Source organism: Ornithodoros turicata, chromosome 10 (assembly GCF_037126465.1).
Source record: "Ornithodoros turicata isolate Travis chromosome 10, ASM3712646v1, whole genome shotgun sequence".
Classification (NCBI taxonomy): domain Eukaryota; kingdom Metazoa; phylum Arthropoda; class Arachnida; order Ixodida; family Argasidae; genus Ornithodoros; species Ornithodoros turicata.
In genome coordinates, this window is record NC_088210.1 from 7,703,609 (window position 1) to 7,991,966 (window position 288,358).

The 288,358-nt window shown below is 45.4% G+C and overlaps 3 protein-coding genes, 2 long non-coding RNA genes and 1 other non-coding gene across 16 annotated transcripts; 4 read left to right on the forward strand and 2 right to left on the reverse strand.

The window, feature by feature from the left end:
- Window positions 1–28,539: 28,539 nt before the first annotated feature.
- On the reverse strand, window positions 28,540–32,631 carry LOC135370605 (uncharacterized). The gene is made up of 3 exons (XR_010415393.1): window positions 30,185–32,631; window positions 29,973–30,107; window positions 28,540–29,110 (listed from the first exon to the last, which is right to left on the reverse strand). It is a non-coding gene; the product is annotated as an uncharacterized LOC135370605 (long non-coding RNA).
- Window positions 32,632–35,881: 3,250 nt separating this feature from the next.
- Window positions 35,882–210,178, forward strand: LOC135371085 (caspase-3-like). Of its 7 annotated transcripts, none has more exons than XM_064605084.1 (9): window positions 35,882–36,730; window positions 71,373–71,432; window positions 123,956–123,984; window positions 128,846–128,873; window positions 159,766–159,854; window positions 164,860–164,952; window positions 169,575–169,744; window positions 175,584–175,680; window positions 175,750–177,745. In XM_064605084.1, the coding sequence occupies exons 1-9, from the start codon at window positions 36,561–36,563 to the stop codon at window positions 175,845–175,847; spliced, it is 834 nt and encodes a 277-aa protein (XP_064461154.1). In that variant the 5' UTR covers window positions 35,882–36,560; the 3' UTR covers window positions 175,848–177,745. The 7 variants fall into 7 exon arrangements, with proteins under 7 accessions (XP_064461154.1, XP_064461155.1, XP_064461156.1 ...); XM_064605085.1 differs by having other exon boundaries at window positions 35,883–36,730; window positions 175,768–177,745; XM_064605086.1 differs by lacking the exon at window positions 175,750–177,745 and adding an exon at window positions 209,908–210,178 and having other exon boundaries at window positions 35,884–36,730.
- Window positions 83,391–87,591, reverse strand: LOC135371084 (uncharacterized protein K02A2.6-like). Of its 5 annotated transcripts, XM_064605077.1 has the most exons (3): window positions 86,681–87,591; window positions 86,359–86,626; window positions 83,391–84,247 (listed from the first exon to the last, which is right to left on the reverse strand). In XM_064605077.1, the coding sequence occupies exons 1-3, from the start codon at window positions 87,528–87,530 to the stop codon at window positions 83,515–83,517; spliced, it is 1,851 nt and encodes a 616-aa protein (XP_064461147.1). In that variant the 5' UTR covers window positions 87,531–87,591; the 3' UTR covers window positions 83,391–83,514. The 5 variants fall into 5 exon arrangements, with proteins under 5 accessions (XP_064461147.1, XP_064461150.1, XP_064461146.1 ...); XM_064605080.1 differs by having other exon boundaries at window positions 83,391–83,731; window positions 86,359–87,591; XM_064605076.1 differs by having other exon boundaries at window positions 86,359–87,591.
- Trnat-ggu (transfer RNA threonine (anticodon GGU)) lies at window positions 111,360–111,432 on the forward strand. The gene has a single exon. It is a non-coding gene; the product is annotated as a tRNA-Thr (tRNA).
- A 14,380-nt stretch (window positions 210,179–224,558) lies between the features above and the next one.
- On the forward strand, window positions 224,559–268,437 carry LOC135371083 (ubiquitin conjugation factor E4 B-like). The gene is made up of 21 exons (XM_064605075.1): window positions 224,559–224,750; window positions 232,459–232,621; window positions 235,666–235,732; window positions 235,781–235,853; window positions 236,309–236,399; window positions 236,462–236,643; window positions 237,583–237,795; window positions 239,169–239,309; window positions 241,373–241,492; window positions 241,607–241,705; window positions 244,229–244,342; window positions 245,795–245,884; window positions 247,229–247,334; window positions 249,478–249,713; window positions 253,363–253,478; window positions 255,993–256,088; window positions 256,153–256,455; window positions 257,959–258,283; window positions 261,955–262,315; window positions 265,351–265,497; window positions 268,327–268,437. Exons 1-21 carry the CDS (start codon window positions 224,727–224,729, stop codon window positions 268,380–268,382), a joined length of 3,123 nt encoding a protein of 1,040 aa, XP_064461145.1. The 5' UTR covers window positions 224,559–224,726; the 3' UTR covers window positions 268,383–268,437.
- Window positions 268,438–279,576: 11,139 nt separating this feature from the next.
- On the forward strand, window positions 279,577–279,806 carry LOC135370199 (uncharacterized). The gene is made up of 3 exons (XR_010415243.1): window positions 279,577–279,625; window positions 279,681–279,698; window positions 279,754–279,806. It is a non-coding gene; the product is annotated as an uncharacterized LOC135370199 (long non-coding RNA).
- Window positions 279,807–288,358: the final 8,552 nt, after the last annotated feature.

Below are 288,358 nucleotides of genomic sequence, written 5' to 3' on the forward strand. Positions count from 1 at the left end.
CAGGCCAATAATCAGTCATGTTTCCTGACACATAACATTCGAGTTTTTCTCGACAGCAGTTGGCACAACAATGTTGCGATTCTTTATAGTATGTAGCAGTATAGTTAGTTTGTATTCTTCGTTAGCAGTATTGTTAGTTAGTACGGTTTCTAGCGAATGATGCAAGCATGCATACCCTGTTGCCCAGAAGTCAGTCCCTGAATGTTCCTATTCTCGTGCTCGTTATACTCACAGCACTGTTAGCTTTGTCACTTAGAATTTCTGTTTAACTAGTTACCACCTGGCAAAAGACATACTCGTTGCATAAGCTCTGGCCGTGAGCACAGAGGCGCATCTGTACGTTCTTTGAACACAAGATATCCTGCATGATATGCTTGCAGAGCTGACCACGTTTGACTTGTTTACACGCTTGTCAAACCCATGACAGCAAAAGTGCTACCGAAAATAACTCCAATAGCTATGACACCCTTTTCACACCCATTTCACACCCTCCAGGCACAGCAGTTCTTCCAGTAAGGGTGTAAAAAAGGAGTAAGGGTAGAGATACACCCTGATTACTCCCCTATCACACCTAAAAATGTGTTTTGAATTTAACAGTATGTACGCTCGGTGTCCGAAAAACGAAGTGTACCGTTCCCACTCTGTCTTGCCTTAAGTTAGTCCTGATATTCTATTTGGTAATGAATCTCGGTCAGACCAGACTATGTGCGATTTTGAGATATTTCCGTCTGGTTACAATGTGTATCGAAATGACCGGAATAATCATGGCGGGGGAGTATTCATTTGTGTGCGAAACAGTATGCAGTCACTACAGAGATAACACTGCGTGCTGATCTATGCGAACCTGCATGGTGCCTCCCTCCTAATACTAAAGGGGGGACGTATATGACACTTTGTTCATTCTATATACCGTCCACCAAGCTGCAGCCATGAGTCCAAAACGCAACAGATATCGTCGACATCAGACGAGAATTTAATAACTTCAGGGGACTTCAACCTTCCCGGCTATAGATGCGACTAAATAGGACACGTCCTTTTAACTAGCTCACTTTTGTAGCTCACTTTTGATGATATGCTGCTCAGACTACTGTTTTTAAGCAATTTTCTTTAGTGCCAACACGTGGTCGTAGCATTTTAGATTTACTGTTCTACCAGCAGAGTGAAATGGTCTCCTGTGTTTCAATTGTACCCGGTATTTCAGATCATAGCTGTATAATTGCTAATTTAGACGTTTCCTTTACAATATTAGGAGTAATAATTCAACTTAAAAGAGGGGCTTTTATGTACACTAGGCACGATTTCGAAGCAACCGATCCGTCCCTTTTCGCTAATTCGAGGTTTCAAACCATGAATGAAAGTTTAGGAATTGATTTTATTTTATAGAATGAATTCAAAGATCTGTTATCGACTTTGGTTCGGCGACCTGTGCAGACAGCACAGGTCAAGCCTAAAGCAAAGTGTGACAAGACTCATTTTACGAAAGAAATTAGATGATTGATCAAAGCGAAACCCAGAGCTTTTGCAGCGTGTAAAAAGGACCGTAACTTAGAAAACTACGATAGAATATTGTCGTGTGTCGAATTCAACCTCTCCCTACTATTTTCAACGTTAACACCAGCACCAACGATATAATAAAAAAAAAAACAGGAATATCTAACCGCGATCGACTTGCTATCCGGAAGGCCAATCGGACTCTTTTTTCTTTTTCTCAGAAGCCACTATCTAGGATAGGCAACAATAGTAGTAAAGAATAGTATACAATGAAGCCATGGTTGAAACACATCGAAAAGTTTTACTAACAAGCTTTCGCGCGGGGTCTGCGCTTCATCAGGTACCCTGATGATCAGATACCTTCATCAGGTTCTCCTTTAAAAGTTTTGCAAACGCATTCCAGAAGAAATAGAATCCCCGTAACACTTGTTTCGCGGCATGGCCATCTATGGCTTGAGTTGAAGAGATAACAAAGCTCTCTTTTCCTCTTGCTATATTGTTTCACCTTCGCCCTCTGGACTGCCTTATCACATTGAGATCAACGTCCGCGCTTTATCTGTTATTTGTGCGTGTGAGACAGCTAGACCGATTGACAGCTTTATTCAACAGAACCTTACGAACGCATGAAATGTTTCCGTCGCTCTTTGTGAACCCGCGGAGAAACAAAAAAAAAAAAAGAAAGAAAGAGAGAGAGAGAGATTTATTTTATTGATCCATCAGTGTGTACAAGTTATTTGGTAGGACCGCTAGGCGAACCTGTATTGCGGTCCCGCAAATCTGATGTAATGCTAAATGTGCATACAAATTAAATATATAGATGAGCAAAACAAAAGTAACAACATTGTAAGTACAGCCCTACATGAAGAAACAGTGTCAGTCACGACAAAAAAATGTTAGCTCACATCTTGCTTGAGAGCATATTTCTAAAAATATGAAGGCTAGTCGCTTTTTTAACCTCAGATGCAAGTTCATTCCAATTTTTGCCTGCGAAATATCTAAATGAATGTAAACCATAATTAGAACGTGGACGAGGAAGTTGAATACAATAATCGTTATTCGTTAACGTATACGGGCCTGTGCAATAACTAATCGAGATTAATGAGGATTTAACCATGTTATGAAGAAGTTTATACATCAAGAGAAGACACTTGTACTCGAGTAATGTGAAAACATCTTTAACATTAAGAAATTGAAAGGCGAAGGCAATTGAGTCAAATGGTGAAAAACCCATTATAACTCTCAAAGCTTTTTTCTGAAGCAGATACAGCGGCGTAAGATTTGATTTGTATGTAATACCATATGCTTCGATACAATAAGAGATATGACTATGGATGAGAGCGAAATAAACATTTAACGATACACTGATAGGAACTAAATATTTTAGGCGGGACAACGCAAACAACCCTTGTGAGATTTTTTTTTTCAACGAAATTTATATGAGGTTGAAATGTTAAACACGGGTCTAGATATAACCCTAAGAATTTTACTGTATCTACTGCTTGTAGCCGAGTGCCACAGTAGCTAATGTCAAGATTTTGATGAGCAATCCGCCTCTGCCTGGGGTGAAAGACCATATAACACGACATTTTAAAATTAACTTTCAGCTTATTTGTCGCCATCCATTGGGAAAGCCTGTTAAGAACTAGGTTTGCCTTTTCAAAAATTTCATTTATTGACATGCCATCAACAAATACGTTTGTGTCGTCCGCATACAATATGGTAGTGGTTGAAAGTACCTCAACCAGATCGTTGACATTGTGGGGATCCCAGACGGCAGACTCCGGCGTGACCTCGCCCCCGGGCACATTCCTCTGGTATTGTTCCCCTGTCCCCAGAAGCCCGGGGAGTGAAGGTCAAGACGAGGTGTGATGGGGACTGAAGGGTGGTGGATGGGGGAGTCGGCTCTGGGACGGTGCGGAAGGAGGACAGTTTGGAAGAAGACTCAAGTTAATAAATGTGAGTCGGTATACTTTCCGTGTCAGAGTCATTCTTGGTTGGCAGCAGGGAACGAACTAGGCTATTAGAGCCCACACCCGTGGGATAGGCTTCCTAAATAGGAGCAGATCCCATAACATACACTAGGAACAAGAATGGGCCCAGAATAGAGCCTTGTGGTACGCCACACATAACATTTTTTTAGGATGAGCAATCATTGTCAATTATGACAAACTGTTTTCAACCCGTTAAATAATTTCGCAAAAAGTCGAGCGGAGGACCACGAATTCCATAGCACTCAAGCTTCTTTAATAAAATCGTATGATCAATTAGGTCGAATGCTTTTGTTAGATCGATGAAGATACACAGGGTTAGAATTTTGTTATCAATGTTTTGTTTCAGGTATTCAACTATATCCACCAAAGCAATTTCTGTAGACTTCTTTTTTGTGAAGCCATACTGTGAAATCGAGAGCAAATTTTTGTCGCATAAAGAATTCTTGAAGCCTGGTTAGAATGGTTTTTTCAACAATCTTACTAAAAATTGAGAGAAAGAGAGAGAGAAGGGGGGGAGGAAGAAATGACAGTATCTGATTGAGCAGACCTTCTACATGAATTTAACCGCCGAAAGCAACGGAGTGGTATGGCTTGCGAATGCCACAGTGAATTCAAAAAATTTACGGCAAGCCCATATGTCTGTGTATATTCAGAAGCGTCGGAATCATCTCGTGAACACGAAAATTACTGTACCATCGTCAGCCCCAGATCATCAGTGCCCTGTACTGATAATTATTGTGGACTGCTCTACGACGTCACGATACCTTGTCACTGGCACACCCAACGCTGTATTCATAGCCACGGTCTCACATGGCTTTCATTCTCAGCCTTGACGGCATCTGATCACCTGAACAGTGGTGGGTGTCTCCGTGCAGTGGACTTATTTACGCCGACGCCACAACTCCGATACTCATATTTGAATAGAAAGTCTAAAAAGACGGGAATGAAGTTGCATATGACAGCAGCGGCAATTATCTTCACGATCACAGTGCCAGCGGTACAGTGCTTGTGGTGGACAGCGTGCCGGGGCGCCGGGCACGAGGTTGGTGGTCACCATCGGTGGGCAGCAAGGGTAGGCTGTAACAACCGGACAACTCGAAAGCCATATGCTTTTGTAACGATGTGTCATGCATCAACAGTTGTGCACTGAATTTTCTTACGCGAAGCTCAGTTGCACAAATTGTGACCAATGAGACGCGGACCACTGGCCATCGTGCTCGCAACAAGTCCCTCCGTTCCATCACCGATGATTCCGGAATCATTCCAAATTTACCAGAGCTCGCAATAGAATTGGAATGGAAAGTCGGAAGCTGTCCTATAGGAATGGAATTGGAATGGGGAATGGTCTGGGTGCCCTGTTGGTTGCTTTGGTTTGAACCTGCTTGTTTCTGCCCTCACGCACTTTGTACACTACGCACCGCACCAGTACATGGACAAGGGCGAAATGCAACCTTGTCTTTGTACTTTTTCAGTCGGCTGGGTAATGTCAATCTTCTCTAGCACTGTTGGGCTATCCTGTAGGTTACCGGTCACATTTTCGTTTATTGATGGGATTAAAGGAATGGAATGGAATTGAGAAACCATCGGAGGAGTGGGAACTGACCATACCTTTCCATTCCGAAGAACTGAAAGGAATGGAATTATTACAAATTGCCATTCCTCGGAATGAAATTCGAAAAGAGTGGGTGACCCAATTCCGCATGCCCAGATTTCAACTGTCAGGCGAACTGTCCGCTGTCAGATGTTTTAGTACACAGAATGCAGGAGAACATCGAAATTGTAGAACTGTCTAGTGTACCACATTAGCACATTTCTTTTAAAAATCACTCAATCAATCAATCAGCACATTAGTGTCGCTGTTCCCTGAAGCATTTTGCCCCATGAAAAGAAAACTGAGGTGGCATGTGAACGCTGTGTTATTTCACTGAAACTCGCTCATCCTCCTACAGCCTGTCCTACAGCATGTCCTAATCCACTAGGACAGTTCAAGACAATATAACGTTTGAGTGTTTCCTACGACAGGATGCAACTGCCGCACACAAATGGAACTGGGCAATAAGCCTGACCAAATACAGCGTTGTGCAGGATGCGCTTATATTTGAGTTAAGTTCCTTACGACGACTTTCAGCAAGCACATTTTGCATTGCAGCGCAATTTCGCTCCGCAATCCATTTCTGTTCTCTCACATAATCACTTACTTAATCACATCACTTCTCGTATTCGTTTTTCCCATGGACCATAACCGAATGGAACTCTCTTCCCCAGGCACTGGTCAGCATGACACATTTTGAAACCTTCAAGAATGTACTGTCAGGGACACTTCTAACTTTCTACTCGTTTCCGTGGCCGCGCTCCGATAAGCGCCACGCTAGCGGCCAAGGTCGCAAATAAAAAGTGGACTCGTCCAGGGGTGGCCGGGTGCCGACAAGGTATCGCATTGCCGCACGAAGGCGTTGGAAGGACCGAGTAAAAAACAATAAAGTAAAACGTAACAAGGGAAAGCAGACGCGATAACAAAGTGCGATCTTCTTGCTCCTTACAAAACAGGGCACGGCAAGTGACAACAGATTAAGATAGTGATATAATTCCCTCTCACCCCGTCTGCTTTCCTTTTGTTACGTTTTTCTTTATTGTTTTTACACGTTCTTTCCAACACCTTCGTGCGGAAATGCGATACCTTGTCGCCACCCGGCCACCCCCGGACGAGTCCACTTTTTGTTTGCGACCTTGCCCGCTAGCGTGGCGCTTATCGGAGCGAGACCACGGAAACGAGTAGAAAGTTAGAAGTGTCCCTGACAGTACTTTCTCAATACCTAGGTTTGTAAACGTTGCCGTTCATTATTATTGTGATTTCTCATATTGGAGTACATTGCTCTCATTGTACTCACCGTAAGTGTCTTGTTGCTTTGATGTGATTTTGTTCTTTTTTGCCTTCCCTCCCTCATGTAACGCCCACGGGGCCTTTGACGTACAATCGTAAATAAATAAATAATCTCCATGCCTGCAAGTGTGCAGCTGAACGGACTCTGGATTCCCAGAAATCTGGCGTGAAATCTCTTGAACAAGTGCACGTAGTCCCGCAGTTTTTCACCCCTCAAGAACACGGTGTCCGTTTATACAGACGTTCCTGGAGACACGTCTTGCGCCTTGTCGATTGAGCGCTCCCGATGAATGATTGCTTGATTCGCGAAAGTCTTCTTATTCTTGTATACTACTGGAAGATTATCCTTCTCTTGTGTAGAAGTTCAGGGCTTGTTTGCGCTTCTCTCATTTTCCCCAGAGAGCAAACACCCACTGCAGACAGCGCGGTTTTCCAGCTACCCACTGCGAAAAACCGCCCAAGCAGCACAATGTACTGAAAGTCGAGTGCAATAGGAGTGGATGGGTAGGTAGAAGACCTTGAACACACTGTTGAAACTAAAGAACATTGATAAGACGCATATCGGCCACCCCTATTGCACTCGACTTCCAGTACATTGTGCTGCATGGGCGTGATTGCCGAGGCCCAGTACGACCATGGAACGCGGAGCATTCCTAGATAACGAGGAAACAGCAGAGCGTCTACATTCCATTTATTATAGCATTCCAAAAGGCGGGTTGTGATAACTTATCCGGTCTTTCTCACTTGTGGAAGATTTCTGTGGCATGCAGACACGACAGCAGGGATGGCCTGTATTTAAATACGTTGTAATTAAAATACTATTTAAAATATAAATACTACACGTATTTATATTTTGTATTTAAATACAGCCTAGAGCAATGTATCTATAATTACATTTAAATACCAATTTTTGGGCGTGTATTCCTGTAGATACTTTATAAATACTCCTAAATACAGAATATACCGACTGGTATCCTAAAATCGCCCTGCATTTGACCTTTCGGGAAGAAGGGCGGGTTTGCAGCGCGGTTATACCATGGTTGCGCCAGCCTTTCGGGACGGCGAGTTTTTCACTGCTGTTGCGGACAACGTCGCGGCTACCCAATTACCTTGTTGCACGAAGCATCTTCGTCAAATTTAGTACCAGCATTTGTTCATCAGCACCTGTGGGAAGGCTGTTCTCCGTTGCGAATCTGACTGTACGGCCGAACCTAAGATGCCCAAAAGATGCAGTCTTCGAGAAACTTGTAATATTAAAATCGACACGATAATCTAACCAATAAATGTTATTGTTGCTTGTTCATTTGTTGTTATGATCAGCATTATGTCTGTATTTCCAGATGCCATCTCCCTCACAGTATTTATTTTAGTGGTTACGGTATTTAAATACTATATATATATATATATATATATATATATATATTGTATGTATATTTTGTATATTTAAATACTCAAACTGAAAAGTATCTATGAAGTGTATTTAAATACCCCTTTCAACAAAGTATTTTGTATTTATATTTATATTATTTAATACTCAAAAAATATATTTATGCCCATCCCTGACAGACAGATATGGCACCGTCACGTAAGCCAAAATCCCAGCGGGTCAGCATCGGATAACTACTGCTCGCAAGAATCTGTGTACCAACTCAACGCTTCGACATAAACAAAATCTTTCGGGTCATATCGATTTTGCGACTGTCGATTTAGCGAATGTTGATGTTGATGTTGCTGAAGAAAAACAGTAGGCAAAGCTTGAATTCGTCACACGACAAATTCGGCTACTCACATAAACAGAACCCCCCCCCCCCCCCGACCAAAAAAAGGTGAAAAAAAATATAAACGAGAACCCCCTCCTCCCCCACTTCCGCAATAACTTCGGGAGTTTGTGAAACCTTCTACGTCTGTTTCAGTGCAATAGGGACGACGCACTCCAGCTTTCAGACAGAGGCGTATATTAAAAGGGAGTCTGGCCATTGGGAGGACTCACAAAAAGAGGCTCGACCAGTCAATCCCAGATTCGCTCCTCTGATTGGTTTGAATTTTGCCAAAGGGGCCGCCATGACACAATACTGCCACCCAAAATGGCGACGAAGACAAACGCAGTGAAGCGGGGATTTCGTGACAAAAAAGTTTTACAGACCATCCTGATTTTACGCTCCAAATGTACATCCTAATATAAGTTTCTCAGAAATCAGTTTCAACTTATGCTCATCCATCGATATCTAACCGAAAATAATACGTTTTGTCGCCGGTGTTAGGCCTAGTGAGCACGGCGATCTTAATGAAATCACAACAAAAACTGCACTGTGCTGTACACACACACACACATAAATGGGATAATGTTGCGCTGGGTCATCTGTCATGTACAATCTATTTAACTGCTGGATTTCATGGATATAAACATTCTTGCCTTTAATATTCCAGCTATTCATGCAGATTTGTTTAAAAACCATACCAACAACAGAATGTGTCCCATGCAGCAGATGGTTCTGCCGGCAGCGGTACAACGACGGAAGCAGACGACAACTCCCGACGTGCCTTACGCTCCCTAGGTGATGTTCATCAAATTTGCACCAAAAATCCACTGATGTTGCAGATTGCGAGACGTATCCATATCAATCCTATCCAAAAGACGACGACGACGACGACGTTGAAAAAAGACGTGTGTTCTGTGTGCTCCAGCGCCTACGAAATTTCAACTTTTGATTGCTGTGGTACAGTTGTGGTATTCCCCTCGAAGCCCGGGTTCTGGCAGGCTGCCAGCTGCCCTGAGCTAGCTTTTTGGTCGGGGTGGCATTATTGGCGGCAAAGAGTCACCTCTGGAGTCGCTAGGTCCCCGTCTCGTTCGGGTAGTTTGCGTGCACTTACCAGGGTCCGTCCCGGATGAGTACCTGCTGCGCGCCCTTGCTCCGTATGGAGAAGTTGTCAAATTGGAACGTGCATTCACGGTAGACAGACCCAATGTGAGAAACGGTAACCGCATCGTAGAAATTCATATGAAAGAAGAGAATCCCGTCCCCAATTTCCTGCGGGTCCGGGGCCATCGCGTTATGTGCGGCTACCCTGGTGTTCAGCGGGTATGCAGCAGGTGCAAGAAGCCAGAGCATTTCCGGTCTGACTGCAAGGAGCCTTTCTGTGGTAGATGCTGGTCATTTGGACATGAGACATCTGATTGCGAGTCTTGGTGTAAGAAGTGCAAGAAGAACCACGCTACGGCGGACTGTACTCGTCAAAAAACGTTTGCAGAACCCGTCGAAATGCGGGGAACTTCCTCCAAGAGTCACGAAGACACAGCCAGTTCTAAAAACGTGGAACATGCTAGCCAGCAAGATCCTCTGGCGTTGGACTCGTACAGATATCGGCACCATACAGCCGTCAATCATCGACCTTTCGCATCTACCTTCTGATTGTGATCCGGTTTTCGGTACGGACGGCAACGTGTTCCTGAAGACGAAATCTACGACAGTCGCCCCAGCTCACACAAGATCATTATCTGCGTCTCCAGTGCTCTGTGATTATAAAAGCGACGGTTTCCATCACCGTGGCAGTGGGCACCGCGGCTCTGCAATGTGGCACATAGCTAATCCATTTCTGCTTTTTATGCAGGTAAGAAATGACGTTTCCCTATTTCGTAAGAAAACCAGCGACTTGTTCTTTGTAGAGCTGCCGTGCCCACATGTCGTCGTGAAAATGCTTGCTGAATGTGCTCATGTAATTTTGCAACTACTGCTCCGGTGTGGTGACGTCGAAACAAACCCAGGTCCTATTCAAACTAAGCAGCTAGAGACCGTGTTGCAGATGCTACAGGACTTAACTAATCGATCTTCTGCAATTGAAAAAGGCCAGGCTGAGCTTATGAACGCCGTAGCTGAAGTGCAAAGGTCTCAGGGTGAAATGTCCTGTAAAATTACTGATATCTGTGGACGTTTATCGGCAGTTGAAGCCAATGTTTCTTCTTTGGAACAGGCGAAACAAGATATCGCTAAGCTTAGGTCAGATAATCAGTCGCTTAGGGCACGTCTTTCTGATTTCGAGGACCGTTCCAGACGCAATAATCTTGTATTTTACGGCATACCCGACGACAAATCTGAAACGTGGGCCCAATCCGAGACAAAGCTACTGTCTCTCATAAATGATAACTTGGGAATCCATGTCTCTAGTGATTCAGTCGAGCGCTGTCATAGAATCGGAACGTACACTGATTGTAGGCCAAGGCCAATTATTGCGAAGTTGGCGTCATTCAAAACGCGTGACACTATTTATCAAGCTAGGCATAATTTGAGGGATTTGAAGATTGCTGTGTCCGAAGACTTTAGTACCGATACCAGACTTGCTCGGAAGAAGTTAATCGAATATGGCAAATCGTGCAATGCCCCTTTTAAGCTGAAATACAATAAGTTGTATATCAATATGAAATGTTTTTGTTATGACCCCGTTAGTGACACTATTTCTGAAATTCATACGTACATTCAGAATGGTTCAAGTGTGCTTGAGAGGTCCAATATCTCAACTGCGCGAAGTACAGAAAGCCATGCTTCAACCCAGGCAACACAGCCTTCTATCTCCAGTTCCCGTCAGCTTCGATCGAGTCGATAGGAAATCCCCAGGGGCACTGAAAGGTGTCACGGCACGCGCCTATCTATTGTATATACAAACATTAGAAGCTTAATAAACAAACGTGATGAACTCAGCTCATTCATCGACACCACTGAGGCCGACGTAGTTGTCCTTACTGAAACATGGCTCTCAACCAAATTGTGAGCTGTTTAATTGTGAGAAAGTGTTTGCGGTGTATAGAGCCGACAGAGGATTAAGGGTTGGTGGCGGAGTACTGATCGCTGTATCAGAGTCTTTATTATCTGCTGTTGTTAATGTCCCTACCACGCTGGAGATGCTTTGGGTCTCAGTTGGTTCACATCATAACAAAATCATTGTCGGCGTGTGTTATCGTCCACCATCGTCTGATAATAACTTTGTTGACAATCTACATGACGCACTAAATATTGTCACGACGCGATTTCCGTCTGTACCAGTGTTTCTTCTTGGTGACTTCAATTATCCAGGTATCTTATGGAATGTTGAGCCACCTGGCGTCCCATCATCCAATGATGCTTGCGCTTTTGTTCGCCTGTGTGATGATTTCCATTTTAACCAAATTGTTCTGAACCCGACTCGCGTTACTGCTACTACTTCAAACATTCTTGATTTAGTCCTTACCACAAATCCTGACCTCGCATCACCTGTAGTACATTCCGCTGGTTTAAGTGATCACTCATTACTGCATTTCTTTGTACAAACTCTCTTACATACCCATAGTACACGCACGAAACTCATTCGCAACTATAAGAAAGCCAATCTCGCAGCTATCAACGATGAACTGTGTAACTTCCTTGATTGCTTCATAGATGGCTTTGATGATCGCTCGGTTGAGTCGAACTGGTTGATGTTCAAGACGAAATTAACGCAACTTATTGATAAGCACATTCCTGTAAGCGTCATCCGCATACGAAATGAATCACCATGGCACAACCGCACTTTAAAACGACTAAAAAACAAGAAGAAGCGGCTTTATCGTCAAGCCAGAAGAACGTCATCTCCCCAGAAGTGGGAGCAATATACCGCTTCTCTGAACGCTTATAGTGCTGCTCTTAAAAATGCGAAGTCCATTTTTTTTTTTCAAATCAGTTACCCTCCATGCTAGCCGAATCTCCCAGGAAGTTTTGGAACACGGTAAACCCTAAGAATAAGTTGCAGGTTTCCTTGCTTGATTCAGCTGGCAACCTACAGTCTGACCAGAGGTGCGCAGGCATTTTGAACATGGCTTTTTCTAACTCCTTCAGCTCAGTTTGTAACATACAATGCCCTCCACTCAGTATGCGAAACATACCGCCCATGGACCTCATCATTGTCGATGACGTGGGAATTGGCAAGATCATCGATTCATTACCATTGTCATCCAGTGCGGGCAGTGATTTGATTACTCCAAAACTTCTGAAAAGCACTATTATCTACTCATCAATTTTTCTCTCTAAAATATTTCAACAATCATTGCTTGAAGGACAAGTTCCCATTGACTGGAAGTTGGGTAAGATCATCCCAATACACAAATCAGGCGACAAACAATCCCCCAATAATTACAGACCTATTTCATTAACATCCGTGCCGTGTAAAGTACTTGAGCATATCATCTACTCTCATTTAGTGCGTCACCTAGAAGAGAATGCTTTTTTCAGCGATTACCAGCACGGGTTTCGCAAATCATTTTCCTGTGAGACGCAACTTGCTTGTTTTGCTCACGATCTCCACATAGCGTTAGATCGGTCCTCAGTTATAGATTGTATTTTCCTTGATTTTAAACGCGCCTTCGACAAGGTTTCGCACCAGTTACTGCTTCATAAGCTCAACTTCCTCAATATTAATCCCCAGGTTCTGGAGTGGATTCGGTCTTTCTTGAGCGATCGGTTCCAATATGTAACGGCTAACAATTACGATTCCAATCTAATCCCAGTCCTTTCCGGTGTTCCCCAGGGTTCGGTGTTGGGCCCACTTCCTTTTCTCATATACATTAACGATTTACCCAACAGCCTTCGTTCAAACATAAAACTGTTCGCTGATGACTGCGTGCTATATCGTGAAATTACGAAGAGTGACGACGCCAGCATTCTCCAATCTGATTTAGACCACGTCCTTGATTGGTGTAACACATGGCGTATGGAGCTCAATATTAATAAATGCAAACACCTTAGAGTTTGCCGCAAAACCTCAAACTATTCAGAGTACAGCATCAACAACACCATACTTGAACACGTTTCATCATATAAATATCTAGGCGTTCATATCACATCGGACTTATCTTGGCGCACGCATATTGAACACATTATCAGTAGTGCCAATCGCACTCTGGGTTACATCAAACGTAATTTTTATCTAGTACCTCTTCATCTAAAGTTAACACTGTACAAAACACTCATTAGACCAAAACTCGAATATGGGGCAGCTATCTGGGACCCTTATCAAGAATCGCTCGTTCACGCTATTGAAGCTGTTCAGAATCGATCAGCACGGTTCATTCTCGGCAATTACAATCGCACCGCTAGTGTATCATCAATGAAAAGTAGCCTCCATATCCCACCTCTGTCTGTGCGCCGTAAATTGAGTCGCCTGAACCTCTTTCATAAAATCTATCACCACAACCCTTCGTTGAAGGAATCGCTCATTCTTCCACCTCATTACATATCGCGTCGCGTCGATAATAGCCAGAAAGTGGGTATTCATCGCTGTGCAACTACAACGTTTTCTGAGTCCTTCATACCTAGAACATCGCTTCAGTGGAACCAACTGCCATCATCATTAACATCAATAACTGACATTACACTCTTCAAGAAATCAGTAGCAATTCATTACTCTGCCAGTGATTAGTTTTGCTAGGCCACCTTGTCTGCGTGTTTTCTTTTTCTTTTTTTTTTGCATTTTTATGTTACGATTGAAATTGCCTTGTATGTGCCTGTCGTTTCTTCTTTAGTTTCTTGTCTCACTCCCCTCTGTAAAGCTTATGCCCTGAGGGTACCAAAATAAATAAATAAATAAATATTGAAATTGATATTGGTGATGATTTTGAAAAGAACGGCGTACCGAAAACGGGAGGCGCAGGCAGCGAAGCAACAAGGGTAGTCACTCCTGAAGACGTGGAACATGATAGTCAACAAGATTCTCCGGCATTGAACCCGTCTGATGAGACTGATATTGAAACCCAGCTAACCGAGACTCAGGCAATGACTGAGGATGGTTCGGAGTACCAATATACAGTTGAGAGAGCCTAAAAGCGATAAAACCCCGGTGCAGGGGACACAAAGAGACGACACAGACGAAGCACTGACTGACAAACAACTTTAATGGCAGTTAGGTGTTAAGTTAGGTGTTCTTCTTTATAAGGAAGCCTTGTTGATAAAACAGGCTGGAGATAGTTGCATTAGCGTGCCTTCCGTGTTGGTAACGGATACAATCCAGCAATTCATTGATAACTAACGCGAATTCTGATCCGGGGGGGGGGGGGGCGTTTACTTGGTGGCTTGTTTGCGTGGTAGCGTTTTGATAACTTTGTGATAATTTTGTGGTTACAGCATGACGGCTTTGGCTGCCACTAGGGGTCGGGTGTGCAGTTGGTATATTTAAGATGTGTCCCTGCCATTAAAGTTGTTTGTCAGTCAATGCTTCGTCTGTGTCGTCTCTTTGTGTCCCTGCACCGGGGTTTTATCGCTCTTAGGATGTACCACCAAACAGCCCGGTTTTTATCGCTTTTTAACCTACTTGAGAGAGCATTTGATTCGAGGCAGAGGGTAATGCCGTCAATACTGTATCTCCTGCGGATGCAGTGGAGCACCTTGAAGATGCCCAAAAGTAAAGCAACTGCAACATTGACGAACGAACGAGAGGGCAGAGCTCTTGACAACTTTTTAAAGACCCTCAGGCCTGATGAAGACACGAGGAGTCACCCTGTGGTGCAGCAATTAGCACGGTCCGTGCCGAAGGGGTCGAAACGTCCAGCGGTGCAGCGAAGTGGTGACACTACTGACATAAAACGATTTCTATCAACAACTCTATTAAGCGACAGCGAGTCATCTTTCGGCGGCCAGTAAAAAGACAAAAGTGGTGAGCCTCTCCACAAGCAGTGATGAACATTCAGCTTAACAGTACAGGTTCCATTTTCTGCCTCTTCATGGCTTTGAGGATTCGAACACTGAATGTGTAGGGTTTTAAAAACTCGGCGAAGCAGCACTCGGTATTGCAAATGGCGCGTTCTGAAAATTGTGACATTGTATACTGCTGCAAAAGACTAACTTTTCTAAGACGGCTGATATACGAGACTTTGAAAGGCGTAATAATGTGAAAGTTCTCTCTCTCTCTCGCTCTCTAGCGAGTAAGCTATCACAAGGTGTCGGTGCGGTTGTTCTTCGTCCGGCCGTATAAGGAACACGCTCTTTCCGTAGCGATACCGAGGGTCGTGTTATTTAACTTGGTTTTCTTTATGGTGGGGAAAAAAATCCGTGTTATTAATATTTATGGGCCAGCTAGGCATGGCGGAGCGAACAGTTTCTTTCGTGATTTAGGTGTACTTATGCTTGATTCTTCGCCTATTATTCTGGCTGGGGACTTTAACTGTGTGCTTGACTCCCACAAAGACGCACGTGGGCCAGGGGCCCCGCGGCCTGCATGGCATGCTAAGGAATTGCGAAAATTAGTACGCGTGGTAGACGTATGGGATGTTAAGCACTCCAATTCGTTTGGCTATACATGGTCTCGGGGCTCCTCTTTCTCGAGGCTCGATAGAGCATATGTATCTGAAGAGATAGTTGGAAAAGTCGCCGACTGCAAGGTGCTAAGTTTCCCTCGGTATATGGGCCATGTGGCCAACTACAGAGATTCCGAACAGGCAACACTCGGAGCAAGTTATGGCGCCTAGATGTAACGTTGCTACGAGAACCTGAAGCAGTCGAGTCAGTATCTCATGCAATACAGGAATCGATAAGTGTTCTCGGGTCAACCGTGGCTCAATGGGATGACCTGAAAACGAAGTGGGCAAAAGCCTGCGTCCCAACGGGTCAAGAAAAGAAAGATAAATGCATCAGACAACTTCAAAGGATTAAGAAGTACATAGCAATTATACGACGTGGTGGAGCTGCCACGCTTCTTGCACAGGATAGTCTCAATGATCTTCGTCAACAATATGGCAGAGTGCTTAAATTTCTTACGCAGACAGCCGGTATTGTGCGGAACAAGAACAGTCCTGTGCAAGATACAGAAGTACTACGATATGTACCAAATAATGATATACAGAGTAGCCCGAGACAGCGAATTCAAGCGGTTCGTTTGAGAGATGGCTCCGCAACTGACGATCCAACCGAGATAGTAGAGCAGTTTCGGAAGTTCTACGAGATCCTGCTGACATCTGAACGCAGAGGACAGTGGCCTCTGAGTGAGGCAAGAAAATTCTGTACTGGCCTTCCACGAGTGCCAGAAGATCTGAAAGAGGCTCTTACTAGCAGAGTAACGTTAGTTGAGGTCCATGAGGCTATAAACGCTATGAAGGTGGGCTCTGCTCCTGGCCCTGACGGGCTCCCAGAAGAGTTTTTCAAGGTGTTTTGGCCTCTGCTTGGCCATGAACTAGTGTCGCTGTTTAATGAAATAATAATGACAGAGAACACCCGTGCCTCGTTTAAAAAAGATCGTACCATATTACTACCTAAGGAGAAGTCTAGTGATAAGGCAGACCCGAGTAGCTGGAGACCGATAACGCTCTTAAATGCGGACGGGAAGATACTAAGCACCGTTTTGTCTCGTCGTCTACGCAATGTGTTGCCATATATTATCAGTCCATTGCAGACGTGCTTTGTCCCCGGTCACAGCATCTTCCACTCCCTGACGTTATTTAAGGACTTGCTGGCGTATGTCCGCACATGGGGCTTATCGGGGGCGGTTGTGTACTAGACCAATCCAAAGCATTCGACAGGATAGAACATGATTACCTGTTTTTTTTTGTCATGGAGTGCTTTGGATTTCCGCTACAACTTGTTGATTGGTTCCAATGCCTTTATCGTAACTTAGAATCGGAACTCCGCATCAGTGGAGAGATTACACGTACTTTCCCAGTTCCAAGAGGGGTAAGGCAAGGGTGTCCTCTTTCCTCAATGTTGTTTGTGATTGCACTTGAACCCTTTATCTGGCAAATTGAACATAATGTAAATATTGTTGGCTTTCCTGTCCCTGGTGATGTTAAAGTTTCAGCGTATGCTGATGGCATTGTTCTCTTTTTACGTGGTGCAGAAAGTGTAGCAGCAGCATTAGACACTTTCAAAACTTATGGTGAACTTTCTGGAGCGGCTTTGCAAATCCAAAGCTTTGCCAGTGAACGGTTTCTCAGAGCAACTCCCACAAGATATTGACTACACTGACGTAGTCAATATACTCGATATAAAGTTCACTCAGGCAGGTGCAGCCCTGGGGAACTGGACGACTGCTGTGGAAACACTGGAACGCCAGATGGAAACTGCGAGTAATTCTGAGCTGTCTCATCATGACCGTGCGTATCTAATTAAATGCGTATTTTGCAGTAAACTGCAAGAATAATGACTCCTCCGGCGAAGATCGTTGCGAAGGTGAACACGTTAGTCTTTAACTTCTTCTGGAAGGACCACAAACACCTATTATCGCACCATGTGTTGAGGAAGCCAAAAGCAGAGGGTGGGTGGAGCCTTCCATGTGTGAAGACGTATAGTTCGCTGTTTGCATTGAGGAACAGTTTATATATATTAAATCAAGTGGATTCACCGGCGCGCCCTCTGGTCATGTACTGGCTTGGAACAGGACGCAGGACACTTGTACCCAGAGGTCTTGGCAATATATATCCTACAGCAGAAAATCCACCAGAGTTTTATAAAGGAGTTATCAGGCAATATAAGCTTATACAAGATCACCTTCCGGATACAGATGTAGAGAAAGTTCAAGTATCCCGAATTTGGCAGGCTCTATGCTCTCGAGAAGGGACTACCACTGTTACGTTCTCGCACAGCGGTAGAAGGGACCCGGTTGCACTGCCGCAGGAGGTTGCGGACTTCCACTGGAAAGCCTGCTGGGGTACACTTCCAACAAAAGATCGTCTGGTCAAATGGGGGCTACAAGAAACTCTACTTGCCCTAATTGTGGTGCAAATGAAACAAATACACATGTTCTACATGAGTGTGTTGTAGTGTCGACATTGTGAACTTTAGTGCGCCGGCGCTTCGCGGTAAGGCGTAACGTTGCAGTGAGCGCTCACAGGAATTTTGACCACCCAATCATAATAATTGTGTCATTCGTACTCTGGAAGTTCCGATATCGAGCTGTAGCTCAGAATCGCCGTATTCGAGCAATGCATCCAAGACTTACCCTTGTTATGTGTTTGCTACGTGATTACCTTGAACACCGCCTCTTTTCCCTAGAGGAGCAGGAATTCCTGCGTCAGTGGTCCAATCGGTATATATGCGTAAAGTATGGACGCGTTGCTCTGAGGAATCTGGTTTTTTAATGAGGGATTCAGATTATGTGAATAGTGTAAAAATCACGACCAATTTTTCAGTCGAATTTTGCCTGATATGTGTACATAGGAATGGTATACTGTACTTTTAGCAGTGTTGCATTCTTGTAACGATAGTTCGCACGCAGAACATCCAAGTTGTTATGGCGCTAGTTACAAGAAAAATGTGTAACCTGAGAAGAAGCTTGTGCACTTAGATAATTATGTTAAATAAAATATTCTGAACATCCCATCCAATCCACTTGCCACCTAAAATGGCGCTGCCCATGTTACGGGGATAACTAGTGAGGATAAGTTTGTCGGTAGCGCCCCATATTTCAAGACTTCATTGGCCGGAAAGCTGAAAAAGCGAGTGGAGCTTCAGGTATAGGCATGACCCATTAATAGTCAGACTCCCTTTTAATATACGGATCTGCTTTTAGACAAAGCCCTACACTCTAAATCGTTTTACACCTTAAAGGGTGTAAATCAAAATGTTCATGGCGCACACCTTTTAAGGTGTATTTTAACACCCTCGTGGCAGTTGGGGTGTAAAGGTTGTAACGCCGAATAGAACTGCTGGGTTCGTGGCAATATGCTGGTAACTGTGTATTGACAATTACCAGCATATTGCATATAATCACATTGAAGTCCATATATGTATTTACATCAAGGTGATTAAATATGTGTGTAAACATGCACAGAAAATCATGTATGGCGTGGCAGCTGTGCATGGGCAATGAAGCACGGCAGCTGTATATATCTTTTCGTGAAATTGTAGACCTTCTCATGAGAAAGCACCTCTCCCATATGCATGTTCATTACTTAGAACGTTGCATTTATTCCTTTCTTCAAGGCTTTGCAGTGTTGTTCCCACAAATATCTAAGCCTTGTAAAACACATTACATTGTTCATTATCCGCGACTCATCAGGATGTTTGGTCCTCTCCTAGCTGTATAGTGTATGCGTTTCGAAGGGAAACACCAGCATTTTAAAGATGTTGCTAGAAAAACTCGACATTTTAAGAATATAACCCTTTCATTAGCAAGAAGACATCAATTTTATCAAATGTATGTGTGGTCGCAGCCCTTCATCAGAAATGCCACATCTACTGATGGTTCCAAGCAGATACTGCTTCAACATGCCCCAGAAGCAATTCAGAGTTACATTCATGATATTCACGCAGAATCTATAGTCTATGTGAAAAGTGCAGTTGATAATGATAACACATTTGCTGTTGGCTGTGTTGTTGCCAAAGAATATTCCGAGGAGGACTTACCCGTGTTCGTTGAGATTACAGGCATATATGTTATTAACTCTGATACCATTTTTCTCATACAAACATTAACTACAGTTGAGAATGATGAGCACTGTCATGTATTTGTTCTGTCTTGAAAAGAGGAGCAACGTGTTTTAAGAAATTTAAGCACTATCTCAACAGATCTTCTAAAACTGCATATATTATCTGATGGTAGACGTGTTGTAAATCCACGCCACACACTTTTGTAATGTAATTTCCCGTTCCCTGTTGTTGTATATATTTACTTTTGTTAATGTGATCGAAAATAAACATACTCCCTTTATACACCCAGGCGACACACTAATGACCATATTTCACCTGAGGGTGTAGTACACCATTGTTACACCCTCAGGAACTTCCAAAACACAGTTGTAGGGTGTGAAAAGGGTGTGATCTTTGTTAATACACCAATTTTACACCTCTAAAGGTGTAAAACGATTTAGAGTGTATATAAAGAGAGTTTGGCCATCTTTTGGTCTTTTGCCGCTTCAACGGCGGAGTCTGTTTTGATGTCAGAGTCGGTGTTGCACCATCCAAAAAGCCCGAATCCAAGCGAAACCCGCTGATCAGCCAGCAGATAGGCGCAATCTTGATGCAGTTCACCGGCTGGTCGACTTGTACTTTTCACGCTCCATATAATCTACCCAAGCAGCACAATGCACTGAAAGTCGAGTGCAATAGGGGTGGTCGGTATGTGTCTTATCAGCGCTCTCTAGCTTCACGAGTCTGTTCAAGGCCTTCCACCTACCCGTCCATCCCTATTGCACTCGACTTTCAGTACATTGTGCTGCTTGGGTACCAGGGTCGCCGTCTTATCACACACAAGCAGCTGTGAAATGGGGGCTTTGTTACCAAACTTTATTCAAGGACGAAGGGGTCTCGAAGGACAATGTACGCACGTGTCTTCCCCCTTGCACCGTGACCAACGCTTTGCATCAACATGGCGTCGGCGACAGGTTGACGGCTGGACAACAACAAAGCGCGGAGAGGAAGGTCGTTCAGCCGTGACGTCGCACGACGCGGTTCAAGTTTGGCTCCTCCTAATGCCCAACCCTCTCTCTATAAACGGCTGTGCTTTCAGACAGAGCCGTTTATTAGGAGAGTTTGGTCAACGGGAGGAGCCTGTTTCGAAGCGCACCGCTTGACGTCACACGACGGGGGGCGCCAAGATCAGTGGCACCATTTTGGATCACAGCTATCTCCTTGAAATCTCCCATTCCGCCATTTTGGAGCAGAGGAAACGTCCCGTGCCGCCGCGGCTTGCCTTTCTTCCCGATCAAGTGGGCGGAGCGATGACAGCTCTGACGTCACGGCGGCTCCCCACCTCGGCGCGGCAAAAGATCACAGAATGGCCAAACTCTCTCCTCATAAACGGCCCCACCAGTACCAGTAGCTCCACGGCCCGGCAGTAGCGGGCGTAAGCAGCCTGTAAGAGCGGCAACTTGGCCTTCGCTTGCCTCCATGCCGGTAGAATAGAGAAGATCAGCCAAAGGTCGTGCTAGAAAACAAAAGGAATATATTCTAGCGTGTTCGGGTATACTAATAACGGATGATGTGCCAGCCAACGCTGTTCCACATATATATTTCTTCCGATGCGGCACGGTACGGAGAGAAAGCAATGCTGGATAGTAGGCGAAATAGAAACTACAACGTTTCTCAGGGCTCAGGTTCGAATCCACGTGTAAAGTTCAATACCGGGCACCAAGATATGTAACATTCTGAGAACTCGCATACGCGTGGCGCTCCTACCATCTAGAGACGATATTTTTCATGTGTGTTGTACTTGCGAATCTTCAAATAGACTTCCCCGTGTTATGTAAACATTGCAGCGACTGAAGCGCCACAGTGGTGGGCGTCGGTCGCACGTAGAACTATTCGCGTGTGCTTGGGTATACAATCACGCGTGTTTGCTTTGCCCACCAGTAGCCAGCAGATCATGTCACAATGACGTAGCTTTCGGGGAACTCTATACCGATATCTCGCCAGGAGGAAGGCGCGAAACGTGGCTATCATTCTTGGGAAATATACATTATCAGTGATAAAACTTGACGGCCATTCTGTGTAAAGCCGGGCATTTACGAATAAAGTGCGGATGAATCCAAGATCCAAGATTCAAACCTAATAAGATGGCAGATGAATGCAAGCTTTTATTCTTTTCAGGTACTAGGCTAAGCAGTGCTGTTAGTGTTGATACCTAGGGTGATATGGCACCGTAGCATTAAATCGGCAACATATTGCGAGAAATGTTGGAAGATCATAGTGCAGGGTGATTAACTTGAAACCAGCGCAAAGCGCAGATGTGGCTATGGGATCAACTCACTATTTCAGAAGCAGGAACATACATAAACAGTTTGCAACACATAATATCAATCTTATTAAGTTGACACTGGGACAATGCGTTAATGGCACGTCAAGGAATGCGTCCGCGAGGGACGGTGCGGAAGATCAAGGTGACGAATATTTTGGTGTTTGCAGCAGCAGAGCGCTGGGCCTGTGCAAGCTTTGCTCCACTCGGTGAGAAGTTTTTCTGTTATTACAGAACTTATGTTCCCGAGAGGCCTGCTCAGACGAAGCCGACACGTGTAAACCGGCGTGGGATAACCGCCTGCAAGTTGTCTGCATAACCTGCTCCAAGTGCCTGCGTTCGAACGACGACGACGACACTTCCGCTTCCGTCTTTGTGGCATAAGCTCGAGTCTCCTGCAGCGCTCAGTTCATTTTGGTGTTTGCAGCAGCAGAGCGCTGGCCTGTGCAAGTTTTGCTCCATTCGGTGACAAGTTTGTCTGTTGTTACAGGTGAGCATATTCCTGTTATAACAGCCAAACTCATTTACAACGAAACTCAGGGGACAGCAAAAAAAATATGCAGTAAAGGTATTTTCGTTAAGAAGGATGTCCATTATTGGACCTATAGGGCTCCAGCGGGACGGCAAAAAAATTTGCTGTAGTGGTATTTTCGTTAAAAAGGTGTTCGCTGTAAAGGAGTTTGATTGATTTCCTCTAGCCAGATCTCTGCTGCTGCTGACCCAAATACCTTCTATGTACATTTACTGTCGTCGATTGTTGTGCTGTAATGTCTAAAGGAGCAGGGAAAGAATTCCCTGAGTTCTCAGCGGAGCTTAAGAGAGAATTGAAGAATGGTTTCAAAGAAATACAGGACATACTAGAACGAAACTATCGTCAAGAGATGAGAGAGATGAAGGCGTCAATGAGCTACAGTTTTGACGAAATGACTTCGAAATTTAAAGATCTCGTTAACGAGCAGAAACAACTCATGTCCGAGAACTCCGATCTACGCAAGGAAAACGAGCGTGTGAAAAATGAGCTAAGCATAATCAAAACCAGACTCGCAGAGTGTGAGCAGTATTCTCGAAACCGCAATGTAGAAATAAAGGGTATCCCTGTGGACACAATGCATGACAAACGTTCAGTGCGTTACAAAACTAAAGTAGCCCTGGGTGAGCCCATTAGCTCAGGTGATATCGACGTTTGTCACTCTGTCCCGGTACCAAATTGGGCTGCCAAGAACATCATCGTACAGTTCCGGCACCGCAGTAAACGTGATGCATTCATTGGAAAAGCACGTGACAAATGCATTAACACATCAGATGTTGGCCTAGCATCGAGGGCACCTACCTATCTTTGTGAACGAGCAACTTTGTCCAACTCTCAAAAAAGTGCTTGGTCCTGCCACAGCTAAAAACGAGTCCAAACTTGCTTATGTGTGGGTACGAAATGGCAAAGTGTTTATCAGGAAAAGCGAGGGCAGCCCAGTGATAGCTGTCTACCACGCTGGTGATGCGAGAGAGGTAACTGGGTAACATTGTAATCAATATTTAAGGAAATGGAAACACTTGTTCATAATGATTGTATCCCTAGACACTTTTGATAAGCCAAACAATTGTGCTTCCGTCCTCCATATGAACGCTTGATCTGCATGTAATAAAAGCGAGGACTTAACGCTGTTCTTCCAGGTTGGCAAATTTTCCTTTGATGTTGTAATGTTATCGGAAACGTGGTACCAAGATGATACTGATATGTTTATCCTACCTAATTACAGCCATTTTTTTTCTCAATCGCGAAAGCAAACGCGGTGGCGGTGTATCAATGCAATTTAGAAAACCGATGGCTTGTGATATACTTTTTCGATGATTTTACACTGTCAACCAGTGATTATGAGATACTGACTGTTATAACTAGAAATGACATTTTTAGCGTACTCTATCGACCAACCAGTGGTAGCGTTGAATTGTTTCTTGAAGTGCTAGAAAACCTTAGTTTTACTTGCTTACATAACTTTGTTCTATGTCTTGGTGGTGATTTTAATATCAATGTTTTGAATAAAAGTAGGCCATCTGAGACACTGTTGATGTTCCTGACGTCATACGGCTTTTCAAATGTTTTCTCTGACCCTACACGGCTAACAGCAAATACTGCTACACTTTTGGACCTTTTTATCACAAATAACGAACCTAATGTTAGTTCTGCTGTAATAGCTTATGGCATTAGTGATCATCTACCAACATATATGTTCATCACACACTGCCAGCGCCGTCAGAAAAATAATTTCGCGTATTCTGTTCAACACATCAGCGATGCCTCAATCCAAAACTTTAGATTATAAGCATTGCAGAAGTTAACTGGTCGCCCGTCTTGGAGAGTTCGTGTACTACCGAAGCGTACAGCACTTTCCTTGAGGCTTTTAAAGGCGTGTATGACAGACATTTTCCGACCACGTCTGCGAGACCACCTCGCCGCTGCCGTGAACCATGGATGACATCGGAAGTTCTTGCGCTAGTTAGAGAAAAGAATGGGTTGTTCAAGCAATTTTTGAATAATCGTAATCCAGATATATTTGCTCTATTCAAACTGTGCAGAATTCGCAGACTTGTGCCCGATACCAAAAAAAAATAAAAAGGAACTAAATACCGTTACCCGTTACTTCAGAAAGAAGTAACTAAATACGTTACTCGTTACCAACATACAAAAGTAACGAGTTCTCGTTACTCACAGGTAACGAGTTACTTTTACGTTACCGCCGCATAGTTAAAGGAGCCAACAAACATGCCCTCACTTACCTTCAACTCTTTATTAATGAGGAATTGCACTTCAGAAGAAGCTGATACTCATAATTTGTCGTCCGTCATTCGTGTTCCGTCTCTCTCGGCCCCTTACCATGACTTTATATCAGTTTGCCTGGACCTTCTCCCTCCCTTCCGAAGTCGGGGTGATTGGAGATTATGAAAACACAAGAAAAAAAAAACACCGGTTTTCGTGCCACCGATCACCAACCGTTTCCAAAAACAGACCAGGGGATGCGTCATAATTTAGGGCGCTCAGAAGCTTAGCAAAGCCAAGAAAAGGCTAGAAGTCGAAACGTGTTTTTTGTTCCCATAGCACAATTGGTGCCCATTCTTGGGAAGGAGTGATGGTCCGAGATTACGGAAGGGGGGGGGGGGGGGGGCAAGAGAAAAGACAACAACACATCCAGCGAGGGACTTTGAGTCACACGTGGTCGTGGGTCACGCAGGTCAAATCTGCACGCATTGCGCCACGCGGAGTGCCGCAACGTGTTCCCCCGAGCTGAAGAAAAGGAACGAGTAACGTCAGTAACGAGTTACCAATTTTTGTAACTGATTCCGTTACTATTACAATTTTTAAAAAAGTAACTGAATGGTTACTTCGTTACCAAAAAAAGTAACCGTGACCAAGTAACGAGTTACTTGTAACGAGTTAGGCACAACTCTGAGAAATCGCACATCACGCTTAGTAAACCGTGCAAGAGAATCATACTATCACAGTATATTCCACAATTCCGCAGGTAATTCGGCAGCAGTGTGGAAGGTCATAAACTGTATTATGAAGCCGCACCACGATAATTGTGACGTGATCGTCAACGGGAACGTGGTCCTTTCCGGTGATGCACTATGTGATGAATTTAACAGCTACTTTATAAATCTCGCATCCAGAGCGAAACTGACAGCTGAACAACTTAGTAACGCATGCAGTTACGTTAAAGACCCCATCCCAGAAAGTTTACTACTCCCCCCCCCCTTATCGGAAAGTGAAGTGTGCTCTGTTTATGCGGATATCAAACAAAGTAAATCGCGTGACTGCAATAACATACAGATTGCACCTGTTAAAGCTATCATTGATATTGTTGCGCCCGTCCTGGTGCACATGTACAGGTTGGGACAAAAGTTTACGAAACACGCGAGCGGCGTATTTTTTCTTCGGTGCGACACCCTAGCAGCTGGTGGAAGCGGGCGAGTTCACTGCTTCGGAGGGGTGGAAGCATGCGCTGTTAGCGACACGCAGTGGCGGTTCCGGTGTCACTTGGGTGTGTCCGGGAACTCTAAGCTGCCGTTGTGTGTCGCTAACAGCGCACGCTTCCACCCCTCCGAAACAGTGAACTCACCCGCTTCCGCCAGCCTCTAGGGTGTCGCACCGAAGAAAAAATATGCCGTATTGTTTCATAGGAAAAAAGTATTGTTTCATAGGAAAAAAAGAACAGCTGCTACAACAGGATCTTGATGATACGAATCTCACAGGGCATGAAAAAACAGTTGGTATCATCCGAGACTCGTCAGCAGTACCACATAGGTGCACGAAGCATGTATACGGACGGAAGCAGGTCACTTTTATATGCTATCGCTTAAAAGATATCCATGGTATAGGCATAGCTTGTTGCTCATCCAAAAGATGGCAATTGACATTGACAAATTGGCAATTGACAGTGCGCCACAATAGCTAGGCCCACTGCACTGCAAAATCTTATGACACAGACAAACCCATCCATCACGTGAATAACAGATATAAAAGGCACGTTCTTGCACAAGGCAAGCACGTTCTTGTGCAAGGCAAGCAATATACAAGAGTTCTCGCGACAGTCAAAAGAAAAATAAGAAGCACGAGTGCATCACTTGAACCGGGTTCATCGTCTCGCTATAGCCCGCGTACGCCGCTATCTCATTTAAATCGGAACATCTGAATACATGGAAGTATTTCCCACAGCGTTAGTAGCACGCATTTAAACCGTAATGCAATGAAAATTCGCCAAATAATTCCACTTTATTGCAGGAAAGAGCCCAGAATAATAGATACATGCATGTGTTTATTGTACCTATGGCATGAAAATGGTGTGTCTTAAGGTGCACGTGACCAAACATTAAAAAAAATGGGAACAGCATACTAGCCATAAACCAACAGATTACAACACCTGCAATATTTTAGAGAATTATGAAATGACATTTGTGCATCTTCACAACACTTCAACACAACAAAATATAAATTGTAGACTAGCTATATGAGCTAGTAATTGGATTAAATTACGTTTATAATGGAAAAAAACATTTAATGAGCGTTATATCACAGGATGAGGCATCGAGGTACACAGAATATCAGACATATACAAAAAGAAATCCATAGCAGACAGGTCATAAACTAATTATATATAGGGTGATTCCACGCCGGATCAGGCAGGGTGGTCCGGTCACCCTCTTCAATTTTTTTTTTTTTTTCAAACACATATTAAAGCCTTGGCCCTAGGAGGCATATGGGTGCTGAAAGTAGTTGAAAATAATTGGTGGGTATTTCTAATGAATTATCATTCAGATGTGAGCTTCCTACGCAGCTTCAAACTATTTGACATACTCAGCTTATCATTTTTCTTTTTTTTGTCATGTGTTTTCTGGGGTGGGTAGCATTGAATCCTAAGTTGTGAAGATCCTAAGATCCAGTTGTGATACCCAAAAGTAATCTACATCATTGTGTTCGTCTCGAAATGCCCTTTCTTCGCATAGCGAGTACGTCGTATTGTGAATTGGGGCAACGCCCCCAATAGGCTTTTTGTGAGGGATATCTACGGAAAATGCGTAAATTCGACACCGCGCATCCCATATATTCCTACTCGTAACATCGTTCATTTTGCTCGCAAGCGTTCATCATGACTATTCTTAGTTGCCGTACCCCAGACTAAATGGCAATAGTTTAGGTGAGACATGAACAGTGAACGGTATAGTAGTAGTAGGTTATTCGAAAAGGAAACACGAGTCTATGCCTAGCGATCATGCCTAATATTTTGCACAGTTTATTCTCAACGTATTCAATGCGAACATAGCGTGTCTCTTGTGTTTGTCCTCGTTCCTGTTTGGATGCATCGAAGGATCACGTATCAACCTGCCCATCTAGTAACGAACGTATTCAATGTGTTCATCCCATAGCAACTGTTCGTTAAAGATGACACTCAAACATTTGATGCATTTTACAATATCAACAGGACTAAGATATACTATCTCTTTATTTAGACTAACACTCCTGTTTTTGGTCGACGTATGATTGCTTCAATTTTACTACTATTAATGCGTGAATAGTTTAAATTAAACCCATTTTTCCAAGTTGCAAAGCATCTCGTTAGCAGTAGTGGCTATTACATCAATATCGGAGCCACTGGAAAACACGCTTGCATCGTCCGCATACGAAATTCACAATTGACATCAATGTTAATTATGTCATTTAGATATCGAGTATCAGATCCGGGTATCTCAACTGGGAGCCGAGTTGTGAGGTTCCCAAAACGTACCATATTTTACAAATGAGGCAAATTTGCGATTTTTTATCTCCTCGAAGGCAAACCTTAGGATCTCCACAACTTACAATACAATTCTACCCACCCCAGACAATCTGTAAAAAAATAGTGTTAAATAGTTATGAAGATACGTGGCGTCAAACTGCGTAGGAAACGCAATGGTCAAAATGTCCACATCAGAATGATAGTTCATTAAAATAGAACCACCGATTATTTTCAGCTACTTTCAGCGCCAATATGCCTCCTAAGGACGAGGTTTGAATATATGTTTGAAAGAAAAAAAATTCACCACCCTGCATGATCCGGCGTGAAATCAGCGTGTAATAACTGAAGTATACAAGGTGTTCAAAATTAAGCTTTCACTAGCACTTTATAAATAGGCGAACAAAAGAAAACTGGCAGCTATTTTTCTGTTCCTTGAGTAAGAAACAGGTGCTACTTAATTTGGAGCAGCTGTTTCTTACACAAGTAGCGTAAACTTATCACCCGGTTTCCTGTCATCGCTGTTTTTGCATAGCGCTCGTGAAAGCTTAATTTTGAACACCCTATAGTTCAGTGTATTGCAGACGTTGCATTTATCGAGCAATGCATTCATTACTCATGAAGCAGTCACAACTTACAAGTCATCTTTACAGCTGAGTTGTACTGGTTGTACATGCGTGTGGGAGTAGTCTTGTGTATTTCTTCCCAGAATGTGTCGCACAGTTGAAATTTTAGGAGCACCACCTAATGCAGCTGAGGGTGCATGCGTGGTATTATGCAGTCCAGCATGGCTACGAAGAGCATGTCGTGTCCTGTTCCTTGGGATGCTGGACATAGAAGTTTATTGTCATCAGCGCAAAATAATGTGCTAGCTGATATTGTCAAATGGCTACGCATGTCCGTTCAACAGTAGATTCCAAAGATATGGTATTGCATTTCAATGAGAAAGCTAATCTTGAAAATGTGCTAGCGTCATAATACGTGATGCAGATAAGGTCTTCTTCGCCAGACCTGGGTCATCTCCAGAGACCTCCCACATGAAATGGTCACAGGCTGGCAAACATAGCATTCTGAAATATTTCTCATCCTATAAGTAGCATTCAACTGAATTTTGTTAGACCCGTAAATTATTTTATCATGTCATTGATGTGATCTGTGGTACTGTCAAATGGGTGCACGTGTCTGTGCAGCAGTATATATCGCGGAACTGATACTGTTTCTAGCGTTTAAATGGGAAAGCTAATCTCGTAAATATGGTAACGCCGAAATAAATCATGTCGATGAGATGCTCTTTGCCAGACCTGAGTCCATCCCCGCAGAGGCCGCTTACGTGAAATAGTCATAAACGTAACACGGACTTCAAAAACCACTTACTATAACTGGAAACACTCTAGTCCTTTAAGATAACAGTTAACTAAATAATGTTAGACGCGTAACTCATTTCAGCTGTCTAAGAAGTGGCGTTCCACACGTGTTTTGCAGCACCACCACAACCACCACCTGCACCACGTTATCGAAAATCGTGACCATCAGAAAATCGATTTGCTTCATGTCAATACATCATGCTGCGGTATAATCAGCAATAATCATCCGAACTCCTATTACAAGAACGGATTGAGGAATCGTTAACAAAGATGCTTCAACGGGGAGAAACGCACATCCGAGAAAAACGAGAACAAAAAGTCTCACCTGGTGGACAATGGGCGTACGCATACGAATTTGTAGCGCGGAAATAGCGTGGAGAATCACAACTGTTCAAACAGCGTCGTCCGCGTGCCTTGCCCACATATCGTGCGACGTTGTCTCGTTCGATGCCATCTCTTCCTGTGATAAGTTTGACACAAATGAAACACGAAATTAAAAAATTTCACAGACACCCAGCGCAAAATGTAACAACTTACATTTGCTAGATCGTGCATGATGTGAGACCGTGACACGCCAGAAGCCAGAGTGACCGTTAACGAAGCGAACGAAAAGACGCTTTGCACACGGAACCATGCACGTGTTCTCAGAAGGCAGGGCCCGTATAACAATTGAAAAACAATAAGCGTCAATATAGGCGTAAATGGGTAATGAGACGCCAGAAGCCAGAGTGACCGTTAACGAAGCGAAAGAAAAGACGCTTTCCACAGGGAACCATGCACGTGTTCTCAGAAGGCAGGGCCCGTATAACAATTGAAAAACAATATGCGTCAATATAGGCGTAAAGAGCTAATACTCCAACGAAGAACTTCAGTTTATCCGTCAACACGAAATCGTATGCGTCAGGATATAAGAGTAAATCATGTCCTCCGTCCCATTTACGCATAAAACTCCGCCCTTTACGCTTACAGCGAGCGCGTTTACGGGTACTAGGAATGAAACAGAGCTTGACGGATACGGCGTCTGCGATTTTGTCTAACTTTACGCTTAGTAAGGGTAAGATTGGACGTAAGCGTAAATTTATCCGTTTCGTTTCTGAGAGTGCGTGTTCCGTAAACTTTTGTCCCAACCTGTACAATCTTACTTTCATAACCGGAATTTTTCCCGCTGAGATGCAATGGGCAAAAATCGCAGTCCTGAGTAAGGGAGGAGACACAAACCAATTCAAGAACTACAGGCCGATATCCATTTTACCAGTTTTTTCAAAAGGCCTCGAAGCATTGTTGCATAGTCGCCTCGAAAAGTTTTTCACGAAGCATTCTGTTATCAATGATCATCAATTTGGTTTCAGGAAGTTCTGCTCTACGGAACTTGCCTTGCTTGCGCAAAAAGAGCTATTAATTCATAACTTTGAAGAAGTGTTGTATACACTAGGGGTTTATTTATATTTTCCCAAAACTTTTGATTTCATTGATCATTCTTTACTGTTGCTAAAACTACAATACTATGGATTTCGCGGTGTCATTCTTTCTTTGTTATCGTCATACTTGTCAAATCGCACTCAGTATGTTTCGATGGGCTACCATTCTTCTACCGCCCGTAAAGTAGCCTCAGGTGTCCCACGGGGCAGCATCCTAGGACCGCTGCTATTCAATATACATATTAATGATATCGTAAATTCCACTAGGGTCGGAGATTTCTACATCTACGCCGATGATACAACGATATTTTTCAGGGACGAATTTAGCTACGGTAGTGGGTAGTGCAAATGTTGCTCTCTGTGCTCTAAATGAGTGGACAGTAAGCAATCGTCTTCTAATAAATACCGATATATCAACACGCACACACACACACACATACAAATAGAGATACGATGATATATCAAAAGCGGTATTATATAAAGCAAAAAACAAGCCCATGCACTGCACGGTAGATGTATTACTGGGAAATCAGCAAATAGATGTTGTGGACTCTTGGGTGTTGTTCTCTCTGCTGACCTATCCTGGACTAAGCAGGTTGACCTAGTTTGTAGCAAAATTTCAAAAGTTTGCGGTATCTTGTCTAGGAATCTACTTCTTTTCCCTGTACAGGTGAAACTTTTCATATATCAGTCCCTTATTCAGTCCCTTCTCTGTTACTGTAACCTCGTGTGGTGTTCTACTGGTTTGGTAAACTTAAAAAAAACATACTCATATTACAAAAGAGAGCCGTTAGGATTATAGATGGTGTCTCCGTTTACACACACGCTGAGCCCCTATTTGAGAAGCTAAGAATTATGAAAATTGACATCCTCTCTAATTACACTCTCGTTAGGTCGTACCTAAGGGCCCATCGCTTAAACAATAGCAGATGGTTGTCGCTGTGCAACCTTGACAGAACTACCAGTCGGCAGACACGCCAAGCACATCTGTGGCAGGTGCCGTCAATAAGAACAAATTACGCCAAACAATCCTTAATTTGTTGTCCAACATGCGCAGTTCATTCGATGAAAACAACTTGATGCATCTGCATCGCCGGAAACTTGCACATTGTTTTTCTTCACGCTCTACGACATCTGTTAATAGTTCAATTGCATGATGCAACTAGCACGATGATCCATATGCTGCGTACTTCACTTCGCTAAACTTGAAACGAATTCACAAAAACGAACGCAGGTCATCGTTCATGGTAGAAGTGGTAAATGGGACGCAAATGTAAAGGCCACAGCACCGACAACACTACTCCAACAAACGCGACGACGTAAACAAGGCTTGAAGCCCGGAAGCAACAAATCACCAATTTCACAAAACTGTGCAGCATATTGTAGATCAAGAACTTCGAAAAATACGTTTCCTCAATTCACAAACCGACAATTTCGCATTATCTTCGCCTTCGCAGTGCTTCTTGTTGACATTAGGAGCATTTAGGCTTGGCTTGGACAAGTTGCCAGTTGGATGGCTTGGATTGAGTCTGTAATCCACTTGGATCCAAACAATCATCCAACTTTAGGCACAGTGTGCCCAGACACTTTATACTTTGCGCCACTTATGGGGAGATATATTTCCGTGCTAATAACTGTGGGACGTCTGATGGCTGCCAAACAAGAAAACGTTTGGAAATGTGGTGGAGAGGAGGAGAACGCACCCAGTCAGAAGCCCCTAAACTCCCTCCTTTGGGTACTAGTGTAAGCAGTGTAAGCATATGAGCTGTACTGGGCGAGGTGTGAGTGATGACATCTGCGAGTCGTATGGTGGACCAACGGTGATGTGAAGTGCGAAGGTTTCCTTTTATTAACCGTACTCTTTTACTAACGTTAGGTGATCTGATGTTTATTTTTTTGGCTAGGAAACGCGTGGTCAAACGCGCTATCCGCCCGATACAAAGGGTATAGCCCCCACTATCATCATCATCATGCCGCCGTCGTTTGACGCGCTGAATAGGGAGAAATGCATGGGAAGATGGCGACCTACTCCCACCTGATTGGACCACTCCAGCTCTGAGCACGAACATATCATCTCACTGGTGAAAGTGATCATGCTGTGGAAGCTCATTCAAGCTCAAGATCATTCCTGCTGTTGAAGCTGCACGAACTGTCCCGCAAGATAATAGAGATATCCCAGAAGGCCTACATCATGAGCAAGCTGACAAAACAAGTGCTCTTCATGAACCAGTGAGGCAGAGGTCACGACAAGACCAATAAACGAGTTCAATCAGTCATGTTCGTTACACGTGCAAATTCTCATTTAATATTTAGGCGCCAAGCGTCCTACGTTTACTCAAAATTTATGCTACAACTATGACAGCACCTATCACCTTTAAGGCCTCCCATTTTCCTGTGTTTGTGTGTCTGCTTAGTGAAGAACGGCGAGCTCAATGGAGGTCACATATCAACCCAGATCACCGTTCATGCATTTTTCAATATGACAGAGTAGCTTACCATATCTAAACTTCTTGCACAGACCAAGCTATATCGGTAACACGCATTGAAAATTTGAGTATTGACGTTCCATCCCCGTAAGAAATTACGCAGCGTACACGTTTACAGACATTATTTGTCATGCTAGCACAACCTGCGGTTGAAACAGGTATACGAGACCTGACATAAAAGGCTAGCATGACGTTGCAGCGTACAATATTTGGAGAGGCACATTCGGGAGGCAAAAACGAATACGTACCTGCACCAACTGCCATTTTTGTTTTTGTTTGTGTTGGATTGGCTGGGTTATCTGGCGCTCATGCACTTCCGGTCGGCTTCGGCTACTACAATATGGCGAAGCCCGCCCTTTGCCGTTGAGGAGGAAAGTCCCTCCGTTCAACTCCTTTGCTCTCTCCCACTTTCCTCCTCAGGCCTTTGCTTCTAGTCTCTCCTTATGATTTCTATGCAGCAAAGGGATACGGACATGTTCTCTGTCATGCCGGATCTCTGAATGTGTGTGCCTGAGCAGCCAATATACTGTTCTACTGTGAAATCTTCCACGTGAGACATCAGCTATCAGTGAATGCAAAGTTGCTTCGGCATATCATTTGAACTTCAGAAACAACGCTCATGTCTATTTCGTGTGCAGCACAGATACAGCAGACTGCATATGTGTCATTTGGAAGTATCTATCCTGAAAAATAAAGCACCTTGTGTAACAGAAACAGCCAACGCTTCCGCGTTTTATTTATTTCACTCGACGCGATCGAAAATCCACAACAACCCAGAACCACCAGAGCGGGGACAGGGAGGATGAGAGAGGGAAAGCATCGCCAGCGTTACGGGTCACCCAGGTAGACAAAAAAAAAAAAAAAAAGAGCAAAGCAAAAAAGCTACTCAATTGTCGTCCAACGATTGGCCTAAGGCTAGAGGTCACGTGAGTTTTTCCCGACATTAGAAATGTACTACACGTTCATCCCCCTGCTCAAACTACCCGCTAGCGTCTGCGTGCACAACGGTTGCAGTCCGAGAGAACACGCATGGCCGGACAGACGTGATGTCTCCTCTGTCGTTTTCCTTTCTCCTCCGTTCGACCGACCGTTTGGGTACTCGAGCCAGGCGCCCACAGCTCCCCATAGAGCCCATAGTTTGAGATAATTCAGGCAACACTGGACATACGACCAATGAAAATGCGTCGTGATGCCTAGCAGCCAACCAATCAGCAACCTCTCAGTTTGGCTCGGCTTTCGGCCGGCCCTGGCTGCCATTGACTTCTACTGGTTTTCATACCTGGCGCCCGTTATTCCAAAATAACTAAGACATTTTTGGCGAAATACACATTTATTGATGCAACGTATAAACTCAAATGCTTGACTCATATATTCACCGTGCGTACAGGACGTTTCGTTCCTTGAATAGACAGCAACCAAACCAAGTTCGAACTTGCAAAGCACACATACAGTCTACTTCTGGAGGCGAGCGAAGTCCACGAGTGCGTGCGTTTCACAGATGAGCATCATATTCTCATTCTGGCGATGCACCGTAGGTCACACAGTCACGGGAAATGCTTTTGTCGTTACGAACACTCTCTTCTTAGTCACTGTATATGAAAATGCGACAGCGCTCGAAAGTGTTCCTCAGGCGACAGCTCACCAAGCATTGCAGTTCCGACCCGGCAAGAATGTCCGTAGGTTGGCACTTTATCGGAGATCAGTACATGGCCAGAGTCACTATAGCTCACGAACAAACCCGCGCGTACACTTCCTCTGTGGTCGTTGTGGTCAACCGACATCGGCGAGCCGCGGAGACGCAGCGACCTTGCTGGGAGCTGCCCGCCTGGCCGACTGCCCAGACTGCCCGCGAAAAGTGAGCTGTCAGATACTTCGAAACTTTATCAACCAATCCCGGAGCGCGCATCCTCCTTTGGCCAATGGGCATCCGTCATGATGCCTGACGATGTAATACCACGTGACTGTGACGTGATTTTATTTTTCTACTGCCGCAAATGCGGGGAGCTGTGGAGGCCTGCTCGAGCCTCAATCAAATGACTCTCGCCCAATCAGCGCGAAGGAAACTGACGTCAGTTCTTGACCAATGAGCATCCAAATATATACACATATAATGTGCAGCCAATCAGAGATCCCCATAGCTCCCCCTCTTCGCGGCTCTAAAAAAATATTTACACGTCATAAGCACGTGGTATTACTCCGTTAGGCATCATAGTTGATCCCCATTGGCCGAAGGACATTGCGCGCTCCGCTCTTGGTTGGCAAAGTTTCAAAAGAGCATTCTTTCGCGGGCTGCCGGTCTGGCGGACAGTCACGAGAAGAGAAGGGAGGGAAGTGGAAGCGGCGTCTCGACGATGTGTGTTTACAGCACCGTATGACCGGATTGTTCAGAGAGGTCGCAGATTTGTTAGTGTGTCAAAGTGACTGGGCGCGTGTTGTGATGTTTCCCGACACAGTTATCCTACGTACGAACAGTCTTTCGGGTTCAAACTGGAATGCAGTGGTGAGCTGATGCCCGAGGAACACTTGTGAGCGCCGTCGCATTTTCAAATGCAGTCACAACGGAGACAGGGTTCGGTGCCCGTGTGAGAAGCATTTCCCGCTTCATTGTAACCTTCGCACTGCAACCAACGAAAGGAGATGCCCACCGTGAAATCGCATGCACTCGTGTGAGCGTCGCTGGCTTCTAGGAGTAGACCGTTTTGCGAGTTCGGACTTGGTCAACGAACGCAACGATTTGGACTCTATACGTAGGGTGAATATTTGTGTCAGACTTTTGAGTCCGTACGATGTTTAAAATAAGTGTGTATTTTGTCCAAAATTTGCCTAGTTGTTCTGGAATACGGAATAACGAGCGTCGGGTATGAAAACCAGTAAAAGTAAAAGCCGATGGTAGCCAGTACCGGGCCGAAAGGCGAGCCAAACTGAAAGGCTCCTGATTGGCCGAATGGTAGGCATCACAGTTCATTTTCATTGGTTGCATGCCCAGCGTTGCCTGAATTATCTCAAACTATGGGTTCTATGTGGAGCCTGGGCGCGCCCTTGGCGGAGGCGGTGCGTGTCGCTTTAGAGCCGGCGGCTGGCGCAGTTGTCATGGGAAGTGTTGCACTGATAACATCTTGTCCCAACGTTCGGGCAGCCCCATCTGAGGAAGGCGTCGTTTTCATAACCATACTAGAGCGGTGAGTTGGGTGTTTGTCACGGGATGCAAAGTCTCATGCATCTGTCACGCAGACGACGGCAGGCCACATAGGCTACAGTCACCGCTACAGTTACTATATAAGCTACATAGTGACTGTAGTTACCACTATTCACTCACTGTTCACAATAAGTAATCAAAATGTGAAGGTTCCCTTCATTACATAAAAGCGTACTATATCCTGTGTCCCTCTACAGGCAGGCCCATTGTTATTTACAGTGGCTACACAAAGTGTGAAGAAAGACACGAAGTGTTTGTATCGTGAGGATTAGAATGTACACAGTTAGTGGAGGGGGGGAGGGCGGAACGTTAGTGCAGTCAAGCAGAGTTCAAGCTCGATGGCACGTGTTCATGGGATCAAGTATTTGATCATAATTTCTGGTTGCCCTTATGAAAATTATTTTCTAGTTTGTATACAGGTCCTAACCAGGATGTATCCAGCCTATTCAGTCCCAATCTAGCAGATAGAAACTGGATTAAAACTGGATACAGGATTTATTGAGCGCACTGTATACATTTTCTATACAGGTATTCCTAACTTTGTAACCAGCACTTGTCAATTTCTGTATAAGAACACCCTACACAGATTTTATACAGAAATTTCTGTCCGTTTTATAACTAGTTCCTATTCAGTATTTATTCAGCCGCAGTATTTTATGACTTTGTGAACCCCATCACAATGTACGCACATGCAGTACTAAAAAAAGAATTTACTGCTCCATTTCTTTTTTTATGGGCCATGCCATTGACCATTCTTTCACAAGCGCCTTACATTGACAGAGACTTCAAGATCGTTTTTATCACTGTTGATGTGCCACGGGTTGAGGTTGTGTACCTACGCACCGGAGTCTCGTGTGTTGTTGGTCGTACAGTTGGTCGTACTGTAATCCCAAAATTGCAACTTGTGTTCCAGTAGTGCTGGGCTCAGCATTTGTAAAATACACGTACGCGAGGACAAAGAATTGGGACAATTTCGCGGCTATCTGTCCACCACGACAAGCAAAAATATTCTACTCTTCCAGCTTGCCCCGATAAGTGTTCTCCTGCATCGTGCAGAACAATTTTTCTTCACGTTCTAAAGAGAAAGCTCTATAAACATATGATACAACGTATCGTGCACAAGAGTGAAGGAGCATGAAATGGCCATGGTCATTTCAGTCTCCTTCACTAACTGTGCGATTTCACTAACTGTACTGCACTTAAACTCTACAATTCAGCACACGAGGAAAAGCTCCGTGCACGGCAGGTTTCCTCCCTGTGCTGAAGTCCGAATTGTTAAGTCTGCAAGACATGCAGGACAGTAGTAGTTTTCTTTTTTTATATATATAATTCGATGGCACGTGCCATCGAATTATATAAAAAAAAACTACTCGACCTATAGCCTCATGCAGTAAACGGCATTTGTTCTTACTGGGTCTTTCCACCTCCTGATGTAAATGTCGTGTAACGTAAGTTTAATTATGTAAATTTTTGCGAGCTCAAGTCAGAAATTTGCAAGTGAAGGTCACTTTTTCACCCCACCAATGTGAAGAGCGTGTCTAATGTACTCATATTAACGATAATTGATAATTCAGGAGCTATACCATCGGAAAAAATTACGGAACATTACGCTCTATGGAGCTCCCACAGGATAGCGCACGATGAATTTTTTAACTCAAACTTTGTCAGTCCGACAAACCCTTATGAAAATAATTTTCTAGTTTCTATACAGGACCTATAGAGAATCTATCTATCGTGTCTAGCACGTGTCAATCTTGTGCATAGGAAATAGATAGAAGCTGTATAGGGTTTTTAACAGGTAAACTCTATACAGTTTCTGTACAGACTTCAGACTCTAGAATGTATACATTCTCTATACAGTCTCTATAGAGCTAATACTAGCTGCCCCGAAAGATCTTCTTTACGGACATGTGTTACTTGTTTTTTGCTGTACATTTGAAGAACAACTAATACATGTGACATGTGCATGTATGAATATGGATACAAATGCTAATAGCAATATTGTGACTTATCCCTTCAGGCAACGTGAACATTTACCGTTTAGTACTTTTTAATGTAGCACTTGACGAACTGCTGCTTCTACACTGTCAGAGGAAAAGGTATAAAAAGCGTATGTATAAAAAAGGTAAACCAGGGCGGAAGTACCATTTTTGTACCTATTTCAACTGTCTATACCATCGTTTAAACCAAGTGTAACTCACTGATAGCAGTAGCTAATCGTATAGTACGGGGCTGGCTCCATGCATGCGTAACGTGCAGCACCACATTAATTTGGTGTGGAGATTGTGCTGGGTTAACCAGTTGGAGGAAATATTTTTAGTGACTGTTATTCGCTACCGAAATAACAATCTATGCGTGGTCTCCTCGCCCGTGTGGTTGCATCTCGAGCTAAGACGGCTCCACATGTGGCCAAGCCATTTCGTTGCGTGTTCTACCAGTATTTGTCCCTCTGCAAACACGTCATAGGCTTGTGCGTGTGCAAGTGCAAGCTTACGGTTGTCCCATCCTACAGTTGGCAATACAAAGGTGTTTCCCTCTTCCTTTTGTTTATTTTACGTATTTCTTAAGTTTTTTTTTTGTGTGTGGTTTGGAGTGGGATGTCACGCAGTGGGTGGGATGTGGCGGTAAAATAAATGGAAAGTTCCTGGTTTTTGAAATACAAAAGAAGATTTTCGAGCTACTGCCAACGCCTAGGCGGCGCAAACAATGCGTAGTCAACCAGTTGTCGTAGCTGCATCGAAAATGAAACGAGATTATATTCATATTCTATACGACTTGTAATATGCTCTCAAATTCCTACCTAACATTGTTTCTAGTTTCTATAAAATATCGTTTCCAGCTTCTATTCAAATTTGCTATCCAGTTTTTTATCACCAATTTTTGAAAGGAACCACACTGAAGCCAGATAAATGCTGTATATGTGCATACATCTTACTGTATACAGCCAGCTGTAACTAATATGTATACAAGTTCTATACAATCTCCTTTCCAGTTTGTATACATTTTGGCTACCTAATTTGTAACTACTCCCGCGCCCACTTTTTAGAAGAAACTGGATTGGGGCTGTATACAATATGTATCTACCTTTAATCCACCCAACCCAGGATTTTGTATACAGTTTGTATACAATCTGGAAAACTTTTTTCATAAGGGTGGTGTATGATGTTGACGGGGTATCAATTTAGGCCCCTCAGTTTTCGGGTAAAACCCAATAAAGCCCGTTTTTACCCCCCGATTTACATCAAAATAGTTCGGGTTTAACCCGATAAAACCCGTAAACCGGGTTTGCGAAAGTGCAAACCAAGGACTTGATCCGCACACGCGCGAACTACGGCAATCGCGCGACCGCTCCCGACTTGCTGCTCCCGACCGCGCCGCGTCTTGCTGGTGAAGTAAACAAAACACGTCAGGTTTGTAGACGCTTGCATGCAGGTCCGATTTCTAGCGTGAAAAATGTTCCCTTGGTAGGCGTCACCATTTGAAAGTTGGCTTCACCTAACACTTCCGTGTATTACAGTCAAGCCCACTTCAACGAATGCTAGTGTGGCTTTAAGTGTACGTGTGTAGATTTAGCGGAACTTTTCGATTCATTTATTTGTGTTACGGGAAAGCCATCTTTAACCTATGACATCATACACTTTGTTTAGTGATATATTAGGTTAGAATAGTGCGGCTGTGGCAGCTTGCCTCGCACTCCCAACTTCATTATCGGCCATGGTCCTATTAATCTAGCCTAACTTCACTAAACTAACCTAAGACATCAACTTGGTTAGTTTAGTGATAAGTTAGACTAATGGGGCCATGACAGCGTCCCTTGTCCCTCAAAATCCGTTTCAATATTGAGGTGAAGCCGCCTTGCAGAATGGAAACGCCAACCAAAGTAATACCCTGGTTTCGTTCCAAAAATGTCCTGTGTTTTTCACACCCGAAGAAATGTAGTCTGCAGCATGAAAGCTTGTGTCAATAAGTAAGTTGAAAACTTCAGTGTTGGATTTTTGTACTGTTAGTGCTTTCCGTGGACGTCGGCGAGACCCTTTCGTGTGCTGTTACCATAAACAAAATACAGAAACCGACACTGAAGATCTTCAGTGTCGGTTTCTGTATTTTATGTGATCTACAGGACTGGACTCCCCTCTTCGTATACGCTTGTGCTGTTGCCAAAAATAGTAAAGGAATCAGGAAAAATCGCGCTAAACAGCGAAGAAACAGGGCAACGCTCGGCGTTCCTTGAAGTGGGTTTGCCCGCAATACACGGAAGTGTTAGGTGAAGCTAACTTTCAAATCTTGTAGGGAGTATCTCGCATCAGCAAAGTACGCGGAGTAGTAAAGAGGATGCAGCAACAGCCAACGATATACGAGGCATACCAACGTGAGCGCGAGCATGCTTTCAACGCTCATCGATGGATACAGTGGTTATACAGTGAATTATCTACCAGTCTCTTAATAAATATTCTTTCACTTAATTTCAACACTCCACAGACCGATCGCTGTGGCATCGCTCATGCTCTCAGTTGTCTCGCGACGTATACCCTCAATTATTAATTAATTTCAACACATACAAGTATCTTTTTTTTTCACCCGAAAATACATCACTTCTCAGTATATCACCCGATTTTACCATGTTTGGCAGGTCCTGATTTTCAACCCGATATTTACCCCCCCCCCCCCCATTTTCGCAAAAAATAAAACCCGAAAACTGAGGGCCCTAGGTATCATCTTCCTTACGTCTCCCTCGTCTCTGTGGTAAAGGAAGAGCCATGCTGGCAACAGGGTGGTCATGCGAGGAGTTTATCTAGAGTCTAAGGCGGAATCACTTGTGCGCAAAACAATAGAGAAAGTTTGTTCGCATACCGCTCAGAAACGGCGGAAAATATCGCCGAAACAGCGTGTTCTCCTTGCTTTATCCTCGTCAATGACACATTTTGTAGAATTCCATGACTATCCGTTGATTTGTACTTAGACCGAATTCACGAATATTTTAGTGTGCGACACTCTATCGAGATGGCAGCACATGTTCGAAACGCACCAAACTTTAATTTATTAAAAATCAACGGCTCAACCTTGTCCTCTAAAAAATAAGTCATTGACTCGAGACAACAACTTTATTTTGACTTTGGAAAGTAGGGAGGTTCATCGCCAGAGGCGATACTGTACCCCATTGCTGGTGGGGATGTGGGGAATAAAATAACGATCCCCTTCACAATAACGATCCAAGTCCGATGGTGTCCAGAAATGTCAAAAGAGCTTTGAGTGCAGAACGTTGCTGGGCTGGATTGGGCCAGGGACCAAGCTATTTCGATAGGGAGAAGGGGCGAGAGTCCAGCTGTCGAAGAGACTCTGAGAGTGCGGTTCGAGAAGGTTGGTAGTGGGGGCAATGAAGAAGAATGTGCTCCAGATCCTCAAGAGCACCACAGTGGCAGCTGGTGGGAGAGTCAACTTGTCTCAAGCGGTAACGCCACTGAGCTGTAAAAGCCACATCGAGGCGCATTTGGTGGATTAATGCAGCATCTTGACGAGAGGCGTTTCGTGGCATGCGGAAAGCGAGCGTTGGATCAACTTGGATCAACATTGGCGGGAAGCCATGGGTGTCACGAGGTGCCGCAGAATGGAACGGCGGTCTCCTCGCAGCACAACAATGCTGGTCCGTTTCCAATACGAGATTGCTGCTTCTACGGCGCTGTCGGCCTGCTCGTTCCCCACGACACCACAATGGGCTGGAACCCGCTGGAGAACTAGTTTGCGGCCAGCTGCGTAGATAGTGAGGTGAGCCATTAACACATCTGCAACTAGGGGTGCGGATGGGCCTCGTATCCCGGAATTTTCAATTGCTTGAAGTACAGATTTTGAGTCTGTGAAGACTGCCCATTCACGCGGTGTATAATCAGGATTATAATCGGAGTATAATCAGGTATAATCAGCAAAGAAAAGGATTGCATAGAGTTCCGCAGCTGTGGAGGAGGTTGGATGTGAAAGGCGTCTTCCGTGTACTACACCTTCGGATGGTATGACGAATGCTGAGGAGGACTTGTTGTTTCGGGATGCGCCATCGGTATATGCTGTCGTAAACGTAAGCCTCTCGTCTACCAGAACCTGAAAATGGGCTCGGAGGACTTGAGGGGGTACCTGATCTCTTCTTTCCAGAAGGTTTGGGAGGCGTACAAAAGTCGGCGGTACCGGCAGAGACCAGGGGGCTTCCGGCGGTACAATGTCCTTAGCTATGAAGCCAGTGAGTGTCTGGCGTGTCCTCTGCGCTACTCGATAGAAGTCGCTTTCCGGGGGGTATCGAATTTTTCTAAGGAGCGGGTGACGGGGAATGTGAGCACGCAAACGGAGGAAGTGCCGAGCCGTTTCACGTTCACAGAGAACCTCAATCGGGAGTTCACCAGCTTCAGCCAGTACTTACCGTGTTTCAGCCATTCTTGGAACTCCGAGGCACCGACGAAGGCTTCGAGCAAACAGGGACTGAGGGGTATTTAATGATGTTGTTGATATCCTGTGCAGAATAGGAAGTCCGTAATGCGCAGTCGCCCCTCACCAATTCCGCGTGAACTGCGAGCCGTCTGCGTCGCTGCGTCTGCCGTCTGCGAGCCGTCGCTGCGAACCGATCACAGCCCCATCCTGAGCCAGAAAGATGTTGAATTGCGGGGAGCCATCGCTGCACTTTAGTTTCAAAGTGTTTAATGTGTCGAGCCCAGCGCAAGTCCGAGTCGATTACCACGTCAAGGAAGCGGTGGAAGTGTACCGGCTCAAGCTTCTTTGCACCAAGCCAAAGAGGGAAATTGACCATAGCTTTGCGCGTGAAAGGGAGCTCGACACACTTTTCGGGTGAAAGGTCCATCCCAAGGTGCGTGAAGTATGTATGCACATTACTTAAAGCGAACTTGGCCTTGGGACGTACGGACAGACACAGTTCTGTCCGTAAGGAAGTCTTGGAGCCAGATGAAGAGCCGACCGGATACCCCAAACGAGCGCAAGGCGTGCAGCACACAAATGTGCGAGACGGTATCATATGCGCGCTTGATGCCGAGGAAAACCGATAGGACGATCCCCTCGATGGGCACGAGCATGGGCTTCCAGAGAACCAAGTAAGCGTTCGAGGTCACTCCATGGGATCTGTACCGCGGGACATATATACAGGGTGTCCCAGCTAAGTGTATACAGATTTTTTAAAAAAATATATAACACTTTTTCCAAGATGAAATCAATTGCAATATAGCATATGCTGAAGGGCATTCCCTAGGAGGGCATTGGCAAAGTCCAAAGGCAATGTCTTAATTAACTTTCATTAATTAACTTGTTAATTATAAAAGCTACAAAGTTGTCCCAATGAGAACATCTGTTCCTTTCGGTCACCTGATATCGTAGCCGTTTCCAGAACAAAAATCCGTTCGATAGATCGCCCGCAAAAAATTCGTGAAGGAACGCCATTTTGTTCATTGCGCTTCTTAGAAGATGCGTCTTTCCTTCATCCCCAATGTGAGAGGGAGAAAGAGCACACTATCGCCTCTCGCGTTCTGGAAAAAGATTAAAAGGAAACAGAACATTCAACCCAAGATAAGGCCAGTTCCGATAGAGTCACCCGATACATTTGTTTTTGTTTTGTTTCCACAAGTTAAAGCTCATCTTCGACGCATGAGGCAGCACTGTGCTCCTTCCCCCTCTCACGTTGGGGATGAAGGAAATACGCGTCTGCGAAGATGCGCAATGAACAAAATAAAGAAAAAAATGGCGTTCCTTCACTAATTTTCTGCGGGCGATCTATGGAACGGATTTTTGTTCTGAAAACGGCTATGATATCACATGACCGAAAGGACCAGATGTTCTCATTGGGACAACTTTATAGCTTTTATTATTAAAAAGTTAATTAATGAAAGTTAATTAAGACATTGCCTTTGGACTTTGCTAATGCCCTCCTAGGGAGTGCCCTTCAGCATATGCTATATTGCAATTGATTTCATCTTGGAAAAAGTGTTATATATATTTTTAAAAAATCTGTATACACTTAGCTGGGACACCCTGTAGATACTGACGACCGTTAACAGCATGAGGCCAAGGCGAATCCTGCATGTGACGCAATCATAAGAGCGATGACAAACTGACCCGATGGGCGCAGCAACGAGGTCATTACGAACGTATAGCGCTGTTCTGCTCTCAGAGGATTGATGAGATCGATAGATTGTGTATCTATTAACGGGCGATGTGTAGAATCCATGCCGTGTTCGCATACAGCTATGTAAGGGACCTTGTACTGTTGTAGATGTAATTTAAAATCAGGGAGCTTGTTACGCAGGCTCCGAGGATTCCACTGCATTGCCATGGCCTTTCTATACAATGCCGTCATGCTGATGCAAAGATAATGCCTCCAATGCCAGAAGCGCTTGGACCTCGGGCAGTTGCGACGCATCAGGAAAAGTATAGACAATTGCCTCAAGGGCAGCGAGTGTTGACCTCCATTGGCGCCATCTTGACTGCTTCTCCTCGTGACTTGCCTTAGTAGTGTTCGATGCAGTTTACGGCTTGAAACCTTCTGGGCAACTAGAGACCTTCTGGGCCCATAACCTTTGTTGACCTTTGGAGGGGTCTTGACGGCACAGTGGGTGATGCGCGACGGTTTAGTTAAACCCCGAGGAGGTCAAGACAAGAGACAAGCACCTATCTTCGTCGTTCGCCTGGCAGAATAAGCAAAAAGGTGCTGAGCACGCACGCAAGGTAACTTCACCTTCCCTTGCCACGCGCTGCCAGGATCACTTTATTTTGTCCACTCGAAACCGAAAGTGAAACTAACAAGATCTGCGCTCGACGCAAAAAGGTTCAATCCAACATAGCCCCCTCCAAAGGTCAACAGCGAGTACCGCTGAGAAGAGTCCCAGAGAATGCACATCTTCAGGGGCTGATTAGGGTAACTGTCTCCTCGTGCCTGCTGTGTTCATCACACTGGCGTAAGTGTGTGTAATCTGCCTTGATGGACGAAGAGGCGGTGGGTGGCTGCTTGTGATGGGCTTAGCCACGATTGTGTTCAGCGACTCTCGTTCACCTGGTGCAGATCGAGGGGTAGTGCAAGAAATTCTTGTGCATTTGTACGAGACGGGAGTGGGGCACTACCACCTATAACGTGGCTTGGCTGAAGCGCTCAGTGGGTAAGATCTGGAGTCTTACATAACTGCAAATTGGCGCCGACAAGCATGATAGCCGTCTGCTAAACCTGCTGCCGTCTGCTACAAACCGTCTGCTAAAACTGCTTTTATGCGCTTGCTATTGATAACGTGAAACAAGAGACTTCAACTGGCCAGTAACGAGAGTCCTTGCAGTCCCATATGAAGGCACTTTGTAACATGGGAGAAGCGGTAAAGAAAAACACGAATGCAAGGGCAAGTGTTCTCAGCTGTTGGAAGCACTACAATGCTTAATCAGCAGTCCCCGTGGGATGTGCATTACTTGATAGGACAGTGTGATTAAAATGCATGGAAAGCCTTATGCGTGCGAACAAGAGCACGTTCTTAAGAATGAATAAATACAATTAAAAAAGAGAAACAAGAATTTCGACCCAACGCGCATTGCTTTTGTAAAGAGCTCTTAAAGATGCTCCCCCTGCTGTTGTTCTGCAATGTGGGCACTTTGGCATTCTGCAAGGCCGGGCTTCCTGTAACGATGCAGTAGGTTCTGATGCAATGGATGGAAATTTCACATACTAGTCATGTTATGTCATAGTGCCTAATACTAAGCCATCCAGGAAGAAAATTGTGAGGCTCTTGCCTTGCCCTAATCTCAAAGTTCACTTCATAAAAAAGAAAGGCATCACCCTCACATCGAACCACGGAACACGAAAGCTATAACCGTCATCTGCACCACTGAACCAACAGCCCAGAATGTTGTCATTGTGACCGAACCGCTTCGGAAGGCATACTGAGCAGTCATTACTTCTCTTGTCGTTGAAAAAGAAAGGAAGAAATAGGAAGAAAAAAAGCTGGGGCATACTACAGCTGCAGGAAAAGAACCGTAGAACACGGGTTCACCTTTCATGCATGACATGAACACTTTCGAAGAGGACGACACTTTCTTGGGAGCTCATTGCTTTCTCGAAATACAAGCACTAAAGGCACCCCAATGCAATTGAAACTGCGAAAATAAGCACCACAGGTGAAAAAGAAGAAAAATAGACCTGACGGCAATTGCACTTCCATTCCACCTTCCATTCCATTGTACACCATCGTGGGACCTCTCATAGAAATACCGAAATGTTGACACGTCTTTCTAAAGCTCAGGGCCAAAGAATACGCTTAGCTTCAATGAAGGACAGGGTGGTACGCCGGTCACGTGAACTTGAGGAGGGTGTGTCGTGCAATTCTGGGAATGACTGAAATACCAGGACCACTAAATTACAGCACGTAAAAGTCTGTTCATATGGCGGGTGTAATCCGCAGCGCTTCCAATTGAAAATGGCGACCTCTATTGTGATTATGCCCGTGCGCGAAGCCTCAAAACGGGCAATTTGAAGAGTTCCGCATCCCCAGGGAACAAAGCGTGTTCAAACCTGAGGTCTGAAACAAGATTGTGTGGTATACTAGTACATATCAGGGATGGGCAATAATACATTTCTGAGTATTTAAATATAAATACAAAATACTTTCCTGTACGGGGTATTTAAAGGTCAGCTATGCCGATATCCCAAATAGTCAAAACGGTTGTGATATTCTGAAAGCCCACATCCAGCTCTCCCCAAAATGCACCTTCATTCTCCCATTCCCATTCTCATTTTTATGACGTAGATGCACCCGAACGGGCATTGTGACGTATTTGTGACGCCTTCGTACTTGTCAGTGGATTCAAGCTACGGCTTTTCGTGGCTTCACATATCTGTGCTTGAAGATGGCGGACAGCCGGGGTTCCGCCATAAGTAAACAGTGCAGCAGCTGCGAACTCATTCGTGAACCAAGCTCTGTGCGATGTTGTGACTGGAATTCGTCGTTTGTGTTTTGTGAGCACGTACAATTTGTATCAAGTCGCGTCTGCGTTAGCCCACCCCTTTACATCACTTGCCCATTGTAGGGTCATTTATCTTAGGAAATTGTCTGACGTTTGAACAGCCGTTTTAGCAAGAAAATGCCGACAGCGTTTTATTTTTGCAGGGCAAAATCGTGCTATATGTTTGAGAAACCACATACTGCTATGAGACAAGTTTTACGTACGATTTACCGTCGACGATGTTATGGAACGACGAGCGACGTAAAACGAAATACAAATCACATTTTAAACTTTTTGTGGGATTCTGTGCATTTTCCAGAAGCTTTCTCTGAATCACACACTCCCATGTCGTGCTGCGACGTGTGGCACGCTACAAACTACTGCATTTCTTGTGTAACATCTGGATATTGTTTGTAATGAGTACCGTAGCACAAAAACATGCACACGAAAGCTCCAGAAGCCATGTTGTTGCACACCATATGGCGACGCAAAAGAAATACCAGGGCCACTTAGAAATGGTGTTTTTAGAAATGTGGGGTCTGAAGAGATAGGCCATAGCATAGATCCTAGAAATCAAATAAGTGTGTGCACCTTATCCCTCTGTAGAGTGCTGTTTCAACTCACAGCTCAGCCCATGCGGTCTAAAAGTGTTAGAGGTAATTTATGTGACCTGCCGTCCTGGGTGACATCACTGGCCAGCCTCGGAATTAATTCTGTACTCAAGAATTATTGCACAAATCACTTTGTATTTAATATTTATCATGTAGGAGATGATAAGCAATATGTAAGTTGCAACCCTGTCTGCAGCATTCTCGACTGCCTCTTACCTTTACAGTGAGAGACACATTACAAAACCATTCGCAGAGGGCAGTCTTACAGGGCCCATATAACTTACCTTCATGGAAGTTATCCGTTAGCATACCCACTGCACATGAAGCACAATTATATATGTTTGGACATCTATTATCTATCTAATCTTCTGAATCATATGTGTGGATGCATACGAAATTATTTTTTATGCGCATGCTATACCTTCCTAGTCCTACATGTGGACATGAATAACAATGAATATATACGTGAAGCGGCAAAAGACAATGCTAGACTCTGCCATCATTGTGCCCCTTCAACTTTTCCACATTTATGTCTGGTGAACAGTGAATATCGCACTAGAAAAGCCGACATTTGTGATTTGTTTGGCAAGCAAAGAAATCTCTTTATTTACATTTTCCATCATGTCAACAAGGAAAGTACTTGCGAATTGTGCACGCTGAGGAAGACTCGCCGGCGAAAGTGCTGCTCACCTACTGGGTGGAACTCCTCGGACCAAACCCTGTCAGTGGTTCACGGGCGGTAGCACCATTGGGGTTTCACGCCGCGGTTCATATGTACTACCAACAGCTCTCGCCCCTTGTTCCTGATGGCAGCCTCGTTGCGGCTTCCCCCTCTTCGATGGCTGGTGCGCTGTTGCTGGACTCCGTGTCAGCGAGCGAGAGCCTTCGAGTGCGTGTTGAGCAGGCGTCAAACATAGCATGGACGGTGTTTACATGGCTCCCTGGATTTCTGCGGGACACCATGTGGTCCTTCGCGTGGGGCGTGCAACCCACACGGGACCGCCTGTACTCGTGGCACGTAACAGCGACAGATTTGTGCCCTTACTGCAGTGAACGTGAGACAAACATGCACGTGTTGTTTGCCTGCCGCATTGCTCGCGTCTTTTGGAACCTTGTCCGACGAAGCACGAACATAGTATGCCCAGTGCGCTTTAACCAACGTCACCCACACCGCCTTAGTGTACTTCTCACAGCTTGCGGCGCGGTTGTGCTTTGGGAGGCTCGTTGTAAGGCAGTCGCGCAACGTCGTCGAGATGTGCCCATTTTTTGCTTGGTGCGGAGAGCGCGCATACTGCTCACTACTGAGTTGCAGCGGGAACTGTTCGCTATTGGAGATGACAGGTTTCTTCGTCGATGGCGCTTCCATCCGTCGCTTTCAGCCCGAGGTGGCTGCGTTACGATCAAGGGCACGCCGCCGTGAACTATATCATATCATTTCATCGATCACCATGTTGTAAATAACCGTTGTACATAATCGTTGCGTCATCCTGCAGCCCCTGAACATGTGACCATACCTGTCTCATACCTGTCTCATTAAATTTTCCTATAACGAAGTACTTACGAATTATTCCTATGTATTCAAATGCAGATATGGCAATTCTCTTTTTGTACCTCAGCACAATACAGTTTCAAAATTAACACACTGCACAGCATCAGTAATCTTAAAATATCTCAGGAGGGGAATCACGTAAGGCTCCAATAATAGGCTCTGCAATCAAAGTGCCAAAAGACGAAGTAGCAAGAAAAACCTGAATAATCGGTTGACATTGTGATGTGTACTACTATGTACAGTGGAACATGTTGAATGAACATGTGAATGGAACATGTTACCTCATTGCATTGCCTCCATGTGAGCACTAGGACAGGAAGCTTTCCAGGTTGCTGTTTTCGTGTTTTTCGATGCTCTTTTTTTTTTTTTTTTTTTCAATAGCAAACATGGCCATAGCGAAACACAAGCAGCAAGGACCGGATGAGACAGCTACAATGCGACTGCTAGCTCTCAAATGATATATTTATTAGCAGACTCTGGAATATACACATATATGTTGCTAAACAAATGACAATTTAACCAACAGAATAACAGACAAGAATAAGGGTTTTATATCTTCCCCCTCTCCTCATTCTATTTCACAGGCAGCCCTAGTATCATTCTGAGTGTGCCCGTGCGTCCCTTTTGAGATAACATATCTCGGACAGGAGCAAATCCAACAGCGGACTGCTTACACATGTAACTGTCTTGGATTTCTTTAACCACTCGTAGTTTAAATGCAGCATTGATCTCTGTGTTCTGGAAATGTAGGCAGCATCCAGAGTCCCTGCAATGTGTTGCCAAGTTTCTCGAGGGCACCAAAAGTCTGTCCTTGGCTGCCTGTGTTTCGCTATGGCTCTCAGATACAAACTACCCCATTTCAACACAGTAGGAAACACAGGTTTGTAAATAGCATCTGTTGATTGCACTGTACATACCCCCCATATAAAGGATCATAGGAGATACAGTACTACATCTAGTGTAGTAATGTCAGGAACACAAGAAAGCTTGATTTGAAACCACTCTTATGTCGTAGTAGTAGTCTTTGTGTGAAGCTACGCAATTCCTGTCCTACAAATAATTTAAACCATATGTTTCATATGCCAGCGTCATGATCCCCTGAAAAGCAATTCTCACTTGGCTGGAACTACCGGTCCTGAAACCTATCCCTGACATGTGTAGAATCAGGGAGGGAAATCAAGGGCAGCGGTGGAAAAGACAAACACACACGAGCTATGTTCTCACTGTGTAACAGCTGCTCTAGCTACTAAAATGAACATGTTCCAAATTAATATAACATGGCTTGACACAATACGCCGGCGAAAGGTAAGAAATAAAATTAGTAGTAAAATGTACAATATATAAACACTTGCCACAACATGACAGTTTCCTTCCTGTATTCATGTGCTGCCATTCATCCCACTTAAAGGAAGTACTGAACTATATGATAGCATTACATGCTCGTGTGACAGAACTTGAACAACATTACATAGCACAAGATAAAAGAGTGAACAAAATGTGCAGATTTCCATTCTCGCATAATGGCCGCAGCAGTAATGCATGAAGGCCACTGCTAAGTTGTGTTGAGAAACACCACTTTCTGTTTGCCGTATCTAAATGAAACGTACCTGACCTGATCCAAAGTAACTGTTCTGAGTCTGGAACACACAAAGAGAAAAACAGAACACACACCGCAACATTAACAGATAGGCAAATGAGCTGTGGTGAGCTCTACCTTGGGACAAAGTCAACAAGTAATTCACCAAGAGTCAACGAGTGCCTGAAATATAACATCCCTGACTGGTAGCAGGACGATCCACGTTCAATTCCTGGTGCTAGCACTGACTGGCTTTTTCATGAATTATTTGTTGAAGTTTCCATGTGCTTGAGAACATGAACCATTCATCAACCATTCACCAACCCTCGCTCCCTACCTTACAACACGTTTTATATATTCTGGGATTTTTTAACTTCACGTTAGACATTAACAAGAGCAGCCTTGTGCACGAAAGTCTCGCCTCATTAAAATTGAGATTCTCTCAACAGTCTTCTTTCTGTTGCGAATCTGTATCGCAGGATACCTGCACATTGCTGTTCTATGTACTGTGAGTTTGCAGTAAGAGTGTGGACTTTGGATAAAAAGGCTAGACACAGCACTACTCAGGTATTTTTGCCTATCGAACAGCGTGTATGCGGTATGCACACAGTATTTGTGCAGTGGACCCACTAAAAATGTAAAGAATGTGGCATTGCCCACTGTAATGCACCAAGTTCAGCACAATTATTGTAGAATCCAGGTATTTTAGCTTACATGCCAATCCGGAACCACTATTCACTGTGAAGTTGTGAAAAATAAATAGTTCCCATTTTTCCTAGCTCTTAGAACAGAGACAGTGAATTAATAAGAATAATAATTGGGTGTTTACGTCGCGAGACAACTGAGATCATGAGCGACGCCACAGCGGTCGGTCTGTGGATTGCTTTTGCCCACCTGAGGGTTCTTTAACGTGCGATGAAAGCTCATCACACGGCACCCCGTATTTAACGTCCCTCGCGGAAGACGGCGTGTCTAAGCAACTTGTACCCTGCCACCAAGTTGCTGGCGTCCTCGGCCGGGTTCGAACCCGCGATCTCGGGATCAAGCGGCGAACACGCTACCGACTGAGCCACCGAGGCCGGTTGAAATTAATAAGAGTAGACAATGTTAACATGAATTCTGGGCTATTCTCCAATCAAACATTCACAGATAGTAAAAGCACCTCCCTCAATGGACGCTGATGACAGTGAAATTCTAAAAAGTTATCAGAGACGACATCAGCTTCTGCGTGTCAGAAAGGACTGTATGTCCAACATAGATGGGTAGAAATCCAGCGAACCGGTAGAGATGTAGGAAGGGAGTTGCCTCAGGACAGAAGCCGCCGATATTTCGAACAGAGACTTCTTCTTCTGGGCACTGTCCTCATCATTGGCATGGTATTTAAAGGGTTAGGTGTGACGTGTTAAAAGGTTCATGGGAATTGTGGGTCAACAGCCCGGAGGGAAGAAGGGGTCCGTACGGGCTTCTACGGCCGGAGTGAATGGCCGCTTTGTAAGAGTGTGGAGGGGATTATGTGAATGAAGTGATCAAGGCTCCTGACCAGTTACAGAAAAATGGGAGGTTCGCGAACACGTGGACGAAACGGGACAACAGGCAAGAATTAGCAAACACAGCGAAAGATAAGGAGGGGCAAGAATTGGCAAACACAGCCAAAGATAAGGAGGATAACCTCCTTATCTTTCGCTGTGTTTGCCAATTCTTGCCTGTTGTCCCGTTTCGTCCAGGTGTTCGTGAACCTCCCATTTTTCTGTAACTGGTCAGGAGCCTTGATCACTTCATTCACATAATCCCCTCCACACTAACAAAGCGGCCATTCACTCCGGCCGTAGAAGCCCGTACGGACCCTTTCTTCCCTCCGGGCCGTTGACCCACAATTCGCATGAACCTGCTTATCTCTTTTCATTTTTATTTATTAATTTTATTTCATCATTATTATTATTATTTTTGTTGCCCGATCGATACCAAGCTGTTGTTCTCGTAAAAGTAGTTTTTGGCAATCCCAAAATTTCCTTCTGACCTCCCAAGTAAAACTCCATTCCACATTTTAAATAGTTTGTTCAGTGAAATGACCTGGAACTGATCTGACTCATATGCCAAGGTTATATCTACAACGCGATGATAGTGTAGCCGTTGAGTTTGACATCTGAATCTTGTCAGCCAAATTCTATAGTTGGAAAGCGCAATCAGGCCACACTTCAGCAAGAGCAAATTCTATCGTGCTAATTTAATAACTCGGCTTGAATCCTGTTGGAATCGGCAAACGAACATATCGTTTCCTTCGTACAGAGTATTCGTTCAAACTACATACCTGCTCGTTTTGTTGTGATCTCTCACAACGAGTTTTCCCATGATCACTTCCCAAAGTGTGTAAAAATTGCTCTCTACGGTACGTTAAACCTTGTGCATCGCGCTGCACCACATCAAAAAACAATATAAGCTATTTCCTCGCCGAAAACGATCGAGGCATACGATTTATAGCATGTGTATCTCTCGGCTCTCATACCGCCAGAGATCATTTTAGACGACTAAAGTACAGGATTTCTAGACGTACTTCTTCTGAAGTCTTATCTGTCTGCACTGAAATAGAATCACCTCGTCATTTTATCTCTGTTCAAGTTACAACAAACTGCTACAAGGAAAACAAGAAAATCACGTGTTTGGAAAGTTTCGCCCTCACGCAATAACTACGGAAAGCGTCATTAACTTGCACAATCACTCAATCCAGTGATGTATTGTAACAAAATGCAATAATATGTTTCTCGACCACCATGGAGAGCCCCGAGTGAGAGCAAAAGTACAATTTTCCGTGTCAAAGAAAGACAACAGCGAAAGTTGCAATATACGCAGCAAATCTGTAAATTTACGTTCACTGAACTGAAATGTGCCGGCTCAAATCATGAATCGTTTCGAGAATTAATTAGTTCTGCTATGAACACGAAATGAACATTAAAAAGTAGCTCATCAAATATTCCCTGGAAGCACCCAGTGTTGCGGAATCATCGTCTGCTCCACGAGGGTGTCTCCCCCCGAACGACGCGATCACCCCAAGCGGGAGCAAATGTCCCTAACTGACCTTGTCTATTGTATTCAAGCGGAGTTTCCTAACCAGAAAGAGTATTGAAGGACCGTGGTTTCACGAATCTGTTCAAGGCCTTTCACCTACCCGTCCACCCCTATTGCACTCGACTTTCAGTGCATTTTGCTGCCTGGGTGTAATCCCCCTGAGATCCAAGAGAGATCCAACCGGATCTCTTGACGGAGCGGAACCGTCTCATCGTGAAGATGGGGTAACTTCGCCAATAATCCTGGCGGTTACCGTGGTACAGGGAGCTTCCCAATAAAGACTACTGAGGGATGCTTGCATGTTTTCTGTGGTGAAAATCCCAGAGCAAGAGGGTTAGCACGCCTCTCCCTCTCCTGTGCCACCATCATCTCTCCCCTCTCTCTTTCACCCTCCCCTCTTCTCCATTCCCTGGGTGCACCGAGCCGCCACTTTAGAGCAGGCTGACCGCACCTTACCCCTACATCACCCCCCCCCCCCCCCCACGTCTCATCGTGAACTCTCTCAGGGTACGAAAGGTATGCCCGAACATCTGTTTTTTCTTCTTTTTTCTTTTTTTTGTGTTTTTCTGTATCAAGTTTTCCCTTAATTTTCCCCGCCGTCCAAAAAGGACAAAGACAAAGCAGTTTGCGGCTGGGCCCATTATTATCGGTAACAAACTTCAGTTCTAACATAACGTGGGGATGGCTGCGCCAATGGACACAAAAGTACAAAGACAACTCTGAGTCCAGCAGTATACCCTGCATTTTGGGTATACTGGAAGGTCAATGAACGTGACAGGTCAATGTTGATTGGAAAGCACAGTGAGACAGTATTTTCCAGCACAGTCAGTAAAAGAATAGAATAACGTGATAAGGGTTGGGGTCAATGAAAAGAACGCGACAATGATAAGTTTTAAGCCCTGCGGCCTACGATTCTTTGTAAGTTGAGCTCAATATATGGTAACAAGCATCCGTTCTGGCATAGCGTGTTACGGCGCTAGGGGCAATGGACATAAACGTGCAAAGGCAAAAGGGGGACTCGCCGCCGTAACCTACAGCACAACCTTAGGATTTTCTCGCTTACTTTTTTTTTGTGCGTGTGTGGTAAGAAAAGAGAAAACACCGAAAAGACTTCACTGTTACCAGGCATATTACTTGCTAACTTAATTGTACGTACAGCGCAATCGTTCTGCAATGAACATGGTAAGGGATAGACTTTCTGTTCTGTCGAGAATCCTGACCAGTATGACACTGACTGGTTGGATCGCTTGACTCGCCTGTCACGTGACCGGTTGGATTTCCTGACTCGATGAATCTCTTGACTTGTTGGATCTTTTGACCGGAAGCGCGATTAGGGGGAAAAGGGATTAGGCGCAAGGGAACCTGAAACTACGTCACCGTACAAAGCATCGTCACTCCTTTTGTTTAATATTATTTTACTTTACCTGTGATGTCGAGAGAGGCGGTACCCGAGACGGGGAGGGAGAGAGACGACACAACAAGAATTCTCGAACGTGTCGTCTCTCTCCCTCCCCGTCTCGGGTACCGCCTCTCTCATCATGCACCAGCTTGTCAGCGCCCTGTCACTTCTTTCGACCTGTGATGTCGAAAGACATCTGCCCTGATTTAAAGGGATTAGGCACAACTGAACCTGAACCTGATATGTCGCGTCGTCTGCAAGCTTTTCCTCGTGCGCTCTGTTTTGGAGGACATTATCAGACCATCTCTCCCTTCTGGTGGCGTTGTGACAGCGTAGTCACCGCTAGGGTGCCCTACTAGTCACGGAAGTGAGGCGAAGGCGGTGCTAACTGACGACCTCGGTTCGCTACACCAGTCTGACACGCGCTCGCAGATTTCAGACAACCGTCTCGCAAACAGTACACTGCGTTGCAGTGTACAGTGCGTTGCAGAGTTGAACTCAACCCTCAATTGTCATAAAATAGGACCTGTCTGGCAGCTGTTGATTGATTAATTTTAAAAGAAAAAAATTGAGATATTAGTCTCGAGCTACTCACTGGCAGCTGCTAGTGAGGTGTATTGCAATCATTCTTTCATGAAGTATCGTTACATAAGGTGCACTGTATGATTTCCCGTGCCATGGGTATGGAAGCCGCAAAACGAGGACGCACTCGCTCAGCTATTGCTGAGTGCAGAACCGTATTTGTACTTACTGCATGCCATAAAAACACCAATAAACGATTTTTGTTTTATTCTTCTTTGAAACACAGTACCCGTTAATCCTGTAGCAGTTCCGATTCTGTGTTTGCAACCAGGTTCTTGCCAGTAAACGTGGTTTAGTTCTATGTCAAGCGCGGCAAGCCGTACGTTCTGAACAAGTCCAATAAAAGCATGCGTGACGTACAGACTGTACACAGAAAATACAAGTGGACATCGAAAACAACGAACGGAGAGCTTCATGCATTAACTGGGAGGAAAAGATGGAACTGTGCTGAGCCATTGAGGAGGAGCTGCCTGAGTACGACGACAACATATGCCAGTTCTGATGTTAGCATACAAACAGTCGTCAGCAAACAAATGCACGTTTGATAACCTATGTATGAACGTAGAAGGCGGTGTTCAAAGGGGGACGTCCGTACTTTCTGTCCTTCATGACCAAACAAAGAGGTCAGCGGAAGAAAGAAAGCTCCAAGAACAACTCACTTCACACTCCAGCTCACTCACTTCAGTTCACTCACTCAACAAGCACACTTCAGCTGTGATGAACGACATTCAGTTTCAAGGAGGCATACTATTTGCAGTCCCACGTTGTTGGAACTTCCTCTCCAGTACACCGAAAACATTTCTACACCTTTCTGATATGTCAGAATGACACATCAGCGACGCGGCTATGGTTAATCAGAAGCACACGAAGAAGTAAAACACAACGATGACAAAGGACTAAGCAAATAACGGACGTAAGACACACACGTACACACTGTGTTGAACCGTTGAACCGTGTTAGAGAGACAGACTGTGCTGTGATTAGTGTTCCTAGACTGTCCAGCAAAAACGTAACCACGTAAACTTTGTAGTGAACATACCGTAGAAATCAGGTCCCCGAAGGTCGCCATATCCCATGTATTTGTTCCTATCCCGTTGCGTGCAGTGCCGGAGGCCGCCCTTAGATACCCCATTGTTACCAGACGTTGGCTTGCGTTTGATTGTAGCGCGCTAAAGATCCAGTTGAAGCACAATCCAAGCCAGGCCAAGTCACCGAAGGAGAAATGGACGACTGCGCCTGCGGCGCCTGGTACGACAGGTCCGCTATGTGATGCACGCAGCCGTGCACTAGATCCTTCCGATCGCTCAACACGTTTGAAAACGGGACCAAAAAGTGAAACACGACACAGAAAGTTGTTATACGCGTTTTATTTGGACATATAAAGACTAGATTCATTCGCAGAAACAACAAAAACATTTTGCCACTAAACTTGCGGCAAAACAGCAGCTGAAGTGATCCGGAACGGCAACAGTGGGGTATCTAGTGGCGGCCTTCTTCGTTGCACGCTTTTCCGAGGTGAGTTTGGGGGACCTGGTAGAAATACCCTGATAAAGTTCCGTCACTTGACCCTTGTGCACTCTTCACAATTCTAAACACGATCCGCAGTTCGTACAGACGCAGAGGCACAATAACGTAACGCACACTGGTCAGACACACTCGTACTGAATGATTGAATGTGCGGCTTGAACGAGAACACAGTGACTTTTGAGCAGTACCTTTTATACAGGTTACCTTGCAAAGAAACAAGAAAAACAAGCGAAGGAAATGCAAACGCGGAATTCCTTTAGAAGTTACAACGTTCCCACAAACGGTACATTTATAAGTTACGACGATTGGATTTCCGTTGAACACTAAAGTAACCTCTACTGCTCCTCCAGTATCGCGTTACAAGTTGTGTTTAACCTCTAAATAGAGGTATCGGACGTGTAACCTCTGCGATATTTGGAAATCTACGTCTATATTAAAGACACATAGTGTATGGGGCCGGTTGGTACATATCCTTTGGCCCGGCGACGACAGACGAAGAAACGAGACAGCGACGACGCGTCGTCGCTGTCTCGTTTCTTCGTCTGTCGTCGCCGGGCCAAAGGATATATTAAAGGTTACACATTGCTAAAAGTTACAATAAAGGGTACCGAGTTAAGAGTGTATAGGTAACGTGACAGCCGTCACGTCAAGATGTCTCGTGACTTTAGCGCAAATACTTGGCGGCAAATAAAATAGTTCAATATCCAGACAAGCAGACTGCGTTCAAAAATCCTTTACTCCGAAAATAGCCGCACACGTGAATACTAAGCTCGTTGTCGTAGTTCATCGAGAACCCGCATGGTGTCAAAGGTCATGCGCCCGGCTTCAGTCGTGGGCACGGCCGCCCGCAATGCTTTAGATTGGCCGCTCGGCGCACCACACATTCTAGTCCACTGTACTTTATTGTTTACGAACAAGAGGCGGCGCATGCGCACAGTTGGTGTAGGCAAAATGCACTGAACAAAGCCGTGCGAATGCTTTCCGCAAGTGCGACATCAGCAGTGTTGCTCTGTTACACCGCTCTCGGCTGTCTTCTGCCACAATACCCGAATACTGTAGAAGTGGTTTTTTCCGCGTAGAAAATATTTTCGCGTTTTCGAACACATGGTACTTTGAGGATTGATTCGCGAGCACTTAAATTCGCGACACAGGTTTCCGGGAGTGCTTTGCTCTTGCATATCGTGCCGCCGTCAATACTCGGGCATATTTGGGCACGTGCTAAGACATCCGTTGTTCACGTGGATTGAGGCATTCTAGGTCAATTCCTTTCTTCTCCTCACAGAGATGGGAGGAAAGGACCTGTAAAATGGCCTTTAGGGGCCCTTTAGGAGGCCATAGTACTGGCCGTGTGCAGGTCAGCCAGTTCATTTTAGCAGTTCTTATTAATTATCAGTCAGGGCACTGAACAGTGCGGTTGAGATGTGGTGCTATCATACAAGCTTGTTCTGAGAATGCGGGGAAAGGCATGTTCCGGCTTCGTGGTATATTGTATGTAGAGTGCAAGGTGTTTATAGGAGTAACAAAAGCATGATCAATATTCATTTCTTTGCATCTTGTCTGATGGGATAAAACAATATTCTGCGGCTTTTTTAAACTCCCTAGGATGCATAGAGTAGAAAGGGTCAGGTAGTCACGGTGTAGCATCGAACGCGGAACGATTTTCGCCCTCATATGGCCAGGGTTATTCGCGGGAACTTAAATTCGCAATGAAAAAATGGCTAGGAAGCAAGCGAGCTGGTGAAGATGATGCATAATGTAAAAACCCCGAGACTAGGGAACACGAAGGAACAGACACAATTCGCGATTTTGGAGGTGCGCGCGAAAAACGCGAAAAATAATTCCGCGCGAAAAAAAAAAACACACACTTCTATAGTAATTTAGAGCTATGAAGGAACGATAAGCATCGGAAGAAGATCAAATTGTTTACGAAAAGTTGTTTACGAACAGTATACAGCATGACGATTTCTTTGCGCTACACATCGACAACTGGACAGCCCAGTCACAAAACATGCCGCCGATCACAGTCGCATAGTATTTTACCCAACATTTTCGCCCAGCCAGTTCACTGCTGATATTTTGCAAACATACAAGTCATTGGAAGCATACAATTACTTCACCTTAGGAGAGCTATTTGATCTGGGCGTTTCTGAAAACAGCGCTGATTTACTACTATAGGGTGCGCTAACGTCGTTTATTTATACGCAGGTAACGTGAGGGAATCTCACAAATGCAATGTCAGCGAATCTTTCCGTTTGCCCGATCGAAACGATTCCAACACATAAAAACGATTCACAATCAGACGATTTCTTCCTCCTCACTCTTAAAAATGAACTTCACCGCATAGCATGCTCCTAGCCAACCATCATCTCGAATGATATCGCTATCTGTCCTGATTTGTTGAAAATGGGAGGCGTACGCCATTTTTGTGACGCTTATGCTGTTCATAATTGTCACAAAAAAGGCGTACGCCCCCCCGTTTTCCACAAACCAGGGCAGGTAACGATATCATCCGAGATGATGGCTGGCTAGGAGCATGCTATGCGGTGAAGTTCATTTTTAAGAGTGCTGCATTGCTCAGAAACTTATGAATAGTGACTTCAACCTCTAATATATGATAAAAAGCTGAATGCTCGACATTTCCTGTCTGCTTCTGTGTTGCTGTCGACGTCTTGGCTTTGGTCGTCGTCTGGCCGTCTGTCGACTCTCTAAACTAAGCGTCAGATTTTTACTATAGTACATTCCTACCGAATTTCTGAGCAAACCCTCCATGGCCGATTTGTAATACGTATAGTGCCTTGAAAGCTACCAGAAACGGACCGGTAGGGTTGGTGATCTCCCGAATGAATTCGAGCACACGTTTTCTTTTTTTTTTTTTTTTGATTGCGTGTTAGCGCCGCGAGGCGACTGTGGCTATGAGCAGCGTACAGATGTGGACAGATGGAGAGAAGACAGCAGGAAGGAGTGGGGGGACAAGGGGGAAATTCGAGCGTACGTATCAGAAGCAGGCTATACCACAAAGCAGTCGTATGCGGCCCGCGTATTTCCTGCATGGCTCAATGCGCCCGTGAACGCGAATGAGTTTGGCACCCCTGGTGTGCACAAAAAAATAAATAAATAAATAAATAAATAAAGGAAGAAGGAAACAAGAAAGGATGATCGGGTATCGCCATGTTGATGGGAATATCGGGCTAACGTTATCTTAGGGTATATTTATGCTGCAGCATCGCTGCTGGCACATGGCACATCGCTGTTTGGCGATGACGAAACAAACACATGTATCTCTGTGGGCGCGTTCATGCTGCAGCATCGCTGCTTGCCAAAGATGCACGCCATGATCATCGCCACAACAATGCTGCCAAACATGTTTGAACATGCCCGGGGACTACCTGACTTCTGGCGATGACAGGTCAAACACAGAGCTTTCTGTTGGTGCATTTACCCTGCAGCCTGGCTGCTCGCTTATCCTCGCCGCTGCTTGCCGCTCTGCTCGCTGCACCTAGGAATGTAAACATGTTTGTCTTCCTGGTATCATTGATGACTGGCGTCTTGAAATCCGACCTGCGATTGGTTGTGATGAAGTCGGTTTCCTCCTTCCCACTTTTCCTCGTTTCCATCCTTCCACAGTGAACGCTGCTAGGCGACTGATATAGCGAAAGCGAGCAGCATCTTGAGCAATCTGCAGGGTAAACGCACCCTAGCGGTTATGCGAGCAGCGATGTGCTTGAAGCTGCAGCGAGCAGCGAGCAGCGATGCTGCAGCATAAATGTACCCTTAGGCTCTTGACAGTGCTTTGCCGAAGGTGAAGTGCAACGTCACCTCGAGTGTTTTCCAAAAAAAAAAAAAAAAAGAGAGAGACAAAAAGCCCAGGGTGCCCTATTTCGCGCGCAAAACATGCCGATAAAATAAGCAAACAGTTACACATAAGGATGCATGTCTGCGAGCATTTGCTTAAATGAAGGACCAAAAAGCGCGCTTCTGGCAATGATGTATTGTCAAGTTTCAGCCCAGGTACTTCACCATGATCGGCTTGAAGCCAAGAAACCATTGACACGACACGAGTATATGCGCCAGTCCCAGTTGTATTCGATACATTTAAGAGGGTTGAACATAGTGGCATAAATGTCTTACTTAGGCGACACTTACTTTTTGTGTATGGTATATATATATATATATATATGGTATAAGGTGTACAGCATTACATATTTGCTTTTGGTAGGGCAACTAAGAAGGGTGGATAGAAAGGCAGTTACAACCTGTTTCCACAAAAGACACTCAGATTCATTAGCAATTTCCTCCAAGAGAGCCAAGGCTTTTTCTAGATTACTAGAACATGGGTACCTGGTTATAAATAACAAGAATTTATCTACCAGAGGTCAGTGTTTCACACACCCTGCTTTCCATCAACACTAATAAAGGTGTGACCCCCAAACCTGCACAAAATTCCTGGAGAGTCTTTACTGGACACTGTTGCTGTCCCTCTCACCAGGTGCTCTCTATGAACCTGATTCACAGTTCTGGATGCACTGCCTGAGCTAACTTCAGCATGCTTTCCCAACACGAATGGTAACTGCTATGAGGAGTGTTGTACTTACTGAAAGCAACATGAAATGCTGTACCTTGACAGGTAATGTTGATATCCTTCTTAAGACCATAGAGAGATGTTCCTTGCTCCCTTTATTCCAAATTGTACTACCAGACGCAAGTCCACTTGCCACCAAGCCAATGAGTTGTGCCTCACAGTCAGTGCGATCAAGGGAATCTATCACTGAGGCTAAGAAATGCTGTTTTCCATCGGGATCTGATCCAGGACTGAGCCGTGAGTAGCCCCGTGAAAGCACCAGGGTTTCTTCGAATTTTAGATGTGCCAGCTTTTGTTTTCCTCCCCCTCCTCCTTTTTATGTAGTAGCTGATTACTTTAGCCTTGTACTGCTTTGGGGATTGAAGATGTGGAGATGATGTAAGAGGTGGAACTAGGCAAAATGTGGCAAAGTGTGACTATGTACAAATCTTCTGAGAATGTTTATGTATCATTCACACAAAGAGAGGTTATGACCTGTGTTGTCAATGCGCCATTAAAACTCCAATCATCATCATCAACACAAAGAGAGGATAGGTGTTACATCCGTTTCCGGTTTTGATATTTATTTATTTATGAATATATCTCAAAGGCCCTCGCAGGCATTACATGAGGGGGGACATCAACATGGGTCACTTAACAAATACGGAAGTTACAAGGAACATACATATTTGGAAGACAGACTGTTTTTCGTTCGTTCATCAGTCTTGCTCAAGAAATTGTTCACTGTAGCAATGGTACACAATGTCACGAAAGGAGTGCTCATCTATCGTTCTGCAAGACTCATTAAAAAGGACTAGTGTTGTGTTTCAACACAACATATTGAACTCATGAACCATGCATCATCCTGAGAGCTATAAATCATCCCAAATACAGATGCTGAATTATTTTAAATGTGATAGACGAGCTGTGCGAAGAGGTACCTCCATTTAGGATCTTGGGTACTTGGAGCCTGTGGCATTTTCTGTGGGAAAGGCTTGCCAGACCCTCTTCACTGCACAGGCTGGGATGACCATGCTCTTGTTTTTCCCAAGCTTGTGCCATACTCACCTTGCAAACTGGCGATACGCAGTGTATCTGCATCGTCTACACAGATGTATATAAAATATAGTTTAGGCAAATAGGTAACCGGTTACAGTACAGCGTGTGTGCAGTGTTATTTCTACATGTACCTGAGAGCAACTGCAGTTTACCTGCCCACACCCTGTACATTACTACACATAGTGTGTTCTTTTAGAAACCAACATTGTTTTACTTTTCACTGAATCGACAATCAGGAACACTCAATATCGCTAAAAACCGACGCTAAAACCTTATGCACAGGGCAATGCATAAAAACGTGACTCAGGACACAGCACACTGACAATTACAAATTTGCCTCTATTAGTTTTCTCCAGTTCAGAGTTGTGTGCTGTATAGTCTTTTTATGTGCTGCGCCCTGTACTGGAGTTTTTAACGACTTTAATGCAGGACCAAACCAGTTTTGGGCGCCCAAATTTTAACATCGTTCGACAAGGACACATGTGACTTACTTGTGAATATAGTCGCTCATAGGTTCGCGCTGCCCACGGAGTTCAATATGCGACCTTCAGGACAGTCATATTGAAGCATAGAAGTTGAAAATCTTCGTGGGTTGTAATGCACTCATACTGCAGTCATTCGGCAGTGTTTTCGAGCTCCTGGCAGCACAAGCATTCGATCTCCTTCGGCATTATGACACACCAGCCACACCGGCACCATGAACAGCAAGTGCGCATTAAATATCAGAACACGAAATTTCAGAGAACGTTTACGTGTTCGATCACAGTGTGCGTTAAAAAGCTCATCGCATACCTGCAGAAGACAGGCGACTCATGCTGTTTGCTCCATCTGTGACCGATGTTCGTAGAGCTCTAACTTCGTCTCGCATTCGCGGCATCGGCGACGTTTCGAAAGCCTACCGAGCTGTTCAGCACGCAGAATTTTCTTCTCGATCGCAGAAAGGTCAGAAAGAAGTTCCGGGCTCGAAGTCTCGGCATTTCTTCCTTCGACGTCCATATTGAAGATCGCTTTCCCACGGATGCCGGCGCTCTCACAAACTCACTAACAACATAACTTCCGTTCCGGGCGCCCAATGAAACGTGGACTGCGTGCTTTCGTCACGCACACAGAAATTGGCGGATGTCCACTACAAAGAGGCTAGATTTCGGTCCCGATTGCGCGAGTTGAGGAGGAAAAGCAAAGCCAGTTTTCAGCTCGCCGTTTGGCAAACTTTGCCGCCGCGCACAGCCAAAATATTTCGCATGTGGCTTGGAGGCATATTATACCTTCGTATTAGATGCAAACGAAAGATTTGTCGAACTTCTGGTCAGAGTCCCTTTAAATAGCGAGCCGTCGCCAACTCAAGTTTCGTTGCTCTACCGCGTGGGCCGCCTCGCACGGGATCTTGTTGCGCATGGCTATGACACAGTGTCTCCATCGGCTGCGTCACCCCCACAGTTTCATGCCGCCGTACACTCCTATCACCGCAAGCTATCCTCTATCCTACCAAGTCATTTGCTGTCTTCTTCTCCTACTCCCCTCTACTTCTCCTGTCGGAGGAAGTGGTTTTGCCATGAAGTGCTGGTTTTAAAAGTGCTGGATATGTGGGAACCAAGGTCCTGATTTTCCTTCCCATCAACATTTCAGAAGGTGCTGACAAGTGATTGGATGGCGTGGCTCGGTAGTTCATATCGCGAGGTCGACATCCTGACCATCTTCAATTGCTTTCCGAAGAGTGTTTTTGACGGTCTGTACACACCGTTCCACCTGGCCGTTTGATCTGGGGTAGCATGGTGATGATGTAGTCTGGACGACATCCCAATCCTTGTTGAATTGTGCAAAGGCCTCAGAATCAAAAGGAGGGCCATTGTCTGTAACGACCTCAAAGGGAATCCCAAACCGTGCATAAATTTTCTTGAGCGCTTTAACAACCGCATGGCTAGTGGTAGTGTTCATGAGCTGGATCTCTGCATACTTTGAGAAATGAAGATATGTTTGGCCACTGAAGTGAAAGAAATCGATGCCGAGCTTTTGCCAGGGAAGACTTGGAAGAGGTATTTTAACGGGGGCTCTTCGCTGTTTGCTCGCTGGAAGCGCTGGCAGGTGTTGCACTTACGGATCATCTGCTCAATGTTTTGTGTCATATTCGGCCAATACAAGGACTCTCGGGCACGGCTCTTACATGCTGTCATTCCGCGATGCCCCACATGTAGTTTACCCAAGGCGTATCCTCGGCACTTGTTCGGGATGACAAGTCGCATTCCCCTGCATAGGAGACCGTGTTCAAAGTGAAGGTCATCTTGACAATCCCAATAAGGCTGAAGCTCTCGACTCAAGTGGCGCCGACTAAGAGGCCAGCCATTGCAGCAACAACAACGTACCGCGTGACGTAAGGCCACCCTGGAGTCGGCCGCGGTGTCCCAAGGGCCGAAGATGGTCGACAAGTTGAAGGGGCGGCAGCCAAGGGTGGCAAGCTGCGACTGCAGTGTACGCCTCTCGTTGACATAGGTCCGGCAGCGGAGGAGTATGTGCTCAACGTTGGCAAGTACGCCACACTCGTTGCACATAGGGCTAGCCTCACAGCCTAGCTGGTATCGATAGGATGGAGTGAAGGCCACATTCAGACGTAGCCTGTGGATGAGTGACTTCAGAGGACGAGGAAGCTTTGCAGGCAGTCGATATGACAGCGTTGGGTCTACATTCCCCAAAGAGGACATAGTTGGAATGTCGTGTTGCCACTGTAGGGTAGACCAGGAATCGGACAAATGCCTGAGGAGGGATCTTCTGTCTCCTCTCGAGAGAATGGGCATAGAAGGCCGTTGTTGGTGTGCAGCGGCAGCGTCGGCCTCGTGGTTCCCAGTTATTCCGCAATGCCCTGGAACCCACTGAAAGGCAACGTAGTGGGAGCGATCTTGTAGGGACTTCAGGGCGCACAGGATGTCTATCACCACTGAGGCAAGGGAACCGCGGATGCCCATGTTTTTAATGCACAGGAGAGCTGCTTTGGAGTCTGTGTAAATTACCCAGTGCCGCGGTTCACAGTCTTCCGCATATGCAGCAGTAAGCTATAATAGTCTGCAAATGCTCATTTCCTATTGTAGCACGGCGAATCATGTCAAGAACACCGGACGATGCCGTTACCAACAGAGCAAGAGTTGCTTGTTTGGGAGTTTGCTCCGCGGTTGTGATTGTAACAGACCGGAGTGGTACCCGTGACAGAGTGTCCGCAATAACCAAGTCCTTCCGAGGTACGTACTTCTGCAACCGAAGTGCTAGCCGTTGTAGCCTCTGTGACATTGAGTCATACGACTTGTTTAGTAGCCCCAGGAGTGGTTTGTGATCTGTTTGCACCACAGTTGATCCACCATACACAAAATAATGAAAATGTTCTGCACCAAACACAACAGCAAGTAGTTCTTTCTCAATCTGAGAAAAACGGCACTGACTCTCGATGAGGGCAGCTGAAGCATAAGCAACCGGGCGGTTGTCTTGGAGGAGAACGGCGCCCAACCCTGCGAGCTGGCATCGACTGACAGCACAACAGGCTTCGAATAGCCAAAAAATGACGGTACAGGAGAGGAGATGAGGTGTTGTTTGAGGTCTTCAAAGCTGGTCTGACAAGAGTCGTCCCAAAGCCACACAATGGATTCCTTTAGTAGTTGACGTAGTTGATGACTACGACGGACGTGATAGATTTGGGCCAAACTTTGAAAGGTATGTAAACCATGCCCAAAAATCTCTGCAACTGACTTTTGCTTGTCGGTGTCGGGAACTCGGATATAGCCTTGACTTTGATGGGGTCACGTCTAATTCCCTCTGGGGTAATCACATGACCGAGGTAAGTAACCATAGGAGGCACAAGCTGAAGCTTACTTCTGTTGAACTTCAAGTTGTGCTTTTGTGCTATTTCGAATACCCTTGCCAGTTGCTTGTAATGGTCGTCAAGGTTACCAGAAGCGACAAGGAGGTCGTCAAAGTAAGGGTATATCAGGTATATATATATAAGGGTATAGGGTAAGGGTATATAAGGGTATAAGGGTAAGATAAGGGCTGGAAAAGCTCATCCATTGTTCGTTGAAACTCTTCAGGTGCACAACTGACTCCATAGGGCATGACTAAAAACCGAAACCGGCCATACGGGGTGGCAAAAGTGCAAAGCTTGGAGCTCTCTTCATCTAACTGGTGATGATGAAAGGCATGAGACGCATCCAACAGTGTGCAAGTCGACTTCTGCCTTGCTGACCTTTCCTTTTTACCTGCTTCTTTTTTTTCGCAATAAACATATCCTCCCCCCCCCCCCCCAATATTGTGAACACCGACTTTCCATGTAACCGCACAAACAGTTCATCCTGCGTTGGTATCCGGTAATGCGGCCGTTTGATTGCTTTGTTGAGATTACGAGGGTCCATGCAGGTTCTTAAGAATGCCGTCTGCCTTAATAATGATGACAATAGGACTGCACCAGTCTGTTGGTTCAATCACTTTAGTAATGACCTTTTGATCCAACAATCGTTGTAGTTCACGTTTGAACTGGTCCTCCAACACAATTGGTATCTTCAGAGCAGGTGAAATTGAAGGATCAGCATTCTCGTGCAACATGGTGCGGTGCTCCCCCGGGAGACGTCCAGTTCCTTCGAACACATCAGAGTAACACTTTAATAATTCGTAGGGGTCTCGCTGAGTTGTTGCAGACGCGCAAGGTCTATTCAGGTAGTTTAGTCTTTGGATTAGTCAAAACCTTTTGCGTGCTTCTATCCCCAAGACAGGGCTAGCACACAGCTCTACTACAACAAACGTCACCTCATGCGTGTCATTTCTGGCAGTGCACTTCGCAGTTACCTCCCCTACAATGGGGAGTCTTGTACCAGAGTAGGTGACCAAGTTTGCAGAAGATGGTCTAAGAGAGTATTGTTGCAGGTGGCACAGCTCTTTCTTAGGTAGAACGTTCACTTGTGAGCCAGAGTCTAACTTAAACAGTATGTTACGTCCTTGCACATTAACCAGCTCCGTCCAGCTGTATTCACAGATGCTGTTCACAGTTAGTACGTCGAGTGATACAATGTCTCTTGAGGTGGTCAAACAGCCTTCACAGACCTGAAGATCCAGCTGCTGAACTTGACGTGGAGGTTGAGGGCTGCGACTGAGCCGTCTTGTGGGAGGCACTCTACAGACGTTGGCAAAATGATTCCATATTCCGCACCTTCGACACTGATTTCCAAACGCCGGGCAGCTTCTGGGGGCATGATGCTGACCACATCTAGTGCAAGGTCGCTTGTTCTCAAATTCAGACTGTTGAACGAAGCCTGGGTTCCGAAGCCGTAACGGGACGCTGTATAACTTCCATCGACTGTGACTCAGGACTCACGTCGAGCGCGTGATGCTTGGAGAGGTCCGCCGACACACACTGCTGAATGACGGTGTCCAAGTTCATAGCTGGGTCTCGAAGTAGTCTTTCGCGAAGAGCATTGTCGCTAATGCCGAACAACAACAACATAGATGAATGGATGATGATGATGTGGGATGTTTCCCTGCGTTGAGTGCAGGACCCTACCCCATTCCAAAGAGGTTCATATGAGAGGATGACGAGGGAAGGAAATCCCTACAGTTCGTGAAGGAGGCCGGTGGCCCTCAGAAAGGAAAGAAAAGCGCCAAGTGCACGGCACTGATGTCCAGGGTTACTCCATGGGCCGAGAACTTTGCAGATGTTGGATGGCCTCTATATCGAGCATTTCAAGTTGACATTTAAAGGCCCGTCGCTCGCATACGTACTGGCTGTAGTCTTCTAAAATGTGTCGGATTGCTGCCGGGACACCACAAGTTGTACACAGCGCCGTGTTGCTGTGGCCCAGCCTATACCGGAGTGCAGGGATGAATGCGACGCTAAGTCGTAAACGACGTACGAGAGATGTAAAGAGGCGAGGGAAACCGCCTGGCATTTCAAATAATAGTGTTGGGTCAACAGCATACAGAAGCGACCACCGGGTGATGTCATGACACCATTCCTGATAGGCCCAAGGCGAAGTCAATGCGGACAAGAGGGAGCCTCTATCCCCATTCGAAAGTATGATGGGGACTGCTAATGCCGAGAATAAGACGATCTTTGACATTTCCTTGGTAGGCGTCTCCGAAGTTGCAAGCGTCCGCTCGGGGTTTAACACGAACCAAAAACTGGTTTCTGCAGGCGGTTGACGTAAATTATGGAACACAAACGAGGCGTGCATTACATTTTCGAACTTCTTAAAGTGCTCGTTGAAGGTGCTCAAAATCTGGGCTAGCGTCCTGCTCTGACCATCCTTTAGCGGAGGGAACTTCAACGTTTGATAGAGTTGGGTGACCTCTTTTCCGCCCACATGAAGAACGAACGCAATGCGAGTTTTGTCTGACTCTACGTCGTACTTGCACGCCTTTTCGTAGATTTCGTATCTGAGCCTCCAGTCGGGCCATGCTTGACAAGGTGTTGACGTCGCTTCAAATGGTGGAATTTGCTGGAAAAATGAAGCCATTTGGAATTACCAGGAATTGGCGCAGGTGATAGGACGTTCTGACACCATGTTATAACTCTGAAGGCTCGGATACAAGCAGATTGAACACGTTTATTCCCAGATCATGGTGCGTTACACACGAGAGCGACGGGCTCGTGCCATCATACTTTTTCAAGTGCATGAGAGAAAGACAACACGTCTCACGTCTGGGAGCCCGTATCCAAGACAAAAGAAGTAGAGGGCCCCACTGCACAACTGTACAACACATAGTATCCATAGTTATATAGTTGCCTAGTGTGTATATATTGCCTGTGTTTTGCGTGGCGTATATGGTCCTTTAGTGTAGCCATCAAATAAGTGTATTTTGAGAACCGCTTGTGTATTAGGTTCATAATAAATTGTCCCTTAAAGGGACTATGAAATTCCCCGAACCCCCATACTTTTTTTCGCTGGAAACTGTTCTTCCCGCCGAGAAACTGATATGCCACAAATTTTTCCGGACGAAATCCTTCCACTCTGCGAGGAGCGCGCGGATATGCCCAGTAAACCAGATATGTCCAAAGGATATCCTGCGGATATACTGTATCTGACGTTCCAGTCCCTCAGGGATATCTGGAAACGTTCCGTTTACAAACGTGAGATATCCAGGGGATCAGGGTTTCTTCCTCATTTTGCGATCCTGAGGAAGTCCCAAAAATATCCATTCTCGATTTTTGGGTCGGAATAGGACCTCCACTGTTCCTCCAGTGGACCTCTAGTTTTTTATGTTGAAAGCAATATTCCATGCCAATGTGATCATTGTCCGCTCGCGTATGACAAAACGACGGCAAGCCGATGTTAGATATCATCCCCTCCTCCTTTCGTTTGAAGAGTGCAGTCTCAAGCCGCAGAACGTCCTGAAAGTCGAGTGCAACGCGGTGGACCGGTATATGGAAGGCCTTATTGAACAGACTTTAGTAAAGAACATTGATAAGACACATACCGTCTACCACCATTGCACTCGACTTTCAGTGCATTGTGCTATATGGGGTGATGCGCCTAATTTGGGTTTCGGACAGGTGGCGGCGATCCTGCCGTTGACCATGGTTTTACTTCTGGATTCTAGCGCTTCACTGTGTGTGTCTCTCTCTCGCTATATACGTCGTAATTACCAGCGTTTTTTGTTGTTTTGATTCCGCGCCAACAGGCCCAAAATGCCGTCTATATTCGGCACCATGCATGGCACCATGTATTACTAAATTAGCCTCTACGTCGCTCATGTTTCTTTTTCTTTTACAGATACAACACACACAAGTTACGTTTTATCGTGCACCTGAGCAGGTCCGAGTCTGGAGCAAGGTAGGTTTGCGAAGCGAGCGGAATATTGTATCGAGGTATTTTCTCCAGCTTGCTGCAGTACTACGCAGGGCGCACAACATAGATAATTGGTTTATGACGTCAGTTGTGAAAACCTGTTCTGTGTCTAGCTCACATTTTGGAGAAGTTTGTGGCAAGGGTGGAGATATAGTCTATGAAAGAAATATACAAAGGGGTACCTGCTCGTACCCAGTAAACCACTAACGTCTAATGGACCTCCAGAGGATGGTACACCGTGGATATTTTGGATGTCTAGTAGACATCCGGATATGTCCAGCTAACGTAGAATGGATGTACTATGGATCGTCGGAAGCTCATTCATAACTGAATAAATGGATGTCCTCTGGATGTAACAGTTGGACATTTGTCACATCTAATGGACGTGCTTGTGAGGCATTGAGACGTCTAATATACGTCCCATCGATGTTCCTATCGGATTAACATACGACAATATATAGACCGGATTGCAAATCTACTTTTTCAGCTATTTTGTATGCATGAACAGCGCAAATGCCGTAGCCGTGGCCGTACCCCACCCGACACGACTTGGGCATTTCTCAGTTTCTATTGGCGTACTGGATGGAACATATACTAAAATACCAATAGTTGCGGCATGTTTGCTAAGTGTAGTGGGAAACGAAAACGTTTGTAACGGTGACGAGGATGTGTTTCTGCAATTAATATGTACGTCTGCAATGAGTCAAACTGCCCGCTAACATTTCTGATATTCCTTCGTGACAAATATTGTGCTTGTAATTCAGGCTATATGGCAAACGCTTTTAATGAATACCTAGTCCATTCATCTGATCAGTATCGCTGTGCACACGACATTCATTTGGCTTGTGAGAATTTAACTGAGGTCAGGGCTAACTGACTGTTCCTCTCTCCAACTGTTGAGGTAGAAGTTTACCATAGTTTTATGGTGCTTATAAGAACAGTAAAGTGTTGGATGTCTAGGACATGCAAACCGATTAAACCTTTAAACCGATAATGGGCATTATCACACATTGTCTAGTGCATATCTTCAATCTTTGTTTGCTAACAGGATCCTTTCCTGAGGGCATGCAGTGCGCCAGGGTCCTCATGGTACATAAAAGTGGTGACGCGACCTTCCGTTCTAATTACCGACCAATATCAGTATTACCTGTCTTTTCCAAGGGTTTTGAACATATAATACACAAGAGGCTCGTGGCTTATGCTTTGAAAACTAGCTTGCTCTCTGAACGCCAATTCGGCTTTCGGAAGAATAGCTCCATGAACTCGCTGTCTTAACGCAGAAAGAAATCATCCTGAAAAACATTGAGAATAAGCTACTAAACCTTAGGCGTGTTAATTGACTTTAGCAAGGCCTTCGACTCGATTTCCAACGCTGTACTTCTGCAAAAACTCGCTGGTTACGGTGTTCGCGGTATCGCACTCTCGTTGTTCGCTTCCTATCTGTGTTGTCGTCATCAGAACGTCGTTGCTGATGGCTATTCCTCCAGCATTAGCAAAATTCGAAGTGGTGTGCCGCAAGGAAGTCTTCTGGGGCCACTCCTTTTTTTTTCGATTTACATAAATGATATTGTCTCTATAACTAAGGAGGCTGACTTTATCATTTACGTTGATGACGCCAAGCCTTCTTTTTTCCGGCTCCCACACTGACACACTAATTGCAGTCGATAACCATGTACTTCAGAAAATCAAGTCATGGGCCGATGTAAATCGCTGGAGAATTAATGCCATGAGAATTAAGAACATGTCTCAGTTGTTGACTCAAGGACAGACATCTGCAAGATATGGATAACAAGAGGGCTAAATGGTTAGGAGACATAGGAAGATGAGTACACAATCTTCATCTCATAGAGTCAACAATACAACGAGAATTAATGCCAATAAGACCAAAGCCATTTTCTTTTCCGCTAAAAATAAACCTGTGACATCCACAGTTAATCTATTGCTCAGTAACTCAGTCATCAGCATTGTTGATAGCGTTAGAATTCTTGGAGTGACCTTTACCTCGAACCTTTCTTGGACGTTGCACATAGGTCATGTACACACCAATGCATCTCGTGCTTTTTGCTTTTTATTCAAATATCGCAGTTATATGTCAAGGGCAACTGTCATGATGCTTTACTATGCACTCATCCATGCACACTTCAATTACTGCCTTTTGGTACGGGGTACCACAACAAGTACGAGTCTGGATAGGTTATTTAGTCTGCGAAAAAGATTCGTACGAATTCTGGACCGCCTCCCTTATTGCCACGCAACAACTGGTCGTTTCAAAAGGAACGGTTTGGTTCCCATACAATATCTGTATAAGTACAGACTTCTCTGTTATTATAAACTGGCTGTAAAGAAATCACTGGTTGGTGTCTTGTCAATGTTCGATCTCACAGAGCTTTCACGTCACTACTCTTCCCGCGCTCATCAGCAGTGGAACATTCCCCGTTGTAGGACGAATTACGGGGAACAGCGGGTCAGTCATCGCTTGCCCCAGTTATTAAATGAATGCCCTTTCAATCCTTTAAATGTGTCTCGTACATGCATTCGTGATTTCTGTAGTTAATTGTTTTGGCCAGTAATTATCAATGACCAATAGCAGGGGTAAAGGTGTCAAGAATACGCTTTTTTGTTTTTTGATGTGTACTTTTGTGTGATGTAGAACTAACTTTATTTTGGTTTCTGTAGCTATGTTGATGTTTTATACTGTGATGCGCGTTTCCTTCGAATGTTGCAGTGTATCACCATTGCCAATTGTATGTCGCTGTGAGTCCCTCAAGTCACTACAGTGACTTTTTTTCACAGCTTCCACCACAATCTTTCTTTGTGGAAATAAATTCACATTACATTACCTCGTTACTTTAAAAAAGAAGCATCGATATTGGTATTTTGATACTTTTTTACTTAAGTAACGAGTGCCGATATCGCGATACCATATTTCTGTAACGGGTACAACACTGCATAATAGCAGACGACGAAACCCGCGCTTCTCTCATGCCGTTGTCATGGTAATTGTGACTTGCAGAAGCACCTTTGGTTGAGTCGTCCCCTTTGCTCTCGAAATGGGACTCGGAGATGTATCTTCGCGAGCGGAGAATGTAGTCCGTGCATTGACTGAGGGGTCTCCTACGGTGTGGCGCATAATTGGATACGTGGAAGCTAAGTCACGTGTTTTCTTTCCGCGAGTATTTAATGCGGTTTTTAAATAAACACGCACTCTTCCTCCATGAACGTCGTCAGCGACATCACCTTTTGAAATATGATCAGTGTGCAACGGGGAGTGTAATGGAAACGCGCGTCATGTATTTTTGGTCGGATATGTTATGCGACAGCGCGCGCCTTCTGATTTTGTGATAGTGGGTGCGCTTGTGGAAGATCCAACGGCAAAAAAGATGCATCGGGAAAGAACATCCAACGGGGTCACGTGACAGGTGGGAAAAATTCCAAAGGGAAAAAGATCCAAACGAGAAAGAAGATCCACGCGGCAAAAAGATTCATAGGGAAAGAAGATCCACTTAGGGATCTTTTTCCTGAAATCTTGTGGGTGGGGTTGACCTGCGACTTTAAACTTGTCTTCTTGGAATGTGCGTTTTTCGCCTGAGTACCATACCTGGGTAGTAATCTCATTACTGTAATTAATTATTTTTCCTGGTAATTTGTAATGTAATGCGTTACTTTTTACTTCTGTAATTTGTAATGTATTTTTAATTACATTTGAGCAGTAATTTGAACGACATTACCCATTACTTTTTTCAAACGAATCGAGTGTGTTCTGTGTTTACACTTTGCAAAGAGTTGGGGACAGGCGAGTTAAACGAATTCCAACGCTCAGGCTATGAACGGTGACGAACTCAGTCGGCACGAGGAACTTCAGTTCCCTTCGACCGAGCCAGTTGGCTTAGTGAGACCACGCGCAACCAAAGGTTCTTCAGGTCAACGGATTGTAGCCTCTGAGAATCATTGTTTGCGGGCCCCATTTTCCAGACAATCTTCCTGTTGTAGTAATACTTTGTGTCACCTTCGTCTCTACATTGTGGAACGATTTTTGCGCAGTACACGATTTTTAACGGCATCCGCACATGCTCGGTCAATGAGGAAGTAAACGGAAGTTGCGTGCGTTCTTGTTTTCTTCCGGCCTCCCGCGCGGAGAGCATTGACGGCGTCGTTGGCTGGAAGGTACGTTCCAGTGACGCTCACATTTTTCAGCCGGCGAATTTATGATGGAAATAAAATGTCATTGCTGCCTACATTATGGAGCGTTGCGTTAAAATGACCTTTTGTGTTGACATTGGCGTAAAATTTGGGAGTGCCGGTAAGTAAAGTGTATGATATTGACTGTCACAGTGTCAAAGTTGAAGGCTAAACATTGTTCACAAGAAAATACTGCGCTATCGCCACGGCGAGTGAACACAAAGCCTGCGTTTCTTGCGTCTGCGATGCTGATTTCGCAAAAGCTCACATGTATAAGAAAGGGAACGTTCACTACAGTTAGTAGCTCGACTTCGCCGTCGTTCGCCTTCTTGTCATGCTTCCTCTATGAAGAGTCGCGGGCGGAGGCAGGCCGTATAGCTGGAGCCAGGTCCCCCAAGGTCACCATTTTCCCATGTATTCGTTCCTATCCCGATGCGTGCAATGCCGGAGGCCGCCCTTAGATACCCCATTGTTACCAGACGTTGGCTTGCGTTCGGTTGTAGCGCGCTAAAGAGCCAGTTGAAGCACAATCCAAGCCAGGCCAAGTCACCGAAGGAGAAATGGACGACTGCGCCTGCGGCGCCTGGTACGACAGGTACGCTATGTGATGCACGCAGCCGTGCACTAGATCCTTCCGATCGCTCAACACGTTTAAAAACGGGACCAAAAAGTGAAACACGACACGGAAAGTTGTTATACGCGTTTTATTTGGACATATAAAGACTAGATTCATTCGCAGAAACAACAAAAACATTTTGCCGCTAAACTTAGCGCGCTGAAGTGATCCGGAACGGCAACAGTGGGGTATCTAGTGGCGGCCTTCTTCGTTGCACGCTTTTCCGAGGTGAGTATGGGGGACCTGGCTGGAGCGGCATGCATACGCGTCCGCTTGCGGCAGGCGGTGGCGCACATCTCTACCGCATGGGGGTACGCGGCCGCCAACGCAGGTCGCGGCATACTCTGCCACCTTCACCAATTTAATTCGGTTATTTAATAACCGTGACGTGTTACGTCGGGGAAGTTCGCAGTATTCCATTTTCAACAAAGCGCTATCGAATGGTACTACACGTTATGATAGGGCACGGTGTGATAGGGGTAGGGGGTACGAGACCATCCCTTTATGGTTTTAAAGAGTCGTCGCTCCCCAGACTAAGTGACAGTACGTGAAATAGGGGTGAATAAGTGATTTTCTTTGCAGGGTAAAATGTTTCTGTACCAACCAAATATGCCAATTACTAGGGCATTTTGTTAGTAATATAATTCACACGTCCCGTAACGCTCTGTCAGTAAACCATACACCCAGCTATTTTACCTTGTCAAAAACGAATGTCAAGTTAGTCTCTAAAGTAACATTGTCTGTGTATTCTACCGTTCTGGGTGTGGGGTGAAATATAACCGCCTTGTCTTTCCTGCGTTATTCTTGAACTAGTTTTCCGTAGACCAGTTGTAAAAATTTGATAGAAGGAGAGTCATTTCGCTGATTACTTCTGTTATGGTCCTGTCAAAACAGGGCTAGTATCATCAGCATATGTCATATGTAATGAATTTGATGGAGTCAGCATATAACAGGGAGAAGATATTATTAATGTTAAGGTGAAAAGGAGCGGTCTTAGAACACTGCCTAGGGTTATACCCGATTACGCCTGATATGTACCTCCCGATTCCAATCGCAAAAAACAGGGCTTAACCCGATATTTTCCAGAAAAGAACTGCTGCACCAGAAGGATTTGAAGTCATCACAACTAACACACAACTTTGGAAACTGTGTTGTCAATACATAAATATGCTCGTACAAACTGTCAAAACAGATACCTTGCTGCCTCTTAGATCCATGGACTACCGGGGCGTTGTATGTATAAGTGCAAGGGTGCAGGTGAGCTGGTACACTGTAAAAACGACGATAGAAACCTGAGACACGGAACGTGTCAACCCAGAGCGACACAGAACGTGTCCTGTTGCTTTCTCTTCCGTGTCTCAGGTTTTTATCGTCGTTGTCTGCATGCCGAATAAACTGAAGGCTTACGCCTCATTCTATCCGATTCAGACAGAATTAGGCTGAATCACGCTCATTTCAACCCGACTGCACCTGAATTATTGAAACAAAATATGACCCGATATCTACCCGATTGTGCTAAAAAATGAAACCCGAAAAAATGAGGCCCTAGTTATGCGGTGAACACTTTCGGAATGACCATGGATTATGAGCAACGCTTGACGATTCTTCAGATAAGTGTGCATTACTCTGATGCCATATTTTTGGAAGTTTTTGAAGGAGGATGCCGTGATTTAATAGGTCGAACGCCTTAGAATAATCTAGACAAACCCTGAAAAAGCTGCCACTACGGGGCTCCACCCCCACCCCCTTCCTTCCTTTCTTTCTTTCTTTTTATTTCACCATATTACAATTGACAATTCCAAAACTGTGTGGTCCCTTAGCGACCTACGTTTCCATTTTTTTTCTTTCTATTTCTATTCTATTCTATGGTAGTGATGGTCCACTAAATTCGTACATAGTGTAGTAAAGGCAGTCGGGCAGATGTTCGCAGGAATTAGTTGCAACCGTATAATAAAAATAGAGTAATGCAGTAACGCCCCAGAAGCCACAAGAACAATCCAATCAGTTGATGCCCAGCGCAGCTGCTAGGTTTTCTGTAGGTTCCCTACAAAATCCGTGCTCCCAAAAATAGCCCTTCGGACTTGGCGAAACTGAATGATTCAGAAGTGGGAGGAACCGAAGCAGCACAATGCACTGAAAGTCGAGTGCAATGGGGGAGGAGGGTAGGTGGAACACTGTTAAAACAGAACTTCACCACATAGCACGCTCCTAGCCAACCATGATTCTGAATGATATCATTCTGTGTATTGATTTGTTCAAAACAGGGGGGAGGCGCCTATCTGGGACAAAATAATCTGTCCCAGATAGGCGCCTCCTCCCATTTTCAACAAATCAATGCACAGAATGATATCATTCAGAATCATGGTTGGCTAGGAGCGTGCTATGTGGTGAAGTTCTGTTTTAACAGTGAAGGACTTCAACAGACCAGCGAAACTGAAGAACATCGATAAGCCACATGCCGATCTCATCGATAAGACACATAGCCATTCCACTCGACCTTCGGTACATCGTGCTGCAATGTTTTCCGGGTTATCGTATTTCCTAGAAGGAAGCGAGCACAGGTCGGCATTTTGGCTCACGATCACTCACAGGCTGCGTTCCAATACTCAGCGCAGGATAAGCTGTCTGAGTGGACAGATAGGTAGACGCCTTATCGGCGGAGATTTGGGACAAACTTGCGGACTTGGCGCCGCTATCGCCATCTGTCATGGCCCGTAGGAACTTTAATTCCGCATTTGGTTTAAACGCCGCGTAATTCACTTATAAACGCTCAAATAATTAAATAATTCAACTCGATTGTCGATGCATTCTTCCTGCGTATCGTTATATTGCAGAACGCAGTGATCAGCGAAAATGCCGTCACGGCTCGTTGCTGTTACGGCGTAGTATTCCAATAAATGCGCGATTCTTGTATCACAAGACCTAAGAGTATCGATGTCGTCGACAAGCGTATTAATTTTCACGGCTGCTGTCAGCGACGACCACTCAGACGCATAGCTAGTCTGCATCGATGCAGGCTAGGCGAAAGACGCCTGGATAGCGGTCGAGGCGGGAATTGGAACAAGCCTTAACATGGCGGCACTTCCGGTTAGAGCGCTAGGCAGTCGACTAACCGGGCTTGTTGCGCTGGGCCAGGTGGCGCAGCGAACCTTGTGTGTCAGCGCCGCTAGTGGCGACCTTTTCAACACACGGCCGCTCCCTAGCTGACGACACTCAGTCTACGCTGGCTAACTTAATGTGGCGTTGTCGTTTATCATCTGTTTTCCGGATAGACAAAAAGTCAAAAGGATCGACAAATTCTTTCTAAAAAAGTCGCTGAAACATGTGTACAATGCGCGGCACGATGTACATATGCAGAACGCGTGTATGTCGCGAATGACGCTGTTTGTTAGGGTGTTTAGTGTGCTTCTCTGGTGCACTGGGGGTGCACCAGTAAAAGTATAAATTTCATTCTGAGAAAAATCAGGCTTAACAAGAACATGGCAAAGATTAATTCTCAGGGTGCTCGTCGAATTCAATGGGGATTTAACAAAACGCTCGCCGTTATAATTGAAAATAGTTGAACAATATTAACGGGACATCTAAAAGAAACACAAACTGTTTTGTGGTTCAACACCCAAATAGTTGCTCTTTCCTGGTACCTCTGAGCGAACTTCTCCACTATTTAGATTTGGAATCTGTTGTATTTTCCAACTGTTTAATTGATATTACATCAGAGTACATAGGAGCATAGTTTCCATTACGGGAGTCTGTGTGCGACTGACGCGTTGAGCGCGTGTTACACTGTGTTGCGCAATATCCCACAGTTGCCAGGGGCGATCGTTTATCTGCCGATATCAGCCGAACACGACATCTCCTCCCCGCCAAATTCTTTAGTCCAATCCCACAATCAGCCTTTCCGGAGGTCTTCTTTTTCGTTGGGGACGGGGCGTCTTTGCGACTTGTGCATTCCCATTTTCTAGATCAGGGACTGCTGTATTCGGAGCGAGCACATTCTCAGGAGTCGTGTGCAACTCGCTCGGAGGAGTATCTTCTGCTTCTGGTTGGTGTGGTCGATCCGCTACCATGGGCTCTGGAGCAACAGAGTAATTTGAAGTTGGTCTGCGGTTTTCTTCTCGAGCGTTTTGGCGTTCGCAGGCACCCGGTTTCAGCTGGTCGATGTGCCGGCGCCAGATTTTGTCACCAACCTTTACTTCATAGGACAATGGTCCGTGGCGTCTGAGGACAAGACCAGTGGTCCACTTATCGGTTCCTCTGTAGTCACGAACAGAAACATGTTGTCCCGGTTCAAAGTAACGTTCTCTTCCATGGTTCCGCTCGAACAATTTATCTTGCTTGTCTCGTATACTGTCTTGAACACTTGTCCTGATAAGTGACAGGCGGGTGCGAATTTCGCGTCCCAGGAAGAGTTTTGATGTAGTTTCCCCAGTAGTTGTGTGGGGGCAAGTGCGATATGCAATAAGGAACTTTGCGAGATTCTCGTGGATACTCCCTTCCCCCTGCATAGATTTCAGGCTTGATTTGAGTGTCTGGACAAAACGCTCAGCAAGTCCATTGGTTGCTGGGTGGTATGGTGCTGTCAAGGAATGTTGAATTCCATTGTTCCTCATGAACTCCATGAACACGCTTGGTGTGAACTGTGGTCCATTGTCAGTGACGATACGTTCGGGTATGCCGTTTCTGGCAAAGATCGTCCGTAGGACATCTACAGTGTAAGAAGCAGTAGTAGAGCTCATGATGATTACTTCAGGCCATTTGGAGAAGGCGTCCACAACTACTAGGAACATTTTATCTTGGAATGGCCCGGCGAAGTCCAAATGGACTCGTTTCCATGGTCGAATTTCCCACGGATGATACGGAGCCTTAGGTGGCTCATTTTGGTTCTTCAGACAACCTTCGCAATTCTTTGCAACAGCTTCGATGTCACGATCGATGTTTGGCCACCATACGTAGAATCGTGCCAAAGCTTTCATTTTAACGATTCCCATGTGACCACGGTGAAGCTCGTCAAGAATTGACCGTACGAGTTTCGCGGGAATGACGGTGCGAGTGCCCCATGTTAGAACTCCTTGTTGCACAGATAGTTCATCTTTGCGTCGGATGTAAGGCACAAGATCTTCGTCCGAGTTAGAACTGTCCCAGCCATTCATGACATTCCAATATATCTTGGACAGAATAACATCTCGTCGGGTTGCGTCTCGCAGTGTTGAATGAGTAACAGGAAGTTGCTCAAATTGGCTTAAATGGTAAAGCTCAGCTTCATCTGGGCCCTCCGGTGGGACATCCGGTAGAGGTAACCGTGACAAACTGTCAGCATTGCCGTTGTCTTCTGACCTCTTATACACTATGTCGTAGTCCATGCCGGAGAGAAAGAGAGCATTGCGTTGGAGACGTGCTGCTTGCATTGCAGGTATACCCTTCATTGGCGAGAAGATTTGCGTCAACGGTTGATGGTCCGTTATAAGTCTGAAATGTCGGCCATATAAATAAGCGTAGAACTTCTGTACTCCCCAGACAATGGCTAGGGCCTCTTTGTCAATTTGTGAGTAGTTCTTTTCTGCCGTTTTGAGGGTTCTCGAGGAAAATGCGATTGGCCTTTCCGTCCCATCAGGCATTTCGTGAGAGAGAACTACGCCGAGACCATGTGGTCCGGCATCACAAGCGAGACGGAGTGGTAGCTGCGGATTGTAGTGGACAAGGACTGTGTCAGACGCAATTATTTTTTTAGCTTTTTGGAAGGCTACTTTACAGTCTTTTGTCCATTTCCACTTTGCAGATTTTTCCAAAAGTGCGTGCAAAGGTCGCAAAAGGTTTGCGCTGTCCGGAATAAATTTTCCGTAGTAATTGATTAGCCCAAGAAAGGAACGCAGCTGGCTGACGTTTTATGGTGCTGGAGCTTCAAGTACAGCACGGATCTTGTCTTGGGTCTTGTGTAAACCTTCGCTGCTGATCTTGTATCCGCAGTACACAATGCTGTCCTGGAAGAAGGAGCACTTCTGCAGGTTTGCTTTTAGACCAAACGATTCCAGGCGCTTGAGGACTTCCGAAAGATTTTCGAGATGATCCTCTTCAGTAGTACCACTCACTGATATGTCGTCTTGCGTTGCATGTGTCATAGGAACACCCTGTAGAACTTGTTCGATGGTGCGTTGCCAGATCGCAGGTGCGGGAGCAATACCAAACACCATCCTGTTATACCGGAAGAGTCCCTTTTCTGTATTGATAGTTAGCAAATGCTTGGACTTCTCATCCACTTCCATTTGAAGGAATGCTTGCCGGAAGTCAATTTTTGTATATTCCTGACCACCAGATAACTTCGCGAAAATGTCCTCAACCAGTGGTAGAGGATACTGATCCACGACTAAGTGTTGATTGATGGTGCTCTTGAAATCTCCACATATCCTGACTGTCCCATTGGGCTTGACTACAGGAACTATGGGAGTAGCCCATTCACTGACATTGACTTTGGTCAGAATACCTTCCGATTCTAGTCGGTCCAATTCGGCAACGACTTTTTCCTTGAGTGCGTATGGAACTTGACGAGCACGAAGGAACTTGGGCTGAACATTTTCCTTCAGGTTTAAGGTTGCCTTGATTCCATTCAACTTCCCGATGGAGTCTTCAAATACGACCTTGTGAGTTTCTAGAATCGGGTTCAGCTTATTTTTTACTTCTTCTTGAGAAGCTTTCGTTGCAGTCGACGTCTTGAAGATTCCATTTGTTTCTTCAAGCAACTTGAATTCTTGAATCCACTCTCGGCCAAACAGTGCTGGTCCTGGGGTTCTTGCAACATAGAGTTGGAGCCTTGAACATTTCTCTCGAAATTTTACTTGAACCGTGGCTACGCCATCAGGTAAGAAGCATTCACTTGTCACAGTTCGAAATTTCATGGAGGTAGGTTCCAGTGGAATGTGGCTGAAATGCTTCGAGTAGACAACTTGGGGTACAATAGTATACTTTGACCCTGTGTCCATTTCCATTGGAATTACATGGCCCTCAATTTCTGGTTTTAACCAAATGGGCTCGCATCCACCACAAGTGATGTGCGCAAGTAGCTCTGAGTCAACATCCTGGCGAATGGTTCCAACATTTTCAGCCTTTGAAGTATTTGTAGTTGTAGTAGCCGGGCAGGGAGACACACTGCAATCTAGGTGGGAACTGGTTTAATGCGACAAGGCAACGGCACGCATGCCGATATATACAGATACGCCACGCAGTGTATGTGACGTCATGCCGATAGGCCTCCTATCGGCTACTACATTCCTTCCCTTTTTATTTTGTTTCAAAGCCATAACGTTCGGGTTGCTTTCGTGTTCTCGAGCTTCGTCGTAGTTGCGGTACCGGAGCGTTGTTTTCCGTGGCGACTTCATCTTCAGTAGACACAGGCGTTGCCAATGGGGTCCCTGTTTCGTCTTCTACTTGAGGCTGGACTGCCAAAGCCGGGTCAGGCGGTTGCTGTGTACTGGTCTCCTCTGGAATCCGGATCGTTCTGGGCGCAGGAATAGCAAATGCGTGTGAAGTAATGTCGTCCACATGGACAAACCTCTCTTGGCTTTGAACCCTGACTATGTATGTAGACAAGCTGACGCGCCGCACGACAGTGCCTTCTAACCATCTTGGATCACCCGGTCTGGTCCCTCTTACTCGAACGCTATCGCCCGCTTCGAACTCCCTCCATGAAGTTCCGTTTGGGCGGCTTTGCCCTTGAGTAATACCTCTTCCCATCCGCTTTGCTAATTCGGGGTGCAAGATGCTCAGCCTCGTGCGTGGCTTCCAGGACAGAAAAAGTTCGGCTGGCGTCTTACCAGTTGTTGGACACGGTGTGTTACGGTATACGAAGAGAAACTGATCCAGTCGATGTCGAATCGTCCGAGTCACTCCTGTGCTCTCCTCATCCCGAAATTGGCGTAGGAGACTTCGTTTGACTGTCTGGACAAGTCTTTCCGCTGCTCCATTTGAGGCTGGGTGGTACGGCGGTGTCCTCGTATGCTGCACAGCGTTCGTTCTGAGGAAATTTGAAAATTCGTCAGACACAAATTGAGGACCATTGTCCGTCACAATTTTCTCCGGAAGTCCGAAAGCTGCAAAAACCGTGCGTAGTGTTTCCACAGTGTTTGCCGCTGTGGTTGACTTCATGTATTGGACGTCCACCCATTTGGAGTAGGCGTCAACAAGAACCAAAAACCATTCGTTCTTGTAGTATGCAAAGTCCAAATGAACCCTCTGCCAACGTCTGGTTGGCCAACCCCACGATAAACCCTGTATTTTAGGTGCTGCGTTCTGAGTAAGCTGACAGGTTGAACAGCCTTTTACGGCTTCCTCAATGCACGTGGTTAACTTAGGCCACCAAACGTGGCTTCTCGATAACATTTTCATGCGCGTCACGCCTGGGTGTCCTTCGTGCAAAAGTTGCAATACTTCCGCTTGTAGTGCTTTTGGGATGACAACTCTGTTTCCCCACGTGACGCAACCGCAGTCTACCGACAGTTCATCTTTCCGCACAAAAAATGGTGCCATGTTGTCGTCCGACGATTTCGCAGGCCAACCATTCAAAACAAAAAAGAGTACCTTTGACAAGACCGCATCCCTTTGCGTTTCTTCCCGTATCTTGTCTGCTGATAACGGTGCTGCTTGCACTGCCGAAAAGAAATGCACATAGTCACTTTTGTCTGCTTCATTTCGAAGGGGTAATCTTGATAACGCGTCAGCGTTTGCCACTTGCTCTCCTTTTCTGTAGACCCACTTGTAACGATAAGCAAGCAGCATTAGCATCCATCGTTGCATTCTCGCAGCAGCCATTTGAGGAATTGGTTTTGTTTGACCAAGAAGCCCTGCTAGGGGAAGATGATCGGAATAAATTGTAAACTCTCGCCCATACAAAAACTTGTGGAGCCGTTTTACTCCGAACACAACAGCTAGCGCTTCTTTTTCGATGTGGGCGTAGCCGCTTTCGGCTTTACTCAGCGTGCGTGACGCATACGCAATTGGCTTTTCTTCGCCGTTGATGACATGAAATAAAACTGCTCCTACCCCATAAGGGGACGCATCGCACACTAGTCCTAGTGGCTTCCTTGGGTCGTAGAAAGTTAGCACACTGTCCTGTGTAAGCAATTTCTTGCTTTCTTCGAATGCCAATTCTGCTTGCGCAGACCATTTCCATTTTTTATCTTTCTGGAGCAACTCATACAAGGGCTTCAACTTGGAGGACATGTTTGGCATGAACTTTGAATAAAAAGTTAACATTCCCAAGTAAGCCTTTAGCTCACTCACGTTTCGTGGTGAAGGTGCTTCCTTTATGGCCTGTACCTTTTTAGGGCATGGGTGGACGCCTTGCTCATCTGATTTTTTGATTTGATTGTAAGTTTAATGGCGCAGCGACAACTGAGATCATAGTGCGCCAAATACGATGATGACCCTTGCTCATCTATGATGTGGCCCAGATATTTTACAGACTTCATGAAAAACTTGCATTTTTCTTGCCTTACTTTTACGCCGTGCTCCATGAACCGCTGCAGAACTGCCTCCACTCGGACCCGACATTCGGCGTAGGTCGCTCCCATGATGAGAACATCGTCGAGGTAGCAGACCACCCCAGGTAGTCCCTTCAGAAGCTCGTCCATAATGGCTTGGAACACTGCAGGTGCGCTCGAAATTCCGTATGGCATTCGGACATACTGGTACAATCCCATGTGAGTGTTAATGGTCAACAAGGGACGTGAGTCCGGGTGCAACTCAATTTGCTGATACGCTGCGGAGAGATCAAGAACGGTAAACACCTTCCCGCCAGCCAAAACAGTGAACAAGTCCTCGACCGTGGGCAAGGGGTAATGATCACTCTTGATGCAGGGGTTTACAGTCACTTTATAATCTCCGCAAAGTCGCACTTTGTTGCCTGGCTTCTGTACGGCTACTATCGGTGTGGCCCAGTCGCTTCGCGTGACTGCCACAAGGACGCCGTCCGCTAGCAGGTCCTTTAGTTCTTCTCTAACTGGCTCACGAATGGCATACGGTACAGGTCGTGCCTTGCAAAATACCGGTAAGCTGCCTTCCTTAAGCACAAGCTTTGCTTGAAAGCCTTTTATCAGGCCTAAACCCGGTGAAAAAACGCTTGCATACCTTCTAACGAGGCTGTCCGGAGCTAGCCCGGTGTGGACCTCGTGAATGCTGTTCAAGTCGACCCCGAGGCTCTCAATCCAGTCGCGCCCAAGCAACGCTGGCTTGTCTCCGGGTACCACGATGATTTGCAGAACCTTCCGTTGTCCGTTATATTCCACAGCGACTTGGCCCTGGCCTATGACTTCAAGCGGCGTTCCGCCGTACGTTTTGAGCTTCAGTGCGCACTGCGCAAGCGACGGCGGTTGTTTTAGCAGCTTGAACAGGCTTTCTGACAGGAGCGAAACAGCTGCGCCTGTATCAACTTGCATTTTCACAGTCATACCTTCAAGCCGCACTTCCACTTCATACGGTCGCTTCGTTGTCCCGACGTGATACACGCTGTATAACAACAGCTCACTATCAGGCTGTTCGTCGCCCACGCTATGAACCGCGTCGGCCGTTGTCTGCCTAGATCTGCACACGCGAGACAGATGCCCCGTGCGCTTGCAGTGATAACATCTTGTCTTTCGATAGCGACACGAATTTGCGTCATGTTCTTCGCCGCACCGATAACATTTGTTCTTGGCTGTTCTCGTTTCACTCCCCGAAGCAGGCTTCCTGCTTGTCTTTTTGATCGCATGGACTTCGGCGTCTGTTCCAGCAACTGGTCGGAAGCCCCTAGACTCTCGCTCGGCCAATTCGACGCTCTTGGCGAACTCGCACGCCGTCTCGAACGTCAGCTCCTTTTTCTTGAGCAATCCTGTCTGGATGGCTGGGTTCCGCAGTCCCGCGACGAACCGGTCCCGCAAGGCGTCGTCGAGAAACTGGCCGAACTCGCATTTCGCAGCCATGTGCTTCAGCGCGACTGCAAAAACTGCGACGGACTCCCCTTCCCCTTGGTAGCGCCGGTTAAATTTGAAGCGCTCCGCAATGACTTGGCTTGTAGGCCCGTAGTGTTCGCTCAGTACCTTCACCAAATCTTTGAATGACTTCTCTTCCGGCTTTGACGGTAGAAGCAAATCTTTGAGCGTCTTGTACACTTTCTTCCCTGTGGCAGTGATGAAGGCTGACTTCTTAAGTTCTTCGTCTTGCACGTTGGCTACCTTGCAATAGTGCCCAAATCTTTCCACGTACGAAGCGAAGTCTTTGTCTCCTTCGTCAATGAAGGCGTCAAATTCCCACATCTTAGCCATGCCAGCCTACTCCAGCGTCTGTTGGTTCCGGGATCCGCCTCCCTAACCGTCGTAGTCTCGTTTCACCATCTTCGTCGCCATTTGTAGTAGCCGGGCAGGGAGACACACTGCAAGCTAGGTGGGAACTGGTTTAATGCGACAAGGCAACGGCACGCATGCCGATATATACAGATACGCCACGCAGTGTATGTGACGTCATGCCGATAGGCCTCCTATCGGCTACTACAGTAGTGTCCTTCTTTTTGGTTTGCTTCGTTTTAGCTTCAGTGGACGACTTGTTTGCTGCAAGGTTTCTGCAGGCGGGACGTATATGACCCTTCTTGTTGCAGTGGAGGCATACAGCGTCGAGGTATCGGCATTTCGAAGGAACATGACCCTTCTTTTTGCAGCGGAAGCACTTCTTTTCCTCGTCTCGAACTTTCGAAACACTAGACGCGGCTCCGTTTATGCTTTCTCTTTTGGTATGTAGTTCCTCCACACCTTTGGCTGCGAGCTCACATGACACCGCTTCTTGAAGCGCCTTTGTCAAGGTCAAATCCTTCATGGTTAGCATGCGCTGTTGAACAGAGGTGCTTCGCAGGCCACAGACAAATTTGTCTCTAAGGGCTTCGTCAAGGAATGTGCCAAAATTGCAATGTTCGGAGAGTTTACGTAACTCAGCCAAAAACTCACTTGCTGATTCGGACTGTCCTTGAACACGATTGTAGAAACGATGCCGCTCTGACATTTCCAACGGCGTCGGAGAGAAATAGTCCGTGAGGTACTTTTTGATCTCGTTGAACTTTAACTCCGAAGGCTTCTTTGGGCATGTCAATTTGCGGAGAGTGTTATATGTTTTCGCTATGTCGGAGATCCCATCGGTGTGAGAGATCCCATCCTCGTCGCCATTTGTTGTATTTTCCAACTGTTTAATTGATATTACATCAGAGTACATAGGAGCATAGTTTCCATTACGGGAGTCTGTGTGCGACTGACGCGTTGAGCGCGTGTTACACTGTGTTGCGCAATATCCCACAGTTGCCAGGGGCGATCGTTTATCTGCCGATATCAGCCGAACACGACAGAATCAGCTATCATATGTCCGCCTCGTTCAAACAGACGTCTAACTTTTTCTTAGGGCGTACGGAAACAAAGGTTGTGCACATATACACGAGGCTATATATTGTATATGTATATGTTTGTAAGAGCTCGAAAGAGCTCCGGCTACGTTTTTTCCTTGTATATGTATATATGGAGTTTCTGGTGTGGACGACCCAGTGAAAGAATTGATAAAAACAAGTGAGCTGGTGAGTGTAATTCATGACACTAAGACCCGGAGACTAGGGACGACGAAAACAGACACATACAGATGTCTCCAAACTCTGTCTGTCTGTGTGTGTCTGTTTTCGTCGTCCCTAGACTCATCTTACTGTCACACAGCGACAATTATTATTATTATCCGAAGCATCGGCTACACAGTCGACTTTTAATATACAAAACAGAAAACTGCAAAGCAAATACAAGAAAACGAAAAGTATATCTGGTCAAAGTTTTCGTGTTCTATTTCATTAGAACGGATGCCGATATTTGTCTACTGCAATAATTATACCTGGATATTACATAGCCGGAATGTATGTCTATGACTGAAAACGGTAAACGGCGGCAGCAGTCAGGAATAATTATTTCAGGGCTTCATACTTTAAGAATTAGCTAGTTCTGGAGTACAAAAGATAATACAGCCGCTTGCATATCGCCGGCAGCCGGAATAGCGATGCCAGTCGGGGACATTTCTTTCGGGGACATCTTTTCCGGAGACTTGGGCGGGCAAGTTTTTGCCGTAGCCATCTTCTTGCTGCTATGCGTATGACACAACAGCAGTTTGCGATTTTTAGTATGGTTTGATTCCATTCGAGTAGAGTTCGATTTCGAAAAAAATAAAAAAATAACGGCGCACTCTTTGACGCGTCCTACCCGTTGCTTAGTTATGCATACGGGGCGAGAGCGGCCGCGTGTCGTAGCATTCCGACGGTAGGGGTCAGAGTGGCGCTCCAGTCGCCCTCCTCAAACTTTAGCGCAACAGCCCTAATGCAGCCACAATCAGAATTATCTGATAAGGCGTATGGACCTCACACTCACTTCGAACTCAGGTGAAGGTCGATATCGCGCCCTGTATCTCGCATCCGCAATCAGAATACTTTGAGCAGCTTAATATTGCCAGATCGTCCACAACAACGTTGCCAGGCGGGTCTCACACGGGTTACTATGACTGATCGCACTTTCACGGTCACGAAATCAAGAACCAACAACACACGCAATATTGATTACGCCATATATTAGTGCACTCACGGGATAATGTGAAGTATCACACACACGCCGAGTTACCTGATAACGAAATTTGTTTGTAGCGACCTTGATCGAGACTGAATGCATGCAGGGGCGCCGTTTGTCTGAGCGTATCTCTTCATAACGCGTATGGTTCATGGAGGATGAATCATATAGGGTTACGGTCTTGAATTTTAATAAACGAATTGGGAACGCAATAAATATTCCTCATTGTTCTTCTCTCTCTCTCTCTCTTTTTTAAGCCATAATACGTGATGCCAATTATAGCTGACCTGACGCGCTGTGTGAGACCGACGAAACAAAATTAAAATTTTGCGCATAATGCAAAACTTTCTCTAGCTTGTACTCGAAAGGAGAAAACTAGTGTTGAGCAATTAGAGATCTCTTTGCCGCCTAGTTAGCTTCAATGGCTTCTGTTTCTCGGTAATCAGTGAAAGCGCCAATCAAAGCAGGCAGCGGTCGATGGAAATGATTTATACAACGGACTGAGCGCATCACATCAATCAGTTCTAATTCCAGCTGTGCCGCCTCAGCTATGTCGCCAGCTATCAGCTGTCCAGCTATGCCGCCTTCAGCCTACGCTGGTAGCAAAACTAGAGATGGGATGAATCGCGAATTTTGCGAATTTGTATCCGAATCCAAGGTAGGTTCTAGGAATCCACGAATCATACGAATCTCGAATCTTTCGAATCATTTCTTTATAAAGAGCTTAAAAAGCAAAGGAAAAAACTTCTACTGGAGATTGTTTTGAAGCAGAATATGATACACTTGTTTAATGCAACAAAAGTTAAATAATAGCTTCGTTTCGGGAGAAAATATACCCATCTAGTTTAACATATTGTTCATCGACTACAAGAAATACATAAATTCTCGAGCCCGAATTATTTCCATAAAGCTAAAGCAACACCCAAAATCAAAACCATATTACGTTTAAACTTGTAATGTAACAGTTCCTACATGAACTCTTCCAGTCCAGAGCAATGCAAACAAACAAAACAAGAAAACACCTGTCGGTCAATGAGGCTTTCGGCAGACCGTCCTGAGGCACCAATTTGAAAAAGAAAGGAACAAACGTGGTTGGTGGATTCGAAAGATTCGATTCGCCATTTTGGGCACTATAGGATTCAGATTCCCGAATCTCCAATCCCTGCCTAGGATTCGTGGATTCGATTGGGACATCCCTAAGCAAAACAACACAAACAAACAAACGTGGAAGTTGAAGACTGGGACGACTAGATCGGAGCGTTCGAAGTATACATAGGACATTCCTGTGCTGCACTTCACGCCTACTGTCTTCCCATTTAGAATATGGCCATTAAAGGCCACTGATGGGCGGTAGGCGAGGTACTCACGCGACAACTAATCAATAAAACGAATGCACGGGTGACATGAGCGATTTGGCCAAATCAACGCGCGTACGCACCAGTTCCAGCACAAAATCACCTACTCAGAAACTTGTTTTGCGGTGAGTAAGTGGCAGGCGCGGTTGAAACACAGACGGACAGGTACCTGTTTATGTACTACACATTTACAGCCCTTACTCTTGACTCTGACAGACAAAAATAGAAATAGAAATGTCCTTACGCAAAACGCTACGAAAGCAAGTACGCCTGTGTAGTAGCACTTTGAACATCAGCGTCAGACCGATGTAGAAAAAAAAACAAAAAAACTGCAACCTCGCAACAAGATGAGTGCGGACTCACACGATAATAGTGCTGAAGGGATCTCATTTCGTTCGGAGCCTTCCAGTGGTTCCCGTTAGTACTGCTGTGTAACGTCCCAGCATGAGTGCGCTAAGCAAGTACACGATACCTCACTGCACCGTGAGAGCGATTACAGTAATCGCGGTGCCATGTCGATGTGATAGCAGTATATTGCACAGGTGTTGCCATGTCGTGTGAAACGAGAGGAACTCACACACTCCACATTGTTAAACTCAAAACACCCTTTTAGGTGTGGCCTCACCTCTGGCCTCACGGCCAGAGGTTAATCAACGAGTAAGTCTTTTGCCAGATGGTGACGAGTTAAATAGAAATTCTAAGGGACAAAGCTAACAGTGCTCTGAGAATACGGAGCAGGAGAATAGACATGGGCTGACTTCTGGGGCAACAGGGTATGCATGCTTGCACCATTCGATCCGTATAGTTTACAAGAATTAATGCAAAGCTCTGCATTGATGTAAGTGAGATTGAATAATTAAGTTGCTTTGGGTTATACATTTTTTGCACGAACATTCTAAGCCAATACCCTTTCATCCCCTAACTCGCTGTTGTGGATAACTGCGACCTCCATATGTTGGTTAGTTTATATGCCCTTGTGCAAGCAAGTGCATAAACAACAACAACAACAAATAGCTTGTCAGAGCTGTGCTTAGCTGCACTAGCTGCATGGCGCAAAAATGCCAAATATTGCATGTGCTCTTATTTATTCAACTCGCGAATTTCTCATACTGAAACCATGATAGGAGACAGTAGAAGAGTACAAGAGGAGGACCTACCCTTTGCGTCGGAGTATTACATCACTGATGCAGACGATTGTATCTCATTACGGCCGAAGTCTCATTACGGCCGATGTCTCAATACGGCCGAAAGTCTCAATACGGCCGATAATCCTTTAATCCCCAAGTGTCTCATTACGGCCAAAGTCTCAATACGGCCGAAGGTAGTCTCATTACGGCCGAAGATGTCTCATAACGGCCAAAAGTCAAAATGTGTATTGTAACATGCATTGACATGCAATGTTGCTGCCAGGTATGGATATACATTCCAGAGGGTATAAGCCATGCAGTGTGCCCTTAGGGCCCTTATCATATATATGAACATATTGTGTGACAATCAGTATGTTATCATACCACAGCACCATGCAGCATATTGTGTAATGTGTACACCCCAAAGGTAGCGTTGATGTTGCTGTGAAGCAGCAGGCTACTAGGTGGAGTTAGCTGCTTGTGGAGAGCTAGATGAACATCGGCTTTGTTGTGACGTTTTTTGGAGACATCCTTCAGTCATTGGCCAAGAAGGAACACCTATCTCAGTCGACGTCAGTTTATTTCCATTCGCTTTACAATGGTACAATTCTTGCTTCTGGAATGAGTAGACCTGCAATAAGCAAGGAACAACCGTGAATATAGGCTAGAATATTTAAAAAAAAACAGGCATTTGACTCTACATGGCTGGTTTTAATGTGCACAAGCTGCATACATGTTGATATGTGTCTGTTATTTCATACAAGGCTAACATAAACCTTCATCTAGACAAAAAAAATGAAAAAAGTGTGACTTCCAGGTAAACACAATGCATAACCATGAGATGAATTTAGTTGCATTAGTTCATTCACTTAATGGAAACATGTGAATATGAACAGTGATACATTACAATTCATGAAATGATGCATGCATGACTTTCCTTTTCTCGTTTCTTCTTATAAAAGTAGTGCACGAATTAACTCTCGTGCACTACTATACAAAATTTTTCACTTCACAACAAAACAGTATGATACAATTGGTAGTCTGAACAGCTCACCTCTTCAGCCAAGACTCCCTGGGCAGCAACATCCTGTTAGCCATGTTTTTTTTTTTTTTTTCGGAATCCTTCGCGTACCCACATAACATGACTGAAATGGAAAATAGCTATAAATAACAATGTACTTAAATGATTTCCTCTTGAAATACTTATTGTAATCAGATATGCTTTTGCGCGTAGTACAGTGCAAAAGCCTGCGCAACATTTGCAGATGTTCGCGGTAAGCAATTCGAGAAGATCAAGTATGCCGACTTGTGCTTTTATTTTTGAACAAATATGACGACAAATTTTAACAAATGTAATATGGCTCACAATGATAAATGCTGCTGTAAAGTGCGGCATTATCGGTGTCTTAACTTCGAGTGAATTTGTTGTTCCTAAACGCGCAACGAACCACAAACGGTGCAAATCTACAAACACATACCCACCTAAATCTATTACAGGCACTTCGGCTGTTTTGATTCAGACAAATTACTCGTATGAGAATGCAACTATGTGTGGATAACACACTGCTAAGCCAGACAGTCTACGAAAGCATAACTCACCAGAATTCTTTGTTCTCGGTCTTGGTCAACACAGCGCGATATACGTTGGGACTATGACGATTCATTCAACTCAATTTTCACCGGAACAATACGCGCTGCTCGAAAGACAACGACTGAAAAGAAAGTACCGCTTAAGCCCGCTAATTTGCACGTTACAGCACTACAAATCGATAGATAATATTATTGCGTCGTAAACAACAACTGACCGCTAACACATGGATGGATGGAGCTTAACACAACACGAGAAACGAGATACCCAACGTTGCTAGACACCATCCGAACTTCCGAAGTGAGAGCGTGAGAGTATATATAATAAGATATCAAAACACGAAAGGAAGAGTATTGATCGCCCCCCCCCCCCTCTATAGCATGCAAAACGTGATAAGCGCTGAGATGAACATGCATGTCCATGACGCAAGTTATTTTCACTGATCAACAAGAGGTCACGTGGGATTGCGTGACAGTAGTACACGACTTGTGTTAAACAAGCCGGGTGAGACACTACGACATGGACCCTTGGACCCTGCCCTGAGCCCTGCGCGTATTTTTCCCTGCGCGGCGCGTGTGCGGGGGGTTGTCCACGTGATTATCGGCGGGGGAGGGCTGCGCGTGCGCTTATCGTAGCATATTTTTCAGCCTGGGCAGACTTCTTTGGCCGACTTCACATATTTTTCCGATACAACAGGTGAGCGGTTTACATGCAGAGACATGCAAAGAAGGGTCATACACAAAAAGTACGAGTGAAAAAATATATTTATTAATGCCAATCAAGTTGAGATGTATTTATTAAAGCCAATAGTGCTGGGAATTGTGATGCCAATCAGGTGAAGGAGAAAAACCCAACCGAAAAACCTTCACCAACTTTAACAGGGTGGTGCTCGGGTGGAGGGCTGCTGTGGTGGGCGGAGCGTGACCGGATGGCTGCGTGCGCGCTTACCATTCATCCTGGGCTGACTTCTTCCACCATTTTCCTACTTGGGCCGAATTCATTCCCGCGACAGGTGGGCGGTGCTCGGGTGGAGGGCTGATGTGGTGGGCGGAGCGTGACCGGAGGGCTTTGTGTGCTTTTACCATTCACCCTGGGCTGACTTCTTTCACCATTTTCCTACTTGGGCCGACTTCCTTCCCGTGACAGGTGGGCGGTGCTCGGATGGAGGGCTGCTGTGGTGGGCGGAGCGTGACCGGAGGGCTGCGTGCGTGCTTACCCTTCACCCTGGGCTGACCTCTTTCACAATTTTCCTACTTGGGCGTCGCGTGGCCGGAGGGCTGCGTGTGCGTTTACCATTCAGTCTGGGCCGCCGACTTTCGTCATTTTTCATAATGAATCGTAATTTTTCCAACTACAACAGGTGTGCAGTTTACATGCAAAGGATAGCCATACACCAAAGTACAAGTGAAAATATATTTATTATATATTGATAATATATTTAAAGTACAAGTGAAAATATATTTATTAAAGTCATTAGGAATTATGTTATGCTCTGCGTGAATGGGAAAAACTTAGCCAAAAATCTGAAATAGAAGGAACACAATACACGTAACAAAGAATATACTTATTACAGGTATGATACATTAGCATTGAATAGGTATCACAAATCAAACACAATATTTTTATTAACAGTAATCACAAATTTTCAATGAATCAGAATTGATAGCGCATTTAAAATATTCTTAATCAATACGATTACAATCAAAATTACAAATTGTATTATAAAACGTCTAATGTTCCTATACGTGAGAACCATCAGTGCAATAGCGGGAAGTTCTGATAGTTGTATACAGTTAAATGTGAACAGCAGAGACTCATAGCACGCTCCTAGCCAACAATCAGAACAAAGAACGACACGAACACAAGAGGAAATAAAATCTATACCAATACAAAGAAGATATTCCACTTCACCACATAGCACACTCCTAGCCAACAAACAGGACAAAGAACGACACGAACACAAGAGGAAATAAAATCTATACCAATACAAAGAAGATATTCCACTTCACCACATAGCACACTCCTAGCCAACAAACAGGACAAAGAACGACACGAACACAAGAGGAAATAAAATCTATACCAATACAAAGAAGATATTCCACTTCACCACATAGCACACTCCTAGCCAACAAACAGGACAAAGAACGACACGAACACAAGAGGAAATAAAACCTATACCAATACAAAGAAGATATTCCACTTCACAACATAGCACACTCCTAGCCAACAAACAGGACAAAGAACGACACGAACACAAGAGGAAATAAAATCTATACCAATACAAAGAAGATATTCCACTTCACCACATAGCACACTCCTAGCCAACAAACAGGACAAAGAACGACACGAACACAAGAGGAAATAAAATCTATACCAATACAAAGAAGATATTCCACTTCACCACATAGCACACTCCTAGCCAACAAACAGGACAAAGAACGACACGAACACAAGAGGAAATAAAATCTATACCAATACAAAGAAGATATTCCACTTCACCACATAGCACACTCCTAGCCAACAAACAGGACAAAGAACGACACGAACACAAGAGGAAATAAAATCTATACCAATACAAAGAAGATATTCCACTTCACCACATAGCACACTCCTAGCCAACAAACAGGACAAAGAACGACACGAACACAAGAGGAAATAAAATCTGTACCAATACAAAGAAGATATTCCACTTCACCACATAGCACACTCCTAGCCAACAAACAGGACAAAGAACGACACGAACACAAGAGGAAATAAAATCTATACCAATACAAAGAAGATATTCCACTTCACCACATAGCACACTCCTAGCCAACAAACAGGACAAAGAACGACACGAACACAAGAGGAAATAAAATCTATACCAATACAAAGAAGATATTCCACTTCACCACATAGCACACTCCTAGCCAACAAACAGGACAAAGAACGACACGAACACAAGAGGGAATAAAATCTATACCAATACAAAGAAGATATTCCACTTCACCACATAGCACACTCCTAGCCAACAAACAGGACAAAGAACGACACGAACACAAGAGGAAATAAAATCTCTACCAATACAAAGAAGATATTCCACTTCACCACATAGCACACTCCTAGCCAACAAACAGGACAAAGAACGACACGAACACAAGAGGAAATAAAATCTCTACCAATACAAAGAAGATATTCCACTTCACCACGTAGCACACTCCTAGCCAACAAACAGGACAAAGAACGACACGAACACAAGAGGAAATAAAATCTCTACCAATACAAAGAAGATATTCCACTTCACCACATAGCACACTCCTAGCCAACAAACAGGACAAAGAACGACACGAACACAAGAGGAAATAAAATCTATACCAATACAAAGAAGATATTCCACTTCACCACATAGCACACTCCTAGCCAACAAACAGGACAAAGAACGACACGAACACAAGAGGAAATAAAATCTATACCAATACAAAGAAGATATTCCACTTCACCACATAGCACACTCCTAGCCAACAAACAGGACAAAGAACGACACGAACACAAGAGGAAATAAAATCTATACCAATACAAAGAAGATATTCCACTTCACCACATAGCACACTCCTAGCCAACAAACAGGACAAAGAACGACACGAACACAAGAGGAAATAAAATCTATACCAATACAAAGAAGATATTCCACTTCACCACATAGCACACTCCTAGCCAACAATCAGAACAAAGAACGACACGAACACAAGAGGAAATAAAATCTATACAAATACAAAGAAGATATTCCACTTCACCACATAGCACACTCCCAGCCAACAAGCAGAACACGAACGACAAGAACACAAGAGGAAATAAAATCTATACCACTACAAAGAAAATATTCCTAATCAAAAGAATAGAGTAACCTATCATTCAGCAAATCAAAAGAAAAATCAAACTCATCAGAAAGTAGACATGTTAAAAACTTCACCACATAGCACGCTCCTAGCCAACAAACAGAACAAAGAACGACACGAAGACAAGAGGAAATAAAATCTATACCAATACAAAGAAGATATTCCACTTCACCACATAGCATGCTCCTAGCTAACAAACAGAACAAAGAGCGACACGAACACAAGAGGAAATAAAATCTATACCACTACGAAGAAGATATTCCTAATGAAAACAACACAGTAATCTATCATTCAGAAAATCAAACCCATCAGAAAATTAATATTCCTATACGTGAGAACCATCAATGCAATAGTGGGAATATCTGGCATAACATTTTCGAGCACAATAGAGAATCTCAATTTCATATTCCAACATTACTCAACTCAAATATCAAAAAGGCGAAATAGCACAGACTTAACGCTGAAGAACAGAGGAACACGCGGCGACACGTAAACATCTACAGAGGGAAATAATCTATCATTGAACCATCATAAAATCGACCAATATACAATTTTCATTCTAACAAACACTACGAACCTTGATGGAGGTATCCAAGACATAGGAAATATGCACGGTTTTCACTCTTTTCCTCAAAGCCAGGAGACTTTGTCTCTATCTATGTGACCATAGCACAGCGCATGCTTTATCACTCAAAGGGTTAGGGGCTATATTACTTCGCCCAGCAAACGGGGCGCTCTAGAGGTCAGATAAGAGAGTTCAAAGGCGATATATTTTATTGTCCAGCGCAAATAGATGTCGATATCACTCGCTGGGGTCACTATCTTTTCGCATCCTTTCCCTGAAACGGAAATCTTTCGTCAAAGTGGTTGACAAGTCGACTAAGTTTCTAGAGATGCGATATTGTTATTGAACATGTAGAGAAAGTCCAAATTATAAATTGGTAGCAACGATTTAATTACATCAATTTTTGTAATATCTTGCAATAGAAATTTCTAATGAACCACACAGAAATATCAATGTGAAATGCAACTCAGAGTTATGAGGCATTCCAATCTTAGAGATACTTACTTATGTCAATCGAGTGAACAATTAAAGCAAATACAAGACAATAATTATTTCAGGCAGTAAGTTCACAACTCATAGAGTATCAGACGAGTGAATACTTGAAACAAAGTCAAAACAATAGTTCTCACGACAGGTGGAGATTATAGGATTCTAAACCAGGTAATAAAATTTTAATCAATAAAATAAACATAGATATGCTTTTAATTAAGTGTAGACGTGCACTTGAAAACAGAAGAGACAATTGCTCTACATTGAAAAGATGGACAGATTTTGTACTCGATACCATAAGTCATGGGAAGATGTGATAAAAAACTGCTTCGAAAAGGAGGAGCCGCGAAACGATTTCATTATCGCTGCATTTCAGTACGTCCTAGACATGGTCGTATTCGGAGATATGGTACAAACTACAGAACTGAAGGTGCAAGAATTTATATGCCGAATCTACAATACTTATAAAAATATCGCACATCAACGTCGGAAGGGCCATTGGGATTGATGGCGGAGTTTTTGAGATTTGCTAACGAAGAATTGAAATACACTAGACCAGATGTAATTGTAATCATTGCAATGGGAATTGCGTACATCAAGAAAGCAGTCGGACCAAATTATCATATACAAGCGGTCTATATCGCACGATTCATTACGGATTTGTTGAAATTACACATATCTGAGATGGAAAGTACATAAAATCCTATCACGTGATATATTCGACTACCACGGCAACGGAATTATTTTCGTCTACCAGTCTCTGCAACGATGTCAAATCAACAGAAGTTCAATATTGTCGTGCAAGGTCTGATGTATTATCACCTGTTGAAACTCAACAAACATATCAATTGCGGTGGACCACCGGACGATTTTCATCTAATACTCTCTTGTACGCCATTCAAGAATCTTCATACAAAGAGAGGGAACATCAATAAGAGACTGTGCAAGTTCATCGCGACAAAGTGCAAGTTGTTGAAGCAATACAAACACGGCGACAACATAGCCCCTGCGTTAATCAACGCTAGATTCAAGCGCCCAATAATCAGAATAAACTATTTAATGTCTTCGGAATTCATCAGTGAAGACAACAAACGAAAACTTCAGAGTTTGAAATAGAACTGTAATTTATCGAAATAAACGAGTGTATAAGTGAAACAATAATTGTAATCTTTGTCATCATTATAATGAATTCTTCGCATCACAATGAAAAACACTTTACATTTAGCATGGCTAGACTGAGAACAATGATCGCTAAGGAAGCGAATATTCCACAATTTCTGTAAGAATTCTCATATGGAATGAGACCTGACCACCAAATAGGTTTTACTCGACTACACCCTCTACAAATTCAACACCCGATGGATAGAATTGCCGGAGAAGGATCGGTCATTGAAATTTGGAGACATGATACATTGGTCTATGATTACAAAAAAAGGATCACTAATCTCATGTGAAAACTTATCATATTTCATGAATTAAATTCCACAGTGCATGTATATTTCTCAATCAGTTGCACTATCCCAGACTTAGTAAAAGAAGAAAAGGTCTCTTTGACAAGCAACCCGATTGGAGTGCGGAAGAAATAAATAAATATTTTTGTCAACACAGTTGTCCATTGTTTGAGTAGGAAAAAGTAGCCGTCCAAGGCTTGCAGTGGGGGCCAAGATAGGGCAAAACGGGAAATAAGGCAAGATAACTGATTGCGGCGGGTCGTTCGCGACAACTTTTACAATGGCATTGGGGTTCACTGCCTGGAAGATAATACGAAGCCTTCGCAAAAAGCGAATCCATTATCAGATGCCACAATGCAAACGAAAGATTTTACGAGCACGACGTACAGGCCAAGTCTACGTTTCTAATCACGTAGTCTTCGTAACACACGGCACACAAACGTATATGAAATAATTTCCAAGTGGCAATCAGATTTTGGGAGAAGCGGATCACACAACAGCCATCAGAAGTGCTTAACCAATGTACAATGAAGATTAGCGTTATGCAAAAACACAATGGAAGATATGTTATATTAATTATAATAAGCAGATCAGCGCAGGTCACACATAAACGTAGATCCAATTCATAAAATATACTAGAGATTTCCCGTAACCATACAGAAAAACTATCACATTATTTTAGTGTCATAGTATCCGGGCACTACAAATGGAAAGGCCATTCTTTAATTTTATAAGTCTTTAGCTCATAACATTGTAAAACGCAAATTCCACACTAAAGATCATTTTCTTCTTTGAATTTTGAAAGTCGAAACTGCGCGCTATTTCTTGCATTTTTCTAAAGATATAGATTAAAAAGTTGTGCATATACTCACACATACTATACAAGATATTTGATTGTGGATTAATTGCTAAAATTTATCGGTTCACATTCAGGAGAAGTGGTGACTACCACACATCAGTAAGAGTTTAATTACAATTTGAACAGGTATTGCGGTTTATGATCAATGTTGTAGAATGTGTAATTTCACAATACGCAAGCTTTAGGTCGCTCACTTTGACGAGCACTCTTTCACGATGTCAGAGAAGTTATTCGAATGGATTGATATTTTCTGTATACACTATAACATAATGCGAATTCTTTATGTCGTGGATATTAAAAGTTACGAATATTTTTCGAACGAAAATTTACTTAAGGCTCGAAGAAAGGGTCACCCGCGTCGACGAAGACGTTTCGGCAACACGCTCGCGTGCGGTACCGCGTTAACGCGTCGGGCGCAGAATCACGTTCGGTTTCGGGTACAGCATTAGGGACACGCGGCCCGGCGTGTTGCCGAAACGTCTTCGACGACGCGGGTGACCCTTTCTTCGAGTCTTAAGTGAATTTTCGTTCGAAAAATATTCGTAACTTTTAATATCCACGTGTCTCTAAATTTCAATGACCGATCCTTCTCCGGCAATTCTATCCATCGGGTGTTGAATTTGTAGAGAGTGTAGTCGAGTAAAACCTATTTGGTGGTCAGGTCTCATTCCATATGAGAATTCTTACAGAAATTGTGGAATATTCGCTTCCTTAGCGATCATTGTTCTCAGTCTAGCCATGCTAAATGTAAAGTGTTTTTCATTGTGATGCGAATAATTCATTATAATGATGACAAAGATTACAATTATTGTTTCACTTATACACTTGTTTATTTCGATAAGTTACAGTTCTATTTCAAACTCTGAAGTTTTCGTTTGTTGTCTTCACTGATGAATTCCGAAGACATTAAATAGTTTATTCTGATTATTGGGCGCTTGAATCTAGCGTTGATTAACGCAGGCGCTATGTTGTCGCCGTGTTTGTATTGCTTCAACAACTTGCACTTTGTCGCGATGAACTTGCACAGTCTCTTATTGATGTTCCCTCTCTTTGTATGAAGATTCTTGAATGGCGTACAAGAGAGTATTAGATGAAAATCGTCCGGTGGTCCACCGCAATTGACATGTTTGTTGAGTTTCAACAGGTGATAATACATCAGACCTTGCACGACAATATTGAACTTCTGTTGATTCGACATCGTTGCAGAGACTGGTAGACGAAAATAATTGCGTTGCCGTGGTAGTCGAATCACGTGATAGGATTTTATGTACTTTCCATCTCAGATATGTGTAATTTCAACAAATCCGTAATGAATCGTGCGATATAGACCGCTTGTATATGATAATTTGATCCGACCGCTTTCTTGATGTACGCAATTCCCATTGCAATGATTACGATTACATCTGGTCTAGTGTATTTCAATTCTTCGTTAGCAAATCTCAAAAACTCCGCCATCAATCCCAATGGCCCTTCCGACGTTGATGTGCAGATATTTTTATAAGTATTGTAGATTCAGCTTATAAATTCTTGCACCTTCAGTTCTGTAGTTTGTACCATATCTCCGAATACGACCATGTCTAGGACGTATTGAAATGCAGCGATAATGAAATCGTTTCGCGGCTCCTCCTTTTCGAAGCAGTTTTTTATCACATCTTCCCATGACTTATGGTATCGAGTACAAAATCTGTCCATCTTTTTAATGTAGAGCAATTGTCTCTTCTGTTTTCAAGTGCACGTCTACACTTAATTAAAAGCATATCTATGTTTATTTTATTGATTAAAATTTTATTATCTGGTTTAGAATGCTATAATCTCCACCTGTCGTGAGAATTATTGTTTTGACTTTGTTTCAAGTATTCACTCGTCTAATACTCTATGAGTTGTGAACTTACTACCTTAATTAAGAGATAAACTGATGAAACTTTCATCGTTTTTTACCTTAAATAATTATTGTCTTGCATTTGCTTTAATTGTTCACTCGATTGAGATACGTAAGTACCTCTAAGATTGGAACTCTGAGTTGCATTTCACATTGATATTTCTGTGTGGTTCATTAGAAATTTCTATTGCAAGATATTACAAAAATTGATGTAATTAAATCGTTGCTACCAATTAATAATTTGGACTTTCTCTACATGTTCAATAACAATATCGCATCTCTAGAAACTTAGTCGACTTGTCAACCACTTTGACGAAAGATTTCCGTTTCAGGGAAAGGATGCGAAAACATAGTGACCCCAGCGAGTGATATCGACATCTATTTGCGCTGCACAATAAAATATATCGCCTTTGAACTCTCTTATCTGACCTCTAGAGCGCCCCGTTTGCTGGGCGAAGTAATATAGCCCCTAACCCTTTGAGTGATAAAGCATGCGCTAGATAGAGACATAAAGTCTCCTGGCTTTGAGGAAAAGAGTGAAAACCGTGCATATTTCCTATGTCTTGGATACCTCCATCAAGGTTCGTAATGTTTGTTAGAATGAAAATTGTATATTGGTCGATTTTATGATGGTTCAATGATAGATTATATGTGGTGAAGTGGAATATCTTCTTTGTATTGGTATAGATTTTATTTCCTCTTGTGTTCGTGTCGCTCTTTGTTCTGTTTGTTAGCTAGGAGCGTGCTATGTGGTGAAGTGGAATATCTTCTTTGTATTGGTATAGATTTTATTTCCTCCTGTGTTCGTGTCGTTTTTTGTTCTGTTTGTTGGCTAGGAGCGTGCTATGTGGTGAAGTTTTTAACATGTCTACTTTCTGATGAGTTTGATATTTCTTTTGGTTTTCTGAATGATAGGTTACTCTATTCTTTTGATTAGGAATATTTTCTTTGTAGTGGTATAGATTTTATTTCCTCTTGTGTTCTTGTCGTTCGTGTTCTGCTTGTTGGCTGGGAGTGTGCTATGTGGTGAAGTGGAATATCTTCTTTGTATTGGTATAGATTTTATTCCCTCTTGTGTTCGTGTCGTTCTTTGTCCTGTTTGTTGGCTAGGAGTGTGCTATGTGGTGAAGTGGAATATCTTCTTTGTATTGGTATAGATTTTATTTCATCTTGTGTTCGTGTCGTTCTTTGTTCTGATTGTTGGCTAGGAGCGTGCTATGTGGTGAAGTGGAATATCTTCTTTGTATTGGTAGAGATTTTATTTCCTCTTGTGTTCGTGTCGTTCTTTGTCCTGTTTGTTGGCTAGGAGTGTGCTATGTGGTGAAGTGGAATATCTTCTTTGTATTGGTATAGATTTTATTTCATCTTGTGTTCGTGTCGTTCTTTGTCCTGTTTGTTGGCTAGGAGTGTGCTATGTGGTGAAGTGGAATATCTTCTTTGTATTGGTATAGATTTTATTTCATCTTGTGTTCGTGTCGTTCTTTGTCCTGTTTGTTGGCTAGGAGTGTGCTATGTGGTGAAGTGGAATATCTTCTTTGTATTGGTATAGATTTTATTTCCTCTTGTGTTCGTGTCGTTCTTTGTCCTGTTTGTTGGCTAGGAGTGTGCTATGTGGTGAAGTGGAATATCTTCTTTGTATTGGTATAGATTTTATTTCCTCTTGTGTTCGTGTCGTTCTTTGTCCTGTTTGTTGGCTAGGAGTGTGCTATGTGGTGAAGTGGAATATCTTCTTTGTATTGGTATAGATTTTATTTCATCTTGTGTTCGTGTCGTTCTTTGTCCTGTTTGTTGGCTAGGAGCGTGCTATGTGGTGAAGTGGAATATCTTCTTTGTATTGGTATAGATTTTATTTCCTCTTGTGTTCGTGTCGTTCTTTGTCCTGTTTGTTGGCTAGGAGTGTGCTATGTGGTGAAGTGGAATATCTTCTTTGTATTGGTATAGATTTTATTTCATCTTGTGTTCGTGTCGTTCTTTGTTCTGATTGTTGGCTAGGAGTGTGCTATGTGGTGAAGTGGAATATCTTCTTTGTATTGGTATAGATTTTATTCCCTCTTGTGTTCGTGTCGTTCTTTGTCCTGTTTGTTGGCTAGGAGTGTGCTATGTGGTGAAGTGGAATATCTTCTTTGTATTGGTATAGATTTTATTCCCTCTTGTGTTCGTGTCGTTCTTTGTCCTGTTTGTTGGCTAGGAGTGTGCTATGTGGTGAAGTGGAATATCTTCTTTGTATTGGTATAGATTTTATTTCCTCTTGTGTTCGTGTCGTTCTTTGTCCTGTTTGTTGGCTAGGAGTGTGCTATGTGGTGAAGTGGAATATCTTCTTTGTATTGGTATAGATTTTATTTCCTCTTGTGTTCGTGTCGTTCTTTGTCCTGTTTGTTGGCTAGGAGTGTGCTATGTGGTGAAGTGGAATATCTTCTTTGTATTGGTATAGATTTTATTTCATCTTGTGTTCGTGTCGTTCTTTGTCCTGTTTGTTGGCTAGGAGTGTGCTATGTGGTGAAGTGGAATATCTTCTTTGTATTGGTATAGATTTTATTTCATCTTGTGTTCGTGTCGTTCTTTGTTCTGATTGTTGGCTAGGAGTGTGCTATGTGGTGAAGTGGAATATCTTCTTTGTATTGGTATAGATTTTATTTCATCTTGTGTTCGTGTCGTTCTTTGTCCTGTTTGTTGGCTAGGAGTGTGCTATGTGGTGAAGTGGAATATCTTCTTTGTATTGGTATAGATTTTATTCCCTCTTGTGTTCGTGTCGTTCTTTGTCCTGTTTGTTGGCTAGGAGTGTGCTATGTGGTGAAGTGGAATATCTTCTTTGTATTGGTATAGATTTTATTTCCTCTTGTGTTCGTGTCGTTCTTTGTCCTGTTTGTTGGCTAGGAGTGTGCTATGTGGTGAAGTGGAATATCTTCTTTGTATTGGTATAGATTTTATTTCCTCTTGTGTTCGTGTCGTTCTTTGTCCTGTTTGTTGGCTAGGAGTGTGCTATGTGGTGAAGTGGAATATCTTCTTTGTATTGGTATAGATTTTATTTCCTCTTGTGTTCGTGTCGTTCTTTGTTCTGATTGTTGGCTAGGAGTGTGCTATGTGGTGAAGTGGAATATCTTCTTTGTATTGGTAGAGATTTTATTTCCTCTTGTGTTCGTGTCGTTCTTTGTCCTGTTTGTTGGCTAGGAGTGTGCTATGTGGTGAAGTGGAATATCTTCTTTGTATTGGTATAGATTTTATTTCCTCTTGTGTTCGTGTCGTTCTTTGTCCTGTTTGTTGGCTAGGAGTGTGCTATGTGGTGAAGTGGAATATCTTCTTTGTATTGGTATAGATTTTATTTCATCTTGTGTTCGTGTCGTTCTTTGTTCTGATTGTTGGCTAGGAGCGTGCTATGTGGTGAAGTGGAATATCTTCTTTGTATTGGTATAGATTTTATTTCCTCTTGTGTTCGTGTCGTTCTTTGTCCTGTTTGTTGGCTAGGAGTGTGCTATGTGGTGAAGTGGAATATCTTCTTTGTATTGGTATAGATTTTATTTCATCTTGTGTTCGTGTCGTTCTTTGTTCTGATTGTTGGCTAGGAGCGTGCTATGTGGTGAAGTTCATTTTTAACATGTCTATCTCCTGATGAGTTTGATGTTTTCATTTTCTGAATGATAGATTATTATGTTGTTTGATTAACCAATGTAGTGGTATAGATTTTATTTCCTCTTGTGTTCGTGTCCCATAGTCCTCCAGAGTCTCTGCTGTTCACATTTAACTGTATACAACTATCAGAACTTCCCGCTATTGCACTGATGGTTCTCACGTATAGGAATATTAGACGTTTTATAATACAATTTGTAATTTTGACTGTAATCGTATTGATTAAGAATATTTTAAATGCGCTATCAATTCTGATTCATTGAAAATTTGTGATTACTGTTAATAAAAATATTGTGTTTGATTTGTGATACCTATTCAATGCTAATGTATCATACCTGTAATAAGTATATTCTTTGTTACGTGTATTGTGTTCCTTCTATTTCAGATTTTTGGCTAAGTTTTTCCCATTCACGCAGAGCCATAACATAATTCCTAATGACTTTAATAAATATATTTTCACTTGTACTTTTGTGTATGGCTATCCTTTGCATGTAAACTGCACACCTGTTGTAGCTGGATACATTACGATTCAAGTCGACTCAGGCTGAAAAATGACGAAAGTCGGCGGCCCAGGCTGAAAAGTGACGAAAGTCGGTGGCCCAGACTGAATGGTAAACGCACACGCAGCCCTCCGGCCACGCGACGCCCAAGTAGGAAAATTGTGAAAGAAGTCAGCCCAGGGTGAAGGGTAAGCACGCACGCAGCCCTCCGGTCACGCTCCGCCCACCACAGCAGCCCTCCACCCGAGCACCGCCCACCTGTCACGGGAAGGAAGTCGGCCCAAGTAGGAAAATGGTGAAAGAAGTCAGCGCAGGGTGAATGGTAAAAGCACACGCAGCCCTCCAGTCACGCTCCGCCCACCACATCAGCCCTCCACCCGAGCACCGCCCACCTGTCGCGGGAATGAATTCGGCCCAAGTAGGAAAATGGTGGAAGAAGTCAGCCCAGGGTGAATGGTAAGCGCGCACGCAGCCGTCCGGTCACGCTCCGCCCACCACAGCAGCCCTCCACACAGTAAACTGAAAAACTCCCTTTTGGGTGTATTTGGGGTGTAAATAGGGTGTAAACTTGTATATACTCCTTTTTTACTCCCTTATTACACCTTCTAAGAAAAGGAACACCCTTTGAAGGGTGTTAAATGGGTGTTAGAGCTTTCGAACACCTTCTACACAGCCTGTTTACACCTTTTTGGTGTGAAAAAGGTGTACGAGGTAACAATGATACACATCCGCACTATTGTTTGGGACAAGTTTTTGTTCATAACTTTGAAGCCTTTCTAAAGCCATCACAAACACCTTACTGTTTGTCAATCAAAGTAAGGGAATTAATACACTGAATAAAAACGTATTATAGTAAATGTTATTAGCAGACTGACGATTGATATCACTGCAAATGTCCAAAATACACAAGCGAAAATTCGGCAAAATACTTGGCGAAACATGCACAAAGATATAGCTGCAATGCAGAAATGGACTCCGGTCGGCCTTGCGTGACCACCAGCGCATCCGTAATATGAATAAACCAACAAGCCCCTTCTGTTTTGCTCAGGGATGGGATTTTTAGTTTGTCAAGTGTGTGGTGAATGCCATATTGAGTCCAGCATCCCTGCTGGGTTGCGTGCAGATCACAGGTAATATGCTTAAGGCCCCTGCCTGTCAGCAAACTTCGAAAATTCGCGAAATTCAAAATTTGACACAGGATTTAGCAGAATCGCTCAGTTTTAGGAAATTCCCGCAAGAAAGGGACAAATTTTCATCGGCTTTGCGTCATCCGCCCCCCCCCCCCCCCCCGCCCCAACCATACACAACACAACACAAAACTTTCTGTCGTTCAGAGATGGGCAGAGACGCTTTTGTAACTCCGTTTTGTCGAATTTTGGGGCCCTCTTGCGGAAGGGTATACGCGTCGGAAGATGTTCATCTTTCTGCAGCGTACTCGACTCCACTAGGTGAGCGTGGCAAAATTTACTTCGGCTCTCTAAGCTTGCGGTTCTCGAGTTATCGGTTGCCGTGTTTACACTCCTTCTAATACATGGGACTGACGGCAGTTGTTCCTAAAACAATTTCTGTTGCAGCTACGTGGTCGTGTGTGATATAGTTTTGAAGGGCTCTACATGCTCCTTCCAACCGTTTCAATCCCGTTGGCACGCGACGTTCCGTTCTACAGATATGGGCTTCGGAGTATGAGGCGACGCTTAGTCTGGGTAACGCCGCCCGGAAACGCTTCCCTCTTGGTTGTGCCGTAACTCGCAAACCTTACGTCCAATTTACTCGAAATTTTGGGCGCGCATGCTCTGTTCTCTGCGCTACAACTTTCCAATTCACACCACCAGTCCTTTTGCAACCGGTTATGACTTAATTCTTGAAATTCCCTAGGCTAACCGCTATTCTGCAATTTTTGTCCCTGTTTCTAGGTTCGAACCCTGCGGGGGATCTGAACCGCCTATTAACGAGTTGCTGTACTCTGCAAGCCGAATACGTAGAAACTTGCGGTACCTTTCTATCCATATCCGTTCTCGAGTTATCACAACATGCCAAGGGCTGTTTCTTATATTCACAGGGCTGGTGGCATTTTTCCCGATATCGGTTGTTTATTGGCGTAGGAATGTGATCGAGGACTTATTTTGACGGGGAAAATATCGCCTTTGCGATAGCTCTGGTCCCGTTTTAGCGCGACTTTCTGCTTTCTTGATAAAGCACGAGGAGAGCCGGCCGTTACAGACAGCGTCCTTGGAGTGCGCCTTGTCGCTTTGTCCCGCTCAGGTAATGAGACTTCTGCATCCTTTTGGTGTGGGTGCAACCTTTGCAAAGTTACTGTAAAAGGCATAAAAGAAAACACACGCAAGTGCGGTGCGCAGGAAGAAAAGCTAAAAAAATTGTAATAACGCTGACAAACCTGCTTCTGCATATGGTCTTATGCCTTATTGACCGCTGAGGACAGAAATTAGTCGTTCTCAGTTTAAAGCGATTGAAACCGGCAGAATTACACAACCGATTCACACATTTTTGATCTGCATGACGCCCGCCATATACACTTTTGACTGGTTACGATATCGGACGACTCACACAAAAAGTTCGCTTTCCCACCGCTACGTGGCCACGCAAAGCGCCACCTTTAGTCTGTGCACGAGGCGTATAGGGCTGTTGCAGTGAAGTTTGCACAGCGCCATTTCTGGCCCATACGGCCACAGATCCCAAAAGTAGGTCGTTTCATCAGCGTGTTTTGCATGGTGTTTCAAACGGTATGGTGCCAAGGAAGCTACAAAACCTGTAGGAAATCCACAGAAAAAGCGGTGCTTCTTGAAAAGTGCGAACAACTCGAGACTGTGTACTTGAAAGTGCCGCGTCGTCTGCTAAACGACCGCGTGTTGCACAATTTGGGGCGCTGACGTTACTGCTCGCTCGCGGCACCTGGCCCAGAGAAACTGGTCTATGTGCAGCCCTATGTTGACCGCAGTCACGTGCTATTAAAGAGAAAATAAATTTAGGGAATAACGAATGGAAAAATAACGTACCTGATACATGGGTGTCGCGAATGACGCTGTTTGCCAGGATGTTTGGTCTGCTCCCCTGAGTCACTGTTGTCCCAGAGGACAAATTCAATTCTGAGAAAAATCGCTTATCGCAAATCGACTTATCGAAAATGTTCGCCGTTATAGTTCAAGCTAGGTGAACTACACTGTTAAAAATGAACTTCACCGCATAGCACGCTCTTGGCCAACCATCATGTCGACTGATATCGCTATCTGCCCCGATTATAGTTGAAAACGGGAGGCGTACGCCTTTTTTTGTGACAATTATGCACAGCATAAGTGCCCAGCAATTATGCACAGCATAAGTGTCACAGAAAAGGCGGACGCCTCCCGTTTTCAACGAATCGGGGCAGATAACGATATCAGTCGAGATTATAGTTGGCTAGGAGCGTGCTATGCGGTGAAGTTCATTTTTAAGTGTGTATAGTAACGGGATACCTATATAAATTTAGATACGGCAAACTGTTTTATGGCTAAACACCGGAATCTTGTGTCTCTATCTTTGCATCTTCCATCGGAATCTTTGCATCTATAATCAAACTCAAACTCAACCGGGGAATCGTTGCTCCCTCATGGTTCTGTTCTCCACACGTGTAATGTTCACGACGTTGCCATTGGCACAGAATAGACAGCCATTGGGCAACACAGTACCGATGATTCGGAAGCGTTTTCGGAAGCTGCAGCACTACATTTGCGAACTTCTTGACTATTTGGGTGTTTCGTCAGCTATATCGCATGCCTGTCTCGTTCAAAGAGACGTCCGTAGCTTTTTTTCTTTTAATATGTGGACAGAACCGACAGCTGTGCACATATAGATAAGCCTATATGTGTACGCAGACGAAGTTTCTGGTGGCCATGAAAAGCCAATGAAAGAACTGCTAAAAAAACTGAGCTGGGGAGTGTAACTCATGAGCATGAGAGAACTGATGTTCTGAGGCTGGAACAACATAGAAAGGGCAAATACATACAAAGCCCCAAAATCCTCCTTTCTAGTATCTGTCGTTCCAGCATCAGAACATTAGTTGCCTCGTGTTCAACAGTCGCCGCTTGCGTCGATCCCGTCGTATGAATGTGTGAATGAGTGAGCAAAAATGTAAGAGTGAAAGGAGGTTGAGTGAGAGCGAGGGGTTGATTTGTCCCTTCAGATGACGCACCCTTGGAAGACACTAGGGAGGCGTGTTAGCTTAGCTCAATTGGTAGAGCCCTGGACCGGTAATCCAGAAGATGTGGGTTCAAATCCTACAGCTAGCTAACTTTTTCAGTCACTTTCATCTTTCATAGTGTAACTCATGACAGCAAAACCCGGAGGCCAGGAACGACGCGTGCAGACGCACACAGAGAAAGTCTTCAAGCTCTGCCAATGTGTGTGTCTGTTTTCGTCATCCCTAGGCTCGGGATCTTCCTGTCATGCAACGGCAATCCTCCAAGCGAAGCGTCCAAAGCAAACGCAAAAGAACGAAAAGTACGTCTGATAAAAGTTTTCGTGTTCTGTTTTATTTCATTACAACGGATGTCGATATTCTACTCCAGTAATTAAGCCTCTGTATGCAATAAGGGGATAAGTGAAAAAATCTCAAATCGAGAAAACTGCAAATGAATATTTGGTAAAGTACGAGTAAGTTAGTTTCCTCGAATAACGCAAATGCAAAATGTGTAACATATATGCATGTGTCTGCTCTACATGCATGTCCCATTCGCATCATTTCAGTGTGTGTGTGATTTAGCAGAAATGGAACAAAATCCAGGAGCATGACATATCCCCTTCTTCTATAACACCGCACGCGCAGGGTTTTAGTGCAGGAAAAGCAGTTTTCACGAGACGGACTTTCATGGTGATGGCAGGATGGCCGAAGTTACCTTTGTGCAGTGAAGTAGACCTTTCCTTTTTGCCTGCCTTTTTTTTTTTTTTTTTGTAATAAACATATCCCCCCTCCCCCCTAGGTCGTGACTATCATGCTGCTAAACGAGCACAATCTTGAAAATGGTGTTCTGCATGGCCAGCAACATATTAGCACAGTGCGCACGTTTTTCCGATTACAACGCTCGGTAGCGCTGCTGACACGGTTACGTGGACCATGTTTTTCGAGTGGAAGTCGAAGTTCATTTCCGCATCGTAGCTACGCCATTTGTATGCATGTGTAGAAAGGGGCCTGATCTGGCTGCCTATCCCATGACACACATACATTTCCCGACTCGGACTAACTCCAAAGTTGGTCAGTTGGGTCAAAGGAGGTCCAGATGCCTTCCTTAAACTTTAGCCCAACAGCCCTAATTACCCTCCAACGACACTTCCTCGAATATTGTATCGTTCGGTGTTGAGTTGTGACAGGTGACATGGTGTTGTTGAAATATGGCGTTCAGCCACAAAACAATGCGTACTATCCTCAGGGTGCGGAAGGTTGTTGCGTAGAATACGGCGCCGTATCTGGAATATGGCCCGTTATCGTTGTTATCTAAAGTGCCAAACAGACCGACCGCGTTGTAACGGAACGTTCGCGATATCGAAGCGCACGCTAAACGGCACGACAAATAGGTTGCACAACATTACTGATGTGGTACGAAATCTAGACTTGGTCGTGAGGAAAGTACATGCCAAGTATTTGTTGAAGTGCTTATTTCCATTGGGAGGGGGCAGGGAAAGACGTTCCCACAGGCGAACCCATGTTGGTTGTCGTGAAAGTTATAGAGCTTATACATGGCATTCTCGGTTAAACATAAACAAGCGCCGGCCACAAGTTCCGGTGCCACGAAGACTTCCGGTCCTTCCGCAACTAAAGACGCATGGAAGCAGACCATGCTGAATGATATCTTTCACGTTCCCCGATTTGTCGAAAAGGGAGGCGTACGTCTCTTTGTGACAATTTGAATTGCATAAAGAAGGCGTATATACGGCCCTCTCTCTACACTCAAATCACAAGCAATAAGGGCCGGTTCTCACTTGGCGACGCCCGACGCGGCGTCGTGAGCGGGCGGCGGAAGTAGAGGCGCAATTCCGCCGCCCCGTCAGCGCGCACGATTTTCATGTTCCCACCGCAGTGGCATTCCGTTGTCCAAAGCAGACGAAAAATCAGGAGGAGTGGCCTTTCTGTATCACCTAATTGGTCGCCAGCTGTCGTTCTCGGCAGCTCTCGCCGACGTCGTGAAAGAAGGTCGGCATGGCAGTTTTTTTGGCTCGACGTCTCTCCTCTCCCAACTCCGGAAATGCGCGTCTATGTCCGCCGCCTGCTCATGACACCAGCTCCGGTGGCGCAGCGGTAACGCGTGCGCTTGGAGACTGGGAGGTCCGCGGTTCGAATCCGCGGGCCGGCTGTGCCGTCTGGGGTTTTTCCTGGGTTTCCCTCAGATGTGTAATAGGCGTATGCCGGCACAGTTCCCCTGAAGTCGGCCCATGGACGCAGCTATCCTCCCCCCGAGCGGATTCCGCTCGGTCTTCCACTTCACCCTTTCCTCTCCTCCTCTCCACCACCTTTCCCTTCCCGAGAAACATGCCGCCTAATCAGGCAGGCAGACCTCTCGGGTTCCTCCCAACGACACTCCTCCTCCCTCCTCCTCCTGCTCATGACGTAGGGAGCCTCCATGTGCGTCCCCTTTTCAGGGAAGCGACAACTCTGTCGTCTGCTACGAGCGTCGGCATTTTGACTCCCACATCGCATCAGGCGTCAGCGGCGGGGCGGGGTTGCGTTTTTCTCGATTTTTCGCGACAGGAAGAGGGTAAAAGCGGAATGAAGCATATACTAGCGTAGCAAAACTGTCATATATGCTAGTAGAGCTGGTCATGGGTTGTAAAATATGTTGTTAATGCTTTGTAACGTTTGTCTAATCGTCACTGCGCCAGCACACGCAGTCGTGTCTCGACCAACGATTTACGATAGTAAACATGGGGACGTGTACAGACAACAGAAATATGTTAATTGCAAGCAGATTTAATTACAACGCCTCATTCAAGTTCAACGCCTGCTCCCGTTTTGCGTTGTTTTACCGACATGCTCCTGTCGCAGGTGCACTCTCAATCGCAGTTGCACAAATTTGCCCACGATTACATGATATAGTTCTTCTTTGTGTTGGTTACAAGCCGGAAGATTATTATCCACGTTATTATGAATAAAAGTCGATACAGTCTTGAAAGGTGAGTGCATCTCATAAATGCCCGTTTCGGAGCAGAACTCGCCCTTAATGCCTCTTCACATTGTACGAAGAAATGTGCTACGCTGCCCAAAATATACCGAAGATTCATTGCACCACGTTGTGTTCACGAAGCGCAGTGAGCTTGTTGTGGCTTTCCGGAGATTCTGCACATAATCCGACGTTGCAAGATTGGCATAACCTCGTCGACTACAGTGCACTTTTCAGATTAAACCCGCCGATATGTGACAGGATATGGCACTCGGCACCAGTTACCTCTTCGATAAATATATCCTCCAGGTCGCTGTCTTCATCCCTTTCTCCAACAATACGAGATGAACTGAGCCGTAGCAGAATAGATGCCATAGCAGAATCAAATAAATAGAGAAAAAGACGGAGCACTTTCATGCGTAAAGTCCGATGCAAAAGAACTGTGACCCGAACGTGGTACACGGAGAAAAAAATGGGACGGAACACTGGTAATACCCGAGGTTTGTAATGAGTGCAATAATCTTCTTCCAGACGCAAGCACACATGCAACGAGAGAAACAAATGACTCGTGAAAGCAGTAAAAGAGGCAGCTCTTGTCAATTTCATTGTGAAATCTGGACTAGAAACTCTATACTAGACGGAGCGTGGACATTACTATGATCCTTGATGTGAACGGCGCGCTCGGTCCTGCGTTGTCGCGGTCGAGACGCTCACCCCGGTGAGCTTTAGCGGTGCGCTCGCACATTCTGTGGTGCAATCGTACCGTTTCCTTTCTTTTTTTCTTTTCTGCTTTGGGGTGTACCGTCTTTCTTTTTTGGGGGGGTAGCAGAATTCGCTCGCGCGAATTCAACCTCCCCTTGTTATTTTACCAACCACCACCACCACCAGAGGCAGTTCTGACACGCTTGTTGCACGCTGGATTTAAATCCCGGAGGGATGAGTTGCGATATTTGTTCCCAAAACGTACAATGACGCTAAGATATAGAAGAAATGCAATCACTTGCGTGTACACGTTCCGGATGGCCGCTTGAACGCGCAAATGCACAGCGGGCAATGAGCAGCGCGTAGCAAGTTGGGAGTCAAAATGCACGCTCCGCGCGAGGGCGAGGAGGAAAGGCGGCGTTGGCACGTTTAAAGGGTGTCTCCTCCCTGAAAGGCGGAGAAGCCGCAACAACCCGTGGAGGCTCCTTATCATGACGCCGCGTCGGGCGTCGCTAAGTGAGAATTGGCCCTAACTGCATCAATCGGCGCAGAGCCGGTGTTTGCTGCCAAACCGGATGCCATTTTTGCAACAAACCGGAAGCGGTACAGAAAGGCACGTATATTTTTTTGCAATAAACCTCTACCCGACAAACGTCATCATAACTTTGGTAGACAGACCGAAACCGAAAGAGATCGGACGGGGAGAGCTGGGTTCCACGAATGAACACTTGTTCGCTGACTGAAGGTCGTGTATGGGCACCGTGCACTAGCTGGAGGGCGCTGCGCTGGCTTGATCGACAGCGACACCCGTGGCGACTTCGTGCGTAACGGTCAGGTACTAACGCCGTATCGGCGCCTTCGCGTGCGTAGCTTTGGTGCGTACGGGTGGTTTCGCGAATTTTATATGTCGGCTTTGGGGCTTTGGCCTCATTAACCCGTGAGACTACTTGTGTGGAGGTGGTTTGTAGAAAGGGCATCTGCTCTACAATACGAAACACGTAAAATGTATGCGAGGGGGAAGGTTTTTGCACGTGGAACATTATGTGTCTATGCACAATGTGTGACACAGTGTGCAGCACAGACAAGCGTGTAGTATTTACGTGAAGTTAAGTGAAATCTCGCACTGAAGCATTCACGTGAGTAATACAGTCAACAACAAATTGGAATACATGTTGGGAAGATAGCGAAAGAAAAAACTTTTTCGTTTCTTTGTCATGCATAGCTCGTTAACTTGATGATGCACTGTGGTGGTAAGTTTCTTAGTCAACTTGTTCCCAATCTTGCATCATTCTACACATATCTCACACAGATGTTGCTCGAGGCAGGGGATGCCCTTTTAGCCATTTGTGCCTGCATTTGAGACACGGTCATAATAATAAAAATCAATCAGTCAATTAAGATTGTTTCAGGATATAAATAAGGCCTGTGTTTTGTTTGTTTGAAAACGGATATATAATGATAATAACGTTTTATTAGTGCTAAAGAACGGCCGCGGCGACCTTCGTATAGGGGTACATAACGTCACACACATTGCCGCAAACTGCAACATAGAAGCAGCCAGCAATATCACGCAAAAGAAACCCATGCCACAAACTATGCTAAAAAATAAAACAGAAATCGACAAGAGTTGTTTGAGAAAACTTATTAGACGACCCATACTATAGAGCACACAGCGACACGTTAAGAAGAAACAGGTATTTGCTGTTCGACAAACGCATGATTACTTTTCCTTTTATTTTTATTTTTCTTCTTTTTTTTTTTTTTGACGAACACGAAGGAGCAAACCGAGCACTTGTAAACCGAGATCGCAAGATTTGGCAACGATAATGACATCATAGGGACAGAATGCACCTACATAAAATAATGACGGGTTGCGAAACGCAGCTCGGGGAGTACAAATACTTCCCATAATACTATAATTCCCATAAATATTCCCCTGTGTTCGCATGCACGCTGTATATTGAAGGAAGAGCAGGCTTCCAAAAGCCAGTCTCTGCCGACACGCCGCAAAATCAGGGTATGAGTAAAAGGGATAAATACTGTCTGACACATAGCAGACCTAATTTTAGGCCAAGGTCCACTATATTCATTGGTCATTGTGTTTCGCAATTGTTTCACTTAAGCTACTGTGCTATAAGTCCGCATCGTGACGCTCAACTGGTCACTGACAAGTATACTAAATGCACGAAATTAGTTAGAAACAACATATTTTTTTTTCGTTATAAACAAACATAAAGAAACGGATTGAGCACGAAGTTGGATGGATTGCCGTAAAAGCGCTCTCTCAAATACGTGCGGCGGGACGATACAGCGAGAAGGCCGAAAACTTTACGGCAAGTTGTCTCTCTTTCACACTAACCTGGTCGTCGTGGCAGATTACAACGTAGAATTAGTTTTCATTTTATCTTCTCCTTTGACTTTCCATGCAGGCGCAGCTTCAAATTAATCGCTCTTTTCCAACGGCGAAACTAGCACACTTAAAGCACAGCACTGCTAGACACTGCTGGCTGGTATCAGGGCATTACGCCGCGTTTCCCCTCGAGGGGCCGCTGCCGTCGACAGAAAACTCTAGTGCACGGTGCCCATAGGGCTGAAGGACGTGTCCCTTTTATGGACCATCGTAATCCCCGCAAGACCGTGGCTTTCGGAGGCGACCTTGTTCGCCACTAGCTATGAACGTAGTTCAACTCTTCCAAATTCGTGGCGCTGTCGAACACTATGACGTCATTTGTTTACAAACATGGAGAGGTCTACTGAGCCACTTCTCAACTTGAAAACCAGCCGTTGCCTCCTCTGCAGAGTAGTTATGTTACCATTGCTGCACTGCACCCGTCCTGATAATTTCCTGGCGTGCATTTACTCGCTCTGACGTAACTCAAAATTGATATCATGTGCTTTGAAATTTGCTTTTTACCAAGATTAACAACATGAGGTTGATACGGCCAAGGGCCTCGGTGGCTCAGTCGGTAGCGTGTTCGCCTTCTGATCCCGAGATCGCGGGTTCGAACCCGGCCGAGGACGCCAGCAACTTGGTGGCAGGGTACAAGTTGCTTAGACACGCCGTCTTCCGCGAGGGACGTTAAATACGGGGTGCCGTGTAATGAGCTTTCATTGCACGTTAAAGAACCCTCAGGTGGGCAAAAGCAATCCACAGACCGACCGCTGTGGCGTCGCTCATGATCTCAGTTGTCTCGCGACGTAAACACCCAATTATTATTATTATTATGATACGGCCAAGTTCGAGCTTCGACTAATATGGTTCAAATATGCCATGATACCGTGTCGCGGAATGCGGTCCCGCATTCTATTCCATTTCAATCCGTAGAGATTTCTGATAATTCCATTCCTTTCAACTCCTAAGAATGGAAAGGTGTAGGTCAATTCCCACTCCCGAAATGGCTCTGCAACCCCGTTCAATTCCATTAATTACACCAATAATAATAATAATAATAATAAAATAAACATAGAAGAAGGACCGCTACCTGTACCGACTAGCCCAGCAGTGCTAGAGGAGGTTCGCATTACCCATCACGGGAAAAGCACAAAGACAAGACGCGGTGACATTATAACATCACAACAACATCCATGCGGTAATAATACTGATGGTAGACTTTTTTTTTTATAATTCGGGCACGTGAGCAGTCTTGTTGATCATAGATATCGTGTGCTCCCGTTCACAAACACGAGGAGCTGGAAAGAGGTGCCTGATCACCAAATTCGCTGCGCTGTCATAATATGCGCAGCCGTGGAAGATACTCGTTCTACGTGTGCTGGAGCTGCACGGGGTTCTGTGTCACCGCGGAGAGCTTCCCTGCATTATTGGTTTCGAAATGAAAGAGAAGGGGATGCCAGTTTTGTACAACCGTATAAACCGAACACACATTAACCGTGTGCAGGTGCTGTACGCGTGTGCAAAGGCCACGAGGCAGAAGCCATGCAGTGGGCTGAAATCAACCCCGGGAGCACCAGACCATTCCATGCCTGTTAAATAAGGCTTAATTCCCATTCCCATTCTAGGACAACATCCGCCATTCCATTCGAATCCCATTCCAAACTCTGATAAATGTGAAGTGATTCCGGAACCATTCCAACTCCGGAGTTGCAATTTCGCAACCCTTGGCATCAACCGCAGCACGTACCATATTGATCGTTCGACTGCTGATCTATGCCCAGGCATGTGTGTACTCTTCACCCTGATATCCAGCCGACCCAAGTAGCACAATGTACAGCTCGAAGCAGAGTTGACTTGAACGCGCTTCCGACCTGCGGGACGTATATTAAAAGGGAGTCTGGTCATTAATGGATTAGGCCTATACCAGAAGCTCCACCCACTTTTTCAGCTTTCAAGACCAATAAGGTCTTGAAATATGGGGCGCTATCGAATCAACCTATCCTCACTATTTGTCCCCGTATCCAACATTTACAGCGCCATTTTGGGTGGCAAGTGGATTGGATGGGATTGAAATAGAAACCTCTCGCAATCTGCAAGACTTTTGGTGCGAATTTTATGAACGCCACCTAGGGAGCATAAGGCACATCGGGAATTCTATTCCACTTCCGCCGTTGTGCCCCCGCCGGCAGAACCACACTCTTAAAAATGAACTTCACCGCATAGCACGCTCCTATAGCCAACCATTATCTCGAATGATATCGTTATCTGCCCTGATTTGTTGAAAACGGGGGGCGTACGCCTTTTCTGTGACAATTATGAACAGCATAAGTGTCACAGAAATGGCGTACGCCTCCCGTTTTCAACAAATCAGGGCAGATAGCGATATCATTCAAGATGATGGTTGGCTAGGAGCGTGCTATGCGGTGAAGTTCATTTTTAAGAGTGCACCACTGGGACACGTTCTGTCGCCCCTATGTTTTTTAAAAGAAATCTACATGAATAGTTTGGATATAAAAGGCAAGAATGTTTATATCCATGAAATCCAGCAATTCAATTTAAGATTGTACAGCACAGTGCCGTTTCTGTCATGATTTCGTTGTGATCGCCATCTTCACTAGACCTAGCACCGGCGAGAAAACGTATTACCACGATCACTCAATACCCTTTCTGGTCAGGAAACTCGCGGGACAACTTCATTTCGGCGGACGAGAGGCGCGTGGTGGCGCGGCGATCGTTCGGGGCGAGACTTTCGTGTCCGCCGGTGCCTGCGCGTATATGGCTTGCAGAGTGTTTCTGTGGGTGTTTGGAAGTGTACACTTTTTCTTTCTTTGTGCTTGCGTTTTCAGTGCCGTAAGCAGAGGTTCTTTGTTAAATATCCTTGAAGATTATTGCAATCTTTGCACATTGTTCGTGTGTAAGAATGATCTACACATATAAAGGAGACTTCGCCTGATTCGAGCGTGCAACATTTCGTGATCGCTATGTTCTTCAAGGAAGGGGATCCTTAACTTGACGAGGACTGAGTGAAACTACTTTTTCTTTATCTAAAAAACAGTGATCACTTGGTCTACCGAAATAAACAGAAAACATTCGCTAATAGTCTTATTGGAGACGTACCGCTATGAGCGTGGTTTGTTGAGCTCCTTCAAGTTGATCACTGTGTGACACATGTAAAATAGAACACTAGGAACCGCACAATTTTCGAAGGTATGTCATTCAGCACATCAATACAATAATATGTCTTAGGGTACACCTTGGGGGAAAGATGTAATGCCAAGTCGGCTTAGTAAACGAAGTCCGCTCATACACTGTTAGAACAGAACTTCACCACATAGCACGCTCCTAACCAACCATCATACCGAATGATATCATTCTGTGTCATGATTTGCTCAAAACAGGGGGGAGGCGCCTATTTGGGACAGATTATCTTGTCCCAGATAGGCGCCTCCTCCCTGTTTTGAACAAGTCATGACAAAGAATGATATCATCCGGTATGATGGTTGGTTAGGAGCGTGCTATGTGGTGAAGTTCTGTTCTAACAGTGTACCTATTAGTGGTTGCTGCACCGGAAGCAGGCAAAGGGAGGGGTGATGTTTATCTCTATTCATCTTTTTCTTCTTCTTCTTCTTTCTGCAATGCTTCTCAATGCCTCAAACACTTCTGCAGACCATAAACTACACTCTCCAGAGCGCTTTCATGGCCGCGCGTATAGCGCTAAAACTATTTTTTTTGTATTCCGTGTTAGCGCCGCGAAGCAACGGTGGCTATGAGCGGCGTACAGACGTGGACAGATGGAGAGAGGACAGGACTAAGGAGTGGGGAACAGGGTGGTTAGTATGCGTCCTGGGCCGACTTCAGGGGGAACTATGCCGACATTCGTCTGGATAGTCTCCGGAAAACCCAGGGAAAATCTCAGGCAGCACAGCCGGTGACAGAACTCGAACCCGTGTCACCTCCCAGTCTCGTCGTGGAAATCGATCATCTTAACCACTACGCCACTGGAGCTAAAAATTAAGAAAAATCATAGTTCCTTCTCTTCATCCGGAATTTGAAGAGAAAGGCTAACACAAGAGATTTCCTCTCCTTCCCCCTTGCTTATCTATTCCCAGTTTTTTTCTTCTTTATTTCTTTCTCTCTCTCTCTTTTCTTGTTGTTGTAGCCACATACCACCGTGTTGTTCTCGTAGATGTAGTTTTTGGGCAATCCCAAAATTTCCTTCTGACCTCCCAAATAAAACTCCATTCCATCATTTTAAATGTTTGTTCGGCGAAATGGTCTGGAACTGATCTGACTCATATGCCGAGGCTATCTACGACGCGATGATAGTATAGCCGTTGAGTTTGACATCTGAATCTTTTCAACCAAATTCTATAGTTGGAAAGCGCTATCAGGCCACACTTCAGCAAGAGAAAAATCTATCGCGTTAATTTAATAACCCGGCTTGAATCTTGTTGGAATAGGCAAAGGAAAATATTTTTTCTTCCGTAATTACAGAGTATTCGTCCAAGCTACGTTCAGGAGGCACCAATCATTGTGCATGCTGGTTTCGATATGATCTCTCACAACGAGTTTTCCCATCAACTCTTCCCAAACGTGTGTAAAAATTACTCCCTGCCATATGTTAAACCTTGTCCATGGCACTACACCATATAAAAAAAAAACATATAAGTATATTTCCTCGCCGAAAACGATCGAGCCATACGATTTATAGCATGTGTTTCTCCCCGCTCCCATACCGCCAGAGATCATTTTAGATTATTAAAATACAAGATCTCTATAAGTACCGATTGTTCTCCCAACGGGGGACAGACGGTCCCTTCTTCGTGACTGGGCTGCCTCCTCATCCGTCGAACAATGGCGTCGGGATGTCCCGGTCAGTACCATACTGGGAATTGTGGACCCAACATTCTCGTGTCGCCTACCGACATCTTTACCGCGCGTCATTAAGTCCCTCCTACATCGCTTACGGCTGAATGTTGCCTTTACGCCGGACTGCCGTTACCAGATAGGGTGTGCCAGTAGCCCCTTGTGCCCGGAGTGTGGTGTGCCAGCGACCGCGGACCATGTGATCATCGCATGTGCCATTTATAGGAGGGAACGTCACTTGTTGGCAAACGACTTTGCGCGGATTGATAGCCGACCCCTTGACCTCAGACTCATTTTGGGACCATGGGACACACGAAAGCAGATGTCCGTCTTGCGACCCTTCATCAAATTCCTACAAACTACCGGCCTGATCGACTCTCTCTAAAACCCCGTCAGCGTCGTCAGCATCATCCTCATCACCATCCTCTCATTTTTCCCCAATAGCAATCGGGTAGCATTCTGCTCATTGAGCGGAAGTCATCCCCATATCATCGTCATCATGTATCTCTCTCTGTCTATAAGTACTTCATCTGAAGTCTTATCTGTCTGCGCTGAAATAGAATCACCTCGGAAGTTTATCTCTGTTCAAGTTACAACAAACTGCTACAAAAAATCCTTTCCTTCCTTTTTCCTAATAAACATATCCCCCCCCCCTACGAAAAAAAACAAGAAAGCCACGCGTTTGGAAAGTGTCGATCGCTCTCACGTACTAAGTACAGAAAGCGTCATTAGGTCACAATATATCACTGGGTTCAGTGATGCTATAATGTGTTTCTCGGCCATCATTGAGAGCCAATGAGTGAGAGCAAAATTAAAATTTTCCGTGTCAAAGAAAGACAACAACGAAAGTTGTAACAGCGCCTCGTTGTAATATACCCGGCAAATCTGCAAATTTACGTCCACTAAAATGAAATTTGCCCTGCTCAAATCATGAATCGCTTCAAGAATTAATTCTTTCTGCTATGAACACGAAATGAACTTTAAACAGTAGCTTGTATCAAATATTCCCTGGAAACACGCAGTGCTGCGGAATCATCGTCTGCTCCACAAGGGTGTCTCCCCCGAACGAGGCGACCGCCCCAAGCGGGAGCGATTGTCCCTAAGTGACCTGGTCTAATTCGAGCGGAGTTTCCTGACCACAGAGAGTATTGAATGAATGGATGAGTATAAGTTCAAAATGATTTCCGAGAAACGTATATGAGGATGTACATTTGCGGCGTAAAATCAGACTACTCTGCGGAAAATCTTTGTCACGAAATCCCCGTTTCACCGTGTTTGTTTTCGTCGCCATTTTGGGTGGCACTATGGTGTAATGGCGACCCCCTTGGTAAAACACGAGCCAATCAGAGGAGCGAAACTGTGATTGACAGGTCGAGCCTCTTTTTGTGTGACCCCTCCCAATGACCAGACTCCCTTTTAATATATGGCTCTGTGCGTAGCGGGAAGGGAGCCACCCCCAACACGGTTACGAGAAATACAGGGTTGGCCAAGATCAACTTCGGGGTTGTAACGAAGATGAAACAAATAAAAATAGTGTGGGAAAGGTAAAGCAGATATTAGCGAAATATATTATGCCCAAAATCTTATGTGAATAGTTCCGCTTGGTGTGCTTCTCTCCGGATCGATAGTGAAAACTAAAAAATAGAGAAGAAACGTCGCAGCCTAATCAGCTATACCTGTGTTTTCGCTTCTTTTCGTCAGGTGGCGACAAGATCGAACGCAGCGTTGGGGTGAGTACGAGTCTGCATTCAATTCTACTTGTTCTCTTGCTTTCGATCGCTGATCTCTATGTATAAAGGGTGGATCGCGCATACACTCGTACAGATGAATTTTACCACATAGCACGCTCCTAGCCAATAATCATTCCGAATGAGAACGTTCTTGTCCCTGATTTGTTGAAAACGTGGGGCAGAGCCTATTTTGTGAGACATGCTGTTCATAATTGTCAAAAAAAAAAAAAAAAGAGAGTACGCCTTGGGATTTCAGCGAATCACAGAAGATAACGATATCGTTCGAGATTATGGTTGGCTAGGAACGTGCTGTGCGGTGAAGTTCATTTCTAAGAGTGTAGGAGTGGGGCTCGTTAGAGAGAGGTGCGGCACCTGGCCTCTATGTTGATGGGCCCAATAGCGCGGGCTGCTCCCATAGGAAACAATGGGAAGCCATCTAATTTATTGGAGCATTTATTGAACTTTAAACGCTCCTCATTGCATATTAAAATATGGGATCATTGTCGTCCACGGGAAGCATACGCATGAAGAAATGAAATTCGGTAAATGCAAACCTATAAAATTAATTATATTTTTCTTCAAAGCGGGCTTACACTGTTCTTGTAGTTCCATTTTTTTTTGTGTGTGTGTGTGTGTGTGGTTTTGGTCTGTTCGGTTCACGTACGGTGTTCTGCGGTTTTCGTTCATTATTGTGTGGTTTTCCTTGGCGTCACGTCGTTTTCGTTTGGTGTTGTATGTTTCCCGTTTGTCTTTTTCCATAATCGTATGATGCTGTACGAGTGTATGTGTGTTCTACTGTAAGCACTTCGATATTTATTGTGAAGGGGATCATTATTGCATTCACCACATCACCACCAGCAATCGGGTAGAGATACCGCTCGTGGCGATGAAACTCCCCATTCCTCATCTTAAAATAACGTTATTGTCACGAGCGCGTTGCGGATGTTCGGCTGTCAGCGTATTTCATTACAGAAATTCGAAGCGCTGTGCACGAAGAGCATGCACACGCATGACCTATCACACACGCTGCAGGAGCGACTGCACATACGAGGTTACTTCCATCACACCTCACAAATTAAAAGAACAGTGGAACAAATTGGCATATTTATATTGGCATATTGGCGCAGGTTCTGCGTCCACTTCTTCTGCACGGCTGAACGACTGTGAGGGGATCCTGTATAGCACAAGTGCATTGTTTATAGAAAATACATGGTTTTGAGATTGATAGGAGCAGCCACACATACTTTCTTGGTACGTAATGGCGCCAGCGAAGTAGCAATGCAAACAAGTCCGAGCTGTCAGATGCACGCGGTACGAATAATCACGATTTTTCCTCAAAATGGAAAGCTTACCTGTGAAACATTATCCCCCTTTCGGTGTCCGTGAGTGAAGTGTACTCAAAACTGCAACAAGCTGGCATGACATGCTTTAATTTCAAGGAAATAAAAAAAAAGAAGCGGGCAGCCGCGCTTGAACTAAATGCACACGTCAGGATGCGATGTGCCCACCAGTATGGCCGCCGACGACCAGAGCCATTTATAGGGAGAGTTTGGCCATTCTTTGATCTTTTGCCGCCTCATGGGAGGAGCTTATTTTCGACGTCAGAGTCGTCGTTGCGCCGCCCAAAAAGCCTGAATCCGAGCGGAATCCGCTTATCAGCCATCTAGTCCGCGCCATATTGATGCTGTCCACCAGCTGGTCGACACCTTGGGTGTTGTTTCCAATGCAGCCCCCAATAGACGGATTATCTCCGATGAATAGAAGGATTAACCATTGTGTAGGGCACACCACTAGAGGGCGCTACGAGCGACGCCTCACCACTAGGGGCCGCTGCTGTCGTATTCCGCGGATGACGTCATTGCTCCTTCCGGGAGCATGGTGAGAGATAGCGGGAGGCATTGGATGGCGATGGGAAATAGAGCGCCCCTTTGTGCAAGGCTGTGGTGGCGCTGCGGGCGACAGGACAGACGCTCTCGGTGGCGGCTCTCTACGGCGTTGTTATGGTTATGGTCTCGTCGGCGGCGAAAGAGTTTTGGGTCCAGCGTTGTGTACGAGTCTGAGCGAGTTGATATTAATCTCACTCCGTTTATTGTTCAACTGATGGTTGTTGTTTGAGAGCTCAATTGCTATGCTGTGAGATTGGGGTGTACGGCACGCATATACGGCATACGACAATATAAATAAATACATATAAACAAAAGGATGTGCACGATAAATTACGCCACATTATTATAGCTTCCCGTGTTGCTACACTTTGCATTATAAAGGCGCTTTCGCGAACCAGTCCGTTCACAAACAGCCGTGTGCATCCCGTCGTGTACATATTAGACTTGGATACTTTCCTTTTAATTGCCTAATATACGCTTTTGCGACTCGAGCGCGTATATTGGCAGGCTCCAGACTTGCGCAATATTATTTTGGTGATGGCGCATATGCTCAGACAAGAGCGGAGGAAAGTTGTTCTCCTATTTGCTTTATGTATTTATTCACTTCAGTATAAACAATTATGCACACTACAGTGCTATATGATATATTGTAAGCACCTTATGGCTGCAGACACACTGGGTGGATATCTGTAAAATTTTAGTGCCTTCTTTTTTGTGGTGGTCACTGTCACTCATAGGGATTCAGTTAAGTGTTGTGGCAATTCCAATGTAAACAGTCATCTGTTATATTGGAAAGTGAGTGATTATGGTCAAACAAGTCTCAATAAACATGATACCTTCTACAATACCATCTATGATTCCTAAATGTCAGTATGACAAGGTATGAAGAAATATTAACAAAGTGCATGTTATCCAAAGCAAGTTCTTCCACATCCCCCCCCCCCCATCTACACACACTCAAAAAAAAACAAAAAAAAAAAACAAAGCCGGTCTTGGATTTGCCTCTGATAACATAATTTAACTACACAAATGCAGATACGTGCACTCAAACACATTTGCAAGGAAAGCATGACGATTATTGCAGTTGCAACGGTCATGCCAGTAAGTCATGTACATCTTGGTATTTTTGAAATTTCTCAAACATTTCCATATCTTTTACATTCAACGTGCTGGACATCTAGTGTGCAACACCTGATATCGAATCAAAATCTGAGCCAGTATGGGGTCACGAACACACCGGTGTCACCTGAGCAAGAATAAGGTAGACGTCATGTCAACAAGTTGCACACTGCTGTTCCATCTTGCACATTTGTCATGCTCATCTAGGTATTTTGAAATTTCTCAAACATTTCAATATCTTTTATATTCAACGTGTTGGACATCTAGTGTGCAACACCTGATACCGAATCAAAATCTGAGCCAGTATGGGGTCACGAACACACCGGTGTCACCTGAGCAAGAATAAGGTAGACGTCATGTCAACAAGTTGCACACTGCTGTTCCATCTTGCACATTTGTCATGCTCATCTAGGTATTTTGAAATTTCTCAAACATTTCAATATCTTTTATATTCAACGTGCTGGACATCTAGTGTGCAACACCTGATATCGAATCAAAATCTGAGCCAGTATGGGGTCACGAACACACCGGTGTCACCTGAGCAAGAATAAGGTAGACGTCATGTCAACAAGTTGCACACTGCTGTTCCATCTTGCACATTTGTCATGCTCATCTAGGTATTTTGAAATTTCTCAAACATTTCAATATCTTTTATATTCAACGTGCTGGACATCTAGTGTGCAACACCTGATATCGAATCAAAATCTGAGCCAGTATGGGGTCACGAACACACCGGTGTCACCTGAGCAAGAATAAGGTAGACGTCATGTCAACAAGTTGCACACTGCTGTTCCATCTTGCACATTTGTCATGCTCATCTAGGTATTTTGAAATTTCTCAAACATTTCAATATCTTTTATATTCAACGTGCTGGACATCTAGTGTGCAACACCTGATATCGAATCAAAATCTGAGCCAGTATGGGGTCACGAACACACCGGTGTCACCTGAGCAAGAATAAGGTAGACGTCATGTCAACAAGTTGCACACTGCTGTTCCATCTTGCACATTTGTCATGCTCATCTAGGTATTTTGAAATTTCTCAAACATTTCAATATCTTTTATATTCAACGTGCTGGACATCTAGTGTGCAACACCTGATATCGAATCAAAATCTGAGCCAGTATGGGGTCACGAACACACCGGTGTCACCTGAGCAAGAATAAGGTAGACGTCATGTCAACAAGTTGCACACTGCTGTTCCATCTTGCACATTTGTCATGCTCATCTAGGTATTTTGAAATTTCTCAAACATTTCAATATCTTTTATATTCAACGTGCTGGACATCTAGTGTGCAACACCTGATATCGAATCAAAATCTGAGCCAGTATGGGGTCACGAACACACCGGTGTCACCTGAGCAAGAATAAGGTAGACGTCATGTCAACAAGTTGCACACTGCTGTTCCATCTTGCACATTTGTCATGCTCATCTAGGTATTTTGAAATTTCTCAAACATTTCAATATCTTTTATATTCAACGTGCTGGACATCTAGTGTGCAACACCTGATATCGAATCAAAATCTGAGCCAGTATGGGGTCACGAACACACCGGTGTCACCTGAGCAAGAATAAGGTAGACGTCATGTCAACAAGTTGCACACTGCTGTTCCATCTTGCACATTTGTCATGCTCATCTAGGTATTTTGAAATTTCTCAAACATTTCAATATCTTTTATATTCAACGTGCTGGACATCTAGTGTGCAACACCTGATATCGAATCAAAATCTGAGCCAGTATGGGGTCATGATATGTCATGATATGATATCATGGGGTCATGGTATGGGGTCATATCTGCTTTGTGCGCCTTATGCATGAGTAATAGAATACGATATTTTTTCCTTTGTCTTCCAGGAGCCAAACGCGGTTCCAACCGAAATGAGTGAGTATAAAGTGTTCTCTCTTTCTTTTTTTTTTTTTTTTTTTTACGTTGTGAAAGTGAAAATGTGTGTGGCAAACACATCTGATTCCAAACAACAGTCATGCAAGACGTTTCGGTAGAAACCGTCGTGTTTTCAAAGTTATCTGGATTTTCGAGTAAACCCAAGCTGCACAATGTACTGAAAGTCGGGTGCAATAGGGGTGGACGGTATGGGTCTTATCAGTGTTCTTTAGTTTCAAGAGTCTCCCTCTCCCTCCGAATCTGAAGCCATAATCCCATCATTCTTGGCAACGGTTGGAGCGCAGCCATGAACCAATCATGATTTGACCTTTCACGTCATTACACATCGCGAATACGCTCTGCAAGTAACCGAGCGTTCTGCGAATATCTCCTCTCCCTGTTACTCCCAACGGAAAGCCCCATTGGCTACGGCGGCGCCCTCCCTCTTCCCTCTCACTCCCTCCTCTCATGCGTAGAGACGCACTTGCACAGCGTATAGCAAGCCGACCTTCGGTCAGGCTGACTGTTCCGAAATAAACGTATATCCCCCCCCCCCCCCCCCCTTGGAGCCCAGCGTGCTATGCGGTGAAGCTCTGTTTTAGAGTGTAGCGGGAAGCAGACGCTGGCGAAATCGAGCCAGTTCACTGCCTCAGAGGGGTGGACGACTGGGCTCTCAGCGACACGCTGCAGTAGTTTCGTTGTGATTACTCTTGTATTTGTCCACAAAGCCAGTTGGACCTAACTGTTGCACAGGCCAAGAACACGTGACTCAACACGAATTGCTTGAACGGAAATCTTTTGCTGGATCTTTGGAAGTTTTGCTGGATTTGAGTCGTCGTTGTCAGTTGTTGCCCCGCGTCCGTCCTGTCTAGTTTCCCCCCTTCGTTTCTCCTCAGACTCAAGGTGATGTTTCCATTCAATAGTACACTCCAGTTCGCTTGTCTAGTCTACTTATGTTCAACGTGAATTGTTTATCAATCAGTTATGAATGTCAGTGTCAATGGTACGTCAGCTGGTCACCACTGAGTTCCATAATAAGGCTATTGTTTACATCTTTCTTTCTCTTGTCTGCATATCAGGGCTTTCCAATAAAAGCAATACACTGTGAAGTGTTGCCACCATGATTCATCATTGATATCACGATGATAGTGGCCAACTCCCAGTAGTCACAATCGTTGATCACGTGTTGTTCGTGAACACAACAGTTAAATCCAACTCACTTCGTGCGCACATCCAAGAGTAATCATACCGAAACTACCGCAGTGTGTCGCTAGGAGCCCACACGTCCACCCCTCTGAGGCAGTGAACTGCTCCGATTTCGCCTGCTTCCGCTTGCCGCTAGGGTGTCGTACCGATGTAAAAATATGGAGCTCGCATGTTCCGTAAACTTTTATCAGGACCTGTACTCTTCATCAGAACAATATTCCTAAACTCTTGCCGTATTCTTTTTTTTTTTTCGATCTCCTCCGGCTCCTTTCCCACACGACGTACCTGTCCGAAAAGCACCCCTCGCTCGTTTGGGATGAAAATTACGACGTGCACGGAAATGATTTATTCTGAACACCCCTTTTATTTGCAAATTTTGCTGTAAATCCTTTCGTACGCTCCTGTTACACCCTTCTGGGGGAACGGTGCGATTGTAAGGGTGTATCGAGGCTCCTAGTGTGAAAGGAGTGGATATACAAGGTGTCCGGTGAGAAAGCGTCATTAGATTTCTAAAAATAGGTTTAACTTTAGAAAATTATGAAACTACTTGGAATACACACACAGAGAGACTTTTGCCAGGCCGTTTGCATTCGCATCACACATTAATTAAGATAATTTTGCTAATTGAACTCCGAAATTAGCCAAACAGAGGTAACGTTTTTCTCGATGAATTTGGAAGCCAATGGCCATAGCACACTATTCCAACCGAAATCACAGCTTTTTTTTTTTCAGGAAAGTTTTACAAAAAATTGACAGCCGCAAAACCGTCCCCGTGCAAGGTGCGCTTACGTTTGCAGAACTTTTCGTTCCATCCAAATACCCTCCCTCCTATGCGAACAAGGACATAATCACGCATTCCGCCGCTATCAACGTGCATACCGTCAGTCCCCAGCCACTGATAACGTCGGTAACCGCGGTAATGCCCTCGATCGGGTGTGGCTGTTTCCACTTTGTCTCGATAAAGGCAGAGCCACCATTTACGCAAACGCAAATTTCATGGAGCGCGCCTTGCCAAGTGACGGTTTTGCAGCTATCGAATTGTTGTACAAATCTTCCGAAAAAGCCTGTGATTTCAGTTGGAATAGTGTGCCATGGCCATTGGCTTCCGAATTCATCAAGAAGAAAGGTACCTATGCTCGGCAAATTTTCGAGTTCAATTAGCAAAATTAGTTAAATTAATGTGTGACCCGAATGCAAACGGCCTGAATCTGTGGCAAAAGCCTGTGTGTGTGTATTCCAAGTAGTTTCGTGTGTGATGTGATGGTGATGCGAATTTTCTGAAGTTAGACCTATTTTTAGAAATTTAATGACACTTTCTCACCGGTCATCCTGTATTTATTAGACCAAAGGAAAAAAAGAAAAAGGGAAAAAGGGAAAGGTCAGTCAAACGGGACGTCGGTTTGCTAATCCGCAAAGGAAAAAAAGTCATCGCATCGGTGTTTTTGAGTACTATGCGCAAATTGCTGAAAAACTGCTTCGAGTATCAGCTCACCACCGAGATACCGCCTGTGTTTCTTAGTGGTTTTGTTGTAAGTGGAAATTAGTACTCGGTGTACAGGGCGTTCGTTAACTTTTTGCTCACTTCCACCCTTTTCACACCAGCGAAAACGAAGGCATCTCTGTTTAATTCAATTAATACAGTATGTAATCGAGTGAGGCACCTTGGTTTTCACTCGAAGGCGAGCGGGCCACACGAATTTGCGGGCGCTCGCATAACGAGCAATGCATACCATAGTATTCCCGGAGAAAGGAAATTCCACCGCCTTTCTAAATGAGCTTTCGCTTCACCATCCAGCTTACGTTATGTTTATTACCAAACCTTTATTACCTATTATTACCAAACCTATTACTAGATTTAAACGCGTAGGGCAAGGTGGAGGGAGATGAGCAAATTTGCAGTTGAATATGAAATTTTTACTTTTTCTTGTTTTCCAAAGGACGACTACCCATAGGAACATTAAAATGGAGATGGTCTCACCTTGCCCCAACCCTCGAGGGCAAGATGTAACTTCGTATGGGGCAAGACGCAACATGCCGTGGTAATGAACTATACAAATTACTTTTTGTTGCAATTCAAGCTGACGAAATAAAGCAGGTGAGCCCCTACTCAATCCCCTTGAGCCCGCCGCCCACATGATGTGCAATAAAACCACACAGAACCCGGTGCTGTTTTGCTCAGTTCCCCGTCGTCTGCAAACAAGGCACCGCCAGTGAAACAGGGAAAATTGCTGAAAATATCTTAGGAAACAGGAAAATTTGCCAGAAATATCTTAGAAAACAGGAAAATTTGCTGGAAATATCTTAGAAAATAGAAAAATTTGCTGGAAACATCTTAGGAAACAGGGAAATGTGCTGGAAATATCTTAGGAAACATCTCAGGAAACAAGAAAATTTGCTGAAAACATCTTAGGAAACAGGAAAATTGGCTGGAAATATCTTAGGAAACAGGGAAAATTTGACGGAAATATCTTAGGAAACAGGGAAAATTTGACGGAAATATCTTAGAAAACAGGAAAATTTGCTGGAAGCATCTTAGGAAACAGGAAAGTTTGCTGGAAATATCTTAGGAAACAGGAAAGTTTGCTGGAAATATCTTAGGAAACAGGAAAGTTTGCTGGAAATATCTTAGGAAACAGGAAAGTTTGCTGGAAATATCTTAGGAAACAGGAAAGTTTGCTGGAAATATCTTAGGAAACAGGAAAGTTTGCTGGAAATATCTTAGGAAACAGGAAAGTTTGCTGGAAATATCTTAGGAAACAGGAGAATTTGCTGGAAATATCTTAGAAAATAGAAAAATTTGCTGGGAACATCTTAGGAAACAGGTAAAATTTGACGGAAATATCTTAGAAAACAGGAAAATTTGCTAGAAATATCTTAGAAAACAGGAAAATTTGCTGGAAGCATCTTAGGAAACAGGAAAATTTGCTGGAAATACCTTAGGAAACAGGAAAATTTGCTGGAAATATCTTAAGAAGCAGGAAAACTTGCCGGAAATATCTTAGGAAGCAGGAAAATTTGCCGGAAATATCTTAGAAAACAGGAAAATTTGCTAGAAATATCTTAGAAAACAGGAAATTTTGCTGGAAACATCTTAGGAAACAGGGAAAATTTGACGGAAATATCTTAGAAAACAGGAAAATTTGCCGGAAATATCTTAGAAAACAGGAAAATTTGCTGGAAACATCTTAGGAAACAGAGAAAATTTGACAGAAATATCTTAGAAAACAGGAAAATTTGCTGAAAATATCTGAGAAAACAGGAAAATTTGCCGGAAACATCTTAGAAAACAGGAAAATTTGCTGGAAATATCTTAGGAATCAGGAAAATTTGCTGAACACATCTTAGGAAACAGAAAAGTTTGCTAGAAATTCGCGATTCCAATGAACTATAGGTGGCGCCGCGAACTTCCAAGATGGCAGACGAAAGGAGGTCTCCCGAGCGAAGCAAGCGTAGTCGGCGTAATCATAAAATTGTAATGCACAAGTTAACGTCCACATGGGCATTTGCAACAGCTCAAGATAGCACTTATTTTCTTTGTTTCGTGTGGTGAAGATAACGTGCTGAAGATGACGTTAGCTCTGACCCTGATGTTTTCAGAACTCCGTGACTGTATGTCAAAAGTATACGTGAACAATACATATTTTGAAAACCCTTGGCGCACACGCGTATATCTGACACCTTGTCGTCACTTTACACCATACATGTGCAGCTATTTAACATGATATGCTGTGCGGTGAACATCTGAGCGCTGGAAGAGACGCTCTGGCAAAGTGAAGTATTCGTTTTCTATACCGCTCTTTGTATTTACGTGCAACTTGGTGTGATATTTTTATCTTTGCGTGTCATTCGTTAATACGTGTGCGGCACTAGACAGAAGCTTTCAATCCCAGAGAACATCCATAGTGGATGCTTGTCTACGCCGCATCAGTACGGTGATATTGTTTACTTTGCCTGAGGCCTGAAAATGCATATATATCAACACGACAAAGAAATTCGGGTTCCTCGTTTGGTATTACTAAGATTAATATTAAAATAATATAGTGGTAACAGAGTTGGTCCGGAAACTCGGTCGACACATGGGACCTCCGTTCCGTTCTTCTTGAATAGGGAAACAATTAAAAGAAAGCGTGGGGCATTTTCAACAGGCTGAGAATAAATTTGTAGTGCAACATTCCTCTTTTCGATATCGATACATTCTTTGCTGCCGGCATTCTGTCCATAAGCAAGAGAAACGTGTATCGTCGTACCGCTTCCCTGTCCGGACCCACTGCCGGACCTCCATTCGCAGCTTTCCGAAATCGTCGCCAGGTGGCTACGGCTTCGCTCGAATCGCGAATAGCTTAGGAAACCAGAAAATTTGCTGAAAAATCCTCGACAATAAGCAAGAAACAAATCTGAGGAACAAACATAAAGCCACCTAATAGCCGCCTTATCCATTTCTAAATTACATTAAATTGTCACGTCTTGCCCTGTGCATATCGTCGGATATATTATTTTTCCTGTTTACCACTGGGTAACCAAGAGTGCGCATATTTTACAAATATCTATATGAGTGAACAAATAAATAGCATGTGGACAGACAGACTAAGCCTGTGAAACGCTGCTGCACAGATGATAAGAAAAAGACTACAAAAAGTCGCGCCGTGTTTGGTGTGTCTTTAATTCCTTTTTTTTTTTTTTGTGGGTCCAAGTTTTTTTTCACTCCCTTGAACGAGTTAAACAATCCAGAAAATACTCACGTGCGATAAAGCGGACACGCAGAGTGGGCAGAGCCGCAGTGACTTCCATCTTTCAACGCAGAGCGACCTATGAGTAAAGTTTTAAGTACATGGAGCAACGCGTCTCTGAGACAGGCGGCGTCGAGCAAAAAATGACGCGTCTTGCCCCAAGTCTCATCTCCCCTCCTCACCCGATATCCTCATCCAGACGTATATCCCCATATCAGACCGCATAGTGGTCCAGTATGGCACCAGTTGTGAACCGCCTATTGGGTCGATATCGGCCTACAATATGAGTCACAAAATTAGTGAGCCCATCCTCCTTATCGTTTTGGCTACAGACGGGACGAATCCAAAATTTTACGAATCCGAATCCGAATCCCAGGAAGGTTCTACGAATCCACGAATCCTAATCCGGATCCGAATCCATGGAAGGTTCTGCGAATCCACGAATCTTGCCAATCTCGGATCTTTCGAATGTTTTCTTTCAAAACGGTTTAAAAGGCCAAGAAAAAATTTCTGCTGAAAAGTGTCTTGAAGCAGAATATGACACATTTCTTTAATAAAAAAAAACATAATAGTTAATATAATAGAAAGTATACCCACATTGTTCTGAATTCATATAACATATTGTTCATATCGACTCCAAGAAATAGAGAAATTCTCTAGTCTGAATTATTTCGATAAAGCTCAAGCAACAGTCAAAAGCAAAACCATGTTACTTTTAAACATGTAGTGTAACAGTTCCTGCCTGAACGGTTTCAGTGCAGGGTAATGTAAACAAAGACACAAGAAAACACCCGTCGTCTTACAATGAGGCTTTCGGCGGACTCCGGAGGCGCCAATTTTGAAAAGAAAGGAAGAAACGTGGCCGGTGGATTCGAAAGATTTGATTCGCCGTTTTGGGCACTTGGATTCGGATTCACAAATCTCGAATCCCTGCCTAGGATTCGTGGATTCAGTTGGCACATCCCTAATTTGGCCTACCACTAATTATGTCCTTAATTTACTGCTTTCTTTATTTCCCCCAACCAAGTCAACAACTGATTTTCGTGTCATGCATTTACTTCGTATTGTTGACTCTCTCAGATGAGCCACAGAAGATTGTGTACTCATCTTCCTAAACGTTCCCTAACCATTTCTTTTGCTAACTGTAGGATGGGACAAGCGTAAGCCATTTTGTATTGCCAACTGTAAGATGGGACAAGCGTAAGCTTGCCCACATCACGGTTCCATTTACTTTGACCGTGTATTGTCGTATTGCCAAGCCCGTCGTATTGTCGTATTTCCCGTGTATTGTCAAGCAGGAGAGCTACCATTACTTTGAGAGTGTATTGGCATCAAATGGAAGGCCGGCCACAGGGGCAGGCTTCCTGTAGCATCTCAAACAGACTCGAACAACGTTCTGAATACCAACTCTCGCCCAGCGACTAAGTTCAGAGATTGCTATACGTGTCCGTTTCGCCATGCAACAGTCCATGACACTGGAAAGCTGCAAGTGGGAGAACAACACGAGGATGTGGGCACCTCATAGGTTAACATGGAACTTGCCATTGTCCACCCTGAAGAGGATGTCAGAGGTCATCCAGCGACGGTGAAACTCAACTGCTCCAAGCACCGCACGCTCCCTGCAAAGAACTTTGCGAATACCGGCGTTAACTAGCCGAATCACCTCCTGCACACTGCGGCTCTGCTGCGCGTGCACTCGTCGACAGCGTGAAATCCACACTTGGTAGTTGATTTCGACCACCAAGAGCACAAAATGCCGCCTATCCCGCTGAGAGACAGGAAGGGGGTACAGACCACGAACTGTGCTCCACTCAACATCCGTCAGGCTATAGAGGCCTGCTACACGGTGCCACAGGGCACCCGGCAACAAACATAAACTGAAAGCTTGTTCTGCTGACTCCCTGTACTCGCAGAAGGGACAGCCGGGTGACGTTACACCAAAACGGGAAAAACGCTCACGCGGCGGCAAGACGTCATGCGCTAAGCGCCACTGAAGACTGGCCCGACGGCGATTACTTTGACAGACGTGCATAAGATAAACACCGTGGAAACACCGCTACACACGTTGCGCCTGGATCATTTAGGGTATCATTGAATTACACCTCAGATGGTGTTGAACTATCACCCCTCCTGGAAAGCGTACTTCCATCTCAGGGTGTTGTCCTACACTGGAAGGTAAATCAGGTATAATTAGGGAGTGACTTTTTCGTGTTAAATGCCTTCCTCAGATTCGGGGGGTAGAAATCGGGCGATCACTGTATTGGCTTCCGTGCTGTGTCACTGTACCACTGGTCTGTACTGGTCTGTACCATTGGACTGTATCATTGTATTGACGAACTGTATTGGCTTCGGGTGTTTTTTTTTCTCTCCTTTTGTCTGTTAAGTCCTTTCCTAATCTCTCTCTTTTTGTTTTTTTGTTGTTGTTTTTGCGACGTGGTGACCTTCCAGCGGTAATGCCCGAAGGCATTGACAGTGTTGACACACCTGGGTGTAAGGCTTGGGAAGATGGAGACCCATTCTTACATGTGTTACATATGACGACCTTCGTTCGTCTTCAGTGGAAACGTAATTTGAGGATTTCATAGTGATTGGAATTCGGGGAGAAATCGGGTTTAACCCGAATTGGTCAGAGGTCAGTTCGGAGGGGGGGGGGGGGGGGTAAACCGGGTGGAATCGAGTTTAACAAAAAAAAAACTCTCTAGGTATAATAACTATAGGTAGAGGTATAAAACTCTCCGTAGGTAGAATCCGATTACGACCAAGAAGGTGTATAAAACGACGGGCAGATGTAGGAGGGCTAAAATATTTTAGGGCGGCTCTCTTCCACTGGTCTGACGTTGGATGTGGTTCAGCCTGGGGTATTCACGTGGCAGCGCAGATGACAGCCAACAGGGGGCCCCAAGGCCGCTTCCTGGCTTCCGCTTGCCAGGCGATGGATGGAGACGGCCTCGAAACGCCAGTGTGTCTCTCTCGACCATAGAAATCTTAACGAGTAGGCTAGAAGGAAACCTCCGAAACTGGGACGTACGGGTGAGGACAGCGCCATATTGAATTAGCTAGCGTTGCCGCGGCGCATGTAAAAAAAAAGAAAAACAAACCGGTAAGCATACACCCAATATATCGCAAAAAAGGTTTTTGGAGCAGTAACACACAGCCCTAATCCATGTAACCATAATATTTGAGGGGGTACAGGCCACGAACGGTGCTTCACTGAACATCCGTCAGGCTATAGAGACCTGCTAACGACGCCACACGGCACCCGGGAACAAACATAAACTATAACCATGTTCTACTGACTCTTGCTAGGTATGCACTGAGCTCCGTGCTAGTCTCTTTTCTTTGTCTCTTCTTTGTCTTTGTGTGTTTATGCATCTTAATGTTGGAATGCCGTTCATAATGAATTTGTATTCTAATGTACTGTGTTCTAATGTAATAACATGTACAAATAAAACGGGAACGTTGTGCAGATATGTCACCATTGTGCCACGATTCTTTCCGTATCTAAGAAAAATTCCGTAAGTTGAACCCTCACCAAGCATGACCCCCCTTTTGAAAGCTCGGCACTTCTGCCCCCCCCCCCCAAGCAGTGAATTTCTGGGGAAATCACTGGTGCAAAAGGTCGTGTGCAGGATGGTTAGTCTCACTAAGGGCATCAAAAATGTCCTTTGTACCTAAAGCAAGGCGCTTCAATCTTACATGTGGCACTCGCACCAACCTCCCGCGACTGATACAGACGCGCGCGTGACACCCATTCCACACTGTTAACCCATATGAACTGAAAAGCTACACGGGTTACAGTAAGAAAGATCTGACGTGGCGGAAGTGATATGGTACCATGGTACCAGTACTTGCTTAAGAACCGCGACGCTTCTAGTCGGGCCTTACTAGTAAGTGGAAGAACCAGATTCTTCTGATTCACGAAGAACAGGAATGCTACGCTATGCTGGTGCAATTGCAATATCGATGCGTGTACTGTCGGCAAGCAGGAGAGCTACCTAAAAGCTACAGTGTCGATGCGTGTATTGGCATCGAAGCGGAAGACTAGTCACGAAGACTGGCTCCCATATAACTATATCAACAAGCTAGGACTAAAACACGTCACGTTAAGGATTGCTGTTCGTGCTTGACTATGGAGCCATGGAGTTTGTATTGCCAACTGTAAGATGGGACAAGCGAAAGCTTGCCCACATCAAATTTCAAAAATAGTACTGCCCTCGCCCTAAAAATGAAGAGCAGGATCAACTAGTTTTTTTTGTATTGTTGACTGATTAGATGAGTCACAAAATTAGTGAGCCCATCTTCATTATCTTTTAGCCTACCACTCCCTATATCCTTAATTTACTGATTTGCTTTATTTTCCCCAACCAAGTCAACAACTGAGGCCAGTTCTAAAACTCTGCCCCAGGATCAACTAGTTACAATATCGATGCGGACGAACAGTTAGTTGTACATTTCTGTACGTGTTCACAGCAACATGGATGATTCATCCCCGCCCTCATATGAACGCATGCGGCACCAAATCGATGGTGTCTTACGAATCCTGTGTGTTTAAGATAGGCTCATTGATGGAGGAAGACGCGGGGGAGGGGGGGGAGCGAACCGAGCTCGCCCTGAGCAATAAACGAGGCATTCGATGTCTGCTTCTCAACCTGAACGGAGGCTAGGTTCATTTCTTCTTACTCAACATAATTTTGGTGCCGAACCCAGGAGTAAACTGGCCTCCGCAACTCGTAAGGAGAAGCTGCGTAAGAACCGCTCTTTCGTACGCAGCGTAATGACCCGACGGGTTTCATCTGCAACCGACCTCCTGAAACAAGAGATACCGTCTACCGAAGAGTTGCAAGCGGACTTCGATGACCTTTTGGACAAAAACGCGACGCTTGTGGGCTTAACCGCAAAGATTGCGGACCCCGTCGAAGACGACAGTTGGGGCGGGTTACATGAAGCGAATATGCGACGAACAGTCGGCGAACTTCGTCCGGCGTCGTTCGCTCGACGCCCGCGTAAAAAAAAAAAAGCCGCTGGCAGTCGATCTAGACAGACCAATTTCGCTGGGCGTCCGACGGTCCCGGAAGCGGCCAGTTGGAAGCGCTGGTCCCGACTTCCGTCTTCTGCTCGTCGTACGTAGTCGTCATCGTCTTCTCGCGCTCTTCACCAGTTGTACCAGGCCCGGTCCAGCAATGACATCAAAAGCGGCGCGTCTAAATCTTTTCCTTGGCTGCCATATAGGATCCACCCAGAACTTCCTTTTCATTTCCTCTTATTTCGCAAGCTCTCTCAACTTCATGAGCAATAGTTTCTTCTTCAAAAGAAGAAGGCACCGCCTAAAAAGAAGACGAGGATCCCCATATCAATCAGCGCCTCTTTCTCCTACGACTGTCTCCACGCGAAGTGTAGCCAGAGCACCTCCGCGCGCGTTCCACGAAGTAGGCACGTAAATGTTATGGCCGCACCAAAAAGACTAAAAATCGTTTTTAATGAAGGTTATAACACATTCATAGCGTAGTTTGATTATTAGAAAGCAGGAATAATAGTCTCCAAAGCTTGTTTGTTCGTTGCATCTTTTACCACAACGTGTTCCTCTTGAACATGAGAGAACTGATGTTCTGAGGCTGGAACAACATAGAAAGGACAAATACATACAAAGCTTCAAATTGCCGAAGAAATTAACGGTGAAAGATGGAAGTCACTGAAAAGGAGTCCTACAGCTGGCTAACCTTTTCAGTGACTTCCATCTTTCATCCTGTTTCTCTTATCTGGACACACTGACTGGCATCCGCTGCTTCTTCGCTCCATGTAACGCAGCCAGCGAACATCCCGCATCGTGCCGCCGCACTTTGTCTTGCCGCGCGAAGTTCGTCGTAAAAGTTCGTCGCATGTAATCCGCCAGGCGAGTACCACTTTGGGTTACCACGCAACGATTCTTAGCTGCATGAGCAGGGTCCGACTTCGCATGCGCTCCCGTCCCCGAGCCACTCTGGCTCAAGCTGCCGCCAACGTCTAGCTTGAAGGGGGGTAGCACCAAATACGTTACGAGCGACACGGCTCCCATCACCCTTAGTGTTCACGATAATCCTGCACCTGGGAGGGCCCAAGACTCTCGACCTTCCGAAGTTACAGGTGCCCTTCTACTCCGGAGACCTCCGTAAGCGGCACGGATTTTGAGAGCCCGTTGAGGCTACGACCCATAAGCTATCCTGACCTACCGGCAATCGAGAAGTTCAATGACCTACGATCCGATTTGACCGGACAAGCGAAGCGCGCCGTGGAACGAATCAGGCTTACCGAGGAGAAAAAAAGCGTTAAAAACTGGGCTGTTTGGTGGTATATTCTAAAAGCGATAAAACCCCAGTGCAGGGGACACGGACAGACGAACACAGACGAAGCACTGACTGAAAAACAGCCAGTGCTTCGTCTGTGTTGTGTCTGTCCGTGTCCCCTGCACTGGGGTTTTATCGCTTTTAGAATTTACTGAGGAGAACTACGCAACTGCAATCAGTGTCCTAATCCAGCACCTCCTTCGTCCCGACGCCCTTGTAGACAAGCACATAGACAGTCTGCTTGCGATCACGCTGATCCAGAGCTCTTCCTATGTAACTGACACGACTCCGCGAGCTCTATGATCAGATTCTCTTCCGTGCCAGTTGCTGCAAAACCCCCGGCGTGTCCTCCACAGTGCGTGCTGTCGTGCTGCATAGGATGCTCATGCGTTCTTTGCCGGAGGATATAGCAGTGCTGTACCGTCAGCGCCTGAAGAAGGACGTTGCGGCTACTGAACCTGCAGCGCCCGAGTGGAGCAGGTGAAGACCATCACGAAATTCTTATGGCTACACGTTCAGGGTTCATGGTAGGGAAGAGACACATGCGAGTCGTGCAACGCCTGCGTGGAAGGCTACTGCTACTATGAATCGTTCCTCCCGAGCTCCCGGAGCATCGTCCAGCCTACCGACAGCACTGCCTTTGGCCACATCATCGTAGCAGCGCCCCTCTTGTCTGCTGTGCGACTGTGGCAAGTCACACTGTTCTGGAATTCCATACTGCCGTTTCATCGGATGATAAGAGGACAAAACTGGCGGCCAAGAACTGTTGTTACAAGTGCGGCAAGCACGACCACGTCGCTCGCTGCGTGCTACTTGGTTGATGCGCCGCCACTGTTGAGGACGTCACCTCTCTGTGTTTTTGGACCTCTGGCCGAGAAACGGTGACGCAAAATGGCCGTAGAATTCCCAAGAAACAAATACGTCGTTTTTATTGTACCTTGCCATAGCCTCCATGCCTGCTACATGTCTGCTCAATACTACATGCCTGCTCAATGATCCCGGAGCACGCAGGCGCCGGTCGTCCACAATAGTGGCACTACCCAAGCAGCACACAATATTGGACCCATATTGGCTGGTCATTGGCGATACGGGTCCAATATGGGACCCGTTTCGCCAAGGTTTTCCCCATATTGTCTGAAAATGGGCAATATGGGCCCCATATTGCCCAGTTTCTGCCAATATGGGGAAAATCCTAGCAATATGGGCCCCATATTGCCCACTTTGAGCCAATATTGGGAAAATCTTGGGAATATTGGCCCCATATTGCACGCGTACACCCCATATTGACTGAACAGGGTACGTAGCCGTGTTGCACAAATGCCCAAGCAGCACGGCAAGATTGAACGTTGAAGCGTGTGAAATACCCAATTCACTACACCGTTACATTCAACAACTTCCCGCAGATGATACACATTGCTCGAAACAGTCAACGTACTTGGCATTCCGAACGTAAAGTTCGCTAGAATTCGACACCTCAACATTCCACGTCTTGAAAGTCGCCGCCATCCACTGATCTCGATTGTAAAAGGCTGGATCGCGGATTGGGAGCGCGAGCGTGAAGAAACCGGCCGCCATCTTACTGTACCCACAACAGTCGCCGCAGCGATCATGGCAACTTCTTGCAATTACGGTCGTACCAACCGTACTGGCAAGGTTACATGGCCTAAATTTATACAGGTGAGTCACTCTTCATCAAGGAATAAATAGGCGTCCATTCTGTATATTTAGTTGACCATTATGAAGTGTTTTTTTGCCCAAAACGAGCACTGGATGCAGGTTGCTTGATCGCTCTTCCGACGTTCAATCGAGCACACTTGCATTTTACCCGGCGGCAAATACAGTTTGAGTGCATAATATGCTTGAAAGAACATGTTACACTACACAGGTAGTGTTGTCATCAATATATGTGCAAGCACTCGAGCGCTTTTTTGCATGCATTGCTAGCATGGTACACGGTGTTCTCTGCGGAAGCAAGTGCCACATTCATTTCTTTGAATTACCTTCGCGCACAAGTTCGGTATTACGTCATAATGACACCAAGATTGTCACCTTTTTTCATGTATTGGTATTGTTTTGTGCTTTGGTTTGATTTGTGACAAAGAATCCTACATAACGGTGGTGTGGCGCGACTTGAATAACGCATTTGTGTCTGAGCTGTATGCTGTATCGTCAGCTTGTTACGATAGTAATAATCTGTAGCGTGTCGTGCTATTTGTAGCAGTTTTTAAGGCAAAAGTGGTCTCTTAATACAGGTTTCGTCATGAGGGCTACCCATTGAATAATCTGTGCAGTGTGATACGGCTGGGTGTACAGGTAAGTATCACGTTCCTCATCCACTGGTTTCTACTTTACAGGAAGGAACAACCTCAGTGCACGCACTGTGGTTAGCCTCTCTCAGTTTTACATACTTTCTTACATGTTCACATCAGAAACACACCTTACACTTTAGGCTCCTTCACCCAGCAATATAATAAGAGATTATAATTCTTTTTAGAAGAGTTCCCCATATTCTTTTTAGAATAGTTTTTAATCTTTTCAATTTTTAGAAGATACAGGGATTGTAAACCATGTTTTAAACTGATGTTTTAACATTTGTCCAATGCATTTATTAAACAACATATTCATTTTTAACTGGTTGCACCCAAACCAATGTTCTGATGTATTATTTCCTTTGTTGTCGATGCACCATAAAAATTGGAATAATCATCATCAATGCAGGTTACTTCACAGCTGCCTCAACATACTCAAGAAATGGGTGCAGAACCTGCGTAATGACCACAAACTTTGACTACCACAGCACCTCCAGAAAGTACAGGCATATGTGTCACATGGGATTTTTAAAGGCATTCACAGTATATAATACCTTGTATGAACTGTTGTAGATCTAAGCAGCCTCTACAGTACACTCTCAGAAATTAAAACTTGTCATGGAACTGTGATAATTGTTTCAGCTAATAGGCATGCACATATACACTATAAGAAGAAAATTATTTATTGTGAATGCCCTGGCTACTCATGTTGTTTACATCTACTGTTGATCACATTCATTTACCACATATTATATTATTATATATTATTATTATATTATCACATATTCGATCACATTAAATTTAAAATTTAGCATATATGAGAAAATATCAGGAGGGAAGTTGCTATTCATTGCTCATTCCAACCTAAAATTGAGTGCTACAAATTTAGAGAGCGTACCTGACCATTGTCATTCCTAAAATATATATTGCCATTGTAGCAAGGTCACAAAACAATAAATGTAGTCTTTTGCGACCTGCCTGCACGTTTATTGTATCCTGAAACGCATAAGTGCAAAAAATAAATCTTGAACTTGAATAAACTTGATGTTGTATAAACTTGACATAAAATGTTGAATAATATAATGAATGATATAAAATATTGAATAAACTTGAACTCATATATTCTCTTTACTCATCATCAGTGATCTTCATTACAAAAGCATATCGTGTTAGACTTTTTTGTTTGCGTTTCACAGACTGGGTACACGAGGGCCAAAATGACAAAATCACAACTGTTTCAAGCTCCAAATAGTCCTGTTGCAACTTGAAGACCATATGTGGAGCTGCATTTTTTGGAACATGCTCCACATAACAAGCATGACAAAGTCAGCACTGGATAGCAGGACCCCGTCCCCAAGCAGCTTTTCTCACGCTGCAGTTGTATTCAACAAAAGCACGTGAGTGCTGGAGAAGGACATTCAGTTTGGCACAACCGCGCCTGCAAATAATCAGAAGAAATAAAGGAAGAAGCAAACAAACATAGAACGGCTGTACTTAGTTCAAAAAGAGATAAGTCCTGTGTCTCAAGGAGGTGTTACCACTTTCTAAGTAACTGAATTGATTAAGCTTACATCACTACCTGATTAACTGTCCTAACGAGTGTGATCTAATTGCGTGAAGTAGTTATTTGCGCTGCTTCGGTGTGTCCATATTTGCGAGGCACAGCACCGCTGTCGTTTACTAAAAGGCTCTTTCTAAGGCGATGCTTGATATAAATCATACTAAACGCATACTCGGCTAAAACAACGGCTGTGATTCTACAGAACGATCTCTTTCTGCCATGCGAGTACATCTTTTCCCGGACCGTTCTTTTATGGAACAATTTTTGTTCAGAACGCAGTACGGGATATTATATACATGGTTGTTGTTAACCTCAAGTCGTTTCTTATTGAAATATTGGCTGGGAAACGTGCTGTAGTACAATCCCCAGCGCTGCACTGCGGTGACGGTCTAGTTTCGGAATGCAAAACATAACGTAATTAAGAATCGAACGGCGGGACACCCGTGAAACACTGTTAGGATACATCAGTATACTGGCACCTTACAAAATTGTGTGATGACAAACAACGATCAATGCTAGCAGCGCAATAAATACTCACAATCTCTGTTGCCTCCCATTGTTTTCTATGGGCACACACAGCACTTTAGGGCCCACCAACATGGAGGCCCGAAGGCACGCCTCTCCCCCACGAGCCCCTCTCCCATGCGCGATCCAGCCTTTATACATAGAGATCAGTGCCGCCATCTTCCTTCGCGATGCCAATGCCAATCGGTCGAGCCGACTGAGAGCAAGAGAGTTGTTTGAGCGTAATCACGCGTCCTACAACTAATGCGCATGCGCGACAGCCCGAACGGACGTTTCATAGGGCTAAAATGTCGCTGGGTGCTGTAATGATAACGAAATTGCGGCAGGTCAAGTAAAAAACACAATGTTTGATAGGAAGGGATGGCTATTATGTAAAGTTAGGTGATTTCAAGTTGCTGCAAGCAGTGTAAATTGCTCTGGCGTGTGTCCGTCACCGCCACGAAAGTGTTTCGCTGCTTTGTATTCTCGGAGCGGGTTGGAAATTATTAGTCCGCAGAATATTGCGATCCCAATGAAGGCTTCTGAGGCTGGCTGGCTGAGGTGTGGCTGGTCTTCCGCTCTGATGCCAATACAGAGAGAGGGATCTTTGGCATTGGCAGTTCTGTGGGACTGCTTGTGTCCTTCAGCAAGGCGGGCGTAGCACCTGTTCTTCGTTTTTTGTTTGTTTGTTTGTTTGGGCAATGCTGTGTTTCTTTCCTTTTTTTGTTTTTTTTTTTCAGTGATGTGAAAAAAAAAATCAGACAAAAGTAATATCAGTGGTGAATATTATACAGCATAATGCTTTATTATTACAGGGACTTCCCTGTTGGTGTTATCACAGAAATATTGGCAATATTGGCGCAAAATGGGCTTCCCAATATGGGCAGCCCATATTGGTCCAATATGGAGCCTGGTTGCGCTCCCCATATTGGTCCAATATTGGCAGCCCATATTGGACCAATATTGGCAATCTTGGCAGCCCATATGGGTCCAATATTGGACCAATATTGGCGTGCTGCTTGGGTAGTTTCCTAGGTTTGTGTTAGCTACCTCGATGCGATATCAGCAGTATTGGTCATAACGCCGTTTTCATACACACAGAGTGCAGATTACAACCGGTGGCGTCTGATAGGCGGAGAAATGACTTGACACCATGGCGAATTCGGGTGGTAATTTCGTAGTTACTTTTTTTGCCAGATCGTGAGCAGTCATGTTCGCTTGGTCAAAATGAAGCAAATCTCGCATGTTCGCGTGGCGCTTTCCGAGCGCTCGGAATTTGCTAGCTAGCACTTTTTTTGCCCGGTCTCAAAACGATCGAGCAGCAGATTGCTCAACTGTATCCGGTGTCGTCACATCCGCACTGCAACGGTGGCGAGTGCCCTCATTGGCCCGCACGTTGAAATCACGCGGTTTAGCAGACGACACAACTCGAAGACGGGCGACCACGACGAACCTAGCGTGATCCAAGTACCTAAAACCGCTAGATTCCTAGCAATCGTGTGCGGGTGGCAACGGTCACGTGATCCAGCTCGGTCGCCGACCTAGCAATTTCCGAGCGCTCGGCTGTGTTGCTACGAAATGACCACCCGAATTCGCTACAGAAAAGAGACTGTACCAACGCTAACTGACACGGCGTCTTTCGATAACCATTGGCTTATCGAGCAATGACACAGCCTGCACAGCATGCCCCTATCCAGGACGCTTCTCCGCAAAGAACTGTAGAGCAACGTATGCACCGAACGCACGGCGGCGTACACTTACGGGGTAGGCAAAGGTTGTCTCTGCTAAGACTGTCTGTGTTTCCGACATAGGAAGCTGGCGCCCCAGTAATGGTTGCGTGAACGGCCGCATTTGCCTCATTGGGCAGGCATGAAGCACATAGGAGGCTATGATCTTTTACATAGTTTTTATATGAAAGAGCTATGAGAACAGCATAAGTGTCGTTTTTGTTGTTGAGCGATACTGCAACGCGGAGGAGTATATAACTACTAATACTATAGATTTCTGATCACCGAAAAGTCATCGATCAACTAACTTAATTAGGCGATTTCGGGCAAAAGCGAGATAACAGAACGGAAGACAATCCTTATCGAAAGCTATTACATCATTAAAAAATCCCGATATCTTGTTCTTCCGTTTCTTTTTTTCAATAAGAATATCCCACCTCCTTGAAATCTAGACAGTACCTTTTTTTTTTTAAATTCCGTGTTAGCGCCGCGAAGCAACTGTGGCTATGAGCGCCGTACAGACGCGAACAGATGGAAAGAGGACAGCAGGAAGGAGTGGGGGACAGGGGGGATTAGTGTGCGTCCTGGGCGGACTTCAGGGGGAACTGTGCCGACATTCGTCTGGAAAGTCTTCGGAAAACCCAGGGATAACCTCAGACAGCACAGCCGGTGACAGGATTCGAACCCACCACCTCCCAGTCTACAGCACGACCTTGGTTACCACCAACGAGCGGACGCCTTAGCCCACTCGGCCATGCTGCTGGTGACAGTACAAATGATCTTGAATAAATTAGAACTATTGAATTGACAAATTGAACACTGACACTAATAAGTATCAGTATAAATCGGAAGGAGTTCACAATAGTGGCTCGAAAAAGATGAGGAGCCAATCGCCTCATTTGCTTGGAGTGGCTGACAATTGTATACTATGATGTGACAGCCAGACTTAGGAAGTAACTTAGAAGTAACCAGTTTGTGAAAAAGAAACTAGTACCTGGAACTAACTACTTTTCCAAACAAAGTAGCTTTCAGCTGTAACTAGTTCCCTTTTTTCAGTAACTAGTTAAAGTAAGCAGCAGTGACTACTTCTTACACCACTAACTACTACCACTACCACTAACTACTTCTACAGTAGTTGAACTATAACTACTAACTACTTCGCGATGGAGTAGTTTAACTAGTAGTTCAACTACTTTTCAGGGGAAAAGTTAAAACTACTTCTTTAGCCGCTGCAATGTATTTTAACTTCATCTATAACTACTTAACGTTGTCCACCAACATCAATTCCTTGTAGTGTCCTTGGACACCTAAATATGAATCACAAGCAATGATAAACTTTGGCTCAAGCCATTTCTGCGACCTTCAAATACAAAGCTTGCGGCGGGATTCTTTCTGTGTCTACTCGATAAACTAAGTTGCAGAATTATTTCACAGCAAATGAGGCTTCACTAGGCAAGTAAAGCTTGCGGCAAAATCGAAACTAGTTAGTGCCCGCAGTAACCTAACTACTGTAGTTAACTACTATATTTCTGAAGGTAGTTGATAACTACTTTTTAACTACAATCAGGCAGTTTAACTAGTAGTTCAACTACATTGAGTTAACTACTGGCCATCACTGGTAACCAGTTGCTCTCAGAATCGTAAGCTGCCGACGGTTGTCTGCTGCTGGCAGAAAGAGACGTTGACGCAGCGGATACGGATAGCATTTCCTTCTTATTTCATCAGGGTTGCTCTGCACAGGGAGGAGGAGGGGGGAGGAGTGTCGTTGGGAGGAACTCGAGAGGTCTGCCTGCCTGAATAGGCGGCATGTTTCTCGGGAAGGGAAAGGTGGTGGAGAGGAGGAGAGGAAAGGGTGAAGTGGAAGACCGAGCGGAATCCGCTCGGGGGGAGGATAGCTGCGTCCATGGGCCGACTTCAGGGGAACTGTGCCGGCATACACCTATTACACATCTGAGGGAAACCCAGGAAAAACCCCAGACGGCACAGCCGGCCCGCGGATTCGAACCGCGGACCTCCCAGTCTCCAAGCGCACGCGTTACTCTGCGCCACCGGAGCTGGTTTGCTCTGCACATGTCCCACATACAACGGCATTCACTGTACTCTGGCCAAGTCTGAATTGGAACTCCAGCGATGCTTGGTTTTACCCCGAAAGTGGTGCAACGACACTACTACTACTACTACTACTACTACTAAATCATGACTATGGCCTGGGGTGATTCACCGCTTGAGAGCAGTACACTACCCCATGCAACGACACACCGCCGCAGCAGCATCGGAACAACTATGCAATGCATACATGGATGTCTACAATGCAGTGTCGCATGGGATGCTTCTTCTCTCTCTGTTTTTGACCACGTGACGCACCACGTGACGCTCGTGACGCACCTGTGCAGCACGGGCGTGGATTGTTCTGCTCTTCGTTAGCCCTAAGGTAACCTAGCTATCTTAAACCCGAAATAACCCCTCACCGTCAGGCCGATGGCCAAGAATGGTGATGGTGGTCGTTCCGGTCTCCCCGGAACGCACGACGCGGTTCCCCGAGGCCGTAGTCGCTCCCCGGTACGGAGAAACCGGTCGAACTCCGCCCCTTGCGAACGGACACTTCTGTCGCTTCAACAGCCTTCTCTGGCCGAGGACCGAACATCAGGCACAGAAGTGTATGACGTAAGTCAGACCAGTGATCCAATGAATGGTGATGAATCACTGGACCAAGATATGGGGGACCCTTTCACGCTGGTGACTTACAAGAAAAATAGGCCTCAAGGCATCCCTGTATTGTTCAAGCCAGTTGACCCTGGAAAGTCGTTTTGGAAAGTCAATCCCAACGTGGTAGCGAAGACTATTCGCTCTGCGGCCCAGGAATCAATTCTCCGTCATCGTGTCAACGCTGATGGCTCCATGTGCATCTTCGTCCAGACGGAAGGGGCAGTGTCTAATCTGATGACCCTTAGTGAAGTGGCTGGGGTGGCAGTTACTGTCACCATCCCCTCCTCATACGTTAATAACATGGGGAAAATATATGACGTCCCACTGGAGTATACCGACGAGGAACTCACCTCGTATTTGGGAGAGGATGGCGTCATAGCCGCTCGGCGTCAAGTGCGGCATGTCTCTCATGAAGATGGGTCGGACCAGTACATCCCCCTTCGAAATGTCATATTGACCTTCAAGTCCAACAGAAGGATACCTGAGGAAGTTAAGTTTGGCTTCTCAACGCATAAGGTGCATGAGTATGTGGAAGGTCCAGTGCAATGCTATCACTGCCAGAGGTTCGGTCATCTTGCTCGAAGCTGTCGATGGCCACTACGGTGCAAGTTCTGCTCTCAGCCGCACACGCTCAAGGAATGTACAGCGCGGCGCCAACCGAAATGTGCAAACTGCGAGGGACCGCATGCTGCATCGCATTCTTTATGTCCCCGGAAGAGGGCAGCTACAAGGCGCTTTCAGGCTCGTGTTTTGACCAACACCCCTTCCCCTTCCCCTGGGATCAGGAAGGCACGACGTAGTGCACAAACGGACGGAGGTTCAACTTTAGGTCTCCAGGCGGCCAAAAGTGATGGTCGACCACAAACTACTGCGAGATCCCAAAGGGCACCTCAGCAGGTCTCAAAACCAACAGTCAAAACCCCCAAACCACAAGCATTTAAGCCTCAACCGAGTAGGCATGTGCGGCTCCTAGATAGCCAGCATGACATCCCTAATGCTACCACTCCTCTCCGTGCAACTTTCGCGGCCGCAGTGCGAGGTCCAAGGAAGACCGACGAGACTCTGCCAGCAGCGCCTCGACGGCTGAAATGGCACTCCCCCCAGTCTTCGAATGACTCCTGTGTCATCATCCCCTTAGTTCTTGCTGCTATGAAGGCCATTGTTGCTTGTTGCCCTGAGGCTGCGCGGTTGCCCGAAGTCAAGGCTCTTCTAGAGATTGACAGCCTTTTCCTCGGTCATGGAGCAAATCTATAGGAATGCTGTGGAACGCGCGCAGTCTGCGCAACAAGCTGCCAGATCTTAAAGAATTTCTACTTCGGCATCGAATTCCCATGTTGGCTATTAGTGAAGCTTATGTTGAGAAGGACTTCAGGCTCAGCGGTTATAGGTTGGTCACGCAAGAAGATACAGATTTCTCAAGGACGGTTCTGCTTGTTCGACGCGATTTCAATGCAGCTGCCCTTCCAACGCCGAAAGTGGCTGGTCTAGACTGTATCCGGTGTAGAATTCGCTTGGGTAAAACTGTCGTCACTGTGGTGAACTTATACGTGCCGCCGTCAGCTAAGGTGTCCAAGACCGATCTGAAGGCTGTGCTGGACAATTTAGAGTCTCCTTATCTAGTGGTCAGTGATATTAACGCTCACCACTCTGCATGGGGGAGCACCAAAACTGATCGTCGAGGGAAAATATGGATGGAGCTGATCGAGAGCATGGATCTCTGCATCCTGAATGATGGATCACACACGTTTTTGCGGAGGTCCTTCACTACGGACGTTCTGGACGTCTCCTTCTGCTCAAGAGATATCTATAGGAAGCTCCATTGGTACACGGACCTTGATGGCAGGGGAAGCGACCACGTGCCCATATACATCACGTATGATGGATATTCAACGAGAGCGGGAGGTAGAACGGCGAAATTAACAGACTGGCGTTCGTTTCGTACAGCATGTGGAGATAGGGCCCACCCTTTGCTTTCTGTGGATCAGCTAGAGAATGTCATTGCCGATGCCCTTGCCTCGTCCTCTAAAACAGTCAACGTGTGTTCTGGTCACTTAGGGTCTAACCCTCGTGTGGAGCAACTACGTGCTGTCCGAAGGCGCGCTGAACGTAAAGCTCGACGGACAGGAGATCTTTCTGATATACAGGAAGCAAGACGCGCGAGTAGGCTTGTCCAGAAAGAACTCCGAAACCTTGACCGTCAACGGTGGCGGCACTTCTGTTGCTCCTTATCACCTTTTGAGAGCCCTGCTCGGATATGGAGAGTCGCAAGAAGTTTAAAGGAGAACCCTCCAGTTCGGAACCCACTTGGAGCTCTTGCGCTCCTAACATCTACGTCTGAGAAAGAGGTGGCCAGGGAATTCTGCCGTGTCATTACGAAGGGAGCCAATGTAACCAGCACCGAGGAGTACCTAACCCATACAGCCCATGTGACATCTATTCTCGAGCATGCCAACCCAGCAGCTGTCCCTGCCTTGGATATGGACTTCTCCGTGGCAGAACTTTCGTCAGCCATTTCAGCTGCATCCAAGAAGTCTTCTCCAGGCCCGACGCCATTACATACACAGTGATTCGAAACCTTGACCCTACTTCCCTTCAGGCCCTGCTGAACATCTGCAATCACTCGTGGAGGCATGGACAGGTTCCTAGGCAGTGGAAAGTCGGCCAAGTGGTACCGTTGCTAAAACCAGGAAAACACCCATCCCAATTGGCATCATTTCGCCCGGTAACTCTGACCAGCTGCTTGGGGAAAGTTATGGAAAGAATGGTCTTGCGTAGAATTGAGTGGTGGCTCGAAAGCCGTGCCTTCTTCCCTCAAGAGCAAGCTGGGTTTCGACGGCACCGCAGTTCGATAGACTCTGTCCTCGACTTGGTCACGTCGGTGGAAGAGGCACGACGAGGCAGGAAGATCTCGGCGGCGGTATTTCTTGATGTTAAGAGAGCATACGACACCGTTAGCCATCATCAATCTTACATGCTCTATACAGCGCTGCGCTCTCACGTACAACGTTGCTTTGGATAGCCGATTTCCTCAGTCAACGAGGTATTTTCGTCCGGACAAGACAAGGCGACACAGAGCAATTCCCCATCTCTCAGGGAGTACCACAAGGAAGCGTCCTAAGTCCGCTCCTCTTTAATGCCGTTATGGCGGGCATTGGAACCTGCATTCAGCGGAAAGTCAACTTGTCCCTGTATGCCGATGACATCTGTGTTTGGACTACAGGCACTTCCCGTCCAGCACTCCGTCAGCGTCTTCAGCGCACGTTAGATGCCATTCGCCTCTACTTACTCCAGGCAGGAATGGAGATATCCGTAGAGAAAAGCGCAGTTCTAGCCTTCACGCGCAAAGACATGCATAGATATCGCCTGTATATTGGTGGAAGCCCACTGGAGCAGGTGACACATCACAAGTTCCTAGGCGTGACTCTATCATGGAATTTGTCGTGGAAACGCCACATAGACGTCATTGAACAGAAAGTCCAACGCTGGGTCAACGTGATTCGTCACTTCGCAGGTATGAGATGGGGGCGAGACGAGAAGGATCTCCTCATGCTGCACAATGCCCTGGTTCGTGGCTCAGTGATGTACAGCCTTCCCGTCCTACACGGACTTCCTCAGACACTGACTCAAAGGATTCGAGCCATGCTAGCGCGCAGCCTTCGGGTATGTCTTGGGGTCCCACGAGGCGCTGAAACCCGTCTAGTAGTGGCTGAGGCCAGGGACATCCCCATTGAGGTTCTCCGTACTCGGGAAACTGCACGCCACTATCTGCGTCTACGTGCCCATCATAACCGTCACACTCTGATTCGCAAGCTTCACGCTAGACGGAACGCGACGGTTCATGCTGCTGTGACATCATTCAGACCTCATATCCCCAAATTCATAGTCGACCAGACGGCCACCCAAAGTGCCTCCATGGACGTTGCCATCGCCGCCTGTCACTGTCTCCATCCCCGGTCTCAAGAACAACAAAAAGAACTATCCTGATTTTATTCTTAGGCAACTTACCCTTGACTTCGTCGAGGCTCAATACCGCAACAGTACCGCTGTATACACGGATGGATCGTCGACCAGGGACACTTCAACTTCAGCCTTTGCCATTCCATCACAGTCTGTTACACGTGGGTGTCGTCTATCTCACCGTACCTCATCGACATCCGCTGAACTTTATGCTATCTTGTTATTTTTGACATATGCGGAAGACTGTGAACCGCGGCACTGGGTAATTTACACAGACTCCAAAGCAGCTCTCCTGTGCATTAAAAACATGGGCATCCGCGGCTCCCTTGCCTCAGTGGTGATAGACATCCTGTGCGCCCTGAAGTCCCTACAAGATCGCTCCCACTACGTTGCCTTTCAGTGGGTTCCAGGGCATTGCGGAATAACTGGGAACCACGAGGCCGACGCTGCCGCTGCCGCTGCACACCAACAACGACCTTCTATGCCCATTATACTCTCGAGAGGAGACAGAAGATCCCTCCTCAGGCATTTGTCCGATTCCTGGTCTACCCTACAGTGGCAACACGACATTCCAACTATGTCCTCTTTGGGAATGTAGACCCAACGCTGTCATACCGACTGCCTGCAAAGCTTCCTCGTCCTCTGAAGTCACTCATCCACAGGCTACGTCTGAATGTGGCCTTCACTCCGTCCTATCGACACCAGCTAGGCTGTGAGGCTAGCCCTATGTGCAACGAGTGTGGCGTACTTGCCAACGTTGAGCACATACTCCTCCGCTGCCGGACCTATGTCAACGAGAGGCGTACACTGCAGTCGCAGCTTGCCACCCTTGGCTGCCGCCCCTTCAACTTGTCGACCATCCTCGGCCCTTGGGACACCGCGGCCGACTCCAGGGCGGCCTTACGTCACGTGGTTGACTTCTTTGAGGCGACAGGCCTAAATGACTCACTATGACCCCAGCAGCGCCCTCGGACACTCCCACCACCACGATCACGTCCAGCATCGTCATCGCCACTTCGATCATTCCCGTCATCTTTCATCGTCATCACTGATCATTGTCACCACTCATATTAGACCCCTAGCTATGGGGTAGCGTTCCACTCCTAGAGTGGAAAACCTCCCCACTTCATCATCACAATATATATGTTGTTGTTGTTCTTCTCTCTGTGAGGCGAAATAGACACGGGATACAAAGAATGGATTTTATAAACGCCGATATTTCTTTCGCTGGACATACCTTAACTGCCCAAATGGAACAAAACTTCCTGTGGTGTTCCTGGGGATATCCTTTCCCAGAAATTCGGATCTCGCTGAGAGACAGACAATTACCCGACGTCCCCTATATCTCCGAGTGGCCACGGTCTGGACTTCTCACAAATGTCCGTTGTTTGTCCTCACAGGAAGTTACATGGAGGTGCGGGGCGTTGCATGGACTTACTTGCGTCCGTGTTCAGGGCCCTGTATTTTCTCATTATTATTGATACTGTTTATTGAGCTGCTGCATAAGTGGACAGAATCCTACTAGGCATTTTTTCCTGCCATTCTGTTTCAGCTGCGGCCACTGCATCTTTCTTTCTCAGTTGCTCCTCTTTGTTTCCCTCTGGTATTTCTGTTGCGGACATTGAGCATGAAGTTTTAAAAAGCAAAAAAGCTCTTAGAACCATGAACTTAGAAAGGCAATGGCATACCTTTCCAAAGCGAAAACAGATACTATATATTGCTTGTCTCGCAAGCTTCCACAAATTCGAGGGTCTTGTTTGCCTGCAAGTCAAACCGAAGGGTGAGGTGTTTGATGCGACTGCGTATACCGATACCATTATACTGAAGAACTACTTGAGGTATAACTCACTATAACTATAACGTCTGTGTTTCTTACTGCTTTTGATTTGGTGCATTCAGTTAGTTCAGCGAAAGTCAAACTCACGCCGCGACACACCTTGCCATGTTTCTCTCTCTCCTCTGATAATGCTCCCTACAATGTCGTGCCAGGGACCCTATTCGGACAATTCTCCAAACGGCCGTTAGGGTACATACTGAGGATGTACGGTTAGGGACCTCCATTCATGTAGCTCCTAGAGATGTCCATATGATATCCGTTTGCATTTGAGGAGATGGACGTTGGGATCTATTTCGGACGTCCGATTGAGATAGTGTGCTGTCGGGGTGCACATAACATTTCGCTTGTACGTTTCCAATGCATATATAAAAACATAATAATTGGAAGCTTCCTTCCTCCTGCCGAAAGGAAAATAAAAATTGAATTGATTAACTTAAGTTAATTGTTGCCTACCTGTAGCTCGATACCGCAGCGTCATCGCCAGTCGATCAGTCGGCAGGCTACCGCATATATATTGGTGCTCAGCAACGAGATACGCTTCATTTGAGGAAAATAAAATCGAATGTGTCAACGTCCATTCTCAAAATACTCCGGCAGGCGTTTGGGTCGTCCACACAGACATCTGAGTTAAGGCTGTGTTCCATAGCGCTTCTTCACTGTCTATTCCTTGGCCCATATCGTGTCACGGTTTTTCATGTGGATGCACTCTGCATCATCCACTACAAGAGCCTACTAAAGGTGTTGTGCATTTCGCTAAAATCCTCGCTGCACGCGGAAAAGTAAAATGCTCACATTAAAGTTTGTGTGTGTGTGTGTGTGTGTGTGTGTTGTTACAACGTGAAACGTTGCCATAACTCTGATGACGATAAAGCAGGTCTGCGGTCAGCGCTCTCCTAAGCTCAACATAAAAGCAGCCTTGGCGCCGTCTAGCGTCCCATTTGAGCAACCCTAGATATGCTTTGGAATAAAGTGGGGTAGACTAATGGCGAATTTGGGATGGTCATCTCGGGGCAATTTTTTTACCAGATCCCGAGCAGTCATCTTCGTTTGGTCAGAGTCAAGCAATCTCGCATGTTCGCGTCGCGTTTTCCGAGCGCTCAGAATAAACCTCTACCCGAGAAACGTCATCATGACGTTGGTAGACAGACTGAAACAGAAACAAATCGGAAGGGAAGGGCTGGGTTGCACGAATGGACACTTGTTTGATGCCTTCTATTGAAAGTAAAATAGGACGGAAGAGACCATCAGGGACCATCGTAATCCCCTCCAAGACTGTGACTTTGGGGCGCGGCCGTGTTCGCCTCTAGATTGGAGCGTAGTTCAGCTCTACCAAATTGGTGGCGCTGTCGAAGACTATGATGTCATTTGTTCACAAACAGGGAGAGGTCTATTTATTTGCTATCTATACACTTTGTCCGCCTGGTCTCCAAACGTCCGAGCAGCGTGTTGCCCAATAGACGAGTTCAGAAAATCCCAGTGTTCTTTGCGCACGCATTGCATCCTGGGCGCTTGCTGAGCACGGGAACAAATAATAATCCTTGATTTCACTTTCGCCGACATTGACACGTCGTAGACAATGGACCGGTACGGGAGAAATCGGTTTGGAGGCCACCCGTTTCTTTCGTATTCGTAAACTCCCACAATTGAAAGCAGCGCTAAGCACGCTGGGATTTTCCGAACTCGTCTATTATATCCCGTGCCACCACATCCGCACCGCAAGGGTGCGCGTGTCCCCATTGGCCCGCACGTCGAATTTCACATGGTCTAGCAGACGACGGAACCCGAGGACGGGCGACCCTGATGCCCCTAGCGTGATGCAGGGGACTAAAACCCCTAGATTCCTGGCACTCGTGTTCGGGTGGCAAAGGTCACGTGATCTAGTTCGATCACCAACCTAGAAATAGACCTCTCTCTGTCTGTAAACAAATGACGTCATAGTGCTCGACAGCGCCACAAATTTGGTAGAGTTGAGCTACGCTCGCAGCTATAGAGGCGAACAAGGTCGGGCGCGAAAGCCACAGTCTTGAGACGATTACGATGGTCCCTGAAAAGGATGCGACCTTCCATCCTACTTTTCTTTCAATATAGGAGGCAGCGAACGAGTTCCCATTCGTGCAACCCAGCCCTCCCCTTCCGATTTGTTTCGCTTTCAGTCTGTCTACCAACGTCATGATGACGTTTCATTGGTAGAGGTCTATTGCTGAGCGCTAGGCCGTGCTGCCATGAAATGACCATCTGAATTCCACGTTACACAGACACTTCCAGCAGCTGTTGTCTAAGTGCAACCTGCACAAGTAGTTCAAAATTCTTTAGAATGATTTAGAACAAATGGGGGAGAGGATATAGGTTTATTGCAAAGAAAACACAAAGAAAGAGGGGAAATGTTAGCCTGGCTCCAGAAGCCGACTTGCTATTCCCGCGAAAAAAAAAAAAAACAGCAGAGGCACAGTCACAGGCTCAGCGCGAGCCCTGTGTCCAGGTCCCCCAAACTCACCTTGGAAAAGCGTGCAACGAAGGAGGCCGCCACTAGATACCCCACTGTTGCCGTTCCGGATCACTTCAGCGCGCTAAGTTTAGCGGCAAAATGATTTTGTTGTTTCTGCGAATGAATCTAGTCTTTATATGTCCAAATACAACGCGTATAACAACTTTCTGTGTCGTGTTTCACTTTTTGGTCCCGTTCTTGAACGTGTTGAGCGATCGGAAGGATCTAGTGCACGGCTGCGTGCATCACATAGCGTACCTGTCGTACACCAGGCGCCGCAGGCGCAGTCGTCCATTTCTCCTTCGGTGACTTGGCCTGGCTTGGATTGTGCTTCAACTGGATCTTTAGCGCGCTACAGTCAAACGCAAGCCAACGTCTGGTAACAATGGGGTATCTAAGGGCGGCCTCCGGCATTGCACGCATCGGGATAGGAACAAATACATGGGAAAATGGCGACCTTGGGGGACCTGCCTGTGTCAGTCCGAAAGCGCACGAGTTCCCTTCCGACGCGCCACTGAAGGAGGCGTTGCAGGGGGCCCAGTAGCAGTTGCCAGCGAAACCTCCCTCAGCCCCAGGGCAGCTAGCCGCTCCATGAGAGTGGCACGGGGAGGAAGGTTAGGAGTCAGGAAGGTTTCGTGCAAGCGGGCCCAGATCAGTTTTTATTCCAATAAAGCTCGATCGCTACAAAACACGTGGCTTTCCGACGCGAACGCCCTTTCCTTGTTCCTGCGCTCGAGAAGCACGTAGTTGTGATCTCGCTTGATTTGCATGCCAAAGTTTGGCGATTTACATCTCAAAGTACGTGTACTAGTTTCAAGATCTATGAGAAAGAGATTCAATTAATGCTGAACGCCTCCAATTCCGATTGTCTCGCATTTCCCGTCAAGACATTTAATTAAAGGTTAAATAACGTAATAAATGTAGGTAATTGTTAGGTTGATTGTGTTGTAGGTTGTAGGTAATTGTAAAAACACTTCCTACCTGCTCCTCCACTGTCGCCTGTAGGGGTATGTAGGGGTGTCAAGCGTGCTGATTTGGGAGAGCCGTGTTGGCGTTCGTGCCACGCTTAACCGCAGACGGCGGATTCCCTCCTCGTGATGTTTAGGGGGAGGGACGTATTGCACTATTAGTATTGCACCTTTAGGACGTATTGCATTTGATGGAGTGCAGAGATGTATCGTGTGCAGAACAAATGGTTTTTGAACTGGATTCCTTGTTTTGTGCCGTTTTGGAAAGTAAACAACTGAGTTACTTTTACTGTAACTTAATTAATTACTATTTGTGTAGAGTAACTGTACCTGTAACCATAAAGTAACTTTAAGTAACTCGGTTACTTTTTCAAGTAACTTTTCCCGAGATTGGTGACAGCTTCCTTTATCGTTTATTCGATATGATAAAGTTGGATGGATAAAAACTGAGGCATACTATGATAAAGCTGTGCACCGTGGCGCGCTAATATACACTGCGGTATTTATACTTTTACCGCGCACATTGTGCGGATTGTTGTATAGCTGTTATAAAATACGATGTGTCTTTGTATCCCTTACGTGCAGCCGATGGAGATGGCCGTTCTTCCGAGTACAGTGTAGACGGATCCAGAGGAGGAACTTGCCTCATAATCAACATTGCGAGGATAAAAGATGTAAGTACAGCGCCAAGTTTATTATTTCATAGGAAACCACGCACGTTTGAAACGGTACCAGAAATGTCTGGAAGACAATACCGCACAGATTCTGTACTGTACTGTGGCGTGTTTGCAGGCAACAACAATTTAATCGTGAATGACCATGTCATGGCGTGTCTCCCCGCTTATAGGCTGTTCCAGAGCACATGTGGGTTAAGATTATATGACGAGTTAGCTTCACGCCCACGAAGGCATCGGAGCAATGGCTTCAAGTTCGAGGTCTTGTTGGCTAACGTTACCCGGACAGTTTGTTTAGTACGTTACGAACATTAAAAAAAAAAAAAATGCTGTGAGGGCAGTACTGATGTCGTATTTGCGGGCGGGTTGCGCGGCCAGACAGACACTGCGTATACATAGGGAAGGGCATGTAACTACTGGACCAACAATTACCTACATTTATTGCGTTATTTAACCTTTAATTATATGTTTTCATATGAAGTGCGAGACACCGGAGTAGGAGGCGGTCAGCATTAATTAAATCTCTTTCTCGTAGATCTTGAAACTAGTACACGTACTTTTAGATGTAAATCGACAAACTTTGGCATGCCAATCAGGAGAAACCACAATTACGTGCTTCTCGAGCGTAGAAACAAGGAAATGGCGTTCGCGTCCGAAGGCCACGTGTTTTGTAGCGATCGAGCTTTATTGGAATAAAAACTGATCTGGGCCCGCTTGCACGAAACCTTCCTAAGTGTAACACTTGGCAAGTGTTGAACTAACGCGTTAGTGCACTAAGTTTAGGGTTGTAGTTAAGAGGCCTGCACGAACACTTCGACGACCGCCCCAAGTTAAGTGTTCTAAAGTGGATCGGGGTTACGACCAGTTGCAGTTTTCAGAGGCACTCATTGGTAGAAAGAGAACTTCCGGAGTTCATCCCAGGAAGTCGTGCGTCCGGCATGTTTGGATTCTGGGAAGTCGTCTGCTTCTGCCGTCGCACGTAAACAGTTTGTAGAACCAAAATAAGGTATTGTAATATCATTGTAGCTGCAAGAACGCGTGTCACTTGTTGCGTACCTTCGTTAAATAAAATAAAGCCTGTGGCCCAAAGTATGTCTCGAATTGCTCGATGATTGGGAAATTATCGCCACCGGCAGTGCTGGTGAGAGCCACTTCGCACGGCGATCATTTTGAGAGATGTTGCTAACGAAAAGCACAAAACGTACGGCACCCACAGCATAAAGAAATGAGACGTTGTTAGTATGGCGAGGAAAATGCGTACTGTATTGCGAGATACAGTTAGTGCCGACGACGAATCTTCGCTACACGGTTCATAGCGGCTGACATGTTAGTCCTAAGCTTTAGTGCGGTACTTTAGGGTGCTCCTAGGACCCTTGGCTAGCGTCCTAAATTGTGCAGAGCTAGCCCACACCACTTTAGTGTTGTAAAAGTTTCGTGCGAGCCACTTATGGCTCCGGCACTACACTAAGTGGGGAACTCGTTAAGTATTACACTAAGTTTGTTTCGTGCAAGCGGGCCCTGTTGCCGACATACGACGAAGCGATGTCGCTTCTGCGCCCGAGAAGTGGTATAGTTGTGGTTTGTCCAAAGTACTGTTGGGGAGACGGTTGTCTAAAATCTCCAGCCCGTGGCCGAGCAGTCCCCTATCGGCGATGTCGCGCACGAAGGAACTATACCATTACAGTCTCTGAGGTAAGGCCACGCAGCGTCACCTGTCGAGAGAGAGTACCATCGCATTCTCAGCGCCGTCTGCCAGGGAGAGCAGTTCAGCCCGACCTCCCCTCGGGGAGGGTATTGGTGTAGTTCCTTCGTGCGACGACATCGCCGATAGGGGATCGCTCCCCCACGGGCTGGAGATGTTAGACCACCGTGTCCTCCACAGTACGTGCTCTTGTCAAGATTTTTTAGAAGGAGGCTGGATTCGAATGATGCTGGCAGCCTCCAATTCTTCTGTCGCGCATATTCGCGAGACACACGACACTTTTTCTGTCAACAGAGCCACAGACATTTTCGCGAGAACGAACGCAAACGAATCAGTGCCACGGCTGCCACCAAATCAGCGGGGGATACAACTGGACCTGGGTTCCGCCTGACTTGACGGTCCCTGTCGTCGAAATATACATGCTCTCCTTTGGTGTCAGCTGGGTAGATGTATCGCGGGGGGGGGGGGGGGGGCTTGGACCCTATGGTACAAGACAGATCCAAAGTAGTCGACATGCTTCTCCCAGGACAGGTTGGGATCAAGGATGACACACAGAAATCTGTGGTGTTTAACTTGTCTGTGTGGCGTATTACCAATAGAAAGCTGTCACTGGCCCATATCCTTCTTAGTAAAGGCCAGCGCTGCTGCTTTTTCAGCTGAGCAGGCATGAAGGTAATGCCTGCTCCAGTGAAATACTGCCAAATCTTATCCACCGAAAGCTGAAGACGACGGTGTATGGATGGCCTCGATTTCCCAATAGTCGAAACACAAATGTTATTGGCATAGATGGAAATTTTCACTCTTCGGCTAACGCTGGACCTTAGGCCTACCATTACCAGATTGAAGAAAATTAGGCTTGAGACACTCCCTTGTGCTACATCATGAGCTAAACCAATCTTCGCTGTGGACCCCTTATGCGTGCGCACAGAAAGTGCTCTGTCAGAGAGCAGAACATTCTGTCAGAGGCCTGGCCTTGCAGCAGTGCGTGCAGCACAAAGGGGTGACTGACTGTATCGTAAGCTATTTTGACGTCCAGGAAAACCGCCATGACAGTTTTATTCTGGCTCTTGGCTTATTCGACGGAGGTGACAAGGTCGAAGACCCAATCCATGGCGCTGACGGAAACCTGTCATCTCTCCAGGAGTAATCTCCGTGCCCCTCAAGCCACCATTCTAGCCTACGCAGCACGATTCGCTCTAAAACTTTACCGAGGCAGCATGTGAGTGACCATCAGAGGCTGACAGGACGCAAGGAGTAGAGATCAAAACGTTGCTTGCTCGCCTTTAATAGAGGGACAACTAACGCATCTTTCCAGCTCGCCGGCACTTCCCCGTTTCTGCATGAGGTGTTGTTGTAGACATGGAGCAGAAAGGGAATACCCGCATCGCTAAGATTTCGGATGACCGTATAAGTGATGCCGTCTGCACCTGGCGAGGAGTTTGCACGTGAGAGGCGCACTGAACCCAGGATTCGGCAACCGAAAAATCCTTGTCTATCACGTCGTTGATCACCGGCTCTCAACCAGCAAGTATGGTCATGAAATATTTCAGTGTGCGCAATCTGCGACCCTGCAGAGATGCTCTTGCCAAAGTCGTGTGCCACGTCGCCCTCAGATTTCTTGAGAGACAATGCGAGCGCACCCAAATGATATCTAGGTAAAAGGGTCCCTTTCAGACTTCCGCCCACACGCCAAACCTTGGAGACACGAGCAAGAGACGGGAGACCAGCGTAGAACTTGCACCAGCGCCCTCTATACACAGACAGTACTCCCTTCTGGACAAGTCATGCATTACGCCGTGCTGCTGAAATGGCTTGAAGCAGACCTGTTCGTCGGGCTTTGCGTTCCGCCCTCCTCCTAGACGCCCTCCTCCGCCTCCTCCTGTTCAACGCTAGGATTGGTGCTCATATTACCCGTCGGGACCTTCACAGTTCGGGATGAGGATCGGAGGGAAGCACAGGGCACATCAGTGAGTTGTTCAGCTGATACGTATATGACATTATGGTCTCTGGTACGCTGAACTGGGCGAGGCACAGACTCCTGGATGCACTGCGTCACAGTACTCGTATACGAGCAATAAGAATGCAACAGAACACGAGGGCCACCGCAGTTAGCGCACTTCGGTTGCCGCCGAGTCGTGCAGTCTCTCAAGTTCTATGGTCCGGCACAAATTTTGCTGCGTTGAGGCCCGCGGCAGCTACGCGCAGGATGATCAAATTGTTGGCAATGAAAACATTGCACTGGGCCGCCCACGTACTCGTTGATCTTGTAGCATAAAGGACACTTCTCAAGAGCATGTGGTGGTCAAGAGTGGTGGTTGTGGGATATTGTGGGATATCGTACTTGTCGACGAGCCGAAACGATACCCTCACATTTCAAATAAGAAGCCAGGTTCTCGTTGGTATGGGCGACAGGAACGATGTTAACTTTTACCCGGACTACGACGGACCCACACAGTCGACGCCCGCGACCGTGCGAAGGACCGAAAAGTTGGACACTAGCTGCCCTCTCCGTCTTCGCGAAAATGCACAAGGGGCCGTCGTTGTTCACACGGCGGTGCACGACTTGCTCTGGTTCAACAGACCGTATGTCTTTTGCAACCACGTTGGGATTCAACTTCCAAAAAGACCTCGCGGGTTCTATGGGCTTGGACAGCACTGGAATACCTTGCGGTTTGTTCTTCCCTTAGTTTAAAAGGGTGAAGGGATCTCCGACGACAGGGACTTGCTCACGATGCTTCCCGGGAGAGACGACGCCATTAATTAAGACAGATTTCAGCTTCTTAGGACCAACCATGATGCAAAGAGTGCTCATCTAAGGCCATCATGCTGCATAGCCGTTCTTCATAGAGATCTGAAGGTCCTTTGTCAATAGGGGAGCGGCTACGGTGACTTACAGGCGGCTGGTGAATTTTGTGACAGTCGGAGACCGGTGTCCGGCCGTTCCGTCCTCGCTCCATTGGCGCGAAGCAGGCACAGAACTCAAGCCGAGAGGATACCGCCAACGGAATCTACCAACAATGGAGTTAGGTTTCGCAGGAACAGCAGGACAAACGACCGTGCTGGGCAAGTGCGTGGAAAGAATCCGTACGCACGTATGAGGTATGCGTACGGCCCCTTTTTGTGTGAAAAAGGAATTTGGGAAGGTGACAAAAAAAAAAAAACTTGAAAACGAAGTCAAAGTAAACGTGCCCTCTTGAACGGGTTTGCGTTACAACTTCTGACGTTACAACATCATAACCATGTGTCTCACTGTACAGCGGACCTTTTCTACGAACGAAGATGCATTTTCACTTACTCGTGCAGGCGTCCAGCGATGCATCTGTCAGCAACCAAAGGGAAGGTTCGACAAGAGACGTGGACAGGATCCATGGTACCTTCGACCGTCTGGGGTTCCAAGTAAGCTGCCACCCCGACCCGCCTGCATCACAAATTATCAGCATCCTCGAGGAAGGTATCATTATCTCGTTTTCAAGCTATATGGTTGCTATGAGGGAAGGTACGTGTATTATAACACTCAAGTCCTTTAAAGGAGGACGTACACAGGACGACTTAAACTGCCCCTGCGAGCTGAACCTTGTGTCTTCAGGGGCCTGCCGAATTTATCTCACATTCATCTCGGTTTCTCTCAGTGTATTCTCGAAAAATAATACCGGCACCGATGCCTCACTCGATGACAATACACACATTTGGGATTACCTTTCGATGAACACCTGTGCTTTGCGCGTGCGACCTTGCGCACGAAGTTTGCATATTTGTAATCACGATTGATTTTTGTTTACGTCTTTCACCGGCCTCGCCCTCGCCCGCCTTTAAAGACTCTAGTGGTGAGTGCCTTAAACGTATAGTCCAGGCATACGGTTTTAGGGACGCTACTGAGTTCAGTACACACGCAACGATCAAGTACACACACTTTCAAGGCAGCTCACATGCAAGGTTGGATCGGATATATTTTTCCCCAGGCCAAAATCAGCGCAAAGATGTGTCTCGGTATGAAGTTCATCAGGTGTACTTTAGTGATCACTGCCTCGTGATCGTCACCGTCGGAAATCGAGCTCGCGGAATAGGCGATTCATGGTCTTGGAAGTTGTGGAAAATGAATGCAAAGCTCCTTGATGACGTGCCGTTTGTGGAATATGTTGTGGATAGGCTCGCCGATATCACCTCTGACACGAGATGTGCGGCGGCGCAATTGGAGTACTTTAAGCAGGAGGTCAGGTCATTTGCGATTGAGCGAAGTAACGTATTGTCCTATCAACGCATGTATGAAGAGAGCAAACTGAAAGAGGCGTACCAAGCTCTACTGCAGTTGGAAGCAGGAAACGCTGGGTCGTATTTAGAGGAGGTAAGCGACATTAAACTTCATCTAGAACTCCTCGACCATGATCGGTACGAATTAAGGCGCAAGAGTTAGGTCGAGATCCAAACGGTTCATTGCTGGTGAACTTCACCAGCAAGGAAAGTGCTTCGCTACGGGGAGATGTATCGGCACCACCTTCGCCTTCTAGCTCACCATCGGCGGCATCAGCTAGTTAGGAAGCTTCGGAGACGCAAGCACAGCAGTGTGCACCCATGTGTGTCTCAAATGGAGACTAGCATACCTGACATTGTGGTCGCACCAACAGCTCCCAGCACTCTTCCTTGTACTTACTTTTACGACGTCCTGCATCTCTCTGTCAGTTACTGGGCAAACAAAGAAGAAAGACAATGTCCCTGAATGCGTGATGAAGCAGTTCCCTCTCGATATGATAAGCTCGTGCTATGAGACTTCCACCGCAGTTTTCACGGACGGCTCAATACCACGAGGGGGAAATTCGTCGTCTGCCTTTGTCTTTCCCTCCGAGTCAATTACAGATGGCCACCATCTCTCACATAAAACATCGTCAACATGCGCTGAGCTTTATGCTATTCTTTTCGCCCTGCGGAAACTTACTGACAGCCCCGTTCCGAGGTCGTCTTTACGGACTCCAGATCTGCGCTGCAATGTGTGGCAACTATATGGGACTTCTTCCTGTGGTCATTAAAATTCTACAAGTATACAGGAAAGCAAGCGCACATGGCCACTCTATCGTCTTCCAGTGGGTCGCAAATCATGAGGTGGACATCAGCCGAAACGAGGACGCATATTGAACAGCAAAGGCGCGCACCAGTACACCCGCCGTGTCCCCATCATGTTGTCTCAGGGGGGGGGGGGGGGGGGGGATCGCCATTACCTCGTCTCAAGCCTAACTGGTCCCATGATGCTTGCAGTCTCAATGGCAACATGACAAGGGGCACCGCTAGGCAATTTTTCTGGGAGGGGCAAGATCTCGGATCCGATCGCCACTGCACAGTCCCCCCGGGGTGTGGGTGCCGTTCTACAGCTCTCTTGCGCAATAACTCCGAGTGCCATTAGTGCCATCAGCGTGGATTATATTCTCATCAATTTATTAATGATAACGCAACGCGTACCTTATTATGTGGCCGGAGCTTTCAGTGCTTGGACACCGCAGTACATTATTTGGGACAGGTCGTATGTTGTTCGCGGACGAAGGAACGAAAAAGAAAAGTATGAGAAATACGGTGGGAAACTTTCGGGATGTGCAGCCTTCGCTACGTAGGCAGGGCTCTGGCAAAGTCACAAAAAGAAAAAAGAAAATATTATGAGCCAGGGAAGGGCAAGTGCCTCCCCTTGGCCCCCCTTGACGGCGTCCATGTCCACCCACTGTTTGCTTTACTCCGTTGACCCTGCATTGTCCTTTACTCTCCGCCGCCGAATGCCGCGTTCCTTTACCACAGTCTTCCACCGCATGAGACCTAATGTGGCTTTTACACCGGCTTTCCAACACCTCCTTGGTATCGGCGCGTCCAGCCTCTGTTCCACGTGTGGTGTGCGCGGTGACTTCCATTACGTCTTCCTGGTCTGCGGACACTGCGAGCGCGCCCTCATGAAAAGTGCTCTCCAACGCGTCGATCAACGCCAGTTCGACTTAACCAAAATTCTCGGACCACGGTCAGACCCCTCACGTCTGATGCAAGGCCTACAAGCTGTTCACCGGTATTCTTCACATGCACTTTTCTGCAGGCTCTGTCATACCAGTGGCCAGTACTTTACAACAAAATGGAGGAATCGGAAGACTCGTCATCCAGGTCGCACGAAGAAGTTACCAAGCGCGCGCCGGAAAGCGGCCCATCACTTCGTGCCACTTCCTCTTGGCACTCACTGACCTTGGGCTTGCTTCTTATTCAACCCGAGTAACCGGCGAGTTGGGTGTGATGTTATATCACTTGTATCACGTGAGCAGCCACCCTTCCGTGGGAATGTTCGAACTAATAATAATATTAGACTGGTAATGAAGCTAATAATAATATGGACTAATCATAATAATAGACTCACCAGCATGCTGCGCCGGCGTGTCCGGCCTGCTAAGCGTGAAGGCCGCTAAAATGTGGCTGTCGTCGCTAAAGCGACGTCGACAGATATCGAAGACTCTGGAAGCTGAGAGGTCAGTCAACGATATCCTCCTTAACAGGGAATATCATCTTACAAAGCAATCCAGCATTACCTGTCTAGAGGCCGTAAATTTCTGCGAGATCAGGAATTTCGCAACCATATCGAGGCGCTCTCCAGTAATCGTGAATAAGATCAACGTGCTGTACAACCCAGCCTGCAGTATTGCAAAATGCTATTCCAGATTCCCTATTTCAAAATGCTATAAAACTATTCCAGTTGAATAAAAAAAAATCGCGCCGTATTTAATGTAGACGCGGGCGCTCTGTGCACGTCCCGCGCGAGACTACCTGTGACCAGACTTGTGCTCGTTGCCCAAATAAAGGATCTAAACACCGTTACCCGTTACTTCAGAAAACAGTAACTAAATACGTTACTGGTTACCAATATACAAAAGTAACGAGTTCTCGTTACTCACAGGTAACGGGTTACTTTTACGTTACCGCCGCGTAGCGAAAGGAGCCAACAAACATGTCACTTGCCTTCAACTCTTTATTAATGAGGATTGCACTTCAGAAGAAGCTGATACTCGAAATTTACATAAGTGATCATCGTTCTCCTTCGTGTGATGACATCTGCTGCCGATCTGAACTGTCGCTCCGCCAAATCTGCACGGATTGCGCCGCACTGAGTGCCGAAATGTGCTCCCCGCGTTGAAGAAAAGGAACGAGTAACGTCAGTAACGAATTACCAATTTTTTAACTGATTCCGTTACTATTACCATTTTTTAAAAAGTAACTGAATCGTTACTTCGTTACCAAAAAAGCAACCGTTCCCAAGTAACGAGTTACGCACAACTCTGCCTGTGACGTCACGCTGGGTCCAGGAGGCGTCCAGGAGGCTGGGTCGAGGAGTTTCTTTCTCGTTATAAACTTCCCAGCTCTTTGAGCAATTAACCAGTCCTGGCCGCCAAACCAACTTCGTTTCTCATTTTTTGAAGAAGCTACCGAACAGATTTACACAATCACTATATGAAACTCCCTATTCCACAGAAAGCAAAATAACAACCGTTCTTCGAAAGTTCTTCATAGTGCAAGAACCTTTCTCTGAACTTTTCCTATCTTCGAAAACGAAAGAATGGTTAATAATCTCCGGGGGTCCTGTTTTTGAAATAACGTTTTGAGGTGAAAAATATGAAATAGCCGAATAACTTTAAAAAGTTCTTTCTGGAACGGTTATTTTTCTGTGTGCAGACGCTTTAGTTCTTTCTTGTGTTTTCATCCTTCCTTCATCATCTTCACATAATGTTCCACGTGCAATGGGGTAGGGTACAGCACCACCGTGGTGAAACACCTCATCTCATCGTCATCATTTATCGTTTTTGTTGACCCTATTCGTCATCTCACAATCAAGTTGTTGTTCTCGTTGTCGTATGAGACCATTCTGCGTGCACGAGGTGTAAGTGAAAAGCTGAGTGGCTGCGCGAAAGGCTGTATACTGCTTGCATTGCGTATTCCGGCAAGCCCTTTCACCATCACCACCACCACCACCACCGCATTGCGTATTCATTCATCTCACTATCTATACCCAGAAGTAAACAAAAGTGAAGAAGACTTGGGCTGCTTCGTGTGCTGGATCATGACCCACGGCGTCAACGGAGCTATCAAAGGAGCTGACGGACAGGAAATTAATTTAAATCGGTTACCAGGCATACTGAATACTCCTTCCTTGAAAGGGAAGCCAAAACTTTTCTTCATTCAGGTAAGCATGCACTACTCGTATGTCTCCTTTGTATCTGTCCCCGCTTACATATGCTTTATTATTCTTTCTTTGTCGTTGTAAATCCATTTTGCGATCATTCTAATTAGGAAGAAAGGAGGAAAAAATCAAAGTGTCATTCATTACGCCGTTCTCCATATATCGATGCATGAAATGAAGCACGAATCCACGGGAACGCACTTTGTAAAGTCATTTAATAACTCACTTCACTCATAATTAGTTTTTAATGATTCAGTAGCAGTATCAGTCTAGTGTTGCCGACCGCGGCCACCATGGAAGAAGGAAACACAGGAGCGGCCGTTTCAAACAGATTTCCGTGGGACACCTCTGGGCCGCCGTCGCTAATATCAAAACCGCCATTACTTCCTCTCCACCACGTGATCCTCTCTAAAGGTTTTGATTTAGCAACACTTTGGTGCTCGCGCTGCTTTCCGTGCTTTTATGCTTTTCCAACGTCATTTACTCTAAAGATGTGAGCACCATTGCGGAAATAACGTTTTGTTAACGTGTTCTTACCGCGCTTGCGGCTGTCGTTCAACAGAAAGCTCTGTCACGGGAATAACGTTTCATTCGTAAGCACGTAACTTGATCGGTTGTTTCGTGCCCCTGTGTGTGAGAGAGTCATCCTGGATGATTCGTTTCCAAGCTGTAGCTGTGTTGCAGCTGCAGATTCATTCGATTTCCTCCATTGTTGTACAAGTTTGATTAGTGGCATGCTTTACCACTTCAGCAACAAACACACAAAACGTGGCCACGTCGTAACGCAAAGGTCGTTGCCAATGATGTGTCTGGTCCTGCGTGCTTGTCCTGAAGGACGTGACCGGTCTTGCAGTAGAAGGGTAAACCGAGAGTAAACTCCCGAGCACACACAAATAAAACTAGACGCGCGGCGTTTATCACAATACAGATATCTGAAATGCAAGACAATCAGGACTCCCGTCGTCTGCTTTGGCAGCTGGCCTGCGCCAAACAACTTGCGTCGCACCGATACAGAATCCTGTCTCCGTTGTCACTGCATCTGAAAATGCGACGGCGCTCAAAAGTGTTCCTCAGGCGTCAGCTCATCACTGCATTCCAGAGCCCAGGCGCAGCTGACGTGTTCTGTGGTGAGACTTGTGGACAAACATGAGGTCATTCCCCAGAAATCAGTGACAGGGGTTGCGACAACATCATCCCACATATACGTAAAAGAAGCTTCGTCGCACCAATGTGTGTCACCAAGGTTCGAATAGAAGAAGTAGAAAATGGTAGAAACTAGAAAACTCATGCAGCTCTGACGTCACACCCCTTACGGCAATCGATGTAATTTCCTGTAATGCTGAGGTCTGTGACACTTGGGCAGACCTTTTATATCTTTTATGACACATGGAAAATATTTTTGGTCACTATTATGGTGTGGAGTGCCTGATGCACCCATCATGTAACTAACCACATCTACGAAAGCGTCCCAGCCACTTTAATTTCTCCCTGACGCTTCATGTAGTTCAAATGGCTAGAAACCTGGAGTAGCATTTACTTTGCGCACGGAAAAGCTCGTGTTGGTTTCCGCATCCCTACACTTCTACAGAAACCACCGATTTATGATGAATGAAACACCGGAAACCGAAGGTTCTCACAGTAGTATAATGCCTAGGTCAGTTGCGCGCAACCCCGTCAGGGCTGCGCCACCGTCGTGTCTTTTTTTTACTCGCGCGGTGGGTGGTGCGTGAGTGGAAGCCTGTCCACGCGCCTACCGGTGGGCGACATGTGGGCGGAGGGCTACTGTGCGCTTATCGTCGCATATTTTCCCGCATTGGCCGACTTCGTTCGCAAATTTTCTCGCTGCGCCGTGGGTTGCGCGTGGGCAGTATATATGCAAGCATGCACATACACGCTGGCAACCCTGCTAGGGCAGGGACACCATCGCGTCTGGGCCAACTTCTCTTCGAATTTCTTCCGCGCGCGGCGGGTGGCGAGTGGGCGGAATGCTGGCATAAAGCAGTTGTTGATTTAGGAACTTTGGGAATCGACACGCCGACAGCCCCACAGAAGCAGCTCTCTCGTCTCGGAGACTGACGCATATTACGCTGCTGAGAGGACATCGTCGTTCGGTACTTCGTGAGTACCCTTCACTTCGTGACCTCTCTGGCTTCCTGCCATTGGACACCCTGACATTCTCCCTCCTGCCATGCTGAGTAGAGTTGATCGAGCGCTCACTTTCCGCATGCCTAGACATATCTCTTGTCAAGATGCCGCATTACTTCATCGTATGCGCCTCGATGTGGCTTTTACAGGGCAGTGGCGTTACCGCTTGAGGCAAGTGGACTCTCCCCAAAGCAGTCACTGTGGCGCTGTAGAGGATCCAGAGCACATTCTTCTTTGTTGTCGGAACTGTCAACCTTCCCGAACCGTACTCTCTGGATCTCTCAACAAGCTAGACTCTCTTTCACAAAGTTGCTTGGTCCATGGCCACATCCAGCCCACCAATGCTCCACCCTCAAAGCTCTCTTCACCTCTCTGGATACCGTAGGACTTCGATCCTTATTATGAAGGGGCTCATTATTTCATTCCCTGTATCACAACCAGCAATGGGTCAGGGTGTCACACCTGGCGATGAAACTTCCCACTCATCGTCTCCTAATAAAGTTGTTGCTTGTTGTTGCATCGCTTCTGTGGGGAAGTGCGGCGGTCCGTGCTGGTTGTCGGTGCGCGCAGAATCAATGATTCTGTCCATTTAATTCTTTGATCTAAGTGCCTCTTATTCGGTTCGCCAGATATTCGATTCCGCAGCCGTACTGTGTGTAACAAATATTGATGGCGTAGTTGATAAGTTTAATGTGTAAGCAAGATTCAAGTAACACGGCTGAGGGCGACGCCTGGTGGAAGATAATTCGCGTCATTTCCCGATAGACCTCTCCGCGTTTAGAAACAAAAGACGTTGATGTTACAGTGCTGGACAGGATTTTATGGAGCACGCTCCGGCGAATTCCTTCCTCAGAGTGACACCCTAGCAGCGAATGGTGCCCCATGGACCTGTAAACAGGTGGCTGGGTCACCTAGGCACATGTCTGTAAGTCCATATCCTCGCATTCACTGCTGCCGCGCCACTAAAGAATGCGCCGAAGCGTGCTCTGTAAATTTTACTCCAGCGCTGTACAGCAGCGCCGCCAACTTGGTAGACGGGAACTACCACGTCAAACAATCAACAAGTCACGAGAAAACCACGTTTAAATATATATTTATATAATTCACGTTGTACGGCTTTTATGCAATTCCTTGCATATTATTAGTCATATATACCAGCTCCCGTGGCATAGTGGTTAGAGTGATCGCTTTCCACGCCGAGACTGGGAGGTGGCACGGGTTCGAATCCTGTCACCGGCTGTGCTGTCTGAGGTTTTCCCTGGGTTTTCCGAAGACTTTCTAGACGAATGTCGGCACAGTTCCCCTTGAAGTCGGCCCAGGACGCATACTAACCCCCCTGTCCCCCACTCCTTCCTGCTGTCCTCTCTTCATCTGTCCACGTCTATACGCCGCTCATAGCCACAGTTGCTTCGCGGCGCTAACACGGAATTTAAAAAAAAAAAATAAAAAAAAATTATTAGTCATACGACCCTGCACTGCTCCATACTACCGGCAGCTCTGTCTTTTTGGTAGCCCTTTCTAAACGTGGCTACTGGATTTTTGTTTCATCTTCAGGAGCCGGAATGGCACGAGTTTCTCCCGGAGTACACGTGGTGCCTCTGTACAAAGTAAGCGCGAAATAAGTCGTTATAACGAACTACATTCTGCAGAGGAGTACGACGTTGACTCATTTCGAGATGACGCAACCAACCCTTGGGTGCTTGCGTCATCTCGTAAGTCAACGAGAGCCTCGTTTTCTTTCCGCGGTGGACCAGGAACGGGAATGAAGACGTCAAAGTGACTAAAAACCTGACCTGATTTGTGTGAACTACTAATACAAAGAATCGACTCTTGGCCTCTGTGAAGAGTATGGCTTCGAGAAATGGTGGTGTCCTCCGTCTGCGCTGCTTAAGTTCGCCATGTACCAACGTCACGATTACGTCACGGTGACGTTTCTCCGTAAAGGTCTATTTGTAAAACAATGTATGTTCCCAACTGACTTGCTGCTCCTGACAGCTATGGGAACTAACTCCTTCCGTCTTAGAGCCAGTGTTGTCTACTTGCAATGTACTTTTACTGTTGCGCTTGACAAGCAATGCGCATTTAGTAGCCACTCCAACGTAGTTTCGCCCATAACTTTCAATTTTAATTTTCGTAAAGCTGTATGGGCGATTAGAAAGTTGCGATGTGCATGAAAATTGTGAAAAAAAAAGCCTACCAAAGAGATAAGCCTTCTGAGAGTCTTCTACATTTGTCTGGCCATTCAGCTAGGCCCAATACGACATCGCACACAGCAGTCTGTGACCAGAGCAGTTTTGACTTTCTTCAGCGATTCAGGCCTCATGAACAGCTTGTGAACTCCAGTCGTGCAATATCATTCTTCAGTGCCCCACTCTCACGCTCAATGCCTTAACCTCATGCTTTTCTTGTAAATTCGTCATCTGTATCCACCTCATCATTCTTTCACCGTTTGTTATACTTTTTTTGTCATCTTTGTCTTTAATCTACCTCATCCTTCTTTCATCGTATTGTTAGTTTATCCTTTATTTCCGAATTCTTCCCTTTTCTTTTTTCTATATCTTATTCTTCTTTCATTTATTTTCTTTCTTTGTGGAATAGCAAGCTTGCGTCCCGTTTGGCTGACCCTTCCCTCGTCTTTTCTTTTCCTTTGGTCTGATAAATATATAACTCCCTTTCTATCATTGCACCTCTACTGTTTCACAGTAGCGTTAATGGGCGTTATGGGGGGAAAAACATGGAGGTTAATTCCCCCAGGCTGCAACCTCTTATCTTACTCCTGCATGGATGTCAAGACCCTTCGGGCTGACCCTTCCTTCGTCTTTTCTTTTCCTTTGGTCTAATAAGTATATAACTCCCTTTCTATCATTGCACCTCTACTGTTTCACAGTAACGTTAATGGGCGTTATGGGGGAAAAACATGGAGGTTAATTCCCCCAGGCTGCGACCTCTTATCTTACTCCTGCATGGATGTCAAGACGCTTCGGGCTTCGTCATTTACTTCAGACGTCACCGTGAAGAACTTTACACGTACCATTATCACTCTGAAAGTGATTTGGAAATTGCACTTGACAGGGCGTGTTCAGAGAGAACCGCTACAGCAGTCCCTCTTCTAATAAACGTATGGTGCTTATGGAAACGGGACGACAGGTGTTTTCTATACGAACACTGTGTTCTCCATAAGCTTGCTCTCTGTGCTCCTTGTAGACACAGCATATAGTATACTCTATCTTAAAGGGAGACTTCGGATGGATTCGAAAAAAATTAGGTGAACATAATACCGAACACGGATCGCTCCCTTGATACCAAATACAACATTCGCATTCATTTTGTGCGAGCAATTAATTCGTAAATGATGACAATACCAAAACGAAACCAACATGCAAAGCGCACAGCGAGTTCGCCCGGAGGAAGATACTGTGACGTCACCCGGGATTGTCGTCTGCTACGAAGCTTGCATTCTTCCATGCAGGATGACGTCGGAAGTGTTGCTTTCAGCGCCCTCTTGCTTCACAGAGGCGCTTACTTCGCAATAATTCGTTCGAATGAAATCTGCGCACTCTGGGAACGCGATATTTCGTATGCATGTTCCTGACACGCCCCAAGGGTGCTATGTCAGAATCGTTGTGGTGCTTTTGTTGCGGACTCCCACCTTAAAATACTGTGCATGATCCTTACATCTTGTTCATTTATTCCGAAGGCGTGTCAAGCGGACGAGACTGAAACGTCTACGAGGCACTGGGGTTGCAATATACCAACCTATCCGGACTTCTTATTCAGTTTTGCAACAACTCCAGGTAAGGAAACATAAACTTCAGTTAAGTTGGGTAGAATTTTGTCGGCATTTATTCGGTTGCTCGCTAAAGGCTACTGTCAAACATCAGGGTGGAAGCAGACACAGCACATCTATTACTGCACTGCAGACGTTACGACACTGCACGCGACACCCTCAAAGGACGCCTGACTGCTCTGGGACTCACACACATAGACCTTCCTTTATCACTTGTCCCTGTCCGACACTCCCGTCAGTGGTGCGTCACTCGAGCTTTCCCCGACTTTCTCCACACGACAGACCTCATGAACAAATTATGAGTTGACCTTTCATGTCATCTACGGATCACGCCACCCTCAGCATCTTATATTTATATTTGTATTTTATATTTGTTTTTACTTCATCTTTGTGATATGTGATGATAATGATGTGATGTGATGATGTCACCCAATGTATTAGGGTTTCAATGCCTCGTCTATGCGTTAGTTATGAGGGCATACTGAACCTGTTGCAGAATGTAAATATTAAAAAAGCAGTGGGACCTGATGGAATATCCCCAGTGATTATGCAACGGTGTGCTAATGTTATGGCGTCTTATCTTCTTATTTTGTGCAACAAGTCCTTATGCAGCCATATTATACCTAACGAATGGAAATCGGCCAATGTTGTCCCAATTTTTAAGTCCAGTTCTAAGCACGATGTTGTTATTATCGACCTATTTCTCTTCTCTCTGTTTCATCTAAGATATTAGAGCACATAATTTACTCAGGTATTTTCAAGCATTTGAGTGACAATAATTATTTTTCTGAAGTACAGCATTGTTTTCGTCAGACTTATTCATGTACCCCTCAACTTACTGAATTCCATCATGATCTCGTCTGATAAGGGTGTACAAACAGACGTTTTTGTAGATTTTCGGAAGGCATTTGATATGGTTCCGCACGCCTATGTTTTACACAAACTTTTCTCCCTTGGTATAGATAAGGAAGTTTTACAGTGGCTTGCCGACTACCTAAGTAACAGGGTTCAACGTGTAGTAGTCCAAGGTAAAGCATCATCGGCAAGTTGCGTGCGGTCTGGTGTCCCACCAGGGATCAGTTCTGTGACCTTTCTTATTTCTTATTTTTATTAATTACATAACACAGTCAATCAACTCCAAAATTAGGCTGTTCGCAGACGATTGCGTTTTATATAAAGACATTTTAAATCTTTCAGATGCTCAACTTCTCCAGGCAGGTGTAAGTCGAATCGTTTCTTGGTGTGACAAATGGGGCATGAGCTTAAATACTAGCAAATGTAAGGTAATGCATGTTACAAGAAAATCTAGTGTAATCAAGTTTTCTTATCAGCTTCATTCTTTATATTTGGATACAGTTTCTGAGTACAAATATGTTGGTGTTTTCTTCAGCAGCGATCTTAGATGGACCCACCACGTAAATTACGTTTCTGCGAAAGCAATAAGAACGCTCCATTTTATTTTTCGCAACATTAGACAGGCTGGTTTAAAAGCTAAAAGTGATGCATATATTAGTACGATCCGGCCAATCTTGGAATATGGGTGTACGGTTTGGGACCCGCACGAAATGTTACTAATTCAAAGACTTGAGAGGGTTCAAAATATTGCGGCTCGCCTGGTCTTTAGTTGTAAGGGATCTATTGTTAGTGTAAGTGATTTAAAGTCAAGGCTAGGGTGGGAAGACCTAACAACCCGAAGAAGGAAACTTAGATTAAAATTTTTAGGAAATATCGTAAATGATAACACGGGCATAAGGAAGGAAAGATATCTGAAACCCCCTCTGTATATTTCTCCAAGACCCAGTCATTACAAGAAAATCCAGACATATAGGTGCAGAAGAGATGTTTTTCTTTACTCGTTTTTCCCGAAAACGATAGGCGAGTGGAATCGTCTTGAGTGCTGACCGGAGAGGTCGGTGTGCTCTGTTCGCATAATGTTGTACAGGTGTTCGTGCTTACCGATGTCAATATTGTTACTTTTTTTATTTGTTGGTTATTGTACCCCGCTACTGTAATGCCGTAAGGCGGTGTAGCGTATACGCATAAATAAATAAATAAAAATATTTTTTATTTAAGGAATAGCGAACCGACATTCGGTCAGGCTGACCTTTCCGAAATATACGTATATCCCCCCCCCCCCACAGTATTAGATAATACATAATGCCTCATTTCAACGTTCTGTCCCTTCTCTGGGCAATTCGGAAAGGAAGTAACAAAAGGAAGAGCAAAAGCGACGCGATCATTGCTCGAGAGTCTCTAAACGAAGGCCTCCAGAATTCTGCCAGATAAATCACTGCCGCCTGCAGGGTTTTGAAATTTTGCAACATGGGTCAGATTACCTACTTTATATGACGATCGTCGCGCCGAAATTTGGTCAATCTCGACTTGGGTGTCCTCTGGCTCACTTTTGTGGATACTATGCGTGAATACCGTACCTGGTAAGCACGCCTTATGTAAGCAGCAACACGAACATGGAGTTGCACCTATAGAAAGAACACGTAACTCTACGAAAGGCCGGTTCGCATTGCTGCATTTACGCTTGTATGCAGTAGATTGCGTTCACGTTCGTTTGCTCACAGAACGGTCTGTCGTTTTCGGCCGTTTTTAGCACACGTTCTTCCCGTCCTGGTCATGGTGTTACTCCTCTTTGCTAGCGCGTTAGAGCGCATTTTTCGGATGCAATTGAGTTATGAGCCCCGCGTAGGAACACAATATTTCCTTTCCTGCGTCCCATCCATTCCCCCGGGCTGAAGAGACCTAAGCAAGACGGGACGGCCGTCCTCAGCTGGGAGTGTACGATCAGCATACGTGTTCCCCACGCGACGCCACAGAGCTTCGGTTACTTTCCCTTTGTATATGAACTTTCTGGCTTGAACTGCGGCCTTCACAGGTGGCGCTGTCATCGTGGAACACTGATGTCTCGCTGAGACGCACTGTTTGTGCCTACCAGAGATCGTGTAACTGCCCTGCTTCCAGGCGGATGAGCCCCAAGTCGGATGCAATGGCCGCTCCCAGGTGGGAGTGTATGATAGACGTATTCTCCACCATGCCACCAACTTTCCCTTTCCTATACTACTTTCCCTTTGTATATGAACTTTCTGGCTTGAACTGCGGCCTTCACAGGTGGCGCTGTCATCGTGGAACACTGATGTCTCGCTGAGACGCACTGTTTGTGCCTACCAGAGATCGTGTAACTGCCCTGCTTCCAGGCGGATGAGCCCCAAGTCGGATGCAATGGCCGCTCCCAGGTGGGAGTGTATGATAGACGTATTCTCCACCATGCCACCAACTTTCCCTTTCCTATACTACTTTCCCTTTGTATATGAACTTTCTGGCTTGAACTGCGGCCTTCACAGGTGGCGCTGTCATCGTGGAACACTGATGTCTCGCTGAGACGCACTGTTTGTGCCTACCAGAGATCGTGTAACTGCCCTGCTTCCAGGCGGATGAGCCCCAAGTCGGATGCAATGGCCGCTCCCAGGTGGGAGTGTATGATAGACGTATTCTCCACCATGCCACCAACTTTCCCTTTCCTATACTACTTTCCCTTTGTATATGAACTTTCTGGCTTGAACTGCGGCCTTCACAGGTGGCGCTCTCATCGTGGAACACTGATGTCTCGCTGAGACGCACTGTTTGTGCCTACCAGAGATCGTGTAACTGCCCTGCTTCCAGGCGGATGAGCCCCAAGTCGGATGCAATGGCCGCTCCCAGGTGGGAGTGTATGATAGACGTATTCTCCACCATGCCACCAACTTTCCCTTTCCTATACTACTTTCCCTTTGTATATGAACTTTCTGGCTTGAACTGCGGCCTTCACAGGTGGCGCTGTCATCGTGGAACACTGATGTCTCGCTGAGACGCACTGTTTGTGCCTACCAGAGATCGTGTAACTGCCCTGCTTCCAGGCGGATGAGCCCCAAGTCGGATGCAATGGCCGCTCCCAGGTGGGAGTGTATGATAGACGTATTCTCCACCATGCCACCAACTTTCCCTTTCCTATACTACTTTCCCTTTGTATATGAACTTTCTGGCTTGAACTGCGGCCTTCACAGGTGGCGCTCTCATCGTGGAACACTGATGTCTCGCTGAGACGCACTGTTTGTGCCTACCAGAGATCGTGTAACTGCCCTGCTTCCAGGCGGATGAGCCCCAAGTCGGATGCAATGGCCGCTCCCAGGTGGGAGTGTATGATAGACGTATTCTCCACCATGCCACCAACTTTCCCTTTCCTATACTACTTTCCCTTTGTATATGAACTTTCTGGCTTGAACTGCGGCCTTCACAGGTGGCGCTGTCATCGTGGAACACTGATGTCTCGCTGAGACGCACTGTTTGTGCCTACCAGAGATCGTGTAACTGCCCTGCTTCCAGGCGGATGAGCCCCAAGTCGGATGCAATGGCCGCTCCCAGGTGGGAGTGTATGATAGACGTATTCTCCACCATGCCACCAACTTTCCCTTTCCTATACTACTTTCCCTTTGTATATGAACTTTCTGGCTTGAACTGCGGCCTTCACAGGTGGCGCTCTCATCGTGGAACACTGATGTCTCGCTGAGACGCACTGTTTGTGCCTACCAGAGATCGTGTAACTGCCCTGCTTCCAGGCGGATGAGCCCCAAGTCGGATGCAATGGCCGCTCCCAGGTGGGAGTGTATGATAGACGTATTCTCCACCATGCCACCAACTTTCCCTTTCCTATACTACTTTCCCTTTGTATACGACGTGTGTTTGCAGGAAAGTTCCCCGGCTCAGTAATTTGCGAACAGGTGGCGGCATCGAAGAAACTTTCTTTTTGGTAAAGATCCTTGGGACATCGTCAATGAACTGATTAATGAGCAGCTCTTTTACATATGCTGACTAATTAGGTAAATATCCTGACTTCAATTTTACCAGTTGGGAATACCAAAACATCTCTTGCGGATGTTCAGCATCGTGGAAGTCCCGGCATACCTACTCTGTGCAATGACTATGTAGACTATTAAGACGAGTACTAAAATATTCGCATGTTTATCGTAGTCGTATTGACAATCTAAATACCGCACCCAATGTACAGGGTGTCTTTTTTAGGCGATGCAGATTTTTACAGATACAGCGTTGAAACTGTATACAGCTTTGTCTCCAAATACCCTCCCCGTTCCTGGGTGATATACACCGACTCAAAATCAGCCCTGCAATGTGTAGGAACTATGGGCATCCGCGGCTCGTTGGCCCCGGTGGTTGTCGGTATCCTGACGGCACTTAAGGTTCTCGGCGAACAGGGACACCGGGTGACCCTACAGTGGATCCCCGGCCACACCGGCATTCAGGGCAACGAAGAGGCAGATTTGGCGGCTGCTGCGGCCCACCGTATCTCCAGAGCCGTGCCCATTATCCTCTCCAACGGGGATAGGCGCTCCTACTTGTCTGCGTTGGTGTCACCCTTGGCCCGCCAGCAATGGCTGCATGACATCACTCAATGGTCGCTCCTCCATGCGGTGGACCCGTCTTTATCATTTAGGATGCCAGGTGGCTTCCCTCGCAGCTTTACGACACTCCTGCGGCGTCTACGACTCAACGTCGCCTTCACCCCTGTGTTCCGTGTTAAGCTGGGTTACAGTAACACGGCGCTGTGCCTAGCCTGCCGCACCCCAGCTACGATCCCCCATATCATCGAGGACTGTAAGCGGTACACGTGTGAACGCCGGGTACTTCGACGCCAACTTGAACTCCTCGACCATAGACCATTCAGCCTGTCCAAAGTACTTGGCCCATGGCGCTCCCCTGCGCATCAGTGCCGGGCTCATCGCTCCCTTTTTGCTTTCCTGCAGGCCACTGGACTCCTCGAAGAGCTCTAAACAGAACTCCGACCTGTCGTCGCTTCAATCTCACCATAATTCATCCTCTCATATTAACCACTGTGAAGTGGGGTAGTGTCCTGTGGCTACCACGGGGAAACATCCCATGTCATCATCACCTCTTCATTTATTGTTGTTGTTGTTGTATAGAGCTTTTTACTAGGAAATTATATAAATTTTCTACAGACAAATTATGAATCAGAGAAATTTTCTTCTAATAACACAATGTATACAAAACACAATTGTCCTCATTGATGTTCTTCAGTTCAAAGCAGATAGAATATGCTAGTTAAAGGGACTATGAAATGATTTTTTTTCTCGTTTTCATCAGAAAGAAAACCTTTTTCCGAGTGTAGAACCAAAATTTTGCCTTCATCGTGCGAGGAGTATTCTCGGAAGCGAACCTAAAGGGAGCGGCGAAGGGAGGACAGCTGGCGCCGCGCCGCGGCGAGCTGCCGAGCGGAGACACAGCGAGCAACTTGACGGGACTACGGCCGGCTCGGCTACACGTCATTGTGACGTGTCGTGGTCCCGCAAGGTGCATGCGCCGTAGGATCCCGCGTATGCGTTGATCGGGAGTGGAAATCTGCATGACGGCAGCTTCCGCTCGATGGTCGCAGTTTATCGCAGTGGCTTAGTCGCATCCTGTGGTTTTTATGCCGAGACGATGTTGGATAGTTGGTTACCCTAATTTATGTCAATATTCGCCTGGCAGCCAATGTCTCATGCTTCCCAGTGACGAGATGGACAGCTTTTGATGCCACGAAGCAATCGGACCGCCGGAGTGGAAAGACGATGCGGTGCCATCGACTGCTCGTGTTTGTAGCGGACACTTGCATGATTGAATTTACGAACGGTGTATTGAATCACTTCAACGTACTGCATAACGAACTCAGTCTCGTCTGAATCAAGCTGTAGCAGCATCACAATACCTGTCCACACCGGGGAAAACATCCACATAAACGGCGCGAAAGTGTGAGTATTTTTCGTTATTGGGGCTAACAAAGGTGTCTCCGTCCGTGTGGTTCAAATGCTACCACAGATTTCAGGATCGCGTACATGGGTTAATTCTCCTCTGCATGACGCTGAACCTTGCGGCCGCTTACGGCACAGAGAGAGTAAAAAAAAAAAAAAAAAGCCAAAATAGAAGTTACCAGATCTAGTTCCTAACCTCAGGTGGTGCACTGTTGATAAAAGTACACTTCGTTTAGCATGATCTTGGAAACCATACTTCAACAGAATATTTATGTAATATGTTGCACATACGTATCAGTTTTTTTTTCTCTTCACTCATCTGATGATGATGATGATTGAAAGAAAGAAAAAAATGGGATCACGAGGGCCGGCTACCCCAGATCACCTAAGGAAAGGAATGCCAGACACATCCACCCACACCCACTGGAGATGTCGCGAAGCGGCGACGAACGCCACAGACAGGGTCATAGCCCATCTAACAGCTTGGTGTCCCTTAAAAACTGTGTAACGGCTCGCAAAGCTGGCAGTTGAGTGCTCGTTGGCCATGGGCCCAGCACCTTCTGCACTCCGAAGGGTCGATTGTCAACCCGGCCTTACGCGGCTACAAGTCTGTCACGACACTCAGAGTATCTTGGGCACGTAACTATAATATGTTCGACGTCTTCGATTGAGCCACAGACTGGACAGTTAGGAGAGTCCGCCTTCCCGAGCCTGTACAGGAGTCTTGCACTGCATGGTACGTTGAGCCGGAGCCTGTGAAACAATGACGTAATCTGCCGTGGCATGGATGTTGGGAGGACCAGGGCTAGTTCGGGGTCAACCCGGTGCAGAAGGGAAGATCCAGCCTCGCCACAAAACCATTGATCTTTTGACAGCTTATGGCTCAGAGACTTTAAGGCACTCCTGGCGTCCGCCTTCGTGAAGTAAACACTGCGGAATGTACTATTTCCATGTGCTTTCCCGGCGTTGTGATCGGCCGCATCATGTCCGGTGATCCCACAGTGGCCAGGTATCCACCGGAAAATCACGTCATGGCCAGCGATCACTGCTTTTTGGTGCGCTACTAGTATGTCATTCAGTACAGGAGCTGAGAGGTGGTGTGTACCCGGTGTCATAAGGGTCTGTAAAGCGGCTTTAGAATCACAGAAAATCACCCATTTTCTCTGGGAAGGCGCGCACGAGATGTGCTCTATGGCTAGAACAAGAGCGTATAGCTCTGCTGCTGTCGATGAAGTACGATGCGATAGTCGAGCACTGCGCGCAGTATTCGACGCTGGTACAACGAAGGCACATGCGGATCCTGTAGATATTGTGGAGCCATCCGCATATACCGCCGTGCGATCATCCAGACGTTGGATCAATTCCAAGCTCAGCTGTCGCTGCATGCAAGGAGGTGAGGACTTCTTCGACGACAGGCCTGGAACTTCTGTATTGACTCTGAGAGGCACAACACTCCACCATGGCAAAGGCGATGCTGGAATGCGTTTATATGATGGTGAGATGCCTCGGTATGGCAGAATGGCCTGGTGAAAAGTGGAATTATCTCTCTTATTAATTGCTTCAACAAGGTGGTGCCGACGATGACGCGTTGACAGTCGGATGAAGTGACGAAGTGATTCCTGAACTCTTAGAGCTGGTACCGGAGGTTCGTTCGCTTCTGAAACTGTGAGCTGGTTAGAAGCTGACCGACGAACCCTCAAGCACACTTTTAGGCTCCTTGCAACCACACTCTCGAGGATAGATTCTGAGGTGGCACACAGACCTTGTAGCAGTGGCTGGGAGTACGCCAACATCTGACGAATTAGTGAATGATGCAGACCGAGCATAGCCGTCGGAGACGCTCCCCATCGACTGCCTGCGATGTAGCGCATGACATTAACGACGGATGTAGCTTTCTCCTTTATGCGTTGAACTTCGGCTGACCAGGACAGAGATCTGTCCACGATGACCCCAAGGAACCTGTGATGTGTTACTCTTCAGAGTTGTTGACCATTGACTTGAAGCTGAAAGTTCGGTAAACGTTTCCTCGTGAACGGCATCACTACTGTTTTCTCTAACGACACATCCATGCCCCGTTGAGACAAGAAGATGGTAACTTTGTCTAGTGCCTCCTGAAGACGTGTACGAAGCGCTGGCCACTGTTTCCCGGAAGACCACAGACATAAGTCATCGGCATACATACTCAGACGTACACCTCGTGGTAACAGGGACGGGAGTGTCGCCAGTAGTAAAAAGCATGGGACTGAGTACTGCTCCCTGCGGCACTCCTGCGGTCACTTCTGTGTATCCCCGGTGCTGGTACGCATGAACACCGCCCGGCCACTTAAATAGTTAGCAATCCACCTCAGTGCTCGCCCCCTTATGCCGAGGGAGTAGAGGCCATGCAGAACATGAGGGTGACTTGCAGTGTCATACGCCCTTTTGATGTCAAGGAACACAGCTGCAGTCAATCGTCCACCCAATCGCTCCTGTTCAACTGTTGATACTAGGTCCAGTACGCAATCCATTGTACACCTTCCTCTTCGGAACCCCGCCATCTCTTTCGGCAGACGATTGCGAGATTCCAAATACCACTCAATCCGAGATAAGATCATACGTTCCATAATCTTGCACAAGCAGCTTGTCAAGCTTATTGGGCGAAACGAGTCTATTGGACTTGGTGCTTTCCCCGGCTTCAGAATAGGTATTGCTCGCGATACCTTCCAGCCCTCAGGGATAGTTCCCTTTTGCTATTGGTCATTCATCAACCGAAGCAATACATTCCGAGCCACATGGCCAAGATGCATTATCATTTGGTACGATACACCATCCGGGCCCGGGGACGACCGGCGATTGCACGCTTGAATGGCTGTTTCCAGCTCCTGAGGGGTGAAGTCAAGATCCATCGCAGTATCTTCAGCATTGTGGTTTAAGCCGACAGCGCAAAGTGCCTCTTGCGTTGACACCTGGTACCCAGAAGTTAGGGACGCTGTCGATGGTTTTAGGAGTAACGCGCATCTGCTTTCATGTCTACAGGTGACTTCCTCAGCGGAGCCTGAAGCCCCTTAGGTGAGACAGCATGGTCATTGCAACTCACTATTCAGAGCAGGCAAATGGTGTGCACCCTCTTTCCCGATTCCTCTTTGATGCAGTGTCTTGGGTTGTCCATCTGGGGAAAGATTACCGTTACAGTGAAGTTCAAAGAGAAGTGGTGCGTGCTGAACCTAGGGGTGATCCAGGGTTCAGGAGCAAGTCTCCTGGGTCGAGATTGGTGTGAGAGTTTGGGAATAACTGTTGAGGGCATCCACAGCGTGAACACATTGTACGAGTATGTAGTGGCAGCGGACTTTCCCTTGCTATTCTCAGAGAAGTTTGAAGGGCACAAGGGTGAGCCAGTCCACATAGCTCTGCTTCCCGAGTACCGCCAAGTACCATTGGCGCTACAGGACGCCGTCAAGAGAGAAATAGAACCTCTAGTGCAACAGGGAGTCCTCGAAAGCGTCAAGGCTTCAACTTGGGCCACTCCAGTTGTAGCAGTCAGAAAGAAAAAAAAAAAAAAAGACGGAACCATACGGCTCTGTGGGGACTATCGCAGCATAGTCAATGCCCGTGTTCGTCCAAGTTCATATCGTCTACCGACAACCCAAGAGCTGCTAGCGTCCCTCCGAGGAGGTAAAATCTTCTCGAAGACAGACTTGAGGCAGGCCTACCAGCAGCTGCGGGTAGACGAAGCAACATCAGAGGTGCTTACATTGAATACAATCAAGGGACTGTACCGCGTGAAGAGGCTGCCTTTTGGCATTTCGGTGGCTCCTTTGATTTTTCAACAATACATGGACACTGTCCTAGCAGGATTAGACGGGGTAGGCGTATATCTAGATGATATATTAGTATCAGGTGCGACAGAAGACCAACGGGCAGAACGTCTCAAGACTGTTCTTTCTCGTCTGCAGCAAGCAGGTCTGAGAGCTAAAAGACAAAAGTGCAAGCTTGGTGTTCGACAGATAGAGTTCCTTGGGTATTGCCTGGACGAAGAGGGTGTACATTCCACAAGGGAAAAAGTACGAGCAATCTCTGAAACACCAGAACCTAAGGACATGACTGAATTGCAGTCGTTTCTGGAACTAGTTAGTTTCTATAGCACGTTCCTGAGAAATCGAGCTTCAGTTGCAGAGCCGCTGTATCGCCTGCTCGATAAGGATGCGACATGGAAGTGGAAAGACAAGCACCAAATCTCTTCGACCGTCCTAGACCACTTCGATGACAGTCGGCCGTTGATTTTGAGCTGCGATGCATCTCCGTACGGTGTAGGCGCAGTGCTGTCTCAGAAGAACGACAGAGGTCTAGAGGCACCTATAGCTTTCGCCTCCAGAACCTTGGGGAATAGTGAAAGGAACTATTCGCAGTAGGACAAGGAGGGCCTGGCTATTGTGTTTGGCACAACACACTTTCACCGTTACATAGCTGGAAAAAAAATGCTTATATATACAGACCACAAGCCCCTGCTGGGGATCATGGGACCAAAGAAGCCGCTGCCAACCATTTTGTCACCAAGGATGATCCGTTGGTGCTTAAAGGGACTATGAAATGATTTTTTTCCCATTTTCATCAGAAAATAAACCTTTTTCCGAGTCTAGAACCAAAATTTTACCTTCATCACGCGACGAGTATTCTCGGGAGCGAATTTAAACGGAGCGGCGAAGGGAGGACAGCTGGCGCCGCGCCGTGGCGAGCTGCCGAGCGGAGACACAGCGGGTAACTTGACGGGACCACGGCCGGCTCGGCAACACGTCATCGTGACGTGTGGCCGAGCCGAAGGATCCCGCCAGGAGCATGCGCCGTAGGATAGAGCCCTGCACGGGCCCGGGCCCCCGACCCGGCCCGCGGACCAAGCCGGGCTTGTTATTGGCTGTGTGCTCCGGGCCGGACCGAGCCCGGGCCGACAAAATACGCTAGCACCGCGGGTCGGACGGGGCCCGGGCCGACAAATATGTTTCCGAGAGTCAGGCCCGGCCGGGCCACGCGGCTAATTCCACACAATAGAGATGCATTAGTTCATATCATCATGCGCTTGCGTCATTCCTATGATATATTTTGCAAAGACAAGCAAGGGATACTGCATTAGGCATATGATTCGACCCTCTAGAACATTCTGAAAGCCACTTTACATTGCTCCTCACTCCTCGCGTATTTCACAATCACTTGGCAAAGCTTGGTGAGAGGGGTAGGGACCGGAGGGAGAAGGAGTTTGTCGACAGCATCCTCTACCTCCGCAAAATCTTGACAGTGTAACGATAACGCCCATGCCCGCGTACGTTCTGGATTTAATTTGGTCTGGCGCGGTTATGGTGTTAAACCGCAATCACTTGTATGTTTGTCTTCTCTCCTTATAAATTTACTGATAAATTTGTTTGATAATCGCCAGAAACGCGTACGTCGTGGCTGGAAATACTATGCTGGGATCTACACGCCGGGTCACCGGGCCGGGCCGGGCTCTATTTGCTTAGATCCCGGGCCGGGTCGGGCTCTAGTCACTGGGTCACCGGGCCGGGCCGGGCCGCATAAAAATATGAAGGTCCGGGCCCGGGTCGGGTCGGGCCGGGCCATTTTTCGATGCCCCCGGGCCGGGTCGGGCCCGGAAAAGTCGGCCCGTGCAGGGCTCTACCCTAGGATCCCGCGTATGCGTTCACCGGTAGTGGAAATCTCCATGACGGCAGCTTCCGCGCGATGGTCGCAGTTTATCGCAGTCGCATCCTGTGGTTTTTTGTCGACATGCCGAGACGATATTGGATAGCTGGTTGTCCTAATTTACGTCAATACTCGACTGGTATCCAATGTGTCATGCTTCCCAGTGACGAGACGGACAGCTTTTGATGCCACGAAGCAATCGGACCGCCGGAGTGGAAAGACGATGTGGTGCCATCGACTGCTCGTGTTTTTAGCGGACATTTGCATGATCGAATTTACGAAGGGTACGCTGAATCTCTTCAACGTACTAGATAACGAGCTCAGTGTCGTCTGAATCAAGGTGTAGCAACCTGCACACACCGGGGAAAGAACATCCACCTAAACGGCGCAAAGGTGTGTATTGCCTGTATTTTTCGTTATTGGGGCTAACAAAGGTCTCTCGGCCCGTGTGGTTCAAATGTGTATTGCTATCCCTTTTAATAGTTTTGGTACTTGCAAGACGCCTTTGATATAGTGTTATGTTACGGCAAATCTAACAAAAAATAGTGCGTACATTCGGGATTTTTAGTGCATATTTTCATGCATATTTCAGGAGTTTTTACTTCATGTTTATCCGCGCTCAAGTTATGATGTACAGGTTGGGACAAAAGTTTACGGAACACGCGAGCGACGTACTTTTTCTTCGGTGCGACACCCTAGCGGCAGCCGGAAGCGGGAGAGTTCACTGTTTCGGAGGGGTGGACAGATGCGCTGTTAGCGACACGCAGAGGTCGCTCCAGTGTCGCTTGGGTGTGCCTGGGAAGTACGAGTTACCGCTGTGTGTCGCTCACAGCGCACCCTTCCATCCCTCCGAAACAGTGAACTCTCCCGCTTCCGGCTGCCGCTAGGGTGTCGCACCGAAGAAAAAGTACGTCGCTCGCGTGTTCCGTAAACTTTTGTCCCAACCTGTACGCATGTAGGATTATGTTTGTCTACGTAAATGTACATGGTCACCTGCGGATCAGCTGATACCATGTTGTAACCAGTAAAGCGAGAGTCAGCATGAATCATTAACTCTATATGGTGTATTAGACAAGAGTCCTGTGAGTAAGCTTTTTTTTTTTCTGCTTTAATAATGTTCATATTGATACATATTAATGTGCACGTTAATGGGCGATCCATTGTCACAATAAAATGTGTAACTACTGGTATGCTATTGCTTCACATTTTTTATTTCAGCTCCACACGCAGTAGCGTTTTTAGTGAGCTGTATGACTCACTCCTTTCATTGTGTGCGCAAGCGGCCCTGTATGGAGTCTTGTAACATTGTAATGAATTCGAAAAACTGCAATGCACAGCTTACAGGAGTGCTGAAAACTGAATGCAGTTTTTTTTTAGTACTGTTTCTTTCTTTTCTTCTGTTCTTAGCATGAACTTTTACTGCTCATACCTCATTTATTTCAATTTGATGCCAGAAGGTCGCTGACATTACCCTAATTAGACTCTGTAAGGACCCAGGGCAAACAAATTTCATAAATGAATGAGTTGGGGTGTACAGGTTCGGCCAAAAATGTGCGAGCAGTGTCAAATGGAAATGGAAACCGGAATTTGACACTTTCACTCAGGGGTGGATGGCTGACATTGGCCTCGAATGTGCATGGAAAGCAGCCTTACCGCAAGTGATAACAGCCACTGGCCCCCCCTCTGATCAAGTGGACGTCCCTGTTTCTCAGGATGTCGCTCCGCAGAGGGTTGACGCCGCTCGTGCGTTTCCCAAACTTTTGTCTCAGCCGGTACACCATTTTTACACCGAGATAGGTGTTGCTATTTTGACTGTTGGGTGTAAACTGTACAGTACACCATCTTTGCACCTGGATAGGTGTTCCGCTTTTGGCTGTAGGGTGTAAATTCCAAAATACACCCGTTCAACACCTAAATGGGCGTAAATGTTCTTAGTGTGTATAGCATGATCACTGCCATGAAACAACGGTAACGATGGATTAAGTTAACAGTTTTTCTTTTTCTTTCTCCTTCTGTTTTAGTGTGTGTGTGTGTTGAACTGCGAAAGTCAAGATCTAAGCGATGTCATGGCCATAGCTTTGTACACAGCAGAAATACCCGGAAATAGCTTATCGTCCATGGAAAGTGATAGCACCCGTGACTTACAATATTTTTTTTTCTCTTACACGTACATCTCAACTGTTTGCGCATCATCCTACTTCACAGCTACTAAGTAAGATTACAGTTACCTAGTTAAGTTTCAGTCAACTTAACTCAGTTTAAGGTTAAGTTTTAGGAGGTAATAGTTGTCGCTTATGTTGTGCCTAAAAGGTAACAAAGTTCCTGCCTGCTACCTCTCTCAAAACAGAACATCACCGCCACCCGTTGCCACAAATGACAGGGTTGTCGCTTTTAATTTGGTGAGCGAGGGGGGCGTACACCTTTTTGTATCAATTTATATATAAGATCATCGTTTTTAGCACCATTTTTCACCCGCGATCAGACGCTATGTTGACCTAGGTGGTAACTATAGATGTTACCACCTTTAAACACCCTTTTTTTTCTTAGAGTGTGACGTATGACACTGGTATATTTTTTGTGCTTGTTTCAGGGTACATGGCTTGGAGGTCGACAGAAAAGGGGTCAATCTACGTGGAAGCCATTTGTAACGCCTTCGAAAAGAGCTTCAATGCCGTCGACAAGATGGACGTGACAGAAGTCCTAAACAGTGCAGCTCGGCAAGTAGCGATAGAATTTGAGACGCAGTCCAGCGATGCACAATTCACCGGATGCAAACAAGCTTTATGCTACTTTTCCACTCTGACACAATCATTGTACCTCACTCCCCCCAATCAGAGCGCATAGTTTGGAGAACGGAATTTAGTCGAAATAAAAATGTACATAATACAACGCCTCGAAATGATCGGGTTCCTCCCACATGCGATTGTCTGAGAGATGCACTGTAAAGAAGTCTTCAGGTCGCTGGCGTGACCGAGGCCGGATTGCTCGTTGTCGCTGCAACGTCCAAACCTGTAAGTAGGCCTGTAGAGGAGGTGGTGTCCCTCTACATGAGTCCTGACCGGCGATGATGGAATGTCCCAGCGGGCAGATGGTCGTGGCCTCACGCTAGGACGGTGCCGGTAGAACTGCCGTGCCAGCGCCGTAGCGCGTGGCAGCAGAGGCACGTCTTCGTCATCACACACGGGCCGCCACAGGCCTAACTGGAGTTTTTTTTTTTTTTTGGAGTAGAACTCACCACCTCCCAGTCTTCAGCACGACCTTGGCTACCACCAATGAACGGGACGGCGTAGCTGAAGTGACCTGTGCGATCACCCCGTGTGGATCGTCCTACACTCTTTAAAAAAAAAGGGTGTACTTTAGCTCCTTTCCTTGTCGCATATATAACACCCTTTTGGGGAGTACAATTAGGCTCAAAAGGGTGTCTCCTCACTCCCTCAAGGGAGTAGCATAACACCTTCTCCCTGCCGGGGGGGAGTAATATTACTCTCCAGTAGGGAGAAAGGTATTATGCTACTCCCTTGAGGGAGTGAGGAGACACCCTTTTGAGCGTAATTGTACTCTCCAAAAGGGTGTTATATATGTGGCAAAAAAAAATAAGTTAGAGTACACCCTTTTTTTAAGAGTGTACCGGTCAGCGAAGGAGGCTGCAAGGGACTTCGCCGCTTTACTAACGATGTGGGTTTGCCGGGTGTAGGAAAGAATGGCCCCGGAAAAAATGTCCCGGAAAAAATGTCCCGGAAGAAATGTCCCCGGAAAAAACGTCCCTGGAAAAAATGTTCGCGAAAAAAATGTCAACGTTCCCAGCCCCCCAGGTAAGATTATAGCGCAAAACAATGCACCGACTTTTTGATCATACCAAAGAAGGTATTTAAAATTCAACTACATACCTACAACTGCGGGTGCAAGAGAGTAAGTTACGAGAGTGAATAAAGGATATTATTCTCAATAGGCACGAAACAACGGTGAGGCTAGTAGAAGGAAATGCCGCACATTATATTTCTTTATTTTTTTCTGCAATTCTATATTTATTCATGTACTTCCTGATCCACATGTGTTCGGCTGACGTTAAAACCGTATCGTCCGTCCAATGCCGCGAAGTAATTGCTAAAGGGCTCTTCACTCCCGGTGTCTACTGCATACAAAGATTCCGAAGCCATTTTTTGATTGAGCCAGATTTTGATTAACCATTTTCGATACCTTTACACGCTTTTTTGGCGGTATTCCTATTGCTTCTATAGATAAATTAAAGCAGACCTGTGTGAGCATCACCATGTAAATGCGACAGCAAATCAATCCTTAGACGGTAACTGTGAACAAGCTTACCTTCAACTTACTCCTTGGAACACGTTGGTCCTTACTTGTCAGCACAGAATAAGCATCAGCAATGACAGGACGATCAATAAATGTACGGCAACAAAATGCGGCCTAAATACCATGCGATTGTGTCCTCAACACTCCGCTCTGTTCAGTCGCACGTTCTGTTCTGGCGCCTGTTCTGTCTGTACCTTATGTCCACAAATATTGCAGTATGCTATCCCATCAACCAGCCCAACTTTCTGCACTTGTTCAACACCCCGATTTGGTTTTTTGAGGAAACTCCGGGTAACCTCTCCACAGGGGACACTTCTTCCGGGGACCTTCAGCTTATTGCTTGGAAATACGTTGACCCTCATTTCACAGCACAGAATAAGCATTAACAATGACAGGATGCTCAGTAAACGTGCTGCAACAAACTGCCGTCTAATACCATGCGATCCTAACCTCAACACCCTTATTTTGTTTCTTTCGGGAGCTCCCGGTAGCCTTTCCACAGGGGACATTTTTTCCGGGGACTTTTCTTCCGGGGACATTTTTTCCCGATCCCGGGTTTGCCTTAGGACTAGGTCTGGAGAGACTGTTGTAGTCCAGTGACGTCAAGATTATCGCGTACAGAACGGAAACAGTCGAGGGTATTTCGCAAATATGCTCTGTAAACGTTGCGTCGTGAGAAAATGCTTGACAGGATGGGAGAACACCCACGGTAAAAAAAAAGCGTTTGCTTTGGCTCAAAAACACAATGAAGAGCTTAAAATGAATAAAACGTAGGCGTTTCAGAACCTATACAGGCGTCATTCTCTGTACACAATGGGCCCCCAACTCTGAAAACCAACCTACTTATCTATGAAACCTTTGTCTGCAGTGGGCCACGGTTCTTGTTGCAGACTCATGAAGCACGTTTAATGAACCATGATTCTATAGAAACTTTCTGGCACCCCATCGTTGATCACGATCCAAGGTTATCCCATTGTCGTAGCCAAACTCATGTCGTTCCGAGTTACAGCTGGCAACCAGTTCATTTTTCTGTTTCTTCTGCACGCGTTGCCCCGGGCAACATACGTTGACTTTTACCTTTAGTCCATTGTGTACCCAAGCAGCACAATGTACTGAAAGTCGAGGGCAATAGGGGTGGACAGGTTGGTGGAAGGCCTGGAACAGACTCCTGAAACTCAAGAACATTGATAAGACACAAACCGTCCACCCGTATTGCACTCGACTTTCAGTACATTGTGCTGCTTGGGTACTAAGGATGCCCACGTGTACTGGTGGTGTAACGTCTACATCTTATTGTTTCTAGACTGTCGTGTCAAACCGGAGTAAACGCAGTTCTTGCATGCTTAGGATCAACTGAGTTGCGTTCTCAGGTAACCGCAACATGTTTACAAGGGGAAATGCCACTCCTGATACCGATATAGGTTGGTGGTGAATACCCTGTACCAGTTTCCAGTTGAACCAGTGGCAAAACCGAGCTCGGTAAAATGGGTATCCCAATTGCTATGCATATCGCGAACAAAACGGAATATCCTCTGGATGTACAAATAATGTCCTAACAGATTCGTAAGTCCGATGGACATCACCCAGATATCCATCGGACGTGCGGATCCGCTAGGACGTTATTCGTTCATCCAGAGAATATTCGGTGCTGTTGGGGTATAATAATAACAGAGACATCATCTGGCCACGTGGATTCCTATAGTTCAACGCACTCTCTGAATCGGCAAGATGGCGAAATCAGTTGTCCTGTGCCGCCTCGTTGCTATTGCCTTTTTCAATGTGATCGAGCAGGTATACCAGGTAGTTACAGCGTCCACGCGTAAGCATGATGTGTTGAACGACATCACTGCAACGGTTTCCAGTGGCAGCTCACTCTAGCGTTGCCAAGCGGTACCACAAATTTAAAAAAAAGTAAATGCCCCGCCGTGTCTTCAATTCTGCGTTACCAGGAAGCGAGTGGCAGCAGTCCCGGAGATTTCTCATACATATAGTCCTCTACCTGAAAAAAGTCATCATGACTTTGGTAGACAGGCTAAAACCGAAACATATCGGAAGGGGAGGGCTGGGTTCTACGAAACGAATAGACACTTGTTCACTGCCTCCTATTGAAAGAAAAGTAGGGCCAAAGGTAGCGTCTCTTTCAGGGACCACCGTAATCCCCTCAAGACCGTGGCTTTGGGGTACGACCTTGTTCGCCCCTGTAGCTTAGATCATAGCTCAAGTCTACCAAAGTGGTGGTTGTTTACAAACAGGAAGAGGTATGTTCCCTGACATGCTGGGTACGCGACGCTTTCGATGCATCATACATACAACCTCGCTTTCACGCCTGCTATGATTTGTGCACGAGGGCCAAAATCTACGTCGTGACGTCCACTCACTCTCGCTATAGGCCACAGCGCCTGCGTCTATCGCGTCATGTGCAAGGAAGCCCAGCTTCCACGGTGACCCGCCCAGTTCCGTCTTCTCGAATTAGGGCAGACGCTAAAGCCATTAGAACACCATTTAGAAAAACCATAGAAGGCACTTTTAACCTGTGTTTTATTAGGAAATCATTTCCATTAGGAAACTTTGTCGGCGAGCGAAGCACGCAGTAGTTAGCAGCAAATCACGGCACCGTATACTTACTCAGGGTTAAGCGTTCGTTCATGTTTGTGATTGCAGAATTTTGTGTGCGTTCGGCTGTTTAATATAGTGGAACGATTTCTGTATTTCTGTACGCATTATGTATTCGATGCACGGTGATTTTCACGTTTATTTTACTTCACAAAATAGTATAGATTATCATAGCTATGTGGAACTTTTGTACGAACTTTGTGTTTCCTCTCATATTAACCTGTGTGAAGTAGCGTAGGGTCCTTTGGCTACAAGTGGTAAACATCCCATATCATCATAACTTCTCTATCATTTATTGTTGTTGTTGTACATGCTTCCGAATTTCGAGATATAGACATTAACAAGAACAGATGCAGAGAAACTCTTTCATTAAATTGAGTACATTAATCATATGTATATTCTTTGCTAGTTTCTTTTATTTTATGTTTCCAGCTATTTGAGCACACATTTCAATCACACATAACAAGCACAACTGCTTGCTCACACCTATCGCAGTTAGTCTAAATTGTATTAGGCTACAGTTGTCCGGTGTTAAGGTGACGTGACAGAAGACGAAAGTTCAGGGAGTTCAGAACAGTCCTCTTGCGATTTCTTTCTTTCTTTCTTTCTTTCTTTATTTACCCTCAGGTCTCAGAGGAATTACAGAGGGGAGTGGGGGCAGTGAACATGTCTTCAAGGAGCTTTCGGAAACGTGTAGCATCCTGGACGACGACCAGCGAGGCAGGAAGGCTGTTCCATTCGAGTGCTGTCTTAGGAAGGAATGAGTTGTAAAAATGGTTTGTGCGGCTGAACGGTACGAGAACTTTTTCAGAATGATCCAAGTAATTAGACATATGATGAGGAGGGGATAGCAGTGAGTACCTAGGGAGGACGTTATTATAATAGAGCTTATGAAATAATGAGAGACGAGAGAATTTACGACGTAGAGATAAAGGCGGGAGAGATCCGTTTTGTAGTTGTTGATCGCAAAATATTCAGAAGTTCAGGAGCAGGCACTTGTGTTGCCGTTCGGCAAACACTAATCCCCATCTTGCGTTTCCTCCCCCTTTTTTCTTTGGTCTAATAAATATATCCCCCCCCATCTTGCCTGCGAAGAAAGGAGTAGTGAACGAGCTACTATTCTTTTGCAATCTGGAATGATATGCTTCGTTAACAACCGAACAAAAGCTACCTTAGTAGTCAAAAGATTAACACTCCAGCCAGGAAATGACGTCATCAAAGACGTATGACGTCACTCAAGGCCGCAGCCGCTCCGCCCTCATATCAGTGACGTCAGTGGATAAGATAGTTAGTCAGTGGATACACCATCAGTGATATCGCATAGTTAATCTTAGTGATATGATATCAATGATAAGATTAAGTAACAATAATGACGTCATGGTGAAACAAATAAAGGAATCGACAATGAAAAAATGGCTAGGAAGCAAGCGAGCTGGTGAAGATGATGCATAATGTAAACCCCCGAGACTAGGGAACACGAAAGGACAGACACAAACACGAAGTCTCAAACACAGCTGAAAATTTTACTTCACTTACAATAATTATATACAACCAGAGGGAGGGGAACAACCAGTTGAGGACAAAAAGGGTAAGTTCGATGGAACAAGAAGTCTGCTCAAGGTCGGCCCGGGGATTACGGATGGGTTGCTGACACAGCTCCCACAAGAGGTTATGCATCGGGTCTCTCTCAAAAGTCTTCTGTGGGGGTCCAATTCAGAAGCCTTTACAATTGTTTCATCCCATAGAGGGAAGCAATCTGGGCATTCTTCCAAATGCTTGGCAATTTCGGAGTTTGAGGCTTTATTTTTTACTTTTAATGAATGCTCTCTCAAACGATCATTTAAGCAACGCTTTGTCGGTTGTCAGACGAGTAGCTTAAGCCACTGGGCCATGGGCTCTACATGTTTGCTGGCGTCGCTAATCAGAATAGAATTGTGGGGTGGAGAGGTAGTTTGATTTCTGTTACGCCAGGTGGCGTCAGGGGAGTTGAGTTCGTTCATCTAGAGATGGCAGCACTTCCAGCAAATTTACCGCCGTTCAACAGATGGCGCTACCTGCGCCCCAATTTTTAAATTTCGCGCCCATTTTACTTCGCTCTTGGTTTAAAAGAAGTCCTCACGATCAGGTTGTTTTCATATTCGAAAAAGAAAAACATTGGCGAGTCAGTTCTATGTCAACTTACTGTCAAACGCCTCGAGTGAAGTATTTCCTAGTAACACAATGAGCAACTTCAGAGTTAAACTAGCTCAGCCAGTGCAATTAGATGGAAAGTGGGAGGTTGCTCTGGCGGAGGTGAATATCCAATCTGCTATTAATAATGTCAGAGATATCGTTAATGCTATATCGGAGACTAGCCTCTTGGGTGGCGTAACCACGACAGAGCAAGTTAAGTTTCCTGCAGGAGAAAACATTATTGTACCTTTTCGTCAACCTCTAACGAAACACTTCAAAAACCAAGCCAAAATAATACGAGTCAGTGGTCATTATGAAATACAACTTCCACTAAATACTGATCTGGAATTAAGTTCAACTCTCTCTGCTAAGCTTGGCCTTCCTGAAAAGATTATCGGTTCTTCGGAATTGGATGAAGGCCAGCCAGTAAAAGTATTGAAATATCAGGTGGACACTGAAGAGAAAGTCACCCTAATCACATATGGTTCACGTACAATCAAATACGAAGTTCCAGAAGGGTATTATGAGTCAGGGAAGGACCTCGCCGATGCGATAAATCACGCATATCGAGCAAACTCACACCTACCACAAGATGCTCGTCTCATATTTTACAATCCCTATATATAATGGAGTTTGTCAACTCGAACGTCGCAATGAGGGTTACGTTACATTTCACCCATATTTAGCTCTGATGCTTGGATTTGGAAAACGAACAACCTTCTCCAGTTTCACAGTTGCTCAGCGTGATGCCTGCCTCTTCCCAGCGCAAAATTACATTTTCGTTTACAGCGATATCATCGAAAGTGAAGCTGTAGGTGATATAACCGCACCCCTTCTTCCACTTCTCCCATTTAGACTGCAGAGTCGGAATGAGATTATGTCCTACTCTTTCACAAATCTTTACTATAAATATGTGACTGTCAAGGAGCTGACTACCATTCAAATCGAACTGGCAAACGATATAGGTGATTCCATTCCCTTCATTGCTGGTTCTGGTCGTGTGGGAGTAACATTACATTTTCGAAAATGCATATAACTCAGGCACCCTGTTGTATATCGCATTTCGGCAGCGGTAAACGAGATCAACCATTGCCACATTACTCAGCTCCTCTTTATCAAGTTGGATCTGGCTTTTTTTCTGAGTTGGTGCAGCGGTTTATACCTATACTGACTAAACAGGTAGCGCCCTATGTAGGTCGGAAACTTCTTGACACAGGACGTCACATAGCGGAGGAAGTGAAACAGGGAACAACATTTGGAGGGGCACTAAAGAAAGGGGTTGGTCGCACCATCCTTTCAACTCGTGACGAGTTGCTGCATAGACTCAGAGAGAAGGGTAGGAAACGTAATAAAAGCAAGGGCAACAGAATTGATCGATCAGTAAAACCAACGAAGAAACGAAGAAAGGTTGACTTTTTCACCTGAGGAAAAAAAGATGTCTACCATCGCCTTAGAACATAAAAATTCTTGCTTCTGCACAACGAATCAGGTGGACCTGTTTTTTGTTCCAACGACAAACTTTTCTCTGGAAAAGTCAGAATATGTGGAGTTTTTCCCCATTTCTGCACCTACCTCGAGCGGTGTGATTGAATAAAATGTTCCAGGTCTCGGTGGCGGCTTCTTTGATCCCAGTTGAGTTTCTTACACATTCAATGCAGAGTTGTGCGTAAAAATGGAGACGCAGCATTGACTACAACTGCCAGTACAGTGACAACTGACAACGTTATTCCTGTACAAGCATTTGCATCTTCTCTCTTGCATCTTAATTCGACACTGGTATCTAATTTCGAACATTATACCTATCTTTCTTACTTGGACATTATTACAAATGCAAACAATGTTACTCAAACTCACACCCTGTCTGCAATCCTTTACGAACCAGATCCAGTGGGAGAATCTGAAAATTTTGCTATCCCCAACGAAGCAGAAGGACTTTTTGCACGCTATAAACGCACCAAAGGATCCACTCTCTGTGATCTTTATTCTCCTATCTTTAGCGACATCTGTCACCAACAGAAATTTGTCCTTAATAACACCGACATAAGAGTGGTGCTAAGACACGCCACTGACGAATTTAGGCTCCTCTCTGGTCCCAGCGAGACTGAAAAGCATACAATAGAGTTTTCTCGAATTGTGCTCTACCTCCGACGTGTGCAGGTTTCTCCAAGCGTACTCGTTCGCATTGAAAGAAGACTTCAAACGACACCCGCCACATACCTTCTTCGAGGTTTAGAGACTAAGTATAGGACAATCGCTCCAAACCAATCTCAGGTGATATTTGATGATCTCTATAGTGAACGAATTCCTTCTAAGTTGACCGTATTTATGGTCAAGAGTGAAGCATATCAGGGTCATAGAGAACGGAACCCTTTTAAGCTTGAAAATTTTAAACTCAAAAGAGCATAATGTAAAATCCCGAGACTAGGGAACACGAAAGGACAGACACAAACACGAAGTCTCAAATCTTTCCGTACGCCTGCACATCAGCCAAGTCTTGAGACTTCGTGTTTGTGTCTGTCCTGTCGTGTTCCCTAGTCTCGGGATTTTACATTATGCATCATCTTCACCAGCTCGCTTGCTTCCTAGCCATTTTTTCATTGTCGAAAGAGCAGTGCTCGACGTTGGCGATCAACACTACACCGGCGACTTCGACTTTCAACGAGACATCTATGCAAAGGGATACATGGATTTGCTTCACAAACTTAAGAGCAAGGATATACCTCTAGCTCCGGCTGCATTGATGCTTGATGCTTGCACAAAGTTGAAGTCCTGTTCGGTGTGTCACGCATTCGGTGGGCTGTCATTCAAACGCTCTTTCAGCCTCCCGTCCCGCATCGCGATAGGAAACAGTTCCTCCTTCTGGCAGTTGGGATTAACTACCAGGTGTGGATTTCTCGCTGCATTGCAGCACAGGGTGGCCGCATCCGTAGTGTAGCAGAAGTGCTAAATCTTGTTCGAGCAGGGGTTCGTCGCGCTCTTGGTAGAAAGAGAGCTGTGCTGGGAGCTGTGCACTTTGCAAGACGGTGGCAGACATCTTCGGTCCTCTTTGAAGATGATAGAGGTACGTATGTGCTTCACTTTTAGGTGGCCAAGTACAGTGTGCCGTTGTCACGTTCGCAGCTTTCCGCGAGTATTCGTTCGTTGCATGGTGACGTCCAGCACACATATTAATCTGGAGTTCATATTGCTCTAGAGTTGGCATCTACGTAGCCTTAGTTTAGTCCGTGTGAAACGTTAGAGGGAGCCAGTCTGTGTGGCTGGTCTTCCGCTCTGATGCCAATACAGAGATGCTTTATTATCACCTCACACCGGATGTGGAGCTGCAGTCGCTAAGTCCAGTGCTTCAAGCTAATGTTCGTCTCACATTTACATTTGCTGCTAACCTCACAGAAGCTGTCATGGTGCTCTTTGTTTCCGAGACACCTTGTGTTCTGGAAATCAACAAAGACAGACGCGCTATATTCGTATAAACGATTAAAAATGGAAGAATGGGAATCTGATGCAGCTTTTGCTCGGAACCATTGCACAAGGACAATGCTTTCCTGGAACTTTCGCTCGCGATGAAATTGCATTGCAAAAAGCTAGACCGGGTCTTTAGGTGATGAATACAGCCCCAAGATATTCCCCGGAAGAACACTGGACTCTATTCCATATCTCTAGCGATGGGAGCATTTCTTATTTCGATAGCTACAGAATGCGACCACTATACAACGAGTTCTACAAATTCATACACCCAGCAACTTCATTTCACTACAACAGCAAACGACTTCAGGGATACGGCTCGGCCACATGTGGACTTTATTGTCTCTATGTAGGTAGTCTTCTCTGCTGTGGGTTTCTACTTGAAGAGTGTACTCGGAGGTTCTCACACACCAACTTTAAACTCAATGATAGGTTGATAGCAATACTTGTGCGTAAACAGATACCACGAAAAACAGGTAACATGTCATGTTGTAGTGTACTCTAAAAGTGAATAAACTTTTTAAAAAGAAAAGAGCCTTTATTTCGTCATCTTAGCAAGAAAGTAGGATACATTATGTCAGACAACTCACAAATGGCGAAAAGTATTATACAGTCATAATTTCATCATCAATTTGAAAACAAGAGAAGTGAAAACAAAGCTGTTTTGCAAAGTACATACTCCACTTTTTTTGCGAACACTTTCAAAAAGTTTCCATATTTAAGGAAGTGACAACTCTCTCGTGCACATCCAATAAAAAACTTGGGAAAAAAAGGTGCACTGAATAAGTCAAATGAAGATATGTACAATCAACACTCCTTTAGAGTTGTTATAAAAAAACACAAGAATAAAGAAAGGGAACATCTATATTGATGGTAATCATCTATCATCCTGGTGCTTCCATCTTTGTTTACATTTGTCCGATGCATACATATGATTAGGCGTGAAAACCAAAAGGGAACGTTTCAATTCCATCTGCACAAATGTAACGCTTTGTATCCAAAGGGTTGAGAGCAATCTTTGTCACTGAGACACTTTTGTTTACATTGTCTTTGTGTACGATCAGGTTCTGTTTAATAGTGTGTATTCTGCCATACTCAAGAGGTCGGTGTACATGGAATAAAGAAGCTTCTGTGTTTCAGAATGCTTCACACCTTTCGCACGGTTGTACTGCTTTTTGCTACTGGCAGTTCGAGAGCGTACAGTTTTGGTTTTAGACAACAGATACCGAGAATGTGATCACGAGGCATCTCGTTTTTAAACATTCCCAGTACCATCTCATTTTTCGCGGAATATAGCGAATGATCGGGGTCACAGCTAGAGTTATCCAAATGCTTTGTCAGCTAGTTCAAGTAGTGCTTTCTCTTCACTCAACTTTATGATGAAGGAATCTGTGTCCATATACAATAGTCTAGTATCTGGAGCTACACGAAGAAGATGGTTGTGGTAAAAATCAAACATCTTCGGCTTGGATAGTTCCAGTATCGTGTATCAGCTGCTCTGGCTACTAAGAAGAACCTGTTCCAAATTAATATAACATTGCTTGACATGATATATATGTCATATGTAAAACCCCGAGACTAGGGAACACAAAGGGACGTGTTTGTGTCTGTTCCTTCGTGTTCGCTAGTCTTGGGGTTTTACATCATGCGTAATGTGCAGCTTTCCATTCACGCTTAATGGCCGTAGCAGTAATGCATGAAGGCCACTGCTAAGTTGTGTTGAAAAACACCACTTTATGTTTGCCATGTCTAAATGAAACGTACCTGACCTGACCCAAATTAACCGTTCTGAGTCTGGAACACACAAAGAGGAAAACGCAACACACGCCACAACATTAACAGGTAGGCAAATGAGCTGTGGCGAGCTCCACCTTGGGACAAAGTCAACAAGTAATTCACCAAAAGTCAATGAGTGCCTGAAATGTAATATCTCTGACTGGTAGTAGGACGGTCCACGTTCAATTCCACTGACTGGCTTTTTCATTAATTATTTGTTGAAGTTTAGATGTGCTTGAGAACCATTCGTCAACCAATGTATCCTGATGAGGTGATGAGGGTTTGTCATCCCAAAGAGACTCCCTTCTGCCATGTGTCCTTATGGCTGCTCATCACTGCAGAAAAAAAAAAAAGAAAAAGCATTTAATGACAAGAAATGGATAGTCGTATTTGCTGTATAATGATTGTGCACAACAGAAGGAACACTTTCGCAAAGAAGGCTGTACTTCTGATTCCGTGCCATTACGTCTAACGTGCCGTTACGTCCAACATGTTGTTACATCCAATTTTGGCCACTACATCCACGGGTCATTACATCCAACGAGCCTGTACATCCAACGAGTCATCACATCCATCGGGCCAGTACGTCCAACGAGCCATTACATCCATGGACACATAACACTCGGTCAATGTTCTTGTCGGTGTTCTGTGCTTCTTACGCAGCTGCTTCCTTCGGCCATCTCAAACGCGGTTCATTCCAACATCACTGTTCTGTACTTTTTTGTCGCACCTACGTTAGTGGCCAGCAAGTGTTGAGGTCGTTAATTCCTTAGTTGTTTTCAAACTTAGGAGGAGAGCTTATAGGGGCGCGCGCCTGGAGTTTAGCGGAACGACGCCAGCGCCAATTTCTCCCCTGTCGACGGAAGGCGAAACTACCGTCCCGTGTATGCTGGAGTGTGCTGCTGGGCGATTCCACGCGAAATGATCCAGCTGACCTGCTCGGCCCCCCCAAACCAACCCCGAATTTTTACGAAAATTTTTTTTAGCAGTCGCTAATAGTGCAAAACGACACACCACGAAACATTTCTTCCCAAATCTCAATGTGGCGGGTGCTAGACACGAGTAAAGTTCGCAGCGCTGGCGAAAACCGTGCCTGGCGTGAACGGCAGGTGCGGCTCATAGAAAGCACCTAGAACCGTGTGGTTTTCTTTTGCGGATAGAGGAAACTATGCTCTACACAGCATCCAAATCCCGGTTGTCGTGCTGTAATAGGTGCAGGGCTACAAAGGCCGGAAGTTTCGCAATTTTCCTCCTAATGCGCGATTTTTTTGTGGACAATCAAACCATTAAATTTTAATGAATATTTTTTCCTGCCAAGGCCCCAAGGAATACTTCAACAGGAAAAATCGCCAGACACGTAACTTTCACAGTCATTGCAGGAAAAAAAGAGGAAGTATGCGATTTTTCCAAAATTCGCTACAATCGAGCGTAGAACACGCAATGAAGAGGTCGGAAGATACGCCTGAAACCAACGCAGTTTTATAGAACGAGCCTTGCTCTACAACATACTAAAAAATCTCGAGGGTGTTTTTTCGTATATAGGAGAAAATATTTTGTAGTAGTAGAGGGTATTACGACCACAAAAAGAAAAGAAAAAGGCCAACAAAAAAAGCTGTCACCAAACTTCATCCGCACGGGCGACTTCCTGTCTTTCGTTCTGAGAGTGAAAACCCCGGAGCGGCATAGCTTTTGTAGCGAGGACAAGTCCTGAGCGTCCTATCATCAACTCGTGCACTCCAGTCCAATAAATGTATCCCAGTGCAGTGAATATGTCTCTAGACCCTATGGAACGTAATTTCAGTGGGGCTTTGAAACAACAGTGTTGGCACGACACTGTCCTTTTAACCACTGAAGTCAGTAACACACCTTTGGCTTCCACTTGAGCATCATTTATTCAGTTGTTAGAACATTGCTACAGAATAAAGCAATGTTGATATTCAGATAATATAAGCCACAAGTTTATTCGGTCTCACTGAGCTCATTGAGGAGATATGTAAAGTAAAAATACTCTAGCTTTGGGATTAATTCTGAAAGAAACGAGTCATCCCGAGTGACTACCACAGTCTGTGTCTCCTTCGGACTGTACACAAAGAAAACACCCCTGGACAGGTTGAGGACATATAACTGGACTTGGATTTGAGTGTAGTAGCAATGTTGATTCCTTAGTGATACCTGTCCAGTACACAGCTCTAGATATTCTACCAAACATCGTGCACCATCTTCAAAAATAACGCTCCTGTGAAGTATGCTTCCACGTTCTCCACCTTGCCGAATCCACAAAATAGACGCAACATTGCCATAGCTAGGAAAGCACGGCGGCACAACGCAGAAGTAGCCGTTCACTTGCTTTCGCTGGAAACAGCTGCGCCTATGGCCTGGCTGGCGCGAGACGGTAATTACTCCGCCACCGCGAGTGGCGCTGTACGCAGTGAACTTGCACGCCACCTGGCCGAGGCGTTTCACCCTATAGCATCGGAGCGTAAGCGCGTCCAACAGCTTCTGACCGCCGAGGAGCTTGGTGATCGCCGCCCGAGTCAACTCCTCCGCGACATGCAAAATCTCCTTGCTGATCGCGCGGCGGCTTTTGATCCCACCCTCTTAAAGTAGCACAGAAGTCATTTTTAACACCTAGTTTTCTTCCTATAAAACTGTTAAGTTTGCCAGTAAGATGCACCATACGAAGTAATTTACACCACAGAGTCATAATTATCGCAGAAATTGTATTTAAAATACGCCGCAAAAAGCTACCGTGCGCAACTGTGGTGAAGAGCAGTACCAGCCTGTGATCTGCCTGGGACCTCGCGCTGACGCTATAAGGAGAACGCTCGCTGATTGGCCTAGAGAAATGTTGTCTGCTACTCCGTTGTCGTCTGCTACTCGGCTGTTCGGGGTTCTGATAAAGCCTTTCTCCTTGCTCGGTAATGCTTCGACCGCTCCTTCTATCCCGAATTCTCCAGGAGAACTGGCAAAACAGGTTTACGGCGGCAAAAGGACAATGCGCTGACCCCCACTGACCGGCAAACCAGAACGAGTCTCCTTATGCCGTCATCGGTGACGTGCCATCATACCTCCTCATCCTCGTTATAGCTGGAGTGGCGAGTTAAGGGTGAAGGCGCGGAGCTATGCCTATGTGAGTTTTTTTCCTGGGAAACAAATTGCACACACCAAAACCTTTCGCGCTATTCCGTATAATGACACACACACTTTCATCAGACGTCTTAATCTGAATTTTTTTTTTTTTTGATGGCCCTCTGTACTCCTTTAAAGGAGCTCTTCCTGAGCCGCCTGCCCGCGAACGTGCAAATGATTTTGGCCACGGCAACCACCCTCCCTCTGCAAGACCTGGCCGCTCACGCGGACAAGATAATGGAGGTCTCCCCTCCGCAAGTCGCTGCAATTCCTGCTGCAATTCCTGCTGCCGCTTCCTTCTCCCACGCCGTTGCGTCTGACCCAGCCACTTGCGCCGCCATTACTGACACCCATCCTTCGAACCTCACGGGTGCTGTGGCGCAGTTCCAAGCCGATCTCGCCCGTCTTTCGACCCTAGTAGTTTCCTTACTCGCCCGCAACGACCCTCGGCGGCGAGGATCAAGCTTGCCCGCCAGTCGTCTCGGCTCTCCCTGACGTCCCGTTCCCCCTTCAACGTCGTCGGCCCGACATTACTCCTCCGTCCCACCAGCCTGCAGCCAAGACCGTTACATGGTCGAACAGTTTGGCACTGTCTCCAGCGGGGGGCCATGTAGCAGACGACGCGCCGCTCCGTGACGCAGACGAAGCAAGCACCTGTGTCACGTCCCTCTCGCGCTCCTGGTGCCTCCGACCCCCTTTTCATTCTTTCTTGGCCAAACGGCCACAGTATTAAACCGGTCTTGTCCTTCCTGCCTGGTCTGTCCACCAACTACAGGGTGTTAAAGTTTGAAAGTGTTGTGAAACATACCATATTTCATTACACCTACACACTAGAAACCCGTCCGGAAATCCGAAAGAAAACGTTCGATAGCTGCTCTGCGCATCATGTGACCACAACGGTGCTTGCGCAACGAACAGAGTTGGTTAAGGGTTAAAGCAGACGACAGCATGCGTGACGTCACTTAAAGGGACTGTCGCACCATGCTTTGCGAGCGAAATCAATAAATCGTTACCCATTGTAACAAATGTAGGCATGTATTTCCGAAGGCAACGTAATTCCAAAGACGAATACACGCAGTAAATCGCCATTTTCATGCTGCTCTGCGAACCAACGGGAACCGCGGAAATGGCAAAAACGAAACCACCCGCCATTCCGTGCTCTGGTCTATCGAGTTTCATAATAATAAAGTGATAAACGAACAGCAGCACACAAGCAAGTGTTGCAGTAGGAAAAATATTCACTGCTTATTTGTTTAACGAATACATGTGAGATAAGCACATAGTACGCCGAATTTAGATAACAAGTGACGAATTTAGGAAAACGAGCACGTCGTTTAACGGAATGAAGCAGCCAACGGAAGGCAACGCCTTCCATGACCAACGGATGGCCAGCTCCCGCGTGGTCACGCTTTTTTGAGTGAGTCCGATCCCCCTGCTTGGCAGCTTTGTCGACCGACGGACAGGTGGCAGGGCGAGCCGTGTATGCCAAAGGGAGTCTGGCCATTAATGGAACATGCCTATACCTGGAGCTCCACCCACTTTTTGAGCTCTCTGGCCAATCACGAGCCAAAATACAGTTCGCTATTAACCCCAGGCTATCCAAGCTATATATTACCTGTATTAACTGGGTGCCGACATTTTCGGGAAACTGGATTGGATTAGATTGAATAGGCTATTCCCTGACGACCTAGCAACATAATGGATTTTGCGTCTACTTTTAACGGCGCCATCTGGATGGTGAGGGGCACGCCGGGAAGACGCAGAATTGCAGAAGGCAGAAGTAGCAGAAGCAGAAGTGCTTGCTAGCAGAACTGATTGGCCGGCAGAACCGCTAGTTGGAACAGACTGCCGGTATTATACGTATTTCAACTATGAAACATAACAAGACTGAACCAAGAACGGGCAAAGGTGTGTATATGAATAAAAGTATGTCATAAAATGAAAATTTTTGGCCATTTGTAGCGTTTTTCTCGCTATTTGCCTGTGATCGCTGTCGTTACTAGGCCTAACAAGGACGACGAAACATATTATTTTCAGGTAAACATCGACACTGGAGCGTAATTTAAAGGTGATTTGCAAGATAATTGCAACAGAATGTACACTTACGGAATAAAATTGACGTAATTTGTGAAAAAAAATTTTCATGAAATCCTCGCTTCGCCGTTCCAAGCTACGCCGCGGGGAAATTTTGGTGTCATGGCGGCCCGCATAGAAAACAGCAGCCAATGAAAAACGCTCAATTTGATTGACAGGTCGAGCCCCTTTTTTAGGCTCCTCCTAATGGCCAGACTCCCTTTGGCATACACGGCACTGGAATGCTAGGGGCTAGGGGACGCCGTCTTGCGTCTTCTCTGTGATCTGCTCGCGGAATGTTGTTTCTGGTTAGCGCCCAACGTGTTCGTAAAGCCAGGAGTGTAACACCGTGTGTCACGCAACATGGTTACGTCAGGACTCTCACTGGTAAGCGAAAGTCAACGTATTTACCGAGGGCTTTTCACTTAGTATATTGCAATGCGAACGCCAAGCAGACGACCTCGGAGACAACCGTCTGCGCTGCGCTCCCATTCGTGCGCCTGGCTTACGTCTTCATCGTTTTGGCTGCAGATGGAATGCGAACTTATAAAACTCGTTTATTTAATATGTAATCTGTTTTCAGAAGAGAAATTTGGTCACATTGACTCTGAAGCAGGGACAAACATTACCCTATCGGTATCATACATATGTTCCCGTATGCGATAGTCCCTTTCGGGAGCATGCGCGCTGCGCCCAATTTTCCTACCTCAAATCCGACTTCTGGATTGGCTTGTCTATAATTCCGACTGCAGTCGTGGCCCTTTCCCAATGTCGCAGTGTGCCGCTGTTGAAGCCAGTTGAACGAGGCGGAAAGTGACGTCCCCAGACTCTCTCATCAGAACTTTACTGCGAAGACGTTTAGGTGAATAGATTGTGCTTGTCGAGTATATTTCAACAATTTTGTGAAGCTGTGTGATGCTTCTCTAAAAGTTATCTTAGTATTTGCTTGCTTCCTTTGTTTATACTAGTGCCAATTAACGTTATATAACCATCTTGAAGCTTATTTGCATATACGACTCCGAAACAGGAACGGGCAAGGAGATAGCCGATATAATAGCGTTGCAAGGAACCGTTGCAAGCAAGGATACATGCGTCGTTTGTCCAAAATATAATATAATCCAAACCAGTCGCAACCGGACATTCCCAAAATCATCCTGTCAAGATATCCCATGGAAGTCCACACAAAGTTTGAACGGGACATTTTGCGATTACGGATATTCCGGGACTGTGGGGACATCCACAGGATAGTTGTTGACTAATGTCTTCTTCTGTTTCCTGGGATTTTAGATCGGACGAACTCCACAAAAACGATGCAGTAGAGGAAGTTATCAAATCTAAGTTTAGCAATGGTGATATCACCAAGGCCGTGTTAGTACTGAACAGCGCCACTGGTTTATCATGCTTTCAAAACCGTTATTGTGAACATATTTCGATGTACTAAATCTCGTTAATGGCGGCCACCAACTGTGATGAAAGGAACTGTCGTTTCACCAAAGACAATGAGAAGGAGTATTTGAAATGCAAAACGGTATATATTCCACAACCTGTCTTTCTGTCTCTCGATCCAGCCGCTTCCTCAGTTCTTCTCCCGTTTCTTCTTCCCGCATTTCTTCTTATTCCGTCTCTTCTTCCCGCGTTTCTTCTTATTCCGTCTCTTCTTCCAGCGTTTCTTCTTATTCCGTCTCTTCTTCCGCGTCTTCCCTTTCTCTCCTTCTTCCGCTTTTCTTCTTCTATCTTCCGTCTCTCGCTTCTACCGCTTCGCTTTTCCCGTCTTTCCCTCGCGTCTACTTCTAAGGTCTCGCTCTCGCGCTTATTCTATCCTACTCTTAGTGCCCATTCGCGTACCGCATTCCCTTGTACGATGAAGCTCCAAGTAGACCAATTGCTTCGTGGAGGCCTCCTGATGGCAAAAACCGCGCAGGCGTTCGTGTTCGCGGCCGGAATAATCAGCTTCGCAGTCTTGGGGCGCCTGTATCTAGTTCTCGTGTTCGCGCTGTTCACGGGAGCCTTTTGCGCGATACTTCGGTGGAATATTCCCAGGGCAGTTCTCAGGGTCTACCATTCAAGTGCTCTTGCAAACCCACATTCTCTAGAAGGGGATTGCGTGCGCGTGATCTTGGCGTCTTATTGGGCCATGCCTGTTCTTACCTATATTGAGGGTTTCGGATTCTTGCTTTCCACTGGGCATTTCTGGGTTGCACTGATGTTCTGTATCTTTTCAGCAGGAACATTCTTCGTCTCCCGGGAAATTTGCCGAACCGAATGAACAGCAAGATTGCAGGATTGCAGAGCGAGACGCACTTGGATTCAGCTGGAATATGGAATACTGGAATACGGAATATGGTAGCTTGGAAGACGGTGGTCTGAAACTAAACTAGCTTCAGGATTGTGTATATCTGGCAGAGGCGGTACAACAGTATGCTGCAGGAAGAAGGTTGAAGCCATATCGGCAGTATTGCAGTTGCTTGGAGGACGGCGATCGGAAACTAGTCTCAGTATTCTGTATGTCTCGGAAAGGCAGGTCCTGAAGAGGACTAATAAACAAAACTAAGCCACCCAGAATTATTTGTTCTGTAGTTCATGTTGGGCGGGAGCGGTGATGAGAGCTATAGGCGCCTGGGCCGACTTCGCTCACGTATTTTTTCCCCTGCGCGGTGGGTGGCGCTCGGGTGGAGGGCTGATCAGAGCCGTATATTAAAAGGGAGTCTGGCCATTGGGAGGAGTCACAAAAAGAGGCTCGACCTGTCAATCGCAGTTTTATTCCTCTGATTGGTTTGTTTTTTACCAAGGGGGTCGCCTTCAGGTCGCCATGACATCTTACTGCCACCCAAATTGGCGACGAAAGCAAGCACAGTGAAGCGGGGATTTTGGGACAAACATTTTCACAAACTGCCCTGATTTTACGCTGCAAATGTACATCCTCATATACGTTTATCGGAAATCAGTTTCAACTTACGCTCATCCATCGATATCTAACTGAAAATAATACGTTTTGTCGCCGGTGTTAGGCCTAGTGAACACAACGAAATCGTACCAAAAACGGCGCTGTGCTGTACAATCCCAGCTGGATTTCATGGATATAAACTTATATTAAAAACTATTCATGTAAATGTGTTTAAAAATCATACCGACAACAGAATGTGTCGCAGCAGGCGGTTCTGCCGGTAGGGGGACAACGACAGAAGCAGACGACAATTCCAAACGTGCATTGCGCTCCCTAGGTGGCGTTCACCAAATTTGCACGAAAAATTCACAACTTTCGCAGATTGCGAGAGATATCCATTTCAATCCCTCCAACCCACTTGCCACCCAAAATGACGCTGATCATGTTGGATATGGGTTCAAATAGTGAGAATAGGCTGATTGATAGCGCCCCATATTTCAAGACTTCATTGGTCGGAAAGCTGAAAAGGCTTTTAATATACGGCTCTGGGGCTGATCGCACGCTTGCCGGTGGGCGGCGCGTGGTCGGAGGGCTGCTCGTCGCTTACCCTCGCACATTTTTCAGCCCTTGCCGACTTCACTCGCAAAAAATTTTTCCCGATACAAAAGGTGTGCAGGAGGGGGTTTACATGCAAAGGATAGCCATACACAAAAGCACCAGTGAAAATATATTTATTAAACTCATTAGTGCCGGGAATTATGTTTTGATTCTGTGTGAAGAAGAAGAACCCAGCCACAAAACTGAAGCACAAGAAACGCAATATGATACACCTAACAAAGGTTATACTTATTGCAGGTATGATGCTATAGATTACAACCAAAATTGTAAGTTTTCTTATAAAGTTCTGATAGATGTACGTAACTTCAAGCAAAGTAGCTAAGTTGAATATTCCAACATGGCGCAAATTTAATTCGACAGATTCTTGTGAAATGATCGGTGGTCGGCACGTTGGCGAAGGGATGTGCGTTTGTTTACCGTCGCGCATTTTTCAACCTGGGCCGACTTCAGTCGCGATTTTTTTTTCCAGCGCGCGGTGGGTGGCGCGCAGGTGAGGGGCTGCCCGTGTGCTTACCGGCGGGCCGAAGGACTGAGCGTGCCCTTATCGTTGTGCATTTTTCATCCTGGGCAGACTTCTTTGGCGATTTTTCCGCCTGGGCGAACTTCGTTCGCATTTTTTTCCGGTGGTGGCGCGTGGGCACTTTACACGCAAGTAGCAATATGCACACCGGCAACCACACCAAGCAATGGTGCCGTCACACCTGGACCGACTTCATTCGCGATTTTTCAACCTGGGACGACTTATTCATATTTTCCCCTTCTACAACAGCCGTGTGGTAGGCAGTTAACAAGTTTACTTATTTACAAGTATACTTATTAAATCCAATAATGGCAGGAATTATGTTATGACTCAGTGTGATGGAGAAAAACTGAACAAATAAACAACGAAACAGAAGAGGCGGAGAGTTTTCATTTTCCCGGAGGGGGCAAGGACGCACCGCGAAGTAAGTACTCTGGCGGGGGGGGATATGTTTATTAAGAAAAAAAAAGGAAAGGTAACCCAGATGAATGTCGGCTTGTTATTCAAAAAAAGTGAAAGGGGAAGTCGAAAGTTTATGTTTTATTGTTATGTTGTTCACCTATTCACCTATATCTGAGGCCCTTCTTTTTCTGCTGTGACAAATCCTGAATTCCGCAACAGGGAATCATGAATTCTGCATTTTTCCGCGGTAAAAGGCAAATTGCCCTAGTTCAGACAGAAAATACTCTGTTAGCTCAGTGTGGAGGAACACAGTTACAATTCGAAAAACTGTTGTGGCTTAGCATAAGAAGGTACATTGTGCTTTCTTCTGAAAGGGAGTTATTTTGTCACTGACTATCAAATCGTACTTCCTAAGTGACCTCTCTGCATGTACAGAGTTTACTGCCACACAGAGGTACTTGACAGCTATGGACACCAAAGAAGGGTCAGCGTTTGCATTCCACTCCAGAATCCACAGGGTTGAGTGTTAGAGAAAGGAGTTAAGAGTGCTGTTCCAGCACACAGAGGGTGCCATATCACGGCCTGTGGCCTTATCCGGGTGGCACATCTACGTTGTAACGCAAGCCGACCCGGTGAGAGCAAAGTCCGTTCATCTCGCGCATAAACTGAGTTACGCGCGCGGTTTCTGCAAAATTCTGCGCAAAACCTCATATTCCGCGGCAAACCTACAATTCCGCAAATGTTTGCAGAATCGCTGAATCGCAGAAAAAGATGATGAGAGAACTGATGTTCTGAAGGCTGGCCTACAGCTGGCTAACCTTTTCAGTGACTTTCATCTTTCAACATATATATGAAATATGTGAAACACAAATTAAAGGTAACATTTAGAAGGGCGTGCAAACGTTTCCCCGTACAAGTGATGGCAAGGTGAGTTCCCTGGTGTAGCAAAGCTAGCCAGAACATGGTCTCCAGTCAGAGTCTCACAAACTACAACTGAGCGCCTGCTTTCAATGCAGACTTCTGCTTACTATTCAGCAATAAGCACACACTTGTGCGTAGTATTTGACATTATTCGATTCGCTACTATTGGAACATTTTACTATTCGATTCGTATTTGATTCGAACGCAAAAATCACTATTCGCACAGCCCTACTGTCTTGTCATGCTGTCTTCAGTGTTCAAGCTTATTTACAATGGTAAACGATGTAACTGGTGAAGCATTTGTGCTTGTGGACGTCAAATCACGTCATGTAGAGTTGCGTCATTTTTCCTAATTTGCTAACAACATATTTTGTTGAGCGTAGTAGAGGAAAAGGAGGTAGCTTGGTAACTGAACAGAAAGAAAGAAAGAAAAAAAAAGCCAAACTGGTAATAAACGAATAAACAAAGAAGTTTTTGCTTCTTATGCATCCTTAAAGCGGGGCTCCGCAACAAAATCACCACAATAAAGGTTGTGGTATATCCGTAATCGTTGGGATGTCAGGAATACGTGTACTAAATATATCAGTCCAAAACTGCGCAGATTTTACTCAAACGAATTTATAACGAAGCAAGTGCTTTGCCTCTATGAAGCGAGGGGGCACTGAAAGCAGGCAATACACTGCTGACATCATTCGGCAAGGGAGAAAGAAAGCATGTTTCCAAGCAGACGACAATGTTAGATGACATCACAGTATCCTCCTCCGGACGAACCGCCCTGGTACGGAGCTCTGTTTTCTGTTGTTTACATTTTGGTTTCGCGTAGCTATTGTCATCATTTACGAATGAGCGCTCACTGCATAATCCTCGGATCTCGAATTAGGCAAACATGCGTTTGCAACCGTTATTTCCTCTTCAATAATGCGACTGCCTAGTGTTTTCTTTCCGTCTAGTGTCTGGGAGTGATTCGCTCAGTTGTACATTCGGTACGTAGCGCTGCAGCGCGCATACATGTTTGCGAAGTTACCTTCAATTAAAAAATTATTATTTGAGTTTAACAAAAAGTACCTCAGAGATTTTTTTTGCGGCGTCTTGCTAGGAAGACGGTGCATCGAATGACACCTTGATCGCGCTGCCTTCCCGAACTCTACACACCGAATTTTTTTGTCAAATCTTGTACAACTTCCCGATTTTGTACTGCGGCTTCCAGTGCACCTGCGCGGTTGAATTCTTTTGTGTTGAAAGTACAACACCGGGGCCTATAAGACAAACAATTTTGAAGAAGGAAATCTAAAATTTTGTATTGAAAAAAACTGGTAAAACTGCACAAACTTTGCAAATTTCGTGCACGCCACAAGCGTCGCGCCCGTCGAGTGTGACAGTGAAAATTGGCTTATATACCGTAATATGACCTCTCCCCTATCAAATAAGACGCTTTATAATATGCTCCGTGCCTTACGTGGGCTGTAATACCTGTTAAAAACGACATAGGTTTTCGCCAAGCACTACATATTCTCATATTAACATTGCCTTGAGTTTGAGGGGAAAACACAGGACGAGATGAACATATAGACTCACGAACCAGCAATGAAGCTTTAATACATAAAGGGCAAGGGAGACAGGGTGAAAAGAAAGAAAGTGCACACTCCGGCGTCTCAGCATAGGTGAATATGAGACGCGTAATACGAACCTCTTAACGGTCGGTGGTAGTATCGAAAACTGCACAAGGGAACGTGTGTGCTTACAAAATATGGAAAGGTATTCCAAAGCAGTACAGATTGCAAAAAGAACGATAAAAAGTAAAAATATTGATAACAGTAACAGTAAAATATATACAAATATAAATATACAAGCAAAACTCAGAAGTGAATAAGGTACGGAATAAAATGCGTTTGAGTCTCTCCCATGGAATTAGTCGAGATTAAAGGTACTGTAAAGCAGTAGACAAGCATGATATGCCGGTGATGTGACTAGAGACTTTGTTGCTTCTAAATATCATATTACCAACAACGCACTATAAATATTTTTAATTTGCCACGAAAGATGCGGCGTAGTGTAGCGGTGCGACGCCTGGTGTCAAACAACCCCCTGTACAACGGGCAACACTGAAAATTTGTATTACACACTATTACATCGAAACTTCGATATTTTTTTAACCATATTATTAGGTTTCCTGTTTACCTATGCATTCTGAAACCCCGGGGACTCCGGGACAATCTGAAACTATGATAATGGCTGTGTGAATAAGTTCGATACATTCTTCCAAAATGAGAAATAAAGTTGGTTTGGCAGTCGGGGACTCGTTAGTTGCCCAAAGTACTGGGAAGCTCAAAGCGAAACCGAAACTTCTAAAGGTTCCCTCTCCTACATTGTGTACCATGCGTGACGTCACCGTAGTCGCATGTGGGTCACCGGCTGTTTTTCGGGCACGCGCTTTGTAACTTCTTCGTGCCACATGGATGACCAGTCATCTGCTTCCTCGATTTCGTTCTAAAATATTCGCCAGCGATAACAGCAAACCTACAGAAAGCCGTACACGAGGGATACCTGTGATTTGTAGCACAGTGTTGCTGGACTGCTTTTCTGTGGAAGAGCGCCTAATCACTCAAAGGAAATTATTGTCTCTGCCACTTAGGGATGAGAAATGGTATCCACTGAAATATCATACGGTCCGGATTCTCTGTTGCGCTACTTCTCTACTTCTACTCTCTACTTCTCTGTTGCGCTACAGTGGACTAGAAGAAGGACTGGACTTCTTCTAGTCCACTGTAGCTGCGCTGCGCGCTCCTTCTGTTCGCGGCCTCTTTCGAACGAACAAACTCTCTCTGTGAATCCCTGTGAACAAACAAGTCCAGACGCTGTCTGGCTTCTTGAACGTCTGACACATTTTTTTTCAACGGCTCAGCATTTCATTTCGCTTATCCATTTGTCCTCAGATGTGGATCATTGCAGGAGTGGATTTTATGGTGGATTGTTATGTCGGGCCCAGTGTTATACGCATGCAGTGTGGTTGCCGCCGTATGTGTCAGGAGTACGGATTCATTTCGAATACCTAGTACAGTGTTGCCCGTAATGTTTAATTGTAATTTTCTAATTAATTGCACCGTCGATTGGAAAAAACTTGCGATTGGAAAAAACTTGGAAACTTGCGCAGTTTTTGTCCTGGTGGCTTGGACTATCGAATAGCCACACTAAATGACATTTGACCGGTGCTGCTTTACAGTACCTTTAAATAAGTTAACGGGGCTAAGGAGAGTGACCAAGCCTTCTGGGATGACAATGCTAGGTTGGCTCACACATCCTTTTGTAGTTGCTATTAGGGAGGATTCTAGTAGAGTGCGGGGCAGTTTGTCATTGCAGCAGATTAAACAGTTGGTTCCGGGAAGGTCTGCCGAACAACCGGAACAGCCCTCCAGATATTTAAAAAATTCAGAAGTACTTGATTTGTTTTTGACATTACTAGCATGTTCCCGAAGTCTATCATTCAGGCAACGGCCACTCTGGCCAATGTAGGAACCCCCACACCGAAGGGGTATACGGTACACGCACGACTTTTTGCAGTCCACAAACTTTTTTGTGTGGGATGTGGTGCAACGCTGGTGTTGACCAGATTTTATGAAGGGTGTTAGGGTGGACGGCTTGTTGTGAATAGAGTAGGCTATTCTGATTCCTTGCGAGGTTGCAAATTTTCCTAAGGCATGTGAAATACCGTGGTAAAACGGTAAGACCACGCGGCGGTTCAGTGGGTGTTCAGGGTTTAGGGGTTTTGGGGGGTTTAGGAGATTTTGCAGGTGTATATGTATTGCATCCGACTGGAAGCACTGCACGGACTCAAACACATTTTATTCCGTACCTTCCGTATTCACTTCTGAATTGTGCTTGTATATTTATATTTGTATATATTTTACTGTTACTGTTACCAATATTTTTACTTTTTATCGTTCTTTTTGCTATCTGTACTGCTTTGGAATACCTTTCCATATTCTGTAAGCACACACGTTCCTTTGTGCAGTTTTCGATGCTACCACCGACCGTTAAGAGGTTCGTTATGCGCCTCGTATTCACCTACGCTGAGACGCCGGAGTGTACACTTTCTTTTTACCCTGTCTTCCTTGCCCTTTATTGTATTAAAGCTTCATTGCTGGTTCGTGAGTCTATCTGTTCATCTCGTCCTGTGTTTTCCCCTCAAACTCAAGGCAATGTTAATATCAGTTCAACACCAGCTAGCTTGCCTGCTCCTGCTATGTTCACTACATATTCGGTGGGCTCTGCACCTTATAAATTTCAATTTCGTTAGAAAAGACAAATGTTCCGTTGCTTTTGGAGTCACAAGGAACCATCGAAAATATTCACATAATTCTAAGAGAGGGGAGGGAGGGGGGGTTCGAGCGGCACCTCAGGATCACGTGGCGTGGAATGGCCCAGCTGTTGCCATCATCTGCTGCGGATGTCGTATGTCCGCTTATGCGTGTTCAAAATTAATATTCCCATTGTCCGATCATGATGTACATCTCGCGGGACAATGAGTAGCGCCCCTAGGGGATCGTGCGGACGGGCTCCTCATAGGGGTGTGCCGATTATGAAATGGGTGCTATAATGTAGTAGGTCGTGGTCACAACCAGCAGAAACCACGGGTCAGGAGTCAACATCGGCAACTACAAGACGGCGTCCTTGTGGAAGTGAGGAAGAGCTGCACAGTGAAGTAGTGGCCGAAGAAAATGCGGCAATTGAACAGCTAGCGCCGCCTTTTTGGAGACCACGCAGCATTTAGAGACTTCGCAATGAACTGGGATACGCGATCATAAGTAACGTTAAGATGCGCTAAGACGTCGCAGCCTACGACGCGCGTACGACGGCGTCGTAAGCGCGATTCACAAAGCTATTGTAGTGGAGAGGGTACGAGTAAGAGGAATTAAGTTGCTCATTTCCTGTCACACGCAACCAGGAGTACCAATAATAGTCGTCCCGTTAGAAGAAGAAGAAGAAGTCGTCCGTCCCTATTTGACGAGTTCAGAATATCCCAGTGCTCTTTGCGCACGCATTGCATCTTGGGCACTTGCTGAGCGGGGGGACGAAGAATAATCCTTCACATTTCGCTTTCGCTGACCTTGACACGTCGTGGACATGGACCGTTAGGGGAGATATGGCAACGGTTTTGAGGCCGTCGTGGACATGGACCGTTAGTGGAGATATGGCAACGGTTTTGAGGCCGTCGTGGACATGGACCGTTAGTGGAGATATGGCAACGGTTTTGAGGCCACCCGTTTCTTTCGTATTAGTAAATTCCCACTGTTCAAAGCGACGCTAAGCACTCTGGGGTTTTCTGAACTCGTCTATTGCGTTGTTTCCACACGTGTTCTCGGTCTTTCAATAGCCATAATGGATGCCATGCAATCACAGGCGAAACGCCGTTCGACGATCCAGCAGGGACATTCCCAGTATTTTCGCCTCGGGGGGAGGGGGGCGGTGAGGAGAGGGGGAGTTGTAAGAGGTGCAGCCATATTTTCAGCTTTTATGGTTTTTTTTTTTTGTGTGTGTGTGTCTTAGCGGGGTGTAGGGGATGCCTGAAAAATCCCTGAGACCCGATTTTACGGAGCACAATTTGTTGGAGCTTGAAGAATTTGTTGAAATTTATCAAACAAAAAAAGTGCGTCACTGACACTTCAGGGATTATCTCGAAGGTTATGTGGCAAAGTGCAATGCGTGGATGCGTATTACGGAGTCTTTGTTTGTCGTCTCCAAATCAACCGTTGCCAAATACGCCGCCATTTTTCTTCGTAAGACAGCTCGGGAGCTCTCGCAGGATTCCGCCGTAAGCTGCGAAGATGTTGCGACGCGCGCCCTTCGTGAATCTACACTTCGCCGTATTTTTCCCGTACGACGGAGTTACGACAGATTCGGTCGCACGTGCTTTTTGGGAATCCGACCCAGTAGGTACTTTTGTTATGGTCTCGACGCTATGGGCTTTATAGTGCACTCTTAACTCGGTACCCTTTAGTAAAGGGTAAAAAGTCGCAATATTTTACCCTCTATTTCAGAATTAAGTTACCAAGTACACTCTGAGCAGTACCTTTTATAAAAGTTACAAAGACACCCACTAATTAGAGGTTACGGCCTTCAATCCAGCACCTGCCCGTAAATGTTACGCCAACGTGCGGGTTTTTTATACAGGATGTTTATTTTTATTCGCAACAGATTAGCGCTCATTTGGCAGGTGGGTTATGTGAATTTTTGCAAATTAATCGATCCGTAGTTGCAAACACATGCGTCAGGAAATGTCGAAAATGTTTGTAACTACGGACGGGTTAATTTGCGAAAATTATCATAACCCACCTGCCAAATGAGCGCTGCTATGATGCGAATAAAAACAAACACCCTGTACGTCGTGCGGATATCGGGAGACATTTATAGAACACACCAAGGTACCAAAATGCACCAGCAGAAAAGGAGATCTGCACATATGTATATTACAAAAACAGAAGTCTATCTAGAGGTCTTCTATCACGCCTGGTGTTGTGAACACTTGAAAAGCAACATGCTGACACATTGTGCACAAGTGCGATTCTGAGGTGAGGAGAAGCCATGGTCACTTTACCAAAGATATGTGGAAAGAAAAACTATCGTCTAAGTGAGAAGCAATGCATAAAAGTGCGAGGAAGCCAGCGAGTCAGAACAATTGACCTATTTTTGCTAAGCTGAACAGACCCAACGAAATGGAGAATTGCAGCAGAAAAAAAATTTATTCCACGTTCGTGTTGCAGCGCAAAAGGCGATACAGTATTACATAATACTCACACAACCTTGAGAAACATGAGTGTACAGTAACGCAGGAGACACTATACATTACTGCGTTATCAGCGTGGGAGGCGCTCTGGGACGAGTTTGGGAGGCACTGCGTTAAGCTGGTGACGGTACGTGAACCTGCATGTGGGATCCTGGGAACAAAAGTTGAGCGCATTGAGGGAGCAACATTTACGGAACCATTCAATATGTTATTTGTTCATATACCGCTTCCTTTCAGCCCTCCAGCCACTGTCTAGCAGCAATTACGTACGAAATGTGCTTTGACCGTTACATACATGGAATCGGAGTCTAGCGATAAGATAAAACTCGTTGTCGATGCGCCATGAAACCCCTAATTATCATCATCATCATCAATATGGTAAAACTTGTTGCATAGGCGCCGACTGCGGGGGGGCGCGGGGGCCCTTGCCCCCCCGGAACAAGAACTAGGGGGGGCGCCGCCCCCCCGGGAAGTCAGAGACTGACACCAACTTTTGGGGCTCGGAGCGCCCGGGTCAAAAGAGCGAAGAGGCACCAACCCCAAAAATGCATCTTGCAATTTGTAAAATATGTATCCGCCCACTATACTCATTATCACAGTAGAAGGTGAGGCGAAGAACAGAGAGGATGACACAACACATTGCCTGAATTTCGCCCAAAGCAATCAGATCAATGAAACGAAAGCAGTCGAAAAGGTACCTGCAGCTGCCAGTGAGGTGCAACGGTAGAATCTTCGGAACGCATATCCGTTGGGAGTTGGTTCAACTCCCGCTGGTCCATTTCATTGACCATATTCATAATATTGCGCGCATTTCGGGTCAAACACCGAGGATTCAATGCATTTTGTTCCTTTTGCACTCAGTTTTCAAAGGCGTAATGCCTTCAGTTGTGCACATGTTCACTGTTTACGTTCTCTGTTTTTCTTTTTTTCTGTTCTTCCTTCCTCTTATTTCTATACCAGTTCTGCATACATCATAAGATCCCGGCAGAGTTTGTGATTAGTTTTGTGTTCTTCATTTTTCTTTTCTTTCCTTCTTTTTGTTTTCTTTTTTCTTTTCGTTTTTTGTCTTCCCCCTTTCACTTTTTTTTTAATAACACGCCGACATCCATCTGGCTTACCTTTCTTTTTTTTCTTAATAAACATATCCCCCACCCCTGCCAGAGTACTTATTTCGCGGTGCGCCCTTGCCCCCCCTGGGAAAATGAAAACTCTCCGCCTCTGACTTGTTGCGTTGTGTGCCTCTATTTGCAACAGTGCAGAGCTTCCATCCGCATTTAGCAGCAGCGTGGACGAAAGAATGCTTTGCTTAATTGCATCCCTAGAAAGCACAAGGCACGCTGAGAGAACAGCATAAATCCGGGAAGGCGTTCACTCCGCGACTGAGTCTTAGAATATCGTAAGAATACCTCCTACCTACAGCCTCCTCCTACAGCAAGACTTAGACGCAATTAACGCATGGTGCTCGACCTCTCATTAAATTCTCTCATTAAATGTCTCCAAATGTGCTCATATCACATTCACTCGGTCTCAGCCACACTTGGTTCGTAGTTACCTCCTAGAGACGTCGCCAGTCAGTAAACTTTTCTCGCATAAATATCTCGGCGTACACGTCACTAGCAACCTCTCTTGGTCGCATCATATTAACGCTATTACTAATGAAGCGAACCGATGTCTCGGGTACCTTCGTCGTAACTTGAAGTCAGCACCTAGTTCGGTTAAACACCAGGCGTTTACTACATTGGTCAGGCCGGAGCTCGAATATTGCTCATCTGTCTGCACTGTAAACTGAAAAACACCCTTATGGGTGTAAATGACTTGTCCTATAACTGACACCTCTTTTTACACCATATGGTCTGGAACACCCATTTTAGAGGGTGTATTCTGTGTAAAACAACTTTTAGAAAGGGCGCTTTTTTCTTGAAAAATGCCTTCTTTTGCACCGTTTATACACCCTTTTAGGAGGGTGTTTAACAATCTTACACCCTCCTAATAGGGTGTTTAAAGGGTGCAAAAGACGGCATTTTTAAGGAAAAGCACCCTTTCAAAGGGTGTTTTACACATAATACGCCCTCTAAAAAGGGTGTTCCAGACCTTGACGGTGTAAAACGTAGTGTCAGCTATAGGACAAGCCATTTACACCCATAAGGGTGTTTTTCAGTTTACGGTGTGGGATCCTCACTACGCCAACTTAACCAGTCTTCTCGAATCCGTACAAAACCGAGCCGCTCGATTCATCACAAATGCTTATTCGTTTCCTTCCAGTGTATCATCCCTTAAACACTCTCTCCAATTGCCGGACCTCTCTACACGCCGAAGATATTTCCGTCTTTGTCTCTTTTTTAAATTCTTCCACAATCCCCAATTGCACCCTAACTTCATACGACCTGCCTCATACATTTCCGCCAGAGTCGACCATACCTTAAAATTGCATTTTGAAACCTTCAAGAATACACTTTCTCAATACCTAGGTTTGTAAACGTTGAGGTTCATTTTTTGTGATTTCTCATATTGTAGCACATTGCTCTCATTGTACTCACTGTAAATGTCTTGTTGCTTTGATGTGATTTTCTTCTTTTTTGCCTTCCCTCCCTCATGTAACGCCCGCAGGGCCTTTGAGGTACAACCATAAATAAATAAATACAACTAGTAGGAAGCTGAGAATTATAGATCTCGATGGATATAACCACAGCTCTCCAAGTGCACGCCGGTTTATTGACTTGGCGACCAGGTAAGAGCAGAAAAGTAGCAAGCGTATGTGCGTCATATGCAGGACCGCAAAACGCTTGCCATAATCACAACAAACATGCGCTAGCAGCTCTTGCTATCAAAATAATGCACGTATACATAGCACAAAATGTACACTTATGGCCAGTTCTCACTTGGCGACGCCCGACGCGGCGTCGTGAGCGGGCGGCGGAAGTAGAGGCGCATTTCCGCCGCCCCGTCAGCGCGCACAATTTTCATGTTCCCACCACAGTGGCCTTCCGTCGTCCAAAGCAGACGAAAAACCAGGGGGCGTGGCCTTTCTGTGTCACCTAATTGGTCGCCAGCTATCGTTCTCGGCATCTCTCGCCGACGTCGTGAAAGAAGTTCGACATGGCAGTTTTTTTGGCTCGACGTCTCTCCTCTCCCGACTCCGGAAATGCGCGTCTATTTCCGCCCCCATGGCGACGCAGCTTTTTTGGCCGTTACGTCCATCGTGTCGTTACATCCATCATGCTGTTACGTCCAACGCGTCGTTACATCCATACAGTGCTATTACATCCAACGAGCTGTTACATCCATCGTGCCATTACGTCCATCGATGGATGTAACGACACGATGGATGTAACAGCTCGTTGGATGTACTGGCCCCGTACCTTCTCCTCCGAGGGCTTTATCAGACGCACGCAAAAGACTGCAGGACTGTTCAGGACTCCTTCATGTTCATTTGCTGGAAGTAATCGTTTTGCATTTTTAGGAAGAGGAATGACTGTCGTGGAGAACATAGTAAAGATAATTTCGTTCAGCGCAGTTTAGGAACTGCTTCGAGCTTCGAAATATTCGATATGCCTCGACAGAGATAAAAGTTTTCTTTCGAATACGCGGTGACGAACTGTTTGTTACAAAAGCCGTTAGAATTTTGTTCCTCCATGTTCTCACCGAAGATCAGGGTGTCGAACCGAAACGTTTTTCGTTCCGGTTTTCGTTCTGGTTCTATCATAAACGGTCCGGTACCGGTTCTGCTCCGGAGCAAGAAAATAACGGTTCACACCAGTTTTAACCGGTTCCGCTTCTGGTGGACATATTCATTCCCAGAAAAAAAATCAATGCTGCAAAATGTAAACCCGTTTATATGCATACATCGTATTTAATATTAATAGGCAGCTGTGAAATTGGTAGCTCCTGGTTCCTGTAGGTGACTGTCTGTTCAAATAGGCTTTCTCTTTTCTTGAAGCGCATGATACATTGTGTGTCGTGATGTCATACGTAAACTTGCTGGATTGGTGCGATCGCGTCTTATCCGAATGTCTGTTGCTGCTTGCTCGCCAGCAAGCACTACCGCACGAGTACGACGCAAATCGAGCAACACCTTCACTCACAAACGCGCTCGACGGCTCTGTTTTCTTTTCTTCGTGTCCTGTCCACAAAAGAGGCGCCACTTCGCACGCGCTTGCCTCGCGGATACGTGTACATGTATTCAACTTCGCTGCTCTCAAATAAGGGACACGTTGCGCGAGATTACCGATAGAGAAGCCGTTTCGCAGCACCCTTGGGTCGCACATTGGTAGAGAGTCACAACCGGTCACATGTACACCTAAGTCTATGTGCGCGAACGATAAAACGTTACAAAGGGAGCCTAAGGGTCATGGTATACCGACATACATTGCACCGTAACCGTAACCCTCGTAAAGTATCCATGACATGACTTCAGAACACACAACAAGATCATTCGCCTACTCGTAGTCCAAAACCGGCGAAGTTTTTGCTTGGACCGAAAACCGTTAAATAAATTTTTCGGTTTCTCTCCTGAGCGAAAAAAAAAAAAAAAACGTATACGGTTTCGATTCCGTTCGGGTTCGCACCAAAATAGCGGTATTTTTCGGTTTTCGGTTCTGGTTTTCGATTTGCTCCGATACCCTGCCGAAGATGCACCGAAACCGAAACAAGAACAATTTCTCTGATATTGTGTTGGATTGGATTGCGTTGGATTATGATTGTATTGATAAGACGTTTGTTGCACCCAAACACGACCCCAAACGTGGGTTTGCGCAACTGCTACATAGCGATTCGGATTCATCTGACTCAGCCTGGTTTGTTGTGTGCAGGGCCGTGTACAGCTGTACTATGTTTTGCTTTCTGCTATACCAGTGAGAGCGTGTTGTTGTTATTATTAATCTTTAATATTACTTAGATATATGAGAAAAGCACGATAATGAGTGAGCTAACTCCAGAAGAGGTAAGCACTAGCACTGCAAGCTGCTATTTCATGTTGACATCCACAACTGTTGTTTGTCATTCACCCTGGCAATCAGTTCTTATTTTTGTACCAGCGCAGAAGCAGTTGAGCGGTCAGTACAGTAGCCATATATTCTACTGGCCATTTAAATCTATGTATTGCGTCCGCTGCATCTTTGCCAGTTGTATCCGTGTTGCGAACGTCATTGGCCCGATGAGTTGTGAAATCCTCGTGTAGCGTCTACTTCTTAGATTTTGGCCACCACTTTAAATGTAGTCTCATTTTGTATGATTCGCGGTAAATTCGCGTACCTGCTTTGTGTTTGTGCTTTAGGACGGAGACTTATTCTCTTCTTGTGAGGACAATGAACTACCACACGATACGCTTAGTCATGTGTTGTTGGTGCGATGACTTCTATTGCTCGCGTTTATTTGACAAAACGATTCGGAAAAGAGTAGCCTCCAGCTTATTCCGTGCGCTATGCAGTGCTCAGTAAAGCAGAACCCCTTCCAAAAAGAAAAAAAAAAAGGTGCCGTTTAAAAACCCACTTCAGCAAAGTCATGCACAGGATTTCGTAAGAATGCTTTCCCTATGTCTTTTGTATGTCTGTTGCTCATGCTAGAAAGTAGATTATTCTTCAGAACGATTCTTGTGAAATGCACGAATTAGCGGACATCGGAACATCGCTGGTTTTTACTATATTAGTCACTGGTTTTAACTGTTTTGCGTTCTAGTATTTCTGTTTGTTACCCTGACCTTATGCAACGTTCTATTCTACGATTTGGGGCTCGTCTGCCACGAAAATTAGGAGTTGGGTTATTTTTAGACTCAATATAGTTCTGGAGTTCTGCAACAGATTCTGAACATTCACTTACGTGCGTAGAAAAGAAAGAAAATGGCAGGCACCCGTTATTCGTTCTCATCCATCAGGAAAGAAAAGTAGCTTCATCTGCTTTTGCTTTCACTCTGACACATGAGCAGTTAAACTCACGTGGAGCACACTCGTATTGCGAGCAAACCAAAAAGATGATGAATCAGGAGAGCGTGCGTGAAGAGCAGCAGATGTGCTGCCAATTACACTACGTTACCATCCTCCTCTCGTCAATGTGCCACGGCCTCGTTCACGCAGACACGGTCACACGTTCACTCTGGCCCATTCTCTCGTACCTTCAAACCGAGGCAGGCGGCATTTTTAGATAGTTATGTGAATTACTACTTACGGAGGCTGAACGAATAATCAGGGAAAGGGGGTAACGGTAATGGTAACGGAAACAGAAACGGTATATTACCAAAATTGGAGATGGTAACGGAAACACATACCGCAGTCCTCTATTACCGGAAACGGAAACGGAAACGGAAACGAATTTATCGTCCGGTATTGAATTCGGGTAATGACTATTCCTGTTGTGCGATGACATTTGAGTGACTTCTCATTTTTTTTATGACTCCATTCCCTGTAATGCCCTAAATGCTACACGAAAGCTTGGAAGAAAAGCGCAATATTGGATATCGAGGATGCATCCTCGTAACTCCGTGACATCAACACATGACTAACCACCATAGCACGAGGATGACAGCCTACTGTTTACTTACTTATGCTGTACTTTGTTCTTTTTTTAAATTTCACCGTGGCCATGACAGTATTATTTACTACTGAGAGCGTCTGCTTATGAATGCGACATTGAATGAACATGAGAGAACTTGTGTTCTGAGGCTGGAAGAACATGGACGGGACAATCACACACAAGGCCTCAAGTCGCCTAAGATCCCAGTCGTATGAATGTGTGTATGAGTGAGCAAAAAATGTAAGAGTGAAAGGAGGTTGAGTGAGAGAGAGTGACTGGTTTGTCCCTTCAGATGACGCACCCTGGAAGTCGCTGGAAAGGCGTGTTAGCTTTGCTCAATTGGTAGAGCCCTGGACCGGCAATCCAGAAGATGTGGGTTCGAGTCCTACAGCTGGCTAACCTTTTCAGTGACTTTCATCTTTAATTGAATGAAGGTTACGCCCATCATCTTGAGATGCTGGACTCCGAGTGACTGAAGACTTGTTCTTACATTTTTTGAAATCTTGCAAAATGCGCGCGTCCCAACGACGTAAATTTACTTGTGCAGTGTGTACGCGTGACACCGAAGGCACCGGGGCAAAACAGGGTGCTGACAGAGCCGGAAGGGCTGTCCTCACGCAGCTCTGTAACGACCGTTCTATTACCAAAAACGGTGACGGAAGCAAAATCGAAGGGTCGGTATCAGAAACAGATGACGGAAACGAAAATATAGCAGTAATGAAAATAGAAACGGCAACCAAGATACGTCCGTTATCCTTCCCTGCGAATAATTGCGACAAACATAACATTGAAACGTCACCAACACCTAAGTTTATGATCTGGAAGACCGCAGTTAATGTAAGCTGTCTTAGGTTGGGCTGCACTTTTTTAACTTGTCAAGACAGCGAAAGTTCCTGATTCGATTCATCCCAGGCCTTCTTTTCACTGCACTAGACCATTATGATGATGATGATTCATGTTTTATTGGCGCAGCGGTAACGAGGACCATAATGCGCCGCTACAGTGATTAGAACCATTAACGATGTAAGACAGTGTGACTTCAACTAGAAAAAAAAGCACTGCGCAAGTTCACAAAAATGCTGCAACCCCTCTGACGTCTGTTCAACGGGGAGTAGACGACATCAGTACGGAAGCTGTGGTTGCTGCCAATGTCTTATCAGTGATCTGGTATGTACTGGCAGTAAATTTCGCTAAGATGGACTCCTGTTTGCTTCTTGAGCTAATTAAAATGATGCAGTTTGCTCATAAAGTTGCGATACAGTGCAGACACGTGTGACAGACGATCTTAGGGTTGTCGGAAGCCCCTTCAAAAAAAAAGGAACAAATGTCACAACCGCAGGCAATAGACCACAGCGTATAAGGGGATACTGACCTATTGCGCACCTGGGCTGCAGGAAGACTGCTTCTCCACTTCCAGTTCACAGTTTCGTGCACCGGATAGCACGCTTCAAGACAACTGCCAGGGTTACCTGATACCGCATCACGTGCTTCACGTCCCCTGATAGATCAGGAGGGTGCCCGCCGCCGAAAGCGCCTGCCGATTTGTTTAGTCTTGCCCTTTTTGGTTCGTGTCTTCTTGTTATATCATAACCCGGGGAACCCTTGCTGAGTCAGTCGAGTTCTGGATGCCGACTCATTAAGACGCAAGTCTGGCGACTTTTCTGTAACTGTGGATTGGTTCCACTAAGTGTGAATGTAGTGACACTGAATAAACCAGTTATCCAGTCTAACGATGCAACGCCTTGCTCCCCCTGGACGACAACAGGGTCGATTCACGCGATGCAACTCTTTGCTGCAACTCGGTTCCTGCTACCGTTGTATGGAACCGAAGTTGCACCAAATGGGTCCCTTTCATACGGCGAGCAAGTCGGAATGTCGTCGTGGTACCGAGCTCGCCAGATGGCGCGAAACAACATCGTTGTCATCGTTTTTGTCCATCGTACTGCAACTTCTGCTCGTTACAACTTGAATCCGTGGCTGCCGTGCTTCTATAATTTTGCATAATTTCCACTGGTCAGCGATAATTTCATCGTCTCTTGTAGCACTTGTAGCACTTGTACTGCTGCTGCAATAACTGACATATCGAAGTCCTCCTGATTGGTCGCGCTTGCAAGGCACAGCCATGTGATTGACAGGTTGCAGCAAAAGTTGCAGGAGAAATCGCTCATGAAGTGATGAGCTCTGCATCTGCACCAGAGCAGAGCCGATGTTGCACCACCAGAGCTTCACCATTCACACGATGCAACTTGGTGGAACCCATTTCTGCGTGGCAGCAAAATTGCATAAGTGAACCATATCCAGTTGCAAACAATGAAAGGCCCCCCGGTATCCCATAGGAAGCGTTAGGCGCATCACTTTGGCATGATTATCCACCAGATCCCACTCAAAGGCCAGTAGAGCCAGCAGCTCTCGTGCTGTGATGTTTGGAGAGCGCCAGCTTAAAAACTAACGACAGGCACACCCATGTGCAAGTTCATGACCTGGGCCAGGGTTGAGGAATGGGATCACCCATTCCATTCCATTCCTAGGAATGAAAAGGTGATTCAACTAAAGTTGCATCTTGTGAATCAACCCTTACACTTTTCTGATTTGATGGGACTCCAGTGTACTTCGCATGAAGGCAGCACCTGTTAACACATTCCATTTGCGCTGCCCCTTGCACCTCTTTGACAAATTGAAGACAGCTGAAAAGTGAGAATGTAGTGCTGGTGGCGGCACAGTGGTACCACTATCATCCATCAATTAATAATGATGGGCAATACAATACAATACATACCCACAATCAGCACGACACTCATAAGAAATGAACAAACACAGAATAAAAAAACAGGCGTGCACGGAACAGTTTAGTCTATGTGCACATGACGTCTTGTCTGCTGCTCCGTCCGTTTGTCTTCTGCATTGTGATTCCCTCCTCGTGCGTTCCTCAGCTTGTTTGTCTGTGTGCACGTTTCCCACTGGTCCTTGAAACCCTGGAGTACCCTGCAATTTTATGCAGTCCTTGAAAACCCTTTGTATCTTGCATCTTTTTCTTGTTCTTGTGGAGCTGCTGGTGGAAATTCTTCCTACCCAGAAATCTAGTTTCAAAAGCACAGGAGTTAGCACTCTTTATTGCAATGGGAGCCAGCAGTCGCAAAGTGTCTGTACCCTCCGTTCAGTGATGAGAAGTACTTGAAGTACCAAGCACTAAAGTACAACCATTAGGTACATTGCTCAGTACTTTTACCTTACCTAGGGTACATTTCAATCTGTGTAACTTGTACTGTACTTTAAGTACTTTTCTTCGGAACTTGCCTTTCAAGTGCTCAAGTGCCCAACTGGCAATACAAACGCAAAGCTTGATCGCAGAATCATTTCTTTCGGTTCATGTTAATGAGTCAGCTGTAAACTTTCTATATTTTATAGCCAGCACCTTGCAAAAATGCTAGCTAAAAGCTTTCTGTAGATAACAGTCGAAACATAACTATTTCACGTTTTATAACTACCAAGTATTGAAATGTCAAGTGATACCATCTAAATTTGCGATGTACTTGATGGGTACGTAAAAGTACCTTGCAAAGGACTTTTGTGTTTTGCTTTAGGTATATTTGTAGTATGGTGCTTGGTACTGTACTTAAAGTATAACATGTGCTAGGTACCTTACATTAAGTACAGTTTTGAAGTACTTTGCCCATCACTGCAGGCTCCATTATATTAATCAATCATTCATCTAACATGCAGGAGTTGTCAATCGGATCACTGTTGTGCAGTCCTTGTGTATTCTCTCGTGTGATATTTACAGAGTTCGAGGTAACTCGTTACTGTAACTAAGTTCCTTTGTTTGGTAACTTGTAACTTAACTGGGTACTTTTGCACTGTGGTAACCTTCAGAGGAACTCATTTCTTTTTCAGGTAACTTTGCCAAAGTAACTTCACCTAAGTTCCAAGTTACTTTTAATTCGATTTTCAGTCACGTCCACTTATTTTCTTGCTTTCTCTCCAGTTCTTTCATGGCATTTGATCTCGCAGAACGTGATCAATGACAGTATTCTATTCTGGAAGTAGGAACTGCTACCATTGAAATGAAGCTAAATCATTGTGCGCCCACAGGGAGTGAGATGGAAAGTCTACCAAATTTGTGGCGATGTCGAACACTATGACGTCATTTGTTTACAAACAGGGAGAGGTCTATCGTTGGACATAAATGAAAATGATCTAAGCGTGTTGCACTCCTCCGCAGGCAACTCGACGTTTAACTCAACTGCTCACGCGCGCTGCACCTGTGTAATGCTATTTTGCGTCCGAAGTAACTTGGAAGTAACTCATTCTTTTTCTAAGTAACTCCATACCTGCGAGTTTTACATTTACAACTTTATTACATTTTTCACACGGTAACTTAACTCGTAGCAAGTTATTTTTGATGAATAACTTCTCAATCTATTGATATTTATAACTTATAAATATTCTTGCAAAATATCGAAGTTCTGGTCATAAACTGCGCTTTACGTCCCAGACAAAATGTCAGAGTAAAAAGTTACGTGTCATGAGATTTCCTTGTCAGTATTATTGTTGCGTGGTTCCCATTTGTGAACTTTATTTCTGCGTGGCAGCAATATTGCATACATAACCCCATCCAGTTGCAAACAATGAAAGGCCCCCAGTATCCTGTAGGAAGCATTAGACGCATCACTTCGCCCAGGATTTTTCACCAGCTCCCACTCGAAGGTCAGTCGAGCCGGCAGCTCACGTGCCGTGATGTTTCGAGAGCATCAACTTAAAACCTAACGACAGCGCACACATGTGCAAGTTCATGATCCGGGCCTTGGTTCGTAATAATCTACTGCAAGGTAGATTTTGAATACAAATTTGGCACTTGACGAGTCTCTATTTCTTCTTCTTTTTTTTTATTTCCTCTTTATTTTTGCGAGCTTACGAAATGCTACTTTACTACTGTATGAAGTCTCATACTGGCCGCTGAGCCCAAGATAGTTTTGAGCATAATGGACCTTTTCCGACAACGCGTGTGCGCATGCCCAGCCCCTGTGTCCGCCATCTTTGAGGGGAAAACATCGCCATGAACCCACCTGCGGGCGACTATCATGTTCATTATGGGGAGATAATCGGTTTCAAAGTTACGCGGACGTTTGAGGTCTGGTAATGAGTACAATGCGCTTACACTCTTTCCGCATTCTTCTTCCGATCCTCTCTTGCTTATACTTTTCCACGCAACGTGCCAGTCCGAAAAGTGTCACCATTATTCGGGGGAAAGACACGACGTTCGACATTCCGTCGCCAGGGGCGACGCAAATATGGAAATGGTCCATTAATAAGAACACACGTTAAAATAGTACAGAAGTCATTTTAAACACCCTGTTTTCTTTCTATAAAACTTAAGTAGGCCAGTAAGATGCACCATGAGAAATAATTCACACCACAGAGTCATAATTATTGTAGAATTTGGATTTAAAGTACACCGCAAAAAGCTACCGAGCGCAGTGGCAGTGTAGAGCAGTACCAGCCTGTCATCTTCCTGGGACCTCGCGCTGACGCTACAGGGCCCATGCTCGCTGGTTGGGTCAGAGAAATGTCTGCTATTTGGCTGTTCAGAGCTTTGAAAAGCGTTGCTCCTTGCTTGGTCATGATTTTGCCGCTCCTTCTATCCCCAATTCTCCAGGGGAACTGGCTTACGGTGGCAAAGGGTCAGGGTGCTGACCCTCGATGGCCAGCGAACCAGAACGCATGGCCCCTGTAATGTCATCGGTGACGTGGCATCATACCTCCTCCTTCTCGTTATACCCGGAGTGGCGAGTTATGGGTGACCGAGTGGAGCTGTGCTTATTCTTTTTTTTTTTTTTTCTGGGAAACAGATTGCACGCATCAGAACCTATCGTGCTGTTCAGTAAATTGGAAAGTTTTTTACGATATGAGATCATGGTTTGTGTTACATTTTTCAAAGCATTTTGTTTTGCATAGTCATTTGATTTTTAACTAGTCATAATTTTCACCACAGTTTCGGCACTCTATAGCCTTAGTTGCTTGTGCGCCATAAAACCTCGATCATCATCATCATCATCATCATCATCATCAATCTAAAAACTTTTTGGATGGCCCTCTGTACTCCTTCAAAAAGCTCCAACAAAAGGAAAGCTCTTCCTTGGTTTCAGCTTCGGAAACGGCGTCTAGCCCGCCTGGGAGGGACGGAAACGCCCGCGCAGGACAAGGCAGCACCCCTGGAAGAGGCACCCCCAGAAGCCCTTTGGACAACAGCAGGGGCAGACGAGCCGTGCAAACGACAGAAGTCCACTGCACCACTTCTGTCGGAGCGAGGTAGCCCTCCTACACGCTCCTACGACGGATTTGTATTTAGAGTGCCACTCCGGAGACTCAGAAAACTGCATTTATTTTATTTAATCCATGACGGGAAGGTGCCTGAAATGGTATGTGGGGAGTGACTTTTTCAGGTTAAACCCGGTTATTCCCGCCCGAACTGACCTCCGACCAATTCGGGTTGAACCCGATTTCTTCCCGAATTCCAGCCACTATGAAACCCTCAAGTGACGTTTCCACTAAAGACCAAAGGTCACCACTGCCACGTGTAACACATCTATGAGTGGTTCACTTACTTTCCAAGCAATACACCCAGGTGTGTCAACGCTGTCTATGCCTTCGGAGATTACCGCTGGAAGGCCACAATCTCGCAAAAACAACAACAAAAGAACAAAAAAGAGGGATTAGGAAAGGATTTAAAGTAGCACAGAAGTCATTTTTAACACCCAGTTTTCTTCTTATAAAACTGTTAAGTTTGCCAGTAAGATGCACCATGCGAAGTAATTCACACCACGGAGTCATAATTATCGCAGAAACTGAATTTAAAATATGCCGTAAAAAGCGACCGTGCGCAACGGTGGTGAAGAGCAGTACCAGCCTGTGATCTGCCTGGGACCTCGCGCTGACGCTATAAGGAGAACGCTCGCTGATTGGCCTAGAAAAAATGTTGTCTGCTACTCCGCTGTCGTCTGCTACTTGGCTGTTCGGGGTTCTGATAAAGCCTTTCTCCTTGCTCGGTAATGCTTCGGGCGCTCCTTGTATCCCCAATTCTCCGGGAAAACTGGCAAAACAGGTTTACGGCGGCAAAGGAACAATGCGCTGACCCCCACTGATCGGCAAACCAGAACGAGTCTCCTTATGCCGTCATCGGTGACGTGCCATCATACCTCCTCATCCTCATTATAGCTGGAGTGGCGAGTTAAGGGTGAAGGCGCGGAGCTATGTTTATGTGAGTTTTTTTCTGGGAAACAAATTGCACACATCAAAACATTTCGCGCTATTCGGTATGATGACACACACACTTTCATCAGATGTCTTAATCTGAAATTTTTTTGGATGGCCCTCTGTACTCCTTTAATAGACAAGAGGAGAAACAAAAACACCCGAAGGCACAATTGAACCTCCGTATGCAATAAGGGGATAGGTCGAAAAATCTCGAGCCGAGAAAAGGGCCCTGATCTGATGGTCCGTCCCATTGGCATACATGCATTTCCTGTTTCTTACCCTCTTGTAGCGGGCCAATAAATCGCAATACGATCCTAAATTTTCTTTGGCAGGTACATACTGGTACGTAGTTGTCATTGCGGCAAAGATAGCACAAAAAGGGGATAAATCGACTTATCCCCTTATTGCATATAGAGGTTCAATTATCGCCCAATTTCTCCCAGTGTTACAGATTTGAAAATACGCTCAGTTTTTACCCCCCCTCTCTCTCTTTCTCTCTCTCTCTCTCCCAAATTTGAGAAAGGCATTTAACCTGAAAAAGTCGCTCCCTAATGATATGCCACGTGGGGCTCCGCTAACGAGTGGAGCTGTGTTTATTCGATTTTTTTTTTTTTCTGGGAAACAAATTGCACACATCAAAACCTATCATGCTATTCAGTAAATTGGAAAGTTTTTTACGATATGAGATCATGGTTTGTGTACATTTTTCAAAGCATTTTGTTTCGCATAGTCATTTGATTTTTAACTAGTCATAATTTTCACCACAGTTTTGGCACACTATAACCTTAGTTGCCTGTGGACGTAATGCAAAAAGTGAGCCCCCCCCTGTCCGGAAGACACGAAGGACAACAACGTAGCCAGAAGGGAGCAGGGCGCACCGTCGGAGAATAACGTGACGTCGTAGTCCTCAAAATTAAAAATTAATTTTCTCTAGCTTTCGCGGCGTCACGTAGAACCAAAATATTTTGGAGAAATGTCATTTGAGACCGGAAGGTTTCAGTTACGTAACTTTGGTAGGATTCTGAAGATACGAGATTTAGTCCGTAGTGGCACTCTATTAATGTGCACATGCCTTTATCTTAGTGTACTCTCGCATTACACTCTGTGTGGTGAGCTATGTCTACTTCACCTTGAAGCTTAAGTAACTTGATGTGAACATGCAGGTCGTCGTTCTTGCTGATCTCAACCCGATGCCGTGGTTCCCTGCTCTATTAAATTTTGGATTTACGGCAGCATGTACAACTGTAGTATCAAAGTCAGCCGACATGTCTATAGTCTTGCCTTTTGTGGGATTAGAATTCAACTTTCAGTTAAACCTCAAACAGGGCAGAAACCTTCTGTGCAATTCTTTATCATATTTAGGATACTGTGTGTGTAGTTCGTAAGCCATACACCAAAAATGTAACCCCATTAAGCGCTATAATTTTCTAGAATCTAGCCTAGGCATATTTCGGGAAAAAGCAAGCCATTCCTCACAATATTGTGTGATTTTAAAATTGTATGAGAAACCCCATGTAGAGTGTTGCACCATTTTAATGCAATGAGCTCTTTGAATTTGAAGGAATTCTTTGCTTTTTTTTAAAGTAAGCAGTATTTTAGTAAGTTCAAGAGTATCAGATATTCGCAAATTTAAGTACATGCGATTATGTGTTTACTATAAAAGAGCTGACTCCAATTATGGACCATATGGATAATTTAATAACTAACTATAAGGATGGGAAATTCTGAATGCAACACAGCCGACTACCTAGATACTGTCCTAGCACACAGTGCCTGCTTTCGCTAACCCTACCAATGACTAAACAGGGTAATCTTTCAGCGAGGGATTGTACTATTATCACAAAGGGCTTGGTCTCATTCGGAATGTATTTCGATGGGCTGATCTCCGAGGTCACCGAGAAACATTAGCCCGTGTTTTTTGTTACTTTATGTTTCCACGATTTATCAACTGTGACCTACACCAAACGCGAAAATATGCTCCGCGTGAACTCTGCAACTTTTTACAGTATTTGAAAGTAAAATAGTGAGATGCAAGAATCCCTGTGCATTAGCACGTTGGCAGTACACAAGTGAGTGCTTTTTCTTTTCGACCTGTTAAGGTGAGAACCAGAAAGCGTTGGAGCGAGCAGAATCACAATCTTTGGACACGGACCAGGAAGAAAAAAGGTAACTGAGATGCTGCCCACCGACTGTGTATCACATAAGCGACTTCAGCTCGCAGATGGACGTTGACTCCGGCATAGAGAACATGGAGGTCGACGAACTGGACAGAAAGGAAAGGATTAGAGTGAGTGAACGACACCTGCTGTGCCTTTGTGGATCATGCAGCACATGTTTGCTTCGTTTATTTGTTTGTTTATTTATCCAGTGAAAGATGACCAAGCCCCCATCTGGGCAGAGTCGCAATTAAAGAACACGCAACACAACGTCATTAAAAGCGGCACAACAATACAAAACAAGCAAAACACACCAAAAAGCATGCGGCCCAAGCCAGAAAATGCCACAAGACGTTCACGATACAGTAACAAGCACACTAGAACATCATGTCCCTATGCTTACACTGAAATAACAAACACTCCAAAACACGACGTCCTTAAGCATGCACAGCCACTGGCATTCCGTGCGTTGAAAGACAAGGAGCACAAAGTTTGCCGGTCCTTTGTATGTCTGTCTGTACGAGAGCTGATCATCAGGAAATCAGCAGGAAAATCACACTTTCTGATACGCACTCCCTTCCTTCAGGACGGTCAAGAACAGGTGCATCCCGCACTGAACCGAATCCTGTGCCTACCCGGTGGTCCCGTGACGGTGCCCAGTGCGGATACCTTCCAAGGTTGTCAGACTTTCATGCTAGCAGCCAGAGCTGGTCGTTGACGGCACATCGTGTTATTCCAGTTCCGTACGGTGAGCTGATCCAACAGATGCTGGCTGAGAACGTGCAGGTGCTCCTGCAGACACCCGTAGACTCCACCTGTCCACAGGGTAGAAGTAGACCGGAGAGCCCGGAATCCGTTGCCCTGGACTACTTGCTTTCTTGCTATTCTCGGGTGGCCCAAGAAGAGAGAACCTCACCGAAGGTAAGGGAGTGTAAGGGTGCCTCAACCGTGGTTAGCGGCACCGTGTGACATTTCCCACAAATAATCGTGCACGTACGGTGTATTTAATTATCGTTAAGCTTTTTAATTACCATTCTGCCTTATTTCTTTTCATGATATACAGCGTAATCAGTATATACCCGGCTCTCGTGTCACAGGGTTTACTACTGACACGTCACAAACGACCTCGTGACAACAACAAAACCGTGATTCACGATAACCGCGGTTTGGTCTCGTAATGGCGGCTAGGCGTAACCGCGGTTGAGACTGCCCGTGTGGTGAGGGTATTAGTGGATCACATGACAGACTGGACTGTTGTACCAACAGCACCTAGATAGAAAAAGCCTGCGCATTGCCTCCTCTCCCTCCTTCACTACGTGGACATATATAGTCAGAATTCGTCAGCTACTGCGATTCACCGTTCTGCGAATTTAAAAACGCGCAAATTATTGCTCATCCGTAACCTGCAGACCTAAATATTTAGACAAAAAGTGCAAGTTGCTTTTTAGAAAATCAGTTTGGAGAAAGATTGAGACCGTTTTGAGCTTTATTTTCAACTTTTACCATCTAGTACGTGGAGACGTTCAGTCACAACTCGCAGACGACGCCGATTCTTCTCCATGGCCACGACCGCTAAAAGGACGTTCGTGGTTGGCTACGACCATTGAAGACCTGATCCTGATTGGCTGACCCTTAATCGTTACGTCACGTCGACGAGCGCGCAGGCTTTCTATATCTAGGTGGTGTTGATCGTGCATGGGATCGCCAAGAGCTAAAAATCTCATTTGAACAGGATTAATTATGCTTTGCTCATCAACCTTCGAGCACTTTATGCCTGGAGCAGTGTGTCGGCACTCCATATTATTGTAGTGAACACAAGTCTTTCTTAGTGGAAGCATCACAACAGGGTTCTCTTTGCAGCGCTGCAGTGAATCTCCCCTACGCGAACTGCTGGCAGACGTGAGAGTGCAGTGCGTGCATTTCTCTGTGCTGCTGCTGGAGGGCTCCTTGGCTGGATCAAGGGTGCTCCTGTGGAGGCAGTCGTTGCTGCTGATGCCCCTGTTGAAGCAAGGCGTGCCCAGGGGGTTTCTCCAGGAGATGATGTGCGTCATACCTCGAGCCTCTTTTAAGCCCGTGAGTGGAACTTTGTAGGCCTTGCGATATGAGAACTCGATATTGCGAGTACAAAAAGAGTGGGTCGTTGAACCAGTATGTGGTTGAGGAAGAGAGAACTTAGAGCTCAGAACTGAGGAAGAGAATGACCTCTGTATTCAAAGACTTGCCCGAGCTCCGCAAAAGCTCATCTTTGACTCCTGCAGTAGGGGATTACAGTAGAACCCCTTTGTAGTAAACTCTCTGGGACCATGATGAAATTTTACTAGATCAGGAGCTTTATTATATCAGGTGTGCCATTGAATGTATGGGATTCTATCGGGACCGCAGTTCTCGTTTACTATAAGCAGAGTTTTACTACAAGAGGAGTTACTATAAAGAGGTTCTACTGTATAAAAGGAGGACAGATAGGTTGTCATAACTAGCTCTCTCTGCTGATATAGTGATTCACTTTTCCGACGGTTTACCTAGAACAACAAGTTGAAGGACCCCGAGGATTTCGGGTAGATATCAGGTTTTACCCGAATTCTCGAAAACTTGTTCGGGGGGGGGGGGGGGAACTATCACGAAAAATCGGGTTTAACTCGAAAACGAAGAACCCTTCAGGCATTCAGTTCTGTGCCAAAACGCTGGTTACACGTTCATTTTCCTCCTCCCAAATTGGGTGCATCGACAATGAAATACCCCCTCCCCCAAGCACTGGTCTTGATCCAGCCCTGCACTTGGCACAATCCTCCACTTAGGCAATATTACTTTGAGCTTGGAGTGAGGACAGGGGGTTAGCAAACAGATAGAAGAGAAGTCTTGTCCTGCTTTGTACATTTTCTCGTTAGTCTCTTTGTCTTCACCCCAAGCTCGGGGATATGTTGCCTACATCAAGTTTGCACCAGCTCACTTGCATAGTCCTTTTATGCTCTGTCCATGTTGTGTGGTTGCTTGCACATTTGTTTTCTTTTTTAAGTACATACCAGGTCTTTGAGTTAAAAATTATTCAGCACGTGTACTCCTCTGTTCAAAGGGAGTGTAGATATGGTATTTTTTGGCAAAAAAAAATAGAAGAATGTGCTTCATACAATACAGCTTTCTTGCATGCTTGTATCATGTTCAACATTGGGGTGCCATTGGGCACCCTACTTATGTATTATCATGTATTTATTAGTATTTACATCGTCAAGTTAAATGTTATATATTGGTTTCCCAGTGGTGTCCATTTTCCCTTCTCAGGGCTTTTAGGCAGCTCGCACTTTGTATAGATGTTTTTCTAATACATACTGTATGAGGACAAACTCACTGCACCGTAGGCGGGTCTTTCAGGTACCATCGTAAATGAATAAATCGAAGGTCCTTATCTCGATGATCACCTCATGCGTAGCCTTTGTACAAACTGGTTCCAGGTGTTCGGGTCACTGCTGCACAGTCTCGTCCAGCACATGAGACAGTGTTCCCTCCTGTCAGATGCATTTAAGCAGCCTCTCCAGGTACTGGTGGAGCTGTGTGATGTGCGCAACTCGGGCACACGGCCATTTTGTGACCTGGTAGGTGAACTTGTCTCGTTTGAATGCTCCTTGGGTGTGTGCTCGGGTGGGATTGGGTGATGCTGCAATTTATTTCGGACACGTAATAAGCAACGGCTCACTGTTCGACAACTGCTGACAGGTTGAGAAATTGTCTTATGCTGCGCTGCAGTGTCACTGCCATTAGTGTGGTGTAGGCGTGACGAAAGCTGTTACCATAATTCACTATCGGGTAGTTCACCATGATGATAAATGTGCACGGCCTCTATGTATTTAAGGAACACTCTCATAAAACATTTCCGGTCCAGAGTATGTACCGCGTTATTCTCTGTTGATGATAAATGGAGCCTGAAGCTTTTGGGAAGTACTTTTTTGTTCTAAAATTGGTGATTAAAAATTGGGTAAAAAAACGTGTCCACTATATTCGTGCGAATTTGGGCGGAAAAACTTCCAGTATGCTAAATTTGGGGAGAAATTGGACTCAGTGACTCAAACTAACTGTAGTGGTTTTCTACAAGCGGTGATATAACTGCGTTTGCTGCCAAACAAGTAAGTTAGTTCATTCCTACAGACATCCCGGTGAGGGCAATTTTGCGGGTAAAAATGGGTTTCACCCTAAAGGGGTCAACCTTCAATTCGGGGTGCAAATTCGGGAAAGAAGCGGGTAAAACCCTAAAAATGCAGGCTCTAATGAGAAAGCAATACGGTGGTACCACATTAATGGTTTTGTGGGAGGAAGGCGGTATGCACCGTCAAATAGAGCCCTGCGCAGGCACGGGCCGGGCTTTTTATTGGCTGTCTGCTCCTCTTCGGGCCGACAGAAGACACCAGCAGGGGCCGGTTCACGCAGCTAATTCCACACAGTGGAGGACTATTAGCTCATATCATCACGTGTGTGCGTCATTCCTGTGCTCCTATTTGAAAAAACCAAGCGAGGAACTCTGCATTGTGCGTATGATTCGGACCTCTAGAATCTTCCCAGAAGCCACTTCACACTGCTTGTGACTCCTCACATATTTCACAATCACGTTCATGAAGCTTGGTGAGACGGGTAGGAGGAGGAGTTTGTAGTCGACAACCTCTACCTCCGCAAAAACTTGGTAGTGTGACGGTAGCACACTTGCCAGATTTAATTTGGTCTTGTGCTGTTGAATTGAATTTGAATTGAATTGAATTTTGAATCGAATTTTATTTCACACAATGGCCTGAGAAACTATGGCAAAAAAAAAAACAAGTGGTTTGACAAAGGCCATAGCCTCTCTACATTCGGACAGCAGTGACAAAAAATAGACTACATAAACATTATCATAACGGCAAAGCATAATAGGTGAAAAAGCAAGCAGAATACGAACAAAGGGAAACAACACTAATTACATCAAAGCATGTGCAGTTTTCTAACAAAGAAACACATCTCTTGATGCTGACGTTATTTAACATGGCAATGTTGATGTTTCTGAATGCCCTATCGTTCAGTAATGACGGCAGTTGATGTGCGACTGATTGCAACCCATATCCAGTCCGACAAAAATGGAAGGATAAATGACGAAGGGGTCCTAAAACTATATACGCTTTCTGGCATTATAAAGCAAAAGCACGCAGATTTGAATTCCCCGTTTTGACCATCCGTGCATACAGCTGTAGTAGGCGGCAATTATACAGTGAGCCCACTCTTAAAATCTCAAATTTGTTAAAAATTCAAAATTCTGTTGCGGTGTGAAACCACCATATCTTGTATGTTTGTGGTCTTTTTCTTCTCTTCTTGTAAATTATAAGTTCATGTGATAAGCACCAGAAACGCATAGGTGATGGTTGGAAATACTAGGCCGCGCTCAGCTTACTGAGCCATCGTTAGGGCTTAACCCGATTCTTTCCTCGAATTTGCTCCCCGAATTTAAGGTTGCCTCTTTAGAGTGAAACACGCTTTTTACCTGGCAAATTGTCCTGACTGACAGATCTGTGGGATTCCACACAAACTGAAGTTTTTCCACCTGAATTCACACGAATTTAGATCACACGTTTCCCGGAAACTTCAGGCTCTATAGTATTAGTAGTCATTAGTAGTCATTGAAGGAAGGTCTTTCCAGATGGTGGAGAGCCCCCTATGGAATCCCACTCCCATCTCTGAAACCACAGGCGGACGAGAGCTCTCACGGCTTTGCCTCCTAGGACCTTTCCTGGGCCTCTCAGTTTTTGCAGAAGACGACGTAAGTCTTATCGCTCGAAAAGATAATCTATCGTTACTTGCAAATTGTGCGCATGTTTCCACTCTTGACAGTAAATGCTCCGTGAAGTTTAAATGCGGTTACTAAACCTTGCAGCCCCGAATCGTCAACACCTACTACCTGCAGAGCACCTTAACTTCGGAGAATACTCATTTTGTAAACCAGTCATTGCAAAGCATGCTGGAATTTTCCAGGGTATGTATATCACTTTATTGCATCACGTCTTTAGTATACCTCCGTCAGACGGGCGCACTTCTGGCCTTAACGGTCATGGCCGGAAGTGCATACTGTCATTAACTTCTTGCCAGATGGTCAGCAATACGGCCTTTGCCACAAAACTGAGATACAAGGGCAACGGCGTTCCCGTAAGGCACTTTACGGCATTCCATTGAAACTGCCTAAACCTCGTCACCAAGTGCCTTATAAGTAGGGCCTGACTTTTTAGGGTTATACCCGATTATGCGCCCGATATTTACCTCCCGATTCAAATCTGAAAAAAAACAGGTTTTATTCCAGTATTTCATCGAAAACTGCTGGAGCAAGGGGATCCAAAGTTATCAAAACTAACACAGAACTTTGGAAACTGTGTTGTAAATGCATAAATAGTGTGTTCATACACACTTTCAAAACAGAGGCCCTCCAGCCTCTTAGATGCATGGACTAAATATTGATGCTCTGTGTCTACTGGTTGTGTCATGCTTATTATGCCGAGTAAACCAAAGATTTACACCTGATCCAATCAGATCCAACCAGAGTTGGGTTGAATCAGGTTCAGTTCAACCCGATTACACCTGAATTCTTGAAGCAAAATATAACCCGTTATTTAACCCCGATTTTGTTAAACAATATAACCCGAAAAAGTTGGGCCCCACTTATAAGCAGGATTTTGCACGTTTAATTCAATTCGAAATAAAATGTTTTTTACCCAACGTAATGTTGCCGTCTTTTTTTTTTTTTTTTCTTCTTGTTTTCCTGGCACTTTTGCACTTTGCTTCGCTTTTGATGTCGTCTGTACAGGTGCTAAGTTCGTTCGTAGTGACACTCTCGTGAGCCTTCGTGTTTGTGTTTGTTTACGTGTTCTTGCCCATCGCTCAGGCTTGCCTATCATGGACATTCTCGAACCACTGCACGCGGCATCGCACAATGTCATCTGCATCTACAAAGTCGGACGCCACTCAAAAAATATCCGAAGCACTTCAAAGCAAATGTAGTTTTCCGGTTGTATTTTCAAAATACCAACAGAACATGTTTTCGTGTACTCTCAGTAAGAAAAGAACGTGACGTCACTACATGACATTTAGCGTTCACAGACTTCTTTATCAATATGGACATCATCAGCAAAATGCCTTCACGGATACCCTCTGGCAGCTTCCAAGAACTTAACGCCGTGTCTAACCTACGACCCTTTCTCAATGCCGTAACTTTCAAGGTCGTATGTGTGCCCGTTTAACAGAGGTATCACCCATGGTCTGGGAAATCCTGAAAATTAAAAATTACACTCTGCCTTAAAAGGTCATTGAAACCCTCAAATTTTTGTGTTTGAAAATTGAGTGGAAACCAAATTATCAAATCGTTGCTCATCTTTGTGTTTTTCTAGCGTAACGTACTGCTTTACCTTTGTCTGTCACATTATGTCCATACGCATAAGTCAAGCTTACACCTTTGACAGGATTGTCACACCCGGAGATACGTTCACATTTTTGTTCCAGAGCGTCACTTTTCTCTTACTGAGCGTGCCTCGTGTCTCGAGGCACGATATTTCTCTGTCACGCAATTACGGATCCGTGTGACAAAAAAGAATTGCGTTGCAGTCGAACTGAGACGTGAATCGCTCCCACGCATGTCTGCACCCTCCCCTGCAAGCAGATAATGGTTTGCCCCATCTGGCTTCATATCTTGCCATTAGGTGCTTTAACTGTGCCAGAAGCCAGAGCTCACACATTTCGCGTAAGCGCGATTTGTGCTGTGGCATCTAATACACATTAAAGGGGCACTAAAATGCAGAAACAGATTGCTCTCAAATGAAAGTCAGGGTTCCAACTGGTATAATGCAAGCAGAATTAGTTCAGAGAGTGCTATCGTTTAGAAAAAAAAAAAGAGAAAGGACGCAACGAAAACAGAGCCGTCTCTGGCGGCAACGAATGGTACCCCAAGGAGGCAAAGGTTGGCTGCATCCAATGAGACAGCGGGAGAAGCGCGCGTATACGTATCGTGACTGTGTGGATTTGGAACGGTTCCAATCCTGGTGTTCCATATATGCCCGGCATGATGCGCACTGTTGCGTTTTTCAATGCCGATTCACTGAACCAGTTCTCGCGAATGTTCTACTGGCAACATTTATCTTCACGTCCTATGGACAGCAACGCCAGTCCGCTTCGCAACGCGCGCTATGTTCTTCACCGGGACTGCTCCGTAGCGTAGCGTGGCACGCGCATGCACGCTCAGCATGGACTGTAAACACTGATGCACGAGCTGAAACGACGTTCACCGCTGAGCGCCGAAGCAAGAAAGATTCTGGCATAATTTCGATCGTAGCTCCGTAACGGAATCCAAGTTTTGAATTATGATAACAAGTACGAGCTTAACATAGAGGGTAACGTAATTTGAAGCGAACCTGTTTTTGCATTTTAGTGCCCTTTCTAAACTCAAACTCGTCATCATCATCGTCATCATCATCACCCACAGAGATAGAAAGAACTCACTAGACCTTTCTTTCAGACTCAGCTATTTCACGTGTTCCACAAACTTCTTGTCAACCCTGGCAGTAGGGACAAAGCATTGGCCTTCATATCCACCCTGCTGAAGGCCAACGAAAAACGGGCGCAGCTCCAGGTAGGGACTCGTTTTCTATGAGTGACGTTCTTTCTTCTGCACAAGGCAGGGTCTGAATTGCAACTGCACACGTCCGGAGCACTGGAGTAGTGGTTGTCAGCAGCATTTTCATGAGCCTTGTCCTGAGGTTCCGGAGACATGCTGTCGAGGTCCCACGAGTTCATCGTTAGTGTGTTCCATGGCTGAAGATGCAAAAGCATTTAAACCGACCTCTTTCACTAAGAGGAATGAAAAATGAACTATTGCTGCCTCTTCTTTTTTTTTTTTTTTTTCTTGCCTCAATTTTTATATTTGGTATAATTCTTTTTTTACGAATTTCGGATGTTACAAATATTTTCTGTCGTCCCGAGAGATTCGTATACTCAGGAGTCTCCTTTTCCAGATTTCAATATTTTACTGTATTCTGCATTTGCCAGTGCCCGTACAGGTGCAGGGAGAGCTGGAAGCACGTAATTACTAGCAGGTCACTTTGGCACATGTGTGTGTAACTGAAACGAAAGGAAAATGTTTTGAGATTTGTTGGAATACAGTAAAACCTGCGGATAGCGATATCGCGTATAACGATATCCCTCATAAAACGATGGTTCATGATTTTACCGTGAAAATTTACATTGCAAATTTTTTTTTTTTTTTTTTCAGCATCTGTTTCTTTTTTATTTGCTGCACGCAGGGTGACGCGCGACTTTTCGGGGACGCGCTATTTATGTCAGCCCTCGTTTAACAATATACCCCGTATAACGATGGAATTCGCGATTATCGTCAATATCGTTATACGCAGGTTTCACTGTAGTACTTTTGACTCGAATGTGCAGCTTGGGGTCGTCACGGAGTGAACATTGCGAGCATCTCATGGTGATGTCTCAGGATTCAATAAATATTCAATTACAACTCGTTTGCTGCAGTTTTTATTTTCAGATTTTAAGTATAAAATCATACAATCGCAGTTCTGTAGCTCTGGATTCAGTCTATCGTTCAAATGTCCTCATTCTTCTTCTTTTGCGCCATAGACACGAAGCTTTTTTTACACATTTAGAATCAGTTGAATATGGTGCATTTTTATTTTCCCTCTGTTTTTTACTTGGTCTGGTTTCTGCTTTACTTTAAACAATACGTAGCATTGTAACAATGTAATGCTGCTGGCTGTGCAGCTGCTTTTGAAAGATATACACCTGTTTAAAGGGATCGTCTGTTCGAAATTACAATCTTCTATGTTGTTCTTCCAAAACTTATATGGTTCGTTTCCGGTTCGTGAACTTCTACAGTTAGTTGTTTTGAGTTTCGGACAGAGTCGAACCCCCAACTTCGTTATCAACGGACGCATTACCAATTGCTCCACCGTGGCCAATTGCCTGCGTGTGTACAGTATGTTTGTCGTGTTACCTCTGGACATGTAGCCCCTGCAGGTCTTCAAAAGAGCACTCCAGCATTCCAATAAAAGTCCCGTACTTGCAGGTGAACGATCGTACCGTGGCTACGGACGGGTTCATGCTCAATTTGCTGGCTGTGCTGCAACAACTGTCGGTCAAGATAACGGTTGACAAGGTGAGCATGATCAAGTCCCACCGTGAAAATCAGAGTCGATGGGCACCGTGTGTGTGTGGGGGGGTTAGATTATACGTGACCATATACATAACTGGTGTCCGTAGTTTTGGGTTTCAACCCAATTCCTCTCCAAAGTTGCACCCAAGATTGAAGGTTGCCACTTTAGGGTGTAACACGGTTTTCACCCGGGAAATTGCACTCACTGGGATGTCTGTAGGAATGCACTAACTTACTTGTTTTGTAGCAAATTGCAATTACATCACCACTTGTGCCAAACCAGCACAGTTAGTTTGAGAAACTAAACCCGATTTCTCACCCGTATTCGCGTGAATTTAGTGTACACGTTTATTTACCCAATTTTTACCCCCTAAATTTAGAAAGAAAAAAAAAATATTTCACAAAAACTTCAGGCTATATACGTAACCTACTGGGTTATATCGACCTTGTCATAGGCACTCCTCCCAGCGCCGCATTTGGAAGCTAGCGGTGGCGACTCTCATTGGACCGGCTATTGCTTCCTCAATTTCTGCAATGCTTTGCACTTCGGCTTTCGATAGTATTTTTGTGCAAGCGGTGAATAGAGCCTGAAGTTTTAGGGTTTTACCAGATTCTTCCTCGAATTTGCACCCCAAAGTGGAGGTTGCCTCTTTAGGGTGAAACCCGATTTTTACCAGGCAAATTGCCCTCTCTGGGTTGTCTGTAGGAATGCACCAACTTACTTGTTTGGCAGAAAAATGCAGTTACATCACCGTTTGTACCAAACCGCTACAGTTAGTTCGAATAACTGAGCCTGATTTCCCCCTGAATTTAGCGTACTGGAAGTTTTTTTCACCCGAATTTGCACGAATTTAGTGCACATGTTTATTTACCCAATTTTTGCCCCCCGAATGTAGGAAAAAATATTTCCCGAAAACTTCAGGCTCAAGCGGTGAATGTCCCATGGGAGATGCTTCCTTCAAAAGTTGATTATCATCATCGTTCTACACGATTTCATAGGAGCTGTAGCTGTCATCTACTACGGTAGTCGTGCATCAGCTTCTGCACATTGAGCATTCAAATTTCCATCGTCCAATCGTGATGCAGATCTCGCGTGCCGATGAGTAGCGCCCCTAGCGGATCGTGCGGACGGGCTTTTCATGGAGGTTGCCGATTATGACATGGTCGTTATAATCCAGTAGGTCGTTCTACAGACAGACCACGCCGCAGTTCTTGCGTAGTGAGGACTACAATGCTGACACATTAAAAAAAAAAGACCTCCATCACAAAAAAGCTGACTGACAGTTGCTTCCTTTTGCTGCATTCTTAATCGCTTTGATAACATCACTGTTTTAAAATGTTGTTCAGGTGGACCCATATTACCCATTCCATCCAGCTTCCAAGGTGGACATCAGTGCCGACACTCGCCTCAAGATGACCGCTCAAGAGGCTCAGGAGTTTTCCGAGGAACTCAGTAAGTAAGCGTGGACTTTACGACGACAGCTGTGCTTATAAAATCATTCCAACACAATGCTCCGCATTGGCACGTTAATGTTCACAGGCGTGCCATTTCTCCGGTAGTGCTCAGTGTAGTGTTTGCTGAAGTCCGGAATGTGGCAGAAATTGAGGAAGCATTAACCAGGTCGATGAGTGGTGCCACCGCTAGCTTCCAAATGTGGCGCTGGAAAAGGATGTCATGACATGGTCGTTATAATTAGGGCCTGACTTTTTCGGGTTTTATTTTTGGCCAAATTCGGGGGGTAAATATCGGGCGATATTTTTCATTGGAAAATTCGGGTGTATTCGGGTTAAATCCCGTTACGGCATATTCTGTCGTCAGGAATTCGGGTGTATTCGGGTGATTTTTTATTGTTTAATAAAAATTTGTCTTAACGTGGAACTAATGTTTAGCAATGTTATCAAACTTTATTTTAATGCACGCTTATGAGTGTGCCACACGACCCGGATGTTTTCGTGTAGATTCGGGTTAAACCCGAATTTTACAGATTTCGTTCGGGGGGTTAATATCGGGCGGATACGGGTTTAACCCTAAAAAGTCAGGCCCTAGTTATAATCCACTAGGTCGTGGGTTTAATGCGTCTCTCGTTCCGTTTATTCCATTTGATCGTGATACAGCCCGCGTAAATGCTCGTATACGCACGTTGTATTTAGAGCCTGAAGTTTTAGGGTTTAGCCCGATTCTTCCCCGAATTCGCGCCCCAAATTAAAGGTTGCCCCTTTAGGGTGAAACCCGATTTTTACGCAGCAAATTGCCCTCACTGAATTGTCTGTAGCGATGCACACTAGCTTTTATAGCAGGAAACACAAATTACATCACCGTTTGTAACAAACCACTGCAGTTTGTTAGGGTAATAGAACCCGATTTCTCCCTAAATTTAACATATTGGAAGCTTTTCGACCCGAATTCACATGAATTTAGAGCACATTTTTATTCCCCCGATTTTTACCTCCCGAATTTGGAAAAAAATATTTCCCGAAAACTTCAGGCTCTAGTTGTATTGCACTTATGTGTGTGCGTGCGTAGCAGCGGTAGTCTGTGAGAAGAAACTGCGCAAACATCCGCAGCAGACGACACACGGGCCTCCGCTGTGTCGATCACCGATCCCGGCTGACGTCAGTGTGCGATCCCTCCTCTGCGTGAATGCAGGTGCTTCGTCTCACTGTGATGCACGTTCTCTCGTCTTGTCACGTGGCCTCTGCAGAAAAGCAGGGGGCAGGGGTGTGCATGGGCAGGGGTGTGGGCAAGCGCCTGCTGTGGGCACAGTTATGTTCGTCAGGGGTGGTGTTTGTTCTATGAAACCGTAATACAGTGGCGATGCGTTACAATACGGTCGAATAGATAACTTTTTTCTCCCCACTTCGGCCGCTCCTTTAAACATTTGCTGGTACAGTAGAATCTCGATGATACGATCACGGATGATACGAATTTCGGGATGACACAAATTCTTTTCTGGTCCCGGCCGGAATGCCTTTGTTCCCATGTATTCGAGTCCGGATGATACGAATGCGTTATCTTGCCTTTATGGGGGATACGAATGAGCCGAGGATGCGACAGAGGTCGTTCCCTCGTGACGCGAGAGCACGCAAGTCATGCTGCTCCTTCTTTCGAAAAAGGAGGGCGATCCTCACCACGAACTCCCTTACATCATGTAGCGCAATGCAAGCAATGACTTTCCTTGTGACTTGAAAACAGCGACCAGAACACGTGGAAGGAACATATCGGGACAACTTGTGGCAACATTACGCGTCACCATTCCGCAAGTCGGCTTCACCTAACGCCTGCGTGCTTTAGGAGAAGCTCGCTTTAGAACACTGTCGCGCGACTCGCGGGTGGAAAGCACGTGCTACGTCTTTTGAATCATCTCGCGTATTTGGGCAGCATTGGCCAAAAACGGAGACACAAAAGCGTTACAACCGACCTCTTTCACTGACAGTAACGGAAAATGAACAGTCACTGTCTATTTTCTTGCCTCAATTTTTATTTTGGTTTAATTCGTTTGATACGAATTTCGGATGATACGTATTTTTTCCGCGACCCCGTGAGATTCGTATCATCGAGATTCTACTGTAGTAATTTGACGTTGAACATTGCCCAGAGAAGAACAACTGCTGGAGCGAAGTGAAGTTCCCGACCGAGTGCTTGTTCCTGACCCTGGTGTGCCAGCACCTCGGGCTTGCCCCAGCTCTTCGGCGTTACGGCCGAAGGCTGCGTGCCGTGCGGGAGCTGCAGCGCATGGCGGAAGAGATGGCGGCTGCCCAACCCCTCTGGGAGTCCCATCCCAATGCACAGAGGAATCGTATACTTATCCGAAAATGGAAAGCGCAAGCAAAGGTGGGTGGTATTGTACGTCCTGTTGCGTTGAAAGCAACCTCTTGCTCAATCACCTCTTCATTGCCTGCAAACAGATGTCCCGGTGCGCCAAAGAAATCCAGGTGTGCGGTAGGGTGCTACGATTGCTTAGCACTGAGATACGCTGAACAAAATGTCTTCCCGCAGTTTACGTTTTAAACCTTTCAGCGCGAAAAGTGATTGTTTTAAATTTTCTTTCTTCCCGCGGACTGTCCTGGAATGGAACGAGCTACCACAGGCGATAATGAATAGTCCTACGGTTGAGAATTTCTGTAAACTGATAGCGACAGTTCTGAAGTAATGTCTTCTGTTATCTCTTTTTGTTGACCTTGTGTGTTTACCTTAAGTGTATGTATCCCACCCTACTTAGGCTTACTTGTAAGCCAGTAGTATGAATAAATAATAATAATAATAATTCCCCTTACTGCAGGGCGGCGTTGCGTTATAAAACCTAAATTTATTGCCGACCATCCAGAAGAGGCTCATACATGCTAATGAAAGAGTAGAAAAGTACCATTCCACTAGAACATTTTTCTGTTGGTACGCAATAATTTCATTAGACGATTTTTTGCAGATCTTGAAGCAGGTAAAATGCTGTATATACGTGCAAAGGATCATTTGGAAATAACTTCAAATTGTTGTCCCTCGATCTAGATCTCTTACTAGACAAAAATTGTTGTCACACTAGCAAAGCTGTCGTGTGTTGCCTTGACAAAAGATGCAAACGCAGCTCTCTTGTTCTAGTACTACCTTGTCTGTTAAAGTTATGGCTTGCTCTCCGGGCATCAATTTGTAGATTTTTATTCTCAAGGGCAGTATATTCCCTGATTTACTAAAACCATCCTTTTCTTTTCACTGACTTGAGCAGTGTAATTTATTGGTAGAGATGGGACAAACCCAAAATTTTTCGAATCCGAATCCAAATCCAAGGAAGGTTCAACGAATCCACGAATCTTACGAATCTCGAATCTTTCGAATTCTTTCTTTTAAAGAGTTTAAAAAGACAAAAAAAGAATAAAAAACTCTAGTGAAAAATGTTTTGCAGCAGAATATGACACTTTTGTGTAATGAAAAACAGATTAAATAATGTTTTAGGAGAAAATATACCCATATACAGTGAAACCTCGTTGATGCGTACCTGGCGGGGACGCGAAAAAAAATTACGTAGTAAGGCTTAACCAAAAACTCAAAATACAAGTCCACATACCTGTCTAACGGAAGAAAAATGGAACACGTTCGACAAAATGAGGATAGATATCGCCGTTTATTCACTTTGCAACAAGATAGTCTGTTATTTTCGCCTGGTACCGAAGTGCCCTTGCAGCAATGATCGCGGCTTCAAATCCACCAACATTACTGGTGAGCTGTTCAACAAGTCCCCGTTTTCTGGCAAATTGATCGATGGTATCGATGATGTCCTGTTTCTCCTTGGCGTTCAGGACACGGTGGCATGGCGCTGTCCCACAAGCCAACACAAGTGACAAAAGAAGTGAGAAACGAAACTATAGGAGGGGGAGGAGGTTCGGAGCCTACTTGCCCTCTCCACACTGCGGGAGAATTACCTCTCCTCCTTGCAGGAGTGACATATTGGCGTCGCCCCGTCTCTGGAGGAGCCACGTGCTTCCAAATCTTTGTTTCTGGTACTGGAGGAGCTAGTTTTTTTGTTCTGCACGGTCGGTGTTTCAGGACGAAAAGTACGCATTAACCAATATTGAGGCTGCGAGCAGCTACGGCTTAAGCGTGTAGCAAATACATTGGTTTCAATGGGAGTCGCGACGGGGTTTCGGCGCAACTACTGCTTAAGCGGAATTACGGCTTAAGCGGGTACGTATTAACGAGGTTTCACTGTAGTTTTTCTTAAAAGCAAGTCATTTAACATGTTGTTCATCGACTACAAGAAATGCATAAATTCTCGAGTGTGGATTATTTCCATAAAACCAAGCAACAATCAAAAGCAAAACCCAGGTTACTTTTAAACTTGTAATGTGACAGTTCCTGCCTGAACTCTTTCAGTTCACAGCAATGTAAGTAAACAAACAAGAAAACGTCTGTCGTTCAATGAGGCTTTCGGCGGACTCCGTAGGCGCCAGTTTGAAAAATAAATAAACAAACAAACCTGGTTGGTGAATTCGAGAGATTTGATTCGTCGTTTTGGGCACCGAGACTCGGATTCGCGAATCTCGAATCCCTACCGAGGATTCATGGATTCGCGAATTCTGTTGGCACATCCCTGCTTATTGCCATTATAAATCATTAGAATCTGTGCAGTGTGAAATTCCTGCACAGAGAGATGTACTCTATGTAACGTCGCTGTGACGGACAACAGGGGCGTTCGGTTTCACCTCAACTGTGTGAAAGATTTGCTTTGGTCACTGCTGCCACAATTTTTCGGTACTTCTTAATGTGTGGGTCTTAATTTTATCGAAAATCTGGGCACCTAATTTGTAATATGAAACTCGCTGAAAAGGTTAGCCAGCTGTAGGACTCGAACCCACATCTTCTGGATTGCCGGTCCAGGGCTCTACCAATTGAGCTAAGCTAACACGCCTCCTCAGCGACTTCCAGGGTGTGTCATCTGAAGTGACAAACCAGTCACTCTCTCTCACTCATCCTCATTTCACTTTTACATTTTTTGCACACTCATACACACATTCATACGTAGACCCTGATGTTTTAGGGTTAAACCCGATTTTTCCCCGAATTTGCACCCCGAATTGAGGTTCACCTATCTAGGGTTAAACCCGATTTCTACGTGCAAAACTGCACCTAGGCTAGGCACCTCAAGGCATCGACATACTAGTTTCTCACAAAATATGAGACTGCCCCTTACTTCTGGCACTCTGGATAAACGGTACAGTGAACGCTTATTCTACAATAATGCCCGATTTCTCCCCGAACTTAGTCTGATGGTAATTTTTCTGCCCGAATTTGCATGAATTTTCGACATCAATTTATTGACCCGATTTCTACCCCCCGAATTTGGAAAAATATAAAACCCGAAAACTTCAGGGTCTATTCATACGACAGGGATTGACGCAAGCGGGAAATGTTGAACATGAGAGAACTGATGTTCCAGCCTCAGAACATCAGTTCTCTCACCTAATTTGTGTTCCTTCACTGGATCCAAATTCTGAGGACTGTGCTTGAGAATATCCCGCCCTTGTTTTTTGTATCTTGGATTTCTGTGAACTACCATGCAACCGCATCAACATTTTCGACAGTTTGCTCCACACATCACACTTGCGCGTCATAGTATTACGAGCAGGGACAGAAGGATAGCAGTATTTGTATGGACATAATCAGTGTTTTTCCCAGTCAATACTACTCGTGTCTTAAAAATTCCGGTAACTGTATTCTTATTGAGGATGTCTGAGTATCTGTGAAATCATATTTCTTTCTGTTGTGAATATCGATAAAGTATCGATATTTTTAATATCAATATTCTATTTTGATAAATCGATATTTGTAGATATTCAGAGTGCCAAAGTTACTGGAGTCCCTAGTTAAACTGTGGTACTCTGATAATGTGGTTCATGAAACACCTAATGCTGTGAACCATCCAGAAGTATACGAAATTAAGCTTTGAATATGTTTGATGAGGACACTGTTTGACACTATGTTTCTGTTTCAGAAAATTGCAAAGAGTAAAGCATGTGCTGATGCTGGGCTATTAGACCCTCAGCTCATGGGTCGCTGCCTCAGTTTTTATTGCCAAGTGGCGTCAGTTCTGGTTGGAGTCTTGCAAGTGTAAGTATTTCTTGGTCGTACAGTAGAATCTCGGATCACGGATGATACGATCACGGATGATACGAATTCTTTTCCGGTCCCGGCTGCAATGCCTATTCTTCCCATGTATTTGAGTTGGGATGATATGAACGCGTTATCTTGCCTTTACGGATGATACCAACGAGCCGAGGTCGTTCCAGCGTGACGCCATAACGCGCGAGTCATGCTGCTGCTTCTTCCGAAAAGGGAGGGCGATCCTCACCACGAGCTCCCTTACAGCATGTTGCGCAATGCAAGCAATGACTTTCCCTTTGGTGGCGGTGGAGGAGATAAGATAAGATCAAAGTGATTGCACAGCCTGGAACCTTATCTCTGTTTTGACCTTTTTACCCCAAAGCTGTGTGACATCGCCAGAACAGGTGGAGGGAACATATCAGGACAACTTGTAGCAACATTACGCGTCACCATTCCGCAAGTCGGCTTCACCTAACGCCTGCGTGCTTTAGGAGAAGCTCGCTTTAGAACACTGTTACGCGACTCGTGGGTGGAAAGCACGCGCTGGGTCTCTTGAATCATCTCTCGAATTTAGGCAGCATTGGCCAAAAAAGGAGACACAAAAGCGTTACGACCGACCTCTTTCACTGACAGTAACGGAAAATGAACAGTCACTGTCTATTTTCTTGCTTCAATTGTTATTTTGGTTTAATTCGTTTGATACGAATTTTTCCCGCTACCTCGTGAAATTCGTATCATCAAGATTCTACTGTATTGCTCGCTTGATCATTGATTTTATTTTATCATAGATGACATTGACTAGGTCATCACAGAACATTTTATCATGGCAACAGTGATCTCCACAGAGCAGTTAGATGGTGTTGCTACTGATGTGTGAAGTCCGAATCCCATAGCAAGCGACACGCGACAGATACACGCGAGAAGCAACAAAATTGACGTCACCGCCGCCACGCGAGCGTTAAAAAAGCTTTGTCGTGGCTAAATATTTCTGCATCTACTCCTAGTAGATATTTGTAGCACGTCGCTGAGTTCGTTGCCTGTTGTTTGACAAAACCAGCCAGATTTGGCGGTGTGAAACAAGAACTGAACGCGTGGGCAAGGGAAAGGGTGGAAAGGGCAACCAAGAAAAGTAGCAGACGACGAAGTGGGCGCGGCGTTGGGAACTTCAACCGCAGCGCCACTGCGTTACGGCGAATATTATGTAGCACCTTCATTACAAGTTCTCCTCGTTTTGACGAATGAAATGCTATTTTTAGTATATTTATGGCAATTTACAACTTAGCTCGAATAAAATAAGCATTGCTTCTCTAAAAACATCATTTCTCGGCGACGAAATGTCGCTGCTCAGATGGACCGGGAAGCCGCGTCATGACCAGACGTGACAGCGACAAATTCTGCAGCGCGTCGCTTGTCGCTTGTTATGGGGTCCGCGCTTAAAGCCCCGGGTTTTCCGCAAAATGTTGCGGAATCTGGAATTAATCACAGAATCCTTTCGTTTGGCACGGAATTTCTTATTGTTAGGGGTGTGCGGATGTTCGAGTTACTGAATGCGGACCACTACAGGCAGAGTGTAGTTTAGTTTAAGATAATGTTAGCCCAAGTTTATTGTGTATACTTCGCCTGAGGAAGGGACGGCATCCCTCTCGTGTGCAATTTGGCGGTGGCATTTGGGGATTTTGATTTGATTACGGGGAGTTCGCCTTTAAAGACTTAAATAATGCTTACAGCCCAGAAACAAAAAGGATATCCTAAAGATGTGGCTTCCACAGGGCATGTGTTGTAAACTCCTTTATAATAATCTTCCGATATTCTTCCTATAAACTCTGTAGAAGCTGAAAGATCTTTCAGCAGGTGTAAAATGATTGCAGGTGACAGAATGCATTATTTGTCAGAGGAGAACACAAGATATCCTGTGCAGTGGAATCTCTGTAAACAGAACCTCAAGGGACCTAGAAAATCTATTTTCCGTTTATCGGGAGTTCCATTTACTGAGTTGTGTGTGAGACGTTAAATGGTGTAATTTCCAGGAGTGCAGAAGCTGTAAGCAGCCTTTATGCTCATTACTGCATCAAAGACGAGGAATACAGGCACAATTTTCAACTTTATTCTAGTCCACATTGAGATGTTCCACCATCACACGAACAATTGGCCCACTCATTCGGATATTCATACTTTGGGCACACTTTATCCACAGTAGCGAGCATTTTTAAGCTCTTCGGAGTCACCAGAGTCCCAAGTCTTTTTCTTCATTCAAGTCTTCTTTCAGTCGAAATCATGAAGCATTAAAGGCATTACGCAGCTTGTCCTTCTGGCTAAGAGTTCTTGTTAGCGCACTTTTCGGCATCCCTTACTTCATCGTAAGCGCCGTTTTTGTGTAGCAACCACTCTCAAAACTATAGATAACTTCGATCTTGTGTAGTCGGTGTGGCCACAGTTGATGGCACTGGCTCCTAACCTCTCGTTTGAGACCGCATGCGAGCTTCGGAAGGTGTGACGCCGACTTATTTGCCGTTGTTTCAGGTCAGCACAGCCACTTACGTCGGTTCCGAAGCTGTTCGCCGGATACCCAGAGTGGTTTGTCGAAGACATCGCAGACCTGCTGCTCTTTGCTATCCAGTAAGGAAAAAGAAAAGCGGAAGGGCCTCAGACGATATTCTTACCAGTAAGAACGGCCGCGCAGGTACCAGCCACAGACAGTGGGCAGCCATTGTGACGAGGCCCTGGTGCAGCTGCTGGTGGCGCTAGTGTGCTCCTCGCTACAGTGCTTGGCCAATCCTTACCTGACAGCCAAGCTGGTGGAAGTGCTGTTTGTTGCCAGCCCAGCGGTGCAGCCGCACACGGGCATCACCTACACGCGGGTCCTGGCCCACCCTCTGGCCGAGCAGCACCTGGCACCGGCCCTCATGCGCTTCTACACGGACGTGGAGACCACGGGGGCGGCTTCGGAGTTTTACGACAAGTTCACGATCCGCTACCACATAAGGTACCGCTCGTCCCTGCGCCATTCTCTATGTGCTGCCTCTTGTTGTGATGGTTTTACTCTTTGGTGCAGTTGGGGGCTCCATGTGTTCTATCAGCCCTGAATGCATCATGATTAGAGCCTGAAGCTTTCTGGAAATGTTTGTTCTTTTTATTCTTTATTTTACTTATTTACTTTTTTTTTAATTTTTTAATTTTTTCGGGGGGAAAGCAGGGTGAGTTACTCAAAGTCACTGTACTGGTTTGGTACAAATGGTGATGTAACTGCATTTGTTGCCAAACAAGTTAGCGCGCATTCCTACGGATGTCCGAGTGAAGACAATTTGCCGGGTAAAGATCGGGTTTCACCCTAAAGGGGCAACCTTCGATACGGGGTGCAAATTCGGGGAAGAATCGGGTTAGACTCTAAAACTTCGGGCTCTAAGCATGATTAGGTCCCGGAAATTTGGGCACTAAAAGCGACAGAAATGAGCAGGCGTTTAGGCGCTCAGTAACAACAAAATAGGCAACAAAATAAAAAATAATTAACCTGCGACACTGTTAACACCTTAACCTGGTACACCCTTTTGCTTTGTTGGTGTTTGAGAATGCTCCTTTCGGGAAAGCTTGCCCATTTAAAAGTACCGTACAAATTCTTGCCCTGTGGTACACGAATGCAAAGGCGGCCAGGAACCAAACTGCATGAAATAATACTTTTAGTTCTTCGCCATCGAAGGTCTTGAAAGGCCAAATCTTTTGATCAGATATGCACAAATCGCTCCTAGCAATCCAAGGTACTGAAGAAAACTAAACGCAAAAAGGAACAGAAGGCGCAGACGCGCAGAAGCGAAAAGCAAAATGCAGATCAGAATGAGTAAGAAAGGTGCACTTCCACCTCTAAAAAGGGCTGTTATGGCGCCTAAAAACATTAAAAGGCTACAATGCAGCAGAGCCAATAAAAAGGCAGGCAACCCTAAAAATGCCACTTTTGAGCATTTATGGGCGTTTGTATTGTACATGCCTCATATTCTAAACCCCTGTCGAGATACGCCTTTGGAAAACTTGTGCTGAACTTAGTTCACTTACCACAATGGCGCTCTCTACGTGGTCCAGAATGGTGGTGATCTCGTATCACCACCAGGTGGCTGCAAGTGTCAAATGTGTTAATATGTCAGAGCAACGAAATAACTGTTTACGATATTCACATTGACTTATTCAGTAATCGGAGTATGTGAATGTTCATATGTTAGACAAAGTGTGATGATGGCGGTCTGCTATGATCATCTGCTGTCACAGGACCTCCTAGACACTCCTAGAAACTGTACGGGTAAATGAGACATTCGGAGAAATTGGGGTTCAAAAGATTTGGTGGTGGTGGTGGTTCACCTGTGCAGCCTCTTGCACGAAAGTTCTTGTTCAGATAAACCTCAGTTGCTCCTAACCGTTTCCACGTTACACGTGTGATTCCCTCATCGCGGGCTCCTTGACAGTGCTTTCTTCTCTTTTTTTGTCTCCCATTTCGACGCAGCATTCTAATCAAGAGCCTGTGGGAGAGCCCTCGCCACAAGGAAGCACTTCTGCAGGAGGCATCAGACGGACGTCAGTTTGTCCGCTTTGTCAACATGCTGATGAATGACACGACGTTCCTGCTCGACGAGTCCCTGGAGTCTCTGAAGCGCATTCACCAGACGCAGGAAGCGGTTGACGGGTCATCCCGCGATGCTCAGCAGGCGAGGCAGAGGCAGCTCCAACAGGACGAACGACAGTGCCGGTCTTACCTCACCCTGGCGAGGGAGACGGTGGACATGTTACACTACCTCACCACTGATATCAAGGAGCCTTTTCTACGCCCGGTCAGTAGAACACCAATCTGATAAGGTTTTGTTTGAACGGTCGTCCGTTCCCTGACATTTGAGTGCTAAGGGATCAGGGGAATAGAATTTCTCAAAGTCCCTTAAGTAATTATTGAGAAACACCTGGAAGTACAGGGTTCATCAAGATGAACCCCGGGATTTGTAACGAAGATAAAACAAATAGACGGAGCGGCGGGAAGGTAAAGTAGACGTTAGAGGACGTATTATGCTCCAAACTTTTATGTCAGTAATGTCACTCGGTCCGTTTCTCTTCCAATAAATCGTGAAAATTGAAAAACCGCTGCTGCCTAGCATTTCCCAATTGACTACACCTGCGTTGCAGCTCCTTTCGTCAGATGGCGAAACGGTCGAATGCGGAGTTGCAGAAAATCTCGAAACCAAGTGAAGAAGTGGAGCTGGATGCAGGGGACTGCCGTGCAAAGTCGTCTGCAACGCCGCGTTCGACGGTTTCGCGTTCTGACGGAAGGAGCTGAAGCACAAGTTTAGCTGATTGGAAATGTTAAGAAGAAGCAGTTTTTAATTGTCACGATTTATCCCCAGAGAGACAGACCAAGTGGCGGTATAGACATAAAATTTTGGGCCATAGAACGTCCTCTAACATCTACTTTAGCTTCCCGACACTCTTTCTATTCATTTCATCTCCATTATGAACCCTGCAGTATATCTAGGCGAACTCCGTATTTGAAACGTTTCAGACCCTCGGCTGAAAAGTAACCAGCATCTGCACGACGCCCCACAAACTTTGTAGGCCTAACGTGTGCATTCAGCCCATGGGCGTCGGCAAGAGGGTGCAAAAGGGGCAGTTGCCCCCCAAGGCACGCACATCACAGCCACCAATATGTACGCGACTTTCACTTCATACTGTTCTTTCGCACGTCACATGTAGACATGCAGTGATCGTATTGTGCTCGGCAGAGTCTTTCTTTTGTGATTTTCGCGTCTCTAGCTTTAGACCCGCACTGTTACCCATCGTCCAGTTCCGAAGCTGCAGTATGACTTCCTGTTAACACCCCCATCGTCAAACCTTGCAAACGCTGAAGAGGGCCACAAAAGGAGAATTCAGTGAACGAACAAAATTCGGTTAAACCTCGATGTAACAAACTTCAGTTTAACGAAATTCGTGATTTTGCGAAGTGTTACGGTTTCGGTAAATTTGCTCCCATAGAACCCCATGTATTTCATATCTCAATATAACAAAGTCTTGTCCCTCGCAATTTCAATTTAACGAAGGCCTCAGCGAAGTACAGAGCGTATTGTCGCCGCAAACTCACAAGATTCACGAAACAAAAAACTGAGCACAAAGGGTGTTTTTCTTCGCGACGAGATACTTGGCGTCCCGCCATCCCCTCTCATGCGCCTCCCGCTTGCGCAGCGTGCGTCAGGCAAGCAACCACGTGTGTGTTGTTTTTCCTTTCGGTTCACGTGCTCCATATTGTCCGCGCCGTAGTGGTTTCACTCTGCTGCTTCAGACGCTTCGGTTGGTTGTTTATTGTGGCTGTGCTGTGGCCATGGCCAGGAAGCGGAAAGAACTACTGGACATTCGTGTCAAACGTTCGACGAAGGTGGACATTTTCCAAGCGATTGAGATTATGTCGGCGTCGTGGAAAACCACTCGGAAGGAGGTCATTCAGAACTGCTTTAAGGGCGAAACGCATTGGACGTTTTCTCAGCGTCAAACCTCGCGCGTACGCCATGGCCTTGCACACGCGGCGAAGAAACGCCAGCGAGGCGACCACCCGAAACGCATGGGACGCGTACGGAGCGAGTGACGCGCGCCACTGTTGCTATATTCGTCAACCACAAACATATGTTGGAACGTGCAGATGCTCTTCTTTCCTGTGGTTCCTGCGTTCCTTCATTCCAGATACCATTAAAATGTTCACGTAAATTTAGTGTGGATGGATAATGTCCCAAAAATTTATGCGAGCTGCTCATACGCCACCTTGTCTGCCGCACGACGGCCATGGTTCTCTCTACTTCTCGGAAAACGCGCCCGGACGCGCGCGAATATCTGTAGTCGACAGATTCCGGCGTACGCCCTCCGCGCGCGTTGAAAAACTGGTTTTTACGAGGTCACACGCACGCCGAGCGCGCGCGCGTCCTGAAAACGTCGGAAAAACGCTCCATGCGTTTAGCCCTTTAGGAAGGCGGACCTTGAAGTTCTCCTTGGTGAAGGAGTAAGCCACACGGGAGACAGTGAAGTGAGTGACGAAGGGAGTGAGCAGGACGAAGAACTTTTGGAAGCTTGGCGGCAGCTTCGAGGCAGCCCGGACATTGCTCTCGACGCCGTCACTCTTGAGGACTTCTTGTTTGCGGACTCTCGCGTTATTCCGACGGAAGAAGCTGCTGATGACTCTATCGGTACTGGATGTACTCAGCAGCTCTTAAGGTAGGATCGCACCAGCAGCAGGACACAACGAAAACACTTTGGGAACTTGAACGTCCTGTCACGCCAATGTTGGTAGCCAATATGGCACAGAAGAAAGTCACCGACTGCTCTTGTCGCAAATTTCTCCATAAATGCTGCACGTTGTTGGTTTTCTCTTGCGCTGTATGCATGGTGTTTCATTTTAACGAAATTTCACTATAACGAAGTAAATCGCCTAACTTACCGACTTCGTTATACCGAAGTTTAACTGTACCGTACTTACTCGAATACAAGACGACGATGATTGCAAGATGACCCCTGGACTACAGCCTCAAAAATAGGGGGGAAAACGAGGGTTTTGATAAGCTCTTTATTATGGCATTTCATCGTTCCCAGAAAAGTCCCTGGTTTCCTTGTCAGAATCATCCCAAAGTGCGTCACTGCTGTTACCGTGACGCACTTGCTCCGGAGTTGCTTGATGTAGTCGGCAACAGCTACTTGAGGCCATCGAAAGTCTTTCGTGTTCCTGAGCAGTTGAATATATCATTGCGTTGTCCCTGCCACCTGTGCACGTCTGCTTCTGAAGCTCCAAAGCGTCTTCCCGGTTCCTTCATAGTTGTATTGTGCGTTCGTGGATTCTCAGAAGACTGCCACAGTTTCTTTTTTTTTTTTTTTTCCTTGTTTTACTTTTGCCCACGGAATCCTGCAGATTTTGAAGTCCTACCTTGTACGAAAAAGTAAATTTTCCACCCGAGAAAGCTAGGAGTTTTACCTGTCTCTGCTGGGCACCATTGTTAGGGCGTGAGTTTTTCTGGTTTTATTTTTTAGCAAAATCGGGAGGTAAATATCGGGGTATATTTTGCTTCAATAATTCGGGTGTAATCGGGTTGAACTGCACGTGACTCGACCTAATTCTGGTTGAATCGGATTGAATCAGGTGTAAATCATCGGTTTACTCAGCATAATACACACGACACACCAGCAGACACAGAGTCCATGCATGTAAGAGGCAGCAGGGTCTCTGTTTTGACAGTTTGTATGCAGCATATTTATGCATTTACGACACTGTTTCCAGAATTCTGTTTTAGTTGTGATGACTTCGGATCCCCCTGGTCTAGCAGTTTTCGGGGAAGTGTTGTGGTAAACCCCATTTTTCCTTATTTGAATAGGGGGGTAAATATTGGGTGTAATCGGGTATGACCGTAAAAAGTCAGGCCCTAACCATTGTGCTCAACACTTGCATTGTCGAAAGCTGCGCTGCAATGTATACATGCTGTCGCAGGAACTGGTTGACAGGCTGGCTGCCATGCTCAACTTCAACCTCCAGCAGCTGTGCGGGCCCAAGTGCAAGGATCTGAAGGTGCAGAACCCCGAGAAGTACGGCTGGGAGCCGCGACGCCTGCTGGATCAGCTGACCGACGTCTACCTCCACCTGGACTGCCCTCCGTTCCGGGCGGCCGTGGGACGGGACGAACGGTCGTACAGCGCCGCGCTGTTCCGCGACGCAGCCGCCCGCATGCGCAAGGCCCTCATCAAGACTACAGCGCAAGTGGAGCAGTTTGAGCACCTGGCACAGCGGGTCGAGGAGCTGAGGCGAGATGCCAGGGAGATAGATTACAGCGACGCCCCCGACGAGTTCCGTGGTAAGTGTGCTTCTGCTTTCTGGAACGTTGCGCAGAAAGTGTCTGCAACTATACAGGTTTTCCCGGTGATTTTAATCCGAGTGCCAGCTAAATTAGTCCACGTGCCATGCAAACTTTATGGGTAGGGAGTGACTCTTTCGGGTTAAATGCCTTTCTCAGGTTCGGGGGGGGGGGTAAAAATCGGGCACTATTTTTAAAGCTGTAATTCGGGGAGAAATCGGGCGATAATTGTGCCTTCGGGTATTATCGGGTGTTTTTGTTTCTCCTCTTGTCTAGTAAGTCCTTTCCTAATCTCTCTTTTTTGTTCTTTTGTTGTTGTTTTTGCGAGATCGTGACCTTTCAGTGGTAATCACAGAAGGCATAGACAGTGTTGACACACCTGGGTGTATTGCTTGGAAAGTAAGTGACCCATTCTTACATGTGTTACATGTGAAGACCTTTGTTCGTCTTCAGTGGAAACGTCACTTGAGGATTTCATAGTGACTGGAATTCGGGGAGAAATCGGGTTTAACCCGAATTGGTCGGAGGTCAGTTCGGGGGGGGGGAATAACCGGGTGGAATCGGGTTTAACCCGAAAAAGTCACTCCCTATTTATTAATTTAGCCGGCACTTGGATTAAAATCGCCGGGAAAACCTGTAGTTGCTCTGGCTGTCCGGACATCCTGTCTTCTGTTTGTGGGAGTGAACTTTTTGTTGGGAGCCCAGTCTCTACAGTGGAATCTCTATGATACGATCACAGAGGATACGAATTTGAGCTATGTCCTGGCTTGGAACGAGCCACGTATGGGAGTCTAAAGTTCTCCCCCGATACTTCCCCGAATCACGCCTTTAATGATTGGGATAAAACCAAATTTCTACCCTTCGCACGACAAAGAAACGCCCGTGGAGGACCACCGTAAAGGCGTGTTGCCACGTTCGTCGACCACAAGCGTTTGCACCCGAATATCAGTATTCGACAGATTCTGACGTAAAGTCTCCGCGTGCATAAAAAAAACTGGTCACGTGCACACCAAGAATGCACACACACGTCGAGAAATCGTCGGACAAACGCTGCGGCTTAGACAGTTCCGAAAAAAAAGGAGTCGGGAGCCAGAGTAAGCAGAACTGCCGATGAATCGCTGAACGTTTCAGAATTCTGACGCTTATTTCTTCTACTTCAATGCGGATACGAAAAAAAAAGCATTTCTCACGTGAAAACTTGTAACAACGTCAGATAAACGAAGTGCAGTAGAACCTCATTAATTAAAAGTCGTCTGGATGAAGAAAATAATTTCGAATCAAGCGGCGTTCGAACTCAGCAAACCTGGGCATGTGGTGAATGGAAAATGTATTTATTTGCCGAAGAACCCGCTTATCTTTGCCTGCCGCTTTCCGAAAATGATATCGCACATCACCGTTTGTTCAAGATGGGCTACTAAGTCCATCATATCGCTGCACACGCCCCGTTGGCTTAACAAACGTCCGAAAATGACAGCAGGTGCTCAGATTCATCACCGCCGCCATCGTCGCTCTGTTGATTTGCACGAGCCGTTCTCAGAACAGGTTTGCTCTGTGTGTTTCTATGCTGGCAGCGTGGTCCTTGAAAGACGCGGAGCCCTCCTCGGTGCTTGCATCACCGGCAGGAGCTTACAGCACGTTGCAGGTCTCGCGGATGCGATGATCGTCACTTTTTCTTTCATTGTCAGTATCATGTACTTCACCCGTGGGCTGCGTCCGAGCCCACAGGCAAGAAGTGAATCTTAACAAAAGCACGAAGCGAAAGGAAGCCAAATCGCATTCGCATGATCCATAATAGTAGCAGGGTTGCGCCAAGTTTGCTCCACAGGACTGGTGGTGGGGAAAGGAATGTCAGCAAGGGAGGAAGCAAGCTGTTTTCTGTTTACGTTTGTGTACGTACGTACGTGTTCTGCTTACTCGTTGACGATTTGCAGAACAGTGAATTGCAATAGCAGACGGATTCTGACTATATACGTAGCGAAGGAGGGAGGAGAGGCAATAAGCAGGCCTTGTGTATCTAGGTGGCGCTGGCTTGGGTATCCCCACGAAGCGGAAAGGCGGTCAGCAGTTAACCATGTGACTATCCATGGTAAGAGGTCACGGCAGATCACACGTACATTGTGTCCGTATTTCTCGAGGACATGCATTATCGTCAGTCCAGTCTCTCATGGTCATCTCATTCCCTGTGATGGTGCTCTCCGAACAGAAGCAGAAATACCTTGAAGTGCACGACTCATTTTCCAATGCTGCATTTCGTCTAGAAAGGGCAGTAAATTTGGATTCTGTACAATGTCAGTGTAGCACGAAATTAATGTGAATCCCCTGGGCTGTCTCCCGAATTTTGAGTTCTTCAGGTTCGCGGATATGAACACGACCCTCACGATGATACGCAGAGTGGGCAACGCTGTGCGAGTGTCTGAGCCCAATCAGTTTCTGCCACAGACGTGATGATCTTTCACCTTGCCAATGCAGCACGATTGAAGCACCACAACTGCAACTCTCAAACGTCGACGATGACGACAGATGGAAAACAAGCAATGTCCAGGCCGCGGTGGATAATACAAACAGGTCGATGCCGTTCACTTTTGTGGTGCTTGCTCCAGAAACAGTACAGTGCTCACTGACTTTGGCTGCAGCGCTTCTCCTTTGTCTCTGAGCAAACCGAATGTGTGTGATTTTACGTGCTTTAGAAGTATCTGCAAAGCGGATGTTGCGGGAAAGGCAACTTTTAAAAATTTCCCCGATCAGAGTGAAAATACATTACATGTATGCATTTCCGGTACTCTTATTTATTTCGTTCCTGCTGGTAGTAATTTTTGATAATGCGAATATTTTGCACAAACCTGAGAGATTCGTATCATTGAGATTCTACTGTGTTATGAGTTTGGCAATTCTATTACAGATCTGTTTGCTCCTGCTAGATGCCAGCCTTGTTGTCTTTGATCTTCTGCACATGCTTAAAAGTTTCCAGTCTTTTGATACCTTTTTTTCTTTTTTTTTTTCTTGCTCAAAACTTTTGTTGCACCTTTCTGCGACAGATCCCTTGATGGACACGCTAATGGAAGACCCCGTCATCCTGCCCAGTGGGAACGTGGTAGACAAGGCAACCATAGTACGGCACCTGCTCAATTCAAATACGGACCCTTTCAACCGGCAGCCACTCACGGAGGACATGCTGCATCCTGGTACTTGCATTATGCCTTCCTACATGTTAGCTGAAATTAGTTAGCATGAAATTTCCAAGCCACTTCCACTTTTGAAGAAATAGCATAACTGTAGCGATTTCAGGGATGGGCATAAATAAATGTTTTGATTATCTAGATATAAATACAAAATACTTTGATTAAAGGGATGTTTAAATACTTTTTGTAAATACTTTTGAACATGAGCATTTAAATACAAAATATAAATATACGGTCAAACTCCTTTATAACGAACTTCGGGAGACCGACGAAAACCTTCGTTGTAAAGGTAACTTCGTTAAAAGGAAAGTTTCAAAGAGAAAATGCCTTAGAATGCGAGTAATCTTGTTGATTGGTTGAAGTTTGTTGCTGTGATCAAACCGCACCTCTGACCCGCTTGCCCCATAAAAATACTGCACCCTCGTAGGAAAGCCTGGAATGCCCCCTCCGGCATCGCAGACAAGCCAACGAACGAATGCTTGAGAAACTTCCGCCACGAATGTTTACATTGGGCCTCGCGGACGCGGTACCACGCCTTGTAGTTCTGGTTCTGGAATGCTGCCACGTTTCTTCCCTGGCAGCTGTGACTGTTTGAGGACACTCACATGATACAGCTTGCGTTTTTAAACATGAAAAATCAGAACTCGCAGTCCAACCCAACCGCAACACAACACAAGCCGTCCGAAACGGACGCCGGCAATTCCGTGGATGCCGGTTTCAACCGGCACAGCCGCCGCGCTGTCGCCTGTTTGAGCGCATGCGAACAAATTTGAAAACGGCCAATCATCGCTCAGAAAACTAATTTGTCCTCATGGGAACCAATCAGTAATCACTACCCACCTGATGTCTCCATGACGTTCAATTTATGACGTTTTCTGACGTCCGATGACGTGAAATGCATGAAGCGCCTCACTTTATCCCGCAAATGAACTGTCGAGTTTCGGGCCCTTGATTTGACGTCCACAAGCACAAATGCTTCACCAGTTACATCATTTAACACGGTAAATAAGCTTGAACACCGGGTGAACACTGAAGACAACATGACAAGACAGTAGGACTGTGCGAATAGTGATTTTTGCGTTCGAATCAAATACGAATCGAATAGTAAAATGTTCGAATAGTAGCGAATCGAATAATGTCGAATACCACGCACAAGTGTGTGCTTATTGCTGAATAGTAAGCAGAAGTCTGCATTGAAAGCAGGTGCTCAGTTGTAGTTTGTGAGACTGACTGCGAACTATGTCCTGGCTAGCTTTGCTACACCAGGGAACTCACCTCGCCATCACATGTACGGGGAAAAGTTTGCACGCCCTTCTAAATGTTACCTTTAATTTGTGTTTGACATATTTCATTTATGAATACATTTGCGCTAGAATTGTTCAGAAAATTGTAATTCTGGATGGAATCTAGTACCCAGACGTAGTAGACAATCTACCCCCAATCTAGTACCGTAGTACTAGTAGACAATCTAGATGGGTAGAAATCCAGCGAACCGGTAGAATGTAGGAAGGGAGTTGCCTCAGGACAGAAGCCGCCGATATTTCAAACAGAGACTGTTCTTCTTCTGGGCACCGTCCTCATCATTGGCATGGTATTTAAAGGGTTGGGTGTGACGTGTTTAAAGGTTCATGCGAATTGTGGGTCAACAGCCCGGAGGGAAGAAAGGTTCCGTACGGGCTTTTACGGCCGGAGTGAATGGCTGCTTTGTTAGAGTGTGGAGGGGATTATGTGAACGTAGTTATTGGAACGTACTACGTTCACAGAATCCCCTCCACACTCTAACAAAGCAGCCATTCACTCCGGCCGTAAAAGCCCGTACTGAACCTTTCTTCCCTCCGGGCTGTTGACCCACAATTCGCATGAACCTTTAAACACGTCACACCCAACCCTTTAAATACCATGCCAATGATGAGGACGGTGCCCAGAAGAAGAACAGTCTCTGTTTGAAATATTGGCGGCTTCTGTCCTGAGGCAACTCCCTTCCTAGTAGACAATCTAGTACCTAGACAAACGTAGTCGACCGTGTGATGAAATTCTTTTTCTATGGTGTCACATCTGGTCTAGCTAAAGCTCAAAATAATTAAACCAACTGAAACTTCCCTGCTAACATTTCCTAAAATATTTCTCAAAAAAGTGGCAGTTTTCAGTAATCCACTGGCACCACTTCGCCTGATGCTCGGGGACATGAGGTGAAGCCAACGTGCAGGTTATATTAAAGTCTGCACACGCGCAAAAGTGTAAAGTAAGTCAGAGCAACGATGTGGGGCAGTTGGTACAAACGGACACGAACAAACAGTGTTTCGTTTGTATACTTGACATCCCGTTTCTGCACTGTTTTGTCGTGTCCGTGTGTAAAGCAAGCTTCACCTAACACTCAGAGTCATCAGGAGAAGTCACCTCGAAGGATATATTTGAGTCCCAAAAATGTAAAGTAGGCTTCGCCCAATGCTCAGAGGCATGAAGTGAAGCCAGCTTGTGGACTTTCGGATATATTCAAGTGTTCGATAAAATGGTGTTCGGTTCGAATACGAATAGCGCGGTACCGTTATTCCACACAAATATCGAATATTTCGAATATTCGCATAGCCCTACGAGACAGCTCAAATTTAAGTCGTTTTGTCACGTCGTCTTGACCGTTAACTCAGTGCTCAGGCTTATTTGCCGTGGAGTTTCTCCACCAGCTCACCTGCGTATGTTATGTTTTATTGAACATTCACCTATTCACCTATATCATTCACCCACAAATGTATGTAGTGGACATGTCCAGTTATCGTAGTTGTAGCTTGTCTTGCAGCGCAGGTAGTCATATGCATCTTTTTTTTTCTTTCGCAGCTGCAGCACTGAAGAAACGTATTGACGACTGGAAGAGGTCCAAGCTGTCACACTGAGAACTGCACCATCTTCTCAACAATCTCAAATGCATAAAAACGATGCTGTCTTTGCTCCCAGTCTCTGAGTTATTCACTAGAGCTGCGCGAATACAGTGAGCCCTCGTTAATACGACTATACTACCGTTCCCGTGGGTTTTGGTCCTAATGCGAATTGTCATACTAACGGGGAACGCACCCTCCGGTGACCGCCACTCAGAGCAAAAGACGACGAAATCTTGATGGCCAATTTTCCTGGAAAAAAGGTCTGCCTCCTTGCCACCCTTCCTTCCACAGCGTTGTTCGTGCGAGGTAGACCGCGTAAAACGGCGTCGTAGCAATAGACACTTTTCAAAAGTCAGTCTGGCCACGTTCTAGCAGACGACATTCGTCCATATCTTTGGCACGTCGTACACGTGGTGCCGTGTATGGTAAGCGAACGTGCGATGGCGAACGAGAATATTCAGTGGTCGAGAGACTTGACGAACATACCAGATGGGTTTTCCCAAAGACGTGTGGACACCTTTTGTGACGCTCATGATCTCAGTTGTCTCGCGACATAAACCCCCAATTATTAAACACCTTTTGTGAACATATAGTGCATCTGGCACAACTGGCCGCGCTAGCGAGAACAGCTATTATGTGTGTCATATACGGATTCTACTTCCATCCGTGTCGCCTTGTCGACTTTCAGATACGGTACACCATATTTTTGCATGCTGTATTGTGTTTCCTATGCACATTTCAAGACCCGTCGTGTATTTTGAATGTGGGACCTTACTGTGTTGCATGCTACTATCCTACTATATGTTCAACGCTTTCGCCTGCGAGGTATTTATAGTTCGTCCATTTAAAATGGCAACAGAACGCTTTTCACGATAGTTACTTGGAAAGCCATATATCACGTGAACTTTAACCGCCAAACAGTTTGTGCACACTCCTTTTTTCCTTCGGCGTCTCTCACACCACGCTGGCTGCAGAGGGGCACGCAACAACAGACTGACATTACAAATGCAGATGGATGATCCACTCATGAAAAGAGTGATGCTTCGATGAGGAAGCAGACCAAGTCCCAGGCGGCGGACGACAAAAGATCACCCCAGACGCGCGGTTCAAACAGAGCCATACTGTCCGCGCGCGGGCAACGCTTCCATCCTTGCCCAAAATATGGCGGACGCGCGCGGCCAGAGAGTAGTTGGTTCGCCTTAAACCAGATGGCGCCGACTTATGAAAACCCCCTATTCCAATGCTCGATCGGAAACAGGCCAGTGTGTCAGTTACGCCCCCTAGAGTGATACGTCCTATCCATGTGTCCTCCACATAGTTGATTACGACAGCAAGGTGATGCATATTGTCTCTGAAGGAGAGTCCAGGAAAGTATCAAACGCGGCTACAACGTTGTGCACAGGTACGTATGTCAGCGCGCCAAGCTGGGCGAACGTGAATCGCGAGATGAACGTCCTGGGAGTGCCTCGTTTGGAGTCCGTTTCTCTGTATACATCTCCAAAGGCACTGCGTGAAGTGAAAGAATCATCCTCCCAGCCCAGTACCTGGAAACTTGGTCCTCCATGGACGAAGAGTGGCTTGCTCAATGTCTGTAAGGATGCTTGTTGAATTCAGGGACGGATCCAGATCCTCGGTTTGTGAGGGGGGAGGGAAATCCAATTGTATCAACTGACGTTTTTGGGGGGAGGGGCGACCGCACAACCGCCACTGGTTCGGCTGACGGCCGACACCAGCCGTATGAGACTGTCGAACAGCTCGTTATAGGCATCCACGTTCCGCTTCTCCATCAGTGCATACACTGTGGGAATAGCTGTCCCGTTCGTATCTGCGTGCACTGTGGCTCAAAGAGCCGAGGAGCTGTCTTAAGAGTTCCGTCGGAGTACCAATGCGTGCTCTCTCGCATGAAGTGCAGGTTGCAGGCTGTGGAGAATATAAGCATTCTGTTACCCAGGGCGTTGTTATCCGACAGAAGGGATGGTGCTTGCAAACAAGTGCTCGAGAAAGGTTCAGGAATCACCAAACCGTCGAGACTTGCAGGGTTCTGTGCGTGAGTGGCTCTATGGCGACTGTTTTCTTCAGTAACGGCAAAGACGGCAACTGGCCCAGTGCCGCTTGGCTCGCACTTTGTATGGTCTCCGCTATGACCCGTTGCGTTACCGCGTCTCAGGTTTTGGCGACACGCTTCAAGCTGTTCAGAGTCTGCGTGCAAAGAAAGGAGGAATCGTAATGTGGAATAAGTAGTATAGATAGGTGGCAGGACTCAGGCACCGCCGCCAGGGTAGCGCCACCATCGTGTCTGGGCCGACTTCACTCGCGTATTTTTTCCCGTGCGCGGCGGGCAGCGCGCGTGTGGAGGGTTGTCCGCGCGCTTATAACATGCAAAGAGGAGTCATACACAATAGTAGAAGTTGAAATATATTTATTAAAGCCAATAGTGCTGGGAATTATGCCAATTGTAATGCCAATCAGGTGAAGGAGAAAAACCCAGCCGAAAAACCTTCACGACCTGAAACAGAAGAAACAAAACGCAAGGCAGTACAGATAATGGAATATACGCATTTATTCACTATTTCATATTTCAGTTATTGTATTAATTATTGTACTCCTTATAAGTTCCTTCATTTCTGACCCTGAAAGAAACCATAAAATTAACATCATCACCTTGCTTACCACTCGATAAATCACGTTGGGCACATCAGTGACCTGAAAAAGCGGTTATTATTATTATATGAAACCACACTCGCATTATATTAATACCTACAGTGATTACCTACAGTATTAATACTACAGTGCGTTGGTGGTGGCGGCGGACCCCAATAATCTGTAAGTGAAATTAATATCGTCTTATACATTCAATAATATATACAGTTTGGAGCCAACGTCGGGTAATCTAGAAAAGATAGTCACATTATCAACAACCATACTCGTGTTATAATAATACATACATTGCGGTGTTGGACTCCAACGATCTGAAAGAGAATCTCACTTATTATCGTAATCGTATCCTGTAACTTTTAGTCACATTCCGGGGTCAGCGGTGGAACCGGCGTATAAGCTGAAAAAGATACTAATAATTAATAATAACGAAGCATACACATCCAATCATTTGCTCGAGTTGGCGGAGGGCCTTCGTTTGCCGTCGGGCATTTTTCAACCTGAGCCGACTTCTCTCGCGATTTTTTTTTTTTTTTTTTTCCAGTGCGCGGTGGGTGGTGCGCGGGTGAGGGGCTTACCAGCGGACCGAAGGTCTGGGCGTGCCCTTATTGTTGTGCATTTTTCGTCCTGGGCCTACTTCTTTGGCGATTTTTCTGCCTGGGCAACTTCTCGCGATTTTTTTTACAGGCGGCGCGGTGAGTGGTGCGCAGGTGAGGGGCTGTCAGAGTGCTTACCAGCGGGCCGATGGGCAGAGCGTGCCCTCATAGTTCTGTATTCTTCACCTGGGCCGACTTCTTTGATGATTTTTCTACCTCGGCTGACTTCTTTCACAATTATTTTCGCTACAACAGCGATGTGGTACGCGGTTTACACGCAAGTAGGGACTTGCACACTGACAACATGGACTGACAACTAGGACCGAATTCACTCACACTTTTCACCCTGGCCGACTTCATTCGTAATTTTTTTCCGATACAACAGCTGCGCGGTGGGCTGTTCACACGCAAGCATAGATATGCAAACGATAGCCACACACAAAAATACAAGATGAAATTTATTAAAGCCAATAGTGAACTATGTTAGCCAATAGTGAACTATGTTGTGACTCAGTGTGAAGGAGAAAAACTCAACCAAGAACATTAAACAGAAGAAACACAATACACGTAATAAAGAATATGGGAAGCAAAGTTGGGAGAAAAACTCAACAACAACAACAAAAAAGAAAGCAGAAGAAACGCAATACACATAATAAAGCATATTTGAACCTAAGTTGAATATTCCAACACGACATATTTAATCAATTTATTATGAAGTGAATAGCACACATACAAGGAAATAACGAGAAACACGATTAATAGCTAAGAGAGAGCCAAACCCATGCATCATCCAAACAAGATACATACAGAAAAATAATTGAAAAACAATATCAAAACGAGAAACATGACGAATTTAATACCGCGACTAGCACAGAGCTAACGCTGAATAACAGAGAAACACTTTGAACGGCGCATCATCCACACTTAAAGGTACTGTAAAGCAGCACCGATCAAATGTCATTTAGTGTGGCTATTCGATAGTCCAAGCCAATAGGACAAAAACTGCGCAAGTTTCATTCCAATCAACGGTGCAGTTAATTAGAAAATTACAATTAAAGATTACGGGCAACACTGTACTAGGTATTCAAAATGAATCCGTACTTCTGACACATACGGCGGCAACCACATTGCATGCGTATAACACTGGGCCCGACATAACAACACCACAATCCACCATAAAATCCGCCCCTGCGATCCACACAACGATCCACATCTGAGGATAAAAGGATAAGCGAACTGAAATGAAATGCTGAGCCGTTGAAAAAAATGTGTCAGACGTTCAACAAGCCAGACAGCGTCGGGACTTGTTTGTTCACAGAGAGTTTGTTCGTTCGAAAGAGGCCGCGAACAAAAGGAGCGCGCAGGCGCAGCAGAGAAGTAGGGAGAGCCCCCATCAAGCAGCGGCCAGCACTGGGTTACTTCGCAAAAACAGGGGTTAACAGGTTAAACTGTTAACAGGGGTTTCAGAATGCATAGGTAAACAGGAAAACTAATAATATGGTTACTAAAATAACGAAATTCCGATGTCATAGTGTGTAATACCAATTTTCAGTGTTGCCCGCTGTACCGGGGGTTGTTTGACACCAGGCGTCGCACCGCTCCACTACGCCGCATCTTTCATGGCAAATTAAAAATATTTATAGCGCATTGTCGGTCGTATGGTTCCGCATATGGTATTTAGAAGCAACAAATTTTTCTAGTCACATCACCGGCATATCATGCTTGTCTACTGCTTTACAGTACCTTTAAACAATAGATACATGCACGGAAATAATGAGAAACATTATCAACAGCTAGTAGAGAGCCAAACCTGTGCATCATTCTCTCGCATTGAAACATCTATATTAATCTATATTGAACAACATTTATTTATTTAACATGATTTATTAATCATCTATATTAATTTGAACAAGAATCTATAAAGAAACATGCACAGAGCTAACGCTGAATAGCAGAGAAACACTCTAAACGGCACATCTGCCAACGTGTAAACAACAGACACATGCAGGAAAATAATAGCGGAACAAACTATTTAAACAAGGAACATTACAAACTTAATAACTTGAAATGGAAATAATCTATCTTTTGAACTATCATAAAATCATCATAGCTACCTAATCTAGTCGAACAATATACAATTTTCACCCTACTCATGCACTATATACATTACCTTGACGGAGGTACCCAACACAGTACAACCTAGCCTTTGCCACTAGAGCCTGGTTGGGTCACTCTCTCTCTCTTTGTCATCTGAAACAAAGCCAAAGCAATAATTAATTCAGGCAAACACTTTCTAAACAAGCAGCGCGAATACACAAAAGAAACTTTTCTTTTTCATTCAGGACCCACTAGTGGATTCGAAGAGAGAGGGAAACCATACAATTCCCCTACATTTTCGTCAAGGTTACGCCCTCAGGGAGTAGGGGTATTCTCCCGCGGGGTGTCCGCCCATTTGGTCGAACGCCGTTTGATCGAAGGCGTTTGATCGAACGCCGCTTGGTCGAAAGCCGTTTGATCGAAAGCCGGTTCATCGACGCCGTTTGTTCGAAAGACGTTTGTTCGAAGGGAATTCAAAGCTGCATGCACTGTGTTGTCCGCACCACTTTTTCTGTAACTTTTGACTCGAGCATCGGAGCAGGCAATCAGTGTCCTCTGCTTTTTTATTTTTTTTTTTTTTTTTTTTTGCTTTTTGCAGCTGAAAAGGGGAGACCACTGGTTAGTTGCAGGCGTTTGTCATTTACGAATCAGTAGGACACATATTGAACAAAGCTGCCCCAGGTTGAGAGCAGCCGATAGTCTATCCTTGTTCTGGGCACCCTTCTTATTGCTGGCGACATATTTAAAGGGAACTGTCTGAAACGGGATAGTCATATGTGCAAAGCCACTCGAAGTCGGTGGGTGCTAAGAACGAAATTTCGCCATGGTACAACGAGAGATATTAAATTAACAGCATGTAAAACCATAGTTCGCCCTTGGAGTATGCATCTGCAGCCTCAAATCACCACACATGCACGATATCTGAAGAAATAGAGAAAGTACAAAGATCTGCTGCCCTATAATCTTGTCTAAGTTTCGAAGGACTTCTTCGGCTACATGTCTGTTCCAAGAACTAAATTTAGGTTCACTTGCACATAGGCGAAAAGTAAATAAACTGAAACTACTCTTTCTCCTATACAGTGGTCAGTTGATTACAAACAATAATTCACTGTTAATATTTGTTCACATTCGACGGGAATAAATAATCAAAAATGTCATTTACTTATTTTTTAATTCATTTGCCAAAATGTTTAATACTTGACATTATTATTATTATTTCACAAAGGGTTGGGGGATTGACCAGTACAGCATGTTTACTCACTATGTGTCAGAGCGGAAAAACCTATTCGGTTGTCCAACGGGTTAACGGTGAACAACCCTGGCCCTTGTACTGCTTTTTGGACACTAAAAAGAGGGTTAGCATGAGGAAAGTGTTTACGGGGAAGCAGATTACACAAAGTTAAATGTTCCTTAGGATAACTGCATTTAGTACTGCAGCCTTTTTTTTCCTTGTCTTTTTTTGTCATTTTCGACACTCCAAGTGAACCAATTAAGAAAATCGATCAAACGACCGCTGCCGTTTCGATCAAACGGCGTTCGATCAAATGGTTTTCGACCAAATGTCCTGCGTTCGATCAACCCACCCAAGTCAAGATAGGCAGGGGAGGACTCTATGGCGCGGTCTTGTACATAGAATCATTGAAAGCACACGTTTTTTCCTTACACATCGCATCTTTTTGTAAACCATTTTTCATAATTCTCGCAGCGGGATATTATTAATATTCCAAACCTGAATAAAATGAGCACAGATATGATTTAATGAAGTGTAGAAGCGCACTAGAAAACAGAACAAGGAAGTTTCAGCAAAGAGATGGACGGATTCTGTACTCGTTACCATAGGTCATGGAAGGACATGATAAAACGCTGCTTCGAAAAAGAAGAGCAGCGAAATGATTCTGTTATCACAGCATTTCAATGCGTCTTAAGTATGGTCGTATTCCGAGATATGGTACAAATTACGGAATTCAAGGTGGAAGAACTTGTATGCCGAATCTACAATAGTTATAAAAATATTTGCACGTCGACAACGGAAGGGCCGCTGAGATTGATGGTGGGGTTTTTAAGGTTTGCTAACGAAGAATTGAAATACACTAGAGCAGATGTAATTGTAATCATTGCAATGGGCACTGCATTAATCAGGAAAGAAATCAGATCACATTATCATATACAAGCAGTCTATATCGCACGATTCATTACAGATTTGTTGAAATTACACCTAACGGTTGAAATCGAAAGTACATAAAAAAATCTTATCACGTGATATGTTCCACTAGAGCGTCTACACAATTATTTTCTTCTACCATGTCTTGCAATGATGTCGAATGAACAGAAGTTCAATATTGTCGTACAAGGTCTGATGTATCATCACTTATTGAAGCTTAACCAACATATCAATTGCGGTGGACCACCGGACGATTTTCATCTAATACTCTCTTGTACGCCATTCAAGAATCTTCATACAAAGAAAGGAAACATCAATAAGAGACTGTGCAAGTTCATCGCAACAAAGTGCAAGTTGTTGAAGCAATACAAACACGGCGACAACATATCGCCTGCGTTAATCAACGCTGGGTTCAATCGCCCAGTAATCAGACTAAACTATGTGATGTCTTCGGAATTCATCAATCAAGACAACAAACGAAAACATCAGAGTTTGGAATAGAACTGGAATGTATGGAAATAAGCAAGTGTATAATTGAAATAATAAATGTAATATTCGTCATCAATGTAATGTATTCTACATATCGCAACGAAGACAGCTTATGAGTACGCGGCTAGATTGAAGATTGCTAAGGAAACGTTTATTCCACACTACGTACAAGGATCCTTCGCATGTAATCAGCATGGCAGTCAAAGAGGTTTTACACGACTACACTCTATACAACATCGACATCCGAAGGATAGAATTGATCTTGATTTTTTTTGTTTTGGTTTAGTATTGCTTCCGCTGATGGTAGCATAATATTTCTCGCTTGCTTAGCTAATGTTAGTCTAAAACCAGTTTGCAGTGATATTGATGTCTGTTCATAGATTGTGCTTGCTACTGTTTGTCTTGGTAGAATTCTTATTGCGTACTTGAGGATAGAATAATACTAACATCTATTTACGATAGTTGATCAATAAACAATTTCGCCTCTGTGCAAACTTGACCAGTCCCAGGAATATTCCCCTTTGGAGGAAAGAATGTGAAAGAGAGAGAGAGAGTCACCCACCCCATAGATTCACAAAGGACGTGCGGTTTCTTCGCTTTAGGCTGTATAGAGGGAGAGAGAGAGAGTGACCCCAACAGGCTCAAGTAGGCATGAGTTAAGGCGGAGATTTGGGCAAGTTGGTACCACGACCTACTAGATTAGAACGACCATGTCAGGCGCACCCCTTCTATGCGCCGCATTTTTGGAAAGTAGCGGTGGCGCTTCTGATCGTCCCAGTTATTGCTTCCTCAACTTCTACAATACTTTGTACTTCAGCTTACCTTAGTATTTCTGTACAAGCGGTGGAGGTTCCACAGATGTTTCATTCTGAGGTTGATTATCGTCATCATTCTACGCGTTTTCATAGGGGCTATCGCTGTCGTCTGCTACGGTAGTCGTACACACGCTTCTGCGCGTTCAGAATTCAAATTTCCATCGTCCAATCGTGTTGTGCCGATCAGTAGCGCCCCTGGCGGATCGTGCGGACAGGCTCCTCATAAGGTTTTCCGATTGTGACGTGGTCGTTATAATCTAGTAGGTCGTGGTTGGTACATAACTAGGTAGAAAACAGCGCAGAGACGGGACACGAAGAAGAAACAAGTGCACACACAGAGCGCTGACTAGCAACTGAAGCTTTATTCCCCAAGGGGGCAAAACCGAAAAGGAGAGAAGGAAAGGAGGACAATCAGGAACACTCTAGAAGATAACTAATCTCTTTGTTCAATAGGTCCACTGATGGCTTGCTGACACATTTTTCACCTCTATTATGAATTTGTGCTCCTTCGTAAATTTCCCTGGCGAGCCTGTCGGAGTAGCTCCTAAGTACACGTGTGTCTTCCAAACCAGGTCGGCATCCGCAATCGCGACAGTGCATGGCCAGGTTGCTGCCTGTGTGAGTCTGCAGGGAGGATGAGTGTTCGCGCAGCCTGTCATTCAGACACCGTCCTGTCTGTCCCACATATGACTTCCCGCACGTCAGAGGAATGTCATAAATAACATTACACTTGCACTGGACGAAAGGCCTTACATGCTTTTTGTTGCATCCGGAAGCAGCGGCTTCTTCACTGTTGACGCGTCGACAGAGCCCGCCTAACTTGTTAGGTGCAGTGAATACAACGCTAACGCCGGCACGCTGGGCAACTTTCTTTATGTTGTGGGAAACTGCGTGGATATATGGAATGGCCGCTATCCTGGACGAGCGATCATGCCTGGGAGCCTCTTCGTGTTTCGTGTTCTTTCCGAGGAGAACCTCAGCTAAGCCTCTTATCAGCTGAACTGGAAAGCCCGCGGTTTTAAGCCTCAAAACTTGTGACAAGACGCTCCGCTGAACTTGATGCGGGCATGAGCGTTTCACGGCATTTTCCATTGCCGATAGTGCAATACTGCGTTTGACCAGCTTGGAGTGGGCCGACGAAAACGGCCCTTCTTAGAGCGTGGGGCGTATATGTCCAGCACAGGTGGTCAGGCTCGATGGCGAGTTCAAGGTCTAGGAATCTGAGTCATTGTTCCACTGGTAACTCCCTCGTGAGTGTGAAAGGTGAGAGGGTGCGCTGGAAGATGCGAGTTATGTGTTCGGTGCGCTCGTCCACGGGCACGTTCTCAGTGTCAAAGATGATCAAGTAGTCGTGAACGAACCCGAAAACCCTGGGGACTCCCATATCGCGGAGGGCACGTTCAAGCTGCCCGTCGTATCTCGCCAGCAGCAAGTTGCTGAGCACGGGGGCAACACATGAACCAATGCAAACTCCGGCTCTTTGCAAGTACACTCCTCCCAAAAACTCGACCGTAGTTGATTGAAGGTACAGTCTGAGGACTGCTAGGAAGGTGGAGACATCAACTCCAACTCCATTTTCCGTAATGTCGCCGCCTGAAAAAAAAAATAGCGAGAGAAGTCGGCCCAGGCGGAAAAATTGTCAAAGAAGTCAGCCTAGGATGAAAAATGCACAACGATAAGGGCACGCCCAGCCCTTCGGCCAGCTGGTAAGCCTCACCCGCGCACAACCCACCCAGGAAGTGGCCCAAGAAGTCGGCCCAGGTTGAAAAATGCCTCACGGTAAACGAAGGCCCTCCGCCAACTCGTGCAAATGATTGGATGTGTATGCTTCTTTATCATTAATCGTTAGTGTCTTTTTCAGCTTATACGTGAGTGTCTGACGATAGCGGCAAGCTTTTGCTTCGCAATGTAGTTCTTTTTCTCGTGAATGTTGTCTTTTTCAGTATTTAGCTCAAGCCCCATACTTTTTGAAAGTGATAAGGAATTAAAATGAATATGAAAAAAGTGTTAAAATTTTATATCTTGTTTCAGCTCCTGAGTCGCCTCCCCCGATATGTATGTATTATCGGAATTTGTTTAATTTGACTTTAATATATTAGTCAGTTGACTTTGTGTGAGTAAATGACTGGTGGTGTATGCTTCGTTATCATTAATTGTTAGTATCTTTTTCAGCTTATACGCGGGTACCACCGCCGACCCCCAAATGTGACTAAACATTATAGGATACGATTACGATAATAAATGAGATTCTATTTCAGATCGTTGGAGTCCAACACCGCAATGTATGTATTATTATAAAGCGAGTATGGCTGTTGATAATGTGACTATCTTTTTCAGATTACCCGATGTTGGCTCCAAACAACTGTATGTATTATTGAATGTATAAGATGATATTAATTAGTTTCACTTACAGATTACTGGGTCCGCCACCACCACCAACACAATGTACGTATTATTATAATGCGAGGGCGGTTTCATATAATAATAACCGCTTTTTCAGGTCACTGTTATGCCCAACGTGAGTTATCGAGTGGTAAGCAATGTGATGATGTTAATTTTATGTTTTCTTTCAGGGTCGGAAATGAAGGAACTTATAAGGAGTACAATAATTAATACAATAACTGAAATATTAAATGTGTATATTCCATTATCTGTACTGTCTTGCGTTTTGTTTCTTCTGTTTCAGGTCGTGAAGGGCTTTTGGCTAGATTTTTCTCCTTCATCTGATTTGCATTACAATTGGCACAATTCCCAGCACTATTGGCTTTAATAAATATATTTCAAATTGTACTTTTTGTGTATGACTCCTCTTTGCACGTATATGCATGATATAAGCGCACGGGCAGCCCTTCGCCCACGCACCGCCCGCTGCGCGCGGGAAAAAATTCGCGAGTTGGCATTACAATTGGGAATATAATTGCTTTTTATACATATATAATTGGATTTATTAAATATATTTTCAACTTCTACTATTGTGTATGACTCCTCTTTGCGTGTTATAAGCGCGCGGACAACTCTCCGCACACGCGCCGCAGGCCGCGCACGTGAAAAAATACGCGAGTGAAGTCGGCCCAGACGCGACAGTGGCGCTGCGCTGGCGGCGGTGCTTGAGTCCTGCCACCTATCAATACTACTGGAACATAATCTGTATGTCTGACTCCCACGCTCATATTGCTCCGGTAGGTCGGTGACCGTAATTCGTGCATATGCGACACCTCAAAGGAACCCCAAATTGAGCACTGTATGGCTTGCTGTTTCTCTATTTCCGTGGCGTTAGGCACGTGGTTGTGCACGTCTCCTCGACTACGGTGGCACATGTCTTTGTTTTTCCGGTGCATTTCTTCTTTTCGTAGAGCGTACATCTCCAGTGTTGCAGGTCACCGAAACACTTATCCTTTCTGTACATGAAGCCAAGTGACCTTCCTCTCAGCAGTGCCTAGAAGGAAGAGTATTTTTATGTATTTATGTTCGTATTTTAACGAGTAATTTCGGTGGAAATGACATCAAGGTGAAAAACCGGGCATGTTGGTGTTGATCTTGCATGACGAACTAGCACTGGTCCGCCACCACCAGGGTGGCGGACAGGTCATTAGCACCTGTCCTGTCGTCTTCTCTCTCTGTCCCGTTCCCAGTGCTAGTTCGTCATGCAAGGTCCGGTGGAAAGTAACATATTTCAAGTCTTGTCCAAGCTCTGAAACATCGCCAGCTACTAGAGGCGTGCCAAAAAGATACTCACTTCAATTCTATGCCGGTTTGCTCGCCGGGGTTTGCCCATCGCAGTTTTCGCCTATCGCGGTTTTTGCTTGTCGCGATTTTGCCTATCGCCATCTTTGGACGTCGCTTTTTTCGCCTATCGCTGTTTTTGCCTCTCGTGGTTCTTGAAAATCGCGGTTGTTGACTCGCGATCTTGTCAGTCGCGGGTTTTGGCGGTCACCCACTTTAAAGAGCATGCGCGTTGCGCCCAATTTTCCTACCTCGAATCCAACTTCTGGATTGGCTTGTCTATAATTCGAACTGCAGTGGTGACCCTTTCCCAATGTTGCCAGTGTGCCGCTGTTGAAGCCAGTTGAACGAGGCGGAAAGTGACTTCCCCAAACTCTCTCATCAGGACTTCACTGGGAAGACGTTTAGGTGAATAGATTGTGCTTGTCGAGTATATTTCAACAATTTTATGAAGCTGTGTGGTGCTTCTCTAAAAGTTATCTTAGTATTTGCTTGCTTCCTTTGTTTATACTAGTGCCAATTAACATTATATAACCATCTTCGAGCTTATTTGCATATACGACTCCGAAACAGGAACGGGCAAGGAGATAGCCGATATAATAGCGTTGCAAGCAACCATTGCAAGGATACATGCGTCGTTTCTCCAAAATATATCCCAAGCCAGTCGCAACCGGACGTTCCCAAAATCATCCTGTCAAGATATCCCATGGAGGTCCACATGTGGAAGTCTGTTCTTAGATTTTTGCGTGCTGCTGTTCGTTTTGATAGGCTTCTTATTGTGTCCTTGATAATTGAATAATGCTAACGTCTATTTGCAATAGTTGATCATAAAAAAATTTCGCCTCTGTGCAAACTTGACCAGTCCTAAGAATATTCCCCTTTGGAGGAAAGAATGTAAGAGAGAGAGAGAGAGTCCCCCACCCCATAGATTGGCAAAGGACGTGCTTTTGGGCTCTATAGAGGGAGAGAGAGAGAGAGAGTGACCCCCACTAGGCTCAAGTAGCAAAGATAGCTAGCTTGGCTGTATTGGTATGTGTTGGATACCTCCAACAAGGTAATGTGTATAGTGCCCGAGTAGGATGGAAACTGTATATTGTTTGACTAGATTAGGTCGCAAGGATGATTTTATGATAATTCAAAAGTTGGATTATTTCCACTTCATGTTATTTAATGTGTAATGTTTGTTGTTCTTTATAGTTTGTTTTGCTATTATTTTCCTGCACGTGTCTGTTTACACGTTGGCAGATGCGCCGTTTAGAGTATTTCTCTGCTATTCAGGTGTAGCTCTGTGTTAGTCACAGTATTAAATTTGGAAGTTTCTCGTTTTGATAGATTTTTCGATTATTTTGCTGCATGAATCTTTCTTTACGTGTTGGATGATGCACTGTTTAGAGTGTTTCTCTGTTCGTCAGCATTAACTCAGTGTTGGTCACACTATTAAATTTGTAATGTTTCTTGTTTTGATAGTTTGTTTCGCTATTATTTTCCTGCATGTGTCTGTTGTTTACACGTTGGCAGACGCGCCATTTAGAGTGTTTCACTGCTATTTAGTGTTAGCACGGTGCTAGTCACAGGATTAAATTTGTAAGCTTCTCGTTTTGATAGATTGCTTTAGAATTATTTTGCTGTATGTATCTCTTTTTTCATGTTGGATGATGTCTATTTGCTGTTCATCGAGTTTCTCGTTATTTCCTTGTATGTGTGCTATTGACGTCATAAGAAAGTGATTCATTGTGTCGTGTTGGAATACTCAGCTTAGCTTCCCATATGATTTATTATGTGTGTTGTGTTTCTTCTGTTTCATGTTTTTCGGTCGAGTTTTTCTCCTTCACACTGAGTCGCAACGTAATCCCTGCCATTATTGGCTTTAACAAATATACTTCATCTTGTACTTTTGTGTATGGCTATCTTTTACATGTCTATACTTGCATGTGAACCACCTACCACACGGCTGTTCTAAGCAAAAAATGCCTGTGAAGCTGGCACAGGGTGAAAAATGTGAATGAAGTCCGCCCAGGTGTTGTCAGTGTGCATGTCCCTACTTGAGTGTAAACCGCCTACCACATCGCTGTTGTAGAGGGAAAAAAATATGAAGTAGTCCAGAAGGCCCAGGTTAAAAAATCGCGAATGAAGTTGGTCCAGTAGGGGCGGCACCATTGCTTGTGTGGTTGTGGTGTGCATGTCGCTACTTGCATGTAAAGTGCCCACGTGCCACTGGGAAAGACATGTGAACGAAGTTAGCCCAGGCGGAAAAATCGCCAAAGAAGTCGGCCCAGGATGAAAAAGGCACAACGATAAGGGCATGCTCAGTCCTTCGGCCCGCTGGTGAGCACCCGGACAACCCCTCACCTGCGCGCCACCCACCGCGCGCTGGAAAAAAAATCGCGCGAGAGAAGTCGGCCCAGGTTCAAAAATGTGCGACAGTAAACGAACGCACAGCCCTTCGCCAACGTGCCGACCACCTAAGAATTTCATTAGAATCTGATGAATTAAATTTGTGCCACGTTGGAATATTCAACTTAGCTACTGTGCTTGAAGTTACGTAGATCTATCAGAACTTTGTAATTAAAACTCCACTATGGTGCTCACATTAATGTTGGACTTTTTGTAATAAAACTTGTGATTTTGATTGTAATGGTGCTGATTAAAATATCTTCTTTGATATAAATGTGCTACCCCAATTGAATTCTGATTCATTGAAAACTTGTGTGTATGATTACTATTAATAAAAAATATTGTGTTTGATGAGTGATACCTCTTCCAGCATAACCTTTGTTAGGTGTATCACATTGTGTTTCTTCTGCTTCAAGTTTCGACTGGGTCTTTCTCAATTTATATATATTCAAGTCATTAGTGCTGGGAATTAATTCCCAACACTAATGAGTTGAATAAATATATTTTAAGTTGTGCTCTTGTGTAAGGCTATCCTTTGCATGTAAACCGCATACTACACACCTGTCGTGTCGGGAAAAAATTTGCGAGGGAAGTCGGACCAGACGGAAAAATGATGAAAGAAGTTGGCCCAGACTGAAAAACGTGCGAGGGTAAGCGCGCGAGCAGCCCTCCGGCCAGGCGCCGCCCACCGGCAAGCGTGAGATCAGCCCCAAATATGGGGCGCTATCAATCAGCCTATTCTCACTATTTGCACCCATATCCAACATGAGCAGCGTCATTTTGGGTGGCAAGTGGACTGGAGGGATTGAAATAGATATCTCTCGCAATCTGCGAAAGTACTGAATTTTTCGTGCAAATTTGATGAACGCCATCTAGGGACCGCAATGCACGTCTGGAATTGTCGTCTGCTTCTGTCGTTGTACCGCTGCCGACAGAACCGCCTGCTGCGACACATTCTGTTGTCGATATGATTTTTAAACACATTTACATGAATAGTTTTAATATAAGTTTACATCCATGAAATCCAGCTGGGATTCTACAGCACAGCGCCGTTTTTGGTACGATTTCGTTGTGATCGCCGTGTTCACTAGGCCTAACACCGGCGACAAAACGTATTATTTTCAGTTAGATATCGATGGATGAGCGTAAGTTAAAACTCATTTCCGATAAACGTATATGAGGATGTACATTTGCAGCGTAAAATCAGGGCAGTTTGTGAAAATTTTTGTCACAAAATCCCCGCTTCACTGTGTTTGCTTTCGTCGCCATTTTGGGTGGCAGTAAGATGTCATGGCGACCTGATGGCGACCCCCTTGGTAAAAAACAAACCAATCAGAGGAATAAATCTGTGATTGACAGGTCGAGCCTCTTTTTGTGACTCCTCACAATGGCCAGACTCCCTTTTAATATACGGCTCTGATCAACCCTCCACCCGAGCGCCACCCACCGCGCAGGGGAAAAAATACGTGAGCGAAGTCGGCCCAGGCGCCTATAGCTCTCATCAACGCTCCTGCCCAACATGAACTACAGAACAAATAATTCTGGGTGGCTTAGTTTGGTTTATTAGACGTCTTCAGGACCTGCCTTTCCATACATACAGATTACTGAGGCTAGTTCCCGATCGCCGTCCTCCAAGCAACTGCAATACTGCCGGATATGACTTCAACCTTCTTCCCGATGAATACTGTTGTACCGCCTCTGCCAGATATACACAATCCTGAAGCTAGTTTCCGGTCGCCGTCCTCCAAGCAACTGCAATACTGCCGATATGGCTTCAACCTTCTTCCTGCAGAATACTGTTGTACCGCCTCTGCCAGATATACACAATCCTGAAGCTAGTTTAGTTTCAGACCACCGTCTTCCAAGCCTACCATATTCCATATTCCAATATTCCATATTCCAGCTGAATCCAAGTGCGTCTCGCTCTGCAATCCTGCAATCTTGCTGTTCATTCGGTTCGGCAAATTTCCCGGGAGACGAAGAATGTTCCTGCTGAAAAGATACAGAACATCAGTGCAACCCAGAAGTGCCCAGTGGAAAGCAAGAATCCGAAACCCTCAATATAGGTAAGAACAGGCATGGCCCAATAAGACGCCAAGATCACGCGCACGCAATCCCCTTCTAGAGAATGTGGGTTCGCAAGAGCACTTGAATGGTAGACCCTGAGAACTGCCCTGGGAATATTCCACCGAAGTATGGCGCAAAAGGCTCCCGTGAACAGCGCGAACACGAGAACTAGATACAGGCGCCCCAAGACTGCGAAGCTGATTATTCCGGCCGCGAACACGAACGCCTGCGCGGTTTTTGCCATCAGGAGGCCTCCACGAAGCAATTGGTCTACTTGGAGCTTCATCGTACAAGGGAATGCGGTACGCGAATGGGCACTAAGAGTAGGATAGAATAAGCGCGAGAGCGAGACGGTAGAAGTAGACGCGAGGGAAAGACGGGTAAAGCGAAGCGGTAGAAGCGAGAGACGGAAGATAGAAGAAGAAAAGCGGAAGAAGGAGAGAAAGAGAAGACGCGGAAGAAGAGACGGAATAAGAAGAAACGCGGGAAGAAGAGACGGAATAAGAAGAAACGCGGGAAGAAGAAACGGGAGAAGAACTGAGGAAGCGGCTGGATCGAGAGACAGAAAGACAGGTTGTGGAATATATACCGTTTTGCATTTCAAATACTCCTTCTCATTGTCTTTGGTGAAACGACAGTTCCTTTCATCACAGTTGGTGGCCGCCATTAACGAGATTTAGTACATCGAAATGTGTTCACAATAACGGTTTTGAAAACATGATAATCCAGTGGCGCTGTTCAGTATTCGGTTCAGACATTTTGCGATTTCGGATATTCCGGGACTGTGGGGACATCCACAGGATAGTACGTGTTGTCTAATGTCTTCTTCTGTTTTCTGGGAGTTTAGATCGGACGAACTCCACAAAAACGATGCAGTAGAGGAAGTTATCAAATCTAAGTTTAGCAATGTGATATCACCAAGGCCGTGTTAGTATTGAACAGCGCCACTGGATTATCATGTTTTCAAAACCGTTATTGTGAACACTTTTCGATGCACTAAACAAGGTGTCGGAGCGAACCGAAAACCGGAACCGAAAACCGAAAAAAACAGCTATTTTGGTGCGAACCGGAACGGAATCGAAACCGTATACGTTTTTTTCGCTCAGGAGGGAAACCGAAAAATATATTTAACGGTTTTCGGTCCAAGAAAGAACTTCGCCGGTTTGGACTACGGATAGGCGAATGAAACAGACGTCGTGTGCTCTGAAGTCATGTCAGGGATACGATACGAATGTTACGGTTTATTTATTTATTTATTTATTTTACCCCAAGGGCCCTTACGGGCATTACATGGGGGGTGGGAAAAACAGTTAGTTACAGTACACAGACAACAGGAAAAGAATTACAGGATACATACAGTTACAATTGAGACGGTTACGGTGGAATGTCGGTATACTATGACCCTTAGGCTCCCTTTGTATTGGTTTATTGTTCGCGCACGCACACAGACTTAGAGGTACATGTGACTCTCTAGCAATGCGCCGTAGTGTTCGTTTTAATTTGATCCCCCCAAACTCTCCTCAACTAAACAGCGACCCAAGGGGGCTGCATAACGGCTTCTCTATCGGTAATGTCGCGCAACGCGTCCCTTGTTTGAGTGCAGCAAAGTTGAATACATTTACGTATACGCGAGGGCAAGCACGTGCGAAGTAGCAACTCTTTTGTGGACAGGACACGAAGAAAATGAAACGGAGCCGTCGAGCGCGTTCGTGAGTGAAGGTGTTCCTCGACTTGCGTCGTACTCGTGCGGTGGTGCTTGCTGGCTAGACAGTAGCAACAGACATTGGGATGGGACGCGATCGCACCAACCCAGCAAGAAAGTACTTTACGGATGACATCACGACAAACAAGTCCGTGCGCAGCATGCGCTTCAAGAAAGGAGAAAGCCTATTTGAACAGACAGTAACCTACAGGAACCAGGAGCTACCAATATCACAGCTGTCTATTCATATTAAATACCATGTATGCGGAATAAACGGGTTTACATTTTGTAACATTGGTTTTTTTCTGGGGATGAATATTCCCAGCAGAAGCGGAACCGGTTAAAACCGGTATGAACCGTTATTTTTTTGCTCCGGAGCAGAACCGGTACCGGATCGTTCATGATATAACCGGAACGAAAACCGGAACAAAAAAACGTTTCGGTTCGACACCCTGCAATCAAGGAATCAACAGACACAACTATCATGCATACATAATTCCCAACTCACAAAGTATCAATTAAGTGAACATCTAAAGCAAATACAGAAAGTCAAGTTTATTCAATGATATTCGACAATACTCATTCGAAAACGAGAAAAAAAATTAATTACATCATTTTTATGATAACTTTGCAATAGTAATTTCTACACGCAGAAGCCACAAAAAAACAACACATCTGTAATGCAAATCATGTAAAAGCTTTCTACAGAAGAAATCAACACGCACAACTCAAAAATACCTTCCCAACTAGTAGAATATTTTTATTAATATCAATCGAGTGATCATCTGAAACAAAGTCAAAGCGGTAATTAATTTAGGCAAACATTTTCTAAACGGGCAGAGGGAATACATCACAGAAACACGTCTTTTTCATTCAGGAGTCAGGACCCACTAGTGGGTTTGAAGTGAGAGAAGGTAGCCGCTAACCATAAACTTCCCGTACACTTTTGTCAAGGTTAAGCCAAGGAGTAGGGGAATTCTTCAGTGGTCTTGGTACACAATGTAATTGAAAGTCATAAACTCTCTCCCGCACACCCAAGTCGAGATAGTGTGGTCTTTGTACACAGCAGAGACAATGGAAGCACACGTTTTTCCTTACACATCGCATCTTTTTGTAAATCATTTTCCATAATTATCACAGCGGAATATTATTGATGTCCCAAAACCTGATAACAAAATAAGTTTTTAATCAATAAAATGAGCACAGATATGATTTAATTAACTGTAGAAGCACACTAGAAAACAGAACAAACAAGGAACTTGTACTCGGATTTTCTACTCAATAGCATAGGT

Coding starts and splice junctions, on each gene's coding strand:
- LOC135371084 (XM_064605076.1), bottom strand. CDS start 87,530: ATGGCTAAGATGTGGGAATTTGACGCCTTCATTGACGAAGGAGACAAA. Junction 84,248..86,358: donor CCGGACAGCCTCGTTAGAAG/GTATGCAAGCGT, acceptor AAATTTCCTCAG/AACGAACGCTGTGCAGCATA.
- LOC135371083 (XM_064605075.1), top strand. CDS start 224,727: ATGAGTGAGCTAACTCCAGAAGAG. Junction 244,343..245,794: donor AAAAACGGGCGCAGCTCCAG/GTAGGGACTCGT, acceptor CCGTACTTGCAG/GTGAACGATCGTACCGTGGC. Junction 256,089..256,152: donor CTGCTGCTCTTTGCTATCCA/GTAAGGAAAAAG, acceptor ACGGCCGCGCAG/GTACCAGCCACAGACAGTGG.
- LOC135371085 (XM_064605081.1), top strand. CDS start 36,561: ATGGGTTCTATGTGGAGCCTGGGCGCGCCCTTGGCGGAGGCGGTGCGT. Junction 128,874..159,765: donor CGCGGTTCCAACCGAAATGA/GTGAGTATAAAG, acceptor CCTTACGTGCAG/CCGATGGAGATGGCCGTTCT. Junction 169,745..175,583: donor CAAAACTTTTCTTCATTCAG/GTAAGCATGCAC, acceptor TTTATTCCGAAG/GCGTGTCAAGCGGACGAGAC.